The following is a 276534-nucleotide window of genomic DNA, read 5'->3' on the forward strand; positions in this document are numbered from 1 at the left end:
GAGAAAGCAGTAGTAGTAGCTATCAGGAGACAAATATTGAGGCATAATATGAAAAATCCATGTGAACTTTGTTTTTGAAATGCAGACCATTTCTAAGATCTGAAGAGGAAAACAAGATCTTACAAAATTGATCATAAGCTGGAGAAGTGCATTGAATCTGATGAAATAAAGTAGACCATCTACTATAGGACTGAGCACATAATTGGGCTATAGGGCATTATATGGGTGTTGATAATTTTTACTGAAGAACTTTTGGCACCTGAAAGATGGAAACAGAGAACTGAGACTGGGAACGAGCAGAAAGAGCCCACAGAAGATGTATCTGTGAATTTTGCCTGGAAAGATGTCTAGCAGCAAGATCTTTGGCTGCCAGGATAGAGGGTCCAGATTTGGCCCAAGACACACCGAGTGGGGTGGCCTCTGGGGATCTGTCCTATTGCTTAAACTTCATCTGAGGTACAAGATGGTGTGTATGGATGGCATCTTTGTCAAGAGGCAGGACACAGTCAGCACCAGGCAATCCCCGACGAGCTAGTGGGATGTCCTCACAGGTCCATGGGATCCAGAGACCCAGCACAGGGATCTTCAGAAACCCAAAGCCTTCTGCCAGAAGAGGAAGACCACAGTGCGAAGGGCCTGATGGAGGAGACACCACTCTTTATTGTGATGGGGCAGGTGAGATTGGGAGAGGGGAAGACTAGGTGAATCCTTTGTTGTTGCAGTCTCGGTCAGGACTGACTAAAGCAATGAGAGAAGGTCTGTGGGGGAAGGGTGGCACTTGGCCGTCGGGAGCTGAGGAAGGCTGGCCCCAGGGAAGGCTAGCGAGACCAGTTCTGTTCACCTGTCATTTCAGTGCCAGAGAAATGAAAGGATAAATACTAGCCATGCCCAGAAGGATTGAGTTAGAACATGAGCCTGGATAAGTGTGGCTTAGGGGACTCCCCAGTGCTATGGAAAAGATCCAGATGCTGGGAAATGTTGAGAGCAGGAAGAGAAGGGGGTGACAGAGGATGAGATGGTTGGATGGTATCACTGACTCAATGGACATGAGTTTGAGCAAACTCCAGGAGATAGTGAAGGACAGGGAGACCTGGTGTGCTGCAGTCCAAGGGGTAGCAGAGAGTCTTGGACACAACTAAGCAACTGAACAACAACAGTGATATTTAGTTTTAATTATTTTAAAATTTAGAAATGGTATAATTATGGTCTATATAGTCTTCTGGGATTTTTTTTTTCCCAACCAATATTAAGATTCAGAGATGTTGTTGCTTGTAGCCATAGGTTTTTCAGTTTTACTCTGTATATGTACAATTTGTTATTTATTCTGTGTGCGTATGATGTACTTTCATTTTAAAAACTGGGAAGAGGAACTAAATTCTTGCTATTCTAATTATGTAAAATCTTCCCAGTCCAAACACTTCAGACATCCTGGGAATCTGATAATTACAGGCTGGTGTTGAAAGGCACATAATTTGTGCCCAAAGGTGGGCAACAAGGCAGCTGCTTCTGTTGGGGGCCATATGGTGTCCGTTATGTTAAAGAACACACAATCTGATAAACAGATAAGCCACACTAGCAGATGAGAAGTAGAAATGCAAACAGATAAGCCCACTTATCAGTAAGGGGAAGGTGTCCTGCCCTGGCAGATGGCCTAGATCCTTGGTGAATGATAAGGCAACTTGTAGGAGTGGCTTTTGGGAAATAAAATACTTACACAGAGGCAGACAAGGTTCACAGGAGAAACAATGATGCATCAGTTTCCCCAGCAAAAATTCTCCTAGTCAGTATAAAATCACTTGGGGAAAAACGCCTGAGGTAGGGAGAGGTAATTGTGTTTAGTTTTTTTTTTTTTTCCCCATTTATTTTTATTAGTTGGAGGCTAATTACAATATTGTAGTGGTTTTTGTCATACATTGACATGAATCAGCCATGGATTTACATGTATTCCCCATCCCGATCCCCCCATCGGGGGGGAGATGGATGAAACTGGAGCCCATTATACAGAGTGAAGTAAGCCAGAAAGATATAGACCAATACAGTATACTAACACATATATATGGAATTTAGAAAGATGGCAACGATAACCCTATATGCAAAACAGGAAAAGAGACACAGATGTGTTTAGTTTTTAAGGCCCACTTTGCCTGCTTCCTTCTCAGACCATGAAGAAGACGACCTCTGTTTCCCTCACCTACCTGGCAGCTGGAAGAATAGAAGGAAAATAAATTAATAAAATGTGGAGCTATGAATTCTACCCACATGTCATTAAGAGCCCAAGGAGGTCCGTGGTGTGGTGGATCTAAGCTACTTTGTCCCGGGAGCCGCCCCCTCCAGGTCAGCCTTGCAGCCAGTGGGCAGGTAGGGGCTGCCGAAAAGGCCTGTGTGGGTGGGCGCCTTCTCACTCTGCACAGATCTCCTGTGTCTGACCACCAGTGCCTGCAATTCCACTCTCAGAATTTCACCCTTTTATTTTAAAACTTTCTTTTAAAAATGCCAGTAAGTCCAGGTGCTAGAATGCGGATAATCGAATAAAAAGTTCTGATAAGATTGAGGAGAGCATTTGATGATGCTGGAGACCAGTGGGGTGGCATGGTGTGGATATCATGGTGGGGGTGGGGGTGCGGGTGCTATCAGAGGGGGCCAGGGCCAGATGACAGACACTGAATACTGAGGGCAAACGCGGCCCCCATTACAACCACGCCTGGTCCTGGCCTGGGAAAATCACTTGAGTTTTCCTCTAAGACTAAAACCTTCCTTTTCCACCCAAACAGAAGGGCAATTACCTTTGTGATTGTAAAAGCTGACAAATGTATCCAGAATGCAAGGCTGCTCGAGTGGATTGCAGCATGAATGCCATCACGGGCGCTCAGTAATAGATGTGAGTCGCCCTAGGGCTCAGTACTGCTCAGGACCACATTCTCATCAGGGCCTGGGGGAAACACGTGGATGTGTCCTGTACATTTCAGTATAGATTGAGTGTATGGCTAACATGCTTTCAGAAAATATGGCAAATAAGGGGTGTAAATCCTGATCCAAAAAATGCTTGAGAGCTTTCAGTGATGGGCTGAAAATACAGACCAAGAAAAAAAAAGTAACAGGAACAAGGATAATGTTCTGCATCAGGGTCCTAAAAAATCAGCCGTCCCAGTACAGACCTCATTTATTACAATGCGAAGCGTCAGGAGGATGTGTTTCTACAGAATTAGCAAAAGTTAAGGTGAATGCTGACTTAATAGAGAAGTAGATCACTAGAAAAGATGTGAGGCTTGCTTAGAGCTGCTCATGTAAACCTACCTGGATTATTTTCAGTTTGGTTACCACATTTTAAAAAAGTGTTCCACAACCGAACTTCCCTGGTGGTACAGTGGTCAAGAATCCGCCTGCCAGTGCAGGGAACATAGGTTCTATCCCTGGTCTGGGAGGATCCCACATGCCCCGCAGAGCAACTAAGCCCATGCACCGCAAGTACAGAGCCTGTGCTCTAGACCCCAGGAACGGCAACTATTGAGTCTATGCGGCAACTGCTGAAGCCCACGAGCCTGTGCTCTGCAACAAGAGCAGCCACTGCCGTGAGAAGCCTGTGCATCACGACCAAGGGTGGCCGCTGCTCGCACAACTAGAGAAAGCCCGGGGGGCAAAAGCAGTGGCACAGCCAAAAAGATAAGTATTGCCCAATCGTACTACAGTAAACTTTAAAAATCCATTTAATAAATCAATTCTACATTTTGTTGTGTCCTAGTTTTTCTTCACATACACATGTTCTCTTTCATAGTCATAGTAATGTGTAAATACAATTTCGTTATTCTGCTTTTAATTACCTTGAGGAATAGCCTAGCTTGCTATTTAGTTTCCAATGCTTTTCTGGTCATGGCCAAATTGTTTATCACTGGCCAGGATCATGGCCAAATGAATTACATAATCAATAGAATGATTTACACACTTACTGATCTTTTTATGTACATTTAAATTATTTCCCATTTTTCAGTCTTTTAAATAATGGCCATAGCACATGCATAGAGTCTTTTCCTATTTTTGGTAGTGATTTCCTTAGGTTATGTTCGCAGAAATAGGATTACTCCAGAGATGTAAATATCTGAATCCAAGAAAAGTTTTAGCAATTTCTATTGCTATCAATCATTTACCAGTTTCACCATTTTTTCACCCATATTCTAGTTTTCAAATTTCATGCAGAAACTGTACCCTATTACAATTTTAATTTGCATCACAGTAAGATGTAGTAAAGTTGAACATTTTCTCATGTCTATTTATTACTTGTGTTTCCTCTTGGTGAATTATCTATTCGTGTACTTGGCCCATTTACATTAAAGTTGATGCTTTTCCTTTCAGTTTTTATGAGCTTTTTGTGCCATACTGAGAGAAACTTCTCTCTGCTTTATTTGATGAAAATATTTCTCACGTTGGCTTGCCTTTGAGTTATAATATTTATTTTATAGACTTACAAAACATTTCCCACTGAGATTCATTCAATTCACTGAAATCCTAGAATGCATAATTCCACTATATATATGTTGCCTACTCCTTTTTTTAATGGTTTTACATGTTTTTATACTTAATATTAACATTTTAATACCACTGGACTTGTTCTGACATATAGCCAAGAAAGAATTTTACTTAAAATCTTTGAAACTTAGAAAATTAATGTGGAACTCAGGTTCTTCATCTATTAAAAAAATTTAAAAGCCACCTACTTCTCTCATTCCAAGATCCTTTAATAGACTATTGAGTGGACAAATACATGATTGTCGAGGATACCCCCACCTCGATTCAACCATGCTATATCAGTTACCAGTTCATTAGCTCTCAGCTCCCCAGTATCACCTGCTTCCCAGGGTAATATTAGGCATTTGCTTTGTGCAGAATGCGATGTTAAGCTGACTCCGTAGAGGAGGCAGAAAGAGACTCTTCTGCCTCTTCTGGCCGCTGCACCACTGGGCAGCAGAGAGGGCGTGAGAATGACCAGCGGTCTCTGCCCTTCCCCGCCCCCACTCCCAGTCATGCCTAAGCCACACGGCTCCTCGATGATGTCTCAGCCACAGTCCTCCCTGTGGTTGCATGGACACCTTGCGCCACCGCCCATCCTGCCCGTACCGGTGCTCCAACTCCGTCTGCGTCCCTGTGCCCTCACCCCCAGCCTTGTCTCCTGGGACTTTCGGTGCCGCAGCCCTCTGACACAAGCATCAGAGCTCTAGGTCTGCTCTTCACACCAGTGTCCTCACTTTCTTTGCACACCTGTGTGGCTTACCCCATCTGCATTCTGCAAGTTGCTTCCTGCTGGTCCAACAACTGCAGATCAGCTCAGGCCTATGCAAACCAGTGACTTTCTCTGCCACCCACTGGCCTGCGATTATGCCAGATCCAACAAGGTCTAAATTCTAGCCTTGGGGAGGAGCGGTTCCATTCCAAATTTGTCTTTTCTTGGTTGCTCCCCTTCTGCCCTGGGGTGTCATGTAGATTCTCTCACATCTCATGGTTACTCTTTTATCATAGTTTAATGATTTTTATAGTAATCTCCTCTTGTTTAAATTGTGTGGTTTCTGTCTCTTGATTAGATCCAAACAGATATAGGAATATCTTTTATATTTTTATCTAGAGAAGAGGATCAGAAAATTTTTCTTAAATACTAACTGGATAGTAAGTATTCTAGGCTTTCAGGCTAGTTGGTCTCTGTCACAAAATCCAACACTCATTCATATTAAAAAACAAAATAAAACTCCAAGACCAAAACTCTCAGAAAATTAGGAATAAGAGGAAACTTCCTCAAGTTGATAAAAGTCATCTTAGGAAAGCTTACAGTTAGAACTTAGAAAAGCTTACAGTTAAAATTACACTTAAATTTGAAGAGATCAGGAACAAAGCAAGGGTATTCACTTTCAGTCCGTCTATTAGTGTTTGCATTGAAAGTCCTAGCCAGTACAATACTGAAAAAAAGAATGAACAAGTGACATAAAGATGAGAAGAATGTAACTGTCATTACTCAAAGAGAACATGATTGTGTATGCAGAAAATCCAATTTAATTTACAAAAATATTAGAACTAATAAGTAAATTTAATAAGATTGCAGGACACAAAATTAATGTACAAAACTCAATTGTACTTCTATATAATCTAGCAAAAAACAATAGAAGTGAAAATTTTTAAAGTATTATTTACAAATGCACCATAGACATAATTCTTAATTCTATGTTAAGACTTATAAAACATTGCTAAGAAAAAGTAAAGCTCTAAATAAATGTAAATATATACCACATCAAGGCATATGTTTATGAAATCTCAATAATTTAAAGATTTGCCCCCACATTAATCTATAGATTTCATGCAGTCTCAATCAAAGCCCGTGTGTGTGTGTGTGTGTGTGTGTGTGTGCGCGCGCGAGCGCACGCGCGCGCATGTATACAACTGAGTTTTTGATAAAAGGTGTCAAGGCAATTCAGTGTGGAAAAGAATTCATTATTAAGAAATGTAGTGAAAACATCAGGATGTGTATGAATAAAACAAATTTCAATTCCTATTTCACTCTACACAGGAAACTTAATTTGAGATGGATTATAGACAGACCTACATATGAAAGCTGCAATCAAATGCATAGAAACAAAAAAACAGAATATTTTCATGATTGTGCAGTAGGCAAAAATTTTTTAGACAAGACCAAAAGTTACTAACCATAAAAAAAAACACCAATAAATTATACTTTACCAAAAAGTTTCTTCTAATTAAGAGATACCATCAAGAAAATGAAAGGGATAGTCTACAAAATTAATTGTATGCGCTCTTCAGTAACATATAGACTAACAGATGGGCAGATAGACAAGTAGACTGAGGGATTGTTTTGGATTAAAGAAGACCAACAATAAATGATAACTAAAGGCAACATGATTTTGGTTTGGATCCTTGATTCCAGCAATTTTGCTGTCAAGGATGTCATGAGACAACCAATGAATTTTGAACAAGACTGTAGTTTAATAATAATTGTGTTAATAATACTTGTGTGTCACTGTTAATTTACTGATTTTGATAATTGTACTGTGGTTAAGTAACAGGATGTTTTTGTATTTAGAAAACACTGAAGTATGAAATAAAGAAGTAACATCTCTGTTACTTAGTGTCAAATGGTTCAGAAAAAAGAATTAGCATGTGTGGGTGTGTGAGAGAGAAAAAGTTGACATGGTGATTGATAAAATAATATTTATGGGTCCCAGGTGAAGGGTATATGGAAATTTTTTGGACTGTTTTTGCAACTTTTCTGTAAGTCTTAAATTATTTCATAATAAATATTTAAAAAGAAAATGTATAGACATAAAATATTCATAATACATATATCTGACAAAGGAGCTGTTTCCAAAATATATAAAATTTATATAAGCCAATAATAAAGAGACAACCCAGTTAGAAAATGGGAAAAGTATTTGAACAGACATTTCACCGAAGAATATATAGGGATGACAAATATACAAATGAAAAGTACTCTGTCATTAGTAATCACATTACAAATTGGAAATGTAAATTAAAACCACAGTGAAATACTACCACACACTCATTAGAATGACTAATGAAAATGTTAAAGTAAATATGGAGAGAATACAGAGAAACAAGCACACAGTTGGTGGGAATGTACAACAATGCATTTGTACTTTGGAAAACAACTTGACACTTTTTTATGATGTTAAAAGTACACCAACCTCATGATCCCGCATTTCCACTCTTAGATATCTTTTTCTCAAGAGAAATGAAAACATACATCATCAAAATGGTTTGTACACAAATGTTCGTAGCAACTTTGTTAATAACAGGCCCAAACTGGAAATAAACCAAATGTCCATCCATACATGAAGGGATAAGCAGAGTGATTTACTCAAACGTGGACCATTACTCAGGTCTATCTTACTTGATATGACGAGGTGGCCCCCACGGAATGGAGGTGTTTGAGAGCTGCTGATGAAGGGAACACAAGTTTTGCTTTGTCCCCCTTAGAGTTATGACACAAGGTAACAAGAAGTCACAGGCACCTAGAATTTCAACCCCTTGAGTGGAGGCTGAGCTGATGAAGTAAAGGTTTCCAGGGGAAGTGATTCAGAACCTCTGGGATGACTTCATGCAGTTTATTATTCACAAGATCAGAGTGACATTTAAATCATCCAGATGTACCCTGCTTATCTGTGAGTGGACACAGCACACATCGGCAGTGCCACAGAGCAATAAATAACACATTTTAGAGGAAACAAGGGTATTTTACATTTCCATTTGACTCTGAAATGTGGTTTTTGAATGTGCCTTCTCTATTGAATTCCAATTTCTCACTAAGTAGCTGTATAAAGGAATTTATCTTTTTTCTTCTGCCTCTCCCCTGCCTCCTTCCTTTCATTATTTTTCAGTCTTTCTTCTTCCTCTCCCTCCTCTTCACTTCTCTTCTCTGTTCCACCTCCTCCCTACTCTGGCTTGCACCTACCGTTTGGGGTGCGGGTACAACCACCATTTTCTCCTGCCAGGTGTGAATTCAAATCCTCTGTGTGTTGCATGCTCCCATGGTTACCATGAATGCTTGTTTTGGTTGTGAAGGAGAATGAGGAGGCAGATTGTAGGAAGCAAATCTGGGAAGTCTTGAGGGAATTTTGGATGCAGGAGTCTCCTCCCATCTGACCCCATTCCTCAAACCTGCCCATTGTACAGATAAGAAAACTGAGGCCCATTGTGGGGAGTAACTAGCTCGTTTGGTTTTTTTTTTTTTTAATCAAGGAGTGCTACTTGCACACTTGGCTTTTTTTTCTCTCTCTCTCTTTTTTTGTGTGGCTGCACTGTGTGGTATGAGGGATCTTGTTCCTCCAAGAGGGACTGAACCCATGCTCCCTGCAGCGGAAGCATAGAACCCTAACCACCAGACCACCAGCGAATTCCCTAGTTCTAATTTAAATGTAGTTCTGCTACTCACCAAGGACCACCTTCTGTGATCAGGCTCTGGCTCTCTTTCTAGCCTGATGATCTGCCCCAAAGTTCCCCTGTTATGCCTTCAGCCTATTAAGAAGCAAGCTCAGGATTTTGCAGATCAAGCAAACTGAGGGTCTTGTGCTTTGGGAGAGAGAAAGCTTGCCCTTTCCTTAGAAGTTACTTCATAACAATCCCGGGCAGTGCTTGTTACGTGGAGAGAGAAGCTGAGAAAATATGCGCCCTGTTGGTAATCACGGTTACCACCTTCAGGGCACTTACACGAGCAAAACACTGCAAAACACTTGTAAGTCAATTCATTTACTTTTCTAATAATGACAGGGGAAACTGAGGCACAGGAGAAGTGGCCACCACCACAGAGCTAGGCTGGCACCAGTGGTGGGCTCTTAAGCACACACTTAAGTTGGGTCTCTGTTACACCAGAAAGCTGGGCCCCCAGGTCCTTCTGGGGACTCAAGATCCTCCCACCAGATACCTGGCAGAGGGGTGTGTGAAACAACCAGGTTTCTTGCTCTCTCTGTGACATCCTCATTCACCCCTCTCCCCTGCAGAATCACTGGGAAGTTTAACGGCGGGGGAAGGTTGTCTACAGTCAACAGAAATTGATGAGGTCAGACGAGGAATTCAGGCAGGGCTTTATTGGAACTCATGCTGCACGAGGAAATGAATACCAGAAGCAGGTGCCCTTGCTCGCTCCTGCCTTAAAAGGGGTGAGAGTGCGAGGGATCAGTGGGTGGGGCTGGAGGGGTGGCTTAGGTGATCTGCCTGCCCCCTGCGTGGCGCTGTGTGCAGGGAGCATGAGCAGGACCCTGCACACGGAAGCGGCAGTTGGGTTTTGGCATTTTTGTATCTTATTGTTCATAATTTGCCCCAACTGCGCATGCCTGCAATTATTTTCAGTCCCTTATAGTTTGTGGGGGGAGGAGGGGGAGGAGGAGGAGGAGGAGGAGGAGGGGGGGGAGGAGGAGGAGGAGGAGGAGGAGGAGGAGGAGGAGGGGGAGGAGGAGGAGGAGGAGGAGGGGGAGGAGGAGGGGGAGGAGGAGGAGGAGGAGGAGGACCAAAAATGTTCCTTTTTGGTTTAGCTATGCCTAGTGATGGGAAAGTTGGCAAAAAGTGTTCCTGGACCAGACCCATTTTATTCCTGATTGTAGCATCTGGCTCATCTGTAATTGTTACACTAGCCAGAGGATATTGGACATACAATGCAAAATACCACCACGTAGGGATCAAACAGCTGGTTTAACAGGTCGGGTGTGGCCAGGTCATGCTCCATGTGCATCTTTATGGGAGGCCGAATCAGAAAGGACAGGGTGGGCCTTCCTGAAGACTCTGGGTAACACAGAGATCCCTTCCAATCTCCATGCCCTGGGGGCTGCTGGGGAAGCAGCAGTCCGTCCATGCTGGCCACTGCTGAGGCCCAGGGTTAGCTATTTCTCTACAGTATACATATCCCGTGAGGGAATTTTGAAGCGCAGGAGTAAGGCTGCCTAAAGGTCCATCCATTTCACAAATATGTACTGAGCACCCACCATGTGCTTGGCTCACCTTGTCACACTGAAAAAGACCTCCTACCCTTGTGAATTAGCTGGGACAAAGCCTCAAGGTCATGTAAAACACAGCTATTCTCTTCCTGGAACAAAGGTTGACTCTCTTCTGAAGAACTGTTTTGGGAACACCAGGAAGTGGGCTGTGCAGGCTTCCCTGGTGGCTCAGATGGTAAAGAATCTGCCTGCAGTGCAGGAGACCTGGGTTCTATCCCTGGCTCGGGAAGATCCCCTGGAGAAGGAATGGCTACCCACTCCGGTTTTCTTGCCTGGGAAATCCTAGGAGTGTGAAGCTGTCACGGCTAACGCCATGGTAGGCAGCCTAGAGTAGGAGTAGGCCTGGTTTCCCGGGGTAACATAATTATCAGGCCTCCTGGAGCCAGCCAATCAACATATGCCTAGCCAGAAGAAAGGGAATCTATCAAGGGAAAGCTGAAAGCCCCACGTAGGGCCAACAAAAATTACCTTGCAACTGTGTAACCAATCCGCTTACGCCAACTACCCACTGTGTAACCAATCCGATTGCGCCAACTACCTGCTGCTGGTTTTGACCTAATAAATAACCGAGAGAACTGGGGCTCGGGGCCTTTCGTCCTCACACACCCGGTGAGGGCGGGAGGCCCTGGCTCGAGTCAGTAATAAATTCCCCTATTGCGAGTTGCATTGTTTTGAGGAGTCTTCTTTCCCGACCGGGGATTCGGACTACGAGCAGAACAGGAGGAGACTGACAGAGGAGATTGGTGGGCTACCAGTCCACGGGGTTGAAGAGAGTCAGTCACGACTAAGCGACTAATACTTTAACTTTCAGGAAGTGTGCTGAAGCTCAGTACAGTCACTGGGGTCTTGGGGGAGATTCATAGCACTTTGACTCAAAGGGGTGCTTGGTGAGGGCCTCCATCAGCCACTCAATGCCTGGAAGGAGGGAGCTTATTGAGAGACCACAGCGCATGTCTGGAATGACAGAAGGGGTATCTGGGAATTACAGTGCACACAGGAAGGAAACTCACAGAGAAGGATGATGGGATGGTAACTTCTCAGTGGATGATGGCTCTCTGCTGGGGGGGTATGCATAGGCTGCCGGGGGTGAGAACCCTGGGAAAGCCTCCCAGCGCCGGGGAGATTAGGTGAAATGAGGTTGGTGCTGATGCTGAGTGCACGGTTATAATCTGTCCTGCATGGATCTTGGCTGCTTTAAGTGGTGATCTTTCCTCACAAGGTATGGGGGTAGAGGGATTAAGGAGGCCCCTGCCATCTCTCGGTGGGAGTGTTATTGATGCCAGTAGCCATGGTAACGGCTGTAAAACAGCTGAGGTGTAATGATTTCTCACTGTGTGCCTCACCCTCTTCCAAGTCCTCCAGCTATTCATCCCCATGAGAGCCTGCGAGGCAGGCATGATTTTCACTCTAGGTGCCCAGAGGACCTTCTGTAGGGACCGCGACGAGCCTAACAGTCAAGAAGTGAACTGGCTCTGGGTCTTGGAGGCCGAGTTCTCCTTGGCCCTGGTTGGAGGGTGTTTGGGGCTCAGACCTGGGAGGGAGATGTATAACAAGCAGGAGTATTTCCTCTCGGATCACCTGCTCAGGTACTGGTTCCCTACGTGTGATTTACTGAGATCCTGCTCAGAAGCTTGTTTAAAATATAGAATGCTAGTTTCCACCCCAAGCCTTCTGCATTCAACTACCTGGAAGTGGAGCCCAGGATTCTGCATTCTCAACAGGGCAATTTACAGAAATATTAAAGTCTCTAGTAGATGCTGAAGAGATCAAGAAGAGGTGGAAAGAACACAGAGAAGAACTGTTCAAAAAGATCTTAATGAACTGGATTACTATGATGGTGTGGTCAGAGTTAGATATTCTGGAGTGTGAAGTCAAGTGGGCCTTAGGAAGCACTGCTGTTAATAAAGCTAGTGGATGTGATGGGATTCCAGTAGAGCTATTCAAAACCCTAAAGAATGATGCCATCAAGGTGTTGCATTCAATATGTCAGCAAATCTGGAAGACCCAGGAGTGGCCACAGGACTGGAAAAGGTCAATCCTCATCCTAATTCCCAAGAAGGATAGTACTAAAGAATCTTCTAACTTTCAGACACTCATCTCCCATGCTAGTAAGGTCATGCTTAAAATCTTGCATGTTAGGCTTCAGCATTATGTGAACCAAGAACTTCCAGATGCCCAAGCTGGGTTTAGAAAAGGAAGAGGATCTAGAGGGTCTCTAGATCAAATTGCCAACATTCACTGAATCATAAAAAAAAGCAAAGGAATTCCAGAAAAATATCTACCTTTGTTTAATCGACTATGCTAAAGCCTTTGATTGTGTGGATCGTAACACACTGTGGAAAGCTCTTAAAGAGATGGGAATACCAGACCATCTTACCTGTCTCCTGAGAAACCTGTATGCAGGTCAAGAAGCAACAGTTAGAAGCCCGTATGGAACAACTGATTGATTCAAGAATGAGAAAGGAGTAAGACAGGGCTGTCTGCTGTCACCCTGTTTGTTTAACCTACACACTGAGCACATCATGAGAAATGCCAGGCTGGGTGATTATAAGCTGATTGTGAGTTACAAGATTGCTGGGAGAAATATCAACAACCTTAGATATGCAGATGTTACCACTCTAATGGCAGAAAGTGAAGAGGAACTGAAGAGCCTCTTGATGAGGATGAAGAAGGAGAGTGAAAGAACCGGCCTAAAAGTAAATATTAAAACTAAGATCATGGCATCTGACCCCATTACTGCATGGCAAATAGAAGGGGAAAAGGTGAAAGTCGTGACAGATTTCCTGTTCTTGGGCTCTAAAATCACTGTGGATGGTGACTGCAGCCATGAAAATAGAAGATGATTGCTTCTCGCCAGGAAAGCTATGACAAACCTAGACAGTGCATTAAAAAGCAGAGATATTACCCTGCCGACAAAGCAGAGATATTTCTCTGCCATATAGTTGTTATAGAAAACGCCGCGGGAAGAAAGAGCCACCTCTAAGGACCGGTGGTAAAAGGCCTTTATTGGGCGAGCGCTCTCGGGCAGATCTCCCGGGGAGGGGCGGGTGAGCGAGGAGACAAAGGGAGTCTGCGAGGAAGGAGAGGTGGGGAGAGGTTTTATAGCCTGGGCCGGGCGTCCAAGCCAGGTACTTCTATATAAGGAAGAAAGCGCGGGCTACAGCGGCGGTGGGTGTCCACGGGCTCTGTGTCGGTTCCTGAACGGACCAGGCTGCAGGGGGGGTTGGTCCACGGAAGTTTAGCCAGCCTCCAGAACTTGTCTGCGGCACTTTTCCTGGGGCATGCCTCAACATACCCGACCTTTCAATAGTCAAGGCTATGGTCTTCCCAATGGTCACGTACAGTTGTAAGAGCTGGACTGTACAGAAGGCGGAGCACCAAAGAATTGATGCCTTCAAACTGTGGAGCTGGAGAAGACTCCTGAGAGTCCCTTGGACAGCAAGGAGATCAAACCAGTCAATCTTAAGGGAAATCAACCCTGAATATTCATTGTAGGGCTGATGCTGAAGCTCCAGTACTATGGTCATCTGATGTGAACAGTTGACTCATTGGAAAAGTCCCTGATGCTGGGAAAGACTGAGGGTAGGAGGAAAAGAGGGCATCAGAAGATGTGAAGGCTGGATGACATCGCTGATGGAAAGGACATGAACTTGGGCAAATTTTGGGAGATGTTGAGGGCCAGGGAGACCTGGTATGCTGCATCATGAGGGTTGCAAAGACCTCCACGAAAGGGTGACTGAACAACAACCAAGTGGCAAACCTCCACTGTAGGGTGTAAGTCCTACCTTAGACAGTTTCTACTTTGTTCTACAGAAAAGGTTGAAGTATCGGGAAGACTCGCATACAGGAATGTAATTTTGTATTCTTGGCAGGAAGTGAATCATTTATATTCAAATTTCCTCTGGAAGCAAAGGAGCACAAATGGAGATTCCTGATAACCAGAATAGCGGTGGTGCCTCCAAAAACTGTCCCAGAGAGAGGGGTGAAACCTCACGACACTCTTCAGCAGTCAGTGTAAATCCAAACAATGGCAGAGTTTCTCACAAGTGGAAAAGGCCACCTCGAGCAGCCCCAGGCATTCCAGCCTTTGCATTGTAAGCAAAGCTTTTGCTGGGACATTCACTTGCAGGGTTCAGAGAAGGCCTACCTGACTGCAACCTATGATGTGATGATGATGTGTGTGTGTTCAGTCATGTCCGACTCTTTTTTACCTCAGGGACTGTAGCCTGCCAGGCTCCTCTGTCCATGGAATTCTCCAGGCAAGAATACTGGAGTGGGCTACCATTTCCTATTCCAGGGGATCTTCCTGACCCTGGGATCGAACCTGAGTCTCTTTTGTCTCCTACATTTCAGGCAGATTCTTTACCACTGGGCCACCTAGGAAGCAGACACCAGGCTAAATGCCACCTTGCCTGGACACCCAAGGGGATGTTGTGGGGAATGAGCAGAAACCCCAGAAGTACCTAGAATAATTATTCAAAGTGAATACAGATAATTTATAGAGAAAGTAAATAGATCATTGTCCAGGGAGCAGAGGTGTGAGATGTGCCTTGGAAACAGCTCTTGGTAGAACTTCATGTGTTTCTCAGGGTCACAGCCACAGCAAAACAGCAAAGCGGGTGTTTCTCTGCTGGACACAAGGTGTAGGTTAAATAAATTAACAAAGAGAGGAGATGTGAAAATGGAGGAGGAGGGAGAGCATTCTTCAAATAATCTCACAGAGCAATCCCAGAACCGAAAGTCCCTGGACTGCCATCCTGCACACCCGAGCCCTTGGGAAGTAAAGGAAAAAGGCCTTCCAGTAAGGCATTGTCCTCTTCTGGAGGCTGGGGGTTGGAAACAGGGCATAAGCAAGAGTCTGAGGTTGGCCATCTAGCCCCAGAATATTCCTGGAACCCTGAATGGCCCAGTGTGGTCCCTCTTTTGGAAGATGGTGAGCCTACCGTCCCAGAAAACCCACACAGGAGAAGCAGCCCTGGAATGTAGCAGGGTTTGTGTTATTCCTAAGTTAGTTCTGAAGATCATGGTATAGCATCCCTCAGATGGAATCAGTTGTCTCCTCTAGGGTCGTCTGAAGGGCTGCCAAATGGCACCCTTCCCAGGCCCTCACCTACATCTTCTCCAGTCCGGCCAAAGTGGCATGCAGAGAGCAGGCTGTCAGCAAGCGCAGGCTGGAACTCTTGGGCACTGACTGAAGCTCCTGTCCACAAGAAGAATTTCTTCCTCATCAGAGAAGCTTCAGTTCTACTCTTAAGGCCTTTCAACTTATTGACTCGGACCTACCCAGATTATCTAGGATAATCTCTTTTATGGACAACTGGTTATGGAGTTTAATTATACCTACAAAATACCTTCATTTCAACACCTACATATCTATTGGAAGGATTGTTGCTGAAGCTGAAGCTCCAATACTTTGTCCACCTGATGTGAAGAGCTGACTCAAGACCCTGATGTGGAGAAAAATGAGGGCAGGAGGAGAAGGGGACGACAGAGGATGAGATGGTTAGAATAGATAGAATCCATCACAGATTCAGTAGACATGAATTTGAGCAAACTCTGGGAGACAGCAGAAGACAGAGGAGCCTGGTGTGCGATCAATATTCCATGAGGTCCCAAAGAGTCAGACTTGACTTAGTGACTGAACACCACCACCACCACCACCGAGATTAGTGTTTGAATTCCTGGGGACTATAACCTAGCCAAGGTGACACTTATAAAAAGACCACTGATCTCCCTGAGAGTTTACTCAGACTGGAAGTGGGTTTTCTCTCACCTTCACTGTCAAAAGCTAGTTCCACTGAATATACAACTCCTTGTTACAGGTTTTTGTTATTTTCCTTTTTTTACGCACTTTGTTTCTCCAACATCTGGTTTCCATAGCTTTTGTTGAGAAGTCATTAATACTGTGTCATCGTTTCCTGGAATGTAACACACTGTTCTTTGGCCGCTTTCAAGATTTTCTTGTTATCATCATCTTTTTAACTGTTTGTCTGCAATGTGCCTGGAGTGGTTTTCTTTGTATTCATTATGTTTAGGATTATTTAGGCTTCTAGAATCTACTAATGTTTTCCACCACATTTTGGAAGTTATCAGTCATTGTCTCTAAATATGTTTTTTCTCTTCTCCTGTCTCCTCCGATTTCACATATTTTGAAAATGTTTGAAACCATACCACAGGTCTCTGAGGTTCTGTTTACTTTTCTCCAATACCTTTTTGTTTCTGTTCTTTTTGTTGAATTGGGTAATTTTTCTCAATATAGTTTCAAGTTCAATGATTCTTCTGCTTTTTCCTCCTGCTGTTCAGTCCTTTTAGTATGCTTTGTTATAATTTTCAGCTCTAGAATTCGCCCTTTGTATTTTTAAGACCTCCTTTTATCTACTGAGATTCCCTATTCATTTTTTTCATTGATTTTCCTTTAATTCCCTGTACATATTTATGATTATTGCTTTGAAGTTTGTTAAATACAACATCTAGATTCAAAGTTTCTATTGATTCTTTCAGCCATTAGAATGAAACATGTTTTCTTGTGTCTCTGCATGTCTACTATATTTTTTGATTCAAAATCAGACACTGTAGGCAATATATTCTAGCAGTGTTGAAGCCTGTTGTGTTCTTCAAGGGGGGGTTTTGTTTATTTATTTTTGGTCTGCTTTTTTTTTTTTTTCCCTATTCTAGTAATAAGTTAACTTGCTGTACTCAAACTGCAAACTTTTCTCTCCTGTAGTATGAAGCAGCTCACATTTTTATTCTGTTCTTACGGCTTCTCATTGCTGCTTTTTAATTCTGGCACCTTAGGTAGTTCCCTTATGTCTACATATCTTGGTGGCAGATTTTGAAGCTTACTCTTTCCTTGTTTAAATTTTCAACTGCACTGCCAGCCTCAGACTCTGTCCCCTGATGTGGTAATCTCACAGGATTAGATTACTGCTGCCCAAACGTGATTTGCAAATACATTTCAGTTAACAGGCAGCCAACACACAGGCTTTGCTCCATGCAGCTCTATCTCATAAAATTCCTGTTTTCTGCTTTTGTTGGTTGTTGTTTGTTTTAAACAGAGCTCCGAGTTCTCCCTTACACGTGCTTATATAGTTTAGTGATCAGTCAGAAATAACAAGTTAATACTAAGTTTTTATGACTCACTCTAACTGTGGTTTCTTGATCCCAAGATATCGTTAAATTTTCACTTCTTTTCCAGCTCTTTCTTTCCAGTTCTTCCAGCTTACTTCTTTCCAGTTCTTTTGAACTCTTATCTCTGGCACCTGGAACCAGTCAGCCTATAGTTTTCTGTGGCCTTGGCCGTGAAAATTGGGAACTGCCCTTAAGCCAGAGTGTCACCACCTCACAAATCTTACCTCTTCTAGATGCAGTTTTTGGAGAATAAACTCTCTCCATATCCTATATGCTTTTGAAAATTTTTATTGTGGTTTTAAATACCAGTTGAATTTTATTTAATATTTATTTTTATTTATTTGGCTGTGCCAGGTCTTAGCTATCATTGATCTTCAATTCGGGATTCAAGATATTTAGTTGCCACATTTTAACTCTCAGCTATGGGATCTAGTTCCCTGACCTGGGAATGAACCTGGGTCTCCTGCATTAAGAGCGTGGAGTCTGGGCCACTGGTCCACCAGGGAAGTCCCACCTGTTGACTTTTAAAAGTATTTAATCCAGGTCTTAAAATTGTTATTGTGAAAGGATTTGCATTAGCACTTCACATTGCCACGTTTCTGGAAGTTCTCCAAATAGTTTTAATTTGTAGTTCTCTTAACATGAGTGAAGTTAAACATCTTTTCAAGCTTTTATGTTTATTCTTTTTTGTTGTTGTTGTTTATTCTTATATAATTTTTTATGTCCTTTGCCTATTTTCTGCCATGTTTTTGGTCATTTTTTCCTTCAATTTTTAAGAGTTCTCTATATTTTAGGGACATCAGCCCTTTGTAATACACTAAATTTCCATTTATATTTGGGTCTGTTTCTAGACACTATTTTATTCCATTGGTCTCCTTGTCTTGTGTTAGCACAAACCAGTTTTAAGCTTGAAGATGTTATCATGTTTCATGTGTTATCACAAGTCCCTCTCATTTTTTTTTTTTTTAGCATTTTCAAGTTACTGTCACATATTTATTTTTCTATATAACTGTACTACCAACTTCTCAAGTCTTATAAAACATTTGGTATTAGTTTTATTGGGACTATGATACATTAAAAAATGAACTCAGGGAGAACTAATATTTTCATGATGCTGAGCCATTTTATCTAAAAACAAGGGCTGTTTATTAAGTCTAATTTTGTGTCTTTCAGGAGTGTTTTAAAGTTTTTCTCATATTGTTTTTGCAAATTTATTGTTAAGTTTATTCAAGTTACAGTAGATCCTCATTATTGATGGATTTCCGTATCTGTGATTCACCTGGTCACTAAAACATCTTTGTAACTCCAAAATCAATACTCAAAGTATTTTGTAGAACATGCATATGCTCAGAGTAGTGGTGAAAACTTAAGTCATCTTTCTGCCTCTCGTTTCAGCTCTCATATGGTAAAAAGATGTCCTTTTCGTGGCATAAGTAATGCCACATTTTTTCACATTTTTGTTTGCTGCTGGAGACTTCACTGTTTAAAATGAAGTACAGCTGAAGTGTTGTCTAGTGTTCCTAAGTGCAAGATGGCTATGATGTACCTTACAAAGAAAATACATATCTACTTCCTTCAGATATGAGTTTTAGCACTGTTGGCCATGAATTCTATGTTAACAAATCAACAATACATATTAAAAAAATGTGTCTTTAAACAGAAAAACACATAAAAGGAGGTTAGATGTTGATCAGTTGGTGGAAATGATGTGACCAGAGGCTCACAGGAACCTAACCCCTAAGAACCATAATTCAGTATATGCTAAATTTAGTTTTAGAGGTAACTTTATAGAACCTAAATGCCATTTAAAATATGAGATTTATGGGAATTGACTATATTTAATTTTCTTAGTTGCTGTTGTAAATGAGGTTTCCCCTATCAATATATCTTCTAATTGATCATTACTTGTGTGTATGAAAACTGTATTGATTTTCATAGTTTGATTTTCATACAGAAACTGTATGATTTCTGTATATTAAATTTCTATCCTGCCCCCTCACTGAATTTTTTTTTGTATTAATTAGTATCAATATTATCACTTATTCTCTCAGGTTTTTCAGGTATATTCTCTTTTCATGTGAAAATATAATTTTCTTTTTCAATTCTATTCTCCTAAATAATTTTCTCATCTAATTGTGTTGGTTACAACTCCTCTCCCTTTTTATAAGGATGGTTTTTCATCTATGTTGAATTGCTCTGAGTTTAGTAATGGACTAAGGATTGCACAGACTCTCAGAGTTGAAAGGAACTTAGAAGTAATGTTGGGGATTCTGTTATTTGATGCATGAATCTTTTTTTACATCACTCAGGTGGTCATCTGGTCTCTTCTTGAACCATCTGTTCCCCTTCTTCTGATAAGAGCTTGTCACCCTATACTCATTCCACATAGCTCTGTGTGGCTATCAATCACTCCATCCTGATGCCTCTGCTCCTGGCTTTTAATCCAGGCTAATTATAAAGTGTAGCTATAAAATCTGTATATATAGTTATTATTTTTTAACAGATCTAATCTTTTTTTATTATTTCTTCTGTCATATGCTAGAAGTGCAGATTTATTCAGTGAAAATCAAATACACAAGTTACTTGAGGCAATGCATACAGATGCACATGTAAGGATGGCTGGTGATGCATCTCCTGCCTTTTCTGAAGCCTGGAAACTGTTTCTAGACAGTATATCAGGCACTCACAGGGCTCACTTTGTTTCCCAGAGATCAATGCTTCTGTCCAATGTTTTGGAAACTGTTAACATACATTTTATCAGGTGGTTTAGTAGTTTCAGGTGGGGGAAGTGGATATGGGTAGAAATCTAATTTCTGTTATTCCACATTGGCTGGAAGTAGAAATACATCAATAATTGCAGTTTTCCCAGCCCAAAGAACTGTGCATTATCACTGAGGGACAACATGTTGAATATATCACTTAATGGCATTGAGCATATCATACACTGTAATGTAATATCAAAATACTATTATGAATATTTGTACTATAGTTCATCTTTGCATCCCCATGGATCTGGAGAGAGGCAGAATAGTATAATGGTCTCTCTGCAGCCTGGCACACAGTCAGCACTCAACTGTTTACTGAATAATTGAATGGATACATGCAGGCTTACATGAAAGCACACACGCATGAAAGAATCACTACGACCAAGTGAATGACTTCCTTCCTACCCCATCAGTCCTCAGCTGTGCAGACCAAACCCAGCTGACTGCTCCAGTATCCTCCTGCTGGGGTTCTGGGTGACAGGATGCCCAGTGATAGGATGCTCTCCCCAGCCTTGTTCCAGATCATTTCCTCACTCCTCAATTCCTTCCTCCATGTGTTACTGATGCATTTTAACTTGATGCTGAGTCAATGTCCCTTTTTCTTTCATATTTTTGAAACCGGATTCCTCCTTGAAATTCTTCACCATAACCCTGGTGACCCACCCCCCCCAGCTTTTAGGAATGTAAGCATCACTTTTAATTAGATTATGAATTTTAGAGCATCACAACACTGCCCTATCTTTTCTATTTGGAGAAAGCATCCAATATTTTTCTTATTAATAATCTGTACCCTATTGTTATATAGCCCCAGAGCTATTATTGACTAGGAGAGGAGAATTTGGGAGACTATTTTATTTTTAAAATTAATGAAGCTGAGACTTCACTGGTGGTCCAGTGGTTAAGAAACTGCTTTCCAGTGCAGGAGATGCAGGTTTGATCCCTGGTAGGGGAACTAAGATCCCAAATGCTGCAGGGCAACTAAGCTCTCAAGCCACAACTAGACAGCCTGTGTGCTGTGACTAGAGAAGCCCGCGCTTCAGTGGAGACCCAGTGTAGCCAAAAAAAAGAAAAAGAAATAAACCAACCTTCTCATCACTCATCTCCAGGAAGCTGCAAGGAGAACTGCCTTTCCCAACATCTACACTAAGAATGAGAGGGGAAAAAATAAAATTAATGAAGCTAATTTTACTAAACAGTTATTGAATAGAAGTGAATATTCTTGTATGTCATTGCCAAAATGTGTTCAAAGAAAGCAGTAACAAACAGCCCAATAGTTTTGAAATGTTTCCAATGTAAGAGTCTTTATTCTGGTTCCACGCTCAATTAGAAGTACCTACAACAGACTTCAGACAAAAATAATTAGGGAGGGTTCAATAAAAATTTTCAGACAACAACAAAATAGGTAATGTTCAGTTTTACAGCTCTCAGACAAGTTACTAGGTCTTGATTTTAGTCCTACCATTTAATGATAAAATTTCTGATTATGATAAGATAATCAATGCAAAATGAGATTGCAAGCTTGGATTAGAACTACAGAATTTCAAGATTAGAACTACAGATTTCAAAAAACTTGAAAATCCTATGAGGGTAATCTGTCAGATTAAACTTCTGGGTGTCTGTGTCTATGGAAGATGGTATTCTATCAGTTTTTGAGGACAGGGGAAATAGTAGGATGAAGAATGCCCCAGAAAAGTCAGATCAATAGGCTCAACTAGTTCCAGGTAGAGGGTGGCAAGGATGACTACCTTTGTTAAGCCAGGGAAGGCGAGGATAGAATGGCGCGCGGCCTTACCTCAGCAGAGGGGCTAGTTCCACAGTGTCGGGTGGCTGAGAGCAGCCCTGAAGAAACACTGGTCCTCGTGAACATGGATGGCACTAGACTGCTTTCAGGTTTCTCAGTGGTGCTATTCAGACCCCGGCTATGGGTCGCTTGATGAGGGCAGGGCGGGGTTTTCCAGGTGTGGGTGTGGCAGCGATGGCATGGCTGGTTGACTGCTAGACCCCAGTCTGAGGACATTCTCTGGGGAAGTGATGTCAGCATTACTTAAGGGTGTTTGAGTTTTTGCTGTGCTGGGGTCTAAACTGGCCCGGAAACTGGGGTGTGAGCTCACAGGCACTATCCTTGAGAGAGGCTTCAGGATGTTCCTGGGAGACATGATATCCCCCTCCCAGCTTGGGCTTAGGGTGTCTCTTAGGGTGGGAGTCTCGGGACCTGTTGCCACGGGAAGCATCATCTGAGTCTGAGGAGACCACCTCCTGGAGAGGTAGCCTCTTACGGGCTTTCTTTTTCTTCCTTCTGGGGTTCTCCTGTCTTGTAGCTTGTAAATCCCCTGTGTTAACTTCTTTGATTGGCCACACTAGGAGAGTAGAGTTCTTTGTGTCCATGTCTTCCCTAGAGAGAGGGGGGAGAGAGAGAGAGAGAGAGAAATCAGGGTTATTCTGGTTTTGATGGCTGCTGTGTCTACAGAGATGTTCAAGTTAAGAAATAACAAGTGTGGGTGAGAATGTGGAGAAAAAGTAACCCCTTCACACTGCTGCTGGGAATGTAAACTGGTAGTGCCACTATAGAAAACAGCATGGAGGTTCCTCAAAAAATTAAAAGTAGAACAACATTTTTGATCTAGCAATTCTACTTCTGGGCACACAGCCAAAGAAAATGAAATCAGTATCTTGAAGAGATACCTGCATCCCCATGTTCACTGCAGCATTATTTACAATCACCAAGATACGGAAACAACCCAGGTGTCCACCGGTGGATGAATGGATAAAGAAAATGTGATATGTATGGGATATTATTTAGCCATAAGATAGAAGGCAATTTGCCACTTGTGACAACACGGATGGCTCTAGAGGGCATTATGCTAATTGAAATATGTCAGACAGAGATAGACAAGTACTACATGACCTCACTCATATGTGAATCTAAAAAGAGCCAAACTCATAGAAAGGGGTAACAGTATGGTGGTTGCCCGGGGCTGGGGGCAAGGGGTGGGGTGTTGGTGGGAGAAACAGCGAGATGTTGGCCAAAGGGTATAAAAAAATAAAATATATTGGGCAGTTTATTTATATTGAAGTGTTGTCCTTCAAAAAAGGCACCTTGGAAACACCATGATCCCATCCCAGCCATGCCATCATGGCGTACACCATTTCAGGAACTTGCCTTTTTCAGAAGCTTCAGGGCAAAGTAAGGACACCAGCTGCCTGGTAGTCAACCTTATTCTGTTCCCATAATTAGTATCTGCCACCTTGATCACCCACCTTTCACGCTGAGTAACTTTGCCCATGGTTGTTTCAGATCCTCTTAGAAATTGTCAAGAAAAAAATCAGTAGAGTGAGAAAAGATTTTTAGTTATTTTTAAGTAGAAAATTCCATCAATCAAATCTCTCTTCAGTGGTCTGAATCTCAAACCACATGTGATACTTTGCAAAGACTGGTTCAAGGACTCAGGAGGTAATTTCCAAGAGAGATTAAAAACTTGACCTGACCACTTTATACCCATTAGGATAGCTATTGCCAAAAAAGAAAAAACAAAACCAAGAAGTGACAAGTGTTGACAAGGATGTGGACAGATTGGAATCCTTGTGATGGGAATGGTACAGCTTCTGTGGGAAACATTGTGGCAGTTCCTCAAAATACTAAAAATAGAATTATATAGCCCAGAAATTCCACTTATTTCTGGCAATAAGTGGAATTTATTCCCAGGGACCCAATCAGATATCTTTACATGGTGACTCCTCTTGAAATGAGGATCTAGGATGGTTTTTACGGTCTTTTTGTTTGTTTGTTTTTAATTCCTAAATTATATCGACTATGCATTACTTTTGGAATAGGAATAAAACAATAAAAGATTGCAATGTGGGAGACCTGGGTTCGATTCCTCAGTCAGAAAGGTTCCCTGGAAAAGGGAATGACTACCCACTCTAGTATTCTTGCCTGGAGAATTCCATGGACAGAGGAACCTGTTGGGCTACAGTCTATGGGGTCGCAAAGAGTCAGACAAGACTGAGTGACTAACACACACACACACACACACACACACACACACAAGTTGTCAGGACTAGAATAAAAATGGATTGGGGTTTTGATCAAGGAAGAGCCTTTAGATAAACGAAGCAGATGCTGCTGGGCCACTTTATCATACTCTCCAAAATGACTGATGTTGACCAAGTTCAAGATATTCCACAAGGAAATGTCCACTCATGGGATGGCCAGCAGAGTAGGTGTGAAATGAATCTGATGTGAAAGTTCTCATCCATTCCCCCCATGCACCCTCACTTTGTTCTGTGGGGAGGGGAAGGGCGGCCATCTCCTCACTTCAGTCAGGGGACATTCTTCACCAGCACATCTAGAAGGACCCTGTGAGGTGGTTCTCTTTTGCCCTGTATGTATTCAGTCACTCAGTCGTGTCTGACTCTTTGTGACATTTTTGGACTGTAGTCTGCTATGCTCCCCTGTCCATGGGATTTTTCAGGCAAGAATACTGAAGTGGGGTGCCATTTCTTTCTCCAGAGGATCTTCCTGACCCAGGGATCGAACCCACATCTGCATTGCAGGCAGATTCTTTACTGTCTGAGCCACCAGGGAAGCTTAAGCCAAAACTGAGTTAAATTTAGTGTCCTATTGTCTTCCACTATAGAGTTAAATTCAGTAACACAACAAACAGGCCAACACTATAGGGGGTGTCTGGGGAGCCAGCCACTGTGTCTTCACTGGCTCTTCAGAGAAGCTGGTTCTACTTCCTGGAAGAGTTCTGAACATCCTGTCCACACTCTCCTTAGCTGAAAACCCAATGCATATCCTTGACCAGGCATTGTCAGCTTGCCCATATTCTTGCCGGTTCCCTGAGGCCTCAATTCTGTTCTGCCCTAAGTGTGTCTCTGTCAGTAAGACCATCTTAGTAAATGAACAACAGGGGGACCTCTGGGGTGGGCACTGAAGAGGTGTTTGATGAGGATCAGGAGGCCCTGGGGTTTTGATAACAGAAGGGGCAGAAAGTGGAGAAACTGGTAAGAAAAGGCAGTTGCTGGGTTTTCCTGGTGGTCCAGTGGTGAGAGTCCGCCTGCCAATGTGGAGGACTTGGGTTCGATCTCTGGTCCGGGAAGATTTCATGTGCCTCGGGGCAACTAAGCCTTCACACCACTACTACTGAGCCTGTGCTCTAGAATCTGTTCTCTGTAATAAGAGAAGCTACTGCAATGAGGAGCCTGAGCACTGCAACTGGAGAGTAGCCCCTCCTCACTGAAACTGGAGAAAGCTCTCCTGCAGCAACAAAGACCCAGCACAGCTGAAATAAAAAAATAATTTGAAAAAAAAAGAAAAGGCAGTTTCCATCCAAATGGCTCCCCCTGGCCCTCAGGGGTAATGGATCTCCATGACTCTGTGTTCTGGTTCCAAGAACTACACGCCTTCTGAGGACAGGTAATGGCATTTTTCCCTCCGGATATGGCAGGGAACTCAATCATAGGGTTACTGCTGAACTGCTTATCTTTTAGGCCTTGGAAATGAGGCTCCTGATCTGACCAGGATGGACTGAGGCTGCTAATGACATACAGAGACTTAATGATTTCAGAGGTAAGCTCCTTTTTTTTTTTTTTTTCCATTTATTTTTATTAGTTGGAGGCTAATTATTTTACAATATTGTAGTGGTTTTTGTCATACATTGACATGAATCAGCCATGGATTTACATGTATTCCCCATCCTGATCCCCCACCTCCCTCTCTACCTGATCCCTCTGGGTCTTCCCAGTACACCAGGCCCAAGCACTTGTCTCATGCCTCCAATCTGGGCTGGTGATCTGTTTCACCCTAGATAATATACATGTTTCAATGCTGCTCTCTCAAAACATCCCACCCTTGCCTTCTCCCACAGAGTCCAAAAAAAAAATGGAACGCTTCATGAATATGCGTGTCATCCTTGCACAGGGGCCATGCTAATCTTCTCTGTATTGTTCCAATTTTAGTATATGTGCTGCCGAAGTGAGCATGAGGCAAGCTCCTTTTAAGGGAAAAATAGTCAGTGGTGACCGGGTGAGATGGTGGGAAGTGATTTATCTCGGGTAATGTCAGAGTCCGCAATGTGAGGCCAGGCTACATGGATAAAGGGAGGAGTGTTCAACAACATGGGAATTATCATCGCCTGTGGGGGCACAGTCTTAATTCAAACAGCTTGATGGAAAATTACTAAACTGCTCAAAGAATGATAACGAGAGGCTAGTATTTTGTGTAATAGGAATTAAGAGCTGGCCACAGACCCAGACAAACCACATCTGAACCCTTGGAGGAGGGTCCCCCCTCCAGAACTCTTATCCCGAAGTCCAAATGGTTATAATCACGCATCAAGGGAAGAACACTCTTGCCTCCAGGATCTCATGACCAGCACCATACTTCAGATGCCCAATGATTTTCCCTCAGCACAGAGACAATAAATAGTTTACTCTGGCTTTCCTGAGATCACATTTAGAATGTTGCTAAATTTTTTTCAAGAAATCAGACTTCCTCTACAGTAAATTTTCTTAAAGAGGAGGCTTGAAGGCAATCTGCCCAAGTTGTGCTCTGTCAAGAAGAAAGGGAAGGAGTCCCCTGGTGGCACAGTGGATGAGAATCTGCCTGCCAATGAAGGAGACATGGGAAGATCCCACATGCCGCGTGGCAACTAAGCTCGTGCACCACAACTACAGAGCCTGAGCTCTAGAACTGTGCTCTGCGGCAGGAGGGGCCTCCACAGTAAGACTGCACACCGCAGCCAGAGAAAACCTGAGCACGGCAGTGAAGTCCCAGCGCAGTCATAAATAAATTTTTTAAATTTCAGTAAAGGAAGGGAAGATGGATTCCAGTTCTGTTGGGAGGGTTTTCCAACCAGTTACATGGCGTCAGGAGCATGGATTCAGCTGCCAGAGCTGCCCTGCCCAGAGGAGCATGTGATCCCCAGCTGTGGGTGGTTGAATAACACCAGTAGGGGCACGTCCTTTCGCTGGAGGAAACCGGAAGTCCGAGCATTAAGCCCACCAGGCACACTTTCCTGGAAGGAGCGAGAAAACCCAGGCTTCTGATGTGAACAGGATCCCTGGGGAGGTAGGGAGACCCAGGATGTGAATCTCCTGCTGGCGAGAAGGGAGGATGCCAAAAAGCGGGGAACATTCCTTCCGGTACACTTGCTTTGGGGAGTTAGAAAAAATTACATGTGTGTTCTCTAAATGGGGAAAGCCTTAGACAGGTTAGGGGATATTCTTGCAAAGAATAGAGATCTCTGATGCTGTGAAATATAGAAAAAGCTCAGGAACTTTCCTGAAGGTAAGGCATGGCAAGAGTGATCATTTCCCTCCACCAGACACACCTCTTTCAGAAGCGCCATCAGAGAACACAGTCATTGGGTTGCAAAGGAAAGAGGAAATTGGAACAGCCTCACAAACATGGTGATACTAAAACTATCTCCTTTAAGGACTAGTTATTTGGAATTTAGCGAACTTGGCAACATATTTTGCAAACCAAACTTATTATGAGGTTTTAAGAATCATTTCAGGGAGGGGGGATCGGGATGGGGAATACATGTAACTCCATGGCTGATTCATGTCAATGTATGACAAAACCCACTGCAATGTTGCAAAGTAATTAGCCTCCAACTAATAAAAATAATTGGAAAAAAAAAAAGAATCATTTCAGTGTCAAATTTTGAACTGAAAATGAAAAATTTGTATCAGCTGTAGCCATATTCAATCAATGTTGAACTCTTCACCTTCCAAATACTGTTCTTCCTGCCTTTCACTATGTGACACCCTCGTGAGGAACCAGAAGAGGGGTTTGCTGAAAATACTCTGTTAGCCCCAACTGAAGACCCCAAGAAGGAAGAATAAAAGGAGGGGCAGAGGGTGAAAAGTTGGATATCTGGCACTCAGGTCCATAGCTGTTTGGGGCCATGTACCCCTGGTCTCACCAACCCCAAATGGTTGTTTATAGTGGATTCGATATTTCAAAACAAAATTTAGTCAAGTGATGTCCTGTTGGAGTTGTAACCTACAATTCATTTCTTTAATTAGTCCATTGAAGAAAGCACCATAATTTTTTTTTAATGGTCTCATTTAGTGCAATGGTGTGAAGATCTGCTAAAGAACAACCAAAGGGAGGTGGTCCATTTAGAAAGTGAGTGAGAAAGACAGAGAATGAAATCATGGTTGCCAGGGGCGGGGGAAGGATTCAAAGAAGGGATAGTTAGGGATTTCGGATGGACATGTACACATTGCTGTATTTAAAATGGATAGTCAACAAGGACCTACTGTATAGCACAGGGAACTCTGTTCAATGTTATATGGCAGAGGGAAGTTTGAGGATGAGAATAGATACATGTATATGTATGGCTGAGTCCCTTTGCTATTCACCTGAAACTATCACAACATTGTAATTGGCTATAACAGATACAAAATAAAAAGTTTTTTTTAAAAAAAGAACCATCTGCTCCAAATGTATGATAATCATACAAAGTAAAGATATCTTAGGAAAAAAAAAAACCCAAGAACAGGTAAGAAAGAGCTTCTAATGAGAAAGGACCTACCAGAAGGAAATTCCAGTGTAGATACAACAATCAGACCTACGCCTTTATTCTGTGTGCTCACACCTGCCAGCTCCAATTACGGAAACAGAGACAGATTAAGCTCTGAACTTAGCAGGCTGGATGTGACCTCTGCTTAGGAGAATTAAAAGCTGTCTCTTGCTAGCAGAGAGGCAGCCAGAGCAACAGAACAGTGGAAATTACAAAGGGGGACAAGAGGGTCAATGAATGCTTCTGCTGTGTAAAGACCCAGAAGCTGGGGTAGGTCACTAGCAGTAGAGAGTTTTAAATAAGGCCTGGGGCAGTACTAAGGTAGAAAATAATGAAAGGCTTTTCTCAACATAAAGGATTGAATTTTAATTCTAAAATAGTGATTGTTAATCTTGAGTTTAATGAAGATGGTCAACACCTAGACCCGCGTATCCATATTCCTTTATTAAGTAAGTATGTAAAGTCGCTCAGTCGTGTTCGACTCTTTGCGATGCCATGGGCTATAGCCTACCAGGCTCCTCTGTCCATGGGATTTTCCAGGCAAGAATACTGGAGTGGGTTACCATTTCCTTCTCCAGGGGATCTTAGATGCTTTACCATCTGAGCCACCAGGAAGCCCATTCCTTTATTAGGTACTATAATTTGGAAATCAAATTGTTTGAGGAGGATTTTGAGATGAACAAAAAACAGTTCTATCATTTAAAAATGAAATATTCATCTAGAAAAAGGATCATAACATCTATTTTCAACAATCATACCAAATAAAAGCTTTTCTGTGGAACTACACGCCCCTAAAGGAGTCTTGCTGGGCATCCCCTAGTATTTGTTCATTCTTCAAATTGTCCTTGGGTACATCTTGCAGGCTGGACCCTGGCAACCAGGATATAGAAGTGGATAGAAAACCCCTGCTTTCAAAGACTCATGTCCAGTAAGAGTGATGACCATGAAAGTACATGGTCCAACACAAGGGAACAGTGTCATAATGAAAATGTTTACAGGAGGCAGTGAGATCACCTCATCACAGAGGACTGGAGTCCCAGAACATCACACAGGATGCTTGCCTTTGATGTTGGAATTCCCCAGGCGGCCAAGGGCAAGAGTAGCATTCCAGGGAGGGAATACTTAGCCTATGCAGAGGCACAGGGCTTTGAAAAAGCACAGAATGGGAAAAACCTAGAAGTTTATAAATTTAGTATGGTTAGTGTGTAGAGGGCTTTTGGGAGGATAGTTGGGGAGTAGCTAGGGGAAAAGTTAGACCAGGTAGGTAGGTGTCGTTCAGGTCAAGAAGAAGCTAAGCTAGGTTAAGAGGAGGCATTTCAGGGAGGAGGGAGCTTTAGTGGGGGAGGGACAAGAGCAGATTTGCCTGTGAGGAAGATTCTTCTGCCCAGCCCTCAGGGGAGATGGCTGGACAGCACGGCAGGAGGAAGCCTCCTGACCTAATGTAGCACATGTGCAGCAGTGCTGAGAAATATTTGCAAGTTGTTTATAGAATATGTCTGTCTTTAAATAAATCCACTTCTTACCTATCACTTTGTCTCTCACTGAATTCTTTCTGCAATGAGACATCAAGATCTTGAGCTTCATTAAGTCCTGAGACCAAGAGTGTGGTCTCAGTTAAAAGACAGTGGGTTCAAGTTCCAGTCTGAGTTGTGTGGTTTCAGATCTGGGTGGTGGATGGAGTCCAGGGTAGCTGACTGAGCAAGGATGCCAGACAGTGGGGGTACAGATCTCTTAGGGGAACTACTGACTGAGACTGCCTGCCCTGGTCAGGCACCATAGTAACCACTGGAATGAGTTATCTCAAGCAGGAGGTCCTGGTAAGGAATGTGGAACTAACAAGCTTACCACCAACTGGAAGAATTCAGGGAAGGTCAAAAGGAGAGAGGAGACTCCAGTCCACATGTCCTGCCAATCTCCCAGAATCCTATTGGCTGGAATCCATCTTGGCTGAGTGATGTGTGAAGCACCAGGAAGGACCCTGAATCAGAATGACTGGCCAGAGACAACCTGGAAACGAATCCCATCACCGTAAAACCGAGACTGGGAGCCACATGGCAGAGCAGTCCTCCTGGGTTCCCATGCCCTCCTGCTCTCCATCCAGGTGCCCTTCCCGATAAAGCCTCTTGCTTTGTCAGCACATGTGTCTCCTCGAACAATTCACTTCCCAAGTGTTAGACAAGAGCCCACTCTTGGGTTCTGGAAGAGGTCCCTCTTCCTGCAACAGACATGCTGGGCAGATCAGCGTAGGACAAGGAGGGACTCTGACGTCAGAGGGAGGGATCCAGGCTTCCACAAGCCCAGAGCTGGGGAAAGCAGCACAGTGAGAGAACGCCTGGTGGTTTCTGTCTATGAAGCCCAGGTGAGGCCACGGGGACAGGGAAGGTTGGCACCCAAAGATGGCCCAACCTGTGCTCAAGGTCACCTCCAAGGTCATGGCTCTGACTCCAACTTTGATGCTCCTTGTTGGTTCCAGGGACTTGGGTTCTTGCCTACTCTCGAGGTCTCAGCCTTTTCTTACTGATTTTGCTTTAATCCGCCTTTCCAGCTTTTAGTGATCCTGCTGCCTCAGATAAAAATGTGTTCACCCACTGTTGCCCCAGGAAACTACCATACCCCCACACTCACCAGGGCACAGGTAAGCCAGGACCTGCACCCTACTCTCACTCCCCATGAGGAGAGGCAACGGGTGACTGGTCCCAAGTGCAACTTAATCTAACCTGTGCTTTCTAGTAAGATTTCATCTTAGAAGACCTTGAATCCTTACCAATAAAAGGAAAATAATTCCTTCAGATTCACGAAAGGATTGAATGCTTTTCTGAAAGGTCAGTGAAATACATAATGTTGAATTTGAGATTAGAACCAGATAGGCAAACAACCAGCAGATAAACAGTGTGGTGTGGAAGGAACCATCATCCTAGGCCTGCATTTTAGCAGGAAATCCTCACTTTTGCTTTTCTCCCCAAGCATTTAGAGATCATAGATCTCAACTCAGAAGCAGATGAAAAGTGCAAAGACATAAATCAAATTCAGAAAGTAAGAAGTTGGGTCCACTTACACTTTTGAATCCTCCTGAATTGGGGGTGACTTAATATGAGAGCAAGAGAGAGCATATTTGTTTTGGCTGATCTTAATGAGTGCACTTCGAGGGCAAAATTCCTGTAAAAATACAAAAAGAGTTCATTCAATTTAAATCAGAAATGTCCACAATTCAGATGTGATTTTATTTTTCTAGTACAGCCCATTGTAATAGCTACCAGCCATTTTCCTATTCTGGTGACACTTAAGAGAGTGGTTTGAATGCAGAGTCTAACTTGGTGATTTTATACTGAATAAAAGTCATCATTGAATCCTTTCTGTCATTTTTCCACATTCTGGATCATTTGCCAAGTTTACCCCCCTAAGATGTGTGTGTGCATGCACAAACACACACTATTTCATATAACTATCTTCCTTTCCATCTTAACTTCAGCCTTGTCCATCTCCTTTCTGGACTTATAAATTATCACCACCACCTGATGCTCAATGTCCCACTGTCAGACGCTGGGTCTCCCAGAATTCCTATCAGAAGTGCCCTTGGCGTCTATCTTCCAGACCACACTATCTAGTCTCTATGGCCCTGCTCTCCTGTGGATAATTTCTGAGGTCCTTCCTGGGCTCTGAGGCTCTTCCTCAGGGACTCTGGGTCACCTGGAGTTCATTCAGGGGTATCTCTTCCAATGACCCTATATCTGCTTTCTCCTCTCTTGCCTGGTAGAAGTCCCCAGAGTGGGGCCACCTGGCAGAGATGCTTCCCACCCACTTCTAGCCTTCTTCACTATCATCCAAACAGCCCCAGAAGAGTCCATCATCCCTCAGGAGTTTTCCTGGATTGATGAGAAGGCGCCCTCTCCCCCTCTTGATCTTTCAGATTGGATGCAGCACTCCAGGGACACAGGCTCTGATGGCCTTCACTCATCCATCCCAAGTTTCATTCCTTCATCCTAAAATCCACTCACCATGACCCTTTCCCTGATGGACACACCTCAGTTACAGTCCAGAACTGACAAGATATTTTAATTCTGTTTAATTGGGCACAGGTATTTAGAGAGCAGGCCATGAAACCAGACTCCCTGGGTGTGACTTCACTTCTCCACTTCTGGCTTCTTATATAAAAATGGGAGTATGAGTATGCACCTCACTATGTTCTCAGCATCCGATTGTTCACTATGTGTGAAGCACTTGGGTTTGTACCCATGCCACATAGAAAGTGCTGAATACAGTCAGCACGATTATACTTGTTTGCCAATACATTTTCCAGGTGTATTACATGGGCCATCAAAACAACAGTATTTCCACTAGAAACATCACTTATGCAAGTGCTTTACAAAACCATGTTAAGAATGTGCTCATTAGCAGCAGTGGTACCAGGGGTGCAAAGATGGATAGGACCCAGGCCCTGCCTTTAAGGAGTTGGGAGATTGGAGAGGGATCTGGTGTGAGAGGAAGGTAGAAGAGTGTGCAAGGGGACCTGGGGGCCTCAGCAGAAACAGGGCAGAGTCTTCAGGGGACAGGAGTTTATATGGAAGAAGATGTAGAGGGTAATCCAGGAAGGGTTAAAAACCTAGAGGCTTGAGAAAGTCCACTGTGTTCAGGAAGCAGTGAGCCTTCGATATGGCTGGGAGTCAAACTCACAGGGCAGGGGGGTCAGGCTGAGGTTGGGCTGGGCTTTTCCTTGAGGTTTAAGAGAAGTGTGTGTGTGTATAGGGATGGAGCAGGGGCAGGCGGCACATCAGGGAGGCAAGGGACCTCATCAAATTTGTAAACTGATATTTTTTCTAAAACTTTTAGGAAAAATACATAGGGAGGAGCAGTAGGGTGAGAGAATGGGGCTGTAAGAAACTGGGGAGGCTCTTGATGAAGCTAGAACTGGAGCAAGTCTCCACAGTCCCCAAATGTGGAATGAGAGCCCCAGAGACCATCTGATGGGGGAGTTACAAGAGCACTGTGACCTCAGCAAGGGCAGACTTCGAGTTGCCCAGTGGACGGAACTCTAACCACAGGAGCTGGAGGTGCAGGGGAAATAGATACAGCTAGGGCAGGAAAGAGCCAGGCACTGCACACAAGAAAGGCGGGGGTCGAGGAAACTACTTTCTGCCTGAAGAAAAAGTGCTTTTCTAAATGAAAATCTACTTACTCTCCGGTTGTTACACTTTAAAACTGTGTAGAATTTATCTTCAGCCATATCTTGATTTGGAAGTGCAATAACAATGGCAGGGACATAGAAGTCAAATCCTTTGGGGATCACAATTTTGGCAAACACATAATCTCCAACCTGTAGATGAGAACATCTTTCAGAGCAAATATTCAGCTTATGGATCTTAGAAACAACAGTAAATAAGCTTGTTTGGAAACATCCCAATATGCTAGCTGATGCTAGGATTCAAACACATATTTTTTCCCTTAGTTGGAAAGAGTTACTAGTTCCAGCATTTTCTGGGTTCATAGGGCCCTGGCTGGAATTTTGTGATCAGTTTGTGGAAGCTGCATTCAGCAGGGCTTCACCTGCCAAGGGTCTCAGGGACAGCCAGCAAGGTGGCGAGGGGTCTGGAAACCAACTCCTCCAATGACTCGTTGAAGGAACCAGGATTCTTTGACACAAGAATGAGTTTGAAGGGCTATCAGGGACAGAGGAAAGGAGCGTGTTGTTTAATGTGGCTCTGAATCTCACACCTGGAATCTGTGGGGAAAAGTCACAGAGAGATAACTTCCAGGAGAAACAAACTCTGGTGAAGGGACACAGAGTTTTGGGCATCAGTCAGATGGAGGGGATTTGTGGTTGGGGGAAAGTGTCCTGATATGCCTTTGGGTCTGCCCAGGAGATGCGGGGACAGACAACCCACATGAGCCCTCTGAGTGCCCCTCACTGCTTTTCCTCCAGGCTCATACTATTCAAGAAACAGCAGCAGTGGAACTCTGCAGAGGCCTTCTCCTCTGGCCTTGGTGCTGGAACAAGGCCAACCCAGGAGAATGGGCAGACACAGCATGGCTCTGAAGAACTTACAAGCAGATGAGAACACAGCAGCCCGGCTCCCCCCTGGGATTAACACTGAGGGGCAACTGCACTATGGCATCAAGGTCTGGCATCAACTGATTACGGAGTCAAGGCAAGTGCTACCTCTGTTCTTGTTACTCAATCTGTTTTAGTCTAATGTCCTGCAATGAAAGCTTTCAGAGCTCTAGCAGTTATAGCAACTCCCTTCCCACCACCCATCTATTGTCTGTAGAGCAACAAAGGCCTCAGGGGCAATGCAAGCAGGACTGAGCTATTTAAACAAGGCGTTGGCAGATGAGGGTCAAGAGCAAAGAAATTGCTAGGCAAGAGGTCAGAGGAACACCGGCCACTGCTGTCCAGAACTCTAGGAATGGTGGAAAGGGGCCTGGGAACAGCTGGCTGGAGCAGGTACCTGGAGCAGTGGGCAGGGCATGGCGCCACCCACCGGCGTGATGAACGAGATGGGCACAACCTTGGTGTCTCCATACCTGAAGCCCACGAGTGCATGGGTGGGGCTCACACACCTCTTCACAACTCCTATAAGAAATCAATTTATTGAAATGAAATATAAAGACAATGCCTGTTCCCTTAGGCTTGCCCCATGCTTTTGGATTTGCTAAGTTATAACACTTTGCCTGCTGAAATCAGCGAGCCCCTTGATTTCTCTACCACATAACTGGGTTCTGTGATGCCTGCTAGGGTTAACTAGCTCAGACAGCAGTGCCGTGCTCTGGTCTGGAGCTGAGCTGGGAAGCTGAGAGAACACGTGGGAACCTGTTCAACCAGTATTCCCAGAAACCATCCTGATAGGAACACTGATCCTAGAAATACTCTCTCCCTGAATGCTTCCTACCATCTTATTTATTTTAGCTATATTTCCTTCTATAATATACTTGGAGACAGAAAATCATTATTGTTAAATTGAGAAAGTGAAAGGCAATATAAATTCCCATCCTCAGCTTCTCATCTGATATTACACACCCCACGGCTTCCCTAAAATGTATAATCAAAAAATGAAGGAAAAAAAAGTAAGTTTTCTTGTCTTTTAGTTATATGGGGAGATTATTATAACAGGAAAAGAATATATCAGTGTTAAGGTTCATGTATGTTGTTATTTATCCTAGGTGAAATTAATTTTCCCATTGCAAAGGGATTATCAATATTAGGGAGAGGTTTTTGACAGGGACACTTCCCCAGCAGTAACAGCTTCACTTGGACCCCCTTCTCCTGAGACAGAAATGTGCTCGTCCCCACACTGGGCTCCAACGACCTGCCCTGGCTTCCCCACTCCAGCTCACATGCCAGCCTTAGTGAAGTCTCAGGTCCTTCCAGGTGGCAAAGAAACAGCTGCTGGCTTTCATCTTGAGTCCACGCATCTTGTATCAGTTATTTATTTATAAAGAATCTAATCCTTTTATTTTGGCCACACTGCAAAGCTTACGGGATCTTAGTTCCTCCACCAGGCATCCAACCCGTGTCCCCTGCAGTGGAGGTGCTGAGTCTTAACCACTGGATCGCCAGGGAAGTTCCCCCTGTTTCTTGTTTTAAAAGGTCAAAGAAAGGGAAAGCTTAAAAACAAAACAACTGCCCTCCCCTCCCCACCACACACAAGAAAACCAGCTTTACCTTATCTATTTTCTTATTGGGCTAAAATGTTTGGTTTGGTTTCTGAAGTACTAGTTACACACTATTCACACATTTTCTACCATAAACTGACTCTACCTTTTTCATTAGGAAAACAAACGCTACTTTTTATAAAGAATTCCTACTATGAAAACAAAGAGCCACTGTGAGGTGAGAAGAATCTTACATCCCCAGCATATGTGTGCCCCTGCCACAACCACCAACCACTGCCACCAGAGCAGGGGTGAGGCTCCAAGCTGCCCAGATGCCCTTGTTGGTCAGTATGACCTTCCTCAAACTCTTAGCCTTTGGGACTGTGTAGAATCCAGTCTTAAAACTGGGGTAAGTTTTTCAGGTGTCTGCCTGAGTTGAGCAGCTGTGCAGCTGCATGGCCGTGGAGTCTACACCATGTATTAGCTGCTTCTTTACATAAAAAGCCTTCCTGCCCCTGATCTAGATCATTTGACCTAGACATTTGTTAAGCTTCTACCAGTTCTTTTCTGTTTCAGTCTCTGCATTCGTGGGTTTTTGTTCACCTCCAGAAATCAGTGCAGTTTCTTCCCAATTAACTGTGGAGCCAGCCTCATGGTGCTGACACCTGGCTGGCTGTCAATCAGGATGGAGGACCCAGAGCTGCTGGCCTGTCTGGTTATGGCTCGGCCTCTGCACTAACTTCTTCTCCACCTCATTAAGGAGTCGCTGCCATTTCCAGGTCCTGATTCAAGATTGGCTTCCTATTCTGGGCTGCCCTTACGCTGCAGTTTCCTTCTGCCCTCAGCCTCAGAGAGGTGAGAAGGTATCTCTCAGGGCCATTTGGGGCTCTGGCTCTGGAGGTTGGACCAGAACCACCTCCATGGCTTTCTGTCGTCCTCCTGCTGGAGGCTCAGGGATCCCCATCTTCCTGGGTATGAGTCAGCTTCCCTACCTCGGTTAGGGGATTCTCCTATACCCAGGTGGGAGGAGAAGGGGGTGCCCCCCAGTTGAGACCCTCAGTGAAAACACTGCCCATGCCCAAAGGTCAGAGGAATGAAGAAACAGTCTAAGTAGACAGCATGCGTCAGTTAGTTTAGCGAAAGAAAGCAGCGGTGGTTTTCAATCTTCATTCCAAGCAGGAATTTCTCAGGTTGGAGTGCAGATTTTTTTACCTCTGGCTATAAGAACCTTCTGATATTCACAACTGGGCTGGGATTCCATTTCCTGGAAAAGGCATCTGTTCTGCTCAACTGGAAACGTGCCTTCCACTTGCCCCACCTCCACTGACTTCCAGCCTATACATCTAGTCATCATAGTCTCTTCTTCCTTTAGTCTCAGAGGTTTCCTCTGTAGCTCACTGTGCTGGTTTTGCGTTTTTGAATTGTTCTTAAACTTTTAAAACTACTGTTAAAGTTTTTAAACTTCCAGCAGTGTTCTATACCCCCAAGTGAGGACCCCAGGTGAGTTATTTATATCTCCCAAGAGGCAGTAATAGACAAACTCTACAGGTAATTAACACTTTCCAATTTCAAAATGCTGCACATTATCAAATTTAATCAACATCATGATCTTATGGGGGTTTTCACTGTTTTAAATCCCATTTGGAGAGAGAAGGAAACAAGTTTAGAATACTTCAGTGATGTCAGTCACCTGACTGGTAGAGGCAAGAAACAGATTTCAAAAACAAAAATTAGGATTTTTCTGGTCCTAAATCATTACACCTGGGAAAGTATTCTGTTTCCCACTCCCAGTCTTTTTTTTTTTTTTTTTTCTGTTGTAATTTGTTCTGATGGCATAGTGCAGAAATCTTGCAACCCACACTTTTCATCATTAAGGATTTCCTGAGATAAAATACTGCTTTTTACTGAACAACAAGAAATATGACACAGTTCCTACAAATAATGATTAAAATAAAGCTCTGAGATGTGTCCACCTTCCTGATTTTCAGCATCAGGATGAACCAGGCTATCAGCTTGCCACTTCTGTTCTGCACAACACAGTCTGCCCTCCACTAGCTAATCCACACTCATCCCTGGGGCAGAGGCTGTTGCTGTTCAGTCACTCAGTCGTGTCTGACTATTTGTGACCCCGTGGACTGCAGCACGACAGGCTTCCCTATTCTTCACTACCTCCCGGAGTTTGCTTAAACTCATGTTCATTGAGTCGGTGATACTATCCAACCATCTAGTCCACTGCCACCCCCTTTTCCTCCTGCCCTCAATCTTTCCCAGCATCAGGGTCTTTTCCAATGAGTCAGCTCTTTGTATCAGCTGGCCAGAGTATTGGAGCTTCAGCTTCAGCATCAATCCTTCCAATAAATATTCAGGACTGATTTCCTTTAGGATTGACTGGTTTGATCTCCTTGCAGTCCAAGAGACTTTCAAGAGTCTTCTCCAGCACCACAATTTGAAAGCATCGATTCTTTGGAACAGAGGTAGCCAAATTCCCAAGGGTGGCAGCAAGACTGAGCCAGTTTTGCTCCTGCACAGACCTGGCCTTATGCAAAGGATGCTTTGGTCCAATTGCTCTGAAGCTGCCTTCGGCTTAGCTGTTTTCCTCTAGAAACATTTATGAGGCTTTGAACAAAGATTATCAGAAAGGAGTCACCAATGAAGATCATGCCTGTGCTCCTCAAAATTCTATTTGGCCTTCTTTTTTGGAAGGGGTAAAAAAAAATCAAATACAATATCCTAGTTGTTAGTTCTACACATATGTTTGCTGGAAACCCAAATTCCTATTTAAGTATTTTTCCCACTTAAAAAGCAGATTTAATTAAGTTTAATAAATAATTTTTTCAAACTGGTGATTGACAGTAAGATTGGCTATACTTCAAGGTATAATCTTTTTGATGGGCACCTCTTCTTCCAGGTTCTTTAAGCTCTCTTTCCCCATAGGATTTTACATGATTTCAGTGAGTACTTTTGTTCCGACGTGTCAAAAATCTCTATCTCTGAACAGATTTCCTCTCCAGATTCTAGATCTCCAACTGCTTTTCTGACAATGTTAGTGTCTCATGGTGCACCTATAATTCATCAGGTCCCAGGCACATTGGACTCTTCCTCTAAGGAAGAGGCTGTCATAAGCATTCCATTCTCAGGGCTTCTACTGAAGCCCTGCTCTTCCCTTGCTAGAACTCTCTCCCCCAGATAATCTCATGGCCCCTTTTAATTAATTTATTTTTAAATTTTATTTTTTAATTTTTTTGGCTGCGCCACACGCTATGTGGGATCTTAGCTTCCTGACCAGGGTTCAAATCTATGCCCCCTACAGTGGAAGCCTGCAGTCTTAACTGATGGACTACCAGGAAAGTCCCTTATTGCTCCTTTTGAAAGTCCTGATTAATATGTCACCTCACCCATAAGCTCTTCATCGACTGTCAGGAAGCGTTTAACAGGAGGCTTCCTGTGTGCTATTTTGGATCTGTCATGAATCCTCAGTTCCTTATTAATTCCTGAATATTTAGGAATTAAGAGGAGTGGCAAACCACTCCCAGGGCTGAGGAATGCACGCATTTCCTTCATTAGTTTTTCCATATGGTGAAAAGTAACTATTTACGACCCTCTTCCTTTTTATGGACTATACGGTAAAAATGATTATTTACAATCCTCTCTCTTTGATATGGATTGTCTTATGTTTCCTTGATAATTTGTAAGTCTGGACTTTTGATCTTTATCTTTGCTGAAAAAAGCTACCTTGTAAGACAGTATATATACCCACACTATGTTGAATAAAACACCCTTGTTCCATCAGAGCTTGGGTCCCCATGTCTTTCTTTCTTTTTCTCCATAAAGACAAGAATTTTCTTCTGTTTGCTTACTATGTTAGACCAGTACTTTAGGAATATTACATACATGGAATATAGTAAATATGTAGTAAAAAACTTGTTTACTAAACAAATGAAAGATTAATATAAGTTTTTCTGGTGATTACTTCTCCACAAGTATGAGTAGAAACATCATCCTTTCATTTTAGAAATGGAATACCTTAGTATAACTCATGAAGTGTCAGTGTGATAGGGAAGCACAGTTTGAGAACTTCTGGTCCCTGATATCGTATTACTTAACAAAGGAATTTTACAAAATAAAATATCTACCTACCTGGAAAATAAAAACCATTTTCATCACATCTTGCAATAACCTTCTGGCCTTTGAGTGGATCCAATTTTTTTGATTTGTTTTTCTTTGTTGGAGTTCCTTGAATTTTCTGTTGCTAAAAAATAAATAAATAAAACATTGATAGTTGATAGAAAAAGTCAATGCAGACAGTGAAAATCACAGAAACAAGACAGTTTGTTATTCTCTGATGAGAATTACATCACTGAAGAATTATAGAACATGCACATACTATATACTCACTCTGGAGGACTCTCTGGTGGGGAACAGGCTTTTAAACTTGAACAGATATAGGGAATCACTGCACATAGAAAATGAGGCAGAATTTTCAGTCTAATCTAATCAAGTTTTGTTAAAATGAAACAAAAAAAAGTCAACCTTTTCCAGAGCATTTAAATAGGACCTAGAGTCTTAAAACACAATATTTAATATACATGCATTATACTATCCAAAATGCAACACACAAAAAAGCAAGCAAACATGATCAATTCTCAAGGTAAAAGGCAATCAATAGACCACAGAATTGAGATGACTCAGGCGTTGGAATAATCAGATAACGACTTTAAATTAGCAGCCGTAACCGTAGTGTGAGTGCCAAATTGCTTCAGTCGTGTCCAATTCTTTGCAATGCTATGGACCATGGCCTACCAGGCTCCTCTGTCTATGGGATTCTCCAGGCAAGATTACTGGAGTGGGTTGCCTTCCCCTTCTCCAGAGGATCTTCCTGGCCCAGGGCTATGGGATGCGTTCAAGTCTTCAGACTCACACAGCTTTTAGCTTATGTGGCCACAGACAAAAATGAAAGATGACCAACACCCTTTTGATGTTCCCACCTAGCTGGATTTTGCTTGGGACCCTCCATTCTCATGGAATTTCTGCTTTTAGGAATGCAGTCAGTATATCAAAGAGGATGGCCCAACATTATTGGTAGATGGTGAATATCATCTGACTGTTCCTGGGCTTTCAACCAGAGGAGACATCTAGGCACTCCTTTCCATGGGCAATCATAATGACCTACTGCCAGTCTGAAATGGTCTCAAAGAGATGGGACTGGACCAGGGGACAGGAGAAATGGGACCAAGTGCTATCCAGGTGTGAGCTTGGGCAGCATATTAACATTTCTGGGCTTCAGTTTCTGCATGTGCAAGATAAGAGGACAACATAAATGATCTCTAATGTCCTCTAATGTCCAGGAGAGTCTTAGCCTTAGTAGACTTTCTGCAGTACTGGAGAAACTGTCAGGTCACATGCGTACAAGGGCAGGAACACAGGCATGATACCCTGGCTTGTTTTTACAACATAAGGGAAACGTCATGGTCAGAACTGTGACACGAGTAGCAGAGTTTTCCATCATAATTACCCCAAAGGGATGCCCACACCACAGTTTCCTACAGTCAGTTCCTTGATGGAAGATTCCATGTACAGTATATTCTTGTTATTGATAGAATTCAGAATCTTAAAAATTCAGAATATGCCAAATTAAATCAGATGTCATATAAATACCTCGCCTTTACATAAATTTAATTTCCAAAGCCACACTGCTTCACACCATCAGTGTTCATATCAAAGACCAATCAGCCAGGGAGACCTGTTAGTCCCTGAGGCATGAGACAGTCTTATCAGCTCCAAACCAATAACAACCTATCATTTACAAAAGATTTCCACATTGATTCTAGAAAGCCATTTTTCTCCTTTAGATGTCATCAGTATAACAGACCAGTGGTTTATTAGAACCTATGCTTAGATTCATCTAAAACTCCTTTTCAAAATCCGAAATAAGAATAATCACATAATTTATTTACCTAGCCTCTTTTAATCTCTAGATTCCAAATATTGATTCTCTCAACCAGAGAGCTTCTCTTAGCCAGAAGGTAACAAATATGATTGCTCTCTACAGTTCCACAGGTACAAATCTGTGAAGTCATTTGCTTGAAATCATCAGAGAGCTCTTTTTTACCCTCCTATAGTTGTCATTCACTTCCCAATGCATCTAATACAGAAAAAGGTCTTCACTCTGTGAAGACCTTCCCTGCAAGGGTAATAGCAATGAATGGAAGTGATGCAGAGGGCTGCTGGTGTTCATTTTTAACACACTGAAAATGCTACCTAAACAACTGCCTTTCTGTGACTTCCTTGGTGGTCCAGTGATTAAGACTCCACCCTTTCAAAGCAGGGGGCTTGGGTTCAATCCCTGGTCAGGGAACTAAGATCCCACATGCTGTGAGGCACTGCCAAAAAAAAAAGAAAACAAACCCTGCCTTTCTAAACAGCCAAAAAGTATCATCCCTCCTTCACATCATTCCTACACCTTGAGTACACCTGAAAGGACCATTACTACTACAGGGCTTTGTACACTCACATTCACTCTGCTCTTGTTTCCAACTGTTACTACTATTGGCAAGAACTCGCTCCTGGCTGTTTCTATAGCATGGAGCTATATGGGAGGAATCTCTCACTGCACACTCGGTGATTCTCCCATATCCCTGGCATAGGCAACTCAGCTACATCACAGATAGAGCAGAGAAGCCTTGGCAACACAGACCTATGAGAGCCAGCTTTAATATATAGATTCATTCACAGAAATAGAGCACTGGTCTCTCAGGATGGAAGGACACCAGTCAGGGCAGCTAGATACCTCATCCCTTCAGCCACAATGCCGACGGCACCTTTCTAGAGAGATGACATCCTGCTATTTTTTGAATCTTGCCAAAGACTTCATATTTTTTAAAAAGTACATATTTGGCTGCACTGAGTCTTAGTTGCAGCACATGGGATCTTTAGTTGCTCTTTGTGTGATCTAGTTCCCTGACCAGGGGCCAAACCCAGGTCCCCTGCATTGGGAGCATGCAGTCTTAGCCACTGGGCTACTAAAGACTCACCAAAGACTTTAGAGACACAGCCCACACTAGAGGATGTTCCCTGACCTGCTCCTTTCTGCCAGAAGTCAACTAATCATATGCACAATACAAGCTGCTGTTGGGCTTGAAAAAGAAATCTATGGAGGACGAGAGTCACAGGGGATGGAGAATGAGAGAATGAGAAATGCCAGCACTAAATAAATAAGCCAACCTATCTGTAGGCCAGTTTTAGTGAGGAAGTCAGATGGGCAGTGATGCTGGCAGTTAAGGATGCTGTTCTCTGAGTACTTTGATTCTGCCTTGTTTCCAAAAATCAGAGACTCCAGTTCACTCTTTTGCCAGATTCAATTATCAAGTGATGCATCAATAGATACAGGATCCAAGATTCAATACCCTCCTTTTGTTTCATTATTTAGTTTCAAGGTCATGTTCTCAGGTTTGCATTGGTGGGGTGGAGGTCACTAAATGTTTGATGCTTTAGAATTTTCCACTTAACAAACAGCATGTTTTCATATCAGGTACAGAACATACTTCTATGGTGTAACTAGAACTAGTCTTTGGCTCAAAATCTTGTTGTAAAATCACTGTATTTTTTCCTGCCTCAAATCATTGAACTCTGCTGCAAACAACCCCCAAACAGTACTAGCAGCAGGTCCAACATGCTTCTCTGGCCATATTTTGTCCTTAAAGCCAAGTAAAGTCTGACTGCTGTGATCAAGATACTACACGTAGGGCCAGGGATGTTCTGACCTTTCCTCTCCATACAGTACCTAATTATGAGACCAGAACATTTGGACACTCTTTTGAAACCTAGTGAGAACAAGGTCAGCCTGAAGCATTTTCTGACCTACTCTCTCTCTCTCTCCTCTCATTTATATGTAGAGGGGTTTGCTCCACCACAAGAGTAGCCAGGATCTGCATTTCTTTTAGAAATGGGTTCTGGAGAGAAAATGAGAAAAAGACCTTACAGGAAGATGTAAACCAGGGGTGGCAAACTCCTGCCCAGTCCTTTGAGGCAGCAGAATGGGAGTGGCCGACCCATGGTGGCTGTTGTTGGTGTTTAGTCACTAAGTTGTGTCAGATTCTTTGCAAACCCATGGACTGTAGCCCACCAGGCTCCTCTGTCCATAGGATTTCCCAGGCAAGAATACGGGAGTGGGCTGCCATTTCCTTCTTCATTTCTTCTACTCATGGTAGAATGTTGAAAAGAGTTGGAGTGTTTTCCTTTCTAGGAAATTTGCATTTTAGCAGGAGTCAAACTGTAAAGCCAAAGAAGTGAAGCTCTAAGTGGAACTTCCTGTCCCAGCTCCCTCCATTTTAAGAGGAAGCTAAGTCTCCTTGCAAGATTTCTCAAGCACAGTAGGTCGGTGCTGGACTCCTGGGGACACTGAGGAGTCCATCCGTGAGCCCAAGGCTTAAGAGGGAAGCTGCGACCAGGAGAACATGAAGAGAATTATTGTCCCATTTCAGAAGTTACGTCATGACTGACTCTTTCTGTCCCAAGGCCTGTCGCCTGCCAGGCTGCCAGTTCAGGACTGCAGCCTGTACTCTGGCACTTAGTTGTACTTTCAAATCCAAAGCAGGGGAGGCAAGTGCTTTCACGGAGCTTTGTTCTCCTCCCCCTCAGAGAATTTCATAATATTAGAAAACACATGAGCAATACATGTCTGCAAATTTCTGTGCAGTTTCTAATCCCCTCTCTAGGGGCGGCTTGGCCTTATCCCCATCCTGGTGTGGTTCCTTGAGCTGTGTAAGCAGCTGCTTACGAAGCATAGGAAACAATGATAGGATGAAGCCCTGAATGGCCTTCAGTCCCGCACACAACAGCACTGGACTAGGGAGACTTAACCACTCTGGTAGTAAAGTCTCCAATCAAATCTCAATCCATAGCAACTCAAAGGGCTTTTGTGGAAAGGTGAATTTTTTTCAGGTGTTTCTTTTCTTTTTTTTTTTTGGTAGTAGCAAAAGTGTGTAAGTCTCTCAGTAGTGTCTGACTCTTTGCCACCCCATGGACTGCAGCCTCCCAGGCTTCTCTGTCCATGGAATTCTCCAGGCAAGAACACTGGAGTAGGTTGCCATTCCCTTCTCCAGGGGATCTTCCTGACCCAGGGATCGAATGCAGGTCTCCTGCATTGCAAGCAGATTCTTTACCATCTGAGCCACCAGGGTAGTAGCAAAGGAACCTAATAAATATGCATTAGATGCTGAATCAAATTACTTCTGTAGCTTGAAAAGCACACTTGTAACATCTTCTTGGGGAATATTCCCTCGTTGCTCTTTTAGGGAAGAATCAAAGAGAGGAAAACTTGAAAAGGTTTTAAGTATTTAAACCTGAAAATTACTGCAGCTCTGAGGTCTGTACTTCCACAGGCAGGTACTCCAGAGATGCACATACCAGAGCCACTACTGTGCCATTGCCTGGAGTGTGGACCACCACCAGCTGACTGCTGAGGTTGTACAGAAATATCTCAAATGAGGTGATGGTATAAATAGAAATGCTGGGCGCCTTTAAGAAAACTTTTCAAAAGAATCTCTGTTCTGCTTGCTCTGGTCCACCCATCTGCCCCTATGTCCATTCTCTGTCCTGCCTTGCCCCCATGTTCCAGAAGGCTGACCCCTCCAAGGACAACATGACTCTATTTCTCTTATTGACTTACTTTCTGATAGGCTGAGCCAATGGGAGGTGGGAGGTCAGAGGGCAGCAGGGAGAGAAGGGCTGGGGCATTGGTTCCAACTTCCCTCCCTGTCTTTTGTCTCTCTACAGATACCCCTCCCATCCCCCCATCCCCCACCGACTAGTGGACTGCACTCTTGCAGGTTCCAGTACCATTATTTCCCTCCACTGCTGAAGTCCAGAGGTGCTGACAACTTCCTGCTTTGCCAGTGCTGGGGTGAAATCCCCTTTTGGCTGCCTTGACCTGCCTCCCCCTCTGCAAACAGTTCCTTCACTAATGTTGCTTCACTTGAAGTGACTGAATGAGATTCTGTTTCCTGCCTGGACCTTCCTTATAAGGCCTCTGCACTCAATTTTCCTTCTCCAGCCAGTGAAGTCAATGACCACACCCAAACCTGTTTAGGGTAGAATTTATGCCAATGAAAAAAGGATGAAAACTTCTCAGGTGGTCCAGTGGTGGAGAATCTGCCTGCCAATCAATGCAGGGGACCTGGGTTTGATCCCTGGTCTGGGAAGAATCCACTTGCTGCAGGGCAACTAAGACCACGAGTCCCAACTACTAAGCCCATGTGCTGCAACTACTGAAGCCTGAGTGCCCCAAGAACCCATGCTCTGCAACAAGAGAAACCACTGCAGTGAGAAGCCCACGAACTGCCACGAACAGTAGCTCCCACTTGCTGCAACTAGAGAAAGCCCTCAAGCAGCAATGAAGATCCAGCAAAGCCAAAAATAAACAAAATTTTAAAAAATAAAAAAAGATGAGCCTTGTGGCAGGGGAGTGCTGGGGTCTACCCAGCTGAAATCTCTAGCCAAGAAGGTTGCCTTCAGCTTTAGAATAAAAAGAATCAAGGTGTTGATTTTTGTTCCTGGAGCTGATACCCCTCTTTCTATTCCAGAACATCAGGGTACTAGACAGAAACCATTCTGGATACTATTTAGAGTTGGTGGGAGTTTTTCTTCCCTTATTTGAATTTCCTCCATTGGCTGGTCTTCCTGAGCAGTATCCTCCCCTAAACTCTCCAGCTAACCATGGCACTATCATGACATGGGCAGCATCTTCTCTTTGGCATCCTTGCCCATCACATCCTGGCGCCTCACTCTCTCTGGGATTTCAGCCTCACGCTGGCCAGGTGTCCTACCATCATCATCTCACAGGAGCCCATCGTGGGTCTGGTTTCCAGATGTTCACTTACCACCTAAATGTGCATGTGTCGTTCTTTGTGTGATGGCATCGCAGATGCACAATCCAGACTTGCTAATTCCCCACCTGCACACACACTGTGACTATGTCACAGTCTCCAGGAAGTCAGTCCTCCTATCAGACTCAAGTAACATCAGAAGAGACTACAGTTTTCACTCGTGGAATGAGAGAGGCTGGCTAGTCATAAAGGGTTAAGGTATGATATCTCCCTTTAAAGAGGGAATACTGAGAGCTATATAAAGATGGGTTATGAGGCAGGAATGACAGACAACTGGTTCAATTACTGTTTGGGAGAAAACATGACAAATGACTCTGCTTATTCTGACTTCATTTTATACAACTCAAAGAAATTTCTAAGTCTCCTGAACTACTGTTCTCTTGTATAATGTCAAAGTTACAATCCAATATAATGTTTTCAAATCCAAGTGGTTTCTTTTCATCACGTCATCCTCCCATTCCCTTCTCAGCCAGTCTCACCCACATCCTCCCATCTGTGGTGCATTTTTCTAATGCTCTCTTTCTTCTGGACAATTTCCCATGGAATGGAGCACTTAACTAGCTATTTCTCAAAACCAAAGACTCCAGATTCCCTGCTGGTCACAACTTGGAGTAGTAACCACGTGCGACCAGCTGGGTCAGTTCATTTCCAAGGTCTCTATTCAGGATGCTCACAGATGCTTATAGTTTAACAAGATTTTCCACCACCATGTGTTTCAAGGCAGCCAAGGTTATGACTGGGGCTGCCCTACACCAGGCTCCCAGGGAGAACTTGGGGAGGTTAGTTATATCTTGGATGCCCTTGGTGCTTTCCATTGTCCTACAGCCCTGAGGGCTCAGGATGGGCTAATGTTGAACTCTTCAATCACGGCAACAAGAGCAGTGCTGGTGAAGGGAGCTTTCCAGTGGAATTTTAAAAGTTCAGAATTAAGGGACTTCCTTGGTGGTGCAATGGTTAAGACTCTGTGCTTCCAATGCAAGGGGCATGAGTCTGATCTCTGGTTGGGGAACTAAGATCCCACATGCCATGCAGTGTGGCCAAAAATAAAATAAATACCAGGAAGATATTTTTTCATTAAAAAAATAAAATAAAAGTTCAAAATTAATGTCAGGAAGCATTTAACAAGAGGCTTCCTGTGTGCTGTTTTGGATCTGTCAGGAAGACTCTGACTCTTATTTTCCTGAATGTTCAGGAATTAAGAGGAGAGGCACGCCCTTCCCGGGGCTGAGGAATCTAGGCATTTCTCATTACGGTGATAAGTACCCTCTTCCTTTTTATGAACCATACGGTAAAAGGTGATTGTTTGCAACTCTCTCTTTGATAGGGATTGCGTTATGTTTTGTAAATCTGGAATTTTAAGCTTTATCTTTGCTGCGAATAACTACCTTATATATGCCCACACCTTGTTGATTAAAACACCTTTGCTCCATCAGAGCTTGGGTCCCCATGTCTTTCTTTCTGTCTTTCTCTCTCTCTCTCTCTATTTCTGGCTAATTCCTTGGAGTATGGAGGCCCACTGAGCTCACTTTCTTGCCCAGGTTTCTAAGACCCTCTCGAGAAGGCACACTGTGCCTTCACCCACTCGAGAGGGCGCCCAGTGCCTACGTGCAGCAGCGCGAGCCCTAAGAATAGAACTCTATTGGCTTTCCACGTAAACCAGGGGATATCAGCCTCTTTCTCTCTCTTACTTTCTTATCATCGACTCTGGACTACCAGGTTCCGGTCCATTAAAGGACCAACAAGTGGCGACCGAACAGGGACTGGTACACATGGCAAATTCGGACGGAGTGACCCCCAGGGCCTATTGAGGCTGGTAAGTATTAAGACACAGGTCAATTGGCTGGAAAGCCCCCTCACTTTTCTACTTTACTTCAGTACTTTTTTAAAGCTCAGGGATTTTCGGTTTCACGCCAGAGAATAGAGGCTTGCCTCCAGACAGTGGTTGAATGTAACCCTTGGTTCCCTAATGAAGGTAGTTCGGATAAATTTCTGGCCCCTATGGGCTCTCATTGAAGCTGTGATTCTGCCATTTCAAGGTAATTCTAGCCCTCATGATATTTGGCAACAGGCAGAACACTTATCACATGAATATAAATTAGATGATGATACCTTACAAAAGGCCCAATTAGAACAACAAAAGATATTTCAAGATTTTCCTACCAACCCTTCCCCGGTTGCTCCAAGCACTCCTCCCCTGCTGGAGGGCACATATCCCAAAGTCTCTCCCTCGATTAAACCTAATGATTCTGACAACGACTCCCTTAAGACACCTTTCAACATTAAAACTGACAACACCTTTCTGAATAACAATAATCTACCCCCTTCACAACAGAGGCTCTCTAAATTGCTGGCTTTGCAATCACCAGCCTCTGAAGCCGATGGTTTTTCTGCCTTTCCAGTTTTAAGAAATGCTGATGCTCAAGGGCAGACAATACCTCAATATGAAGGTATTAACCTTTTTCACATACAACAAATGAAAAGGGCTGTAACTATGTATGGCCCACATTCACCTTTTTCTAGAGAGATTCTTAATGCTATCGCATCTTCTATTGGAAACTTTATTCCCTATGATTGGCAAATTTTAATAAAAGCTTTCCTTAAACCAGGAGAGTATCTTCAATGGACAATGTGGTTTCAAGATATAGCCAGAGACCATGCTAACAGAAATGCTCGAGCTGGCACTCCCCCAAACCAAATTACTTTTGAAATGTTAACTGGCACCGGACAATTTGACGCTATAGAAGCTCAAATACGATGCCCTCCTTTGTTGCCTGATCAATTAAAAACAGTGGCCCTTAAAGCTTGGGGTTGAATTCCTCCTCAAGGGGAGCCTACAGGTAACTACATTAAAATATTACAGGGACCTAATGAAATGTATGCTGATTTCTTAGCTAGATTAGAAACTGCTATTTCCCATACAGTAATTGGAGAAGAAGCTAAAAGGCAACTAGAAAAATTACTTGCTTATGAAAATGCAAATCCAGAATGTCAAAGGGCTATAGCCCCAATTTGTGATACAGGGACTATTTTTGATTATTTTAAGGCTTGTCGCAATATAAGATCAAAAACTCAAAAAATGCAAATGCTAATTGAGACAATGGGTGCTTGTTTTAAAAAAGAAAATAAAAGATGATTTACATGTAGAGATAAAAACCATTAAAAAAAAAACTGCCCTAAAAAAGTGAAAAACAACAACAACAAAACCTCCAAAAATCTGCCCTCATTGCTGTAGAAAAATGCATTGGGCCAAAAAATGTATATCTAAATTTGATATTAAAAAAAAACCTATTCTGGGAAACTCTAAGCAAGAAACACCCCCGCCCCCGGCCCCCGCCAGGTCCCCTTCAACAAAAACCAGGGGCAAATTCCATCTTTTCCCTCAAACCCTCAACATCCAGCAGTGCTGCCCCCGATATACCAGCCCTAAACTCCTTTACCCTCAAGCAGTCCTCTCTAGAATACCTACTAGACTTTTTGGGTCCCTGCCCCCACAAAGCTTCAGTCTTTTACTTGGCCTATCTAGTTTGACTTAACAGGTAGGAAGGCCAGGGGTCTCCAAATGAAAAAAATAGGCTGCAAGTGTCAGACATTTTTAATCTCTCTTAAGCAGCAAGAAAAAACAAACTAGCGATAAAAGGAAATGGCAACCCACTCCAGTACCCTTGTCTGAAAAATCCCGTGGACAGAGGAGCCTAGTGGGCTACAGTTCATGGGGTTGCAAGAGTCGGACATGACTTAGCGACTAAACCATACAAATTTAAAAGGAGGTTTCTCTTAAAATACTGTGTTGCCATAATGACACCTGGTTTCACTTTAACTATTCTCAAACCCTGAGTTAACCAATGCATTTTTCTTAGAAAAATGTTTAACTTAAGCTATGTTAATGTGCTATACATTTACCTCAGACTCTGTTTTCAAGTTGGTTCTGCCTAAGACTCAGAACAGACTTGACAAACCGGTATGTTTTACTCATGCAAATATTCTCTTAAGCTATGTTAATAAAACTATATTTGCTTAAAAACCTGCCTTTCTTCAATATTCATGTCAATCATTTTGTGGCCCAAGACAACTCACCTGGTGCTGTTCTCTTCAGTTTTGAGACATTTCCTTTCTCTAATTAAGCAGACTGCTGGTAGTTATATGACATCTGGCTGAAGACTAGCAGGGGGGCACTCTTTCTGCCCCCTTCTGATGCCTATGTCAAAAGCTTTCTTTATCTCCTTTATACTTTAATAAAACCTTATTACATATAAATCTCAATTTGAGAGCACATTACAAACGTCTACCGATTTCCAATTAACTTCCCTAAAATATTTTGAAAAAATATCATTTCATTATCCTTCTGGTAAGCTGTAAAATTTCTTCAAAAACACTGAATATTATTTCTCGCATTTCCATTTGACTAAAAATGCCAAAGCTTCATTCTGGTCTCTTAAAAAATATAAAGTCTTTTATACTAAATTTCATTCTGCTCAACAAAATAAGTTATATGCTCTTATTCAAGTTATTTGCCTATATCCTTACCCCATTAATATAGTCTCTGATTCTATATATTCAGTTTTTATATTAAAAAATATAAAAATCTCCACCATAAACTCCTAGTTCTATTAAAACAGACAATGGCCCTGCCTATACTTCTAGACACTTTGAATAATTTTTACAATCTTTTTCTATTAAACATATTACAGATATTCCTTATAATCCACAGACACAAGACACAGTCGAGCAAACACATCACACACTTAAGTTATAAATAAAAAAATTTAAAAAGGGGGAATACACAGGAACACTACTGTCTTCCTTATCCAAAGCAGACTTTAGTAGATTCCAACATAAGATATTTTCTAAACCCATAACTATTGTTAATACAGCTTTATTTGTTTTAAAATTTTTAAACCTACCACAGGGAAATATTTTAACAAAAGCAGAAAATAATTTCAAGGAATTGAAGGACACTTCTCCTCCTCTGCCCATTTGGTACCAAAACAGGGTCAATAAACAATAGAAATCTGGGAAATTAATCTTACAGGGATAGGGATATGCTTGTATTTCCCCAGATGGATCCAACAAACTTTTTCCTCGGAAAATTCGATCCAAGGGGGCCCCTGACACTCAAAATGGAGATGAAATAACAAGAACTCCAGGAGAAAGAAATTCCAATACACGCCATGGCGGCTCTAAAGATCTCTAGGAAGCACCGCCCTTGGAGACATCAACCCTATGATATCCTCTCTTGGGGACAAATAAAAACCCTCACTAATAAAGTTAAAAATCTGATTTCTCAACAGGAAATGCCTCAGAGTCCTAAAAACCTTCTTATTGCTATGCTCTGTTGGTCTGTGCGACCCCTGCTCGAGCTGCGTTAACTAATTTACTTATCCAACTCCGCTTTATTTCAGGTCATAAAGTGGACTGAGAAAAGACGGATCATATCAACCAATGACTCCACCCATATGCCCCCTCCCTGGAACCCTCACACCCTGGGGAGGAGGGAAAACTAATTAACATTTCTTTAGGTTATGAAGTCCTTCCTTTGTGTATGGGCCCAGCAAAATTATGCATAAACGTCGGCCGACAAACTTGGCCTTTCGTCCTGCCTCCAAAAGGAGACTGGTAGACACTGCTGCCCTTTTTCTGTCTGTGAAATATGTTTACTACTGAAACCTTAGGGAAAGAGTTAGGGAAAGAACAAAAAACATTATGTAAAAGGTTACTAACAGTACATTGAAACATTACCACGACAAAGGATTTCTTGGCTGGCTTGACAGTGGAATGACACCCTCCTCCTCAAATCATCCTCGATAAACAAATTGGGTCTGAGCTATGAGACATATATAAAACATAAAAATGTGCTGCTAGCACCAGAGAACTTGGGACTCAGACCGGACATTTCACAGGGACCAGTCGTGGTCATAGTAACTATTTCTTGCACTATAATCAGTCCTACAGGCCTGTATCCCACTTCCTTTTGTTATAGCCATAAGAAATTTACAATTTAATAAGACCTTATGTACTGTAACTTGTATTAATTGCCAATTTTGTGTTATTCCTGTTCATTTCAATCATAGGACCTACCACTGGAAACAAACCAAATTTCATTTACATGATAATGCCTCACTGAATGTATAATTACTGCAAAAGAAAATCTTTAAAACTTTTTCTAAACGTTTGCCCTCTTCCACTAATTTGGAAACTTTAGCTGAACTAATTATCCGGGCTAGACCCACAAGGATGGTTTGAAAGTATTACCCACAGCATCGGGTCTAGAACTGTAACTTTGGTGATTGTCTTGATAATTGTATTTGTTGTTTATCATCACCTTTCTATAAGGTTGGTTAATACTAACCAAACTCATTTGGTTAAGACCTTTTTTTTTTTTTTTTTTTTTTACAAATATAATAAAATAGGGGGAATTGTCAGGAAGCATTTAACAAGAGGCTTCCTGTGTGCTGTTTTGGATCTGTCAGGAAGACTCTGACTCTTATTTTCCTGAATGTTCAGGAATTAAGAGGAGAGGCACGCCCTTCCCGGGGCTGAGGAATCTAGGCATTTCTCATTACGGTGATAAGTACCCTCTTACTTTTTATGAACCATACGGTAAAAGGTGATTGTTTGCAACTCTCTCTTTGATAGGGATTGCATTATGTTTTGTAAATCTGGAATTTTAAGCTTTATCTTTGCTGCGAATAACTACCTTATATATGCCCACATCTTGTTGATTAAAACACCTTTGCTCCATCAGAGCTTGGGTCCCCATGTCTTTCTTTCTGTCTTTCTCTCTCTCTCTCTCTATTTCTGGCTAATTCCTTGGAGCGCGGAGGCCCTCTGAGCTCACTTTCTTGCCCAGGTTTCTAAGACCCTCTCGAGAAGGCACACTGTGCCTTCCACCCACTCGAAAGGGCGCCCGGTGCGTACGTGCAGCAGCGCGAGCCCTAAGAATAGGACTCTACTGGCTTTCCGCGTAAACCAGGGGATATCAACCTCTTTCTCTCTCTTACTTTCTTATCGTCGACTCCGGACCACCAGGTTCCAGTCCGTTAAAGGACAAATTAAGACCTCTCCTTCCATTATGTAGTCAGTAATCCAAGCACCTACCTCCAAGGATGCCACGGAATGAGTGGATTACAGAAACAGGGAGAACAGTTAAGCATGGGATGTGCCCAGTATAATGTGCTGGGCAGAGCAGGTGAAATCATGATTCACACCCTACATCTGATCTTGCAAAGAACTGCCAGGGGAAGTCTGAGTGGAAAAGCAGGGTGCAATCTAGCCAGACACTGGCATGTATAACCACTTCTCTCCACCACTAATCCTGGCCAACAGAAAAAGCATGAAGTTGTTCCAAGCTCAGGAACCAATGTGGTGTCTACTCTGGGTGCCAAAAGACCCTCAGGCTCTATGATGCACCCTCGACTGGAACAAATACAGTGACCACTCCCTTCTGAACACACATGGGCGTTTCTGACTGCATCTCATGCCAACCAACTTTAACCACCTTTTGCTGTGTTATCAATAAACTCTAGGGGATCTTAACGAAAACCAGAAGGTTTCTTCCTCTCCAAATTACAACCATTGATCAAAATCTTTGGCCTTTGCTATTAGAATTTAAAATGAGACTCTAGTTATATCTGAATCAATAAAGATGACTGCATATGTGATGGATTTTTCACTGCAGATCTCAAAAAGTCGTGCAATCCTGAGCTTTGATCCCAACCATTTTTCATACAGAAAGGTTGACACCTGTTAGTGGGTCATGAAATCAATTCAGATAGAACTGAAGTAAAAATATCACACAATACATCACATACAGTAAGGAGAAGCATCATCGTAAGAAAATTATACAGAAAATCTTCCATTGCAGAGGACCACGCTCAGGGTGGAAGAAACTCTGTGGATCAGCTGCCAAGTATGAACCTCTTCCACCCATTCCTTACCTATGGACAATTGCCCTGGGCACTTGGGTGCTGCCCTGAACAGACTGTGGAGGCTTTGGTCACCAGATAAAGTGACAGGGCAGGGAAAGGATATCTTTAATCCTTGACCAAGAAAGAGGGTAGCAGTGGACCCACCAATACCATTACATGAATTCAATTTCTTCTCTCGCTGTGGCTCCCACATCAAGTTCCTGCCATCTTTTTCTCCTTTCCTTTCTATGAAGATCTAAAGTCTTCACTTCCTATATTTATTTTCTCAACTTCTATCCACTCCTTCACCTTCTGCAAACTGGCTTCCACTCCCAAAATGCCACCAAAACTGTTCTGGCTAGGATCATTACTGATATCCATCTTGAAAGTCAAATGGCTTTCAGATATCATCCTGTATGATTATTTCAAAACTCCTCAGGAATTCATTAATCATAAAAATAGCAATGAAGGACAATGTGTGTTGAGAGAGCGTTTCCTGTTGCACACTGGAAATGCGTTTAATGTTGCACACTGTCCTGAGCATATTATGTGAGCTGTCTCATAACCCTCTTGCAGGTGACCATTATGATTTTTCTCACTCAAGGATGAGGGACCTTGGTGAAGAAAGCCTAAGGAAGGCCCCTCAGCTGGAATGTGGCAGTGCTGGACTTGAATTCAGGTCTTTCTGACTCCAGGTTCTAGTCCATTAAAGGACCCCAATCCCTCAGCTGGGATGTGGCAGTGCTGGACTTGAATTCAGGTCTTTCTGACCCCAGGCCCAGGGCTCTTGCCACCTCTCCTCCTTAGGCTCCAGCATCATGGCTCCCTACCTGGAGCTTCTGCTTCTCTAGCTGTCCTGTACTGGCCCCTCTATAGTCTCCCTTTCTCATTACCACAAAGAACCTTCAAATCCATCTCCTTGACTCAGACTTTTCTCCTAAACTCCAAACATGTGGCTGCCTATTGGCTTTTTTCACCCAGATGCCCTGGGGACATCCAAGAATCAAGAGAACCTAAAGTGAGTTTCCTTTCCTTTCCTCTCATGGTACCTCTTCCTTTGGTTCTTTCATTAATTTATTCATTCAAATATTTGGGAGTGCTTACAAGGAGAAAGGGAAAGATATTCTCATTTGAATTCAGAGTTCCAAAGAATAACAAGGAGAGATAAGAAAGCCTTCCTCAGTGATCAATGCAAAGAGATAGAGGAAAACAATAGAATGGGAAAGACTAGAGATCTCTTCAAGAAAATTAGAGATACCAAGGGAACATTTCATGCGAAGATGAGTTCAATAAAGGACAGAAATGGTATGGACCTAACAGAGGCAGAAGATATTAAGAAGAGGTGGCAAGAATACACAGAAGAACTGTACAAAAAAGATCTTCACGACCCAGATAATCACGATGGTGTGATCGGTCACCTAGAGCCAGACATCCTGGAACGTGAAGTCAAGTGGACCTTAGAAAGCATCACTACGAACAAAGCTAGTGGAGGTGGTGGAATTCCAGTTGAGCTATTTCAAATCCTGAAAGGTGATGCTGTGAAAGTGCTGCACTCAATATGCCAGTAAATTTGGAAAATTCAGCAGTGGTCACAGGACTGAAAAAGATCAGTTTTCATTCCAATCCCAAAAAAAAGAATGCTCAAACTACCACACAATTGCACTCGTCTCACACGCTAGTAAAGTAATGCTCAAAATTCTCCAAGCCAGGCTTTAGCAATACGTCAACTGTGAACTTTCAGATGTTCAAGCTGGTTTTAGAAAAGGCAGAGGAACCAGAGATCAATTTGCCAACATCTGATGGATCATCGAAAAAGCAAGAGAGTTCCAGAAAAACATCTATTTCTGCTTTATTGACTATGCTAAAGCCTTTGACTGTATAGATCACAATAAACTGTGGAAAATTCTGAAAGAGATGGGCACACCAGACCACCTGACCTGCCTCTTGAGAAACCTATATGCAGGTCAGGAAGCAACAGTTAGAACTGGACATGGAACAACAGACTGGTTCCAAATAGGAAAAAGTACGTCAAGGCTGTATATTGTCACCCTGCTTATTTAACTTATATGCAGAGTATATCATGAGAAACGCTGGCCTGGAAGAAGCACAAGCTGGAATCAAGATTGCCAGGAGAAATATCAATAACCTCAGATACACAGATGACACCACCCCCTTCTGGCAGAGAGTGAAGAGGAACTAAAAAGCCTCTTGATGAGAGTGAAAGAGGAGAGTGAAAAAGTTGGCTTAAGGCTCAGCTTTCAGAAAACTAAGATCATGGCATCTGGTCCCATCACCTCATGGGAAATAGATGGGGAAACAGTGCAAAGTGTCAGACTTTATTTTTTTGGGCTCCAAAATCACTGTAGATGGTGACTGCAGCCATGAAATTAAAAGACGCTTGCTCCTTGGAAGGAAAGTTATGACCAACCTAGACAGCATATTAAAAAGCAGAGACATTACTTTGCCAACAAAGGTCCATCTTGTCAAGGCTATGGTTTTTCCAGTGGTCATGTATGGATGTGAGAGTTGGACTGTGAAGAAAGCTGAGCGCTGAAGAATTGATGCTTTTGAACTGTGGTGTTGGATAAAACTCTTGAGAGTCTCTTGGACTGCAAGAAAATCCAACCAGTCCATACTAAAGGATATCAGTCCTGGGTGTTCATTGGAAGGACTGACGCTGAAGCTGAAACTCCAATACTTTGGCCACCTCATGTGAAGAGTTGACTCATTGGAAAAGACCCTGATGCTGGGAGGGATTGGGGGCAGGAGAAGAAGGGGATGACAGAGGATGAGATGGCTGGATGGCATCACTGACTCGATGTACATGAGTTTGAGTAAGCTCTGGGAGTTGGTGATGGACAGGGAGGCCTGGCGTGTTGCAATTCACGGGGTCGCAAAGAGTCGGACATGACTGAGTGACTGAACTGAACTGAACATGGTGTCAAGCAATACTCCAGCAATACTAGAAATACCAAGAACACAATGGATCAAGTCCTACTCTTATTCTAGTGAAGGATGCAGATCATGAAAAAATACATACATATCATCAGGTGATGAAATGTACTGTGAAGAAAACAAAAATGTAAGGGGTGAGAGAATGACAGGGTGTTTAGAAGGGCTGTCTCCTCAAGAAGCAGAGGTGATATGGATGTGGTGGTTAACAGTGAGTGCCTCTGTCTCTCAGCTGTCCAAGATGGGAAGTTTGTGGGTGTTCTCAACTTTGCCCTCTGGCTCACTCCACACATTCACTTTCCACCAACTCATGCCTCTCTCACCTAAACCCTCCACACTGTACTGGCTTGGCTCAAGGATCAACGTCTGTCAGAGTCTGCACCTGGTTTTGGTCTTCCCCCCTACATTGAGCCTCATCTTGTTGCCAAAGTAATCTTTCCGAAACAAAAATCTGTTCATGTTTTCCGCTTGCTGTAAATCTCGCTGGTATTCATTTCCTACAGGGTAGAGTCCCTGATTCTAGGAGAGATTTTCAGTTCCCTGTATTCTGGGTCCCGCCTCCCTTTCCCTGTCTCATCTCCTGCCACACCCCTGGTAAATACACCATGTTCTTCCCCTCTACTCATCTTTGCACACACAAGCTGTTTCTCTCACTCACTCCCACCCTCAGATCCCTACACATCCTTCTGGATCAAATTCAATCACCCAGTTCCGTGAAGACTTCCTCCACTCCCCAGTCAGAACTGTTCACTTTCCCCCATCTTCCAGTTGTTCTATGCTATGCTTCTACTGTCATATTTGTAATACTCTGATATAAGGATCTGGGTTTCATTCCTTCAATAAATACTTTTCACCATCCACCATGTGCCAGACATCATTCTCAGTGGATATAGCTATGGATATAGCTATAAGTGAGGCCAAACAAGATCTCAGCTCTCATAGAGATTATGTTCTAATACAGTAGGTCTCCTACATTGGGCTGAACCCATGTCTCCAATGGTATTAATAACCCCCTATTTTGTGTTCAATGTATAGCTTCACCATAGCAGAACCCAAGGAAAGAGAGAAGAATGTGATAGGCGATTCACTGCCAGAGATCATCTGCACCATGAATCTGATCCATGGTAGGTAGTGAACAAATATTTTTGGATGAAGAGATTGTGGAAGTTACTTTACTTCCCATTCTGTGGACAAGAGAATAAAGAAATAGAACAATTAATTCATATCCCAGGAACAATGAGCCTTTGAATCCCACAAATCTAGACAAATTCAGAACATACTTTGTTCTGAATCACAAGAGGTCTCTTTTCACTACATTAGCAACACTCCCATTTTTAAATTTAATGTAACGTATAGATGAAAGAATGCTGCTGCGGCTGCTCAGTCACTCAGTTACGTCTGACTCTCTGTGACCCTTTGGACTGTAGCCCTTCAGGCTCCTCTGTCCGTGGAATTTCCCAGAATATTCTCAAGAACACTGGAGTGGGTTGCTGTTTCTTCCTCCATGGGGCCTTCTTAACCCAGAGATTGAAAGCTTGAAAATTCTGATGCTAGGCAGTAACATCTTCAGAGTGCAGCATGGGAAAGTCCATCATTTAAGAGTGTAATGGTCTGTTTTCTCAACTAGAATAAGAGTGGGACTTGGTCCATGTGTTTAAGTACTTCCAGTGCTTAGAATAGGGCTTGGCACCTCAGAGGAACTCATAGATATTTCAGTGAATAAATGAAGGGACAAACAGAGAGGAAGAGGCATGAAGAAAGAAGAGATCTCCAGGGAAAGGGAGTTAATTCATTTTCAGTCTTCTTGATTCTTGGGTGTCCATGGGACATCTAGGTGTGAAAGACCAATAGACAGTCACACATCTGGGGTCAACAGATAGTGCATTCCAAGGAAAGACTGAACAACTCTTTGAGGGGGTCACCTTGTTTGAATAAAAACAATAAGAATCCATATATATATAAAACAGAATAAGTAAAAGCAAAAATAAAAATATGATTAAACTTTTACATTCTGCAGAAAAGAAATAGCTTTCTACACCGATGGGGAAAAAAGCCATTTTCAGGGGAAAAATTAAATAAAAATAAGCAAACAAAACACAACAATCTAGAATAGCAAATACAGAATTTAAAACCAGGTAAAGTCAGTATCATTTAGCAAAAACTGAAATAAAAAATAGATGAATCTCAAAGGTCAATTCCTTGGATATATTTTTTTAATGTCATCAAATCGTGAATATATGAAAATTATATAGAAGTCAGTAAGATTCCGGATGAACTATTCCAGGTCTACACACACCCTACTACAGTCAGAAAGAGAATATTTATTATACAAGCAGCAAATATTTAGAGACCCCAAGTGTTTAGGTTCTTTGGGCCAGGAGTTCCACTCCTAAGAACTTATCTTAACAAGATAGTTCAACTATATGCACCATAGAAGCATCAAAACATGTGAAAGGAAAATTGAAAAAAAACAAACAAACCCAAATGTCCAACATTCAATGAAGAGTTAAACCAATGAGTGTAGTCACACGGCATGGAATATCATGTAACCACAAAAGATATCAATCTGATGGCTCAGCAAAAACACAAATAAAGTATATAAGACAATGCTAAATTGAAAAGCAGAATATAAAATGATTATGGACACTCTGTGTATAAAATTTATTCAAGGAAGAAAAATAATTAAAAGTAAACGCTTGAGGATTTAAAGATAGTGGAGGAGTAGGTGGACACGGAGCACCTCTCTCTCCATGGATACATCAGGAGCACACCTTCAGACACAGAAGTGCATGCAGAACACCAGCTGAGTGGACAGGAGTACCTGACCAGTGGACAAGAATATATAGACTCACACAAAACTTGGCATGATGAAGGAACGGGGGAAAAACAGGAGTGTTAGCAAGACTGGACCTGCCCTCGATGGGTGGGGGAACTGAAGCAAGGGTCTGATCCCCATATCGGGGCAACTGTCTGAGTCAGAGGAGAAACATTTAAGTCTGAGAGGGAAACAGCTGATCTGTAGCAGCAAATGGAACGAGAGTCAGGCAGTCCTTGCCGCAGCCATACATACTCCAGACAGGGACGAGGTCCCTTGGAAGGCGCAGCAGCTGGGAGCTGGAGTTTAGGGATTGTGGAGCAATCCCAGGGCGAGGGTTGCTGCTGACTGTGGAGAGACGGATCAAGGGGATGTGAGGGAGGAGATTGTGGTGAGAAATGCCTGTGGAGGAAAGCTGGGCAGCTATGGAAGCAAAGCAGTACTGCTGAGTCACACATAGTGGGTGGAGCCATCACCATAGCCTCTCTCTCCTCACACAGCCAGCAGCGGCAGCTGAACAATAGAGAGACTGGCCCAGAGAGTGCCCGACGCACTGAACTACAGAATAGGACCCCACCCAGGGTGCTCCTTTAAGTGCCTGACACCCCGATCTACAGAGTAGGACCCCAACCAGGGGGGCCCCTCCATGTGCCTGATGCACCAGACAACAGAGAAGGACCCCAAGCAAGGAAGCAAGGAAGCCCTCTAAGTGCCTGAATGGGCAGAGCTATGGAGAAAGACTGGCCAAAGACGCCGTCTGATTGCCAGCTACAAGAGGCTCGAAAAAACACACTGATAGGGCCATAACTCCTGCAGCAGAGGCAGTCCATGTCCCTGCACATTTGGTGCCCCCAGGGTCCCTGCAAGCCAAACAGCTGCACCACCTTCATGCTCAACTCTCACTGGGGCAGAGCTGCCACAGACAAAAAAAAGTCTTGCATCTGTGCAAGCACGGTTGCTTTGGTCGTGTCCAATTCTTTGCGGCCCTGTAGACTGTGGCCTGCCAGGCACCAGTTCTGATAGCTGTGGACACTGGAGGCAAGAACACATAGGAGTAGGACCAGATTAGAACCTGAGCTGCCCCCACAACAGGTCCAGAGATCAGCACATTGGTGGAGGGCCTCCTAGGGAGGTGAGGTGGACTGTGACTCCCAGGGAAGGAGAGGACTCTGACAGCAGTGACTCAAGAAAAACATCTATTATTCCTATGTTTTGATTTGTTCTGTAGATTCTTTGGATTCCCCCCCCCCCTTCCCTCCTCTGTTTTAGCTGTCAATTTTTTTGGCACTAGGAAATCCAATTAAGCTTTTGAGCTTTTTTTTTCCCTCTCTTTTTCTCAGTCACATTTTTTATTGTTGTTATAAACCTCTGCCTTTACATTGGGCTTTTGCAGTTCTGTGGAGTTTTCCTTGTTTTTTTCCTTTTCTCTCTTTTTAGTTTTAACTAATTTTTTTCTATATTTATTCCTTTGTTTGCTTTTCCTACTGCTCTTTTCCTGTTGCAGTTAATCTTTATTTTTTTGTTTTGCAGTTAATCTTTAATGTATATAAATCTTCTTTATCTACCTCTGTTTAACCTTGTATATCTATCTATTCTTTCTTTCCTTTCCTCTCAACATATTTGTTAGTTTTATTTTCATTGCTTTATTCCCCAATTGGCACCTTGCTGTAGTTTTATTTTCTAGTTTGTGCTTTAGTTCATTTTGCTCTTAACTGGTAGATATAATTTTTGGCTTCCTTTGTTCACCAGGTCAATGTATTGTACTTTATTTTTGTTGGACTCTTGACTTTGATTATGTGTGTATATGCATATATATATACGTGTGTGTGTGTGTGTGTATATATATGTATATATATGTATATATATATATATTTAGTCACACTTTTTATTGTTATAAACCTCTGTCTCTACATTGGGCTTTTGCAGTGCTATGGAGTTTTCCATTTTTTTTCTCTTTTTCTTTTTTTTCTTTTCTCTTTTTTATAATTTTAATTTTTTAAACCTATTATATTTTTTCTACATTTATTCCTTTGTTTGCCTTTCCTACTGTTCTTTTCCCCTTGCAGTTAATCTTTAATATATATAAATCTTCTTCATTTACCTCTATTTAACTTTGCATATCTATTCTTTCTTTTCTTTCTTTTTCCTCAACATATTTGTTAGTTTTATTTTCATTGCTTTATTCCCCACTTGGCACCTTGCTTTAGTTTTGTTTTCCAGTTTGTGCTTTAGTTAGTTTTGTTCTTAACTGGTAAATATAATTTTTGATTTTGTTTGTTCACCAGGTCAATCTACTGTACTTTTTTTTAGTTGTTTTGACTTTGCTTATGGGTGCATATCTATTCTCCATTATTTTAATAATTATTTACCTGATTTTGTAACTGCCATTTGTCTGGGGTTCATCTTTGGTTTCTTACTTTTGGGTATTTGTTTTAAGCTCACTTAATGCCATAACAAACCACTTGTGAAATCTTTGTTCCTAACCAGAGATCAAGCCCTGAGTCTTTGGAGTAGAAGCACTGACTCCAAGACCCCAGACTACCTGAGAACTAACACTCAGTTCAGTTCAGTTCAGTCGCTCAGTCGTGTCCATCTCTTTGCGACCCCATGAATCGCAGCACGCCAGGCCTCCCTGTCCATTGCCAGCTCCCGGAGTTTACTCAAACTCATGTCCATGGAGTCGGTGATGCCATCCAGCCATCTCATCCTCTGTCGTCCCCTTCTCCTCCCGCCCCCAATCCCTCCCAGCATCAGGGTCTTTTCCAATGAGTCAGCTCTTCATATCAGGTGGCCAAAGTATTGGAGTTTCAGCTTCAACATCAGTCCTTCCAGTGAACACCCAGGACTTATCTCCTTCAGGATGGACTGGTTGGATCTCCTTGCAGTCCAAGGGACTCTCAAGAGTTTTCTCCAACACCACAGTTCAAAAGCATCAATTCTTCAAAGTGCTCAGCTTTCTTCACAGTCCAACTCTCACATCCATACATGACCACTGGAACAACCATAGCCTTCACTAGATGGACCTCTGTTGGCAAAGTAATGTCTCTGCTTTTTAATATGCTATCTAGGTTGGTCATAGCTTTCCTTCCTAGGGAGTATTAAATAGTGAGAACTCACACAAAGGAAACCACTTGAGTACAAGACCCAGCATCACCCAACCACCAGTAGCACCCTGTGCAGGACGCCTCATCTAAACAACAAACAACAAAAGTACAAACCCAATCATCAGCAGAAAGGATTACCACCTCATTCAGCCTTGCCCAACAGAGGGAAAATAAACACACACACACACACACACACACAAAACTCAGCACAAATCTCACCCTTTTTGAAGCTTACACAAACTATTGGACCAATCTTAGGAGGGCAAAAACCAAAAGGAAGAAAGAATTCAAACCCTGAAGCCTGGGAAAAGGAGACCTCAAACACAATAAGTTAAAAAAAATAATGAAAAGACAGAGAAATACTACACAAATGAAGGAACAAACTAGAAACACACAAGTCCAAATAAATGAAGAGGAAATAGGCAAACTCCCTGAAAAAGAATTCAGAATAATGATAGTAAAGATGATCAAAAACCTTGAAAACAAAATGGAGAAAATGCAAGAACCAATTAACAAAGACCAAGAAGAATTAAAGAATAAATCTACAGAGACAAACAACACAATTACTGAAATTAAAAATACTCTGAAAAGAATCAATAGCAGAATATCTGAAGCAGAAGAATGAATCAGTGAGTTGGAAGATAAAATGGTGGAAATAATTTCTGAGGAGCAGAATAACCTCTGGGCAACATCAAATGCACCAACATTCAAATTATAGGGGTCCCAGAAGAAGAAGAGAAAAATAAAGGGCATGAGAAAATTTTTGAAGAGATTATAGCTGAAAATTCCCCCAACATGGAAAAGGAAATAGTCAATCAAGTCCAAGAGGCATAAAGAGTCCCATACAGAATAAACCCAAGGAGAAACACACCAAGACACATACTAATCAAACTAACAGAATAAACACAAAGAAAGAATGTTAAAAGCAGCAAGGGAAAAGCAACAAGTAACATAGGAAACCCCAAACGTTTAACAGCTGATCTTTCAGCAGAAACTCTGCAGGCCAGAAGGGAATGGCAGGATATATTTAAAGTATTGAAAGGGAAAAATCTACAACCAAGATTACTGTACCCAGCAAGGATCTCATTCAAAATTGATGGAGAAATAAAAAGCTTTTCAGACAAGCAAAAGTTAAGAAAAGTAAAGAGAATTCAGTACCACCAAACCAGCTTTACAACAAGTGTTAAAGGGACTCACATAGTCAAGAAATACAAGAGAAGAAAAAAGATCTACAAAATCAACCCCAAACAATTAAGAAAATGGCAATAGGAATGTATATATCAATAATTACTTTAAATGTAAATGGATTAAATGCTCCAACCAGAAAACAAAGACTGGCTGAATGGATACAAAAACAAGACTCATATATATGCTGTCTACCAGAAACCCACCTCAGACCTAAAGACACATATAGGTTGAAAGTAAGAGAATGGAAAAATATATTCCATGCAAATGGGAAGCAAAAGAAAGTTGGAGTAGCAATCCTCATATCAGACAAAATAAAGCTTAATATAAAGAATATTACAAGAGGTAAGGAAGGACAGTTCAGTTTAGTCCCATCCAGTCACTCAGTCATGCTCAACTCTTTGCAACCCCTTGGATGCACCAGTTGTCCATCACCAATTCCTGGAGTTTACCCAAACATGTCCATTGAGTCAGTGATGCCATCCAGCCATCTCATCCTCTGTCGTCCCCTTCTCCTCCTGCCCCCAATCCCTCCCGGCATCAGGGTCTTTTCCAATGAGTCAGCTCTTCATATCAGGTGGCCAAAGTATTGGAGTTTCAGCTTCAACATCAGTTCTTCCAATGAACACTCAGGACTGATCTCCATTAGGATGGACTGGTTGGATCTCCTTGCAGTCCAAGGGACTCTCAAGAGTTCTCTCCAACACCACAGTTCAAAAGCATCAATTCTTCGGCACTCAGCTTTCTTCATAGTCCAACTCTCACATCCATACATGACTATTGGAAAAACCATAGCCTTGACTAGACGAACCTTTGTTGCCACTACATAATGATCAAGGAATCAATCCAAGAGGAAGACATAATAACTGCAAATATCTATGCATCCAACATAGGAGGACCTCAATACATAAGACAAACACTAACAGACATAAAAGGAGAAATTGACAGTAACACAATAATAGTAGAAGACTTTAATTAATTAGGAGACTTTAATTTAATTAACAGAAAATTAATAAGGAAACACAAGTCTTAAATGATGCATTAGATGAGATGGATCTCATTGATATCTTTAGGACATTCCATCCAAATGCAGAAGAATACACCTTCTTCTCAAGTGTACATGGAACATTCTCCAAGATAGACCACATCTTGGATCACAAATCAAACCTCAGTAAATTTAAGAAAATTGAAATTGAGTCAAGCATCTTCTCTGACCACAACACTATGAGACTAGATATCATTTATAAGAAAAAAAACTTAAGAAACACAAACACATGGAGATTAAATAATACATTTCTAAATAACCAACAAGTTACTAAAGAAATCAAAAGGGAAATAAAAACATTTCTAGAAACAAATGACAATGGAAACATGACAACTCAAAACCTATGGGATGCAGCAAAAGCAGTTCTAAGAGGGAAGTTTATAGCAATACAATCCTACCTCAAGAAACAAGAAAAACATAAAATAGACAACCTAATTTACACCTAAAACAACTAAAAAAGAAGAACAAAAAAACTCCAAAATTAGAAGAAGGAAAGAAATCATAAAGATTGGAGCAGAAATAAATGAAAAAGAAATGAAAGAAACAATAGTGAAGATTAATAAAACTAAAAGCTGATTCTTCGAAAAAATAAGCAAAATTGAAACTTTTAGCCAAACTCATCAAGGAAAAAAGAAAGAAGAATCAAATCAACAAAATCAGAAATGAAAAAGGAGAGGTTACAACAGACAATGCAGAAACACAAAGGACTATAGGAGACTATTATGAACAACTATATGGCAATAAAATGGATAACCTGGAAGACATGCACAGACTTTTAGAAAAGTTCAATCTTCTAAAACTTAACTAGGAAGAAATAGAAATTATGAACAACTCAATTACAAGCACTGAATTTGAAGCTGTGATCAAAAATCTCTCAGAAAACAAAAACCCAGGATGACATGGCTTCACAGGAGAATTCTATCAAACATTTAGAGAAGAGCTAGTGCCTATCCTTCTAAAACTCTTTCAAAAAATTGCAGAGGAAGGAGCACTTCCAAACTCATTCTATGAGGCCCCCATCACCCTGATGCCAAAACCAGACAAAGACAACACACAAAAAGAAAACTACAGGCCAATATCACTGATGAACACAGATGCAAAAATTCTCAACAAAATTTTAGCAAACAGAATTCAGCAACATATCAAAAAGCTCATACACCATGATCAAGCTCAGTTTATTCCAGGGATGCAGAGAGTCTTCAGTATATGGAAATCAATCAATATGATACACCACATTAACAAATTGAAAGATAAAAACCATATGATAATCTCAATAGATGCAAAAAAAAAAAAGCCTTTGACTAAATTCAGCATCCATTTATGATTAAAACTCTTCAAAAAATGTGCATAAAAGGAACCTACCTTAACATAGTAAAGGCCATATATGATAAACCTACAGCAAACATTATTCTCAATGGTAAAAAGTTGAAAGCATCCCCCCTAAGGTCAGGAAAAAGATGAGGGTGTTCACTTTCACCATTATTATTCAACATAGTTCTGGAAGTCCTAGCTACAGCAGACAAGAAAAAGAAATAAAAGGAATTCAGATCAGAAAAGAAGAAGTAAAGTTCTCACTGTCTGCAGATGACATGATACTGTACATAGAAAACCCTAAAGATAGTATCAGAAAATTACTAATCAGTGAATTTAACAAAGTTGCAGGATACAAAATCAATACACAGAAATCACTTGCATTTCTATATACTAACAATGAAAATACAGGAAGAAATTAAGGAATCAATCTCATTCACCATTGCAACAAAAAGAAATATCTAGGAATAAGGAGACAAAAGAACTGTACACAGAAAATTGTAAGACACAAGTGAAAGAAATCAAAGGTGACATAAACAGATGGAGAGATATTCCATGTTCCTGGGTAGGGAGAATCAATATTGTGAAAATGACTACACTACCAAGTGCAATCTATAGAGTCAATGTGATCCTTATCCAATTACCAATGACATTTTTCACAGAACTAGAACAAAAATTTCACAATTCATATGAAAACACAAAAGACCCTGAATAGCCAAAGCAGTCTTGAGAAAGAAGAATGGAGCTGGAGGAAACAAACTCCCTGACTTCAGATTATACTGCAAAGCTACAATCATTAAGACAGGATGGTACTGGCACAAAAAACAGAAATATAGACCAATGGAACAAGATAGAAAGTCCAGAAATAAACCCATGCACCTATGGGTACCTTATTTTTGACAAAGGAGGCAAGAATATACAATGGGGCAGACAGCCTCTTCAATAAATGGTGCTGGGAAAACTGGACAGCTACATGTAAAAGAATGAAATTAGAACACTTCCTAATACCATACACAAAGATAAACTCAAAATGAATTAAAGACCTAAATGCAAGACCAGAAACTATAAAACTCTTAGAGGAAAACATAGGCAGAACACTTGATTACATAAATCAAAGCAAGATCTTCTATGACCCACCTACTAGAGTAATGGAAATAAAAACAAAAGTAAACAAGTGGGACCTTATTAAAGTTAAAAGCTTTTGCACAGCAAAGGAAATTATAAATAAGGTGAAAACACTACCATCAGAATGGGAGAAAATAATAGCAAATGAAACAACTGACAAAGGATTAATTGACAAAATATACAAGCAACTCATACAACTCAATACCAGAAAAACAAACAGCCCAATCAAAAAGTGGGGAAAAAACCTAAACACATTTCTCCAAAGAAGACATACAGATGGCTAACAAACACATGAAAAGATGCTCAACATTGCTCATTATTAGAGAAATGCAAATCAAAACTACAATGAGATATCATCTCACACCAGTCAGAATGGCCATCTTCAAAAACTCTACAAACAATAAATGCTGGAGAGGGTGTGGAGAAAAGGGAATTCTCTTGCACTGTCAGTGGGAATGTAAATTGATACAGCCACTATGGAAGACGGTATGGAGATTCCTTAAAAAACTAGGAAAAAAATGATCACATGACCCAACTATCCCACTCCTAGGCATATACCCTGAGGAAACCAAAATTGAAAAAGACACATGTATCCCATTGTTCACTGCAGCACTATTTACACTATTTACAGCCAATGAATGGATAAAGAAGTTGTGGTACCTATACACAATGGAATATTACTCAGCCATAAAAAGGAACACCTTTGAGTCAATTCTAATGAGGTGGATGAACCTGGAACCTATTATAGAGAGTGAAGTAAGTCAGAAAGAGAAAGGTAAATATTGTATTTTAATGGATAGATAGAGAATCTAGAAAAATGGAACTGAAGAATTTATTCACAGGGCAGCAATGGAGAAACAGACAACGAGAAGAGACTTATGGACATGGGGAGAGGGGAGGAGAGGGTGAGATGTAACATGGAAACTTACATTACCATGTGTGCAAAATAGATGGTCAAGGGGAATTTGCTGTATGGCTCAGGAAACTCAAACAGGGGCTCTGTGTCAACCTGGAGGGGTGGGACAGGGAGGAATATAGGAGGGGGTTTTAGGAGGGAGAGGATATATGTATACCTATGGCTGATTCATGATGAGGTTTGACAGAGAACAACAAAATTCTGTAAAGCAATTATCCTTCAAAAAAAAATAAATTAATTTTTAAAAAAGGTAAATGATTCAAGACTTCCCTGGTGGTACAGTGGATGGGAGTCTGCCTGCCAATGCAGGAGACACAGTCTCCATCCCTGGTTTGGGAAGATTCCACACGTCACAGAGCAACTAAGACTGTGCACCACAACCACTGAAGCCCATGTGCTGCAGCTACTGAAGCCCAAGCACCCGGGAGCCCGTGCTCTGCAACGAGAGAAGCCACTGCAGTGAGAAGTCCATGTACCGCAACAGAGGAGTCCCTACTCGCCGCAGAGAAAGCCCATATGTAGTAACAAAGACTGAGCACGACCAAAAAAAATAAAGAAGTAAATGATCCAAAGTGGTAATAAATATTAAGGCTGCCAGATAATAAATTCTCTTTAGAAGGTCTGTTTTACCAGTAACAATAATTGCTAGTACTTACGAAAGACTTTCAATACTAACTACTTTAAATGTTCATTTTCTCATAATAAGCCTGTTAATACTATTAATACTCTTATCTTACAGATTAAAGAAAACAAAACCTAAGGTTTAAAGAGAGTCACTGGCCAAGATCACATGGGGATTAGGTGGCAGATCTGAGACCAGATGCTGGTCTGGCTCATATCAAAGCCCAGGCTTTTAATCACGTGATACTTCTGCTTCATTTTATTTTCCAGTTACAACATGTATTATCTAAAAACTAAGGTCAGAGTAAAATCAAACACCATTTCCTTTCTATTGAAAGAGGTCCTGAGACCTTCAGGGGGTTGACTGTAACTCTTAGAAATCAGTGTGTTGAGAAGTGGAGGAGATGGATGGCCAATACAGAGATGTCAAGGGCTCGGAGCAGGAGGGAGGGAGCAAACACAGACCCCGCCATGGTACACACCTCTTCGAGTGCTTTGCTTACATAATTCTCCTTCTTGATAGCCTCTTGGAGCTCCATGGCCTGCTGTACGTACATTTTCCCAGCTAGGATTTCATTCTCCAGCAAGGACAGCTCCTTCAACGAAATGGGCCAATTCAACCTTTCTAATGCCTCGTTCAAAGCTGCCTTGTTTTCTAAGTACTGCATTGGTTTGTTTGCATCTAACCTAGAGAAGGAAGAAGAAAGATAAACGTAATGTGATCATAACAGAAAACATATGGAAAGATGGTTTTTCAGTCAACCCTCCCCTGAGAAACATCTGTCGGAGCAGATGTCAGGTGTCGACAGAATTGCAGCCACGCCTTCTTGTCCATCGGGGCGTTGGTAGTTTGCACAAGTTAGAAATAACCATCTCTGAGTCATGGGAGGCCTTTTTCCCCATTATTTAATTTGATTGTCTGATTTTTTAGAACTTTATTACACGAGTTTTTTTTTTTTCCAACAATTTTTTTCAGCGTGTTTGGAACCCATTCCTTTCTCCTTAGATCTAACATTTGGCAGAATCAAAAGCACGTTTCAAAGAGATTTCACACAGCTATGCCTAGCAGTGACTCTGGAAAACAAAGCAAACACTAAACCCAAATATTTGTCTCAGTGAAATAATTCTTCTATTAGCTCATTTTAGCTACCTTTATCTCCTGTCCTCCTGTAAGCCTAAAAAAGGCCTATACTTTCTGGCTTCACTGATTTGGTTCACAAAGAACAGAAGCCAAACTTTCTATCAGCTGATGAACAGGCTGCACGATTCCAGGGGAAGCCACTGGGGTGTGGAGGGCCCAAGTCCTAAATTCTATTTCCAGTCCCAGCTACTTCTGAGTCAGACATTCATGGAAGGGGGTAAAGAGAGGGCGATGGATAGACTGACTGAGGGAGATACGGGGAGAAGAACATCTCATAATTATCACTCTCTTACTGCTGAAGGTGCCACGTTTTTTCATTTTTTTAAGATGTTGTGTGTTGGAAGAGCGCACCGTAAACCCAGTACAATCACAGTACTCAATCCACAGACAAACTTGTTTCCAGAAGACGGCAAAAATTCTCATTAAAAATCTAAATGGGAGTGATGTCAGGAAAATGGTAAAATGAGAAACCCCAGGCCTCATTCCCCTACAGGAATGCTGACAATAGTATGTGGACAAACTGCCTTTGTGAGAATTCCAAGAAGCCAGTTAAAAGGTACCAGTTCTCCGGGAGTTCAAAGCCAAAAAGAGGGGGCACTGAGTGCGTATTAGGAACATCCTTGCACTTTGCCTGGCCTAGCCCCTCCCCTTTCTTGGCACCTGCTGAGCAACTCAGAGGAAATGAAGTCCAGGCTTCTCTGAAAGAGAAGAGTGGAACATGTATGCAACATTTTGGCCTTCTGTGGGGCTGCTTAAGAGACTGGCTTTTGTCTCACTTGACTAAGAGTGCCAATAAAAATGGCAGCATACTTTGCATGGCAGGTTACTGGCTGCTGAGAGCAAAGGCAAGTTGCATGGCTGGTTACAGCACCAGAGATACTGCAGTACCAAAGAAAGACACCAGGGGGAGAAAAAGATTACCAGCTCCTGAGAAAAGACAGGGGCAAACCTCTTCAACTGGGAAATGACACACACACACCACCACCACCACCACTCCTAGAGAAGAATTACCCCCAGAAAAGTTGTGAGAGGTTCCCAGAATCTCTAGTCAGAGTGATTGGTGAAGGTCTTCCCCTATAAGAAGTCATCTATAAAGACTGGGACAAGTGTCTGCCTTTTCAAATGCCCAGATCTTGCCTAAAAGTACTAAGGAATAAAGAGAAACAGAGAAGAGTGGCCTAATCAAAGGAACAAAATAAATCTCCAGAAATCTACACTAAAGAAAAAAGCTATGAATTACCTGACAGAATTGAAAATAACTGTCTTAAAAATGCTCATTGAGCTCCAAGAGAATATAGAAAACTAAATGGAATCAGGAAAATGATGAATGAACATATTAAGAATATCAACAAAGACACAGAAACTATAAAAAGAACCAAACAGAAATTCTGTATCTGAGGAATATAATAACTGAAAAATTCACTAGAGAGCTTCAAAAGGTGACTTGGTAAATCAGAAAAAAAAAATCAGAAAATTATGACTATTTTAAGTCATAAATTGTTACAAGAGACAAAGAAGGACTTTCAGAGCATGGACTACTGCAGCATGCCAGGCTTCCCTGTCCATCACCAACTCACGGAGCTTACTCAGACTTATCTCCATAGAGTCAGTGATGCCACCCAACCATCTCATCCTCTGTCATCCCCTTCTCCTCCCACCATCATGCTCCTCTTTCCCAGCATCAGGGTCTTTTCCAATGAGTCAGTTCTTCCCATCAGGTGGCCAAAGTTTCAGTTTCAGTTTCAGCATCAGTCCTTCCAATGAATATTCAGGACTGATTTCCTTTAGGATTGACTGGTTTGATCTCCTTGCAGTCCAACGGACTCTCAAGAGTCTTCTTCAACACCACAGTTCAAAAGCATCAATTCTTTGGTGCCCAACTTTCTTTATGGTCCAACTCTAACATCCATACATGACTACCAGACAAACCATAGCTTTGGCTAGACAGACTTTGTAGGCAAAGTAATGTCTGCATTTTAATATGCTGTCTAGGTTGATCATAGCTTTTCTTCCAAGGAGCAAGCATCTTTTAATTTCATGGCTGCAGTCACCATCTACAGTGATTTTGGTGCCCCCAAAATAAAGTCTCTCACTGTTTCCACTGTCTCCCATCTATTTCCCATGAGATGCCATGATCTTAGTTTTCTGAATGTTGAGTTTTAAGCCACCTTTCCACTCTCCTCTTTCAATTTCATGAAGAGCTTCTTTAGTTCTTCTTCACTTTCTAATATAAGGGTGATGTCATCTGCATATCTGAAGTTATTGGTATTTCTCCCAGCAATCTTGATTCCAACTGTGCTTCATTTGGCCTGGCATTTCGCATGATGTATTCTGCATATAAGTTAAATAAGCAGGGTGACAATATACAGCTTTGACATACTCCTTTCCTGATTTGGAACCAGTCTGTTGTTCCATGTCCAGTTCTAACTGTTGCTTCTTGACCTGCATACAGATTTTTCAGGAGGCAGCTCAGGAGGTCTGGTATTCCCATCTCTTTAAAAATTTTCCACACTTTGTTGTGATCCACATGGTCAAAAGTTTTGGCATAGCCAATAAAGCAGAAGTAGGTGTTTTCCTGGAACTCTCTCTCTTTTTCAATGATCCAATGGATGTTGACAATTTGATCTCTGGTTCCTCTGCCTTTTCTAAATCCAGCTTGAACATCTGGAAGTTCACAGTTCACTACTGTTGAAGCCTGGGTTGGAGAATTTTGAGCATTACTTTACTAGCGTGTGAGATGAGTACAATTGTGTGGTAGTTTACACATTCTTTGGCACTGCTTTTCTTTGAGATTGGAGTGAAAACTAACCTTTTCCAGTCCTGTGGCCACTGCTGAGTTTTCCAAATTTGCTGGCATATTGAGTGCAGCACTTTCACAGTATCATCTTTTAGGATTTGAAGTCGCTTAACTGGAATTTCATCACTTCCACTGGTTTTGTTCGTAGTGATGCTTCCTAAGGCCTACTTGACTTCGCATATAAGAAGGACATTATATAATGGTAAAAAGGGTCCATCCACAAGGAAGATATGACAGTCATAAATATGCACCTAATTTCACAGCTCCCAAATATAGAAACAAACATTAATAGAATTGAAGGGAGAAACTGAAACACTATAGGAGAAGACTTCAATTTCCATTTTCAATAATGGATACAACCACCAAACAGAAGACCAATAAAGAAACAGAGGACTTGAAAAACATGATAGATTAATTAGACCAAACAGACATACATAGAACACACTACCAACCAAAAGCAGAATACATATTCTTCCTAAGTGCACATGGAACATTCTCTTCAGGATAAACCACATGTAAAAGCGCAAGTCCTAAAAGTTTTAAGATTAAATCATATAAAATATATTCTCCAATCACAGTGTAATAAAACTAGAAATCAAATATGTGGAAAATAAATAACATGCTCTTAAACAGCCAATAGGCCAAAGAAGAAATCATAAGGGAGACTGTAAACTATCTTGAGATATTTTAAAATAAGAATGAAGTGAAGTGAGGTGGTCACTCAGTTGTGTCCGACTCTTTGTGACCCCATGGACTGTTGCCTATCAGGCTTCTCTGTCCGTGGGATTTTCCAGGCAAGAGTGCTGGAGTGGATTGCCTTTTCCTTCTCCAGGGGATCTTCCCAACCCAGGGATCGAACCCAGGTCTCCCGCATTGCAGGCAGACGCTTTACTGTCTGAGCTACCAGGGAAGCCCATAAAATAAGAATACAACATATTAAAATGCCTAAGATATAGCAAAAGCAGTCCTAAGAGGGAAATCTATATTGCTAAATACATTAAAAAAGAGAAAATATCTCAAATCAACAACTTCCCTTTACACTTCAAGGAAGTGGGAAAATGAATAAATTCAAAGTTAGCAGAAGGAAAGAAATAATAAAGATGAGAGCAGAAATAAGTGAAATAGAACAGTAGGAAAAAATCTATGAAACTAAGAGTTAGTTTCTGGAAAGAGCAGCAAAACTGACAAATACTTATTAGCTAGATGAAGAAGAAAAAGGAGAAAACTCAAAAAACTAGAATCAGAAGTGAAAGAGGGAACATTACAACTGTTATCAGAGAATTAAGAAAGATATTTTATAAAAGACTACCATGATCCATTATACACCAACAAAATGGATAACCTAGAAGAAATGGACAAATTTCTATAAAAATATAACCAACTAAGACTGAATCAGAAAGAAATAAAAAATCTGAACAGATTTGTAACTAGTAAGGAGATTGAATCAGCAAACAAATAATTTCCAACAAATATGAGCTCAGTACTATATGGCTGCCAAGGAGAGAACTACCAAACATTTAAAGAAGAATTAACACCAATCCTCCTCAAATAATTTCAAATATTGAAGAGGAGGGAACATTTTGAAACTCATTCTATGATGCCAGCATCACCCTGATACCAAAGCCAGACAAAGATACTACAAGATGAGAAAACTACAGGCCAATATTGCTTTCGAACATTGATTCAATACTAGCAAATGAAATTCAACAACACATTAAAAGAATGAGACTTATTCCTAGAATGCAATATGTAAAAATCAATCAATATAATAAATCACAGTAACAGAATGAAGGAAAAAAATGACTTGATCATCTCAATGGATACAGCAAAATCATGATGAATTCACCACTCTTTCATGATTAAAAATGAAATCACTCAATAAACTAGGATTAGGAGGAAACTACCTCAATACGGGGCTTCCCCAGTGGCTCAGAGGTAAATAATACACCTGCAATGCAGGAGACACAGGTTCAGTCCCTGGGTTGGGAAGATCCCTCGGAGAAGGGCACGGCAACCCACTCCAGTATTCTTGCCAGGAAAATCCTGTGGACAGAGGAGCCTAGCAGGCTAAGGTCCATGGGATTGCAAAGAGTCGGACATGACTGGAGAACTGAGCAGAAGCACAGGCACTGTAACATAGTAAAGGTGTCATAACTTACTCAACATCATGCTTTAGATGACATCATGAAAGACAGTGGAGTGGAAAAATCAAGGAACGGGTCTTTTCACCAAAACAACTATTTGATAGAATTAACTATTTTGGAACTCAAGAATGTAGTTGAATACTTGCATAGCATTCAGAAGAATGCTTGATGCACAGAGAGGCTGACATGTAGGGAAATCTCTGTCAGGTCACTGGCTGACCACAGGGATAACAAAACAATACTTTAGTGAACACACATGATAAAGAATACAGTCTTTGCAAAATAGCATGGAAAGACATTGAACAGACAACTGCAGCCTTCATCAAGCAACAACAGCAATTTCTGGGGAGGGTAGAGAATCTGATTTCCTGAGTTACTGTTACAATGTTCAAAATGTTCAGTTCTCAACAAAAAGTTACAAAGAATACTAAGAAACATGGATGCATACAGCCCATTCACAGGAGAAAAAAGCAACAGACACATAAAGCTCAGACAATGGATTTGGCAGACAAAGACTTAAAATAACTTTCTTAAAAGCCAATCCTCAAATTCACATTGAACTTCAAGGGGCCACAAATAACCAGAACAGTTTTGAAATAGAAGAACAAAGTTGGGAGACTTTCAAAACTCAATATAGCCCGCTAGGCTTTTCTGTCCATGGTATTCTACAGGCAGGAATCCTGCACTGGGTTGCCATTCTCCAGGGGATCTTCCCAACCCAGGGATCGAACCCAGGTCTCTTGCACTGCAGGCAGATTCTTTACCATCTGAGCCATCAGGGAAGCCCAGAAAGCAGCCTGGAAGTTACTAAAGTGGGAGAGAGGAATGGGGAAGGGGTACTTAACAGGTACAAGGTATTTTCTGAGATGATAGAGAAGTTTTGAAACTAAAGGAACATGTGGCTTGCACAACATTCAAAAAAATTTTTTTTTTAATTTTACAATTACAATCTTTACAATTTTGTGAACTGTGAATAACTTAAGTATTACTGAGTAGCACATTTAAAAACAGTTAAAAGAAACTGTTAACTGTAGGTTATATGAATTTCACCAAAATTAAAAAGCAATTTTAAAGATGAAAAGGAACTGGCTTACTTTTTTTTTTCCTCTGGAGATAATGCTCGCCAAACAATTTTATTCAAGCGCCTGTTTTAAAAAAATCAACAATAATTATTTAATAGCAATACTTTACTTCAGAAGAAAAGACTGACCCCAGGCAGGGAGAGCCCAAGCCATGCACCACCGTAGGACCACACCATTGCCACTTGCTCAGAGATTGGATGTGAGGGTCTCCCTCCCTTGGCATCACTGCAGAAGCTTTATGACTTTGTGGCAATCACGCTAAATATGAAAGGAGGGCATAGTTCTCAGCTCCATTAGGTAAAACCCAGGCTGAGAAAAGGCAGCAAACAAACTGGCCCTCATTAACTCTGCATGAAGATATTTTTAAATATCTTATTTTCATCTTAAGGAAAAATACAAGTGTGCCCTTAGTCTGCCTTCTGTAGACATTTTTCTGTCTGGATTTGCAGAACAAAAAAGGGTTAATAGGGTCATAAATAAGAGAACTGGGATACACTTTAGAGATCAACCAGCCTGACCTCCTTATTTTCCAAATGTGGCTACTGAGGGGGCAGGATGATGAAGCACCTTGCTCATCCAGCATGGAGAGTTGGGGCTGAGACTAAGCTCACTGAACATGTGAGAAAGATTCTGGCGATCTTTCCAGAAAGATTCTGGCAAGGAGGAAGCTGGAGCCAGTGCTTTCAATTGGGTAGTTATAGCTCCTCTTCTTGTTACTAATCAGCGGTGCTTTTTCAGAGTTTCCAGCCCTGTTTTGTGACTGCTACATCATCACCTAAACCAGGTTTCCTGGAGCACCAGGCACAGAACACTGGCTCCATGGGTTGTGAGCTGGTGTTCCATGAAACAGAAAAGTCTCAATAAGACGGACAGGGAGAATACTGCCACTCCCCAGGAGGCCCGCTTCTAATCCTTGGGCCCAGTGTCTGTGGGACAGGGCTCTGGGAGCATACTTTGGGTGGTGTTATCTTGCCCTGATCATCCATCATGAGCTTGAGGAGGTCATGGAAAGGGGGTCTAGTGTGGTGGTGAAGAGCACAGACTCTGGAGCCACTGGGCCGAAAGCTCAGTGTTCCCCTCTTGTTATCCAGTAGACTTTGGGCCAGTAGCCAACTTTTCTGTAGAATGTGGATAATAACAGTAGCTCCCTCCCAGTGCTGCAGTGCAGATTTAATAAGCAAGTGTATGCATCGTACACAGAACTGTGTCTGACAAAGATAAATGCTCTGTAAGTGACCGAAGAGTCAGGAAGCAGGAAACAAGCCAGCTCTGCCCTTGTCTCCTTCGATATTTTTGGTTCTTTGTGGCCTCTTCAGAAGGGCTTCCCTGGTGGCTCAGACGGTAAAGAACCTGCCTGCAATGCAGGAGACCGGTTTTGATCCCTGGGTCAGGAAGATCCCAGTAGGGAATAGCAACCCACTTAGGTATTCTTGCCTGGAAAATGCCAAGGACAGGGAGCCTGGTGGGCTACAGTCCGTAGGGTCACAAGAAATTGGCTTTCTTTAAAAAATTTTTTTTTAATTTATTTATTTGGCTGCCCTGGGTCTTAGTTGCGGCATGCAGGGCTTTCCTGGTGGCTCAGATAGTAAAGAACTCTTCTGCAATGAGGGAGACCTGGGTCCAATCCCTGAGATGGGAAGATCCTCTGGAGAAGGAAATGGCAACCCACTCCAGTTAGTATTCTTGCCTGGAGAATTCCCATGGACAGTGGAGCCTGGTGGGCAACAGTCCATAGGGTTGCAAAGAGTCAGACACAACTGAGCGACTAAGCACATAATAGGATCTTTAATCTTCATTGTGGCATGCAGGATCTTTTTTGGTTATGGATTGTGGGATCTAGTTCCCTGAGGGATCGAACCTGGGCTGCCTGCATTGGGAGGGTGGAGTCTTAGCCACTGGACCATCAGGGAAGTCCCAATTTTCTTTAATTATGTGGTTGATTAAACAATGACTTCTAGAGCTTGTGTGCATTTATGGAAAATAGAAAACTATTTAAAAATATTTTAAAATGTAAACCTTGAAAGTGGAGGCAATGAAAGAGAGAGACTGGGAGTGTAGACAGGGCTTGGCAGAGACACTGGTCTGGGTTCAGATCTCAGAGGCTCTGCTTTACTGCTGTGTGATCCTATTACATAACTTAAAAAAATATTCATTTATTTGGCTGTGTCAGGTTTTAGTTGCAGCACTTGGACTCTCTAGTTGTGTCATGAAAGGCTCAGTAGTTGTGGCACTCAGGCTTAGTTACTCCATGGCATGTGGGATCTTAGTTCCCCAACCAGGGATCGAACCTGCAACCCCTGCATTGCAAGGCAGATTCATAACCACTGGACCACCAGGGAAATCCCTATTACATAACTTTTGAAAACTGTTTTCTTACCAATAAGACAAGGATAACACCACTTACTCCTGGCATTGAGGGGATTAAATGAGCAGTATGTATAAAGTGATCAAAAATAACTAAGGCTCATTCCTTCCAGGTTCTAAAGAAGAGGGAGGCTTAGAAATTCAGGAATGGTTGGTGAATGTGGGTCCAATTAGCTATGACATGTCCCTAATTTTATTTTTAAAATGAAAAAAAAAGTGCTTACCACAGTGCCTGTCATGTACCAAGTGTTCAAAGGTTAGTGTTTTTATTTATTATTATTACTTTGGCCATGCTGCATGCAGGTGGGATTTTAGTCCCCCACCAGGCATTGAGCCCGTACCCCCTGCATTGGAAGTGAGAAGTCCTAACCACTGGACTGCCAGGGAAGGCCCCCGTCTCTAATTTTAATTTATTTCTTCAGAAAATATTTTCCTAAGAGGGTATTTTCATAACCCCTGTTGTTCCTCCATTTGCCATCTTCACTGAGCTATTTCAAAGCACACAGAAAAAGCAAGCAGGCATGAATTGAGGGCAGTGGAGAGTGTATGAATCCTGGCTCCACTGGTGTGGAAGGCAGCTACAGGAAAGCCTTTAAAAGTGTGAGATGAGGGCTGTCCAGGATACTGGGGTTTGATAAACCACAATCTTCCTCTGTTTTTAGGAGAGTCAAACTTGACCTCAGGTTCACCATGAACACAGCTGCAGAAAAATCACCTGAGAATTTAGCCAGCACTGATATCCTCAGAGCTTCTGTGCAGACACACAAAGTCAAAACTGCTCCTGCAATTCTTAAAATACTAAAACACAAGGACTCCTATACCTGGGAATTAGGTGACCAAAACAGCTAGTGTGTGTAACTACTTTGACCAAAGGACTGTGAGCCTCCAACTTACTTGGTCATCCCGAACCAGACAGACTTAGAGTTATATCTGGCTTACCTGTGGTGGGAAACTCCTTAGAAATGTTTCATTGGGGATGAGATGAGGATAAATAAGTTTCACTAATTACTTTTCATAGTCTGCATAGCTTTAGAAAGATGGGGCATGATGGAAAAGGCAATTGACATTTATACCAGCAAACAAATACTACTAAACACAAAAGATCAGAAGCTTTGTTCTATATAATATGAATGTTAATATTATTAAAAACAATATTAAATAAATAATTCATTTAAAATAAACATCAAATTAATGATACCAATACACATTCAATCAATATTAATCATATTAAAGTTAATGCTAATAATCATATTTAAATTAATACTATTTTATTATTTTAATAACAATATGGTATAATATTCCTCTGAGGGTATGAAAGGCTCTTCTAGATTCATTATTGGAAGTGAGAACTGGGACAGAGCACTACTAGGTTTGTATTTTGGTTTTGCCATGAATGAAGGACTCTCTTCTGCCTGGGAATGGAGGGTCTCTGTCCTTCTGGAAATTCTCAGGAAAGGATCATCTCAGTGGAAAGAACTATTTGACTCTTCCATCCCGTGTATTTATGGTTATTTTAGTGTCAGCAGATTCAGGGAATTAAAGAGGGAAGTAATTAACATTAGTTGCTCTTTATGTATATAATTTACATAAACTTCAAACCGCCCTGTGAACCAGATCTTTGCAAATAAGGAATCTGAAGCTCACAAGTGTCACATGACCTGTCAAGCAACTGTCAGAGCCAAGAATGAAATCCCTGAGCTGTCTGACCTCAAAGCCCCAGCTTGTGGCCCTGTAGCAGGCTTTCACAGACCAGGTAGTCACAGGACTCAAATATTTGAACAAGTCAAGCAAATTAAATTACAATATAAATGATATCATTATATTTTATATAACTGAACTAGATGAATTTTAATAATTAAACCTGAATTAGATCAAATTCAAATTAAATTCCAACAGTCAAAATAAATATAGTGACACCTGCTAGGAAGAGGAGACCAGGGGGAAAGGCAGCAGCCCAGAGTCTGCCCTGGGGGGCTGACATCCCTTACAGGCAGGCCTGTGTTGAAGCTGGGAGCACTCCCAAGCACCACAGTCAAAGTGGGTGCTGGAGAGTCGCTAGGGAAGGGCCTCTGGTAGGGGGTGGCCATTGGTGCTGAAGCAAGAAGGGATGAAAGAGAATAGCTGGGTGGGTGGGCAGGGAGAGTGGCTTGGAGGCAAGGGAAGGCCTGCCTGGTGAGGAGGAAGAGGCAGAGAAGAGGACCAGACAGAGCTAAGTCTCTGGCCCAGCAGGGAGGGTGACCCTTGGGAGAGTTCAGCCTGCCCTGGAGGGAAATGAAGGGCCCACAAAGACTCAGGAAAGCCCTGAGGCAACAAAAGGAGCCCATGCAACACAGCCTCAGTTCTTAGGTGAGGGTAGCAGAAGAAGGTCAAGTGTAAGCAGATTTGGAGAGGCCTGAGATGGGCCTAGTGCAGAAAGGCCAGTCTCTGGGCTGGGTTGTGCACTCCAAGTGGCAGAAGTCAGATCTTCTATTCAGTTGGTCAAAAAAGTCTATTTGGGTATTTCTGTAACATGTAATGGAAAAATCCAAACTTTGGGACCAAACCAATACTTTTTTGAACACACACTAGACACACTAAAAAATGACAGTAGACCAGTAAGGGCTGGCCTGAGCCCTGTTCACTTTTGTTTACTTTGATTTTTCCCAACCACATGGTAGTGAATGAAAACCCAATTGCACAGTTTCCAGAACCAAGAATAAGAACTTGCCTGGAGGAGCTGGGTAGCTCAAAGTTTAATTAAGAGTGTGCACAAGGAGTAATTAAATGCTACAGGGCAGGGTGGGGAGGTGATTAGAGAGCTGGGAGAGGATGAGATTCTAGTCACAGAGCCGTAATCTCCACTCTGAGATGGGCTCCCAGGTCAGGACTGAAGGAGCCAGGCCCCAGGAAGGGGATGGGATTCAAGGACCCTGGGTTTCTTTCTGACCTGGATCTCCTCCAGCCTGGCAGTTGCCTGCCAAATCCTGGGTTATCTGCCCTTGTGAAGAGAGGACCCCTAACTCAGCATGAACACAGTGACTATTTAAGGGTACAGTTTTCACTGTAGTCAACCTGGTCATCATCTTGCTTTTGATTTAAAAATTGTTTAAGTAAATTATATCATTATTGTGGTGTCTTTTAGTCACTTTACAGAAAGTTAAATGCTAAAATGGTCCAGTTCACTCTGCTAAAAACAAAGCTTTAAGAGTTCATGGAGGGACTTCCCTGTCAGTCCAGTGGTTAAGACTGCACCTCCCGAGGCAGGGGCTGGGGTTCGATCCCTGATCTGGGAGCTGAGGTCCCATATCCCTTGTGGCCAAAAAGCCGAAACATAAAAAATAGAAACAACATTGTAACAAATTCAATAAAGACTTCAAAAAATGGTCCACATCAAAAGAAAATCTAAAAATCTGTAAAAAAGAAAAAAGAGTTTATGGAAACCTGAGACGTCTACAGAGTTTGGAAAGGGAAGACGGTTTCTTGAAAAGTCTGCTGGGCACATTCAGTAATGCACTTAATGCAGTGCAGGCAGAGAGGAAGCCCATCTGTCAGCTGGGGCTGCTGTTAATATTCCTCATGGACTATTGTTAAACGGGCTTCCCTGGTAGCTCAGAGGGTAAAGCATCTGCCTGCAATGCAGGAGACCTGGGTTAGATCCCTGAGTCAGGAAGATCCCCTGGAGAAGGAAATGGCAACCCACTCCAGTATTCTTGCCTGGAGAATCCCATGGAGAGAGAAGTCTGGAAAGCTACAGTCCATGGGGTCACAAAGAGTCAGACACGACTGAGCAACTTCACTATTGTTAAATAGCTGCCCTGGATGAAAAATTTAAGCTAAAACAAGAGAAAAGTGAAAACAAATTGCACATTCATTAAAGAGTAGCCAGGAGTAATACTCACTTTTCATAGGACTTAATTGCCTGTTCCACTTTTTGCTTGTAGATATCGAGCTTCACTCCTTGGGGGTTAATTAAAGTCATCTTATTTGTGTCATTGCACACATGTGCCAGAGGGAACACCTATACACCAATGTCAAAGGAAAGTGTCACTTAACATGTGCCTTCAAAAGTTAATTTAATGGTTGTACAACATGTTTCTCTGGCTAGAAAATCAATACTTTAGATTTGTAGAGAAATTAGAAAATGAAATAAAAAATAGAGAAATAAAAATCAGAGATATCATTGCTAACCTTTTCCTTCCAATTTTTAAAACTACATATTTTAAAAAATAACCATCACCTCAAAAAACTATTTCAGGAAACCCTAATCAGAGTCAAGTATTCTCTTCATAAGACTCTGTCAAATTGACGGGCATGAACAATAAGAAATAGAATCTCATTGTTGCTACTTTGTAAATGACTAGTTAGGTTCCTCCCTGATGGCTTAGATGGTGAAGAATCCACCTGCAATGCAGGAGACATGGGTTCAATTCCTAGGTCGGGAAGATCCCTTGGAGAAGGGAATGACATCCCACTCCAGTATTCTTGCCCGGAGAATGCCATGGACAGAGGGGTGTGGCAGGCTGGAGTCCATGGGGTCTCAAAAGTCTCAAACACGACTGAGTGACTAACACTTTCACTTTTCAGTTGGATTCAACATCTTTTTCCCGTACTTATTTTAAATTTGATTTTCTCTTGAGAATATATGATTAGGTGATATCTTTGGGCCATCTTCCTTATCAATTTGTAAGGGATTCTTATACATGTAAAGTAAAAACAGCTTAGTGGTCACTGAAACCGTGCTCTCTAAGAACAGCAGCGTGCCAGAATGAGAGGGCACTGTCCTGAATTCTGTCTGCATCCGACGCTTGCTTCTCTCTGGGCTCGGGGATGTCTCTGACTCATGCTATGTTAACAGGATCTGAACTCTGTCTGCATCTGACGCTTGCTTCTCTCTGGGCTCGGGGATGTCTCTGACCCTGTGCTATGTTAACAGGACCTGAACTCTGTCCGCATCCGATGCTTGCTTCTCTCTGGGCTCGGGGATGTCTCTGACTGCTATGCTAACAGGACCTGTAATAGTTTACTTTTAGCTGCTGCTTGATTGCTAAGTTGTGTCCAGCTCTTTTGTGACCCGTGGACTGCAGCCCACCAGGCTCCTCTGACCATGGGATTTCCCGGGCAAGAATACTGGAGTAGCTGCCATTTCCTTCTCCAGGGCATCTTCCCGACCCAGGGATCAAACCTGGGTCTCCTGCATTGGCAGGCAGTTTCTTTGCCACTGAGCCACCTGGGAAGCCCAATATTTCACTTTTACCTATTTGCATATTACTTACCCCTCTCCTTGAGCTTCCCTTGTGGCTCAGCTGGTAAAGAATTAGCCTGCAATGTGGGAGACCTGGGTTCAATCCCTGGGTTGGGAAGATCCCTGAGAGAAGGGAAAGGCTACCCACTCCAGTATTATGGCCTGGAGAATCCCATCGACTGTGCAAAGTCCACGGGGTCGCAAAGAGTTGGACACGACTGAGTGACTTTCACTTATCCCTCTTTAGGAATGTAAGCTTCCTAAGAGAAGGCAGAGGAAAAAACAGATTTTTAAAAAGTCTTATTAAAAGTGAGAAAACAAACTAAAATTCCTAAACACACACAAATGCCCCAAATGGGAGCTGAGCAAATCAACAATCTGAATATCAACTCACTTGAGTAGAAATTAATTTTATGACCACCTAACAATAGTTTTATATTAATTATGATTAAAATTAGTGATTAAGTTGCTCAAAGATATAACAGTCATAAGAAGGTGTAAGAACAAACAGATGTGCCATGAAAACAAATGGATGAGAAAAAGAACAATATTTTGAATAATAAAATAACATCATGAAAAAAAAGACACTGAAATTGAAAACTATGTATATTGATTTTGCAATTAAAACCTCAAGACCAAGACAAACAAAATAGCCAAAGATTTAGGAAACTGAGAAGGAAGCAATAAGTTAGGCTGAATAGTCAACCCTTGCTACTTGTCAGACAAACGAATTCATCATGTGACCTCGAGCAAGCTTTGTCCAAGAGGAGCCAGAACAGTGGGTTAAAAGGTGAGTCGAGGTGGTCGAGTAGTTAAGAATCCACCTGTTAATTTTGGAGACGTGGATTTGATCCCTGGTCAGGGAAGGGTCCACATGCTACAGACCAACTAAGCCCATGCGTCCTAGATCCCATGCTCTGAAACAAGAGAAGCCCACGTGACGCAACTGGAGAAGGCCTGTACAAAGCAATGAAGACCCAGTGCAGCCAAAATCAATCAGTCAATCAAACCAAATAAAAAATAAAGGTGAGCTGACTGCACTTTGAAAACTGAAAGAAATTTACAAAAGTGAAAAAGAAAAAAACACAAACAAAACCCACCATCTTTTAAAACACCACATAAACTTTTAAAGGAAAAAAAAAAAGCCTCAAAAAAGTGAAAGATCCTACACTCTTATCTCTCCTGGGGAAAAGTTCCCTCTAGACGTCTATAAATAGCTCTTCAAATTGCCAACTTATGGCTCAACTGCAAATCAATACCACAAAATATTTAGCAACATTATACTACTTCATCAGGATCTGCTAGACCCCTGCCAGAAGGTGTGTAGAGAAAACCGTTTGTTTAACATTCTACCTCCCTCTTTCGTGGGTTTGGATCTCATGCCTTGCATGGCCATCTTGGACTTCAGGGTGGTAGCAGTTCAAATTTGGCTCATGTGCACCCACTCTCATTCCTTTCTGTGTGCAGATTGAGGGAAAGACAAAATCATACTCCACACCTTCAGTCTGTGGTCTTAGTTTTTACAACATGGTGATCAGCTGAAGGTCCCATGGGACATTCTCTTTATGATACCAAGTTTGGTGTGACTGTGAGGTCATAAAGGGTATTCTTATAGGGACTTGGGCGATCAGAATCTTGGCTGCTCAGCTTCTGTAGGGAGGCAGGTGGGGAGGGGAGTGTAGTTAATGAGGAAACTTACATTGCTTGAAAGGGAATGAAATCACTTGGTCACATGTCCTTTGAACATGTTTTACTTTTTACCTCTTATAGTGGAAATCAAGCATTACTAACTTATGGCAGGGCCCTTCTGGACAGTATTTGATAATAAAAGGGAGCCTCAAGGTATTGCCTATTTTAATCCTCTTGAGATTAACCTAGAAGCCTTACCAAATTAATGATAATCACAGTCTGTGTGAGATTGTAACTATGAGGGAGGAAGAGCAGAGGGAGAAAGGAGGAGGTATGAGGTCAGTGGAGGAAAGGGGGCAGAGAGAGTGTCACTGACTATAATTGCTGAATCCTTGGATAGCCTCAATTTGGGCTGATTCTGCTAGAATTTTTCCCACTGTTAGACCAGAGACACTCCTTAACCAATAATTTTATCAGTAGTTAAGAATAGTTTTATCAAGTCTATTAAAATACTTTTATCAATAATGATAATAGTGTTTATTTTTTGCTGTCTGCCAAGTCCTAAGTCCTCTATATATTTTCTCATTCAATCCTTTCATAGATACAGACATTGAAATGCAGTTTTGTTACTTGGTTTTCCTCTCCACTGAACTCTGTAGTTTTTTACTTTATTAAAAAATACTAGTTTCTAAAACACAATGCATGTGCAAAGTAACCATTTTCTGAATATGTAAAAGATTAAAATTATATAAACTGAAGTAATGGCTAAAGCTCCAACATTTTTAGAAGTTTATCTATATTGTAAAATACTGTGTCTTTTTTTTTTTTTATTATTAAAATACTGTGTCTTAAAGTCCACCAGATTTGAGTTCTTGGTGATTGAGGCATGAAATGAGCATAACTTTGGTATTTTAAAAGACGTGTTTGCCAAGAATGTGAATGATGTAAGCAAAATTTTAAGAGATATATTTAGCTTACATAAAAAACTATTCTCAAACAATAAAAAAAAAAAAAGTTAAATTTGGAGTACCATTTCCCCTTAGCAGTAGGCAGGTTTTTTTGTTTGTTTTTAATGCTACTGGTCTAAGTGACAGCTAAGATTAGGAAAACAGGCACTCTCGAAATTCCAAGTAAACTGTCCAATAATGCAGGGAATAGCTAAAGTAATCGCAGTAGTTCATGTTACTGAATATTAGTACAACTATTAAAATTCATCCCAAAATGGTCATTACAAGGAAATATGTGCAGAAGATATGCTAAATGAAGAAAGTGGGGCACAGAACTGTCAGTCAGTCAGTTCAGTTGCTCAGTCATGTCTGACTCTTTGGAACCCCATGGACTGAAGCACACCAGGCTTTCCTGTCCATAACCAACTCCCAGAGCTTGCTCAAACTCATGTTCATTGAGCTGGTGATGCCATTCAGCCATCTCATCCTCTGTCTTCCCCTTCTCCTCCTGCCTTCAATCTGTCCCAGCAACAGGGTCTTTTCCAGTGAGTTAGTTCTTTACATCAGGGGGCCAAAGTACTGGAGCTTCGGCTTCAACGTAAGTCCTTCCAGTGAATATTCAGGATTGATTTCCTTTAGGATTGACTGGTTTGATCACCTTGCTTTCCAAGGGACTCTCAAGAGTTTTCCCCAATACCACAGTTCAAAAGCATCAATTCATTGGTGTTCAGCTTTCTTTATGGCAACTCTCACATCCATACATGACTATTGGAAAAACCAGCTTTTCTTCCAAGGAGCAAACATCTTTTAATTTCATGGATGCAGTCACCATCTGCTGTGATTTTGGAGCCCAAGAAAATAAACCCTGTCACTGTTTCCATTGTTTCCTCACCTATTTGCCATGAAATGATGGGACTGGATCTTAATTTTTTGAATGCTGAGTTTTAAGCCAGCTTTTTCACTCTCCTCTTTCACTTTCATCAAGAGGCTCTCTTTGCTTTCTGCCATAAGGGTGGTGTTATCAGCATATCTGAGGCTATTGATATTTCTCCCAACAATCTTGATTCCAACTTGTGCTTCATCCAGTCTGGCATTTCTCATGATGCATATAAGTTAAATAAGCAAGGTGACAATATACAGCCTTGACGTACTCCTTTCCCAATTTGGAACCAGTTCGTTGTTCCACGTCCAGTTTTACCTGTTGCTTCTTGACCTGCATACACGTTTCTCAGGAGGCAGGTAAGGCGGTCTGGTATTCCTATCTCTTTAAGAATTTTCCACAGTTTGTTGTGATCCACACAGTCAAAGGCTTTAGGGTAGCCAATGAAGCAGAAGTAGATGTTTTTCTGGGATTCCCTTGCTTTTTCTATGATCCATTGGCTGTTGGCTATTTGACCTCCTCTGCCTTTTATAAATCCAGCTTGAAGGTCTGGAAGTCCTCGGTTCACGTACTGTTGAAGCCTAGCTTGGAGAATTTTGAGCATCACTTTGCTAGCATGTGAGGTGAGTTCTCAGATTCTTTGGCATTGCTTTTCTGAACTGTAGGCACTGTTATTAGTTGTTAGAGTAGTCTAGAAAGAATTCGACCAGACCACATTCTGGCTGTGTTTATAAGCAATCATTTTGAAAATGAGAAAATGGTACAAACTGCTGTTTATATATTTATCATTTGACACTGACTGAATTCAACAACTTCACTGTTTTTCAACTAAATCATTTGTTCCTATACATATCCCAGAGCTTGCTGCCAGATTGGGCAAGGAGAGGTCTGACTGGATGTGAGTAATGAAAATGCAAAGGCTGGGCACATCTGCACGGCTGACTCTGAACACAGGTGCAGTGGCTTCGTAGTTGTACAAATTTCTGAGTGCTAAAGCTTAAACCTCAGCTTGTATTTATTTATTTAAACAAGTTGTGTTTATTTACTTTTTGGCCGCACTCCACAGCATGTGGGATCTTAGTACCCTGACCAGGGATCAAACTGGAGCCCCCTGAATCAGAAGGGAGAATCTTTAGCCACTACATCACTGGGTAAGTCCCAAACCTCTGCTTTTTAAATAGAAACATCTCCAGGTTTCCATAGAGTAAACTGAAGGCAGGGCCACAAAATTAACTGGCAAAGAGATGTGTCAATAAGATCATTCATAAACCCACAAAAATACATTACTTACAACAGGGTAGGTTACATCTCACATACTTCAATCTAAACTTAAAATAAAAAGATCATTTTTTAATGTAAATTTTATAAATGAAATTTGAATTTGTAAATTTTATGAATGAAATTTTCTGGTATGGAATGATGTTCAAAATAGATTGTTGAGTAAAAATCAAGGCACAGAGTATCTTCAGTTCAACTTCATTTTGTAAAACAGACAACAAAAGACAATATATGTAATGAAAAAGCTTCGATCAGACAGTCATCAAATAATTCATCTGTGAGAAATTATATTTTAATGTTTCTTTCTTTTCTACTTACCTGTATTTTCCAAATTTTCTACACAATGAATACATAGTTTTGTATTAACTGTCCTTTTAAATTTTTAATTAACTTTTCTATCAACACAGTTTTCAATGCTATTATATTTGAAAGCAGCAAAATGTTATGCCCTTAGCAGCATCCCTAACATTCCTCATCAGCTAAATGATAAGATAAATAGTCACCTCACTAGATTGCTGTAAGTTTTAGATCAGACACTTTGATGAGATAAAATGCTTCTCTCAGAACCTAGTATGAGGGACTTTCCTGAGGTCCACTGGCTAAGACTCCACGCCCCCAACACAGGGCACCTGGGCCTGCCAATCGTTGGTCAGGGAACTAGATCCCACATGCCTCAACTTAAGATCCCATGTGATACAACTGACCCAGTGCAGCCAAACAAATTAATAAAAAATAAGTATTTAAAAAAAGAACCTAGTAAGAGGGCTCCTCACAAACCTGATTAAAGATCCTGCCATGGCCTGTCAGGAGTAAGGGACAGGGATGGGGTGCCAGCCCGGGCCACCTGATCACAAAGCTACCTGCTGGGCCCAGATTAGAGCAAGGCAGGGAGCTTTGATGAGATGCTGTTAAAGACCCGATGATGTGTGATGTTGCAGTGGCCTTCCCAATGATGCAAAAACAATTGTTCCCACATTCTTTTTTTCCCAAAGCAGTTGGCAATAAAGAGCTTTAAATTCCAGATTCATCAAATAGCTAAAGCAGTTTTACTCTGTATATGACTTGATGATGAATTCATTTTTTTGAAAGAGCTAAGGTTAAAGTTATCTGGTCCACTGAAAACTGAACGTGCCAGTTAGCATCGTGTAATGAAGAGTTGCCAGGGCAACCTCTCTGCTCAACACTTCATTTCCAAGGTGATAGATTTGATGCGGGTCCAGGAAACATGAAAACCAAAACAGCATTGTGTTCCAGAAGGAGAAACAGCCCATACATAAGTCATGAATGAAACAAATGGCTGGGGACAAAAGCAAACGATGCTTTACAATTCTACCCAGACAGACATAGCTGCACACAGGACACTGGAGTGAAAGTAAATTAAATTCTCAGTGAAGTAGGTGAAGATTCACGTTTTCTTTTCAGCTCCGTTCTACTTTTTGTCTACTTTTCCGAAAAACTGTTAGGTCCAAATATAAAAGCTATATATCTCACCCAGAGGGTTTATATTTTTCAGTCATTGTTATCCCATTCTTTTCTTTAGTTGAGGGTCTCTTCCAGTTAGAGAAAATAATACACAAAAGATGTAAGTGTGCTCTGACGGTGAAACTGGAATTTACTGCAAGCTCATTGCCATGACTCTTACCGATAATGGAATGAGGAGAGCATGTGTGCACTATGTGCCCACAGGCTTGTGGTGAGAATTTACGATGCCACAGAAGGCCCTGAGTGTGAGTGCCCATGGTGGAATGCACAGGAAAAAATACATATCCTGTTCCCTTGGCTCTGCTTTCTAAACAGAACCCTCGATACTCTTCCAGTTTTTTTCTTTCTCGAAAATCACTCAACATGTTTCTCTCTCTCAGCCCCAGGTGGTTCTCTCTCCTTCCCTCCTTTTGACTTTTTCCTTTGGAGACTTTTATGATGGAGAAGACGCCACTGTACTTAGGAAGAGAAGGTAAGCAAAGGAGGATCATAATTTCCCACAAGTTCTCCCTAACCTTTGATATTGAATGATATTCTCTCATGACTTGTGACTCTGACCGAGGGGCTTTTCAGACATTTCTGCAGCTTCACACTGCCATTAGCAAGGAGCCGTGAACTGCCAACCCAACAAAGGCCAATTTCTTCTCATCTTAGAAGCAAAAATGCTTAAGAGCTTCTCCCTCTACTTTTCACTGTCTTTACAAATAATTTTTTCCCATTGGCTGAAATACATTTCTATTACAACTGTACAAGACATTAAGTGAACTACTTTCTATGTAAGCAAGAAATGAAAAGTACATCAAGCAGGGACATATAGGAAACCAGTTTTACCTCATCAAAGACTTTGAAAACAACGTGCTTGTCCAGAACAGGGACGTAGGTGGAGCTGTGGGGAATGGCAGCCATGGACAAAGCATCCATGATGGTGAGCTTCTTGGCCGCCAAGCCGTGGATCTTGAGCCAGGATGCTGAAGACATTCCTGCAGAACTAAGAACATGAGACCATGATGTTTTAAGACACATCAAACAAAAACATAACAAGCCTGTCCTAGGAAAATTGAAGTACTCACTCGTGGTCATAAACTTGGCTTCCTTCTCGAGTCAATCTTTCTAATGACTTGTCATCTGGAAACTCATTTGTCAGCAGGATGCCCATTTCTGTAGAAAAGAAAATGGAAGCTGTATAATTTCCTCACATGTGGGGTTCATATCAAAGTGCAAAAGGATCACACTCATCCCTGGGTTCAGTTGTGTCTGAGGACTAATAAATGGGCTATATTTCTGAGAGCTAATCTCTCAGAGTGGATTCTAGGCAAGATGAATTTGCAATGGACACTAAAGGCTGATGCATGGTAACAGGGTACCTGCATTGTTTAACTAATCTACCTCACCCCATACCCACTGAGATCTCTCTCTATGGAAGGATGAGATGGCCTCATTCTTCACACTCCAGAAAATGTATCTTCTAAATGTCAAATAAGAATGCCATGAGCCAATAATTATTCAGTGTTTCCCTCATTAGACTCCCCCCAGACTACATAGAACAGCCTCGTTAAACATTTCAGTTTTTGACAGTTTGGTCCCTGATTCCTCAGCCCTATGTGGAAAACCAAAATCCCTACTAAGTCCTGTTTAGTTTTAAGTTCAAATTTTCAAACTATTATTTGGAATTGTTAATGTCTATTTTTATATAAGCTTGGATTTACAAACGAAAAGCAATATTAGCTAATTGAATTAGTAGAAGAAGGAGTGTTTAGGAGTGAGCTAGTTAAATGCCTAAGAAATCACATCCCAGTCATCATATGATAATCCTTTTAAAGGACTGTGCACATAGCAGATTTAGGAAATATGGAAGGTTAATTAAAATTGAGGAAAAGGCACCCCACAGATCAGCACTGAAGAACACAGGGTTTGATTAAGCTATGACTCAGTAAGAGCAGGTATAAATTTGTCCCTCGTGTGCTTCCTCCTATTTAAGGGGTTGGGTGGATGTGTGTGTTTAGCCGGGGGCTTATTATTTATGAACTCTATGAAACATAGGGAAAAGTGCTACAGGAATTAAAATTTTAGGAAATCAAGTCTTTAAATTTACTATTTTAAAAATAATATTATCAATAAAAACTGAGTGGAAAAGTTGAATTTTCCTCATATTTAGCCCCCAGTAGGCTGACAACATGAATCAGAGAGGGGCTCGTTGGATGGTACCACCTGTGAATGAATGGAAAAAAATAAACCAACTGTGAAGTATTAGGTTTTCAAATTCAAAACATGGAGTGGCAGCCAGCACCACCACTAGTGTCAGTGGTTATATGAGCCAAAGGTGTATTAAATAACTAGGGAATGATAAATGCAAGTCTGGCCCTAAGGAAGTCCAGTTCACTAAAGCAAGACAACCTGATTTACAAGGGAGTCCTTTGAAGAGGTAGAAATCTAGACTCACTTAAAAATGATTTGTTTCCCCTCAAAATATCTCTCCTCAGCTCTTTCAGGAGAAGACACACTGGGGAGGGGAGACCAGCTTGGGCTTCCTGATGTACAGACCCTCAGTAGCTTACCCCTGTCACTTGGCATGTTCCAGCTGCTAGAATTGGAAATCCTGTCCCTCCTCTCACTGCAGGCTGAGCTCTTGAGGGTGGACAGCTGGCTTCTGAGCAGGCTGGTTTTGGTTGGTTCTGTGGGTGTCAGAGGGAGAAGGGTTAAAGGAATTTGGGATGGAAGGAGGTGCTTCAGGAGATGCAGCTATGTCCTTGGAGCCTTTAAAAAGAAAGCAGGCTTAGTCTCCCAACCCTCAGGGGGACGGTGCTTCCACCAAGTAGATGCTGTGTAACGGCAGATTCTACTGACTTGAGTTCAAGCTCTGCCCCTCCTGGATAGAGATCTGCTTCTGAATTCCTTCAGCTTGTTGGCAGAAATTATTTCCTTGTGGTTGGAGGACTTAGGTCCCACTTCCTTGCTGGCTGTTATGTAGGGGTCTCTCTCAGCTTCTTAATCACCCCCATTCCTATTCATGGACCCCCTCCATCTTCAAGCCAGCAATGGTACAGTGATTCCCCTCTTGCCCCAAATCTCTCTGACTTCCTCTTCTGCCACCAGCTGGTAAAAGCTCCCGCATTCAGGGGCTCATGTGAGTACACGGGGCTCTCCTAGAAACCCTGGCTGAGGGTCACATAACATAATCAGGGGAGTGATGCCCATTACCTTCACAGGGTGCGGGGTTTAGAGCGGGACCTCTTTGTAGATCATTTTAGAAGCTCTGCCCACCACACCTGCTGTCTACACTTTTATTTGTATTCTTTTCTACCCTCTGTTGTGTCCTTTCAACTAGCAAGTACACACTTAGTAAATAATGACACTGAATCTGTGTGCTTTAGAGGAGGGTTCCCCAATCTTTGGGATCTGATGCATAATGATCTGAGGTGGAGCTGATGTAATAATAATAGAAATAAAGTGCACAAGAAATGAAATGCATTTGAATCATCCCAAAACCATCCTCGCTCCTCCAACCCAATCCGTGGAAAAATGAGTTTCCATGAAATCAGTCTCTGGTGCCAAAAAGGTTGGGGATTACTGCTTCAGAGGACAATGCATTTGCACCAAGACATTTGATTACCTTCCCCATGGGATCACAGAAACCACACTAATTGTAATTGTTGTCTGTACTTTGTGATCTGGAGGCCTTTATGTAGTACCAAAGCTTTATGTAGTATTCGTAAACGAAATGTGTCCTGTTTTCAACAAGAAGGGACTTATCCTTTCTTACAAGAAATTAGAGTGAAAAGTAGCTAATAATCTGCATTATTAGCTACAGAAAGATACCCCCAGTAGTTTCCATGTATGGAGTCAGGAGTGTGTTATGTGAGAGTCACTGTTTTTCTAGGCAACAAATAGGGTGTTTTCTGTCTCCACTGCTTCTGTAACAAGGAATTTGGAAGGATAAATTTTCTCAGGAGCTGTGTCTGTGAGCAAAAGAGACAAATAATCCATATAGGAGAGGTGAACTCCTGTTCCTCACTATACCAGCAGATCATCTTGATCAAAACTGCTGGGTAGAAACAACAGATGTGTCCAAACGAAAATGAAATTTAGCTCCCAAAGTTCCCAGACATGAAAACTGTACTATTCCCAAGCTGCAAATAACGAGTGAAGACATATTTACCTGGCAGTGGATCCAAGCATTTAACTACTCCCGCAGCTCTGAAGAGTCTAACACCACAGTTCATCATTCTTCTAAATTAGAAAGTGAATCAGAATAAAAACCTGGCACAGGGCTGCCTAACAACAGCAACAATCCCAAATCTAAGTGAAATGGTGCAAGTGACAAAAGGCCATTGAAACACTTAGGATGAGTAGCAAGTAGCATTTCTAGCAAAAGTCAGGTTCACTGGAACGACCAGGCAGGAATGGCAAAAGGGATGTTGCCACACAAGTGGCCAGAATGAGAATCCTCTTTGTCCCCGTGGGCTTAAGACAGAGACACTAGGGCAAATGGACAGAGCTACAATACTTCTTTGGTTTCTATGGGTTTAAGGCTCTCCTCCTCAGCCCAGAGACATGGGGAGACAAAAGAGACAGTGTGTGTATGGCAGAGGAAGTCATCACAACCTTCCTCACTGAGAGACATGCAGCATCCTGGGGAAACTCCTCTGGTACCTCAGGAAGCACCATAAAGGGACCAGTGGGAGCCACAATAACACCAGGTAACCAAGCACCAAAATGATACCACAAAGGCTGTGAAAATGAAATTACCATTAGAACCCACAAGTGCAGGCCAAAGTGAGACTTATGTGTCAACTTTAAACAGGACAACTGCCATCTAAAATAAAAGATATAAATAGCAGTCAGGGTCCCTAACATAAAAGAACATTCAGGAAACTATAAAAAAAAATCATCCATCATATCAGAAATCAAGAAAATCACACTTTGATGGAGAAAAAACAATCAAAGGATGTTAATACTATGATGAATCAGAAGCTGGAATTCTCTGACAAGGATCTCAAAGAAGCTGTCAGAAAAATGGTTCAGCCATTAATTATAAAATTCCCTTGAAACAAATAGAAAAATTTCAGCAAAGAAATAGAAGTTATAAAAATTTCCAAGTGGAACTTGTAGAAATGAAAAATAACAAAAAACATTTTGGGTGAACTCAATAGCAGAGTGAAAATAGCAGAGGGTAGTATCAGAGAACTTTGGGAACAGAACAATAGAATTTAGCCAATTTTAACAATAGAGAGAAAATACAATAAGAAAAGATAAACAGAGCCTCAGGGGTCTGTAGGATAATAGCAAAATATCCAACATTCATATCATCAGAGTCCCAAGACAGAGAGGAAACAGTGGGGCTGAGAATCTATTGGAAGAAGTAATAGATGAAAGCACCCCCAATTTGGTGAAAGATACAACATACAAATCAAGAAGCTGTGCAACCCCAAACTGAATAAACCAAGGAAATCCATTCCAAGATGCATTATAGTTAAACATTTGAAAATTAGAGACAAATAAAAAATTTAAAAAGCATGCCAGAGAGAAAGGAACCAATACCTAGAGGGAAGCAGCAGTTTGAACCAGTTTGAACTAATTTCACTTTTTTTTTTCCCCACACTTAAAGTGTACGCGGCCTGAGGAAGAGGCACTGTGTTTTCAACTACAGACAGGAATGCACAATCAGCTGCAAATTCTGGACAAGGCAAAAAGGTCCTTCAGGAATGAGGAGAAAGTAAAAACATTCCTAGACAAAGAAGAAAATTATTGTGGCCAGCAAACTTGCCCTTGAAGACTGAACACAGGAAGTTCTTCAAACAGAAAGTAAATGAGAAAAGAAGAAATTTTGGAGAATCACGAAGAAAGAACAAAAGAGAAAAAATATGGTAAATACAATAGATTATCTGTTCTTCATGAGATTTATATTTGATGATTTAAATAAAAATTACAGCATCACCTGATACTCAAGCCAATGACATTTAAAACTAGGGACGGCAAAGAAACCTAATTGAAGTAAGATCTCCACACTCACAAAAAAGTGGTAAAATGTTGATACCAGAAGAGTGTTCTAAGTCACATTTATAGGTTGTTGTACTCAGAGAAACCATTACAAAAACCATGCAGAGTTACACTTAAAAGCACTGGATATAAACACTGAGGCCAAGTGGGAGACGCTCTAAACATATGAGGCTGCTTCAACATTTGAAAGCAATCAATGTAATCCACCGTATCAACAGACTAAAGAAAAAAAAAAATCATATGATACATGATCTCTCATTTGATGGGGCTTCCCTTGTGGCTTAGCTGGTAAAGAATCCTCCTGCAATGTGGGAGAGCCCAGTTCAATTCCTGGGTTGGGGAGATCCCCTGAAGAAGAGAAAGGCTACCCACTCCAGTCTTCTGGCCTGGAGAATTCCATGGACTGTATAGTCCACGGGGTTGCAAAGAGTCGGACAAAACCGAGTGACTTTCACTGTTCTCTGGTGCCTCAATGGTAAAGAACCTGCCTGCCAATGCAGGAGATCCCTGGATGGGGAAGATGCCCTGGAGAAGGAAATGGCAATCCACTCCAGTATTCTTGCCTCAGAAGTCCCATGGACAGAGGAGCCTGGCGGGTCACAGTCCATAGGATCAAAAAGAGTTGGACACAACTTAGCGACTAAGCAACAAAATATTATTTGACATAGATATAGCATTTGACAAAATCCAGTACCAATTCATGATAGAAACTCTCAGAAAACTGGGAATGAGGGGAACTTCCTCAACTTAACAAAGAGTGTGTACAAAAAACCTACAGCTAAAGTCATATTTACTGGTGAAAGATTGAATATCTTTCCCCTTTAAGACCAGGATAAAGGCAAGGTGAGCATCACCCTTATTAAACATACTACTGGGAATTCTAGCTTTTGCAACAAGGTAAGAAAAAGAGATAAAGTCAGAAAGATTGGAAAAGAAGATAAAACTGTCCTAATCTGCAGATAACATACTGTATATGTGAAAATGGTAAGGAATTCACACATACATCAAAATTTTAAAAAACCCACAAAACCAAAAAAAACTCCTAGAACCATTAAGTGAATTCTGTAAGGTTGTCCATTATGGGATCAACACACAAAATGAATCACATATTGATACACTAATGATAAACATATGGCAAGCTATATTAAAAAATCAATAGTATTTGTAATTGCTCCAAATACAGTAAGTCCCCTATATGTGAACAAGTTCTGTTCTGAGACCCTAGAAGTGGAGCAGCCATTTTGAGACCATGAGAGTGAACTCTCAAAATTCACTAATAAAAAACAAACGATCCTTATAGAATACGCACAAAGCCCATGTGTGCAAACATTTAATTGAAGAGGATATAAGGATTGCAGATGAGCACATAAAAAGATGTTCCATATTACTAGTCATTAGGGAAATGCAAGTAAAAACCACCATGAGATACTACACGCCTATCAGAACAGTTAAAAACTGTGTGTGTGTGTTCAGTCGTGTTTGACTTTTTGCAACCCCATGAACTGTAGCCTGCCAGGCTTCTCTGTCCATGGAATTTTCCATACAAGAACACAGGAGTGGATTGCCATTTCCTCTTCCAGGGGATATTCCCAACCCAAAGATTGAACCTTCATCTCCTGCACTGGCAGGCAGATTCTTTAGTGACTGAGCCACTAGGGAAGTCCTTCAAAATAAAAAGTATTTATGACAATCTATACCAAGTCCTGGCAAGAATGTAGAGAAACTGAATCACTAATTGATTACTGTGATAATATGAAATGGCACAGCCACTCCAGCAAATAGTCTGGCAGCTTCTTACAAAACTAAATATTCAATACTATATGAATCAGCAATTGCATTCCTGGGCTTTATCTTAAAGAAATGAAAAATTATGTTCACACAAACCAGGTACAAAAATGTTTAGAACTGCTTTATTCGTAATAGCCCCAAACTAGAAACAACTCAGATGTCCGTCAACAGATGAATGGTTAAACCAACTCTGGAGCATCCATATCACATGCTACTACACTGTAATGAAGAGGACTGAAGTGTTGATACCTGTAAAAAATTTGGATGAGTCCGGGGGAAAATATGTTGAGTGAAACAAGCCAAAACCTACAGGCTACGTGTTGTATGATTCCATTTACATAACGTTTTTGAAATGACAACATTTTAGAAATGGAGAACTTAGTAGTTCCCACTAGTTGGGAAAGGGTGTTGGAGGGAAATGGGTGTTGTTACAAAACAGCAAGGCCAGGGATCTTTGTGGCGATGGAAATGTTCTGTGTCTTGACTGTAGGGAGGGGGGAATATGAAACCACACGTGATAAAATCAGAGAAGTACACACACACAAATGAACACATATAAAACTGGGATAACCCGACTAAGACTGTGGATTGCATCAATGTCAATATCCTGGTTGCAAACTGAACTTTTTTTTTCAACATGTGACCATTGTTGGTAGCTGGGTGAAGAGCAGGTATACAAGGATCTCTCTGTATGATTTCTCACAACTGCATGGGAATGTACAGTTACTTTACTAATAACTTCAGTTTCACAAACACAAGTTTAGGCTGCTTTTAAAATGTTACAAGGCTTTAGTTTTATTCCTCCTTTATTCCTGTTAATACCTTCTTGCACTGAAGGAAAACCGGTCACGAGATTCAAACATTTTGTTTACAGATACCTGCGTGGAGCACTTTCTTTCCCTGAATCTTTTGACTTGATGGATCCTCTGGTATTTTTGGCATTCGGGATGATTTGACATCAGCGTGAGGTTTTGCACATTTTTCTGGGGTTGAAACCATGGAACAAATCTCTTTTTGATGCCTGTTTTAGATTAAAAAGTAGACAAAGATGATGAAAGAAAAAATTTGAGGAACTTCCTGTGTTTGGTCTTTAAGGGTAGGTCTGCTAGCTACAATTATTTTTTGCCCAGGAATGTTTTTATTTTCTCTTTGTTCCTGAAGGGCATTTATTAAATGCTTAATTTGCTAATAGGAAGACTGAATTTCAATGAAGAAATCCTGGCTAATACATATTTTCAACTTCTTTCCATTTTGCTATCACAAATCTGCCTGCAATGCGGGAGACCTTGGTTCAATCCCTGGGTTGGGAAGATCCCCTGCAGAAGGGAAAGGCTACCCACTCCAGTATTCTGGCCTGCAGAATTCCATGGACTGTATAGTCCATGGGGTCACAAGGAGTTGGACACAACTGAGCAACTTTCACTTTAGGTTAATCATCCAGCCCTTAAAAGAGATTCTATTTTGTGGATATTCATTTAGAAAATTGGAGAAGTAAATGGCAAGTCACTCTAGTATTCTTGTCCATAGAATCCCAAGGAGTTTGGTAGGCTACAGTCCATGGGGTCACAAAGAGTCTGACACGACTGAGTAACTTTCACCTTCACTTTTTCTTTCACTTCTAAGTAAAAAGATATACTTCTGATGGGACATTTCTTGTTTGTCATTTTTAAATTGAAGTATAGTTAATTTACAGTGTTGTGTTAGTTTCAAGTGCACAAAGTGATTCAGTTTTATATATATATATATACACACATTTTTATACATATATTACATATATTATGTATATATATGTTATACATACATTATAAATATATATACACACACATATATAAATTTTTCAGATTCTTTTCCATTATTATAGGTTATTACAAAATATTGAGTGTGCTATACAGTAGGTCCTTGTTGTTTACAATAGGGAAGCCCAGAATAAAGTTATTCTGTTTTATATATAATGGTGTATATTTGTTAATTCAAAACTCCTCCCACTGTTAATCCCAAACTCCCCCCATTCCCTACTATCTTCTTTGGTAATCATAAATTTGTTTTCCATTCCTGATAGGGCATTTATATGCTGTGATACATGAATGCTATGATGCCTGAATATCTGTACAATGTGAAATCATGTAAGATTTGACACACTTACTGAATGTTGGGGTGGTTTTGATTTTAGACATATTATTAATAGCATATAGCATGGGGAAAGACCTGAAAAATCATCCATCTCAAATCCTACCCTACCATCACATCATCTTAAAGAGGAAGAAACTGAGACCCACAGCAATCAACAGGTGTGGAGAGAAGTTAGGGATTCACAAAGGCCACAGAGTCAGGTCCAGACCTTGAGCCTCCTGCTGCTGCCCCCACTAAGACGCTTCAGTCATGTCTGACTCTGTGCGACCCCATAGATGGCAGCCCACTAGGGTCCCCCGTCCCTGGGATTCTCCAGGCAAGAACACTGCAGTGGGTTGCCATTTCCTTCTCCAATGCATGCATGCATGCTAAGTCGCTTCAGTCGTGACCCTGAGTCAAATCTTCACAACAGTGCACTCCTACTCTACTCTGTCACCTTTGTGGGTTGTGGTGGGGGTGGGGGATGTCCACATTGGGTACAGATGAGACATCCTTAAGGACCACACAGGATTTGAGAACCTGCATATAAGGATGAGTATGTGAGGCTTCCCTGGCAGTCCAGTGGTTAAGACTCTGCACTTCCACTGGACAGGGTTAATCCCCAGTTGGAGAACTCAGATCCCATATGCAATGCCACTTGGTATAACCAAAACAAAATTAAAATTAAAAAAAAGGATGAGTTTGTGGCTTCTGTAAGCCAATCTTTAATTTGTTAGATTATGAGTTCCCTTTGCTTAAACAAAAATCCCAACATAATCATACTATGTAATTTTTAAAAGAACTCTCACAAAGCACTGTAGAAAGAAGTGGTAAAGAGACCCAGCAGAGCACCCAAGAGGACCTCTGTGATGGGAAGTGGGCGCTTTGCCATGCTCACTTGTCTCCATCCTTTTCTGCATTGTACCACCAGTCCATGACCAATGACTCTGAGTAAAGGTCTTGCACCTTCTCTAGGTCATTGCGTCCTTGCTCCATTTCCTTAATTAAAAGAGTCAGATCTTCATCCTGCCAAAACAGGTAAACACATTGCAAGATTACATGAAAGTTCAGATTCTAAACATTTCTAACAAAAACCCAACTGTATCAGGAAAAGAAGAATCTAAAGAACTTCATGTAGTTCTTATTTCTTTTTTAGACAGCCTAATTGAGGTGTGGCAGAAAATGAAGAAGAACTAAAGAGCCTTTTGATGTGAGTGAAACAGAAGAGTGAAAAAGCTGGCTTAAAACTCAACATTCAAAAAACTAACACCATGGCATCCGATGCCATCATTCATGGCAAACAGAAGAGGAAAAAAAGTGGAAGCAGAGACAGATTTTCTTTTCTTGGGTTCCAAAATCACTGTGGACAGTGACTATAGTCATAACATTAAAAGATACTTGCTCCTTGGAAGGAAAGCTATGACCAACATAGACAGTGTTTTAAAAAGCAGAGATATCACTTTGCCGACAAAAGTCCGTATAGTCAAAGCTATGGTTTTTTCAGTAGTCATGTACAGATAGCTGAAGAATTGATGCTTTTGAACTGTAGTGCTGGAGAAGACTCTTAGAGTCCCTTGGACTATGAGGAGATCAAACCAGTCAATCTTAAAGGAAATAAACCGTGAATATTCATTGAAAGGACTGATTGCTGAAGCTGAAGCTCCAATACTTTAGCCACCTGATGAGAAGAATTGACTTTTTGGAAAAGACCCTGATACTGGGAAAGACTGAAGGCAAGAGGAGAAGGGGGCAACAGAGGATGAGATGTTTGGATGGTATCACTGACTCAGTGGACATGAGTTTGAGCAAACTCCAGGAGATAGTGAAGGATAGCAAAGCCTGGTGTGCTTCAGTCCATGGGGTTGCATGACTTAGCAACTGAACAACAAACTGAATGTATGCAAAGTGTACCATTTGAATAGTTTTGACATTCACACTTGTGAAATCACCTCTGCAGTCAAGATAATAATTATATCCATTACCTTCTATAAAGTTTGTTTGTATCCCACTGTAGATCTGCCATCCCTCTTAGCCCCTCTTCAAAAAACAAGCAACAATTCATCTACTTTCTGTCGCTATCAGCTTCAATTTTCTGGAATTTTACTTGTCTGTTTATTTTTCTCAGCAGGTCTATATGTATTTTCAGCAAAATACCCATAAAGTTTACCATTTTAACCATTTTTAAAGTGTGTTCACCTCAGTAGCATCAAGTACATTTACGATATTGTGCAACCATCACTATTATCTAGTTCAAGAACTTTTTTAATTACCCAAATGGAAACCCTTACTTATTTTAAATTAATTTTTATTAGAGTACAGTTGCTTTATGGAATTTTATTTAAATGGAATCATACATTATATCATCTTTTTGTGTCTAGTTTACTTTACTTTCATAATTATTTGAGATTCACCCATGATATAGCATGAATCAACAGTACATTCATTTTTATGGCTGAGTAGTATTCAAAATCACTGCAGATGGTGATTGCAGCCATGAAATTAAAAGACGCTTACTCCTTGGAAGGAAAATTATGACCAACCTGGACAGCATATTAAAAAGCAGAGACATTACTTTGCCAACAAAGGTCCGTCTAGTCAAGGCTATGGTTTTTCCAGTGGTCATGTATAGATGTGAGAGTTGGACTGTGAAGAAAGCTGAGTGCCGAAAAATTGATGCTTTTGAACTGTGGTGTTGGAGAAGACTCTTGAGAATCCCTTGGACTGCAAGGAGATCCAACCAGTTCATCCTAAAGGAGATCAGTCCTGGGTGTTCATTGGAAGGACTGAAGCTGAAGCTGAAACTCTAATTCTTTGACCACCTCATGCGAAGAGTTGACTCACTGGAAAAGACCCTGATGCTGGAAGGGATTGGGGGCAGGAGGAGAAGGGGACAACAGAGGATGAGATGGCTGGATGGCATCACTGACTCAATGGACATGAGTTTGAGTAAACTCCGGGAGTTGGTGATGGACAAGGAGGCCTGGCATGCTGTGATTCATGGGGTCGCAAAGAGTCGGACATGACTGAGTGACTGAACTGAACTGAACTGAACTTAGTATTCAATTATATACCAAATCCAAAATTTAGTCACCTGTAGATGGACATCTGAGTTTCCAGGTCTGAGCTATGATAAATACTAAAGCTATGAGCATTTGTGCACAAATCTTCATATGAATATCTGCTTTCATTTCTCTTGGGTCAGTGAACAAGAGTGAAATGGCTAGATCATATGGATGGTGATGCTGAACTTTTCAAGAAATGACCAAACTGTTTTCCAAAATGATTGCACTAGTTTATATTCCCATTAGTAATATAGGAGAGTTCTAGTTCCTCCATATCCTTGTAAAAACTTGATAAGGTCAGTTGTCTTAATTTTAGCCATTTTAATAGCATATAGTGGTATTTCATTATGGCTAATTTGTGTTTCCCTAATGATTAATGATATTAAGCATCCTTTCATGATCTTGTTTGAAATGCATGTATCTTCTTTGGTAGAGTGTCTATCCAAATCTTTTGCCCATTTTTTGTTTCCTTGAGTTTTGAGAAATCTTAATATATTCTGGATACAAGAGAATGAATACAATTTGAAACATTTTCTCCAAGTCTACAACTTATCTTTTAGTTATCTTGGCATTGTTTTTTAAAGAGAAACTTAAAATTTTGATTAAATCAAATTTATTGAGTTGCTTTATATGGACTATGTTTTTGATATCCTAATAAAATTTTTTTTGGTCTAACACAAGGTCTCAAAGGGCTTTTCATATGTTCTCTTCTAGGAGGGGAAAAAACCTAGGTTTTACATTTAGGTCCATGTATCATTTTGAGTTAATTTTTGATTACAGTGTGATGTATGGAGCAAGTTGTGTTTATTTTATCCAATTGTTCCAACATTTGTTGGGGAAAAAAAGACATATACTTTCTCCACTGAATTGCCTTTGCATCTCTGTTGAAAATCAGTTGTCCACATATGTGTTAGTCTATTTCTGGTTTTGCTATTCTGTTCTGTTGATCTATAAATCTGTCTTTACAGTAATACCACCCCGTCTTGATGACTATAGCTTTATACCTCCTGAGATCAAGTAGTATTAGTCTTTCAACTTTGATTTTATTTTTCAAAGCTATTTTGGCTATTTGAAATCTTCTGAATTTCCATAGAACTAGTTTGTCAATTTTCACTAAAAAGCCTGCTGAAATTTTGATTAGGAATGTGATAAGTCTATTTTTTTCTTTTAGTATTCTTTTTATTTTCATATAAATTAATGTCCTAGAAAATTAAAATGAAAACACTAAATACAGTACTGCACATAGCAACCTCTGTTAAATGTCCTATTACAGCACTGAAGAAGGTCATATACACACGGAATGCACACGGAGGGACTGGAGGAGACAGGAAGATGGCAGAACAGCAACTTGAGAACCACTACTCTGTGCATGTCAACTACAGACTGAAAGGCAAAGGAGCGACTTTACACAAATACAAACACAGATACAATCCAGGTTTTCTTTTTGAGAATGCACATTCTAACACTGTGATGTCTTCTAACCCATAAACAACATACAACCCTCAATGTTTTATAGTTTTCAGTGACAGGCCTTTTACATACTTTGACAAATTTGTCACTACATGTTTCATATTCTTGATGAGATTGTAAATGATAATTTTTATTTCAATGTTTATTGTTCTTTGCTAATATGACAACATTTTTGTATGTTATATGTTGACCTTGTAGGATACTACAAACTAGCTAACTTCAATTATTAGTTCCAGTAGCATTTTTGTATACTTCATTGGATGTTGAATGAAAATATAGTTCAATTTTATTCTATTTCAGAAGGCTTTTCTGTATATATACCATGTAATATATATACCTAAGTATTTCATTTTGGAGGAAATACTAAATTTCAATATTTGATTTTGAATTCTGTATGTTTATTTTTACTTTATCAAAATGTGATTGAATTTTATGTGCTGATCTTATAACCAGTGAACTTGTTGAACTCGGTTAATAGTTCTGGGAGTTTTCTGGTAGCTCCCTTGGAGTTTTATTTGTTACGTGCAAATAGGGACAGGTCTATTTCTTCCTTTCTAATCTGTATGCCTTTTATTTCTTTTCTTGCCTTGTCTTGGTAGAGCTTCCAGTAGTATGTTGAATGTGAGTGGGGAGAGTGGATGCAGCTAAACTCCCTGGAGATGGATTGGCCTGTTCACGTTTTGCATTTAAGATTTTCTAGACAGAAGTAGAGCAGCATTTGACTGCTCCCACTATTGAGGCAAGACATTCCTTTAAACTTTACTCAATACCCATTGGATTATGAGGTTTTCTAGTCTAGCTGACGGGAGTGGGCATTGCCCTCTGATGAGCTCAGAGAACTGGTTCGTCCGATCTTTTGAATGAGTCATTTCCAGACTCTGGTATTAATAATTTCTCACATGTAAGCATTGATCAGTGTTCTGGCTTGTCCTGGATTTAAAGTCTCTCCTTAGAACAGACAATATGAAACACGTTCTCTAGAGAGGCACACTTGAAATGCACAGCTTCAGGCCAAAATTGGAGGATTGGGGCATAGAATTTTATCTACTTTCTTGTATTAGCGCATTAGAATGAATTGTTTCATTAGATGGTCACATGGGTATACAGCCTAATGAGTCAGAAGACAGCTACCTAGCAAGTGAATTTTTTTGAAACTTTCTCACAAATATCTGCAAACAGGCAGTGGTTAATGACCCTTATGTATGGACCTCCAGGGTGTTTGTTCCTAAAGCTTGGCAAAATGTTGATAATTGTTAAATTTGACTGATAGGTACATGGTCTATATACTCTTCTACTTTTGCATTTGTTTGCAACATTCCATAATAAAAAGCTTAGAAGAAAAATTAGATCTATTAGAATTCCTGGGCCTCTGTGCCTGGAGCTTGATTTAGTATAGCTTGGTAGTGGGACTCGGGAATCTGAATTTTCACAGGTGCCCTAGCTCAGGTGGTCCTTAGGCCACCACAGTTTGCAGGACACTAGCTGTTAGGTGATTTATTTTCTCAACTTAGTTGTCCTTATGGTTGCTGTTTTCCCCATCATTGTCCACAGACCTCCAACCATTAGCGCTCAAGTAAGTGAACACTCTCTGCTTGGCTCATGAAGCTCTTACCTGAACAGCCTCTGGAGTATAGGGATCCTTGCAGCCAAAATTATAAGAATGAAACTCTCCTCCAGTCAAAGAAGCAAGGTCTTTCAAAAATCCATTTGCAATCTCATCATTGTAACAAAAGGAGATGGTGTAAATAGGAATTTTCTGAAAAACTTTGACCTGGTCCATAACCATTTCAGGTGACTGAAATGATACATTTTGAGGAAAAAGAGGAGAGATAGAGAGGAAGAGACAAAAAAAAAATATGTGAAAGTCCCTAGTATTTGTTCTAGATAGTGAAATTCTCAATTAGTAATGCCTTATATAGTGGAGAGTGACTTCTTGGGAAGGTGTCAATCCAATTCGGCTGACAAAGCAAACTGCCAGGTGGTGAGAGTGACTCAACGCATGCCCTCTGGGCTCACAGTTGTTGTGGGAAAAGTCTGGGAGAAAGATTTGACTAATCCAATTACTCAATTTTAGTGCACCTAAGCCTAGAATCCATGCTTTTAAAGGGTTGGACCTGGTGGCTCAGATGGTAAACAATCTGCCTGCAATGTGGGAGACCCAGATTTGATCCCTGGGTTGGGAAGATACCCTGGAGAAGACAAAGGCTACCCACTCCAGTATTCTTGTGGGGAGAATTCCATGGACAGAGGAGCCTGGCAGGCTACAGTCCATGGGGTTGTAAAGAGTTGGACATGACTAAGCAAATTACACATATATACACATAATTTTGAGCAGGGCTTTTCAGATGGTGTTAGTGGTAAAGAACTTGCTTGCCAATGCAGGAGACATAAGAAACTCAAGTTCAATCCCTGGGTCAGGAAGATCCCCTGAAGGAAGTCATGGCAACCCACTCACTCAAGTATTCTTGCCTGGAGAATCCCATGGACAGAGGAGCCTGGCAGGCTACAGTTCACGGGGTCATAAAGAGTTGGACACGACTGAAGTGACTTAGCATGCATGCATGCACATACTGCTGGACACTTAAAGTACTGAGTCATGGGTGAGACATCCTGGATACTGGGATTCTACAGAATGAGGCCACAGGATCTTGAGGTGGCTTCCAAAGCTTCTACTCCTAAAAAGGAATGTCCAGCTTTGGATATCTCAGAGTGAAAAAAGTGGTATCTCAGAGTGAAAAAAGAGACATTTATTTAGGGTCCTTTCATGTTCTGAGCACTCTGTTGGGGACATAATACTCCAGTTAACCCTCTTGTGACAGAGTTTTGGAAAGATTACTAGTTGCCCACCTCTCCTTTTTACTGTCAGAGACCTGGTTTTCTTTTCAAGGCAACAACAGATTCAGTTAAAAACAAACATACAAACAAAACAAAACACACATAAAAACTCATCTTCTGACACTTTTTTTTTTTTTTTTTTTTGCAGCTAGGAGTGACCACATGACCCAGGTCTGTCCATTGAAGTTTCAAGGGAAAGTTTTTTTTGCAAATAAAAAGATAAAGACTTAACAAAAAAAGCTAATGTCCTTCCCTTTTCCACCCCTGCCTCCTGGAAAACGGACACTCTACTTAGGCATGAAGCAGCTGTCTTGTAACCATAAGGGTGGATGTCAAACACAAAGATCAGGTAAACTATGAAGATTAAAAGAAGCCTGTTTTCTTGGAGAGATCCTTGAGTAGCTGTATAACCTAGACTACCTACCACCAGGCTTCTTCTTCATAGGAATATAAATCTCTCCATTTCAGTTATCATTTGTCTGCTCTCCTGCTTTTTTCTCCCAGTAATATGAAATCCTAATTGGCACAGTAGGTATGGATTCCACTTAAAGATGGAGAAATTGAGGCTCAGAAGGACTAAGCTTCCTAGGGTCATCAATCTCTTAAGTGGTAAGACTAGATTCAAAGACAGATTTTAGTACTAGAAGCAATGCCAGATTATTTGTTTTCCCCTGCTTGCCATAAAGACTGTCACTTGGCAAGGATCGACTCTCTGTAAACATTACCAGACACACAGGGAAGGTCAACTGATGATTTGCCCTGCTGCCTCTTCACCAGCACCACCACACCCAGCTCAGTGCCCTCAGAAGCTGCCTCTGGTTGTCTTGCCCTCATTGCTTCTGTATTTCTCTTGCCCTGTATTGCTTCCCTCTTTGATTGATTCAACTTGCTGGCTCCTTCAGCCAGTTCCCACTCTCCACCCCCAGTTCCTATTCTTTGACTATTAACCCTTCCAAAATGCTTCCTATGAACCCCAGGAAGGTGGGGTGATGAGGGAGGAGGCCTCTGGACTCACCACCTGTGGGCCTTGAGCAGCTCACACGCTGCTCAGGGAGGTCTCATTCCAGCCACTATATACACATGACTTCGGTCTCTGTATTTGGTTCCAGTTTTGAGCCTGCCCTTGCCCATAAGCCCGACTGAGTGCCTAACACACACACTGCACATAAGCCCACCCCACTTCTCCTCCTCTCTTCTTCTCTCCTCTCCTCTCTGCCCATCAGCTGGTTCCAAACCAAACAGCAACCTAACCTAGCTGAGGGCTGACCCCATCTGTCTTGCCAACTTCAAGGACAGAGCAAATCCCTCTCTGCTGCCTGCCTCTCCTTCAACCTAGCTTCCGTTGTGAGCACTTACCATGGACCAGGCACTAAGAGCTCTGCTGCGCTCTCCCTGCATCCCCTGTACAATCCACCAAGGAAGGGACGATCATTATTCTCATTTCTTACCAAGACTCCTCACCACTGACCCTCATCCCTACATACCAGACTGGAGATACCAGACCTAAATTCTGTTAATTTGATGTGATAGGTTTTAGCTAGAAATTGCTCCTATATTGGGGCTTCCAAGGTGGCTCAATGCTAAAGAATCTGCCTGCCAAGCAGGAGATGAGGGTTCAATCCCTGGGTGAGGAAGATGCCCTGGGAAAGGAAATGACAACCCATCCAGTATTCTTGCTTAGAGAATCCCATGGACAGAGTCTGGTAGGCTGTAGCTTATAGGGTTGCAAAAGAGTTGGACATGACTTAGCAACTAAACAACAACAATATATTGACTTCCAGCTGAGATATTTGGGAAAGGACATTAATGTTGATTTAGTGTTGACATTGTGGGTAGCATTTTCATTTTCATATGTTACCTGACATATAAATTTATTTACTCACTGTCTACATGCTAAGTCACTTCAGTCATGTCCGACTCTGTGACCCCACGGACTGTAGCCCGCCAGGCTCCTCTGTGGAGTGGGTTGCCATGCCCTCCTCTAGGGGATCTTCCCAACTCAGGGACTGAGTCTGCATCTCTTATGTCTCCAGCAGTGGCAGGTGGGTTCTTTACCACTAGTGCTACCTGGGAAGCCTGAAAAGCTTTGTGTTGCTCACTATCTATCTCCCCATAAAACAGAAGCTTTGCTGAAGACAGTCGCCTGGTTTGTCTTGCTCTCCACCGTATCCTAGATTGATAACAATACCTGGCTCATAAAAAGTGTTCAGGAAATATCCATGGAATGCATTCACAAGAAAATCATAGCAACCCTGTAAGGAGGGAGTATTAGCTCCAAGTCATGGATGAGGAAACTCACTTTGGGGACATTTGCCCAAGGTCATTCAGATGGGCAGTGCAGGTGATGAGCTCTAACCCGGGTCTCTGGCTTTAAAGCTATTTATTTCCATCAATCCTGACAGCCCAAGAGACCACAAGCATGAGAAAGTCTGCTACATGTATTGTTGTGAGCCCCCAACCCACACGCAGTCCCAGGTAATGTTTGCTAAACTGGCACGAGGTTCCAGAGCCCAGCGAGGTGGTAGAGAGCTAGGCAGAGGGCAGGGCTGCATCTTAACTGCAGAAGGAGCTCGATCTCTGCCAGGGAAGACAGCATTCCTGTCCTCCTGCCCCCCACCCGCAGTCCCCAAGGATTCTCCTCTGCTGGTGGGTGTCCTCACAGCTTTGACAAGAAGACTCAGTAGTTGAAGAAAACCTTCTTTCCCTGCAGCCTGACTCACCCTGACTCTTCTCAGATGCTAAGTGGAGCTACTGCAGTAGCTCAGATGGAAGGGCTTTGAATGTGGAGGTCGCTCCCTGCGTAATGCCCATATGACTCCTTAGTCAATTCCCTTCAGAGGCCCTGTTGGTCCCTAAGATGAGATCCCTAACCTGAGACATTCGCCCTGGTGCCTTGTCCCTGAATCTAAACAGGTGTGTGGCCAGATGTCCCTTTCACCACAAAGGTCAACTTGGGGTGACAAGAAAGGCAGGAATGGTTCTCTCATGGTCTGAAGGAGGTTTGTTTGTACAGGGGGAGTCCCCTGTGCCTTCCTCTGCCCCTGCCTCTCATATACCCCACGTGGGTCCTTATTATGCATCTGTTTTTGTTTAAAATGATGCAGTTAACTTCCTCACGTCCATTTTCTCAATTTTTGTGAGATTGAGGCCCTAACTTCAAAGAAATCCCCAAACAATCACAGCCAAATGTGCTGGGCTTCTTTAGCAGAGGCCCCACAGTGTCCACTCACCCCTATAGATACTCAGCAAAGGACACCTAGTGGTCCCAGGTTAATGAAAACTAGTATTACTAGAACCCTTTGAACTTGATTAAAGACTTGGCTTCCATATAATTCTGCCCTGGACATTTAATAAACAAGCAGTACGGTGATGTCCATGGAACTGAATCCCGAATAGCATCTCTGTGTGTTCTTCCAAGTAGAAAATTCTGCTGAGTACTGGGAATAATAACATTGGTCTTACCTATTCAGGTCCTACACAGTCAGTGAAAATTAAAAAACAAATAGAGATTGAGTACTACATTTTAATGTCCTCTACATAGAACATGAATATCAAATATCCATTTACTTTTTTGAGAGAATCTGAGGGGCAATACAAACTAAATAGACTGCATGTGGGGAAAGTGCAGAGACGAATATGAAATGCCTGAATGACAGTTTATAAATCACTATTTTAGTAATTTATATATTCCTAATTCCAGCTCATCCACATCCCTAGTTTCTCATCTTTAACTGGACCACAGACCCTCTGAGAATCCAGGGAAAGCTACTTACCTTCTCTCCAGAGAAATGTATTTAAATATAATTTAAATATACTTTTTGGAGATTCCAATTTAAATACAGTTTTGGGAGATCCCAGATCCTCATAAGTCTGTGATGAACTCCAGTCTAACCATCCTTCTTAACACATTGTTGGTATAGTGTTACTTGGCAAATCCTCTTCAAGGGCTATATGGCGGGATCTATCAAAATATATATCTTTTTACTGAGAACACTTCTCAGAATTTATGCTACAGATACACTCATACAGGTGCAAAATGATATATGTGCACAGTTACTTTTGCAACCTTGAATAGAAAGATTGAAATAACCTAAATGTTCATCTCCAGGAGACATGACTAAGTAGCTGTGTGATGGAATAGTAAGCAGCTATTAAAAAATGAGGAAGCTCTTTATGAGATGATATTAAGTGATCTCTGAGGTATATTGTTTTATTTATTTATTTACAAAAAAAAATTTGGCCAAACCCTAAGGTATGTGGTATCTTAGTTCCCTAACCAGGGATCAAACTCAGTCTCCCTGCATTGGAAGGCAAAGTCTTAACTACTGGACTTCCAGGGAAGTCCTCTGTTTTATTAATAAAGGTTTAGAATTGTGTGTGTAATATGCTGCGTGCAGGTGTGCTAAGTCATTTCAGTTGTTTCCAACTCTTTGCAACCCTATGGACTGTAGCTCACCAGCCTCCTCTGTCCATGGGATTCTCCAGGCAAGAGTACTGGAGTGGGTCGCCATGCTCTCCTCCAGGGATCTTCCTGACCCAGGGATCAAATCTGTGTCTCTGGCATCTGCTGCATTGGCAGGCAGGTTCTTTACCACTAACTCCACCTGGGAAGCCCATGTAATATGTTACCGTCTATATATTTTAAAAAGGAAATATATATAAACATTTATCTGTTTGCATAACAAACTATCTCTCAAAGAAAATAAAGAAACTAGTAATCTACATTGCCTCTTAGGTGATGAACAGGAGGTGGGAGGGAGAATTTTCTCTACATATCCTTTTATACCTTTGTAATATGTACCATGTTAATGTACTACTATGCAAAAATTAAATCAGAAGGTAGTTTTATTAAATCTATATAACTTAATATGATGCAGTCATTGAGAATGATGTTTCAGAAAAATATCTCATGACTTGGAAAACTGGCACATATTAGATGAGAAAGGGCAGAAAATTGAATTATGAACTACTTATACTTACTTCTTATTCTTCCTTATGATTATATGCCTACCTATATTTTCTAAATTGCAATAAAATCAGTTAGCATTTATTAAAAAGAAAAAGACTCCTTGTCCAGATGACTTGCACATCAGAATCTCCAACCTACACCTTCTCCAAACGCCAGTCCCATATTTATATGGGTTTGGACAGCCATGAAATCCAGGTGGCTCAAGCTCAGCTTCCTCCACTGGCAACCCCTAAGTCTTCATCTTCTTTAGATGTCAGTCAGTTAATAACAATTACTAGACAAATGAAATCAGTCATCTTGACCCCTTGCTCTCTTGGTCTTCTCCCAGCCCCTCACCTCCTACTCACAAACTGGCCACCAAGTCCTTTGATGCTACTCCTATGATCTCATCTCTGACGGGTTTCTCCTTCCAAATTTCTGCTGCTCCTCCCTGAGGTGGGACCTCACGAGCTCTCATCAAGATCTAGTATTTCCCTGGCTCTACTGAGGCATATTTATAACATATAGGTGGATGGGACTTTCTGCTCCCCTGAGAGTACCCAGTGAGGTAAAGACCACCTTTTCCATGTGACACTCAAGGACCTTCACAGTCTCTCCCAACTTAACCTCAGACACTCGGCCCTGACACTCTTCTATCACTGCTGTTGCTCTCGGGTTGTCACCCTGAGCAGCCCACATACTTTTACACCTCTGTTCCTTCTGCCCAGGATGCCAGCAATCTCCTCTGTTTAAAAAAACTCCTTATCTTCCTTTCAGACACAGCTAAAGCATGCCCTTCTCAGTGGATGCTTGCCTGGTCTTCTTTCCATCTTGTACAGCAGAATTCATCACTGTGCTCCCATTCAATTCGTAGCCTAGGCAACCCTACTCCCTGTATAGCATCAGAATTCACTGTACAGACTAGTACACCCTCCAACATGTAAGCTCCCCTAGAGCAGGACATTATTCATCTTTGTAGTCTCACACCTTGGCACCAGACAAGGAACATAAACAAAGCACAGTAAACTGCCTTTGAGTAGAAAATACAGTGAAATTGATAGGAAAATCATCCCAAATAAAATTTCACTTTATATACAATTTCTTGGCCACAAATCTGATGCTGCAGTAAAATCTGGTTGCTTTAGTATTTAAGCCCTGGACTGTTTGACACAGGATATTTTACTATATTTGCCTAGCAGTCTTCACATGCAGACACTTCACAATGAAGGAAACAAGTTGATACTAATTCACTTCAGCGGTTAATTTACATTGTACTGGCCTGCACATCCGTATATTTATTTAATGCCCAGAGCATTAGTCTTTCATTCACAAAGCTCAAAAGAAGATGAACAGACTCCACTAAAACTTTTCAAATATTTTCCAGTCAGGCTAAACAAAACAAAGAACATTTCACCAGAAAGGCATGCTTTTGTTTAAACGATTACTAAGTTAAAATTAGGGGTAAAACCAAGGACATTGTGCAGTGACATGTTTAGATTCAGTGTCCCCAAAGGAAAAAAATCAAAAAGATTTCCTTGCTCTTAGTTTATAATAAAATATAAACCAGTCTTCCATGGAAGGCAGACATTTCCTTTCATGGGGTTGGTCTCCAGGCCTACGGGAGTGCCTCAAATTAACCAGACAACACTCAGTGTCACATAAATTTTCCTCAGTGTTGTAGTAGACAAAGGAATTTCTCAATGTGGATGTGTGTTTTACCTCACTTCTGGGTCCCTAAGTTAAGCAAGCATCTGTCAACAGCTTTTTGGTGGCAGTGAAAAAGGTCTCCCAATTCTCACTCTCAGCTTTCACTTTCAGGGGATTAGTGAGACTGTCTTTCTTCCCAACTTTGATAAGTACCTGATCAGGTCTCCCATCTGTCAAAAGGTAGATTACTTGTGTTTCCTCATCAGCAAAAGCAATTTGCAGGGCACTCAGGGTGTTTGTGGAACTTCCAATCTACAGAAAAGAGAGAGAGACACACATACCAAGTGTATACTTCAATCTCAAAAAAAGATCTCACAAACAAGTGTTATTTATTCTCTGCCTCCAAAAATAAAAGAAGGTATTTGTGAAATAAAAGATAAATTTAAATTATACTGAGATAATAATTTCAGCCCAGGAATTCCAAGAAGTCAAATCCTTGGATGTATCATAAAAGCGTCTATGCAGATAGTCCCAGGAGAGCTAGAAGCTGGGACAATGGATTTCCTATCCTGATGACAGAGCTCTTAATTCAATTTTATCTTTGTGTGTTTCTGTGGAAGGCACTAACTCAGTTACTGTTCATTCAGCTGTCAGCACAGCTTAAACACGCAGCCTGAATACACCCGGGTGGGGACCATGTTTATTTTCAACCAGGATTGATTCATGACACCCAATATTCAGCAAACACAAGTGTGGTGTCATGAGCAATCTGGAGATACAGGAAGCTGTAAAACTGTAAAATTCCTGCAGCTCTGTCCAGGGATGGAGAGAACTGTCACTCCATAATAAAAAAGAGCCAGACAAACAGCAAGTATGTGACTTTTGTTACATTCATGAGAGGGCTCAGATCACAGGGCAACCAGCTGGCCCCAAATCTGGGGAGAGGTGGGCATCTGGAAAGTCAGGGGAGATGCAAGCCCTGGCTTCTGGGACAGGATGCAGCCAGACACTGAAGGAGAGCTGGGTTGGGATGGCTGGTGAACTGGCAGAAGCTGAGGGTATATATTGGCAAGAGACCACAATATGGGGGCATCAGTGCTCTTTTGTTTCTTTTTAAAATTGTATTTATTCAATATTTAACCAATGTTGTTCGTTTACCCCCACCCGGCTGTGTGGGGTCTTTGCTGCTGCATGCCGGGTTTCTCTAGCTGCAGTGAATTCTCATTGTGGTAGCTCCTCCTGGGTGCACAGGCTCTGGGGTGAATGGGCTTCAGGAGTCATCGGGCATGGGCTTAGCTGCCCCGTGGCATGTGGGATCTTCCTGGACCAGGAATCGAACTGGTATCTCCTGCACTGCAAGGCAGATTCTTAACCAGGGGAATGCCAGGGAAGCCTGGCATCAGTGCTCTCTTGAAGACTGTTTCACCACAAGCCCCACAGGGTAGTCACAGGATAGACTGAGAGAGCCTAGAGAAAATCTCCTTCATCGGGCAGAACTGTGGGAGAGATTCAGTGACACAGGAACATCCACAGAGACCCTGTCCCCTCTCTCCCCACAGAACAAAAGCTTTTGTGTGTGTGTTTGAGGTAAAGGGCAGTAACGAACATAGTCATCCTCAGGGTGCTGGTCAAAACCCAAGAAGGCTGGGGAATGGAAGAGGAAACAACGAAGTCCTAACACCTGCGGAAGGAGCAGGGCTACGTTCTGGGCTCAGAGATACTGACAAAGCCACATCCTTGGGACTCCTGGACACCAGGCCCGACTAACACTGAGGCTTACTCAGAAAACACCATCCCTGTTACTCCCCTGGGAACATCAACTAACAGGCAACCTGCAAGAGAAAATTTCTCTCTGAAGCCCAGTGTGAAGGGAAAAATCAAAAGCTGAGGGTGGAGCAGACAACCTTCTGGTACATCATCTCTCACCCTAACACAAAGCGTCACTACAATAATGTGAGGGGTATGGTGCAAACAGACCAACCTCAAATCCAGTCCAACTCTTAATTAGATTAATTTAACCCACCCCACAAAAGAAAGGCACGCTCTTTTCCAGGCATAAAAAATATTTATCTCAGTCTCTATATACTGCAAATGATGTCCAGCTCTTAACAAAAAATTTGTTGTTCATTGTTCAATTGCTAAGTCATGTCTGACACTGCAATCCCATGTACTGAAGCACTCTAGGTTTCCCTGTCCTTTACTATCTCCTGGAGTTTCCTCAGATGCTGTCCATTGAGTCAATGATGCCATCCAACTATCTCTGTCACCCACTTCTCCTGCCTTCAATCTTTCCCAGTATCAGGGTCTTTTCCAATGAGTTGGCTCTTCATATCACCTGGCCAATGTATTCAGCTTCAGCAAAAAATAAGCATGTTAAATAGAACATACAACATACTATCAAGAGACAAAAGTACTCATCAGAAACAAACTCAGATGTGACACAGATGCTGAAACCATCTGACAGAAAATTTAAAATCACTGTGATTCAAACATTAAAACTTCTAATGGCAAAGGTGAACAACATTCAAGGCCAGGTGGGTAATTTCAGCAGAGATGGAAACCTTAAGAAATAGCAGAATGGAAATGCTAATAATAAAAAACACAGTAAGGGGACTTCCCTGGTGGTCTAGTGGTTAAGAATCCACCTTGCAATGCAGGGAACGAAAGTTCAATTCCTGGTTGAGGAACAAGATTCCACATGGCACGGAGCAGCTGAGCCCCTGAGGCACAACTATTGAGCCAGCGTGTTCCACAGCCCAGACATCACAACTGGAGTCTGTGTACTGCAACCAAAGGTCTTGATGCAATGAAGACTGCATTAACGCATGCATTCATGATGCAATGAAGATCCTGTGTGCTGCAATAAGACCTGACACAGCCTAATAAATAAAAATAAATAAATTTAAAAATAAACAAACAAAAAATGGAAGAGGAATATGAAGAAATTTTTCAAAGAGTTCAAAGTGCAGTTGTCTCTATATATCAACAGGAATTGGTCCAGGACCCTTTCTCCCACAGATACCAAAATCTGCAGATGCTCAAGTCTGTTAAATAAAATGACATAGTGTTTGCATATAATGGAATCAAGATTGCCGGGAGAAATATCAGTAACCTCAGATATGCAGATGACACCACCCTTATGGCAGAAAGTGAAGAGGAACTAAAAAGCCTCTTGATGAAAGTGAAGGAGGAGAGTGAAAAAGTTGGCTTAAAGCTCAACATTCAGAAAACTAAGATCATGGCATCTGGTCCCATCACTTCATGGGAAATAGATGGGGAAACAGTGGAAACAGTGTCAGACTTTATTTTTTTGGGCTCCAAAATCACTGCAGATTGTGATTGCAGCCATGAAATTAAAAGGCGCTTACTCCTTGGAAGGAAGGTTATGACCAACCTAGATAGCATATTAAAAAGCAGAGACATTACTTTGCCAACAAAGGTCCATCTGGTCAAAGCTATGGTTTTTGCAGTGGTCATGTATGGATGTGAGAGTTGGACTGTGAAGAAAGCTGAGCACCGAAAAATTGATGCTTTTGAACTGTGGTGTTGGAGAAGACTCTTGAGAGAGTCCCTTGGACTGCAAGGAGATCCAACCAGTCCATCCTAAAGGAGATCAGTCCTGGGTGTTCATTGGAAGGACTGATGCTGAAGCTGAAACTGGAATACTTTGGCCACTTCATGCGAAGAGTTGACTCATTGGAAAGGACCCTGATGCTGGGAGGGATTGGGGCAGGAGGAGAAGGGGACGACAGAGGATGAGATGGCTGGATGGCATCACCAACTTGATGGGCATGAGTTTGAGTAAACTCCGGGAGTTGGTGATGGACAGGGAGGCCTGGCGTGCTGCGATTCATGGGGTCGCAAAGAGTCGGACACGACTGAGCGACTGGACTGAACTAAACTGAACTGAGAGAAGATTTAAAGTAAATGGGAGGTTGTATATTCAGTTCAGTTCAGTCACTTAGTCGTGTCCGACTCTTTGCAACCCCATGAATCGCAGCACGCTAGGCCTCCCTGTCCATCACCAACTCCCGGAGTTTACTCAAACTCATGCCCATCGAGTCGGTGATGCCATCCAGCCATCTCATCCTCTGTCGTCCCCTTCTCCTCCTGCCCCCAATCCCTCCCAGCATCAGGGTCTTTTCCAATGAGTCAACTCTTCGCATGAGGTGGCCAAAGAATTAGAGTTTCAGCTTCAGCATCAGTTCTTCCAATGAACACCCAGGACTGATCTCCTTTAGGATGAACTGGTTGGATCTCCTTGCAGTCCAAGGGACTCTCTCAAGAGTCTTCTCCAACACCACAGTTCAAAAGCATCAATTTTTCGGTGCTCAGCTTTCTTCTCAGTCCAACTCTCACATCCATACATGACCACTGCAAAAACCATAGCTTTGACCAGATGGACCTTTGTTGGCAAAGTAATGTCTCTGCTTTTAAATATGCTATCTAGGTTGGTCATGACCTTCCTTCCAAGGAGTAAGCTCTTTTAATTTCATGGCTGCAGTCACCATCTGCAGTGATTTTAAATCTTCTCTAGATTACATATAATATCTAATACAGTTTAAATGTTATGTAAATGGTTGCCAGTATACAGCACATTTGAGTTTTGCTTTTTGAGACTTTCTGGAATTAAAAAAAAAATCCATCTGGGGTTGGTTGAATCCATGAATGAGGAACCTGTAGACACAGAGGAATGACTGTAAGTTCAAAATAGCCAAGGAAAGAATTAGTGAACATGAATATAGAGCAATATAAATTATCTAAACTTAAATGCAAAGAGGAAAAAGAGCAAAACAGAAAAGAGCATCAGAGAGCTGTGGAGCAAATGGTCTGATACATGCTTAATTGGAAACAAAGCAGAAAAGGGAAAAAGAGGGTAGAAGAAATATTTGAAAAAATAATGGTTGAGAATTTCCCCAAAACAATGACAGATATAACTCCATGGACCCAAGATGGTCATATAACATCAGGTAGGATAAATAAATGACCTAACACTCTGCCAGTGTGGTAGATAAGAAAGCCAGGTAGTGAGCTGGGACTTTCATCCCCACCAACTGTGACATGTTCTCCCTGCTCAATGATGTCCATTCCCACTTAGCAGTGAAAAGGTAATCCTCCCCATCAGGTTTCAACAGAGTTCCAACGGGGAACCTGAATTTCAGCCTGCACCTGGAAGTATGAGGCAGGGCCCACCTACTATATCCCTGACAGAGCAGTGTCAGACAGCGCCAACTAAATAGGAGGTTAGAATAATATCCAGAGTCTCATAAACATAAGACAAAAACGTCTAGGATTCAGCTGATAAACACTCCTTCATACCAAGAACCAGGAAGCTCTCATCCTGAAATGAAAAAGATGATAGCAACAGCAAGAAGACAGAGATGTTAGAATTATTTGATAAAGATTTTAGAGCAGCTGTGAAAAAAAATGCTTCAACTAGAAATGACCAACGATCTTAAAACAAATGAAAACTAAAAAACATCAGCAAAGAAATAGAAAGTCTCATGAAAAAAATAAAAGACATGAAGGAGAACCAAATGGAACTTCTAGAACTTAAAAATATGGTTAACTGAAATTTTATAAATTCTCTGACCTATGCCAGCTGACCACAGCTCGGTGATATCAGCACATTCAGAACACCTGGGTAGTGTCCTGAGCTGACTTGGTTGATTTCTGAACCAAATCAGTCCAAAGACTAACAGTGGAATCTGGTGTTCTTGAAAATGAATTTTACACATTCAGCAAGCAAGCAAAGGTACTTCAGTGAAGGTTTTTGAAGAGAACATAATCACAGTGTAAAAAATGATCTGACATATTTTTAGCCATTTAGATGAGACTGATTCTATTCATTAGTGATTTTTATATAAAGAGGAAACTGCTAACATTTTTATCCAATGAGAATACATATATAACATCCTGTTATCACAAACTCTAAATTAGCAGGCTCTGAATTAAGATATTTCCTGTTACCTAGAGTCATAAAAGAAACTTCAATGGATAATCCTGGATGTTTAACAAGCTGAGAATGAATTTAATACTCTTTTCCAGCATATGGTGGCCGGTTAGGACAAAATGTTACAGACATTATTCCTTATAGAACAGATTTCCTCCTCCCGTTATTTATTTAAATTACTTTATTTTTGTTGTGGTGTATGGCTTGTGGCATCTTAGTTCCCTACCCAGGGATCCAGTCTAGGCCCTTGGCAGTGAAAGAACAGAGTCTTAACCACTGGACCACCAGGAAATTGCCCCTCCTCTCTTTTTAGAAAGAAAAAATTTTAATTTATTCATTTACTTATTTTAGGCTGCTCTGTTGCTGTGCATGGGCCTTCTCTAGCTGTGGAGAGTGGGGGCTGTTCTCTGCTGTGGTGCACAGGCTTCTCGGAGCAGTGGCTTCTCTGGCTGTGCATCATGGACTCTAGAGCTTGGGTTTAGTGGTTGTGGCACAGGGCATCAGGTGCCCCACAGCAAGTGGGATCTTCCCGCATCAGGGATTGAACCCATGTCCCTTTGGCAGGTGGATTCTTCACCACTGGACCGCCAGGGAAGTCCCCTTCCTCTCATTAAAAAAAAAAAAATCCCAAAGGAACTCCAGAACGTCCCAGTGATAGTGCAAACCCTGCTTGTTCATACCCAGGGAGCTCCACTAATGGCCACGTGTAGCTCCTGTCAAATCTGGGACTCTAATTCAGGCAACGAATCATTTTAAAGTTATTTATGATCCATATTTGACTTTTTAAGAACAGTCCTTGGTCTCAATTTTAGTATATCTTAAATATGTAGAATGCTATGTGATTCTAAAAAAAGAACTTTTAAAATGAAGGTAAGTTCAAGACAACAGAAAACTTGAGGAAAGGGAAATTCTTCCTAGTAGTCTGTGTAGATATAAAGTTCTCCAAGTAAAACAGACCTCTGAAGAAGTGATTTTACCTTTTTATTACATCCTGCTGCCCTATCTCTGTCCTGGCTTTCAGCCCTAATCACTCATATTATACTGTGTATTTCCACAAGTTCATTACTTTTGAGCAAAATCCACTCTTTAAAATAGCTGTAATATATCATTTGAAACAAGCATGAAGTCTCAGAAGAAATAAATATGAATTGTTTAAGTAAAAACCTATATTTTGAAATTTGTTTTCATAAAGGGACTGAGACTTGAGCTGAGGGCAGTGTTGTCAATAGAAGCCTATCTAAATGTTAGATATCGACTAAAAAGACTGGATTAACATGACCTTTGTAAGTAAAGCAAATGTCTATGTGTAGCCATGGCCGTCCATGGAGTTCAAAGCAGTTTCTTAAGCGTTTCTATCCTGATCTCTGTTCTTCTCCCAGACCCAGACTCCTTCTTACCTTAATGTCTCTAATCCAGGCCTGGGCCCCTTTCAGATTCTCCTCATTGATTTCAACAAGTTTTTCCTGCCAAGCACTGGCTTGAGCATCAAACTGCACAAAATTGAATTTCCTTTTATGTTTCAACTGTTCCTGTAAGGGATAATTATTATTTAGCAATAAAAATCATTCAAGTGTGAGAAGGGATTAGGACAGGTCATTGTTTGATACATTTTAATCACTATGATGTCTCTTTTCAGTTGTAGCAGCTAAAAATTACATTCAATAGAGAAAAATCTTATCGAGTACAAGAGGCGTTTAAATAAAATTTACAGTTTGGACATTAAACCTTTACAAACGTATATATGTATGAACATATATCAGATATATGTATAAGTTTATATATATATATAATATCACATTATTTTTCTTTAACACTGACATTAATGGTATACTGAATATGCACACTAAATGCAACATGCTTAAATAAAAAAAGAAATCCAAAATAGTGTCATCACTTGGTCAACAACTTTTTGGCAAGGCCATTGCAGATTTGTTTACTTTCCTTCCATCAGTCCATATTTCTCCAGTAGAAGTTCATCAAATTAAAAATTGTGTTTTGTATTTGTCAAACACACCCTGCAATTGTTTTCTATGGTTCATACTCACTTGAACACCACCAACTCATGACAGTACTCTGACACCCATTTATAGGTGTGGAAACTAGGAGGCAGGGAGTGTTAGCAATCTGCTTCAGGTTGCACAACTCAGAGGTGGCACAGGTGGAATAAGGACCAGACGCTCCTGACCAACAGCCTGCCCTCCCCCCACACATAAGTTCTGGGGCCAGTACATGCAGCATCCCCTACACTCACTGGAAATTTAAAATAAACACGACCAGCTGAAGAGTACCTGGAAAATAATGAATGCATGTGCATGCCACAGATTTCAGGATAGAGCAGACCTGGGACGATGGACATAGAAATTCACTTAGCAGCCTGTACATTACAGGAAGGACCCACTGACCCAAGATCTACTTGCAAAGAACGGATGACTCTCACTGGCAAAAAGGATCCTTTTTCTGAAGTGGCTTTCCTGTGGATTTCTAAGTACAAAGCTGGCCTGAGCATCTCTTATAACCATTGCATGTCATGACTGGTGAAGATGTACTCATGATGCACAGGTGCCCAGGTGCCTGATCCCTACAGCACCATCTTACCTGTATGAGCTGGATAACCTTGCTCTTCACCAGGTCCAGTTTCCCCTTCATTGAGTGAGACGTGTCAATGAGGATGTAGACACAATCACTAGGCACTTTTCCAAACAGGCCTCGACTCCCATCCTGTAGCCATTTAATCCTGGGCAGGAAATAGTTGAAAGTGAATGCTTAGAGCCTGTGGCACTGAGAACATCTTCCTAAGAACTTTATGATACATCTACAGAGAGAAATCAATAGGGCAGAAAAATAAATCCAATACTGGGCTCCAAAGCCAAAAAGTAAATTACTTCCTGTCATCTGATATTTTGAGGCCTTTAGCTATGACTTCACACCATTTATTCTTCTAACCCTGCTGACTGCAGTCAATGTGCTAGTAATGCCAGCACATTCCTGAAGCTTGAATGAAGCTTATGGATAGAATCAAGCAAACCCAGATCCCAATAATAATCAAGTGCCACGAGGTTGTGTAAGCAGGACTGCTTCTGTGGTCCGCACTCAGGGTCCCATCACAGATGTAAATTGTTTAGGAAGTTCATGGTACAGGCAAAGTCTGGAAGAGAGGGCAGGGCAGACATAAAAATACTTGAAATTGAGTTCAGAGTTCAGCAAGCCCCAACAACTGGACTTTACAGGGCAGAACACTGAAGAGAGTGCTGCAAAGGAGAGAAAGCGGGTTGGGGGGTGATGGAAAGAGAGACAGAAAAGGACAGAATGTGCTCCAGACGTCTGCAGGAGGGTTCTCTAGAGATTTTGGCCAAGTTCTGATCAGGGCATGCAAGTGAAAAAACTACTGAAGTCAGAGAATAAATCGCCAAAAAAGGAGTAGCTGGGCCAATCCCTCAGAGCTTACACAGGCCTGGGAATAGCTCACCTTCCAAGCAGTCAGAGTGGAAAGGCCTCCATAATGTATGTGGCATCAAGTAAAGTCCTCATAAGGGTATTGCTTTAGTAATAAGACCAAATGAATCCTGGACCAAAATGCCTCCTCATTAGTACTATGCTAACATAACTTAAAAGCAAGTCCCAGAGTAACTTAACTGCACTCCAAGTAACTTATCTGCATCACATAACACACATTTAAAAAATATAACAAAATCCAGTTCCCAATAGTGTTACATTCAAAATGTCTGGCATTCAGTAGAAAATTATCAGGCACATAGAGAAGCAGGAAAATATGATTCATAATTAAAAGAAAAACAGATCAACAGAAACAGACCTCAAAATGACACGGATGATAGAATTCTCTAAAGAGAATGCTACACAGCTATTATAAACATAACTCATATGTTCAAGAAGATAAAGTAGGAATGGAATGAGGAGAAGAATGGAAGACATTAAAAAAATCCTTTGAGGAAAAATATACTGTATGCTATACTAATAGTAAAGTAGACACTAGCAGAAGAAAAGATCAGGGAACTTTAAGAAAGACATAGCAAGAGTAAACAGTTAAAAATAAAATACAGGGAGAAAAAGGTTTAAAAATATAACAGAGGACAAGCAACCCATGGAACAATATCAAGGAGTCTAACATATGTATAATTAGAAACTAAAGTGGAGGGAAAGGGGATAGAAAAATATTTGGAGAAATACAACCAGACATTTCTAATTTTATGAAAATACACCTACAGATTCAAGAAGCTCAAAGAACCCAAATAGACAGAAAAAAAAAAAAAGGTACCAAGACACATCATAATATAATGGCTGAAATCTAGTAATAAAGAAGAAAATCTTTAAAGGTGCCAGAGACAACATAAGAATAATAGGTGATTCCTCATCATAAATTATGCAAGCCAAAAGAGAATGGAGAAAAAATTTTAAGATACTGAGAGATAAAACTGTAAAATTAAAATTCTATCCTTAGCAAAAACATCTTCCAAAAATAAAAGTAAATCAGGAAATCAGGAGTTTCTCAGAATAAAACAGCTGAGTAATTCAACACCAACAGATGTGTGCTGGATCTAAACAAAAAGAGTAAAGAACAACATACATGTCAAATACTTATATAAGTATAAAATACATTTATTCTCATTTTGAGTCGATTTACAAGATGATAGATTATAACGTACTTTGGGCTTATAGCATAAGTAGAAGTTAAGTGTAGAACACAATAGAAAACACTGATAGGGAATGGAAGTTGGAAGACTTTCATGATGTACATGAAGCAATACATTATTATTTTAAGGTAGAATGTGATAAGTTGGGGCTTCCTGGTAGCTCAGGGGTAAAGAATCTGCCTGCAGTGCAGGAGCTGCAGGAGACACAGGTTCCATCCTTGGGTCGGGAAGATCCCCTGGAGGAAGGCATGGCAACCCACTCCAGTATTCTAGCCTAGAGAATCCCATGGACAGAGGAGCTATAGTCCATAGGATCACAAAGAGTTGGACATGACTGAAGCAACTTAGCATGCATGCACATGTGATACGTTAAAGACTTAAACTGTAAATGCTAAAGTAGTCACATCACAACAAAACAAAACAAAGAGGTAGTTAATAAGTCAATAGTGGAGATAAAATGGAATCATAAAAAATCTTCCAACAAAAGGAAGCAGAAGTTAAAAAGGGAACAAAGAACATGTGGGACAAATAGAAAACAAATAGCAAGATTTTAAGTTTAAATTCAATTGAATCGATGATCACACTAAATGCAAATGATCTTAACACTCTAATGAAAAGTCAGAGATGGTCAGATTGGATTAAAAATAATATCTCTATATATTCTACCAATGAAAGGCCTAGTTCAATACATATAGGTAAATGTAAAAGGGTAGAAAAAAGATAAATCCTACAGAAAATAATCAAAAGAAAGCCAGGGTATCTATACTGATTTTAGACAAAGCAAATTCCACAACAAAGAATTTTACCAAAGATAAAAAGGGACATTTCATAATAATAAGGGAGCTGATTCATCAGGAGGACATAATGACCACAAGTGTTCATGTACTGGCTAATTGAGCTTCAAAATACATGAAGAAAAAACTGATAGAACAGAAAGAACTGGACAAACACAAAACTATACTTGGAGATGCCAGCACTTTTCTCTCAATCATTTATAGAACAATTAAGCAGAAAATCAGTAAGAATATGGAAGATTTGAATAATACTCTCAACAAACTTGAGCTGAGATAAAGTACACTCCACCCAAAGAAAGTTTTTTCTTCATATTCTGGGCCACAAAACAGATCTCAATATAAGAACTGAAATAAAACAGTATTTCTCTGTCCACAGTGAAATAAAAGCTATCAGAAAAATCCATAAATTCTTGGGACATGAACAACACATTCCTAAATAGCCCTTCGGTCAAAGAAGAAATCTAAGGGGAATTAGAAAATGTTTTGTGGTGAATGAAATGAAATATAACATATCGAAATCTGTGACAGATAGCTAAAGCAGTACTCAGGAAAATTTATAAAATTAAATGTTTATATTAGAAAGAAGAGTCAAAAGCAGTGATCTAAGCATCTATCTTTAAAAACTTAAACCAGCCGTTAAAAAGAATTCATTTGAGTAAGTTCTAATGAGATGGATGAAACTGGAGCCCATTATACAGAGTGAAGTAAGCCAGAAAGATAAAGAACATTACAGCATACTAACACATATATATGGAATTTAGAAAGATGGTAACGATAACCCTATATGCAAAACAGAAAAAGAAACACAGAAATACAGAACAGACTTTTGAACTCTGTGGGAGAAGGTGAGGGTGGGATGTTTCGAAAGAACAGCATGTATATTATCTATGGTGAAACAGATCACCAGCCCAGATGGGATGCATGAGACGAGTGCTCGGGCCTGGTGCACTGGGAGAACCCAGAGGAGTTGGGTGGAGAGGGAGGTGGGAGGGGATCGGGATGGGGAATACGTGTAACTCTATGGCTGATTCATGTCAATGTATGACAAAACCCACTGAAATGTTGTGAAGTAATTGGCCTCCAACTAATAAAAAAAAAATTTAAAAAAAATAAATAAAAAAATAAAAACTTAAACCCAAAGTAAAGAGAAAGGAGGGAACAATAAAGATAAGAGTAGAAATCAATGGCATAGAAAGGAGGAAACCCTACAGAGGAAAAAAAAAATGAGACCAAAAGCCAGTTCTTTGAAAAGACTGATAGGATGGATAATTTCTAGTCAGAGTTATTAGAAAAGAAAGATGACATAAATGACCGATGTCAGCTTTATGTGTATTTAAAGAAATCGAAGGCACAGTTTTAAAAATCCTTACCATGGTGACTTCCCTGATGTTTCAGTGGTTAAGACTCTGCACTCCCAATGCAGGAGACCCAGGTTTGACCCCTGGTCAGAAAACTAGATCCCATATGCTGCAAATAAAGAATTTGCATGCCGAAACTAAAGATCCTGCATCCTGCAATTAAAAGATCCTGTATGCTAAAACAAACATTGAAGATCCTGCATGCCACAATTAAGACCACAGCTAAATAGATAAATAAATAGTAAAATAATCAAAAATCAAAAATCTTCTCAGAAATAAAAACTCCAGGCCCAGATGGCTTCAATGGTGAATTCCATGAACATTTAATGGGGAGATGATGCAAATTCTCTATGAAATCTTCCAAAAAAACAAAAGGGGAGAGAAAGCTTCCCAACAACCATGGATACTTGGTGGGAGGACAAACACCCCAGAGCTGCCAGTTGGGGAGTCGTTAAAGCAGCGTCCTTTCCCCTAGATCCGAAATCCAAACCACTCTCCTCATGGAGTTGACTCCAAACCTTAAGCAGAGCAGACTCCAGGTGCAAGGATTACTTTTTCTGTGTAATCATCACCAGCTGGGTTTTGAGAAACTGGGGCTATGCAGAGCATACATGGGGTAGACAGCTGTTGGCAGCTTGTGACTTTATAACAGAAAACATGGAAAGAGTGAAGAAGCTTGGACAACAAGTGACTACTGCAGGTTGGGGACTAGACTAAACTTATTAGATTTAGTGTCTAGTCTAATCCAAAGGACACATTTGTAAATGGCATTATTATTCCCACTTTATAAATGAGAAAGCTGATACACACAGACACTGACTAACTTGCCCAGGGTCGCAGCAGATGGCAGGCTGGGATTAGAATCCAGCTCCATCTGACCTTAGGGACTATGCATCTAAGTGGACATGGTCTTCTTAGTCTAGAACTGTCCGCTGGCATTGGGGAGGTGAAAGCATAAAGGTGGGTCACCCCATGAGCTGATGTTGAGGTCACAGCACTAGTACATGAGACTCTTAGGAGCATTACCAGATTTTAAGAACCAGCAGGGCTGAGAGGGGGGCTCACATGAAAGTATTTAGCTGATTCCTAAAATGTATATATATATATATATAATTTGATTGTATTCAAATGTTTCACAACATTGTAACAGTTGCTTTGAAATATAATATTCAAGAGTACAGAGGAGAGGTGTTATACAGTCTTGTATTCACCTGAGGTCCACAAAAAAATACAAGACAAAGCAGAAGCATTCCTTTGCTTCCTACAGTGATGCATAAGCAACATGATAACTACATTTTTGCTGCTTTTCATCATCTACACTGGCATCAAGGCAGCTCAGAATCTGCATCCTGATATTCCCTTTGGTTATCAACAACCAGGCCAATAGCAAATTGTCAGATGGCAGCCCTGACTTAACAATGCTTACTGGTCATTTCTCTTGATTGAGCTTTACCAAGCACTCAAGCAAATTTTAATTTCAAGGGAGGCTAGACCACTTGTACCCTCATGCAAGTACACCAACCTCCTCTGGATCTGGGCCAGGACTGCGTGAACTCTTTCACTGAACCACATGTACTTCTCCTTGGTGATGCAGACATGGACCAAGCTCCCATCCTTCCAGGGAGCATGGACGAATCTGCTGCAGTATTTCGCATGGACTGTCTTCTTGTTGGTCTCCTGAGGAAAAGACAGGACAGAAGCCACTAAGAAACAACTAATGGAAAGTCCCCAGAAGGCATCTCCACCTCTGCCTTATTTAGACAGCTGCTAGTCCTCACTCTCACTGTAAAATCATTCAACAGTTGGTTCTAGCAAACATATACCACAGCCTGCTCCATACAGAGCCCTGTGCTGGATGTCGTGAATGACAGAAAGATGTGGGCAATCTCATCTGTGCCCCAAGGAATCTAATGTTTCCAGCAAGATGACACTAAACACATACAGTGATTCATACCCATATAGAAAGTAGCAAGGCAGAGTATCAGGCACCCAGTACCTGGTCTTGGGTTGAGACAGTAATGACTGAACAAGTTCTGGCAAAGAAGAAAGAGTTCACTCTTTCTTGGACTGGAGGGTCAAGGAGATCCACAGGAGGTGGGCTTGAGACACTCCAAGCATCTTTCCATTGTTACTCCCAGCTCCAAATGAAGAAAAGTACCCAAGAACCCCATTCCACATCTAGCACCCACTCCTGGACATACAGAACGGGTCCAAGGACAAAAGTTTCCCACAGAGAGCTTTCAGAAGATCTGTTTCTGTCACTCATCCAATTTATCCAGCTTATAAATGCATTAAGCACTACTCCACCAGGCCCTCTTCTAGGCACCAGGACAATCCATAAATGAAGACCGAAATTCCTACCTCTGTGGAGCTCACATGACCAGGAAAAGAGCCAGATAATAAAGTAATAATCATCTAGCAGATTAGAGGATGACAAATGCTATAGAGACAAAAAAGGCCAGGAAGGAGAGCAGAGAACACCAAGGGACAGGGGAAGGGTGGGGGCAAGCTGAAACCTAGAAGGGAAAGCCTCAAAGAGAAGGTGAAATATGAGTGAAATCTGGGGGAACAAAGCATGTGCCCATTTGAGGGTCTGAGGGCAATCTGAGGACACAGCCAGGACAAAAGCCCTGAGGGAAGCGTTTGCCAAGCAAGTCTGTAGACTTTGAGGAAGGGCAGTGTAGCTGAAATACAGCGAGCGAGGGAAAGAGCAAGATGAAGCTAGAGGAGCAGGAGGAGGAGGAGGGCCAGGAAGCAGATGCTGTAAAGCCTGGCAATGACCCTGGCTTATCCTCTGAGTGAAAAAATGAAGCATCCAAAGGTCTTAAAGTAAATTCTTAGTGACAAAAATTTTAAATTGAGATAAAATTGACATTTAACATTATAATAATTTTAATGTACAACATAATGATTTGATATATGATCTACTGTGAAATGATCAAGAGGGACTTTAGGAGTCAGGGAGGAAAGGAGAAGGCTCAGGGAAGGCAGGCAGAATCCAGGGGTCTAGAGATGACTGATGGGAGTAGGGTGGAAGGGCGTGATGGGATCAGTGCTGATGCTCCCAAGGCAGGCGAGAAGGGGAACCATGTCTCCACTGCAGTGCAAAGAAGGGAAGAGGAACGCGTCGTCTCTCAGTCTGACCATGTGCTCCATATTCTGAACCCCATCATGAGGCAGTTCTCAACTGTGCTTCAGGCATTTCCAAATGGAAACACATGAGACCAAAAGTTATGTGAAAACAGGTGTCCAGCACCAGAATTTCCAAATGGGGAAAGCCCAGTGTTGACAGCCCAGCAAATCTGAATTCAAACTTGGCCTCCACCTGCCACAAGATCTCAGGTAAAGTCATCTAACCTCTTGGAGGCCCTGAGACTTCATTTTCACATCTATGATATGAGAGCACAAATATTTACCTTGTATATAAAGCAGGTGGGTATTCCATAAATGCTTCTTTCTGACCCACAATGTTTGTGATGAAGAAAACACGGAAGGCAACATCTAGTGGGCATCTCCTAAGCGCCAGGCACAGTGCTCAGACATGCGATTTTCAAATTTAGACTTTACATCAACCCATGTTACAGATGTGGAGAGAATCAATCAGGTTAAATTATCTGTTCCACATCTCATATTTAGTAACTGGTAGAAGCAGCATTTACACCCAGGTCTTCTCATTCAAACCCGGAATGCAGTTAGATCCTTACATGGAACAACTGACTGGTTCAAAATTAGTAAAGGAGTACGACAAGGCTGTATATTTTTATCTTGTTTATTTAACTTCCATGAAGAGTACATCATGCAAAATATTAAACTAGATGAACCACAAGTTGGAATCAAGATTGCCAGGAGAAATATTAACAATCTCAAATATGCAAATGATGCCATTCTTATGGCAGAAAGTAAGAAGAGGAACTAAAGAACCTCTTATGAAGGTGAGAGAGGAGAGTAAAAAAGTTGGCCAAAAGCTCAACATTCAAAAAACTAAGATCATGGCATCTGGTCCCATCACTTCATGGGAAATAGATGGGGAAACAGTGACAGACCTTATTTTCTTGAACTCCAAAATCACTGCAGATGGTGACTGCAGCCATGAAATTAAAAGACGCTTGCTCCTTGGAAGAAAATCTATGACCAACATAGACAGCATATTAAAAAGCAGAGACGTCACTTTGCCAACAAAGGCCCATATAGTCAAAGCTATGGTTTTTCCAGCAGTCATGTATGGATGTGAGAGTTGGACCATAAAGAAGACTGACTGCCGAAGAATTGATGCCTTCAAATTGTGGTGCTGGAGAAGACTCTTGAAAGTCCCTTGGACAGCAAGGAGATCAAAGGAGTCAATCCTAAAGGAAATGACTAGAAGGCCTGAGGCTAAAGTTTAAGTTCCAGTACTTTGGCTACCTGATGTGAAAAGCAGACTCATTGGAAAAGATGCTGATGCTGGGAAAGACTGAAGGCAAAAGAAGAGGCTGGCAGAGAATGAGATGTTTAGATAGCATAGATAGCAACTGAACAACAACCATAGAAGTAGCATTTACACTCAGGTCTTCTCATCCAAACTGGGTATACTTTCCACCCTACCACAATGCCTGGTACATAGTGAAGGCTCAATAAATATTTTTTAGAGGAATAAATGATGAGACTAGAGTGAGTTTCTGAACATCAGGGCTGGCTTTGTGCTCAAGCAGCATAAGTAGCCATGAATGCAATGTGACTTCATGGGCACCCCCAAAATATCAAGTTGTTGGACTTTGCCTGCAATTCCCTGTTAGAAAAGTACTTTTGTTTTCTCCCCTCACCTGCTCAACCATCTTAGAAATGCTTCATAGCAAGGCCTTTTTAGTCATTTATTTCTCAGTGTCTTGATTTCCTGGTGCTCTACCTACAAAGCAGTTTTTATAGTTAAAAGTTTATGGGGTTCTGCCCAGTGGGAGTCTAGGGTAACCCTAAATAATCACTCTCAGTTTTAGGTACAAATCCAGTTTCGGATATGCAGCCCCAAATACTACTAAAAGCAAAACTGTCCCCTTCCCATCAGTATTGGTGACAAAGGATAGCTATACTGCATTTTACAGCTACATTGTATTTTACAGCTATACTGCAAAAGCTATTCTCAACCTTTACTATATTAGAACTTGCTAGCATCAGAAATTTGAGGCAAAATTCCCCATTTATAAAGCCAAACTCTTCAAACCATCCTTGTAAAATTTCATTTAAATTTGTCAAGAAAGAAAAGGAGAAAATCAGGATTAGAGAAGACCTGTGTATACCACACTGTAGGGAGCTTGCAGTAAGCTATGTTCAAATTGACAGAAATTCATATTTTTCAATATTCAGGGCCTAATTATTTTAAAGATGAAAATGTGATTAAGTATGATTTCCTGAACTAATAATGTTACTGAATAACGTCTACAGAATTAGAAAACTGTGCTGGGGGAGGAAACCCACAAATGAGATTTCCCTGCAATGTAGCAATTATTCTGGATCCCAACATGTAAGCCAGGAAACAAGTCTTGCATCAATTCTGTATTTTTTCTAATTCAATTTTAGTATTTTCCTCTTGTAGTTCATTCTAAACACATAGCAGTAAGAAGGAAAAAACACAACATCACGTGGCTAATGTGGCCCCAAAGAAAAACAGCGCTTCCTTGGGAGGAAATGTGGAATCCAGGGGCCTAAGAAGGAGTGTCAGAGGGACTGGAGTTTCACCTCGACAGGACTGAGAGACACTGCAGGGATGACCCTGACGCGGAATCACAGCCTCAGAGGATACATACAGGGACACGACATTTCCTTTCCTAGGGGTCTCTGCTAGGCTGCCATGACTGGCACGGCTGCTCTGTGACTTGCATTTTAGCTCTCATTTCAGTGGATTCCTGGGTTGGGAAGATCCTCTGGAGAAGGGATAGGCTACCCACTTCAGTATTCTTGGGCTTCCCTTGTGGTTCAGCTGATAAAGAATCTGCCTGCAATTCGGGAGACCTGGGTTTGATCCCTGGGTTGGGAAGATCCCCTGGAGAAGGTAAAGGCTACCCACTCCAGTATTCTGGCCTAGAGAATTCCTTGGACTATACAGTTCATGGGGTTGCAAAGTCAGACATGACTTTCACTTACTCAATGTGCACCTGGATTTTCACCATCTTCTAAAAGAGATTTCCATCAGTTTTACAAACTTACAATCATCATTTTATCCTGATGTTTCTGTTTCATATGGAGACCTTTTTAGTCTTTCCATAATTCTAAATATTGGATAGCCTTCGTGGTCCTGTTCTATACACTAGAGATTCTCAAAGTGTGACCCATAGACTAGTAGCTCCAGTATCATCTGGCGATTATTATAAAGGCAGATTCTTGGGCCTGGCCTCAAACCCAGTAACTCATGCACGCTAAGGGTTAGGAGCCACTGACACATACACAATGGAATATTACTCAGCCATTAAAAAGAATGAAATAATGTCACTCGCAGCAACACGGATAAACCTAGAAACTTTCATATTGAGTAAAATCACATAGAAAAAGAGAAATATCATATGACATCAGTTAATATGTGGAATCTACAAATAAATGATACAAATGAATGTATTTACAAAATAGAAACAGACTCAGGGACTTCGAGAACAGAACTTATGCTTAAGGGTTGTGGTGAGGGGAAGAATGGAGGGAAGGGATAGTTAGGGAATTTGGGATCATCATGTACACACTGCTGTATTTGAAATGGATAACCAACAAGGACTTCCTGTATACCACAGGGAGCTCTGCTCAATACTATATGGCAGTCTGGATGGGAGGGGAATCTGGAGAAGAATGGATGCATGTATATGTATGGTTGAGTCACTCAGCTCTTCACCTGAAATGACCACAACATTGTTCATCAGTTATACTCCAATATAAAATAAAAAGTTTAAAAAATAAAATAAAGGTTAGGCGCCACTACTGCAGACCATTATCCTTCCACTGCCAGTCAGAGCTGGGCACCTGGAAAAGCTACTTCCCTTCAGAACCATTGTCACAATGGAACTGCAGCTTTCAGAAATTTACAGTATAGTCCCTCCCCATGCTACAACCCCTTAGCGAAAATAATTTCATATTTATTGAAAATCCACTAAATGCTGGCTGGCAGTCACTTGCCAACATTCACTGGAGCATGGAGAAAGCAAGGGAGTTCCAGTAAAACATGTACTTCTGCTTCATTGACTACACTAAAGCCTTTGACTGTGTGGGTCACAACAAATGTTGGAAAAGAGATGGGAATACAATACCACCTTGCATGCTTCCTGAGAAACCTGTATGAGGGTCAAAAAGCAACAGCTGGAACCACACATAGAACAACTGATTGGTTCAAGATTGCAAAAGGAGTATGTCAAGGCTGTATATTGTCATCCTGCTTATTTAACGTACATGCAGAGTATACCATGTGAAATGCTGGGCTGAATGAATCACAAGCTGGAATCAAGACTGCTAGGAGAAATATCAACCTCAGATATGCAGATGATATCATTCTAACAGCAGAAAGCAAAGAGGAACTAAAGAGCCTCTCGATGAGGGTGAAAGAAAGTGAAAAAGATGGCTTGAAACTCAGAATTCAAAAAAACTAAGATCATGGCATCCATGGGCATCTAGTCCCATCACTCCATGGCAAATAGAAGAGGAAAAATTGGAAGCAGTGACAGATTTTACTTTCTTGCGGTCCAAAATCACTGCGGACAGGGACTACAGCCAGACGCTGCTCCTTGGAAGAAAAGCTATGACAAACCTAGACAGTGTATTAAAAAGCAGGGATATCACTGACTCAACGGACATGAATTTGAGCAATCTCCAGGAGATAGTGGAGGACAGAGGAGCCTGGCATGCTACAGTCCATGGGGTCACAAAGAGTCGGACACAACTTAGCGACTGAACAACAATAAGTCACTGAATAATGTATCTTCAAGACTGTGACAATACAAGAGGACCATAGAAATGCCTGCTTTGGGGAACATTCACCAGCAGTTTCTCTCTTCCATTCATTATGGGGAAACAAAGGGTTTGTTTTTTGACACAATGCCTAGATTTCTACAACTCCTGGTTTATATATAATTATTATCTAATTCACTTATATCTAGAAGCCATTCTCAGACTTGATCTCCACTCCCACGAGTATCATTCAGAGAAGTATAAGGCAGAGAACAGGAGTATCTTTCACAGACAGTCAACCCTGGTCCTGCCTTGGGTCCAACCCTGGTCCTCAATGCCCCACTCAGGGCAGCCCCAACCTAGGGGTTCGCTTCACTTACCGCACTGGTCTGCACCGACTCGTTCTCTGGTTTGGCTTTTATATCAACAACTCCATCAGCGTGGCGGAAGGAGCAGTCAGCAATGACATTGTAAAACGACAGCTTCTGGGCTTTCAAACCATATTTCTGAAGCCACTTCTCTGAGTCCCAGGTGTCCTCTGGATTTGACTCATGTGCTCCTAATTGCAGTTGTGGAATCACAGTCCATCAGCCATTTATATTACACAAGGCTTTCATATGTCATCCTCAACTTAGTATTTTTCCCAAGTTGAAACATATTCCTTGTTAGGTCACATTTGTTGCAGAAGGCACACTTTCCAAAAGCAGGACTGGCAGAGAACTAGCTCACAAGACTGGAAGGCAGGAATCTGCTACTACTTTTCATTTCAATTCCTCCATTACCTAAGTTGCATGGGCAGAGGTGGCTGACAGACAAGGCAAGGTGTCAGCAGAGCATTAGACTTGGGGTCAGAAGCTCTGGGTTCAAGTCCTGGCTCCGTTACTTACTAGCTTGGGAAAGTTGCTCACACTTGGGTGAGTCACCCCACTTAAAACTCTCTGAGTTTCAATAGAATTCCTCACCTGCAGATAGCATCTGCTTGGCCTTTCTAAGCAGGCTGAAGTTATTCAAGATGAAAAGTTATGTGAAGTGTGTTGTAATGAAGGAGGAGGAGGAGGGGCAGGAGCTCCCCTGTTAGCATGGTGGCTTTATCCCTGATTCAGAGCCTGGCTCTCAACTCTGCAGGCTCTGGAACCTCCTGTCAGCTCAGGTGCCTGAAGCTGTGTCTGTGACTCACCTTAGGCTCAGAGGATCAAGTCTAGCAAGAAGGTCAATTGCCCGAATATCCTTAGCCTTGGGCACATTCCCTTGGTGTTTTCCCAAGCTTACCTGTACTCTGTAAATGGGAGGAGATGTTATGCTACCTGAGCAGAACACCCGGGTAGCCAGTTTATCATACAAACAGCAAAGTACTTACCATGTGCTCAGAAACCCTACTACCACCTAAGGGAGAGTGGGGTGTCTGAGGGTGGGCATAGAGGCAGCATGGGTGTCTTACGCTGCCCTTGAGAGTTAACTGTACCCTTTTCTTACAGACACCATGCTCAGTGGTGGCACATGGTGAAACTGACCAAGCCGGAAGCATTTATAAAATCTAAAAAACAGTGGATGCTACAAATGAGGGCTTTCTTATTCCAGAGAGGGGTTGATAACATTTCTCTACATGCCCTTGGACGGAAGGCAGAGAGGACCCTGAGCTTTTACCCCTAGTGGAACCTTGGGAGGATTGGAAGAAGGTGCTAGGCAGAGAGGTGGTTTTTAAAACAGGCACTACCACATATTAGGTCTACTAACCCTACAGTTTACTCACTTGGATCAGTCATTCTCAACTCTGCACACTGGAATCCTCTGAGATCTTAAGATATGCTGATGCCTGCCCCCCACCCCCATCATGCATTAGATTCTGTTTTAATTAATCTGGACATTGAGATTTTCAAAGTTCCCTAGGTGATTAGCCAAGCACTAGGGTAAGAGGAAGAGAGCTTTCTAAATTAAGATTTGGTCATCCCATCATTTATGCTTCCACCAGACAGATTCAACTTAAATTATACTTTTAATTAAAAAGTAGCATTCAATGTTGGGGAAATAAAAATATTACCCATAGTTACCCACTACTATATCTAAGGAGATACATAATTAGAATAATACATGAAGAAATAAAACACTTGAGAGTCAATTATTTTTCAATAATACATGAAGGATCTGTCCATTCATTTTACACTTGTCCTCAAATTCTAATAGAACAACTTTTAACAAATTAACTCTGAAACCTACTGGGGCTGGAACTTCTCAAAGAAGCTTGATTTTGGCTTTTGAACTTTAATCCAATCTGCATCAAAAGCCCCTTTGGGCACCATCTCCAATGCAGTTGGTTTCTATATGATTCATAAAGTGTCTTTTCACCTTGAACAAGGGGATGAAATCAGAATTTTCCCAGAGCTTTGGGAAGATCCTGAGGCTCTCCTGCATCACAGGAAACAGCCGAAGGAGACTGGAGCCATTTCGGTAAGTAGGGTCAGGTTCCTTGGAGAAATCCTTTTGTTGTTGCTGTTCAGTCTCTCAGTCATGTCCGACTCTTTGCAACCCATGGACGGCAGCACACCAGGCTTCCCTGTCCTTCACCATCTCCCGGAGCTTGCTCAAACTCATGTCCATTGAGTCGATGATGTCATTCAACCGTCTCATCCTCTGTCAACCCCTTCTCCTGCCTTCAATTTTTCCCAGCATCAGGGTCTTTTCCAGTGAGTTGGCTCTTCACATCAGGTGACCAGAGTATTCATGTTTCAGCTTCAGCATCAGTCCTTTCAATGAATATTCAGGACTGATTTCCTTTAGGAGGGACTGGTTGGATCTCCTTGCAGTCCAAGGGACTCTGAAGAGTCTTCTCCAACACCACAGCTCAAAAGCATCAATTCTTTGTCGCTCAGCCTTCTTTATGGTTCAGTTCTCACATCCATACATGACTACTGGAAAAACCATACTTTGACTATACAGACCTTTGTCAGCAGAAGTAATGTCTCTAATTTTTAATACATTGTCTAGGCTTGTCATAGCTTTTCTTCCAAGGAGCAAGAGTCTTTTAATTTCATGGCTGTAGTCACCATCCTCGATGATTTTGGAGCCCAAGAAAATAGTCTTTGACTGTTTCCATTGATTCTCCATCTATATGCCATGAAATGAATGAAAGTGAATTTTTCCAGAAATCCTGGGCTGGAGAAACCCTTTGAGTGACTGTTTTTCTCCATTTATTGTTGATTACAGTCTAAGCCTTTGTCTCCTCTTTACTCCTACTTTATTCTCCTTCCTCCTTTATGATCAGTAGGTACAGTAGGAAATAAACTTCATTCAGTTATTTCCATAGCAACATACACCCTATCACAGGCTTTGTTCTGTTTTGCATTGTCTTCTTTTAAAAAGAGTCCTTTATCAATGATAAATTCAAGCTGATCAGAAGAGAACTTCCTAAAAACACATCAATCCAATTCTAAGGGATTTTATAGAGTCAGAGACTGAGTTCTGACTGGTAGTTCCACCCAGGGTCAGGCACTGCGGCCAGCCTGGGGGCATGATTCAGGCTCCCAATTACCCTCTAAATGGAGGTTGGGAGGAAGACCCCCCCCAGTAACTTGAACCTTATCAAAGAAAGAAGGGGCAGTCAAGCAGGCAAAAACAAAGAGCCCAGGTACTCCAAAGCTGAAGAAAGGAGAGAAAGGGGGAAATCTTTTCACTTTCAGTGCTAATTATACCACCAACACCTGAGCCTCATATCCCAGGGAAGGGAGAGGAGAGGGAGTCATCTGTTCATTAGAGTCACTTACTAAGAGGTCCTCCCCATTCCCCTGTGGTTATCTTAATTAAAAATGCTACATAAATTCTCACCTATGGAGCTGAGTATAACACCTTCATTTATGATGGAGATGTGACCTCACAGCATATCCTGGATACATTGCTTTACCACTCCCCATGACCAATTTCTTAAAGATTCTCCCTCATCCATGGGCAGGAGAATCATACACTAGATCACATATATGTCACAAGATTAACTTAACCTGGCCTTCCTGTCCTACTTAGCCTGTCCACAGAGCCTGACTGAACCTTTCAGCTTTTCCTCATCCTTGGACATTGAGTTTGGTATTTTGAACCAAGCATTCAAGAGTCCAGTCTTGGCATGACTACACAATATGATTAAACGAATCATCTCTAGTGAGTCTTAAAATGGCTGTGAAGGTTATTCCAAATAAGGACTTCCTGAAATTTTTTGAGCTGAAGTCTTGCTCATTTTGTGAGAAAAGTCATATTATTGTTCGATTGCCATAACTGGCACACACACACATAGAATGCTCAGATGTGCCAACAAGTCTTGAAATAGTTCAGCACCTCAGGAATGATGCATATTCTTAAAAAATTTTTTTTTAATTTTTTTGCCACACCACACAGCATGTGGGATTGAACCCATGCCCCCTGAATTGGAAGCTCTAAGTGTTAACCACTGGACCACCAGGGAAGTCCTCCACATCTCCTTTTACTTTATTTATGAACAGCTATGTTAAGGTATATTCATCATTGATAACAATAAACTATACATATTAAGTTTTGACATATGTATGCTTAGGTTTATGTCAATCACTTTGCTATTTGTTGTCTATTGGCGCCATCTGTTCTTTGTTCTTTTCCAGACAGCATTTAAAAAAAATTATTAACTATTTGTTTATTTATTTATTTATTTTGTTGCATTGGGTCTTTGTTGCTGTGTGTAGGCTTTCTCAAGTTGTGGTGAGCAGGGGCTACTCTTCACTATGGTGCACAGGCTTCTCATTGTGGTGGCTTCCCTTGTCGCAGAGCACAGACTCCAGGACGTGTGGGCTTCAAAAGTTGTGGCACATGAGCTCAGTAGTTGTGGCGCAAGGACTTGGTTGCCCACAGAGTGTGGAATCTTTCCAGACCAAGGATCAAACCCGTGTCCCCTGAATTGGCAGGCAGATTCTCATCCACACCAGGGAAGTCCCAAGACAGATTTTGGATTGAGTATTTTCAATTCCAACTTATCTTGTTTGTTGGCTTGTTTTGTTATTTAGTGGGTATTTGATTTAGAGTGAAAAGTGAAAGTCGCCTCCACCTCTTTGCAACCCTCCTGACCAAAAGGCCTGGAATTCTCCAGGCCAGAATACTGGAGTGGGTAGCCTTTCCCTACTCCAGGGGATGTTCCCAACCCAGGAATCAAACTGGGGTCTCCTACACTGCAGGTGGATTCTTTACCAACTGAGCTGTCAGGGAAGCCCTTATTTAGAGTACACATCTTCAACATGTGTGTGTGTTAGTCACTCAGTCATGTCCAACTCTTTGCGACCCTATGGACTGTAGCCAGCCAGGTTCCTCTGTCCTCTTCAGGCAAGAATACTGGAGTGGGTAGCCATTCCCTCCTCCAAGGGATCCTCCCAATCCAGGGATAGAACCCAGGTCTCCTGCATTTCAGCCATTTCAGTTTTACCGTCTGAGCCACCAGGGAAGCCCATTGGATATTTGGATGGATAATTTCAATGGACATTATACTACCCCCATATGCTATAAGAACTGTATACCAGAGACTTCCCTGGCGGTCCAGTGTTAAGCATCCACCTTGCAGTACAGAGGACACAGATTTGCTCCCTGGTCAGGGAACTAAGACCCCATGTGCCTTGGGGCAACGAGGCCCAAGAGCCACAGCTAGAGAGAAAAATCCCTCACATCACAGCTAAGACCTGACACAGTAAAACAAATTAAAAAAAAATTTTTTTTTAAAAAGAAGCTTATAATAGCATATTTGCTTTTCTCCCCTTCTGAATTTCTTTTTGGCAATGCAGTGGGATTTTTTTAAATAATTGTGGTAAAATATACATAATATGAAATATATCATTTTAACCATTTTTAGGTGAACAATTTAGTGGCATTAAGTACATTCACAGTATTGGATCACTATCCAACTCCAAAGCTTTTTCAGTATCCCAGAAAGGAACTCTGTACCTATTAAATGACTCTTTCCATTCCCCACTCCCCCAGCCCATGGTAATCATTTTTGTGTCTGCTTATTTCACTTAGCATAATGTTTTCAAGGTTTATCCATGTTATAGCATGTGGCAGAGTTTCCTTCTTAAAGCTGAATAATATTCCATTGCACATACAGACCACATTTTGTTTATCCCATCATCTGTTGGTGGACATTTGAGTTGTTCACCTTTGGAACTTATGAATGATGCTGTGATTCCCCTCCTGTCTTTTATGCTACTACTGTCAAACACTTGACTTTTACATATATCATATAGAGCTCACAGGGGCTTCCCAGTGGCACTAGTGGTAAAGAACCCCCCTGCCAATGCAGGAGGCATAAGAGACGGGTTCACCCCTGGGTCAGAAAGATCCCCTGGAGGAGGGCACAGCAACCTGCTCCAGCATTCTTGCCCAGAGAATCCCAAGGACAGAGGATCCTGGCGTGCTACAGTCCATAGGGTTTAGAGTTGGACATGACTGAAGTGACACAGCATGCACACACAGACCTCACAGCACACTATTATTCCTTTTGCTTAAACAGAAATTGCTTTTCTAAAGATACCTAAATAGCAAAACATCATGTATTTATCCACAGAGTTATTTCCAGTTTTTTATTCCTTTGCGTAGAACCATATTTCCATTCATTTCTTCCCACATTAAAGCATCATCATTCTCTTCCTGCCTGAACGATTTCCTCACAGTTCAGATGCGCTGATAATTAATTCTTTTCTGCTGTAGGTAAAGATAAAAAATATCTTTATTTTACCTTTGTTTTTGAAAAAAAAATCTTCACAAAACACAGGATTCTAGATTGACAGCTTAGGGTACTGAATGAAAAAATAAAATGTCACTCCACTGTCTCTTCACTTCCAATGAGAAATCTACTACTGTGCTCATCTCTGTTCCTTTCTACAGAAAAGGTCTTTTTTTCCTCTGGTTGCTTTTAAATTTCTCTCTCTTCTCTCTCTCTCTTTTTTTTTTTTTTTTGTGGACCATTTTTAAAGTCTTTATTGAATTTTTTTGCAATACATGTTCTGTTTTATGTTTTTATTTTTGGTCAAGAGGTATGTAGGATCTTACCATGGATGGAACCTGTGTTCCCTGCACTGGGAGATGAAATCTTAACCACCACGGAAGTCCCAAGATTTTCTCCTTATCAGTGGTTTTGAGCAAATTGATTGTGATGTTCTTTGGTACAGTTTCTCTCATTTTCTTGTACTTGACATTCCTTGAATTCCTTGGATCTCTAAGTTATAATTTTCATCAAATTTGGAAACTTTTCAATCTTTATTTCTCCAAATATTTTTCTGTTCCACCTCCTGCCCTCTCCTCAGGAATTCCATCTACATTCACTGATGCTCTTCTGTTTATTCTTTGTTTTTGTTACTTATTCTTGTTATTTTTCTCTGTGTCTCATTTTGAATAGCTTCTCTTGCTATGTCTTCAAGATCACCCATGTTCTTTCCTGCAGTGTCTAATCTGCCATTGATTTTGTTCAGCATGTTTTCACCTAAGATATTTTCTTGCCTAAAAGTTTTCAACTGTAAAAGTTCAGCATGTATTTTTTCAAAAATACTTACCTGCCTCTACTTAACGTTTTGAATATAGGAATACAGTTATAATTACTGTCTTCTGTCAATGCTAATATCTGTGTCAATGTTGATTGATTAGCAAGGGGCACAGCCTTCTTTTCATGCCTAGTAATCTTTGATCAGATGCCAGTCATTGTGAGTTTTACCTAGTTGGATACTGGATGCTTTTATATTCTTATAAATCTTCTTGAGCTTTGTTCTGAGATGCAGTTAAGTTATACATAAAGAATTCTCTCCTTTCGTGTCATGCTTTGATGCTTACTCAGGAGGGCTCAGAGCTGTTTAGGGCCAATCATTTCCCATGACTGAGGTAAGACCTTCCCAAGCAGTCCACCCAGTGTTCTATGACATAAATTTTTCCAAATGGGCTGCTGAAAACAGGCATTCTTCTTCACCCTACATGAGCTCTAAACCCTTCCTTTCTAACTCTTTCCAGTGGATCTTTCCCAGCCTTGGGTAATTTCCTCACAGAATGATCAGGAGAAGCAGAAATCACAAGAAGGACTCTTGGCAGATTTCCAGAGTTCTCTCTGTGTTACTTTGTCTTGTGAAATCTAGATATCTTGATCTCCCTGGATTCTTAGCTCTGTCTCCCAACCTTGGAAGTTTTCTGTGCTCCTTCTTACACCATGGCAAAGCATTAGGCTGAGACAATCAGAGTTTACCCTGGATTTTCCTGTATCTCTCAGGGATCTCTGGCCTTTGATACTTGGTATCCGGTGTCTTTAAAAACCAATGCTTTGTGTGTTTTGGTCAGTTTCTGTTTCCCTTAGGGAATTCTCATGTACCACTCTTGGTAATTAAAAAGAGGTCAAAATTACCAACAGCCAGAGTGTGTGTGGCCTCACCATCTTCTCACTCCAGGCATCAGGCTGATGAGTCATCCCCGCCAGAAACTGCCCTTCTGAGCCTATGGTTATAGGTGCCAGCTGGTCCCTGAACCAGTACACCTAGCCTGGGGGGCAGGTGAGGGGCTGCCATGTTCAGGAAGGGAGTCTTTGTCTAATACACATGAAGGTTCCACTTATAATGACAGTCTACCTGACCTCCTCCATTCTGACCCTTCCCCTCTCCAGATGACTACACGATCTCCTCTGACCCACAGGTCCTGGCAGCTAAACATGGGAGAGGCCACTACCTTCACACGAAGCAGACACAAGGTCTTGGGTGACACAGCATTGGCCTCAGTAACACTGGGCTGTGGATGGCAACAGCAGCAAGTCAGTCTCTGCGGCCAAAGCAAGGTTACAAAAGCTTCCATGGGTATCCAACAGTGGAAATTTAGGTATCCAAATTTTCCTTTTTGGTACACAAAAAGCATCTTGAAAATTTATGCTTGATGTCATTTTGGTTTTTAATTCTGGGTATGTGTTTATGTGTATTAGATTGAAACAAAGGGGTGACAATCTATCCCTCTAAAGATTACAGAGGCCAACAACCCTTCTGTTTCCTTTAGAAACAATATCTAAAAACGTTGCTACCCTCAAGAGTACCCCAAGCTTAACTATTCGCTGTATTAGTTTGCTCAAGATGCCATAAAATGCTTCAGACTAGGTGACTTAAACAGAAATTTATCTTCTCACACTTCTGGAGGCTGGAAGTCCAAGATCAAGGTGCCTACAGGTCTGGTTTCTGGTGAAGCATCTACTCCAGGCTTGTGGATGGCAACCTTCTGGCTGAGTCCTCATGTAGCTTTGACTTTATGTGATGTGTGAAGTGAGAGAGGTCTCCTGTGTCTCTTTCTCTTCTAATTAGGACACCAGTTCTCTTAGATTAGGGCCTCACCCTTATGATCTCATTTACCTTTAATTTCCTCCTTGAAGGCCCTATCTCCAAATACAGACACATTGGGGTTACTACTTCAACATCTGAATTTGAGGGAGACACAATTCAGTCCATAATGCTCCCCAAAATAAACACCTTATTCTAGGTCCCCTGTTTCATTTTCATTCTTCTCTCAGGATGACAGAGGACTCTCTGAGTATTTGACTCTAAGATCACCTTTGGGGGAGGAAGAGGTATTCCTACAAGTGAGCAGTCCCTCCGGACTAGCCTGATTGGGTCTCTCCTTGGAAACCCCAGAAAGCTGGTCCTTGCAAAGCAACTGTCACTGCTGCCACCCCAGACCCAAGTCAGGACACTCACTCACGGGGAAAAGTCAGTTTCACCAGGATTTTATCAAGCCATACAGTGCAAGCTCACTTCTGCCTTCTACCCCCTTCCTCCTTCTACTCATGTCCCTTTCCCCATTTCTCCTCTTCAGCTGCATCTGTGCCCCCAGCCAGCCTGGCCTCCTTGCTCTCTTCCCTCACAGATGCCTCTGTAACATAGGCAGGGTACCAGGAGCAATACAGCATGGCAGAGGTTCCCAGATTTTGTTGCACAATAGCATTGCCTGGGGAGCTCTCAAAACTCCCAGTGTCCAGACTGAGAGAGAAAAAAACTCCCAGTGTCCAGATTTCATCTTTTATGGATTAAATCAGAATGTCTGTGTTTGGAGCCGGACATCAGTATTCTTAATGAGGAACTCGGTTTTGAATCCTGGCTTCGTTAGTTCTAGTGTGGCCTTGAGCAAGTTATTTAGCCTTAAATGGAAATAATAGCAGCATCTATCTTATAAGATTGTAGCAATGATGAAATGAGATAATACCTATGAAGAACTCAGAACTGTGCCTAACATTTAAGGTATGTACTAACTACTATCATTACTAGCTGTGCCCTAAATGAAACTACTGACTACAGAGGAAAATCCTTTACTAACTCAAGAATTCAGGGATGAGAATCAGTATACTTATTGCCCTAAATGTGAAAGAGAAAAGATAGAGCTAACAGTTACCAAGAACCTCCTTGGTGCAAAGCATGCATTATTTAATTTTTACAAGAATTTCTCAAGACCAGTATTATAATTATTTAACAGATGAATAACCAAAGATTCAAAGAGGCAGTCAGGTTAATCTAATGATGGAACTGGTATTTACAACCACATTTCTCACTCCAAACTCAGGCTCCTCTGAATCTTCTTTTCAGCTGGCTCTTGACCCATGGTCTTCTATGTTTGTCTTTGTATCATCCAATTTTAGCAAAAATCCTGCTAAGATAGTTTATCCAGAATCCCTCACTCTCCATATCTGAGAAAAATTTCTCATACCCAATTGTCGCCCAGGTGATGTCTGATCACCTCAACCTACTTTCAGCAAGAATCCTGTCAGATAGGTTTAGCCAGAAACCCCCTTTGATCCCTGATGTTTCTTCTCAGTAATTTTCCATCCAGCAGCCCTCCACCCTGCTCCTTGGGTGCAAATCCCCACTTGATCATGTTTATTAATAACTGATTCCACTTCCATACTGAGGTCTTTTTTCCCTTCTTGCAATAGTCCCTGAATAGAACCTTGTTTTTTTTAACCATTTGGCTGTCCGTCTCTGGTTTTGCTTTGACAACCAACAGACACACATATGTGCATGCATACACAGACACACACAACAGAGCTCTGGAGAGTCCCCTCAGGAGCTCCTGCCAGCTGGACTAAGGAGCTCTCCTTGGTAAGGAACCTGGAAACAGTCCCAATCCCCGATCAGTAGCAGTTACAACTCAGTATTGACTCTTTCACACTCGTGCCTGTCAACAGCACCCACCATGGTCTGTTGTGGCCACGCTGGTCTTGGGAGTCTCGGCCACCAGCCTCCGGATCTGGGCCAGTGTGCTGCCAGCTTCCTCCATCTCCCTCCAGATGAGAAACACATCTTCTCTGACCCCAGCTCCTGAAAGGGAAACCCATGTAAGCAAGTGACTGCAGGAGGCTCCAGAACCCTCTGATAGTCTGAGCAGGCCTGGCACACCCTGGCCAAGTTTCTAGAATATTTCTGAACATCAAATTCCATTTTTCCCACTAATTCTTTCTGAGATTCAGAAGTGAAATCCCTAAGAAAATGCTGTCATCTCAAGAAATCATAAATGCAGATTTTAGGATGCAATAGGTCCTCATAAAGGAAATATTTGTAGCAGCCAATATATTTTAAGATGAGTTTAGTAATAACACTCAAATAAAATAAAGAGTAAAAATATTCAAAAAGCATCCAGTGAAAGCCAGAGTTATCACTGCGGGGCAGGGAAACTCAACGGTCTATGAAAATAATACCCCTCACCTCTTGACCAAGTTGAGACCTTCTGCTCTTCCGAGACCACCTTCACAACTTGGTATTTTTCCCTAATGTACTAACAATTCTTTGGCCTCATTTTCTGGAACTCTGCTGTCTCAGTTAAGGCTGTATGTCTTTTTTTTTTTTTTTTTTTTTAATGATATGGCTAAATTAAATATAGACATTTATATCATTGTAGCAATCAATCATTCAGTCAATCAAAGTTCATCCCATGGGTAAGAGGTCCAATGCTGGGATAGAAGCTCTGCCTCCACTAAGATCCTGGCTCTAACAAGTGAGTAGTTTGAGAGGTTAAGGATGGTGTAGGAGCAGGAAGATGGGTGTGACTATAAAAGTGCAACATGAGGGAACCTGGGGCAGCATATTGACAGCATTAATATCAATATGCTGGTGGTGATATCATCCTATAGTTTTGCAAGATGCCAAAAAGAGCAGGTGGGTGGGACTTCCCCAGTGGTCCAGTGCTTTAGACCTCACCTTCCAATGGAGTGGGTGTGGGTTCGATTTTGGGGAGTTAAGATCCCACATGCCTTGGAATCAAAACACCAAAATGTAAAACAGAGGCAATATTGTAACAAATTCAATAAAAACTTTAAAAATGGTCCACATTAAAAAAATCTTAAAAAAAAAAGAGCATGTGGGCATTTCTTACAGCTACATTTCTCTCTACCTACAGTTCTCTCCACTTTGTCCGCTGTGCATACGAGGTCAGCGGCAACTCCAACAGGCAACCACACTTGGCAGATGCCACTCACCCATTTTCAGTGGCATCCGTGGGCCCAGCCACCACCTGGCACCACTTAAGGCATCATGGGGGCTACAGGGGAGTCTCTGCTCTGGGGTTCTGCTAAAAGGTTGTGTAGATAAGAATTCAGCAGATGTATTCTCTAGTTTTAAAGATTCCATTTCAAAAAACTTTATCCAAAAAAAACCCCATACACAACAAATCTATTTCACAGACTGTATGCAGTTGGCTCAGAGAACACTGATGTTTTTACTTAAGTAAGCTGAGTCCCAATTCTCTAATGATAAATACCTTTTCAGAGTACCTGCTATGTGCCTGGCATTGTGGTTAGGGCCTTCTAAACATTTTTTCATCTCTCTTCACAACAACTCTGCAGGCAAATTCTATTCCTGTTTCTGTTTCACGACTGTGTAAATGGAGGCAGAGCTAGTTGTCCCAGCTCATACCAAGGTCAAAGTGGAAGAGCAGGGTATCAAATCCAAGTTGATGTGACTGTACCAACTCAGCACCCTGACTAGTTGTCCTGGAATGGGGATGACTGGTTTATAGAGGCCCCTGCAGCCCCTCCCCCAGCTGCTGATGGCATCCCATTTAACAGTCCACAGATGCCAGAGATCCCACAACCACAGAGAATGAAGGACCACCATCAGGTCTAGGAGATTTATCCACCCCCAAAAGACTGACCTTAAACCACTAGGGCAGACTGGGACAGACCAGAGTCAATGTTCCTGACTCTTAAAATGTAGTCCAGAAGGGCATGGGGAAGTTGAGGGACCCTAGAGCTTTGCCCTCCTGAAGGATTGAGTGAGCGAGACAGTATTAATAGCCGTATTCATTAAGAAGCAAGTGACAATCCCTGACAGAGATGGATAGCCACCAGTGCTCTGCAGCCATCAACAGCCCCAGGAGTGAAATGTGATGAGTGCCCAGCTCCACGCTGGGAACTCCAAAAATATCGCAGACTGCTGCCAACTGCAAACCTGGAGCCCACAGGACTTTCTGACCCTGTGACAGCAAAGCTGACTTCCAGCTGCTTGCTTCAGCCTAGATGTGTTAAGTAGCAGACTTCTCTCATTAAAAGCCTCAAATGAGTCAAGGCTTTCCATTTTCCCCAGGCTCGTCAATGATATGTCAAGAAGTGGACCACTCCTTCAGCATCAAAGGAAAAGCTTCCAAGGAAATACAGTAGCCACTCACTGATCCAAGGACAAGAAAGTATGTTTAAGGGGCAGCAGTGAGCTGGGATGTGCTCCCCTGAGCAAGGAGTCACTAAACTATCACTCTACTGGTTTAGTTGTTAGAATTAGGCAGCTACACATTCCTATACTGGGGATCGGGAAACAAAACAACTCAGAACGACCAACCTAGGGCCTCCCTAGTGGTTCAGTGATAAAGAATCCGCCCACCAATGAGGAAGACACGGGTTCGATCCCTGATCCAGGAAGATTTCACATGCTGGGGAGCAACTAAGCCCGCGCACCTTAACTGCTCTGTGCTCCAGAGCCTGGGAGCCCCAACCGCTGAGCCCATGTGCCACAACTACGGAAGCCCATGAGCCCTAGAGCCCTAGAGCCCTGTGCTCTGCAACAAAGACGAGCCACTGAAACGAGAAGCCTGCGCACTGCAGCTAGAGAGGAGCCCCTGCTCACCACAACTAGAAACAAGTCAGAGCAGTAACAAAGACCCAGCACAGCCCAAAATAAAATAAACAAATTATATATTAAAAACCTACCCACTTAACTAGGTTTGCTTTAAAAACAAACAGAATGAAACAAAACCAGTTAGTAGACAAGAAAAAAAAAAAAAACAGGCAATAAAAAGCCTAACTTAGAAAGAAGGTAGAGGGGTTTTTTTATGACTTTAAAAAAATATTTATTTATTTGGCTGTGCTGGGTCTTAGTTGCAGCATGTGGGATCTAGTTCCTTGACCAGGGATCAAACCCAGGACCCCTGCACTGGGAACTCAGAGTCTTAGCCACTGGACCACCAGGGAAGTCCCCAGAAGGTAGAGGTTTTATTTCAAGTTATCCTATAGGCAGTCAGAAAGAGATATTTTTATCTGGGTCACTTCTAAGGAACTTAGATGGAAAATCAAAATAGCTGCAGCCAAGGAGACAGCCCACTGAAAATAGAAGAGTGTGGAGGATGAGACACAAGAAATTTCAGTATTCAGAAAGCTCTGTGAGTTTGAAATTCTCCAGGTCAAATCAGAGAGGAGACGAAACCACAATGGATCCTGACCATCAAAGTATAAGCCATCTAGAGACCTGTCATGCACAGCAACAGGGTACCGTTCCTCATAGAGACACCAAGGTGACCTAAAAGACCCTCCAGTCCAAAGGACTCTCCCCCCTCACCAACGCCTGACATCCCCCTAGGCCTTGTGGCAACAACTTGAAGGCTCCCAGAATGCTGACACCAGTTGGAGCTGGGGTCACATCAAGCTGCTGTTTGTCGTTTGTACCCGGCACAGACTTTTCAGACTGGCTAGTTCAACATATGAATGAGACCCAGGTCAGGTACGTTTTGACGTTATCAAGGGAAGAGCCCACAGAGTACCTGCCAGCAAACACCATCTCCCTGTTAAACTTGCCTCACCTGCAGCATAAAGTCCAGTTGTCAGAGTCCAATTCATTAATCTTTTAAAATTTAATTAATTAAATTATTTTTGACTGTGCTCGGTCTTCACTGCTGTGTGCAGGCTTTCTCCAGTTGCAGTATGCGGGCTTCTCACTGCAGCAGCTCCTTCAGTTGCAGAGCACAGGCCCAGTAACTGTGGCACGTGGGCTTAGTTGTTCCACGGCATATGGAATCTTCCCAGACCGGGGATTGAACCCGTGTCCCCTGCATTGGCAGGTGACTCTTAACTACTGGACACCAGGGAAGTTCCCATTATTCTATTCATTTGGCAAATACTCACTGAGCAGTTAGTATACATGGTGAGTGGACACTGTCAAGTGAGCAGGGCCCTGCTCCCTGAGCTGGCATTTAAGTCCAGGGCTCAAGGTCCCCCAGTACATCCCTTCTAACAGTTTGCCACCATGAACCTGGCCAGAGCACTGTCCTCCCAGCTCTCCAGGACCCCTGCATCTACCCTGTGCTCCCAATCAGGGGCTCACAGCCCACCACTGCACTTACCCAACCCCACCCTTCAATCAAGGCACCGGTCTGGTTCCATCATCAAGCTTTGCCCAGCGTCTCCATGAAACGGCCATCTGCCTTCTGCCCCTTCTTAATTCCCATGAAATGACCCAGCCACAACCGCAGCTCTCAGTGCTTTTGCTGCCAGGACACACTCTCAGGCCGCACGCCATTGGACAGGCTGGCGCCATATGCAATTCCTGGCTGCCTGGCATGTCAACCTCCACTTCCAAAGAGCACAGAGAAGCATCGGGCAGAGATGGTGAATTAGTGTATCCAGACATTGAATCCAGGCTAATTTAAGTCAATCCTTCACAAACACAAGGCTTTATTTTTAGTAAGCAGCTGCTAACAACACAGCTCACCACTCAGCACTGTGTCCAGGGCCATTCGGGGGCCGAGAGCTGTCATCTACAGTTTTTCTATGGTATCAGCCTGCAGGGTTGGATTACAGGTTCTGTTTGCAAGGGCACAACATCTCTTCTGTCTTTATATCCTCCAAGGCACTCAGCACAGGATCCAGAGTTTCCAGTAAGAATTCCTATCCTTCCTCCTTTCATTTTTTTTATGAAGAAACAATGACTGAGTATCTAATATGTTCTTTCCTCAAGGAATTGCACTATCTCATAACTGACAGCCCCTAATCAGGCAAGAAACTCTTCTGAATGGTATATAACAGACTTATATCATTTGAATATATGGCTATGCCCTAGGTGTGCTGGATATTGACAGTGACATGCCCTAAAGTAGTAAGCTGTTTACTTGTAGATCTTCATGCCACAGCAAGGAAAGGCTCACCTCTCCCTCTAATATCTGAAATGTTAGCAATACCAGGGGCAGGAGGAGAAAGGTGATTAAATTAAATTAAAACCACTCTCAGCAACTGTGAATCCCAGACCACCCCCTGGGTCGGACTGTGAGCTCATTAAGTGTGTGGCCCTTTCCCCATGGCCAGGACTCTTGGTGGAGGAACTGGCACCCCTGGGTGGACTGCCTGAGCCCTAAATGCCTATTCAGCTTTAAGGATATAAAAAAGCTGAAGGTGACTCTCAAAGGCCAAACTTTCAGGAAAACATGGCACATCTCTTTTCAGAAAGTGATGAATCATTTAAAAATAATAATAAACAATGAGGTAATTAAAATTCCAAGAAACGTAAAATTACAATATGGATCTGATAAAAGGGGACATATTACATCCATAAAGGGATTGAAAGTGGTGAAATTGGTAGCTTTTGTTATAATGGGAAAATTCACAGTTCCTTGTGTTAAATTACATATTAAGATATTTTGCTCAGCCTCGCCCTATGGAAATTAACCACTAATTCAGTTCAGTTCAGTTCAGTTCACTCAGTTGTGTCCAACTCTTTGTGACCCCACGAACCGCAGCACGCTAGGCCTCCCTGTCCATCACCAACTCCCGGAGTTTACACAAACCCATGTCCATTGAGTTGGTGATGCCATCCAACCATCTCATCCTCTGTCATCCCCTTCTCCTCCTGCCCTCAATCCCTCCCAGCATTAGGGTCTTTCCCAATGAGTCAACTCTTCTCATCAGGTGGCCAAAGTATTGGAGTTTCAGCTTCAGCATCAGTCCTTCCAATGAACACCCAGGAGTGATCTCCTTTAGGATGGACTGGTTGGATCTCCTTGCAGTCCAAGGGACTCTCAAGAGTCTTCTCCAACACCACAATTCAAAAGCATCAATTTTTCGGTGCTTTCTTCACAGTCCAACTCTCACATCCATACATGACTACTGGAAAAACCATAGCCTTGACTAGACGGACCTTTGTTGGCAAAGTAATGTCTCTGCTTTTTAATATGCTATCTAGGTTGGTCATAACCTTCCTTCCAAGGAGTAAGCTCTTTTAATTTCATGGCTGCAGTCACCATCTGCAGTGATTTTGGAGCCCAAAAAAATAAAGTCTGATATTGTTTCCACTGTTTCCCCATCTATTTACCATGAGGTGATGGGACCAGAGGCCATGATCTTAGTTTTCTGAATGTTGAGCTTTAAGCCAACTTATTCACTCCCCTCTTTCACTTTCAGCAAGAGGCTCTTTAGTTCTTCTTCACTTTCTGCCATAAGGGTGGTGTCATCTGCATATCTGAGGTTATTGATATTTCTCCCAGCAATCTTGATTCCAGCTTGTGCTTCTTCCAGCCCAGCATTTCTCATGATGTACTCTGCATATAAGTTAAATAAGCAGGTGACAATATACAGCCTTGACGTACTCCTTTTCCTGTTTGGAACCAGTCTGTTGTTCCATGTCCAGTTCTAGCGGTTGCTTCCTGAGTACATCGTGAGAAATGCTGGGCTGGAGGAAGCACAAGCTGGAATCAAGATTGCTGGGAGAAATATCAATAACTTCAGATATGCAGATGACACCACCCTTATGGCAGAAAGTGAAGAAGAACTAAAGAGCCTCTTGATGAAAGTGAAAGAGGAGAGTGAAAAAGTTGGCTTAAAACTCAACATTCAAAAAACTAAGATCATGGCCTCTGGTCCCATCACTTCATGGCAAATAGATGGGGAAACAGTGGAAACAGTATCAGACTTTATTTTTTTGGGCTCCAAAATCACTGCAGATGGTGACTGCAGCCATGAAATTAAAAGACACTTGCTCCTTGGAATAAAAGCTATAACAAACCTAGACAGCATATTAAAAAGTGGAGACATTACTTTACCAACAAAGGTCCATCTGGTCGAAGCTACGGTTTTTCCAGTAGTCATGTACGGATGTGAGAGTTGAACCATAAACAACAAAGCTGAGTACCAAATAACTGATGCTTTTGAACTATGGTGTTGGAGCAGACTCTTGAGAGTCCCTTGGACTGCAAAGAGATCAAATCAGTCAATCCTGAAGGAGATCAGTCCTGAATATTCATGGGAAGGACTGATGCTGAAACTGAAACTCCAATCCTTTAGCCACCTGATGCAAAGAGCTGACTCATTTGAAAAGACCCTGATGATGGGAAAGATTGAGGGCAGGAGGAGAAGGGGACAACAGAGGATGAGATGGTTGGATGGCATCACTGACTTGATGGACATGAATTTGAGCAAACTCCAGCAGTTGCTGATGGACAGGGAAGCCTGGTGTGCTGCAGTCCATGGGGTGGCAATGAGCTGGACATGACTGAGCAACTGAACTGAATCAAGACCTTCGCATTTATCAGGTGAAGGTGTGACCTAAGGGAAGAAGAAGATTGAGTGTAGGTGGGCAATTCTTTTTTTTTTTTTTTTTTGACTTAGTTTTTATTTATTTATTATTATTATTATTATTATTATTTTTATTTTTCAGTGGGTTTTGTCGTACATTGATATGAATCAGCCATAGAGTTACACGTATTCCCCATCCCGGTCTCCCATCCCACCTCCCTCTCCACCCGATTTCTCTGGGTCTTCCCAGCTCACCAGGCCCGAGCACTTGACTCATGCATCCCACCTGGGCTGGTGGTCTGTTTCACCACAGATAATATACATGCTGTTCTTTCAAAACATCAGGTGGGCAATTCTTAAACCTTAAACTGAGATCCTATAGTTATGAAGGGAAATTAAATTATCAAGTGGAAGCAAAATTGATATCCTAAGAGTTTGGGGTTCCCTGAATAGGAACTTTGTCTTCTATTCCTTTTGAATGTCCTCCTCACCCCTATAGAGACTCCAAAGCATACACAAGGCATTTAATAAGTGCTTAATTAACCAGAGGACTGTCTCAGAGCAGTATTAATAAGAAATCCAAGGCAAACCATCATTAGAAGGAGCAGGACTTTGGAGATGATTAAAGTCTCAGCCTCGTAAACTGTAATGTGGCAACAGTTTTGGAAGTGCAGCTGCTCTGGCTCCATCTATTGAATTAAACTGAGTTCTCGGGAGCAGGAAGGAGACCTCTGAGAGAACCACTCTCAGTAAACCATAAACAGGCACCAGTCGGTGCTTCTAAATTAAATTACAGCTTAGAAACAAAGAAGTGATGCCAAGTCTGAGTGATGGGCCTGCAAACTTTAAATATCTAATTCAAGATCACAATGTCTTCCAAGGATAAGTACTTGGTTGCTTTTTCTCCTTAAGCCAGACAGCCAGAACATACCTTAAAATAAGTAAAACTTGGTTTTGTAATACCTAGTTTCTTTCATGCATTTTTCCTTCACCAACACACAAAAAAGTTTAGTTTCCAAAGATAGAATCAGCCAAATTTTTACAGCCACACCATTTTTGGACTTCAGAACAATACTCTGGACCAGAACAGATTTCCTAACACCATTTTGCCAGGTGTATTGGACACAAAAACTCAGAAAATCATCTTTTCCTATTACCCGAAATTCACTCCTTTTCTACTTCTTTTTTTTTTTTACCCCTCACCTTTTTTTTCCCCCACACTATACAGCACGGGGGATATCTTAGTTTCCCAACAAGAATTGAACCCATGCCCCCTGCAGTGGCAGCTCAGCATCTTAACCACTGGACTGCAATGGAGTTTCCTTTTTTCCCATATTTTTTAAATTGAGATATAGTTATGCTATACAGTAAGTCTTTGTTGTTTATTTATTTTACATATAGTCATGTGTATCTGCTAATCCCAAACTCCTTATTTATCCCTTCCCCACCCTCTCCCTCTTTGTAATCACAAATTTGTTTTCAATGTCTATGAGTCTATTTCTGTTTTATAAACAAGTTCATTTGTATCTATTTTTAGATTCCATATATAAGTGATATCATATGACACTTGTCTTTCTCTGACTTCACTAAGTATGATAGTCTCTAGGTCTGTGCTTATAAAGTCAACTAATACCTGAAAAAGGAGCCAGGAATCCTCACTCAATAGAAAAATTATAGTCTCTTCAATAAATGGTGTTGGGAAAACTGAATATTCACATGTAGAAGAATGAAACTGGACCTCTATCTTATGCCACTCATCAAATCAACTCTAAATGGATTAAAGGCTTAAACATAAGTAAGTTAAACATTTTGAAACTGTAAAACTACTAGAAGAAAACATAGGGGAAAAGCCCCTTGATACAGGTTTTGGCAACAATTTTGGGGGATATGACACCAACAGAGCAAGCAACAAAAGCAAAAATAAATAAGTGGGGCTATATCAAACTAAAAATTGTCTGCACAAAGAAAGAAACTATCAGTAAAACAAAAGGCAACCTACAGAATGGAAGTATAATAGATATTTACCAACCTTTTATCTTAGGAGGAGTTAATATAGAAAATGTAAAGGAACTCAAACAACTTAATAGCAAAAACACAAACAAACCAATTAAAATGGGCAAACAACTTGAACAGATATTTTTCCAGAGAAGACATACAAACGGTCAAGAGATATATGAAAAGGTGCTCAACATCACTAATTATCACGAAAAAACAAATCAATACCACAAGATATCACTGCAAACCTGTTAAAATGGCTATTATAAAAAGATAATAGTGTTGGTGAGAATGTAGAAAAAAGGCAACATTTGTGCACTGTTGATGGGAAATGTAAACATGTGAAGCCACTACAAAAAACGGGATGGAGGTTCCTCAAGAAACTGAAAATAGAACTATCATATGATCCAGCAATCCCACTTCTGGATATATAACCACGCAAAATGAAATTACTGTCTTAAAGAGACATCTGTACTCCTATGTTCATCGCAGCATTATTTACAACAGTCATAACATGGAAATAACCTAATTACCCACTGACAGATGAATGGATTTAAAAAATGTGATTTTATATTTTATTTTTTATGGGTATAAAAATTTAAAACATCTGTCTATGCAATATTAATCAGTCATGAGATAGAAGGAAATATCATTTGTAACAACATGAATGAACCTTGAGGGCAGCTAAGTGAAATAAATTAGAAAGGTAAATGCTATTATGATCTCACTTATACGTGAAAACAAAAAAAGCCAAAGTTGTAGAAAGAGGAATTAGAATGGTGACTGTCAGCAGCTGGGGTGAGAGAAATGGAGAGAAATTGGTCAAAAGGTACAGATTTCTAGTTATTAGATGAATAAATCCTGGAGATCTAATGTACACTGTGGTGACTATATTTAACAATACTGTATTATACACTTGAAGGCTGCTAAGAGAATAGATATTGAATGCTCTCAAAACACAAAAAATGTAATTATGTGAGGTGATAGATGCTTTAACTAAGCTTATTGTGATAATTACTTCACAATATATGTGTATCATGTCATCATATTGTACATCTTAAACTTTCACAATATGTCAATTGTATCTCAGTAAAGCTTGGTGGAATAAAAGAAACTCCTGGGCAACCAGGCAAAAAGACGAGTCACTTATGAAAGAAAAAAAAAATCAAGCTGGCCTTGGAGTTCTTCTCGGCAGCATGATCTATGAGAAGATAACACAGCACAACCCGTAACACACACAAGACAAACAAAATGTGAGCCAGAGCTTTCCATCCAGCCAAGATGTCTTAAGTATAAAAAGGTAGAAAAGAACATTTGGAAATGCTGAGGATATTTTTTCTCTGATTCCCTCCTTGGAGAAACTATTAGAAGATAAACTTTAGCCAACCAAGGGATGGCTTGGGAAACCAAAGCAGATGGACTACAAGTGAGAACTAAATGCACTTAAGAGAAGAATTAAAACAAACACAAGAACTGGAATGACAGAAAAAAAGGTAAACAAATTTAGTCTTTGAGTTGCTTACCTGGGGGTATTAACAGGAGAGTAACCCACAGGATGATGATGGCTATGACAATAACAAGGTATAAATTACTGGCTGGTTAACTACGTACCAGGTACTGCTTAAAACACTGTGTGTGAGTGTATATACACACACAGTGTTTTGTACACTGTATACACACACACACATATATATACACATATACATATATATATAAATATATTCCTAACAACTCATAAGGTGAACGTCATCATGCATGCTGCATGCTCAGTCACTTCAGTCGTGTCTGACTCTTTGCAACCCCATGGACTGTAGCCTGCCAGGCTCCTCTGCCCTTGGGATTCTCCAGGCAAGGATACTGGAGTGGGTTGCCATGTCCTCCTCCAGGGTATCTTCCTGGCCCAGGGATTGAACCCAAGTCTCTTATGCCTCCTGCAATGGCAGGTGGCTTCTTTGCCACTAGTGCCATGTGGAAAGTCCCAAACATCATCATCTCCATTCATAAATAAGAAAGCTGAATATCAGATTAGTTAAGTACGTTAACTAAGATCACATAGCTAAGTGATAAATCCAAACCTAGGTCTGGCTCCAAAGTCTGGGCCTTTAATTTTATTGCATTTGAGTTCCCTGAACATAGTACAACACCTTATTTCTCTCCGGCTTCTCATCATTTAACACAAAAAATATAATATACAGCAATATGCTTCCCAGGTGGCACAGGGGTAAAGAATCCACCTGCCAATGCAGGAGATGCAAAAGATGCGGTTTGATCCCTGGGTCTGGAAGATCCCCTGGAGAAGGAAATGGCAACCCACTCCAGTATTCTTGTCTGGAGAATCCCATGGACAGAGGAGCCTGGTGGGCTAAAGTCCACAGGGTCATAAAGAGTTGGACATGACTGAGCAACTGAGCACATGGCACAAAAGCAGTAATATAATATAGTATAATATAATAATAATTTATTAGTCCCATTTTATAGATGAGAGAAGGAAGCAGAAAGGTTAAATAACTTTCCCAAAGTTACACAGCTACTTAAGTGATGATGCAGCTAGTGTGACTCTAGAGCAATACAATCCAATACTAATTCAATAGGTGAACCACATATGTAATTTCTAATTTTCTAGTAGCCACAATTAAGTTAGGAAGAACTTAATTTTTATCAATATATTTGATGCAATGCATATTTTTATGTTTTCAGTTTGACATTGAATCTATATTTTGTAATAATTTACATTTTTTTCATGTGGTAATTTGCATTTTTCCCCACTCAGTCTTTGAGATCCTAGGTGTATTTTTTACTTACAGCATATCACCTTTTTTTTTTTTTGCCACTCGGTGCAGTTTGTGGGATTTCAGTTCCCGGAGTAGGGATTGAACTGGGGCCCCCAGCAGTGAAAGCGCCGAATCCTAATCACTGGACCACCAAGGGATTCCTTACAACGCATCTCAAATTGGATTCACACTTCAATGCTCACTAGCCACATGTGGTCGATGGCTCCCATACTGAACAGAACAGATCCAAACCTACATGCGTCACCAATTTAATAGCATGCCAACTCTCCATTTTTCATTCTCCAACACTGATTCCTGAAGTGTTATTTTATAAAATAAAAAATAGCAACTGGATATATTCTCTTCCTTCAGAGAAAGCCCAAACTGGGTTAAGGTTTCACCTCTATAAAAGGTCATATTTATGCTTATCATTCAGTTCAGTCGCTCAGTTGTGTCCAACTCTTTGCTACCCAAGGAATGCAGCATGCCAGGCTTCCCTGTCCATCACCAGCTCCCAGAGTTTGCTCAAACTCATGTCCATCGCGTCATTGATGCCATCCAACCATCTCATTCTCTGTCATCCCCTTCTCCTCCTGCCTTCAGTCTTTCCCAGCATCAGAGTCTCTTCCAATGAGTCAGTTCTTTGCATCAGGTAGCCAAAGTATTGGAGCTTCAGTGTCAGCATCAGTCCATCCAGTGAATATTCAGGACTCATCTCCTTTAGGATTGACTGATTTGACCTCCTTGCAGTCCAAGGGATTCTCAAGAGTCTTCCCCAACACATATTCAAAAGTATCAGTTCTTTGGCACTCAGCTTTCTTTATGGTCCAATTCTCACATACAAGAGAATCTCACACATCTCTTTAACTAGATGGACCTTTGTTGGCAAAGTAATGTCTCCATTTTTTAATATGCTGTCTAGGTTGGTCATAGCTTTTCTTTCAAGAAGCAAGCGTCTTTTAATTTCACAGCTGCAGTCACCACCTGCAGTGATTTTGGAGCCCAAGAAAATAAAGTCTGTTTCCATTGTTTCCCCATCTATTTGCCTTGAAGTGATGGGACTGGATGCCATGATCTTAGTTTTTTAAATGTTGAGTTTTAAGCCAGCTTTTCACTCTCCTCTTTCACTTTTATCAAGAGGCTCTTCAGTTCCTCTTTGCTTTCTGCCATAAGGGTGGTGTCATCAGCATATCTTAGATTATTGCTATTTCTCCCGCCAATCTTGATTTCAGCTTGTGCTTCATCCAGTTTAGCATCTCACACGATGTACTCTACATGTAAGTTAAATAAGCAAGGTGACAATATACAGCCTTGGCATACTCCTTTCCATGTTCCATGTCCAGTCCTAACTGTTGCTTCTTGAACTGCATACAGGTTTCTCAGGAGGCAGGTAAGGTGGTCTGGTATTTCCATCTCTTTAAGAATTTTCCAGTTTGTTGTGACCCAAGCAGTCAATGAAACAGAAGTAGATGTTTTTCTGAAACTCTTTCGCCTTTTCTATGATCTAACAGATGTTGGCAATTTAATCTCTGGTTCCTCTGCCTTTTCTAAATCCAACTTGAACATCTGGAAGTTCTCGGTTCATGTCCTGTTGAAGCCTGGCTTGGAGAATTTTGAGCATTACTTTACAACATGTGAAATGAGTGCAATTGTGTGGTAGTTTGAACATTCTTTGGCATTGTGTTTCTTTGGGATTGGAATGAACACTGACCTTTTCCAGTCCTGTGGCCACTGCTGAGCTTTCCAAATTTGCTGGCATATTGACTGCAGCACTTTCACAGCATCATCTTTCAGGATTTGAAATAGCTCAACTGAATTCCGTCACTTCCACTAGCTTTGTTCAAAGTGATGCTTCCCAAGGCCCATTTTACTTCTCATTCCAAGATGTCTGGCTCTAGGTGAGTGTCACACCATGGTGGTTACCTGGGTCATGAAGATCTTTTTTGTATAGTTCTTCTGTGTATTCCTGCCATCCCTTCTTAATATCTTCTGCTTCTGTTAGGTCCATACTGTTTCTGTTCTTTATTGTGCCCATCTTTGCATGAAATGTTCCCTTGGTATCTCTAATTTTCTTGAAGAGATCTCTAGTCTTTCCCATTCTATTGTTTTCTTCTATGTGTATTGTTGGATCATATTTTTTACGTTCATCTGTTCTCCCTGTATTTTTCTCTTCCCCATCTCTTTCCTGCACATTGATGCAGGTATCATAGCAGGAACGCAGCACACACAGCAGGAACGCAGCAAAGTTGCCCAAAAAAAGGCAGAGCAGAAAGATGAAATAGCCTGCAAGACATTCTGGCTTTTTCTATTGAAGCTTAACCCCGTCCCCCATTCCCCTGAGGAGAGGTGTTGGGGTTTACAAAGCAGGCAGCTTTAAGAAGCAGTAGGAAGAGAAGCATTGTCCCAGATTGGAAGGAGGTTCTCCTTGGCTTGGGGAAGAAGAGAAGAGCGTCCTGGGATAAGGTAAGAACTGGCTCTGAGTCTCTGCTGCACCCTGGGACGAAGGCCCAGGGTAAATGGTGGGGGAGTAGAGTCTACAAAGGACTCCCACATCTAAAGCCACCATGTACAGGAGCAGCAGAGAACTGCTCAGCATGGAGTGACCATAAGACAGGCACAGGGAATATTTATAGGGCAATTGGCAGGAACAGATGTCCAACTACTAGAGTCACCTCCTGATGCCTTAGCGCAGCTGAGAATCTCCAAGCTGTGGGAAAAGCTCAGGAGTCATCCCTGGGAATGACTGGGGTTAACTTTCCCCTAATCTGCTGTGAAAGTAGGGCACTGGAATCAAACATTAAACTGAATTCTAGAAACCAAAGAAAGTAGCCAGCCTTGGAGTTGCACCCTATACACACACAAAGAGAGAATGGAATATTATTCAGCCTTTAAACGGAAGGAAATTCTGACACATGCTATAACATGGATGAGCCCTGAGGGCACGTGCTAAGTAAAATTAGCCAGTGACAAAACTACACATGCTGTGTGATTCCAATTACCTAGAACAGTCAGATTCAGAGACAGGAAGGAGAATGGTAAATGTGGGGGGCAGGGAGAAATGGACAGTTTTTAAAATGGGTACAGAGTTTCAGTTTTCCAAGAGGGACAAAGTTCTGGAGATGGTTGCACAACACAGTGAAGGTACTTGACACTGCTGAGTTTAGAGAATGTACTTAACACTTTAAAAATGGTTCAGATGATAATTTTTTTTTTTTTGGCTGTGCCACTTGGCATGTGAGATCTTAGTTCACTGACCTGGGATTGAACCCATGCCCTCTGCAGCATGGTGTCTTAACTACTGGACTGTCAGGGAAGTCCTTAAGATGATAAATTTTATGTTATGTACATTTTACAACAGTTATTAAAAACTATTATCTTGACTACAGAGGTTTATAGCCTTGATGTAGTGCATGGGGTGAGGGGAACTCACGCTCTGGAAGCCTCAAAGTCAGAAACAGCAGGACATTTCTTTCAGTTGCCAGTTCACTTCTCTGAGCACTGCTCCTCCAGCACCTCACTTGACAGTATGTCTTTTTTACATAACAGAAGGCGGAATTATCTCTAGAGGAGACTAGAGAGGGCCTTGAAGAAGCTTGTAACTGATAAATGCTTGAGACAGATGATGGAGAGACAGGGAGGAGGAACTGATCAGGGCAAGATTGGAGAACTGCCTCTGAGCCTGAGTGAGGCTGAACACCACACATTTTCCAAACCAAAACCATCTCAAGGATTTCTGGGCAGTTTTTTTTTGTTTTTTTTTTTTTGTTTTTTTTTTTTGAGTAGGAGAGGTAGGTTCTGAAATGCTGGCATTTCTAGGACACTGTGATGGATTGAAGGGACAAGATCACATATTTAGGATTTGGGATTCTCTTCCTAATTCAGAACATGTGATCACTGAAATGGCATTAGAATGGCAGGCCACGCCCTGAGGACCTCATTCTAAGAAAAATGTTTTTATCTGTAATTTGATTTGTATGCTTCAAGGGCATTGGAAAGAGGATAGTTGCTGAAAATGTAAGCTATGCAGACAGAGATGCTTCCCTTTATAACAAGTTGCCAAGGAACACATAGGCCTGAATCAAACCCCATTTACGGTCACTGGTGCGCCTTGGGGAGCTGGTGACATCTCACATTCTTTACTTTGATTGATTCATTGCCCACTAGGCTTAATCTTATAAATTACCATCAAAGGCAAGGCATACATCCTAAATTAATGTCTTTCTTAGATTAGCATCTTGTTTATCAACTGACATTTTCTTGAATCCCCTGGAGATATCCACCTCACCATCAGAGCAAAGGTGTAAGTGACCCAAAGCAGTGACCCTGATGAGTTCAACTGGAACCTCGCCCCTGCTCTGGGGCGACCCAGAATCTGGACTCACAAAGTGTGTGTCAACCCCCAAGCTGTGAAAGCAAGTGGCTCCAACGCAGTCCCAGGGCCCTTCTCTCTGGAGCCTCTGCAACACCGTTATGGAAACAGAGGCAACTTGCAAGCATGTGTACCCTGCACTTCTTCCCCAGCCCCAAACCACCCCCAAAGAATAGTTCCTGACTGTTTGAAGCTAGAAATCTTTCTGATGATTATTATAAGTCAGCGGGAAGATAGCGGTCAGGATAGGCTTTCTCAGACTTCCAATGCCCTCTATGCTGGGTCATCTCACATTCCCACAGGAGCTGCCTTCCCTGCTCCACTCCTCTCGGTGGTGTTTACTCAGTGTATTTGGAGCTTAGCAATTTCATTAGCTCCCCAAAGAAACTCCCATCTCCTGCTTTCGGAGGAAGCTTCTAGAACTGGATTCCTGAATCACAGTACTATTTCTCACTTATTTCCTGAGCTTGTTCTCAATGCCTATTAAACTCTCTGATCACATCTTTTGAATGAAAGAGGAAGTTCATTCAGCTTCCAGAGTTTCCTGTATGCCCCCGACCCTCACAAGAGGCAGGATCATCCAGCATGTACATCTAGAAGCACTGCCAGCCCTGACGGGGAGGCAGCAGAAAACCCACAACAAGTGCGGGCATTATAGCTTCCAGACAACCCAGGGCACAGAGCAGCTCTGCCTGTCCAAGAATAAAGACTGCACTGACATGCCTGGGGCCATGTCTCTAGAAGTTTCCCAAGTTAGGAAACACATTTCACTGAGGCTACTTCCTCAGGTAATACACTTATGCCTGGTTGCCAGGCTGCCAAATTCTCCATTAACATCTATGAACTCTGCCCTTATACCACATGAATAATACAAAAGATACGGTTAGTCCCTCTCCCTTGTGCTTTATTTTTCAAGGCTAGGGATCATCTGAAATTATTAAGACATAAAGTACACGCTTCTTTTTGACCCCAGATACCTGGAGGGAGTTTTCCTTTCAATTTCCTTGAATTCCAAGTAATCACACTGTCACCATCCTTAATGGGAAAGGCAGGAAATTCTACACATTCCGTTCTCTCTGCAAATGCATGGAATCTGAAATAGGAAAAGATTTGCCACATTAGGCTAGTAAGTGCACATTAGGCTAGTAAGTCTATTCATTCTCCCAAGGCTGTGAATTTGCTCTTCTGTGGTGCTAAGCACCTTCCAAGTGTTCACTGCTTTCCCCTGTACCTTGTCAATTCCCACAAACAAAAGACAGGAAGACAGAACAGAACAGAGAATTGAGAAGCCATTGGAATTTTAACTGATGACTCTTCTGTTCATTAGAGGACACTTAGCTCAACCAAATAGTATTTACTGATCCTGGAAAAATGACACCCTGTGCTGAGATTTATTCTTTTGTTCCCAGGGTTCCATCATGCCAACACAGTTTTGATAGCTAAGAAGCTAATGAGGGGCCAGACAGTGCCCACAATCCTGAGGGTTCAGTGTTGAAATTTGGTGATAACAGGCACCATTGGCTCATTTGATGGGCTGCTGATGGGCTTCAGTCAGCTTTAACTCAGCAAACACACACTGCCCCCAGAACCTGAGCATAAGGACTAATGAAAAGAATTCAGTGTGGGCGAGTTTTTAAGGCCTGACTCCTCTAAGTGAGGTCCCAGGAGCAGCAGCAGCACCTGGGAGCTGGCTAGGGATGCACATTTCTGGGCCCTACCTGGATTCACTGAGTCAGTGAATCAGTGACCATGCACTTTAACATGGTCCCTGGGGCAGTTCTATGTAGCTTAAAGCTCAAAAAGCACCTGTGTACCAGTGTTGATGGTGCACTATTTACCCTAGCCAAGACATGGAAGCAACCTAGGTGTCCATCAATAGATGAATATATTCCATATATACAATGGAATACTATTCAGCCACAGAAAGAATGAAACAATGCCATTTGCAGTGCCACGAATGGACCTAGAGGTAATCATATGAAGTAAAATGAGTCAGAAAGACAAACATTGTATGATACCACTTATAGGCAAAGGATAAAGGGAAAGATATACCCAACTGAATGCACAGTTCCAAAGAATAGCAAGGAGAGATAAGAAAGACTTCTTAAGTTAAAAATGCAAAGAAACAGAGGAAAACAATAGAATTAGAAACACTGGAGATCTCTTTAAGAAAATATCAAGAGATATCAAGGGAATATTTCATGCAAAGATGGGTACAAAGGACAGAAATAGTATGACCCTAACAGAAGCAGAAGATACTAAGAAGAGGTGGCAAGAATACACAGAACTGTACAAAAAAGGTCTTAATGACCTGGATAACCATGATGCTTTGATCACTCAATGAGAGTCAGACATCCTGATCTCTTCTGTGGTGCTAAGCACCTTCCAAGTGTTCACTGCTTTCCCCTGTACCTTGTCAATTCCCACAAACAAAAGACAGGAAGACAGAACAGAACAGAGAATTGAGAAGCCATTGGAATTTTAACTGATGACTCTTCTGTTCATTAGAGGACACTTAGCTCAACCAAATAGTATTTACTGATCCTGGAAAAATGACACCCTGTGCTGAGATTTATTCTTTTGTTCCCAGGGTTCCATCATGCCAACACAGTTTTGATAGCTAAGAAGCTAATGAGGGGCCAGACAGTGCCCACAATCCTGAGGGTTCAGTGTTGAAATTTGGTGATAACAGGCACCATTGGCTCAGTGCCTGTTAGAACAGTGTATGTGCCTGTTAATACAGTTCTGTGTATTCTTGCCACCTCTTCTTAGTATCTTCTGCTTCTGTTAGGGTCATACTATTTCTGTCCTTTGTACCCATCTTTGCATGAAATATTCCCTTGATATCTCTTGATATTTTCTTAAAGAGATCTCCAGTGTTTCTAATTCTAACAGGCACCATTGGCTCAGTCAGACATCCTTGTAAAGTCAAGAGGGCCTTAGGAACCGTTGTTGTTGTTCACTCACGAAGTTGTGTCTGATTCTTTGCGACCCCATGAACTGCAGCATGCCAGGCTTCCCTGTCTCCCACCATCTCCCAGAGTTTGCCCAAGTTCATGTCCACTGCATTGGTGATGCCATCCAAACATCTAATCCTCTGTCACCCTCTTCTCCTTCTGCCTTCAATCTTTCCCAACATCAAGATCTTTTCCAGTGAGCCAGCTCTTCGCATCAGGTGGCCAAAGTATTAGAGCTTCCACTTCAGCATCAATCCTTCCAGTGGATATTCAGAGTTGATTTCCTTTAGGATTGACTGGTCTGACCTCCTTGCTGCCCAAGGGATTCTCAACAGTCTTCTCCAACACCAGAGTTCAAAAGCGACAATTTTTCAGCACTCTGACTTCTTTATGGTCCAGTTCTCACAACCATCAGTTCAGTTCGGTTGCTCACTCATGTCCGATTCTTTGTGACCCCATGGACCACAGCATGCCAGGCTTCCCTGTCCGTCACCAACTCCCAGAGTTTACTCAAACTCATGTCCATTGAGTCAGTGATGCCATCCAACCAACTCATCCTCTGTTGTCCCCTTCTCTCCTGCCTTCAATCTTTTTTTTTTTTTTAAGATTTTTAACATTTATTTTATTGACGTGTTAATTTACAATGCTGTGTTAATTTCCACTATACTGCAAAATGGTTCAGTTATACATATAAATTCTTTCATTTTCTTCTCCATTATAATTTATCACAGGATATTGAATATAGTTCCCTGTGCCATACAGTAGAACTTAGTTGTTTATTCATTCTATATATAATAGTTTGCATCTGCTAATCCCAAACTCCTAATCCCTCATTTCCCCAACCAGTTCCCCCTTGGCAACCAGTCTGTTCTCTGCCTTCAATCTTTTCCAGCATCAGGGTCTTTTCCAATGAGTCAGCTCTTTGCATCAGGTGGCCAAAGTGTTGGAGTTTCAGCTTCAGCATCAGTCCTTCCAATGAATATTCAGGACTGATCTCCTTTAGGATGGACTGGTTGGATCTCCTTGCAGCTCAAGAGACTCTCAAGGCTCTTCTCCAACACCACAGTTCAAAAGCATCAATTCTTCAATGTTCAGCTTTCTTTATGGTTCAACTCTCACATCCATACATGACTACTGGGAAAACCATAGCTTTGACTAGATGGACCTCTGTGGGCAAAATAATGTCCCTGCTTTTTAATATGCTGTCTAGGTTGGCCATAGCTTTTCTTTCAAGAAGCAAGAGTCTTTTAATTTCATGGCTGCATTCACCATCTGCTGTGATTTTGGAGCTCAAGAAAATAGTCTGTCACTGTTTCCACTGTTTCTCTATCTACTTGTCATGAAGTGATGGGACCGGATGCCATGATCTTAATTTTCTGAATGTTGAGTTTTAAGCCAACTTTTTCACTCTCCTCTTTCACTTTCATCAAGAGGCTTTTTAGTTCCTCTTCACTTTCTGCCAAAAGGGTGGTATCATCTGAATATCTGAAGTTATTGCTATTTCTCCCGCCAACCTTGATTCCAGCTTGTGCTTCATCCAGCTCGGCATTTCACATGATGTACTTTGCATATAAGTTAAATAAGCAGGGTGACAATACTTGACCTACTCCTTTCCAGATTTGGAACCAGTCTGTTGTTCCATGTATAGTTCTAACTGTTGTAAGTTTCTCAGGAGGCAGGTAAGGTGGTCTGGTATTCCCGTCTCTTTAAGAGTTTTCCAGTTTTTTATGATCTCCTTCATGGATCACTGCCTTGTTGTGGTGAAGGGGCTTGTATAATTTAATGAAGCAATGAGCCATACTGTGCATGGCCACCCAAGATGGACGGATCATAGTGGACAGTTCTGACAAAACATGATCCATCCACTGGAGGAGGGCATGGCAAGCAACCCCAGTATACCTGCAATGAGAACACCATGAACTGTATAAACAGGAAGGATTAGTACGAACAAAGCTAGTGAAGGTGATGGAATTCCAGGTGAGCTACTTCAAATACTAAAAGATGAAGCTGTGAAAGTGCCTCACTCAACATACCAGAAAATTTGGAAAACTCAGCAGTGGCCACAGGACTAAAAAAGGTCAGTTTTCATTCCAATCCCAAAGAAGAGCAATGCCAAAGAATGTTCAAACTACTGCACAATTGCACTCATCTCACATGTTAGCAAGATAATGCTCAAAATCCTTTAAGCTAGACTTCAACAGTTCACGAACCAAGAACTTCCAGATGTACAAGCTAGATTTAGAAAAAGCAGAGGAATGAGAGATCAAATTACCAACATCCATTGGATCATAAAAAAGCAAGAGAATTCCAAAAAAATGTTTCCTTGACTACGCTAAAGCCTTTGACCATATGAGTCACAACAAACTGTGGAAAATTCTTAAAGAGATGGGAATACCAGACCACCTTACCTGTCTCCTGAGAAATCTGTGCACAGGTCAAGAAGCAGCAGTTAGAACTGGACATGGAACAACAGACTGGTTCCAAATTGGGAAAAGAGTACATCGAGGCTGTATATTGTCACCCTGCTTATTTAACTTCTATGAAGAGTACATCATGCGAAATGCTGGTCTGGATGAAGCACAAGCTGAAATCAAGACTGCTGGGAGAAATATCAACAACTTCAGATATGCAGATGGCATCACCCTAATGGCAGAAAGTGAAGAGGAACTAAAGAGTCTCTTGATGAAAGTGAAAGAGGAGAGTGTAAAGGTTGGCTTAAAATTCAACATTCAAAAACCTAAGATCATGGCATCCAGTCCCATCACTTCATGGCAAATAGATGAGAAAACAATGGAAACACTGGCAGGTTTTATTTTCTTGGACTCCAAAATCACAGCAGATGGTGACTGCAACCATGAAATTAGAAGATACTTGTCCTTGGAAGAAAAACTATGACAAACCCAGACAGTGTATTAAAAAGCAAAGACATCATTTTGCAGACAAAGGTCCACATAGTCAAAGCCATGGTTTTTTCCAGTAGTCATGTATGGATGTGAGAGTTGGACCATAATGGAGGCTGAGCACTGAAGAATTAATGCTTTCAATTTTTGGTGATGGAGAAGACATCTGAGAGTAACTTGGACAGCAAGGAGATCAAACCAGTCAATCCTAAAGGAAATCAAACCTGAATATTTACTGGAAGGAGTGATGCTGAAGCTCTAATACTTTGGCCACTTGATGCAAAGAGCTAATTCACTGGAAAAGAACCTGATTCTGGGAAAGATTGAGGGCAGGAGAAGAAGGGAGTGACAGAGAATGAAATTGTTGGATGGCATCACTGACTCAGCGGACATGAGTTTGAGCAAGCTCCAGGAGATGGTGAGGGACAGGGAAGCCTAGTATGCTGCAGTCCATGGGTCAGCAAAGAATAGGACGCAAGTGAGCAACTGAACAACAACACAGGTGCAAAGGTGAATGGAGACTAAAGGCTCCTGGAAAGAGAAGAACAGAGAAACCAATTTTTTGGCCGCACTGGGTCCTCATTGCTGGGTGTGGGCTTCTCACTGTGGTGACATCTCTTGTTTCGGGGCATGAGCTCTACACTTGGAGGCTCAGGAGTTGTGGCTCATGAGTTTAGTTGCTCTGCAGCATGTGGAATCTTTCCAGACCAGGGATTTAACCCTTGTCCCCTTCATTGGCAGGTGGATTCTTTACTATTGGAGCACCAGGGAAATCCCATAGCAACTGATTGGTCATGAAAACCACTCGGAATTGAGGCTCACCACTGACTTCATGCAAGCAGTCAGTTCACTCAGTCTCCCTGGAGCCTGTTTTTGGCCTACCTGCTGAAGGTCTTGGCACTCAACTCCTTCAGGAAGGCTATGGTGCCCTGTCCTCTGGCATTGAAGGACACCGTGCAGACAGGACAGGGGATCTTCAAAGCCTGCTGAAGAAGAAGCTCCTTGGATTCCTCGGGAACGTCTCCCACCACAAAGTAGTAAATGGATTCAATCTGCAAAACAGTGGTGCTGTCAGTTTATTTCCCTGACACACCCTAGCCTTGAATCAGACTCATGGGTGATATAATCTCTATAAAACTGCCTCTTTAAAAAAATAAATGGGCAGAAAGAAGAGCAGCACTCCTCAACCTTTCTTGAGGATGTGTGGAGGCCAAAGTCAAGAAGTGAGATATTCAAGTCCTGGTGCCAAGAACTCTCAGCCTTTACATGGGAAGGATATGACTGGCAGATGAGGAGAAAAGCTTCCTCTGAGCCCACAAATACATTATGCAGTCAGGAGTGGCTATTTTCAAGTCCAGGAATGAAGGAAGTGTTGGCATAGCCACTGGGAGCAGGAAGCTTATTAGCAATTCCCCATGTTGGTGCCAGAATTCTACAGTGAAAACTCAGGCATCCTCAGCCTGAGGCTGTGTGTGGGGAGGAGGGCATATTCCCAGCTGGTTCATCCTCTGGTCTCACCTCAGGGACAGACACACCTGGGAAGGTGAGGCCAGTCAGGGGGCACGGCAGGCCAGAAGTCAGGAGAAAGACACACATACGCACACACACACACCCCCCACACCCCCCAAAGCTTAAACCAGGGATCTGGGAGATGCATACCTCACCCAGAAAGCAGACAATGACAAAGTGGTCCCTGCTTAACTTAAAGACATCAACTCCATCTACAGGGCCCCAAGCAGTGGTCCCGCCCCACCCTTAACTACACTGCTCTAAAGGTCTCCTCTGCCACTACTGAGTTCTGTAACCTTGGAAAAGTGGTTTAAGTTCAGTTCTTCACTGTGAAAAGGAGCTTATGCAATTGGCTTCATGATAGAGCTTAAACATGATGACTTACACTTCTGCGTGTATATAAATCTCAGGAAGTAAAAACCACAGGGAGGGCCAGGAATGCACATCATCTAAACCTAACCCCACCAAACACGCTAAGTGATTCTCTACTTATAACTCAGCCAGAACCTCCAGCAAATGTGTTCTGTTGTAAGGGATAAACAGATGTCACCAGCCCTTCAGGATTCAGGAGCCTCTAATTACACATCTCCCATCCCGGGTTAGCTGAAGGTAGATAGTCACTTACCTCACCTCGACTTCAAAGCTGAGACTTAAGCCTACCTGGCCCAGAGACAGGTGGGCAGAGGGTAAGCTCCCAGCTGCTTAGGATGCCCAGTCAGTGGCAGCAAAGGGGGGACAGTCTGTGTCCAAGAAGGCAGGTGGGGACAGGGTGGCAGGGGGTCCATGCTGGGAGCCAGGAGATGGCCAGAGCCCCATCTACTGCAACCACACTCCTCCTCGAACTGGGCACAAAAAGTCCATCTGACCCCTCACTCTCTCAGGCCCTTCATCACAAAGTCCCTGACTTTTTAAAGCACCTCATGGGAGGTAAAGACGAATGAATGTTGCCTATTTCTCCCAGCCGGCCACTTGAAAAGAACTAAAAACACTGACAGGAGGAAGAAAGTGTTCTTCAGATTCCTAATTAGACAACTAATACTGTTTTCTTCCAGAAAATGCATTCTATATCATTCTCTTCATGGTGTTAGATGTTACTTTACATTGTTGTTCAGTCTCTCAGGCATGTCCGTCTCTGTGCAACTCCATGGACTGGAGCACCCCAGGCTCACATAAGACATCTTAAATAGGTTCCACTGAGCCATAGTTACTAGTTTTCTAGCTGTTTTGGTGCCCAAGTTTAGCATGAGGACAGCTTCATCCTCTCATGGGATCTACAATCACACAAAGCTCCAGACAGGGAAACAGACATGGGGAGAGGGTTTGGTACATAAACAAGAAAGTGAGTGAGGACAAATATCTCTCATGGGTCTGTTGACAGCTTCTGACACCTTGTATCTCTGCCTCGAGCAGTGCAAACATAGCTTCTTTGCTCTGGCAATAACCCAAGAACCTGAAATTCTCACACAGAGACTTTTTTCCCTCAAGATTTCATCAAACTAGAAATTGCTATAGCCAGCAGTGAGTCAGGATTTGCTTCCCTTCATTAATCAAGGCTATAGGGTTATTCACTATTCACTAAGGTTCTTACTCAGCTTCTTAGTTGCCTGTATTTTTGGTCAACTCTCAGTTATCCGTGCTCCAGATTTCTGGGGACATGCTTTCCCAGAGACCACCATCTGCACACTGCCTTCCTTTCTTTTTATAAAATAAAATATTTACTTATTTATTTGGCTGCACTGGGTCTTTGTTGTGGCATGTGGGATCTTTAGATGCGGCATGTGGGATCTAGTTCCCTGACCAGGGACCAAACCTGTACCTCCTGCATTGGAAGTGTGGAGTCTTAACAACTAGACCGCCAGGGAAGTTTTTAATAGATTTTTTTAAAAAGTTTTACCCATTTATAGGTTTTTTTTTTTATACACCACTTGGCATGCAGTATCTTCCCCAGTCAGGGACTGAACCCATGTCCCCTGCAGCGGAAGCTCAGAGTCTTAATCACTGAACTGCCAGGGAAGTCACCATGCATGCTTTTCTTTGCTCATCTTAAGACACAGAGCATGGCATTTTTATATGTGAGGCAGCTGCTTTTATTAACATTCTCCTCAGGACCTCAGCCAGATACAAGTTCTGAGTGGAGAACACCAGTCTGAATATGTTCCACATCTCTCACACCCCATAGTCTCTTCTCAAGAGTTTTCACATGGCATTTGGTGGCCAATGCCTGGAAACTTCTTTTTGGTACTTTCTCTTCCACAGACCTTCCCTGGAACTCACTATATTGTTATACATTTCCTGGGCTAGGGAAAAACCCCAGAGAGAGGAGGCATACAAACCGGAGGGACATAAAATATAAAGGCAAGATCACCAGGAAATCTTGCTGTCACGTCAGGTCGCCAGAGTCACCTATGACCAGGGTAGCCAGGGGAACAAAGAAAGAGAACACCCATGTGCACATGTACACACACACATACACACACACATTCAAGAGCCTGTGAAATATTCCATTTCTTGAATGCTTATTACAGTGTCCAGACATTTGAAATTTTACAGATGTTAAAACAAACTTGAAAGGCCAAAGAACAAAGCAGCTTGTATTTCGTTCTTTTTTAATGAAAAACAGTTGTTCCTCTGGCTTTATAAAGATAAACAGTATGTTTCCATTTTCAAACCATCAACCCTCAGTATCAATAAACAGTCTGGTGACCACTAAGGGCTCTCCTTTCAAGGTGCCTTGCCTAAGAAACAACTTCTTAATACAACGGAGTAAAGCTTGAAATCTAAAGAATCCCCAGGCTTCCAGGGTAGAAGCAGAAATTAATTATCAGTATCAATTAATATGGATCAATTAGTAAGGATTAAGCATCTGTATCCCAAGAGAAAGCAGACCTATCCCCACTTAGAAAGCTGAGGCTGCCCTAAGGCCCTCACCTACTCAGAGTACTTCCTCTCTAGCCTGTCACTGCCCCTAACAGTCACTCACAGAAACACACATCATTATGGCTAAAAGAGAAAAAAAACACCACCATTTAATCACACCTTCCAGGTAAAGCTTTATTTCCCAAAGGTCCCTATCAAAAAAATATACGTGAATGCATTAGCATCTGAAAACAGATGATGCACCAGTGGGGATACACTTCACCTTGGAAAGCACCTGATGGACCCATTTGTGAAGAGGAACTGGGAAAGATTCAAAGCATGGATGTTGGGGAAACCCTATTTCCTCATTCTTGGGGTTCTATGAGGAGTCTTACAACTTCTCCTCTCATAAGAAAGAAAAGTGTTAGTCACTCACTCATGTCCAAACTTTCACAACCCCATGGACTTGTTGGCTCCTCTGTCCATGGGATTCTCCAAGCCAGAATACTGGAGTGGGTGGCAATTCTCTTCTCCAGAGTATATTCCTGATCCAGGGATCAAACTTGGATCTCCTGCACTGCAGGTAGATTCTTTACCATCTGAGCCACCAGGGAAAAGCCCATAAGAGCCCATAAGAGACAGGTTTATCTAACTGTCAGGTAAGCAAAAGTGGAAAAGTGAAATTGAAGCATTAGAGATACACAGTCAGGGCCTCACTGCCTTCCTTTCTTGATGCTCAGAGGCTGTGAGCAGCACATGGTTCTCCTAGCAGCAGTTAAAGGAGGGTGTGCCTTGTGGCCCCAATTCCCCCCTTGCAGGGGAAGCCCAGCCAGGCTCGGGGAGCAGAGTCTGATTTGATTGATCCACGTCTGCACCACCAGATATGTTCTTTTGATCCCCATGTGGGGCCTGTCATCTATTTCTCAATTGGATCCAGATTCAGAGGTGAACAGTATTAAGACTTCTGAGGCTCTTGGATGCCAAGGAGGCAGTCTCTATGTGATGCAACTGGAAGGGCTCAAGCTCAGCTAGGAGGCAGTGTGAGGATACTGAGTGTGAAGGAATAAGCTCAAAGCCACTTTTGTGACCTGGGACCAGACACGGACACACACTTACCACTTCATCTTTCCCCGCCTCCAGCAGAGCATCCAGGCAGCTAGTGTGACTTGAAGCCAGCTCAAAAGGCAACTTCTCAACCCAGCTGATGGCAGCGGCTATGGATGGTGCTGTCACAGGAACAGCGTTTTCCTGCCATTTCACAGGCTCTTGAGAAACCCTGAAAGGAATCACATGGGGCTGTCACCAGGGAGTGGTCAATATAGCTGTCAGCCCTCAGTCTCAAAGCTACAAGCAACAAGACACCCAATGTCACTAGAGAGAAAGAAAATGTAGCTCCCAGACTTCTGAAAGTTAATGAGAAAACAGGTGAGCTATTTAAGGCAGGTTTCCAAAGCACCACGACTTTCCATAAGCTGTACTGACTGGTAAAAACAACATTTATAGGAGAAGGGCTTCTCTGATAGCTCAGTTGGTAAAGAATCCGCCTGTAATACAGGAGACCCCGGTTCAATTCCTGGGTCAGGAAGATCTGCTGGAGAAAGGATAGGCTACCCACTCCAGTATTCTTGGGCTTCCCTTGTAGCTCAGCTGGTAAAGAATCCACCTGCAATGCAGGTAGACCTGGGTTTGATCTCTGGGTCAATGCTTGAGACCTCAGTTCGATCCCTAGGTTGGGAAGATCCCCCGGGGAAGGGGAAGGCTACCCACTACAGTATTCTGGCCTGGGTCACAAAGAGTCAGACACGACTGAGCAACTTTCATTTTCACTTTCAAGAATTAAAAAAATTTCAATTACCAAGTGCATTAAAATTATTGAGGAAAGTGCACAGAGAACTATATTCAATATCTTGTAATAATCTACAATGGAAAAGAACTTAAAAAAGAATAAGTATAAATTTTTATAACTGAATTACTTTGCTGTACTCCTGAAATTAACATAACACTGTAAATCAACTATATTTCAATAAAATTTTAATGTCAAAAAATTATTGAGGAAAGTTATTTTCATAAATAGGCAGGTTTAGTTGTAACTATCTTCTATGAGTAGTAAGTTTATAAGCATTAAGATTTGCAAATCAACAACAATTTTGTTACTTCACAACTTTATTTCTAATTCTTTTATTACATTGTTTTCATTGTTCTGAAAGATTCCTATCAGTTACCCTTTTTAGGATCAAAAACAGTATTGCTTTGAATTCATCAGAGCGTAAGTTTTTAAATTCTTGGAACTTTTGATTAAATTGTTTAATTTGGGACTGGAAATGTGATGGAAATCCCCACCCTCCAAAAAACAACAGCTACTTGAGTTCATCTCTGTGTTTATAATTAAATGAATTATATGAATCATATATGAATTTGTAATGGGAAGAATTATATGAATCCAGGACTAAAGGAATCAGCCTGATTTGTCCCTCCTGGCCTATACCTCCAGAGGCCTAGGGTGCCTCACCTCTGAGTCACCTCTGTGTGGCCTCTGCATAGAGGATCTGGTTAGGTGGCATATATGCTATAGCATATATTCCCAAGAAAGCTGAAGCACTATAGACTTAAACACGTAATTTCTTCAATAATATATCTGTGATAGAAATAGGAACCCAGGATAGAACACAATCAGGCAGCATCTTCAAGGGTGTCATCTGTTTTAGCTGAAAACATTTTACTTAGAAAAGAAAGACTCAGATAGATGGCCTTCTCATCCAGGTGTCTTTTGTCAAGGAGATAGAGCAACTGTTCCACAGGAAAAGTCGGCACTGAAGTCCAAATTCTCTTGAATCCAAGAATCCATAAATAATTGATTGTGAAGACTCTGAAATAAGGGAACTTCTATAAAGCCAGCCACCTGTTGCTCTGATTAAAAGATAGGTCAGCTTACAGAGGAAATCAAGTTGAGCTGCAAACTCAGTCTGAAAACCAGTGAAAATTTGTGATGCTGAAATTCATTATCAAACCTAAAGTCTAAAATGTGTGAAGGAATTTTATGGCCTTAAACATATATTCAATATAATAAATATCTTTATATTTGACCTTGATATACACTGAAGAGAAGGCTGTTTTAAAATCTCTTCTAACGCCCTGCAAAAATAGATAAAAGTTTTTAATACTGACTAATTGTGGGTTTTTGCTGGAATGATAAAGCCTAAGAAATTACAAGATTATAGCTCTTCCCTATCCACAGAGCTAACTGTGTTAGTGATGCTACTTAACTCCAGATACATGAAAATGACTCATGAAGTTTCAGGGAAATACTCCTTTCCTATGGGAACTCACCGTATGACATTGAACTTGGCTATGTGAGCCACTTGCTCCTGGAGGACCATGGTTAGAGCATCTCGGCACAGATTAAGCTCCTCCTCCAGCATGCCACCAAAATCCAGCACTATGGTGATGCACTGCTCCAAGATGACACCGAAGATCTGCCGGCTGTTGCTGGTGAGCCAGTCCATCCGCTGCTTGTAGCTCTCCATAGCTTGCGTTAAATGTTCCATATACTGAGAGATCAGTTCTGATTTGGCTGTCAGCTTAATGAGAATAAAAGTAACAAAATAAAAAAAATAGAAGCATACCAAAACAAGTCATTTAAAAAACCATTTACTGGAGTGTAGTTTTTTCTTTTGTAATGTTTTGTTGGTTTCAGGTGTACCACAAAGTGAATAAGTTTTATATATATATATACATATATATATATATATATATATATATATATATATATATATATATATCTTCACTCTTTTTTTTAAGATTATTTTCTCACTCAGGCCACTACAGAGGATTGAGAGAGTCCCCTTTGCTATCCAGCAATAGTTTCCTGTTTTACATATGGCAGTGTGTATATGTCAGTCCCAATCTCCCGATTTATTCCCTCCACCTCCCAGTAACCGTAAGTTTGTTTTCTACATCTGTGACTCTACTTCCATTTTGTAAACAAATACATTTGTATTCTTTTTTTTTAGATTCCACATTAGGCAATATCATATAATATTTGTCTTTTTGTGTCTGACTTAATGCCATTCAGTATGACAATCGGTCCACCCATGTTGCTGTAAGGGGCATTGTTTTGTTCTTTCTCATAGCTGAGTCAAAACAAGTCATTTGAGCCCCAGTGCGGCCAGGAACAATAAGGCCCACTGAGTTATGACTTCGCCATCAAGAACTGTGTATTAATAACAATTTCATAGATGATCCTCCAAACCCCATACATTCCAGGAAGAAGTCTTCCAATCTTTCAACTTAAAAACCCTTGGATAATTTCCCATAGAAGGAAACAAGATGATGCGATCTATACAAAAATATAGCATTCTTTAAAAAAAAAGTGTTTCCAGATTGTGTTTAACCTTTCCAGTCACAGAATTATTTTTAATTCTGAAAATGCTCAGGGGTACTCTGAAGAAAGTAGGTAAAAGAAAATAGAGATCAGCAAAGGCAGATGGGAAAAAAAATTCCTAAAGAAACCAGAAAAAGATGAACAAACAAAACATAAAGTTAGTAGAAAGAAGGAAATTATAAAGATCAGAACAGAAATAAATGAAATAGAGACTAAAGAAACAATGGAAAATATCAATGAAACTAAGAGCTGGTTCTTTGAAAAGATAAACAAAACTGACACACCTTGAGCCAGACTCATAGAGAAAAAAGAGAGAGTGCCCAAATCAATAAAATCAGTAATGAAAAAGACAGAGATACAAAGGATCATGAGAGATTGCTATGAACAACTATATACCGATAAAATGAACAACATAAAAGAAAAGCACAAATCTTCCAGATGGAGCCAGGAAGAAATAGAAAACATGAACAGGTCAATTATCAGCAGTAAAACTGAATAAGTAAAAGAACAAAACAAAACCAAAAAACTCCGCTAAAACAAAAGCCTAGAACCAGATGGTTTCACAGGTGAAAATTTTACCAAATATTTAGAAAAGAGTTAACACCTATCCTTCTCAAACTATTTCCAAAAAAATTTGCAAAGTCTGGAACATTTCCAAATTCATTCCACCAGGTCAGTATCACCCTGATATCAAAACCACAAAAAATAAAATTACATAGATGGACATAGATGCAAAAATCTTCAGCAAAATATTGGCAAACCAAATTAAAAAATACATTAGAAGGATCATACACCATGATCAAGTGGGATTTATCCCAGGGGTGAAGGATGGTTCAATAGTTGCAAATCAATAAATGTGATAGACTGCATCAACAAACTGTGGAATAAAAAATCATGATCATCTTAACAGATGAAGAAAAATCTTTTTGTAAAATTTAACATCCATTTTTAATTAAAAAAAAACTCCCCACAAAGTGGATATGGAGGGACCTTGATAATATAAAGGCCATATATGATAAACCTATAGCTAATACTATACTTGATGGTGAAAAGCTAAAAGTATTTCCCCTAAGATCAGGAACAAGACATGGATGCCTGCTCCTGTCACTTTAATTCAACACAGTATTGTAAGTTCTAGTCAGAGCATCAAGCAATCAGACCTAAAAAAGAAAAGGGGAGAATTCAATTTGGAAAGGAAGAAGTAAAATCGTCACTGTTTGCAAACAACACGACACTATACATAGAAAATCTTAAAGACACCACCAAAAAAACTACTAGAGATCATGAATGAATTCAGGTTACAAAATCAGTACACAGAAATCTGTCATAGTTTTATATATGAACAATGAACTATCAGAAAGAGAAATTAAGAAAACAATCCCCTTTACCATCACATCAAAAAGAATAAAATATCTAGGAATAAATCTAAGGAGATAAAAGACCTATACTCAGAAAAATATTAAGACATTAATAAAAGAAATTAAATAAAACACAAAGAACTGGAAAGGTAGTCCATGTTCATGGAAGAATTAATGTGGTTAAAATGACCATGCTACACAAGACAATCTACATATTTAATGTCTCTGTATTAAAATACCAATGCATTTTTCACAGAACTAGAACAAATAATTCTAAAATTTGTATGGAAACACAAAAGACCCAGAATAGCCAAAGCAATCTTAAGAAAGAAGAACAGAGTTGGAGGTATCATGTTCCTTAACTTCAGGCTATACTACAAAGCTACAGCAATCAAAACAGTGTATGGTACTGGCACAAAAACAGACACATAGACTAATGGAGCAAAACAGAGAGCCCAGAAATAATGGGCAATTAATCTATGACAAAGGAGGCAGGAATACACCATGGGGAAAAGACACTCTATTCAATAAATGGTGCTAGGAAAACTAGACATCTACTTATAAAAGAGTAAAATTAGAATATCTGCTCACACTGCATATAAAAATAACCTTAAAATGGATTAAAGAACAAAATGTAATACTGGAAACCATAAAAATCCAAGAATAAAACATAGGCAGAACACTCTTTGATATAAATCATAGCAATAGTTTTTGGATCTGTCTTCTAAGGCAAAAGAAACAAAATAAACAAATGGATTAAAGATTTTTCTCACAGCATACTAAACTACTGACAAAATGAAAATACAGTCTTCTAAATGGGAGAAAATATTTACAAATCATATAACTCATGAGGGGTTAATATCTAAAATAAACAGCCCACACACTCAATATTAAAGAAAAAAAAAAACCACACGACTGAAAAAATGGGCCAAAGATCTAAACAGACATTTTGCCAAAAAAGATATATGGATAATTAACAGGCATATAAAAAGATGATCAACATCACCAATCATCAGAGAAACACGAATCAAAACCATAATGAAATATCACTTCCCACCAGTCAGAATGTCCATCATCGGCAAGACCACAAATAACGAATGATGGAGAAGGAACAGAGAAAAAGGGAACCTCTACACTGTTGGCAGGAACGCAATTGGTGTATCCACCATGAAAAAGTGTGGAAGTGCTTCAAAACACTAAAAACACAACTGGAATATAATCTGGCAATTATCTTGGGTATATATCCAAAGGAAATGGAAACACTAATCTTGTGAAGATACATGCAGCCCAATGTTTATAGCAACATACTATATATGAAGTAGATAATTAACAAGAACTTACTATATAGCACAGGGAACTCGACTCAATAGTCTGTAACAATCTACAAGGGAAAAGAATCTGAGAAAGAATGAATATGTGCATACATACAACTAAATCACTTTGCCATACACTTAAGACTAACACAATATTGTCAATCAGCTATTTGCTGTTGTTCTGTCACTAAGTTGTATCCAGACTCTGCAACAGCAGAGGTTTCCTTTATCTCTGTTACCATTAACTGTAGCATGCCAGGCTTCCCTGTCCTTCACTATCTCCTGGAGTTTGCTCAAACTCATGTCCATTGAGTCAGTGATGCTACCCAATACTCTAATATAAAATAAGAATTAAATTTTTAAAAATTTGTATTCAACAGATCTAGATAAAATTTAGATATTCCAAAGAAAACTAGATGGGGTAGGGAAGAAATTAGGTAGAAGAAAAGCGAGATCACCAAAGCCAGACTGAAAAAAAAATTTCACTGAAACATCTGCCTAACTCAGTTCAGTTCACTTCAGTTCAGTCCAGTCACTCAGTCATGTCTGACTCTTTGCAACCCCATGAATCGCAGCACACCAGGCCTCCCTGTCCATCACCACCTCCAGGAGTTTACCCAAACCCGTGTCCATCAAGTCAGTGATGCCATCCAGCCATCTCATCCTCTGTTGCCCCCTTCTCCTCCTGCCCCCAATTCCTCCCAGCATCAGGGTCTTTTTGAATGAGTCAACTCTTCTCATGAGGTGGCCAAAGTATTGGAGTTTCAGCTTCAGTATCAGTCCTTCCAATGAACACCCAGGAATGATCTCCTTTAGGATGGACTGGTTGGATCTCCTTGCAGTCCAAGGGACTCTCAAGAGTCTTGTCCAACACCACAATTCAAAAGCATCAATTTTTCGGTGCTTTCTTCACAGTCCAACTCTCACATCCATACACGACCCCCGGAAAAACCATAGCCTTGACTAGACGGACCTTTGTTGACTGCTTTTTAATATATTGTCTAGGTTGGTCACAACTTTCCTTCCAAGGAGTAAGCGTCTTTTAATTTCATGGCTGCAATCACAATCTGCAGTGATTTTGGAGCCCCAAAAAATAAAGTCTGACACCGTTTCCACTATTTCACCATCTACTTCCCATGAAGTGATGGGACCAGATGCCATGATCTTAGTTTTCTGAATGTTGAGCTTTAAGCCAACTTTTTCACTCTCCTCTTTCACTTTCATCAAGAGGCTCTTTAGTTCCTCTTCAATTTCTGCCATAAAGGTGGTGTCATCTGCATATCTGAGGTTATTGATATTTCTCCCGGCAATCTTGATTCCAGCTTGTGCTTCTTCCAGCCCAGCTTTTCTCATGATGTACTCTGCATATAAGTTAAACAAGCAGGGTGACAATATACAGCCTTGACATACTCTTTTTCCTATTTGGAACCAGTCTGTTGTTCCATGTCCAGTTCTAACTGTTGCTTCCTGACCTGCATACAGGTTTCTCAAGAGGCAGGTCAGGTGGTCTGGTATTCCCATCTCTTTCAGAATTTTCCAGTTTATTGTGATCCACACAGTCAAAGGCTTTGGCATAGTCAATAAAGCAGAAATAGATGTTTTTTCTGGAACTCTCTTGCTTTTTCAATGATCCAGTGGATGTTGGCAATTTGATTTCTGGTTCCTCGGCCTTTTCTAAAACCAGCTTGAATGTCTGGAAGTTCATGGTTGATGTATTGCTGAAATCTGGCTTGGAGAATTTTGAGCATTACTTTACTAGCATGTGAGACGAGTCCAATTGTGCGGTAGTTTGAACATTCTTTGGCATTGCCTTTTTTTGGGATTGGAATGAAAACTGACCTTTTCCAGTCCTGTGGCCACTGCTGAGTTTTCCAAATTTGCTGGCATATTGAGTGCAGCACTTTCACAGCATCATCTTTCAGGATCTGAAATAGCTCAACTGGAATTCCATCACCTCCACTAGCTTTGTTCGTAGTGATGCTTTCTAGGGCCCACTTGACTTCACATTCCAGGATGTCTGGCTCTAGGTGAGTGATCACACCATCATGATTATCTGGGTCATGAAGATCTTTTTTGTATAGTTCTTCTGTGTATTCTTGCCACCTCTTTATCTGCCTAACTACAACATGCCAAAAACATTTCTGAAAATGCTTCTAAACATGCCAGCATATCTGCCTGGCTTCCTCTAAGGGGTGCCATCCCAGTACCCATCCTCGTGCTCATGGCATTTGTCCTGTGTCCTCTTGTCTCTCAGGCCAAGCTCCCCTGTACCTAGATCACTTGATCACCCAGAACTACCACCAACACGTTAGGGGCTGCCCTTGAAAGGTGACACACAAATAAAGCGTCATTCATATAGGTCAGGAACAATCAGGCAAGGCCCTCCAGGGTGTTGGTGGGGGGCAGGAGATATACAAAAGGAATGAGAAAAAATGGTGCCCTATTCTGTGAAGAATCTGTTTTTAAAAGATATGGTATTAAAAAAAAAAACCTTTCAACAATCCTCACAACACCTTAAGGAAGGTATGTCTCCTGAACACCCCATGTAATTCTATGTTTTCACGCCATGGCTCATGCTCAGCACTCTGCCTTCAGCTCCTTTCATTTTCACCCCCAACTCTGTCTCTCAAGCTTATTCCTGAAGCAGAAGCATCACCTCCTGCTGCTTTCCATGGCTCCCTAAAGCGTGTTCCTAACCCCCTCGCCAGGCTTCGCAGCACTTACAACAAGTCACCACCGCAACATGGAAACCAGGGTGGGACTGTGTCATGGGGGCCATGAAGGTGGAACTGAATGGCAAAGACAGACATGTTCAGTATTTCTGCATTGATTTTTAAGGTGATTCAGACAAAAAAAAAAAAATATTTTGTACACCAAATTCAAAATTCCATGGATATTATTGTTTGTGTGTGTGCTAAATCACTTCAGTTGTGCCCAACTCTGCAACCCCACGGACTGCAGCCTGCCAGGCTCCTCTGTCCATGGGATTCTCCAGGCAAGAATATTGGAGAGGGTTGCCATTTCCTTCTCCAGGGGATCTTCCCAACCCAGGAATTGAACTCCCTCTCTTATGTCTCCTGCATTGGCAGGCGGGTTCTTTACCACTAGTGGTCCCTGGGAAGCCCTTCTAAATAATACTATTATTTAGGAAGAGGCTAAGTATGAGAGTAATGTATATTTTTTAAATACTAAGAAATAATAGTCCAAGTGGACTCTACATGGATGTACAGTGACATGAACAAGTATCCATGAAGCAACATGATGGGACGTTTGTCTCTGGAGCTCCCTGTGGTGGCCGGGGTGTGCACAGGGCCTGACATTTGTGGCGGGTGCAGGAATCACATGTTGAATTGCTGGGAATGAAGGACTCCAGTACAAGGTGCCACTCTCTCTATATACACTGCTACCTGCTTCAGTGGTTCTTTATTTCTAGAGCACCTGTCAGGTAACAGCAGCCTGCTCTTGCCTTTCAGATGACCCCTGTCATACTGTTTTTTTCCCTTTATTTTCCAGGTAAAGTGTTGATATGCAAACGTCTTCACCTCTGGTTAGGTGCTTTCTGCACTCATCTCTAATGGGTCAAGTTCCTGGGCTGTGACTTTCTTTCAGTGCTGAAGAAATCCTCCAGCACTGATAAGGCCCTGGGTTGGCGGCCTCTCTGTGTCAACCTCAGCAGTGTGTCCCTGGACCTGCCCATCAAAGGAACTCCAACTTACATTGTACACTCTGCCATCTTCTGTCGTGTAGATCTGTGGAAACAGGCCGTTTGCATACCGGGAAGCCACAAGTCTCCCCAGAGACATCACATAATCTGCATGTATATAAAGAAAAGCAGTCAAAATGGTACAATATCAACATTTATTTTTATTTCCAAATGCTTATCTCTGACATCAAATTATATCTCTGATGCTTAGAGTTCTGTTCTAGATCATGAAGTATTTCCAGGCACTCTGATAAATGTTACTATTATAACACCAAATGTATGAATGGTTGGGAAGGAAGAACAGTGTTTATTTCTTGATCTCCTGGGTCTTTTGCCCAGAACGATTAAGGTAGAGGTCAGAAAGATGGCATAGAAGTTATGTTTAATTCCAGAAATCTTTTATTTGGGACTTGGATTTAGTTTTCAGAATTTTAAAAATTAAACCTAGGGGCTTCTCTGGTGGTTCAGTGGTTAAGAATCTGCCTGCCAATGCAAGGGACGGGGTTCCATCCCTGCTCCTCGAGGATCCCACATGCCATGGGGCAACTAAGCCCATGGACCACAACTGCTGAGCCCACACACCCTAGAGCCTGTGTTCCACAATAAAAGAAGCCGCCTCAATGAGAAGTCTGCACACCACTAGAGAGTAGCCCCCACACGCCACAACTTGAGAAAGACCACATGCAGCAACGAAGACCCAGCACAGCCAAAAATTAAATTAATACAAATTTTAAATATTAAACTTAGATATTATCTACTGTTCTCTCAAGGAGGAGGTTGTGAATAAATGAGATGAAGCAAGAGTCAGAATACTCATACAGAATGTCAAAACCACTTTCTTCTCAGAGCATATGCACAGCTGTTCAACATCAACCCCATAAACCCTCACTGAACACCCACTATGTGCTAGACACAGTGTTTCCAGAATGGGAATACAATGCTTCCTGAAACATGGTCATTACCTCACAGAACTAAAAGAAAGTTTCATGGACTAGTTATGACTTGGCAAGACAGAGATGAGGTAAGGCTTCAGGAACTGTTTTTATTGTGATGATTATTTTGTTATTATTATAAATTATTAAGTCCCAAAAGTGGTGAAGAGAGTGGTGATACTCTTGGATCCAACACTTCCTTTCCTCTGCCTTTCTAGGGAGGCAGGATCACAGCCTGCTTGGGAAAGGCAGGAAGGGCAAGGCAACATTTTACAGGCTAGCCTTGGTCCCAAATCACCAGCAATGATAAAATTTATAAGTCTTGAAGTTCAATGTCCATAATAGGAAAGAGCAAAGAATGGGTACTTGAATTCTGTCAGCAATAACCTCGTTTAATAAATCTCTCAAACTCTAAAACCTTCATTTCTAAGATTTCAACATTGTGACTGACATTTATAGAGCAACTTCACATCACCAGCAGCATTCTGTCTTTACCTCAGGCATTTATCTGGAGTCAGGAGAGAGGACTGTGTTTTTGAGAACTGACGGAGATGAATTTATGTAAGACTCCATCACTGGTATTGCCAATTAAAATGAAAGGCATTGTGAATTCCTCATTCAATAATTGTGAAGTAGGTTTTATTGGCTAACTCTTACATAGAAAAAAAAAACAAACCTCTGGACAAAATATTTAAAAAGCTACGTGAAGGCACTAGAGAACAATCAAGAACAGGCAGAAACTGGAGTGGCATTAATTCTTGAAAGAAGTAAATTGGTGAGTTCTGCATTTATGTAACAGGAGAGACAGTTTGAAGTTTGAGTCCGACCAAGTTAACTGCTTGCTAGGATAAGAATCAGATCTACACCCATGAAATGATAAGTGGATAAACAAACTGTGCAATAACCATACAATTCATCTTCTGAGAGTAACTGACCATAAAAAGAATAAAGTTCTGGTATATGCTACAACATACTAATAGATGAATCTTAAAAATATCACGTTAAATGAAAGATATCAGTCACAAAGGGGCTTCCTGGCAGAGGATGAGATGGTTGGATAGCATCACCAACTCAATGGACATGAATATGAGCAAACTCCCGGAGATAGTAAGGACAGGGGAGCCTGGCATGCTGCAGTTCATGGGCTCGCAAAAAGTCAGACATGACTTAGCAACTGAACAACAACAACAAAAACTGGTGGCTCAGTGGTAAACGATCCGCCTGCTAATGTAGGAGACTCGGGTTCTATCCCTGGGTCGGGAAGATCCTCTGAAGAAGGAAATGGCAACCCACTCCAGTATTCTTCCCTGAGAAATCCCATGGACAGAGGAGCCTGGTGGGCTACAGTCCATGGGGTCGCAAAAGAGTGGGACACAACTTAGCAACTAAACAATAACAATCAGTCCAAAAACATCCCATATTATATGACTCTATTTATATGAAATGTGCAGAACAAGCAAATCCAGAGAGAGAGAAAGTAGATTACTTTGGTCTGGGGGCTTATGGGCAGGGTGTATAGCTAAGAAGTACAAGGTTTATTTCTGAGGTGATGAAAATTTTCTTTAAGTTGACTGTGATGATAGTTGCACATATCTGTGAATATACTAAAGAATATTGAATTATACATTTTAAATTGGTTAATGGTATAGAATGTGAATTACATCTCAATAAAGCTGTTATTTCTGATAAAACAGATATGAGAGGGACTTCCCTGGCAGTCCAGTGGTTAAGACTATGCATTTCCACTGCAGGCAGCACAGGTTTGATCCCTGACTCGGGAACTAGGATTCTACATGCCACAGAGCATGATCAAAAACAATTTTTTTAAAGTAGATATGAGAATATAGCTGGGCTTTTTAAAATCAATTTTTATTGGAGTATAATTGCTATATAATGTTGTGTTAGTTTCTACTATACAACAAAATGAATCAGTCATACTTGAACTAGCTGTCTTCTATTGGATAAACATTAAAGAGGTTTGCAAAAATTTAAAATAGAGCCACTCTTCCTGCTAACATTTTTATTTTAAAAAATTTACTTATTTTCCTTAAAAATGTTATGCTAACATATAATAGGTTTGTGACTTTTAAATGAACAAATATTTTTAAAGGTTTTAGTTTTAACTTCCAATACAATAAATATCAATAGACATAAAATGCATATATTCTAAGTATAAGAGATTAAAAATGAGTACATGATATGAACATGTATAAAGGAAATGTAATGAATAAGGAAGCATCAGGGTAAAAGCATTTACATTCCCTGGTGGTTCAGTGGCAAAGAATCCTCCTGCCAATGCAGAAGACCTGGGTTCAATCCCTAGGTCAGGAAGATCCCCTGGAGAAAGGAAACGGCAATCCCCTCTAGTATTCTTGCCTAGAAAATCTCAATCCATAGAGTGGCAAAAGACAGACATGACTGGGTGACACTCTAATGACAAAATAGAATGACAACAACAATTCTAATGACAGTGGTTTTCTCATCAGAAATCATGGAGGGGGCTTCCCTGGTGGCTCAGGGATAAGGAATCCACCTGCCAACGCAGGAGACCTGGGTTTGATCCTTGATCCGGGAAGATCCCACATGCCTTGGAGCAACTAAGCCTATGGGTCACAACTACTGAGCCTGTGCTCTAGAGCCTGGGGGCTGCAACCACTCAAGACGGCATGCCCTAAAGCCTGTGCTCCACCACAGAGTAAGCCACTGCAAGGAGAAGCCTGGACGTCACAACTAGAGAGCAGCCCCTGCTCTCCACAGCCAGACAAAAGCCTTGCAACGACAAAGACCCGGCACAGCCAAAGAAATCATGGAGGCCAGAAGGAAGTAGCTTCTCTGTTTCTTTGTTTTGGCTGTGCCTCACAGCACATGGGATCTTAGTTCCCCAACCAGAGATGGAACCTGTGTCCCCTGCAGTGGAAGTGCAGAGTCTTAACCACTGGACTGCCAGGGAAGCGCCCACACAGTCTCTCTTAAGTGCTAAAAGAGCTGTCAACACCAAATCTCGTACCTGGTGAAATTACTCTTCAGGAATGAAGGAGAAATAAAGATACTGTCAGACAAAGAAACTGAAAAAAAAAAAAAGTTCCCAGCAGAGCTATTCTCATAGAATAAATACAGTTCTATAGACAGGAAGGAGATGATAAAAGAAAGAACTCTGAAACATCAGGAAGAACACAGTAAGTATTTACACATATAGATATGTGTAAATAAAGAAGACTCTTCTTGAATTTTCTAAATTGCTTGATGGTTGAATAAAAAACTACAGTACAGCCTAATGTGATTCTCAATGTACGAAAAAATAAAGCACGAATATTTGCTTTCAATGTACGAAAAAATGAGGCGATTAAAGGGACATAAAGGGAAATAGATTCCATTCTTCATTCAAACTGGTAAAATGCTGATACCAGCATTTTACATATCATTTTACATATGATATGTTACATATTTATAATGTAATACCCAGCACAACCACTAAAAGAGCTGTATGAAGAAATACACTCAAAAATATTATAGATAATTTTTTTTTAAATTCTGAAAAGTGTTTAAGAAACCCAGAGCTAGGCAGGAAAAAGAAACAAATGGAAAACAGATTAAAAAAAAGAAAACAAAAAAACAAAATAGCAAACTCTAACATACAAATAGTTATATTAAATACAAATGGTATAGATACAACAATTAAAAGAGACTAGCAAACAGGATTTAAAAACTGATTAAATAATGTGTCTGAGAAACTTACTTCAAATATACTGATATATAAGTTAAATGGACAAAAAAGATGTCATGTAAATATGAATAAAAACAAAGCAGGGTTGATTGTATTAATGTAAAAAAAGTACACCACAGAGCAAAGAATATTACTAAGGTTAGAGGAGGACATTATATAATTATAAAAGTGTCAATTCACCAGGAAGACTTTGAAATTCTAAAGGTACACGCACTAAACACCAGGGACACACATATGTAAAGCCAAGACTGATAGAACTGAAAGTAGAAATACACAAAGCCACAGTTGTAGCTGGAGATTTCAATATCACTCCTCTCAACAACTGATAGAATAACAGAAAATCAGCAAGGATACTCAACAACACCATCACAAACAGGATCTAACTGGCATTTATTTAAAAAAAAAAAAAAAACAATGTTCTATACAACAACAAAAGAATACACATTCTTTTCAAGTACCACAGAATATATACCAAGATAAACCATATCTCAGGCTATCAAACAGACCTCAAAAATCTAAAAGAATTGAAATAGAGTATGTTCTCTGTCCATAATGGAAACAAATAAACATCAATAATAAAAGATAACAAAAAAAGTCTCCAAAATCTTGGAAATTAAATAACATGCTTCTAAAAAAAAACTCCTTGAGTCAAAGAGGAAATCTCAACAGAAATAAAAAATTCCTTCTTAATGAAATGAAACTGAATGAAATGATATTGATTTGACAATGATTTGACAATGACAAATTGATGATGAAATGATAATACAACATATAAAAACGTGAGGGACACAGCTTAAATGGTTTCAAGAGAGAAATTTACAGCACTAAATTCTGACATAAGATGAGCTGAAAAGTCTCAGATCAATCATCTAAAACTGGGCTTCCCTGGTGACTCAATGTTAAAGAATCTGACTGTCAATGCAAGAGACCTGGGTGTGATCCCTGGTCTGGGAAGACCCCACATGCCTTGGAACAACTAAGCCCGTGTAGCACAACCACTGAGCCCATGCTCTAGAGCCCGGACCCCAACTACTGAAGCCCCCACATCCTAGAGCCCGTGCTCCTCAAAAGGAGAAGTCACCACAATGAGAAATCTGTGCAGCACAACTAAAGTAAAAAGCGCTCAGAGCAATGAAGACCCAGAACAGCTTAAAAAAAGAACAAAACTAAAGCTCCCAAAGAAATAATAAAAATCAAAGCAGAAATCAATTAAATTAAAAATAGGAAAAATAGAGAAAATCAATGAAATTAAAAACTGGTGTTTTAATTAGATCAATATTGACAACTCCCTAGCAATGCTAACAAAGATAAAAAACAGAGTAGACATGAATTGTCTTAGTCTCACTGAGTTAGACAAGACTGTGGTCCTGAACTGACTGGACCGAGACATGGATTACTGATATCAGGAAACAAAACAGGGACTATCACTTAAAATCCTACAGACATCAAAAGAACAATGGAATACTACAGAGAACTTTAGGGTTTCCCAGGTGGTGCAGTGGTAAAGAATCCACCTGCCAATACAGGAAACAAAAGAGACACAGGTTCAATCCCTGGGTCTGGAAGATCCCCTGGAGGAGAATATGGCAACCCACTCCAGTATTCTTGTTTGGTAAATACCATGGACAGATGAGCCTGGCAGGCTATAGTCCATGGGGCTGCAAAAGAGTTGGACAGGACTCAGCGACTAAAGAACAACTTACCACCTAACAACTACATTCCTGGGCATTTATCCCAGAGAAGTGGAAATGAATGCTTACATAAAAACCTGTAAACAACTACTCATAGCAGCTTTGTTTGCAATATCCCCAAACTGGAAGAAACCCAGGTATCTTTTAATGAGTGATAAGTTAAATAAACAGCAGTACATCCATACCATGGAATACTGCTCTATAATAAAAAGAAACAAACTATTGATAGATGCAACAACCTGAATGAACCTCAAAGAAATAACACCAAATGAAAAAATGCCAATCCCAAAGGGTCATATGTGATACCATACACATACTATATATGATTCCATATACATAAATGATCTCTAAATGAGAAAATTATAGATATGGAAAACAGACTGGTGGTTGCCAGAAGTTAAGAATGTTGGAAGATAGGGTGTCTGTGTGACTATAAAGGGGAACCACAAGGGAGATCTTTGTGGTGATAAACAGTTCTGTATCTTGATTGTGGTGGTGGTTATACAAACTATACAAGAAATAAAATTGCATAGAATTAGCCACATACCGTGTGTCTATGTAAAATACCTGAATTTGGTACTATGCTACGATTTTATATAACCATTAGGGGAACTGGGTGAAGGGTACGTGGGATCTGTCTATATTATTTTTGCAACCTCCTGTGACTATATCACTCCAGAATAAAAAAACTATGTCAATCAATCAATGATACAAAAAAAAAGAAGGTGAAATAAAGATAATATCAGATAACAACTGAGAAAAATCTGTCACCAGAAGACTACCACTACAAGAAATGCTTAAAAGAAATTCTTCAGGAAAAAACACCAGATAGAACTTCAAATCTGGAAAGACAAAGGAAAGACAAATATTATAAATAGTATTTAAATAAGTGGATTCTAAGATGCTATTTTTTCCCACTCATTTTCTTTTAAAGACATATGAATTTTTAAAGCAATAATTATAACACTGGATTGTGAGATTTGTAATATATACAAAAATAAAATATATTTAAACAATAACACCAAGGACAGGAGTAGAGAATAAGTGGAGCTATACTGTTGTAAGATTCTTACATTGTACATGAACTAGTGCAAAGCTCACTTTTACCAGATTGTGACAAGTTAAGGATATAATTAATAGAGTAACCACTGAAAATATAATGCAAAAAGGTGTACCTTAAAGTCCTACTGAAATTGAAATAAAAATGTAATTAAATGAAATACAAAAATATTCAACATATCCAAAAGAGGGCAGAAAAGGAGGAACAGAGAGGGAAGAAAGTGATGGGACAAATGGAAAACAAATAGTAAAATGGTATACCTAAATCTGGGCTTCCCTGGTAGCTCAGCTGGTAAAAAAAAAACCACTTGCAATGCAGGAAACCCTGCTTCGATTCTTGGGTTGGGAAGTTCCCCTGGAGAAGGAATAGACTATCTAATCCAGTACCCTTGGGCTTCCCTGGTGGCTCAGACGGTAAAGAATCTGCCTGCTATGTGGGAGACCTGGGTTTGATCCCTGAGTTGGGAAGATCCCCTGGAGGAGGGCATGGCAACCCACTCCAGTATTCTTGCCTGGAGAATCCCCATGGACAGAGCAGCCTGGCGGGCTGCAGTCCATGGGGTCACAAAGAGTTGGCGATGACAGATCGACTAAGCACAGCACAGCACATACCTAAACCTAATTAAGTCAATTATTACATTAAATATGGAGAACCAAACTACAATTAAAAGACAGAGACTGGACTTCCCTGGTGGTCCAGTGGTTAAGAATCTACCTGCCAATGCAGGAAACATGAGTTTGATCCCTGGTCCAGGAAGATCCCACATGCCAGGGAGCAACTAAGCCTGAGAGTCACAGCTACCAAAGCCCATGTGTCTAGGTCATGTGCTCCTTCACAACAGAAGCCAGCACTGAAAAGCCTGCACCCTGCAACTAGAGAGTAGCCACTGTTCACCACAACTAGAGAAAGCCTGTGCATGGCAACAAAGACCCAGCACATCCAAAAACAGATAAATAAATAACGAACAAACTAATGTAGGTAAACAACAAAAAGAGATTATGAGGCTGAGTAAAGGGGCACTCTTTAATGACATTACAACTGGTTTGAAAGTGAAAGAGCATAAACATGCATGACATACAAAAATGAAGAACAAGGAAGTTGCAGTAGTTATATTAATGTTAGACAAAGCAAATGTCAAAACAAGGACTACCATCTGAGATAAAGTTGGACATTTCAAAATTATCAAAAGTTGCCAATTCATCAGTGAGACATGACAATCTTAAATGTGCAGGCATTCAGAGCTTCAAACTATATGAATAAAATTGATAAAACTAAAGGGAAAAATGGACAAATCCACTAGGGAAAAAAAATCACTAAAGATGTAAAATATCTCTACAATACTATCAAGCATCTTCACCTAATTAACATTTATGAATACCACTTAACAACTGCAAAATACACATTCCTTTCCAGCATGTATTACATGTGCAGCAAGATATACACTAGGACATAAGTCAAATGTCAGTCAATTTCAAAAGACTAATAGATGTTCTCTGAACTCAACAGAATTAAATTAGAAATCCAACAAGGACAAAGAGCTATCTTTATTTTATTTTTTTTCAGAGCTATCTTTAAAAGCCCTAAAATATTTAAAAATTAAACAACATATTCCTTTTTAAAATATGAATCTAAGGAAAAAGACCATGAATCTAAGAAATCTAATCTAAGTATCTAAGAAAAATAGAAAAAAATATTTTAAACTGTGATTCAGCCTAAGCAATGCTTAGGGGAATACTTATAATTTCAATACTTAGGGGAGTACTTACAATTTTTCTCATACCTATATGAGAAAAAAAGAAAGGTTTAAAATTAATTATCCAAGTTTCCACTTTAAAAGCTAGAAAAAGAAATGCAAGTTAAAGTAGAAGTAAATACATAATGAAGATCAAAGCAGATACCAATGAAATGGAAACAAAGAACATTAAAAAAAAAATCAACAAACCCAACATTTTATTCTTTAAAAAGAGGTATGATATACCCCTAACAAGACTTTATCAAAAAAAGTGAGAGAAAACACAAATTATCAATATTGGAAATGAAAGCAGGAACATCACTACATATTCTACAGGCATTTGAAAAAATGTCAAGGCAATATTTTGAACATGTTTTGCCAATATGTTAGAAAACATGCACAAAATGGACAAATTCCTTATAAAACAAATTTCCAAAACTGACATGATGAAACAAAATTTGAATAGTTTTATGTCTATTACAGAAATTGAATTTCTTATCAAACTTTTCTTACAAACTCCAGGTTCAGATAAGTTTAACCAGTGAGTTCTATCAAACATTTAAAGATGAACCAGTACCGATCATGTACAAACACCATCAGAACACAGAGGAGAAGGCAATACTTCCAAATCATTTTATGAGGTCAACATAATCCTGATACCAAAACCTAATAAGGACATTAAAAGAGAATTATAGAGTAACATCCCTCATGATCTTAAATGGAAAAATCCTTGACAAAATATGAAGAATTGCTATTTTGCTAATGTTAATGACTGAATTATAATAATTTGAAACATGAGACAAAACCTTTTTCAGCTTGTTTCTTTGTATAGGAATCCCATAGACCCTGACTCTGGCAGACTCCTCCTATTCAAAGGGTGAAAGTGAAAGTGTTAGTCGCTCAGTAATGTCTGACTCTGAGACCCCATGGACAAGGCTCCTCTGTCCATGGGATTCTCCAGGCAAGAATACTGGAGTGGGTTGCCATTCCCTTCTCCAGGGGATCTTCCTGATCCAGAGACTGAAGCTGGGTCTCCTGCATTGCAGGCAGATTCTTAGCCTCAGGGAAGCCTATTCAAAGGGTATTTAGATGGTATAGGATCAGCTGCTTTAGCCTGGTGTAGGCCGTCTATGGGATCGCACAGAGTCGGACACGACTGAAGCGACTTAGCAGCAGCAGCAGCAGCAGCAGGATAAATAAGAAAGCAGAGCCTGAACCCTGAAGATCAAGGCCTTGCTGTTAGGATGGGTCCCCAGGTCAGTCTGAAACCCCTACATCCCCTGCTGCTGCTGCTGCTAAGTCGCTTCAGTCGTGTCCGACTCTGTGCGACCCCATAGACGGCAGCCCACCAGGATCCCCCATCCCTGGAATTCTCCAGGCAAGAACACTGGAGTGGGTTGCCATTTCTTTCTCCTAGACCTTCCTTATTACCAGAACAAAGCTGCCAAGGGAACTGTTGAAAAATCTGAAAAACATAGTATTAATGGCTGCTCAATAAATATATTTAATTGATTGACAGATTCAGAGTAAAATCCTAGTATCCTTGACCCAGGCTCTATATTTCAGTAGCAACTCAAGTCAACATGTCATTAAAACAAACAAACAAACAAACAAACAAACAAATAATATATATATATATATATATATATATATCTCCTCACACATTTCCCTGCTCCCTGTTGGAGGGCAATACTCCTGGGAATTGAAAATCAACATTGTAACCAACACATTTAGAAGAAACTGGCCCATTACCACAAGCAGGCCACAAAAGGAAAATAGCAAGTTTTCCCTGAAACCACACAGACCTATTACCCTAATCCATAGCCTACAAAAGGGGTTTGCACATGCCAGGGCAGGAGCAAGACATCTGCAGGGTGTGAGGGGTATAACTTATATTTAGGTTTTATTTCATCTTTAAAAGAAGAAAGAATGAGATTAAGTATTGTTAATATTTAATAGGTGGATTGATGATTGTAAGTCTATATAATATACATATATTGGGGGTCCATGCGCAAATCTTTTTTACCCATAAGGATGTGAGACCAAAGCAAACTCAGAGGAACATCCCTGGTGGTCCAGGGGCTAAGACTCTGCAATCCCAACGCAGGGGACCCAGGTTCAATCCCTGGTCAGTGAGTTAGATCCTACATGCTGCAACTCAAAGATCCTGCATGTTGTGACTATTAATAAGGCCTGGCACAGTCAAATAAATAAATATATTTAAAAAAAAAACAACTCAGAGACGTGTGTTTTGAGGGGACTTCAGAACTGATACCGCCTCCTCAAAGGCTAAAGGGCAGCATAATGTTTGGGTTTTCCAGTCAGCACTTTGTATTAATACCTTCACAATGTGGGAATCCAATCTGTGACAAAATCTGTTTCAAGGTCAATTTGTTGCTCTTAAGCCCATGTAGTTGAAGCCACTCCTCAGATGAGATGAGACTCTGCTTGACTGAGTCTGTTCTAGTGTCGCTCAGCCCCTCTTGCCTCCGAGTCTGGTCCTCAGAGATGGTGGAAGATGAGCCTGGTACTTCCATCTCTGAATTAGGATCTAAGTCACAGGAACCTCCTGTAAGGGCAATTGTCAAAATCAGACTTCCTGAAAACTTGGAAACAAGCTAATATCAACTGAGGGCAGGTTTAACATAAATGACAGTACAATCATTACACTGAATGCTATTTAGCACAGGTAAAAATAATACAAAATTGTATACTTGTTGGCAAAGAGATACCTAAATGCACGACTAAAAGGTATCCATAAGATTCGATATCTATATGTGCATACCCCCACTCAGAAAAACATTGAGAAAGATATATGTCAATTTTACAGTAGTTTTCTCTGTGTGGTGAATACAAGGATTCACTGTCCCATGTTTCATTCTCGGGGACTTTACTTGAAAGTTGTGGCTTTCTGGCTCAAGTAACCAGAAAGTTTAAGAGATCAGCCCAACTTAAGGCAATATACAACACACTGAACTGATCCAGACCTGCCTAAATAAAGCTGGTGTACACATGGAGTGAGGAGACTGTAATACAATCTTAGCTCACTCACCACTACTTTAGGCAGGGCCTGAAAATCTGGGGAAAGAGTAGAAAGCTCTGCTTCCCTTTGTATCTAGGAATGTGCGGTGCATGTAAATGGGTTCCCTGGAATGCAACATTTTCCAACAATGGAAAAATTCCACTTTCCCATTTCTAAAATTCTCATCCTATTTCCAGAAAGTATCCCCGTTATAACAAGTAAATTTAGTCAAACAGAAATCAACTGGACCCAAGCTAGGGAGGTTTTGTGAAAAGACGTTAGATGTACTATCAGCAAACGTTTATTTAACTTTGTGTATTTTCTGTGTAGTATACATTTTCCCTACAGTAACCTAATGAGTAGGTAGTACTACTATTCCCATTTTACAAATGAGGAAACCAACATAGAGACGGCTTAACTAACTTGGCCAGTTCTCACAGCTGGTGGGGGATGGGGTAGTGGGAGGTATGTGGCTTAGATTCTAACCCGGGTCTTCCATTCCAGAGTCTATGTTCTGTGGACTTTACAATAAAAAAAAAAATCCAACTGCATGCAGCAACTTCCATTTGTTGGCCAGAAACTGGACTGAGCCTTTCAAAGACTATCTCACAAATTCTTCATATCGGTATCAGTTACCCACTGCTATCACCCTACTTACATTTGAGGAATTGGAACAGGTTCAGGAGACATAGTCAGTAAAGCAGAAGCAGAAATCAAAGCCATTTCTTTACCACTCTGCCATGGTGATAAGTGACCTCTTCCCACATGGTCCTATGGTACAAGGCTACAGACTCCATACAACAGGACTGCTGTCCAGGAGGGCTCCTGGGTCCTCATTGAAGACAGAGCACTGACCTTTATTCTCAGAGCTCAGGCTCAATAAGGGTTTTCCAGGTGGCACTAGTGGTAAAGAATCAGAGACACAGCTTCGATTCCTGGGTCAGGAAGATCCCCTGGAGGAGGGCATGGAAACCTACTCCAGTATTCTTTTTTTTTTTTTTCCCCAGTATTCTTACTTAGAGAATCCCCATGGACAGAGAAGCCTGGCGGGCTACAGCCAATGGGGTGGCCAAGTGTTGGAAGCAATTAAGCACACATGCACAGGCTCAATAAGCTTTTTGACTTATTTTCAAGTTTTCAAAGATAATGATTTCTGGACTTCCCTGGTTGTCCAGTGGTTAAGAATCCGCCTGCCAATGCAGGGGTCATGGGTTCCACCCCTGGTCGAGGAAGATTCCACATGCTGCAGAGCAACTAAGTCTGTGTGCTGTAACTGAGCCTGAGCTCTGGAGCTGGTGCTCTGCAACAAGAGAAGTCATTGCAATCAGAAACACTGCAATTAGAGAGTAGCCCCCACTTGTTACAACTAGTGAAAGTCTGCGAGCAGCAGTGAAGACCCAACACAGCTGAAAACTAACTAAATAAATAACAAATAAAGATGATTTCCATTTTAAGGTTTATGTGAATTTGTATTGTCCCTATATGTTGAATTCCAAATTTCAAACAAATTCATATTTTTGATGAAGATCTTCTTTCCACTAAGGCTCAATTTGATGAGAATGTTACAATAGTAGTCAGAGAGCATCATGTAGGAGTTGGAAGATAAAGGATGAAAACTCTGTGTGGGTCCATTCTGCCATTTTAAGCAAGTGATTTCCTCCTCTCTGCACTGGTAACACATCCTGACTCCCAGGGCTCCCGCAAGGAACAAATGTGTCAATGCGTGGATGAGAACTTGATATATCAGAAAGAACTATGTACAAATAAATTCCTTAAAAGTCATTACTCTTCATATTATTTGTAAGCTAATAAATGGACTTTTTAAGCTTTAAAAAAAAGTTATTACCCTTTAGTAATTGTGCCTTTTTCATATACCCACTTTTATCCCAACCTCCTTTTGGAAGTCCCAAGTTCCCAGAGCTATGAAGTTTGGAATCCTCCTCCTCCTCCTTTAGAATCAGAGAATATGAAGACAGCAGCAAGGGCAGACTAACATGCTTCTACTTTCTTTTTGAGATCTGTCCAACAAAGACTGCCAGCTGAAGGACTTTTAAATTTGGCCAATGGTTCCTACAGAAACTAGAAAAAGGAAGCTCAGAATATTTTTTACTATTTCATCATTTCCAGTTACTTTCTCTCTTTCCTGAACACACTCATCCACCTCCTGTAATCTTCTTGCGAAAGGGAGCTACATGCCTGAGGTTAAAAAAGGAGCACAGCTACACAAACTGCTTCACTAAGGCTAAACTGGATTTTGGAAGCTTAAAGAAGATTTTAGAAGAGCCATGGTTTTTGCTTTTAAGCCAAATGGATATATTCTCAATTCCAAACAAAGGGCAACTGAATCCTTCAGCTAAGGTGTATGCCCCAGTCCCTTTTGCATTTGAAAGATTTTCATTTATCTTAAAAATATTATTTATTTATTTATTTGACTGCACTGGGTCTTAGTTGCCACATGCCTAGTTGCAGCATATGGGATCTAGTTCCCTGATCAAGGTTAGAATCCAGGCCCCTGCAATGGGAGTACAGAGTCCCAGCCACTGGACTAACAGGGAAGTCCCTCAAATGATCTTTTTAAATAATTTTTTTAAGTCTAGTAGGCTCTGTCAGATCAGAGAACCTATAGGAGTCCTCCTAATTCACATCTTGACTTTTTTGGCTTTTTAGTGTGAGAATACCCATATTTTTGGAAACGAAAGCTTAGAAAGCTGAACTTATCCAGAGAAAACAAGGAAGAAAGGAGAGAAAGGGCACCTCCAACAGAAGAGATCATTCTTCTCAAATGGGGTAAGAGGTACTCTGGAGAAGCAAGAAAGCTTCCAGAAGAAAGTTGCCAAGTGAACTGACAAAGTAATCCTTCCACACAGCCCACCTGTTGTTTTACCTCTAAGCTGGTCTCAGGTCATTCTCCTGCATGGAATCTCAGCCTTGAAGGCCCATTTCCAATCCCATCTCCCCCATTAAGCCTCTCCAGAGGCCTCATCAAACTCCTGCACCCTCCCCCTGAGAAAGCGCCAGTTTTTGCTTGGATATTCCACCCATATGGCCTTGGCCACTTCAGGTATGTCCTCCCCACATTGAAAGTAGATTCGATTACTACAGGGGAAAAAACCACATGAATGTTCTCAGCACAGTGCCTTATATACAGCAGGTACTTTGTACAGGTGTTGAGTTGAATTAAATTGATCAGTCAGAATTACTGAGAATCCTGATTGTTCCAAACAAGGCAAAGATTCACAGTGTGGGAAATAGCTGTCTCTTTAAACAAACATTTTCCAGCTCTGACTATGTTATTATGATTAGTATTATAACTTTCTTTATCTGAGGTTATTACAATATAGAGGAATCCAGAAGTTAGAAATAACAAATTCCAGTTGAGCACCTCCCTAAGTTTTAAAAGCTATCCAAGAGCCAAAGTTTTGGGAAATAGAAAAAGGTTTTCCTAAATAGAAAGAGGAAGTATAAATGGAAAAAAGAAAAAAAAGAGAGAGAAGCGAAAGTGTGAGCTGGCAGCTGCAGACAGGCAGAAGTTTGGGAAAAATATAGAAAGCTGTTTAAACCGGTGCAGTACAAAGCCCCCCAGCAAGGTAACTAGCAAGGTAACAAGGTAACTAGGTAACTAGGTAACTAGCCACCCTGGAGCTGCTGGGTCTTTGGGTACCAGGCAGCAAGAGATGTCCCAAGGCCGCCCTGAGCTGAGTCCTACAGAAGGCCTCATGCCTTAAGAGAGCAGTCCTGTATGGTTAGAGGTTGAATGACAATGTTACTGCTCCGTTGTGTCTGACTGTGCGACCCCATGGACAGTGTAGCCTGCCAGGCTCCTCTGTCTATGGGATTCTCCAGGCAAGAATACTGGAATGGGTAGCCATTTCCTTCTCCAGAGGATCTTCCCGACCCAGGGGTGGAACCCACATCTCCTACTTTGGCAGGCAGATTCTTTACTAGCTGAGTCACCTGGGAAGCCCTCGTCCCACCGTGGCGACCACCAGTGGCTGAGCTGGTGGTATAGTGGGTGCCTGCCTCACTTCCTCTGCTCTTCTAGCAGAAAGGTGCACTCCAGAAAGCAGCCGGTCCAAACCAATACCAGGCCGCTCCTGCAATTTCGCCCTCCAGCCCTTGGCTGAGTGAGGTTTGCAGGCGGCGGAGACCACGGTGGCCACGGGGCCACGGTGGACGTGCCCCATCAACCCGGATCACAGTCTAAGTTGGCCAGCGCTATGGGCCCAGGCGGCCGCCACCCCACCAGCCAGCCTATGACCAACGAAGTGGCCCTGGAGCTACCAAAACGGGGCTCCCTGTCCGCTTGTGCAGTGTGGGCGGCGGGAGCAGGCCGGTTCGGTGGGGTAGGCGGGGCTGAACCCAGAGAGGTGTGGGGGAGCCGGGCCTGTCTCAACAGAGCGCGCCGGCCCGCGCCAGGGAGGGAAGGGCCCTTCACACCTCGGGCTGGGGCTGAGGGGGCCACCACCACAATGCATGACTTAATTATAATTTAATTCAGTCTAAATATTTGGCACACTTCTACCTGCTTCACCTTATCACTGTCGGCCTAGAGTACAGACAAAACTTTTCCAAGCTGGGTCTCCACCACCGGGGCGATATTTTCCCCCGGAATGAGGGGCGGTGCAAAGCGCTCTAGGGGTCGGGACGCGTTTCTGGGTCTGACCCTGGTATGAATTAGTTAAGTGACTCAGGGTAAGACGCCGAGCTTTCCTCTAAGCGGGGGCCAGTCCAGCTCGTAAACTGTGGGATTCCAAGGCTTCCATCAGCAGCTTGTTGGCAACCTCGGCGCCTCATGGGTTCTGACGTGAGGGGACAGCAGTCAGCACTTACGAGGCAACCTGTCAGGTGAAAGACCAGGCGGTTTCCGTCAGCAGCCACCCTCCCCTGCTTGGGGGGCCTTCCGGCCCGGGAAGACTGGCGAGGTACGCATCTCGGTTGATAAAGAGCAACTCCAGCGGGCTAAGGGTCCGAGCTTGGCGCAAAAGGATTCCAGCCGTTCTGTTTCTCTGTGACCCGAGCGCGACCTGGGGGCCAGAGCGTCGCGCCTGTCGCTCGGACACCTCCAATCACGAAGCGGCTCCCCCGTCCGGCCCCGCCCACGGAGCGCGTGTCCGCGCGGAGGCGGAGCCAGGGGCGAAGGGGCGGGGCTCCGAGGAGGCGCTGGGAGTCGGTGCTTGGGCGCGGCTCGCGGCCGGGTGTGGGGGTCCAGCTGAGACAGAGGGACCTGAAGAACTGTGAACTGTAGTCTTGCAAGTTTGTAATTTTGGAGAGGGGTGGGGTAGGGGCTGCAGTTACCAAAATCCCTCCTATCTATTGGATGTGAGTATTCCTATAGGCATTACTTTCTCCATTTGGCTTTATTTTTAACCTTTATTTTTGTTTGTAACAATGAGTAAGCAAAGAGAGCAAGACGTGATTTTTTTTCAGTCACTCGGAAATAAAATTGTGTTTATGAAAAGCATCTTTAAATCCTTAATAAGATCCCACAGGCAAGTATTGTTTTACTGTGTTGAGATAGTGTGTCTTAGATTTTAAAATTCAAGAAGTGACCAGATTATTTTTGGATGGTTTTTTTTGGTAAGTTTTTGGCTCGGAGATATAATAAAACATAGTTAATATTAGAACTGAATAATTCTGTCCCCAACAGAAAAGTGTACCTCATCTACAGGAGTTTATTTTTCCTATATTCTTTTTTTTTTTTTTTTTTATTTTATTATTTTTTTTATTTTTCAGTGGGTTTTGTCATACATTGATGTGAATCAGCCATAGAGTTACACGAATTCCCCATCCCGGTCTCCCATCCCACCTCCCTCTCCACCCGATTCCATATTCTTTGAATGCCTTTATAACTTTAAAAGTACTGAAAGGTTTGCTCTCAGATCATAAATCATTACACAAAATTATTAGATTGTATACTACTGTCCCAGCAAATGACACCTGCCATTTGCACCCCCAAAACAAACAAAAACTCAGCAGTACTGAAGATTCTGTTCAGAAGGCAAGTAGCACAGTGACCATGCCCACGTTTGCCTATGCCACATTAAACCCTGCTGCCCACACCCTGCCGGGCTTGTGTTCCTAGGTCGCTGTGGGTGAGGCAGAGCATATAGCATCCACTTTGCCAAACCCACTACCTCAAGCTGTTACGCTGGGCCCTCATCCTGTCCCCACCTTCATCCCATGCATTCTCCCTTCCCTGTGACACTTGTCTCTTAACATGCAAGTCACTGCAGGTGACTCTATGCTTCTGTCAATTATGTTTATATGCCTGTAAGCATACATTCTTAGGAAACATTATTTAAATTGTAGACAGTAAAGTGTGCAGAAGTTGAAATCATTTTGAAATACTGCATTGCTGATAGGGACTTCAGTTCAGCCAGCCTTAGGGGAGTTCAACTCATTTTTGTTTGCTGAGTGGTCTGGAGTAAGAATATCTTTAGCAGAACTTCTCTGGTGCTCCAGAGAAGTTATTTGACCTTTGTGCTATTTACTTTTCAAGTTGAATGGTTTTTCTTTTCTCTTAAACAAGCCTATCACTGGCACTACTAGGCTTAAGACTCTGCGCTTCCAATGCAGGGGGCACAGTTTCCATCCCTCAGGAAACTAGATCCCACATATCAAAATGAAAGATCCTGCATGCCTCAACTAAGACCTGGTGCAGCCAAATAAACAAATATTAAAACAAAACAAAACAAAACCCTTTAGCACAATTGTAATATGCCATTGAACTGAACCTTTACGCTTTTGTTTTGAATTTGCGTTTAATACATATTTTGTATCCTACCTTCAACCTTAGTAATTGACATCTATAATTTCACTCCCATCCTTAAAGTAATGTGTGTGTGTATGTGTGTGTCTGTGTGTGTCTGTGCCTGTGTGCACGCATGCGCGTGCATGCTCAGTCATATCCAATTCTTTGCGAGTTCATGTTTTGTAGCTTGTGAAATTTCCAGGTGAAAATACAGGAGTGTGTTGGCATTTTCTACTCCAAGGGATCTTCCCCACCCATAGATATAACCTTCCTCTTTTACATCTCCTGCATTGGCAGGCGGATTCTTTACCACTGTGCCACCTGGGAAGTAGTTTAACCTGAGTTTACCATTCAGGGACCATATACTTTCAGCCTCTTTGCCCACAACTCAAACTCTCCAGCAGAGAGACAAATGTGGTCCCTACCTCTGACCACAGATGCCTCTACTCCGACACCCGCTTCACCTGAATTACCACCTCTTGGGAGCCACAGCCCCCAGAACCTACAGGGCCAGCTCAAGCCCCTGTCTTCACTCGGCCCTCAGGACACTCCAGCCCCAATCATTTCTTTCCACCTGTCCAGATTTAGAGCCCCAGTTGTCAGTACCACACTCTTGGCACCATGTCCAAGTGTGACAACCCTTTACATTGTTATTTGACCTTTGTGCTGTTTACTTTTCTAGTTGAATAGTTTTTCTTTTTTCTTAAACAAGCCTATCACTGGCATTACTGGGTTTATGATCATGATCAGAATCTTCATAGGTGAGGGACAGGGAGGGTGATAAATGAAACAAGAGGAGGAAAAGCAATTTTCCTGAGCCCACCACAAAACCTGGAACCTGAGAAAAAGTAAAATGTTAATCCAAGGGAATTGTATATATATGTGAGGATGAGTCTGAGAGAGAATTAACAGAGAAGCACTCCTGAAGAGGAAGGAGGCAGTGGGGAGTGAAGCACCTGAAATCAGGCAACAGTTGCTCTTGAACCTTGGATGGTGCTGTTGGTCTAGGGAGTTTGACTGCCATGGGCTGCCTGAGACATCAGGGAAGACACAGTCCAAAGAGACATTTGTACATAGTGTGATGTTCTTCAGTTCACTCTTCTTTGTGTGGGGAGTGAATGCAGGTCTGCAGCCCTCAGTCTAACATCTTTCATGAGGAACAGAGATTTTAAGCATAACTGTTCTGCCGTTTGCCAGTTGCTAGGCTGAGTGCCCAAGAATTGATGCTTTTGAACTGTGGTGTTGGAGAAGACTCTTCAGAGTCCCTGCGACTGCAAGGAGATCAAACCAATCAATCCTAAGGGAAATAACCCTGAATACTCATTGGAAGGACTGATGCCGAAGCTGAAGCTCCAATACTTTGGCCACCTGATATGAAGCACCGACTCATTGGAAAAGACCCTTATGCTGAGAAATATTGAGGGCAGGAGGAGAAGGGAGCAACAGAGGATGAGATGGTTGGATGGCATCACCGACTCAATGAACATGAGTCTGAGAAAACTCTGGGAGGTACTGTAGAACAGGGAAGCCTGGCGTGCTGGAGTCCATGGGTCACAAAGAGTCAGACACAACTTAGCAATTGAACAACAATGTTCAGTGTTAATCAACATTTAAAAATATTATCTAGAATTTCTTGAAATCCAAGCAATGTTCTAAGCACTATTAATATGTCACTTCATTCAATACTTACAAAAGCTCCAGGAGGAAGATACCATGATTATCCCCATTTGACAGACAAGTAAACTGAGACATAAGCCCAAGCAGCTTCTCCAAAATTACTCAGCAAGTAAATGGTGGCCCAAGAATTTGAACCCAGGCAACCTGCTTCAACACCCCACCCTCTTCATTATGTGCTATGATGATCAATTATTGGCTTTAGTTTTCTCCATAAGAAATGTTCTGTCATCTCAGTTGTATAGTGTTCATTTAGAACTGGATATTAGTGCCACAGTGAAAACCTCACTAGACTTGAATGGGCTTTTAACAGAACACATTTCAGTTTTAAATGGAATAAAACACATCCATTTTCTAATCACCCCTCCCTCCCACACTTCCTATTAATCAACCCCTTTGCAATGCAGTGTTGCTTTTCAATAAACTAGATGCCTTTGAGTCTACAGTCATATCCCAATCGCTGAATTAAGACTTAGATAAATATTTTATCTAAACAAGAAGTCCCAAACACCTGAACATTTTAGATCACTCTTCAAAATAGATATTTGTACCAAAAGCTGGCAAAACCAGCACTCCTGGAATGAGACTTTGATCATATGCAAAAATCTTCAGGAATGGGTCTGAATATTGCCTTGACTGGGTCATTCTCTTCTCGTGGTTCCTAAGGGTCGGAGTAGACACAGTGAACAATGGCAATGGGAAATAAGCCATTTCCTCATTTTAGGGAGTGGCTTAGTAATAAAGAATCTGCCTGCCAAGCAGGGGAGGTGGGTTTGATCCTTGGATCAGGAAGATGCTCTGGAGAAGGAAACGGCAACCTACTCCAGTATCCTTGCCCGGGAAATCCCGAACAGAGGAACCTGGTAGGCTACAGTCCATGGGGTTGCAAAAGAGCTGGACATGATTTAGCAACTAAACACCGCACTACACTGCATGAACCTAAGGCAGGGTGACCGACAGGCCACAGGACTCGGGTCTAGGGTCTCTCCGTCTAAGCTCAGGTCTCTCTTCCAGATCCTTGCCAAGTTGGAGGGGCAAACGTGTGACACTACTGATGTGGAGGAAGAGAGAAGAGTGTTTGCCCACCAGAAGATGTAAGTTCTGGTTTGGCTGCCCTCTTGTCCCTTTTGTGAAAGAGCTAAGTGACAGAGGGAGAAACACACCTGATGGACGTAAGCTTGGTCAGCATCCTGAAATCTGATCCAATTAGGTCAGTACTCACACTTCCCGAGGAGTGAAGAAAAGAGACCAAAGACAGGAAGAGGATAACATTAGACCACTTAGAGCAGTAAAATTGCAGTAAATTGAACTTAATAAAATATTTTAAAATCATTTTTTAATTGTAAACATATATACTTTTCTACCTAGCCACTCCACTTTTTGATGTCCTTGAGAATACATGAAAGTGTTTTTATAAGAGCAAAATAATAGAAATCTAGATGTCCATCAATGAAGGAGTAGTAGAAATTATGATGGGCTTCCCAGGTGGTGCTAGTGGTAAAGAACCTGTCTGCCAACTCATAAGATGCAGGAGGCACAGATTCGTTCCCTGGGTTGGGAAGATCCCCTGGAGTGGGAAATGGCAACCCACTTCAGTATTCTTCCCTGGAGAATTCCATGGGGAGAGGAGCCTGGCAGGCTATAGTCCATGGGGTTGCAAAGAATTAGTCACGATTGAAGTGACTTAGCATGCACACAATGCAGAAATTATGGTATATTCTCATGGTAATATGACAGAATTACAAAGTTTATTTGTAATAATGCAGAACAATTTCCAAAGTATGTTATTGAGTTATCTTTTAAAGAAGTTGCAAAACAAATGCAAACATTTTATGTACATGCACACACACAATTATATTGATGTAGTCATGTTTGCATCCACTCACAGCCCATTGGCCAAAGCAAGTCACATGGCCCCACCTCATTGGTAGGAGATGAGGAACTATGGGGAGCTCAGGCTAACCAGGGGGCAGTAGGGATTTCTCTCTGCCATATAAACTAAGGCGTGGGCTTTTGGAGAACAGCAGTTAGAAAGAGTTGCAGGCACATACACTCTGGTTTGGGCTTTCCAGGTGGCACTAGTGGTAAAGAACCCACCTACCAATGCAAGTACAAAAAGGAAGTTTTGAAGGTATAGGAATCAGAGGTAATGGGTCAAGGGGCCCATGCACTGATTAAGCACACTCACTATCTGTGTGACCTTGGTCAGGTTAATTATACTCTTTGATCATTTTTCTCAGGGATCATAAAACATTCATGACTTCATACCTCCTGGAATGTGTACAAATGTGAAAGAAAACAAACTACCCTTCTCAAATACCATACACCAAATAACATTGTGTTTCTGAACTTGAATTCCTAGGACAGAGAGTCAGATGAACATGTGTGCATGTGAATGGGCCTTTAATGGCAGCTCAGCGCCTTTCAAGAAAGGGAGTTTCAAAGGGAGGAGATGGAGGCGGGAGCCTTCTTTCTGGGCCCAAAGCAATGAGTGTGGCTGCAGAGAAGGAGCAAGCAAATCGTGAATAATGCATAAGCTCGTATTCGATACAAAGAGCCCTGAATGTACTAACCCAGAGCGCAAAGCACAGGGAAACACACGTGGAAGGAAATCAGCACCTGGAGGAGAGGGGATGCAGAGAGGTAATAAAGAAATTCGGGGAACTCTCCTGGTGCTCCAGTGGTTAAGACTCCAAGCTCCCAATGCAGGGGGTCCAGGTTCAATCCCTGGTCAAGGAACTAGATCCCACATGCCACAGCTAAAGATCCTACATGCTGCAATGAAGATCAAAAATCCTAAGTCCCACAACTAAGAACTGGCATAGCCAGATAAATAAACATTAAAAAAGAAAGAAAGAAAGAAATTTGGGGGTCTGGTCCATCTGGGTTTCTGTGGGTGTCTGTCAACCTGAGCCAACATAGACATGGAAGGATCCTGGCTTTGAACCAGAGGATGGAATGCAAACAGACTAAAGGAAGCCCCTGGCCTGACAAATAGGGTGAAGATAGCCAAATGGATGAATGCCAGCAGTGGGGGCCCAATGAAACCAACTCTGCAGGGGCTGCACTGGACTCCAGACTCCCCAAGAAGCTCAGAATCCCTCTCACTGTGGTCAGGTCTCCCTTGGATGTAGCCACGATGTTGGTTCAGTGAGCAAGAGAGGAAGCGAGCAGCCATGCTTGAGGCCCATTCATTGAAGAAATCTGGGATTCTCCAGGCAAGAATACTGGAGTGGATTGGCATGCTCTCCTCCAGTGGATCTTCCCGACCCAGGAATCTAACTCATGTCTGTTATGTCTACCTGCATTGGCAGGTAGGTTCTTTACCACTCACACCACCTGGGAAGCTTTGAACTCTTTAATCAACAGAAATTATAAGAGGCTGGACGAGGTAGTCAGACAAGGCTCTCTTGGGACTCATGCAACAGGAAGGAGAGAAAACAAATAGCAGGTGTCCTTACAAGCTCCTCCAGGGGTGGGTTGGGGGTAGTGAGCTGGTTCCTTAAGTGCTCTGAGGGTGGAAGGGTAGGAGCAGATCTGTGGATCCGACTGGAGGGGTAGCTTATGTGGTCTGCCCGCCCCCTTGGTGTTTCTGCGTGCAGGGATCCTGGGCAGGGGGGCTCTGCTTTTGCTCCCAGCTCCTCAGAAGCTGCCGTTAGTTTGTTGACATTTTGTATCTTGTACATAATTTGCACCAACTGCTCATGCCTGCAGTTGTTTTAAGTCCCTTATAGTTTGAGTCTACTGCTGGAGGAGATATTTGTCCAAGTGCAAGCACTGCAGCAAAGGGTTCCAGTCCCAGTCCATCTCAAAAAAAGTTCTAATTTCTGTGAAATTTTGGATGAATGCTTTGGAAGTCCTAGATAAAGGTGAGTCACTAAATAACATTGCTATGGAATTAGGAGTGGGTAAAACCCACCCTTAGGGCACATGACTAGGGTAAGGGACAACAGTTATGCAAATCTAGAAGTATTCAGCTTGCTGATCTTTAAGCTCTATTTCCACATTACAGAGAGTGAAACTAAATTGCTGTTGTCCGTGACATTTTATGAGTGTGATTTTTGAAAAGAAGAAAAAAAAGGAGAGAAACAGCTCTCAACAGTGGAGAAAGGAAATAGTCTTGACCTAAAAAAAGATAAAATTATGACTCTCATTCAGATATAAAAATGAACACACATTAAGATTCTATTAATGCATCAAATGGAGAAGGCAATGGCACCCCACTCCAGTACTCTTGCCTGGAAAATCCCATGGACGGAGGAGCCTGGTAGGCTGCAGTCCATAGGGTCACGAAGAGTCGGACACGACTGAGCGACTTCACTTTGACTTTTCACTTTCATGCATTGGAGAAGGAAATGGCAACCCACTCCAGTGTTCTTGCCTGGAGAATCCCAGGGACGGGGCAGCCTGGTGGGCTGCCGTCTATGGGGTCGCACAGAGTCAGACATGACTGAAGTGACTTAGCAGCATAGCAGCAGCTATGCGTCAAAGGGAAGAACCAGGCAGATAAGTGTTTCATAGTAAAGTTTTTAAAAATTATATGGAGTAATTTTGAGTTGAGTATGCAAATAGACACAGACTGTCATTTCCACAGGGGAGAGGAAGCTCACCTTTACCAAACAGAACAGAATTTGCATGTCTGTCAGTTACTCACACCATCTATCTGATAAGGCAGGAGGGTATGCTACAGACAACACATTATTTTCCATTGAGGGACAAAATTTTTTTCTACAACCCTATACCAAAAGATTGATGTTATATCTTTACATGAGCCAAATTAAAAATGAGGTATCTCAGGGGACTTCCACAATGCAGGTAGCATAGGTTTGATCCCTGGTCGGAGAACTAAGCTGCTGCATGCTGCACAATTTGGCCGAAAAAACAAACAAATGAGGTATCTAAGATTTGTGTATCATTGTTTTATAGTTCCAAGATTTTTCAATGAACTGGTTAATAATTAGACCCAATCTCTTGAATAGGAGAGTCTCAGGTATAGTAGATTTTCTTTCACTGGAGGAAAGGACTTAAAGAAAAGTTTTAATATTTCCTAGTTTAAAAAATGCAGAAATTATCTTTTCCAAATGTTGTAACCTAACAAATGAACTTTATAGTAAGCACTGGGAGAAACTGGATGAAAGATACTAAGGACTTCTCTGTACTTTTTTAGAACTTTCTGTGAATCTATAATTATTTTCCCAAAAAAGTTAAAAAGCAAAAGACCATTCAAGTATGGGCTTCCCAGGTGGCACAATAGTAAAGAATCTGACTGCCAGTGCAGGAGATGCAAGAAATGCCAATTCTATCCTTGGGTTGAGGAAATCCCCTGGAGTAGGAAATGGCAACCCACTCCAGTACCCTTGCCTGGAGAATTCTGTGGACAGAGGAGCCTGGCGGGCTACAGTCCACGGGGCTGCAAAGAGTTGGACACGACTGAGCAACTGAGTGTGCACACACACAGACACACACACAGACACGTTCAAGAGCAGCACCAAAAAAGACCCCTCTCCCCCAAAGAGCGCAGCTTCTCTTTCTGGTAGAATGATGGAAAACTGTCTTTTGGCCACAGAGAGCAAGGAACAGGGAGGTCTGCTCTGTGTATTCAAGATGAGGAATTATGTGAACCACATTTCTCTGCCCAAAGAACGCTTGGTTATTACAAAGTCAAAGAAGCCTGAGTAGGGTGAAGTGTGGAGAACTTGAACCTGGTAGTAGTAGATCTTATTAGGAGATGGAATTCATTCATTTTCTTAGGTTTAAGGACTTTCAGTTCTTATGCGGTCAGATGTCAAAAGAATAGTGAGAAAAGCACCAATGTCAATGTCAGTTTCCTGGCTTTGATACAGTTATGTATGATATCCACCCTGGAAGGCAAGGGAAACACTACAGGGAATTCTCAGCACTATTTTTACAACTTCCTGTGAGTCTATATAATTATTTAAAAATAAAAGTTAAAAGAATGGTGGCATATATTTCAAAGTTGATAGAGCTGACTGTATGAACTTTTACTGACAGAGGCAGAACTGTAATTCCTCTGTTGTGTTGAATCTATTGTGAAGTCAGATCACATTTGGGGTAACCATGGGCCAAGTTCAGGTTAAAAGTGTCATTCTGGGATTACTGGAGCGTTCTCTATCAGTATCTTAAGGTTCATCATTAAAAAATTAAGAAGTGGAAATTTTAAAAAAATATCTTCAGAGAAAGATAGACCCAAGAAAGAGCTTCCTTCTGCTCAGAATGGTCAAGTTGCCAGAGGAGCAAGACGGAAAAAAGGCTGTGATTGTTTCTCTTCTCTTTCTGTAAATATTTTCAAAGATTTGCAGGGGATTTCTTTTCACATGCTCAAAGGTAAACCTAGATGTGGGCCCAACTGTGCATGTTGCCCTTGAGAAAACCTTGGCATTGGGTGTCCCAGTGCATTTGTCTTTGACACTGTTGTTATCACTGGGCACTCAGTATTCCTGGTCTTCATGGTTATTTTTTATGGTCAGGGAAGAGCTTTGTCAGTACAGGGGTGGGCAGTCTCTGGACATTCTTTTTAACTTCTGATGTTAACCTTTGGCTGAGTAACCAGTGGAACTTCCATGACATCCTCTTCTATCTGTCCTCCTCCTTTCCTTGTCTGTCCTTTGCCCTGGAAGCATCCCATCTTTGTTCCTACTGTGGAAATTCATAGTGCGGGATGGGGAAGGTTTTTTTTGCAGACTGAATGAAGGGTCTGTTGTCTGACTTAGAAGAAAAGTAAACAAGACCACCATTGTCTACTAACCATCATTTTTAAAACAGAGCTTTCCTGAGGAACAGGGTATTATTTTGAGAAAGTAGCTTTTTGTAAAATGTGAAATGGCATTGTCTTATAGTCACTTGTGAAGAGTGTTTTGTGTAATGTTTTCAGCTGGTATGGGTGCCCTTGCTCCTGTCATTGGTTAGTTGCTAACTCGTGTCTGACTTTTTGTGACCCCGTGCACTAGCCCGCCAGGCTCCCCTGTCCATGGAATTTTCCAGGCAAGAATACTGGAGTGGGTTGCTATTTCCTACTCCAGGGGATCTTCCCAATCCAGGGGTTGAACTAGTGTCTTTTGCATTGGTAGATGGAAGAGATCAAACCTAGGCCCCCTCCATTGGGAGCGCGAAGTCTTAGCCACTCGACCCCAGGAAATTCCACAGTTCTTTTTCTTTTTTGGAGGAAATAGAAAGCCAGCAGAGGGGGAGAGCACAATAAGTTTATGTCTCAAGACCTATGTCCCCTTTCCATGAGGAATCTGGGGGATTACATAAGATGAAGGCTCCCAGTCAGGAGTAGGTGAGGAGGAGTATAAGGATCTCATATTCTTTCTGTTGCATTGTTTCAAGAACAGTCACAGGCTGGGATCAGGTAGCCCAGTAATCGGGTCTGGCAGCCCTACAGCCCAGTAGTTGGGTCCATTGTCTTTTGTGTATTGTACTGTGGCTTTCTTTCAGCTAATGTTTGGAAATGCACTGGAGGGTTGAAAATGCACTGAACTATTTTGACTTCTTCAGTGAAGTCAGGTTCAGAAACGAAGGATTTTCCTGTACCTTCCAGCCTTATGCTTCTGTGGTTGGGGGAAGGTTGGCCTGCTAGTGCTAGAGGGTCTCCCTGGAGGCGTGGGTCAGCAGTGGCCCACCCTAGGGATGAGGGCACCAGCAGCAGCAGTCCTGGAAGGTGCCCCTTGATGTAAACCCACACAATTCTTTTTATGCAAGAAAATAAACAAACCCTTGGTGTGTCTTTAACAGGATTTGTAGTCATAGGTGAAAGAATGCCTTCCAGTTTTCCAAAAAGCAACTTACATGGGACATCAGAAAACTAATCTTTTCTGATTAGTTTTATTTCACTTAGATAAATCTTTTGTGAGGTTTAATTTCACTTCAAATTGCATTTTTGTTGTCAATTTGGACTTTTAATAGTTAAATTCACGCAGCCAGTCACTGTGCTGTAGGCAGATAACTAATCAAGATAAGCACAGTTTTTCCTTAGGGAACTTGCACCTAAATTACCAAGTGCTCAATAAAGACTAAATATATATCAAGTGAAGGTTTATAGTGGTGCAAAATAATAATCAACTTGATTTTCAAACAAGACGTCTTGGTAAATAAATTATAGTATACACAAACAAGCCATTTAAAACAGTGTGTAGAAGGCATATTTAATGACTTGGAAAGGTTGAAACACTATTGTAAGTGAAAACAAAAAGATCTCAATGTAAAATATTATGTATATCACCTGAAAATACAAGGAAGTATAGATCATTGTGGATCAGCAGAGGTTATCTCCAAACGGTATGGTGAGGGGCAATTTTCATTTTTTTTCCTTTTTATAGTTTCTAGATTTTGAATTATTTGTATTACTTTAGAATTTGAAAAACTAATGGCCATTTCCCCCTTAATTGAAAGGAAAAACATACCTGATGTTATCTACAATATGAAAATATGATGCTAGTAAATTATTTTCTTTAAAAATAAATATTTGGGGACTTCCCCACTGGTGGTCCAGTGGTTAAAACTTCACCTTCCAACGCAGGGGTTACAGGTTCGATCCCTGGTTGGGGAGATAAGATCCCATGTGCCTCAAGGGCAAAAACACAAAGCATAAAACAGAAGCAATCATGTATCAAATTCAATAGGACTTTAAAAATTAAAAAATCTTTAAAATAATAATGTATATGATGGCTTGTCTGTGCACAAATTACCTCTGGAAGGAGACCAAGACTGCAGTATTGGTTGTCTCCAGGAATGGGAAATGAGAGGTTAGGGACAGCAGTGGGAAGAAGACATGTCACTAAATATTGTTTTATATATTCTGAATGTTATACTGTATAAATGTATAACTTATTCAGAAATGAAAGTTTGAAAATTAAGAATTTAATCATATTAGCTTAAAGTAATCTTTAGAGACCTCAATCAAGTCCTTACATTAATGTCACTGGCAATGCCTGAGATCACAACCAATATACCAAGGACTTTTCCCAACTCCCTTATTACAGAGTAACTCATAAGAGCATTGTGCATTCCTGAGGCATGGTCATTGCTGCTCTTCCCAGGAACCTGATTGCTGTGGTCTGATGTGGTCTGATGTGGTCTGTGGGCTACAGCTGCCAAAGCAACCTGTCAGTTAATTCTGCTTATTACACACTTGTTGATTCACTGGGTAGAGAGAAGGGGTGAAGGAGAGTCATGAATTTAATTAACTGGGTAAAATACGTTGACCTCAATGATCAAAATGGAGAGTAGCCCTTATTAGCATCATTACTTTGATGGCCATACCAGACCTTCCTGTGTGTAATGTTTCTCTATCAGTCCTGGAGTGCCCTGAGCCTCCTTTCATGGGCCACTCTTTGGGACACATGTCATTGCAGGGTTTGCTTCTGTTCCGTACTGTTTGCCTAACACTCCGTTCAGCTGCCCCTCCCATGAAGCTCATTCTCATTGCTCTGCTCCTGGGCCTTTCAGGCCACTTGACACTCATGTTGCACCTGCAGTCTCACAGTGGACTGACTGCTCGTGTCCTCTCCCCAGCCACCTCATCTTTCCCTTTTGAACACTGCCCTTAGCCATGTCTAAACGTGAAAGAAACCAGTTAGTTTTTTAAATGCATCGGAGAATAGCCAATAACAATGTTTCTCAAACTGGACTCTCAACCCTATATTCCTGAAATTTCTTTCTGGATGTCTGTGAATGTTCTGTGGACATTTATTAATGTTGTTTTCATTTCCATTTTTCATCTTTAAAAATATATAGCTATTTCTTTTTTTTGAAATTAAAAAAAATATATATAGCTATTTCTTGATGAATTCTCATATCTTTGAATGATGTCCTGCCAATCAGTGGGATTTGAAGTGACCATGTTTACCTGTGTTTATTGATGTGTTGCTGTAGCAATTAAATGCCTCAAATAAGACAAGAATCTGGAGAATAGCATGATTATGAAATGATGCATTTTGCCCAGTAAAGGTCAAATGACTGTTAAAGCTATCTCTATGCAAGTAACTTTCACTGTGGTTTGATAGAGACCAGTGATGGGGAAAGAGAGTCATCATGTTGAATCCAGTAGTGAACACTGTACCAGGAGCAGGCAAGCTGTAACCTCACACACAAAAGCACCATATCCTAAGAGATAGCAACCTGAATTATACTGGGTTTGGTCACTTGTTCATGTTTATTTTATAAATTTCTCTTGGTTTCACAATTGTATGTGTGCTATAAGCCCAAGGATTTTTGTTGTTGTTGCTTAGTCGTTAAGTTATGTCCGACTCTTTGCGACCCCAAGGACTGTAGCCTGCCAGGCTCCTCTGTCCATGGGATTTCCCAGACAAGAATACTGGAGTGGACTAATTTGCATTGTAAGGCAATAGTGGCTGTTTTCTTTTCTTTCAAGCGAGTCCACCTGTTCCTCAAGAAACTCTGGCTGTTAAGGGTGTGTCTTTGGAATGTCCCTGGTGGCCCAGAGGCTAAGACTTTGCATTTCCAATGTAGGGAGCCCGATTTTGATCCCTGATCAGGGAATTAGATCCCACATGCTGCAACTAGACCTGCTACTGCCAAATAAATAAATACATAAATATCTAAGAGTCTGTCTTTGACAGAAAAGAAACTTATGGTTACCAAAGAGGGAAGCTGGGGGAAGGGATGGAGGATAAATTAGGAGTTTGGTATTAACAGATAGACACTAATGTTAATACATATAAAATAGGTAAACGACAAGGACTTACCTGAAACCGATTGATGTCATTTCAAGGGGGTGTCTGAAGAGCTCTGGTACCATAGTCCTTTATGTCTCGTTGCAGAGAAGAATTCCAGAACAGCAAGGTGACAGACAAGAAGTGATTTCTTAGATTAGAACACTTGTGAGGCTTACAAGTGGGCAAGAAATGCTGTGCCCCAAGAATTTACTGGGCTACAGTTTCATAATCAAAGGAAAAAGTGGGGAGGGAGAGAAGAACTTCATTGTCTTTCTTGAGTAGACGTCATGTTTTTATCATCAGTTCTTCCTCCAGATTGAGCAGGGGAGTTCTCTTATCCCCGCGTGGTCAAGCTGGGTCTACAAACTGTGGTTTTTTTCTGTGTGCAGAGAGAATATTCTAGGGATCATTAACTTACTGAGCTCACTGGGCATGATGTAGGTCTCATGCCACCATTGTTTTATTGTTTGGGGGCATGTCCCATGCTTCTGTCGCATGATTTTGTTGCTAAGCAAGCTGCTTGGTTTTGCGATTAAGCAAACCTGCTCTCTTGAGTAATCATTAACTTACAAGAGTGTCCCATATTTTTCTAGTTATCAACTAATTAGCCTTTATTTTGTCCCTTCGTTTTGTCCCTATCATACTACATAGGACAGGGTGCTATATTCAATATCTTGTGATAACCTATAAAGAAAAAGAAGCTGGAAAAGAATAGATATAAATATATAGCATAATATAGATATATAACTGAATATGTAACTGAATCACTTTGCTATACACCTGAAACTAACACAACATTGTAGTTCAGCTATACTTCAGGTTTTTTTTTAAAGAGTCTGTCTTTGGACTTGTCTACCATATACACTCGGAGAAAGCAATGGCACCCCACTCCAGTACTCTTGCCTGGAAAATCCCATGGACAGAGGAGCCTGGTGGGCTGCAGTCCATGGGGTTGCTAAGAGTCGGACACAACTGAGAGACTTCACTTTCACACATTGGAGAAGGCAATTCTCCAGTACTCTTGCCTGGAGAATCCCAGGGATGGGGGGGCCTGGTGGGCTGCCGTCTATGGGGTCTCACAGAGTCGGACACGACTGAAGCGACTTAGCAGCAGCAGCAGCAACCATATGCACTGATGTTCTAAAAGTTAGTGACTGTGTTTGGTTGGTTTGCTTTCTATATCACCTACTATAGTAGTTAGCAATGTCTATAATCACTATAGACATTATGACAGACAGTGTTATGTTAGTATTGCCCTTGTACAGTATTTTGGACACCATGGCAAATTTCACATTGGTGTTTTTCAGTGAGCCTGTCTTCAAGTCCCACATCATCAAAACTACTCCAGAGCATCATTATTCTTTATAAAATTTCTTGTCTTGGTTGGAAAAATCTTAACTGGTATCTTGGCCCTTGGTGATAATTATTCCAATAAATACTCTCTGAGAAAAAATTTTATGGTGCATGCTTTTTATAAATATATGTGTAGGCAGATGGGTTCCCTCATCCCCTATTCTCAGCACACACATTGTTCTCACTAAGGGCCTCAGGACATCCACTGTCTGCTGCCTACCAGCATGTGGTGCCAAGCCTGGTGGACCCAACAGACGAAACCAAAGAAAATGAAATAATGAGTGAAGGAGGAGGAATAGCATAAGAAACCACCCAAACAGATCTAACTACCAGTTCAAGTTCCTTTAGTAGGTTAATTATATTTCCTCACTTTTGCAGCTAAAGAAAGAATGTTCTCAGTTTTGATAAGAATTTGATGAATTTACTCATATATGGTAGTTCAAAATATGTCTTCTTAGATGTTCTACTGCTCAAAGTAGGTATGGTCAAGATGGCATTCCTTTGTACTCAGCAATTTTCAGCTCCTCGTTAATTTTGTCCTCATTATTTTTGATGATATGATCTTCACTATTACATGGATATGAGCTACTTGCTCACATGTTCTAAGCTCAAATCAGAACAGAACAGCCTACCTCTTTACTCTTTTTCTCAAGAGAAGAAGGAGTTGGCAGTTTTAGTCTCCTGAAACTGAGATCCAGTACCGTTCAGAGTAAACCCAAGGAAAGGGGAACTGACCAACTCTCTTCATGGCCAAAAGAACTTACTAACGTTTGCTCTCATCACTAAAGTCTTAGTAAACATAAGTGAGCTCCCAAAATTTCCCTATTCAGGCGATCTGGCCCACTTCTCTGTGCTTCTCTCTCTCCATCCAAAAAGCTGTCATACTCAAGAAAGCTACAGCCACTATCATTTAAGGCACTGAAAATTAAAACTAGCTGTAAGCCATGTACAATCACCACAGTTGTGTGAAAATGCACTAAAATTAGATTAACCAGGACAGACCTTTAGAAATGACCACCTCTTCCAATCAAACTTGTGCTTCAGAGTACTGTGGATTATTAAGGTAGTATGGATTATCAGCAATAGCTGAACAAGTTGAAGAGAAACAGTCAATACCTACAGCAGTCTTTTATGACATTTACGTATAATTTCCATAAAAGAGCAATTCTCAAAATGTGAGCCATGAAACCCTAGAGGTCCCTGAGAACTTTAGTAACTCAGATGGTAAAGCATCTGCCTGCAACTCAGAAGCCCCGGGTTTGATCCTGGAGAATTCCATGGACAGAGGAACCTGGCAGGCTACAGTCCATTGGGTCACAAAGAGTTGGACACAACTGAATGACTAATACACACACACAAATTTAAAGCTATTTTTATAGTAATATTAAAGTTGTTTGTCTTCGTCACTGTGTTGACATTGTTATTGATGTCACAATGGTAGCTAAAACTGTTAGCATGTTAGCAGGGAGCCATGCAGTGGCTCCACATTGTCTGGAAGTCATTATATTCTTCTCCACTATACACAAGCTCCAATACTTTGGCCACCTAATGTGAAGAGCTGACTCATTGGAAAAGACTCTAACGCTGGGAAAGATTGAAGGCAGGAGGAGAAGGGGATGACAAAGGATGAGATGGGTGGATGGAATCATCGACTCAATGGATATGAGTTTGACCAAACTCCGGGAGACATGAAGGAGAGGGAAGCCTGGCGTGCTGCAGTCCATGGGGTTGCAAAGAGTCGGACACAGTTTAGCAACTGAACAACAACATTTAAGGGGGAAAAAAGACAGTTTCACTTGTTTTGGTTTTTTTTTTTTTTTTTGGCTGCACTTTGTACTATGTAAGATCTTAGTTCCTTGGCCAGGGATCAAAACCATCCCCCTTGCATTGGAATTTTGGAGTCTTAACCACTGAACTGCTACAGAAGTCCCAAAGATAATTTCATTTAAGAATGCCCTTTCTGGGCAGTAAATTTATTCATCTTTTTAAATTTCAACTTTTGAGTTATTTTCAAATTAAAATTATTTGTTTTATTAAAACATATATTATGACAAAATAGGAAGTACTTTGCTATATATCAAAGTAACAATGTCTTTCCTCCCCCCAAAAAATTAACTGAGAGAGTGTATTGTGAATTGAACTTTTTTCCATAGAACATAGCCACTTTTTTCATAGAACACCACTTTTACTTTAAAGAACAACTGATAGACAAACTGTGATTATTCAGAACTGGGTATTTGGCTGATGTTTTCTTGGAAGTGAGTAAAATGAGCCAGTCACTTTACGAATGCTACTGACAGTACTTGTTACTCATGATAAAATTTATGATTTCAAATGAAAATCAGAATTTTGGAGGATTACTGCCCACCACCATGAACATGACAGCTTTTCAACATCTAAATATTTTTCTGATGACATTGATTATAACATTAACAACTGTGATTGCTTTAAATATTATCTGCTGAATTGTGTCACTATTTGAAAGATCTGTATAACTGCATGAACCAATATTTTCCAAATGACCAACATATGATATTATAAAATTATGGGTGGTCAAAAGAGACCATTCAAAGGCAGAACAATGAATTTAATATAACAGAGAACAATATTACTATGGTATTTGATTTCATATTACAAAATCAAATGGAATTTACCATAGGAATGCAAGTTTGGCTCAATGTAATATACTTTATTAATAGAATAAAAGACAAAACCCACCTGATTATCTCAATGAATTCAGAGAAGCACTTGACAAAACCCAACATCCTTGTGTGATAAAAACACAACAAACTAGAAATAGAAGGGGATTTTCTCAACCTGATAAAAAGCATTGATGAAAAACCCACAGTTAACATCAGACTTGAAAGACTGACTGCTTTCCCCCATGTCAGGAACAAGACAAGGATATTTGCTTTGGCACTTATATTCAATATTATACTGGCAGTTCCAGCCAAGTCAATAGGTAAATTCATGGAGACAGAATGTATGATAGATTGGTAGTTGCTTAGGGTAGGGCCTTGAGGGTGGAAGATAAGGGAAATTAGGAGTGAATGCTACTGGCTTCCCAGGTTGCGTTAGTGGTAAAGAACCTACCTGAGAATGCAGGAGACATGAGAGCCGGAGGTTCGATCCCTGGTCGGGAAGATCCCCTGGAGGAGGGACTGGCAACACTCCAGCATTCTTGCCTGGAGAATCCCCATGGACAGGGGAGCCTGGCGGGCTGCAGTCCATAGGGTTGCAAAGAGCTGGACATGACTGAAGCGACTTAGCATGCACATTAATGGGTACAAGGTTTCTTCTCAGGGTAATGAAACTGTTCTAAAATTAATTGTGATGGTTACCCAACTCTGTGAACATACTGCCAACTGTTGAATTATTCACTTTAAATAGGTAAATGGTATGATATGTGAATTATATCTCATCTACTTTTGGTCTTAATTACTTCTTTTTGGCTATGCTGGGTCTTCAGACTTCCCAGGTGGCTCAGTGGGTAAAGAATCCGCCTGGAATGCAGGAGATGTAGGAGACATGGGTTCAATCCCTGGGTTGAGAAGATCCCCTGGAGGAGGGCATGGCAACCCACTCCAGCATCCTTGCCTGGAGAATCCCATGGACAGAGGAACCTGGCTAGAGTCCATGGGGTCGCAAAGAGTCAGACATGACTGAGGCGACTTAGCATGCACGCATGCATGCTGGGTCTTCATTGCTGGGCAGCTTTTTTCTAGTTGCAGTGAGTGGGGGTTTCTCACTGCTGTGGCTTCTCTTGTTGGGGAGCATGGACTGTAGGCACATGGGCTTCAGTAGTTGCAGCCCACGGACTCAGTGGTTGTGGCCCCCTGGTCTCTAAAGCACAGGCTCAGTAGTTGTGGTACAGGCTTAGTCACTCAGCATCTGGGATCTTCCCAGACCAGGGATGGAACCCATGTCTCCTGCATTGGCAGGCAGATTCTTTAATGAGCCACCAGGGAGACCCTCTCATATCTTCTTTTTATAAATTTATTTATTTTTTAACTGAAGGATAATTGCTTTACAATACTGGTTTGATTTCTGCCATACATCAACATGAATTAGCCATAGATGTACATATGTCCCTCCCCCTTGAACCTCCCTCCCACCTCCCACAGTTTCCTACCCTTCTGGGTTGTTACAGAGTTACAAGCCCCAGTTTGAGTTCTCTGAGTCATAGAGCAAATCCCCATCGGCTCTCTGTGTTACCTATGGCAGTGGGTATGCTTCAGTGCTTTTCTCTCCGTTCATCTCACCCTCTCCTTCCAACCGCCTGCCCTTGTCCGTAAGTCTGTTCTCTGTGTCTGTGTCTCCACTGCTGCTCTGCAGACAGGTTTGTTAGAACCATCTTCCTAGATTTCATATATATGCGTTAATATATCATACCTGTTTTTCTCTTTCTGACTTACTTCATTCTGTATAATAGGCTCTAGGTTCATCCACCTCATTAGAACTGACTCAAATGCAAAAGTAGATATGAGAATATAAATGCTTTCTATTGAGACAGTCATTCAAGAGATTGGCAAAAATGTAAAACAATGCCACTCTTCTCACTAAAATTTTGTTTCAGAAACTATCCTTATTTTTCTTAAAGATATCTTGTTTATATTAGCATGTAATGTTTACTGTTATTTTTAAATGAATTGAATATTTTAAATGTTTTTAGCTTTAACTTGTCATGTGGTAAATATCAGTAAGTGTAAGATATAAACTATTATAAGTGTGTGAGATAATAAATGAGGCCATGATATGAAAATGTATAGAGAAAGTGAAATGAATTAAATAAAGAAATTCCAAGGTAAAAACATTTAGCGTTTACCTACTGTAGTTGTTTTTGTTGTTTAGTCGCTAGGTGGTATCTGACTCTTTTGCGATCCCCTGGATTGTAGCCCACCAGGCTCCTCTGTCCATAGGCTTTTCCAGGCAAGAATAGTGGAGTGGGTTGCCATTTCCTTCTCCCAGGGATCTTCCCAACCCAGGAATTAAGGCCACGTCTCCTGTATTGCAAGTGGATTCTTTACCACTGAGTCATCTTGGGAAGCCCTATGTGTTAGTAGTAGGTACTATCAAAAGAAAAAAAATACTGATGAAAAAAATTGTTTTCAATTTTTGCCTTTCTTTTATTTCAGTATTCTTTTTCTCCCCCAATATTGTATTTTTTATTGTAATATAATTGCTTTACAATGTTGTGTTCGTTTCTGTTGTATGATGAAGTGAATCATCCATATGAGTACATACACCCCCTCCCTCATGCAATTGCTTGGAACTTTATTTAAAAACAACAAAAAAACAAATGCCCTTTTCCGTTATTTGAAAAAACATATACTTTCAAAATTTAAAGTATATTTAGAATAACTATAGATTCATTTAGGAAAAAAGCCTAGCAAAATGAATGTGCCTCTTTTTGTATATTTTAAGGCTAAATTGCATTCTCCAAGGTATCTTTAAAACTATTTTCATCTCGTAGGGCTTTAGTTAGCTGGTGATGTAATAATAGCCCTGCCATGAAGGAGAACGTCAATGATGTCCATCAGTCAATGCCAGATCCAACAAACGGTTGCCGTGAGGACAAGCGGGGCCCAAGTGGACTGTGCCCAAAAGAATCAAGTTTCCAGGCATTCAGTGGACATTTTAGTTTGTTTCTGTTTGCATTGAAAGTTAGCAACCGCCCACAGCAACTCTCCAGGAATTAGAAACAAAGGCCCCTGGGCTTGTCAAACATTCTCCATGGTTTTCGAAGCCTTCTTGCTAATGAAGCATGTGTGACTTCAGTTGACAAAGTCGGCGTACTGGGTGTTCTTTCACTGGAAAGCTGTGCTGTTCTCCTGAACCTCCCTGACCCCTGAGTCCCAGCCCCTCCTGGCCATCTGCATGGCCACCTGCTCTTTCGTGACACGATGAGTAAAGAGAACTGAATCCAGTTGGCCTTTCAAAGTCAGAGCACAGAACCTCCCCACACACTAAGCTTTCACTAAAGAGGTGTGAATTGGGTAGAACTGGGATTGGAAAAGAATTGAATAAAATAAAGAAACAGGCAAATTCAAAGGGACAGAAATTAAATTAATGGCCCTCTGGACCTGCGGAAGGAGAGAATGGGAAGTGACTGCTAACGGGTTTCTCTTCTGGGAGATGAAAATGTTCTGGGATTCGATACTGGTGATGGTGATACAGTTCTGTGAATATGCTAAAAAAACCACTGAATGGTACACTTTTTTTTCTTTTTAGTTTTTTTGTGGGGGCGGGGAGGGGATAAAGTCTTTATTGAATCTGTTACAATACTGCTTCTGTTCTGTGTTTCTGGTTTCTCGGCCAAGAGACATGTGGGATCTGAGCTCCCCAATCAGGGATCGAACTCACACCTCCTGCATTAGAAGGTGAGGTCTTAATGACTGGACCACCAGAGAAGTGCCTACATGATACACTTTAAAGAGATGGATTTTATGATATATGTATTAAATCCCAGTCAGTCAATAAATGAGAGTTGGTTCACTGGCCAGAAATAGTGGAGGGAGAAGGGCAGTTGAGTAACATGAAGGGCTTGTTCACAGAGATTTTGGCCACAGCTTTTTCTTCAACTGAAAACTTGATTTGGGGGCAGGACTAGATAGTTTAAAAAATTATTTCAGAGAGATAATTTCTCTCTCTGAAATGGAGGAGAAGGCAGAGAGCTATTTTTCTGATGTTTGAAGATTGGATTACATGGGTATAGATTTATGCAGGTTAATACTTGACTTTGATCTGGGGAAACTATTGAAAGATTGGGTGACTCTTAGGACTGTTCTAATATAATTTTAAAGGCTATATAGTCTTTTAAAGGCTATGTGTGTGTGTTTGTGTGTGTGTTAATCCCTTAGTCATGTCCAACTCTTTACGACCCCATGGACTGTAACCTGCCAGGCTCATCTGTCCCTGGAAATCTCCAGGCAAATATACTGGAGTGAGTTGCCATTTCCTTCTTCAGGGGATCTTCCTCACCCAAGGACTGAACCTGGGTCTCCTGCATTGCAGGAGGATTCTTATCCGTCTGAGCCACCAGGGAAGCCCCACTGTAATGGCTATCTAGATAGCCTTTTCGGAGAAGGCAATGGCACCCCACTCCAGTACTCTTGCCTGGAAAATCCCATGGGCAGAGGAGCCTTGGTAGGCTGCAGTCCATGGGTTCGCGAAGAGTCGGACACGACTGAGTGACTTTACTTTCATTTTTCACTTTCATGCATTGGAGAAGGAAATGGCAACCCACTCCAGTGTTCTTGCCTGGAGAATCCCAGGGATGGGGGAGCCTGGTGGGCTGCCTTCTGTGGGGTCTCACAGAGTCGGACATGACTGGAGTGACTTAGCAGCAGCAGATAGCCTTTTAAATAGCCTTTAAAATAAAATAAATGGATATGTATTTTAAAGGCTATGAATATATTGGGAGCAAAAGCAGACTTCAGGACATACCTTTAGGCAAGAGCAGGAGGCAAAGGTCTCAGTGGAAGGAAGGATTGTTTGAGCCATTTATTCAGAGCCAAACATGAAGAAAATGGGGGCTTCAGAGGCAAGGAGCTCCAACCAACGAGATGTCCCTGCCCCACAGGTTGCCCATCCCCCACCATCCCTTCCTTGAGTGTCCAAATCAGGGAAGTAAGAAGGTCAAGAGCTCAAAGTATTTTGTAAAACAAGTGTCTGTACCCTAATCTAAACCTAAAACAAGTGCCTATAACCCTAATTCTCTAGTAAATAGGCTGTTGTGTTGTAAAGAAGAGAGTTCTAAGGGGACCCTGGCCACTACCAGGAAGTAGACCAGATGGAGGGCTAGCAAACCCACTGGGTGGACTTGCATTCATCCTGGTAGAAGCTGTCCTGGGGAGGGAATACACCCTAAATAAGAAGGAGACATAGCAATGTGGAACCAGCATAGATTGTGCCTGTGAATTTGATCCCTGCCCCGCCTTTCCTGGACTTCAGTTTGAGCCCCAGGAATAGAAGGGGTGATGAGTAAATACCTAAGGAGATATTTGTGAGATAGGGGCAGCTCTAACTGAATGTAATGCAAAAAGGGAGCGGCATTCTGTTTTCAACGAAGCTAAGCTCACCCCGAGGACCAGCAACTGTACTGCTATTTCGGGTATCTCTAGGCTCTGCCAGTTGGACGTGGGTGGCTGCTATATATTTCCTACCTCACAACTTCACAACCAGATGGTACCTAATGATCAACGCTAGGCTTAGACCAGATTCTGCCACATATACAAACCGCATTAGTCAACGAGGCTCCAAAAGTCACACAACTGGTTTTGTGACCTCAGTGAGGTTTCCTTCTCTATATCATATGCTCTGATACACACTGAGTTTGTTTCTTAGGGCTGTGCTAACAAAATGCCACAGCCTTGGTGGTTTGAAATAGCAGATATGTATTCTCTCATAGTTCTGGAGGCTAGAAGTCTGAAACCAGGGTATGAGCAGGGTCCCCTTCCCTCTGAGATGCTGGGTAGGATCCTTCCTTTCCTCTCCGGGCTTCCGGAGGTGGCCAGCAGTCTTAGTGCAACCTGACTTGCAGCTACATTGCTCCCATGTCTGCCTCCATCGTTACATGGTCTTCTCCCTGTTTGACTCTTCTCTTCGCACAAGAACACCCACCAGTAATATCAGATTAGACTCCAGTATGACTTCATCTGAATTTGATTCCATCTGCAAAGGCCCTGTTCCCAAAGAGGTCATATTCACAAGTATCAGGGGTTGAGAATGTCAGCTAGTCTGGAGGACACAATTCAATCAGGACACATACTTTGCTAGAAAGGGTCACTCCAGAACGGACACAACAACGTCCTGACTACAGGGCCAGCCAGGCTGCTGGTTAAGCCAGGTGAAAATGTCCTTTGTAATTCATCCTAGTTTACTGAACCCCTTACGCTGCACCAGTTACCATGGGCCCAGAGAAATAAAGTGAAGTTATCCAGGAAAAAAAAAAAAAAAGAAAATGTTCTTTGTATAAGGTAGACCAAGTAGGGTCCTAGATCTTGGTCTAACTGGCAATTGGTAAGACAGTGGGGTCTTCTGATTTTGTGCCCTGTTATGCAATAACCAAGCTCATAACTTGAGCAGCTTTGATTACCTGGGAGAAAAATCATTTCTAACATCCCTTATATTAATTAACCCTCTAGGGTAGCGTTTCTTAAGTATTTTGCATGTGGACCCCTTTGGCAATCTGGAAAACCCATGAACCCTTTCTTAGGGAAAAAAAATAGCTTTCAAATGAACAAAATAAAATACATAAGATTATTAAAGGAAACCAATTCTATTAAAATACAGTTCTCAATTTTTTTTAAGTTTGGGTAATACTTGACTATCATACAGAGTGAAGTAAGTCAGAAAGAGAAAAACAAATATTTTACATTAACACCTATGTGTGGAATCTAGGGGAAAAAACGGTACAGATGAACCTATTTGCAAAACAGAAATCGAGACACAGACCTAGAGAACAAACATATGGACACCAAGGGGAGAAATGGCGAATGGGCTGAACTGGAAGATTGTGATTGACGTAAACACAGTATTGATGCTATGCATAAAGTAAATAACTAATGAGAACCAGCTCTACACACAGGGAACTCCACTAAGTGCTCTGTGGTGACCTAACTGGGAAGGAAATCCGAAAAAGAGGGGCGATCTATATTCATGGAGCCAAGTCACTTTGCTCTACAGCAGAAACTAACACAGTAAAGCAACTCTACTCCAAAAAATTTTTTTTAAATAGACCGGAAAAAGAAATGTGATTGATGGTTATTATAAAGGAGGAAATACTTTGAAGACTAGTAATTGAGTACTTAAAAAATAGAAAAATAGGTAACAAGATCTAGTGGCAAGTCTAATAATTATTGTGATTTTAAGGTAGGAATGAGTATTTGGTGGTGTCTGAAACAATTGTAACATCACTGCAAATACCTGAGCTATCTGCTGGTGCAGATTTGGTACTTTCCTTCTACTGCTGTTTGCTGCCTACTTGCACAGTGAAAGTGCAAGTCACTCGGTCCTGTCCAACTTTTTGTGACCCCATGGACTATACAGTCCATGGAATTCTCCAGGCCGGAATACTGGAGTGAGTAGCCTTTCCTTCCTCCAGGGGATCTTCCAACCCAGGGATCAAACCCAGGTCTCCCAAATTGTGGGCGGATTCTTTACCAGCTGAGCTACAAGGGAAACCCAAGAATACTGGAGTGAGCAGCCTATCCCTTTTCCAGCAGATCTTCCTGACCTAGGAATTGAACTGGGGTCTCCTTCACTGCAGGTGGATTCTTCACCAACTGAGCTATTAGGGAAGCCCTTCACAGAGAAGGGAAATGCAATTTTTCAGTTTGAGGAGAGTGAAAGTGAAGATGTAATTTCCTTCCCATCCAAATTCACAGACTTGATGAATGCTATCCTTAGCCTCCTGGGAGGTCAATGGACTTCAGGTGAAGCAGTCCTGACCCCTGTGGATACAGAAAGTTTATAGTCCTGATCAGAAAACTTCAAAAAGTAACCAACAGCCCTGAGGGAAGAAAAAGTTAATGCCATTGCCTTGTCTGTCCTGAATCATTTTAATGTGCATGCTCAGTCGCTCAGTCCTATCTGACTCTTTGTGACCCTATGGACTGTAGCTCTCTAGGCTCCTCTGTCCATGGAATTTTCCAGGCAAGAATACTGGTGTGGGTTGCCATTTCCTCCTCCAGGGGACCTTCTTGACCCAGGGATCAAACCCATGTCTTCTGTGTCTCCTGCATTGGTGGGTGAATTCTTTACTATTGCATCACCTTAGGTTATAAATCCTTTAATTTAATAGAATTTTAGGAGGTGAGGCCAGGTAGGTACCATGGAAGAAGCTGCAGATGCAGGATTCCTGGCCAAAATAGGAGGAGTGGGAGTCTCAGAGAAATAGTAGCATTGCCAGCAGGAAGCAAGGCAGAAATGGACCTAAAAACAGTTGGGACGTGTAGGAGATAGGCTTGACTGGTAGACAGGGCTGGCACTGAAAAATTAAAACTGTAGACATAGTCAACGCCATTTGGTTATTGACTAGATGTGTATATAAACTCTTGGAAAGTACCCCTGGGCACTCTAGAAATTACCTGGGGACATTCCTATATCACTTGGTGGTTAGCTAGAATCAATGAAATGCACGTTACATTAGAGTATTTCAGGTGGGTTTCATCTACAAATAGCACAGGTTCAAAGCTTGAAAACCTCTCATTTGACAATCTACTTGAGGTTTAAAAAAAATCTTAAATTTCCAGAATATATCAGCCTGCTTCAGTGATGATGCCCAGAGAAATAGGTCTTTTTTTTTTTTTTCTTTTTCTTTTTTTTTTTTTTTAGCAGAAGAGAACCTTTCAGCAAAGAATTATGTGTGTATGTGCTCAGTTGCTCAGTCATGTCTGACTGTGGCTCCATGGACTGTAGCCCGCCTGGCTCCTCTCTCCATGGGATTCTCCAGGCAAGAATACTGAAACAGATTGCCCTTTTCTCCTCCAGGGGATCTTCCCAACCCAGGGATCAAACCCGTGTCTCCTGCAGCTCCTGTATCAGCAGGTGGATTCTTTACCACTGAGCCACCTGGGAAATCCAGAAAACCATAGAGTAACTCATTTTCTATTACATGTAAACTGTGGCACCCATTTAGAAATGTTAAAATTAGCCCTTCAGCACATCATTTATCATCTTCTGCACTTACTCAAGTGTGTTGGAGGCTGAGTAGATGGTATTGCTGGCCTTGGTGGGTGAGGCCTGATGGCCAATCTAGTCTCTAAATTTCTTGTTTTTCAATTTTGTCTGGTCCTCTGTTGGCATAGTCTCTGAGTCAGGGGCCTTGTAAAAGAGCAAGTAAAGCATCCAGCCTCTGTTTTAGGGAAGATTTCTCCATCCAACCATCTGGGGCTTAATAATCCACCATCCGGGATCACTTTTCTGAACAGCCGTGCCTTGGAAGAGGGCCCAGGCTGGACACCAGGAGACTTGATGTTATAACAGCCTTGCTGGGGATTAGCTATCTGACCTTGGAAAAGTCCTTTAATCTCTTGGGGTTTACGTTTCCTCTCTACTAAATCTCTGAAGAACTTTCCAGTTCAAAAATTATGCTATATGACAGCATAATGCTTAAAGGAAAAGCATTCTTGTAAGCTTCCACAATTGGCTTTTTTGTATTATTTTAATCAAAATAGTACTTAGAAATGGAAACTTGGAACTAGAGAGAAGCTCTTTATGCACATCATTTAGAGATTTGAAATATAATTACATATCCAATAACATTTTAACCAATATGTATTATTATTAAGTTTCAATTACTTTTATTCATTAATAAGTGACAGTATTAATTCAATGTCATGGCTAATACTGCTTTGCTGGACATAAATTGCTGCTTACAACTGGGATATAATTTTCCAGAGCACTGCCTCTACCACTGTGTTCGATTTGATGACTCTGTTCTCCCATTATTCTCTTCGTTTGAACTATTGTGAAACTTTCTTCAAAGCCATGGCGTCATTTGGACTTGACTTTGGAAGAATGCACTGTTTACATATTATGTCCTCCTTTTCTCTTTTCTGCCGAGCCTGCAATTATTAAAGTAAAACAGTATGGCACCAGATGACACTGCGCTCAATGACCATACCTTCACAAAGAGTCGTCCAGATAATCCCAAATGTGTTTGTAGTAGTATTTTTAGTACGTATTATTAGGTTATCATTGAAATAAAAACCACGTGAGCATTTTTTTGAAATTTTTATTTCATATTGGAGTGTAGCTGATTAACAATGTTGTGATGGTGTCAGGCGAACAGTGAAAAGACTCGGCCATACATATATTAATACTTGTATCCATTCTCCCCCAAAACTCCCCTCCTATCCAGGCTGCCAGGTAACAGGGTTCCCTGTGCTACACAGTAGGTCCTTGTCAGTTATCCATTCTAAATATAGCAGTGTGTTGATCCCAAACTCCTGAACCATCCCTCCCCCACCCTTCCCCCCAGCAGCCATAAATCTGTCCTGTGAGTCTGTGAGTCTCTTTCTGTTTTGTGTGCGTGCTCAGTCGCTTCAGCCATGTCCGACTCTTTGTGACTCCATGGACTGTAGCCCACCAGACTCCCCTTGTCCGTGGGATTATCCCAGCAAGAATACTGGAGTGGGCTGCCTCTTCCTCCTCCAGGTCTTCCCGACTCAGATCAAACCTGTGTCTCCTGTGACTCCTGCATTGGCAGGTGGATTCTTTACCTCTGAGCCACGTGGGATGTGTTTTAAGTAAGTTCATTTAAAGACATGAGCATTCTAAATTTCACATAAATTCACAATTCCCTGCGGTCTCAGTTTGAGAAATTGTTGCATCAGGACTTTACAGTGGCCTTGGCAGAATCTTCCTCTAATGCCTGCATGATATCTCTCAGGAGGACATCACAAGCATTAGGCCCTCAGTTCTAAAGTGTTTCTGGAAATCAAGATGTGAAATGCAAATGTCAAGAGACACCAGGTAATGCCCAGAAAAGAAAATCCCATGTCCTCTCTTACAGAGATCCAATCCCCATTCCCTGCTTTCCAAAAAACATTTAAGAAAAAAAAATAGAGGGACTTCCCTGGTCATCCAGTGGCTAAGACTCTGTACTCCCAATGCAGGGAGCCCGGGTTTGATCTCTGGTCAGGGAACTAGACCCCACATGCCACAACTAAGAAATGGCGCAGCCAAATAAATAAAATAAATAAATAAATGTTTTTTTAAAAGGAAAGAAAGAAAATAGATCAGTAGGGTCCAGAGACCAAAAGGAGTATTACTACAGTGAAGAAAAAAAAAAGTATGGTCTGAAACTTACCCCTTGGCCTCCAGATATATGATATCCCCTGGAGGGGGGCATAGCAACCCGCTTCAGTATTTTTGCCTGGAGAATCCCATGGACAGAGGAGCCTGGCGGGCTACAGTTCATGGGGTCACAAAGAGTCGGACATGGCTGAAGCGACTGAGCACGCACGCCATAGCAAACGCTCATGAGACTCACACAGAAAGAGAAGCTCACGGTGGCCATTCTGAAGGGTGCTCATGGATGGGAGAGCAGTCTTCCTAACAGAGTGGAAGGGCTGCAGCCTCTGGAAACAGCTTACAGTACCCGAGAAAACCCTCAGCACCCTCGAGGTGAGGCTGACCGTCACAGTGCAGCCCTGAAACTCACACCTTAGTGTGAGAACAAGGTGAAGTTAGAGCTCCCATGATCAGGCACAGGAAGGTGAACTTGGCATCAGAGCTGGTTATGACACAGGAGCCAGCTGCCACACAGGAAGCTCAGAGTCCACTGGTGGCCGGGCAGGGTGCGGTGGATTCTGAATGACACTGTCAGCCTCGTAGGAGGTTGGCCACCCCCACAGAGAAGCAGAGAACGTGCCTGTCCCTGAGCGAGGGGAGGAGGGCTCAGAGGACCAGACCATTCAGTCACAAAGCAGCCGCCGACACCAGCAGTAACAGGAACTCTGGCAGAGTCCAGCCACTCTCAGATTTTATGAAGCACTAAATACCTGTGAAGCATGTGTTTTTACAAATATTGGGGTGGGTTGATTGGTCTGTTTCTCACGGATACACTTCTTGGGACTTTCCTGGCAGCCCAGTGGTTAGGACTTCGCCTTCCAATGCAAGGGGTGCAGGTTCCATCCCTGGGCAGGGAGCTAAGATCTCACGTGTTGTTGTTCATTCCCTAAGTTGCGTCCAACTCTTTATGATCCCATGAACTGAAGCACTCCAGGCTTCTCTGTCCTTCAGTATCTCCTGGGGTTTGCTTAAACTCAGGTCCATTTAGTCAGTGATGCCATCCAAGCATCTCATCCTCTGTCACCCTATTCTTCTGCCTTCAGTCTTTCTCAGCTTCAGGGTCTTTTCCTGTGAGTCGGCTCTTCACATCAGGTGGCTAAAGTATGGGAGCTTCAGCTTCAGCATCAGTCCTTCCAGTGAACATTCAGGGTTGATTTCCTTTAGGATTGACTGGTTTGATCTCACCTACTTCGTGGCCAAAAACCAAAACATAAAACAGAAGCAATATTGTAACAACTCAATAAAGACCTTTTTAAATGGTTCACATAAAAAATTCTTTAAAAAATTAAACAAAAAGGGTAGACTTCTTTCTTTTTAAAAAAATTAATTAATTTATTTTAATTGGAGGCCAATTACTTTACAATATTGTGGTGGCTTTTGCCATACATGGACATGAAGCAGCCATGCATGTACATGTGTCCCTCCATCCTGAACCCCCCTCCCACATCCCTCCCACCTGCCTCCCCATCCCATCCCTCTGGGTTGTCCCCGAGCACCAGCTTTAGGCCTATGAGGACAGTTGCTGAGAGAAACTGCCACACAGTCTTTCTGCTGTACCATTTTACATTTCTACCAGCAAGGTGTAAGTGTTATTCTGAAATGTGTAAAGAAAGGAAAAGGAACTGGATATCTAAAACAATTTGAGAAAGAAGAATAAACTAGGAATGTTTTACAGTTTTCAGTATACAAGTCCTGAATATGTGTTCGATTTACCCTTGTTTCTCTTTTTTTAATGATTACAAATGACGGTGCATTTAAATGTTTAGGTTCCCTGTGTTGACTGTTAGTATCCAAATATACTACTGTTTGTTTTGTTTTCTTTTTTTTGGGCAGGGGGCGCTGCGTTGGATCCTCTTTGCTGCAAGCAGGCTTTCTCTAGCTGTGCCAAGTGGGGGCTACTCTCTAGCCGCAGCGCGCAGGTTTCTCATTTTGGTCTCTTCTCTGATTGCAGGGCGCAGGCTCTAGGCACTCAGGCTTCAGCAGTTGCGGCTCCCGGGCTGCATAACACAGGCTGAGTAATTGCAGTGCACGGCTTAGCTGCCCCACGGCAGGGGGAAGCTTCCTGGACCAGGGATCCAACTGGTATTCCCTGCCTTGGCAGGTGGATTCTTAACCACTGGACCACCAGGGAAATCTTACAGTTGATTTTTGCATATTGATCTGCACCCTGCAATTTTGCTAAACTCACTTATTAATTATGAGTTTTTGGTCTTTTGATTTCGGTAGGTTCTCTGTAGCTTCCTTTGTAGACAGATGTGTCCTCTGCAAATAAGGACAACTTTAGTTCTTTCTTTCTGATCTGTATGCCTTTAATTTCTTTTTTTGCCTCATTATACTGACCTTCCAGCACTATGCTTCCACCACTATAAGAGTGGTGAGAGAGGACATTCTTGCCTTATTACTGATCTCAGGAGGAAAGCATTCAGTCTTTTACCATTTAGTACAATCTAAGGTATAAGGTTTTATAGATGTTCTTTACCCAATTGAGGAAGTTTCCCTATAATTCAGTTTTCTGAGAGAGTTCCTATTGGATGTTAAACTTCTTTTCTTCTTCTTTCATTGGTATGATCATGTGATTTTTTGTTCTATAGTCTGGTATTGTAGCAGACTACTATAATTGATTTTTGGATAATTAAGCAGTCTTGCAGTCATTTGGATAATTGAGCAGTCTTGCATCCTAGAATAAATCCTACTTATTGTGTTGTATGCTTCTTTCTGTATATTGTTGAGTTCTATTTGTTAATCTTATGTTAAGGATTTTTGCATCTACATTCCTGAAGGATATTGGTATAAAGTTTTTTTTAAATGTCTTTGTCTGGCTTTAGTAGCAGAGTCCCTTGGACTGCAAGGAGTTAAAGCTGGTCAATCCTAAAGGAAATTAACCCTTAATATTCACTGGAAAGACTGATGCTGAAGTTTCCATACTTTGGCCACCCGATGCCAACAGCCATTTCATTGGAAAGACCCCGATACTGGGAGAGATAGAAGGCAAAAAGAGAAGGGGGTGGCAGAGGATGAGATGGTTAGATAGCATTACTGACTCAATGGACATGAATTTGAGCAAATTCTGGGAGATATCGAAGGACAGGAAAGCGTGACATGCTGCTGCCCACGGGGTCACAAAGAGTCAGACTCAACTTAGTGACTGAAAAACAATACTAGCTTCATAAAACAAATTAGAATGTGTTCCCTCCTCTTCTACTTTCCAGCATAAATTTTGTAGAATCAGTGTAAAATCTCTAACCTCTTGGTAGAATTTTTGGAGACTAGTTTTTTCTTTGGAGGGGAATTTTTAAATTAAACATTTAATTTCATAATATTAATAGGGCTAATCAACTGAGCTGATTCATAAATGTGAGTTGTGGTAGTTTGTATTTTTTGAGGACTTGACACATCCTATCAAACTTTTGTGGGTAGAGTTGTTTGTCATGTTCTCTTATTTTCTTTAATATGGAGAGAGTCTGTAATGATAGCCACTGTTTAATTTATGACAATGGTAGTTTGTGTCTTCTTTCTTATTTTTCCCCTTGTCAGTCTTGCCAGAGGTTTTGAATTTTATTGATCTTTTCAAAGAAATAGCTCTTTATTTCATTGATTTTCTCTATTTTTTCTATTTCATTTTCATTAATTTCTGCTGTGATAGTTATTACTTACTTCTGTTTGCTTCAGGTTTATTTTTTCCTTATTTTTCTAGGTCCTTGAGGTGGGAACTTCGATTGTTGATTGGAGGCATTTCATCTTTTCTGATGTTTCCTTTTAGTTTAGTGCTATAAATTTCCCTCTCAGTACTGTTTTAATTGTGCCCCACAATTTTGAGTTGTATTTTCTTTCAGTCCAGTGTATTTTTTAATTGTCCTTAATATTTTTTGTCTCCTTAGTTTTTAGTTTTTTAATTATGAAAGTATGATAACACATTTACAGGTGACTTGGAAAACACAGAACAAGGTTACATATAGTTCCACTATACATGACAATTATCTTAACTAGATAAATTAAGATTTTTAGTTGAAGTTTCAATATCAAACTCTCAAAAAATAATAGAATGAATATACAGAGCAGTAGAAGGTTATAGTAGACCTGAAAAGCACTATGAACCAATACAGTTTTCACACAACAGTAGGGTATAAATTCTATTCAAGTTCCCATAGACTATAAACTAAGAGACAATGGAACATATCCAGGTACAAGGCATAAAAGTTTCATGGTCTATTGAAATCATACAGAATCTGTTCTCTGTCACTGTAAATTTATGTTAGAAATCAATATCAAAAGATATTTGAAAATAACCTATGTATTTTCAAGTACAATATGACATTTACCAAGAGACACCTTTGACTTAGCCACTGAAAGCCTCAATAAAGTTAGAAGACTGAAAACACACAGGATGATTGCAGTCCAGCATTTTTTTTAATTTCCCTTGAGAGTTCCTCTTTTATCTGCAGATTAATTAAAAGTGTGTTGTTCAGTTTCCAGGTGTTTGACGTTGGCATCTATTGTCTTTGTTTTACTCAGTTTGAGATCTTTCTGGTTCTTGATATCATGAGTGATTTGTTGACTCCTGGACATTTCAAACGTTGCTATGAGACTCTGGATCTTATTTAAACCTTCCGTTCTAGTTAACTTCTTTTGACAGCATTCCAGCAGCAGTGAGGTTGCCACCTTCTTATGACAGGTGAGGGTAGAGTCCAGCCTCCCCAGTTGGCTTCCTTTGATACTCGAGGGTGATGGGACTCTTCATTTCTGCTGGGTGGGGTGAAAATTCTGGCTCCTGACCAAGTCGTACCTCCCTGGCTGGGAGAAGTAGGAGTCTGTCATTTATTGCTTCCCACTGACACCATCTGGGAATGGCCTAGTTATTGCTGGGCAATAGCCAACACCCTAATTCTCCACTAGCCTTCTGAAACTACATAGGTAGAGGAATCGGGGCACCTGTTTATACCTGGTCAGGTGGAGGTCTAGGCTTCCCACTCAGCCTTTGCTGGAACAGGTGGGAGTGGTCCACAGGCTTTTCTGTAGTATCTAGCTGGAGGAGAACAATTAGTGTCTAATGGTTTCCTGTCTTGTAGGCGGTTCCTTTCCTGGTTTGTTGAGGTTTTTATTCTGTCCACAGTATTGGCATTTCCAGGCTTCCAGCTTCTACTCTAGATCTGAAATGTAAAAGGCACACAGCAACAACAAAAATCTGGGGAAGTCACCACCGTGGTCATTTCTTGAATCCTGAAGCCTAAGCTAGTCTACCTACTCCTCTCCACCTTCAGAATCTCCTTAAGTTTGTTTTGTATATAATGTCAATGGCATTTAGTTACACTTAGTAGGAGGACTTGCACCTACTCTATCTCCAAGAAGTCCACTGGTGTATCCTTAAGTTTATTTTGGGGGACTTCTCTAGTGACCCAATGGCTAAGACTATGTGTTCCCAGATCAGAGGGCCTGGGTTCGATCCCTGGTCAGAAAACTAGATTCCACAGGCCACAATTAAGACCTGGTGCAGCCAAATAAGCAAATAAATATTTTTAAAAATAAAATAATTTGCTGAATTGCAACTATCATTAAGGTCTCAGTCTACTTAAGCAGCGGGAACTTAATTCGAATTACATTATCACAGAATCTGTCTGAAGGCCTTGTAGGGCCTTAAGCATGTAGGAGGCTCAGCAGGTGCATTTTGATGAGAACCAGGAGAACGTGACCCACAGGCCACAGCCTGGGAGCCCAGTTAGGCCGAGCGGCACTGAACGAGACAGCAGGTAGCAAAGGAAGGAGTGTGTTGCGAGATGGAGGAAAAGTTACAGGAAGGAAACTAAATAAAAAGGAAAACTAAATAAAAAGGAAACCTGGAAGATAAACAGCCTTGAATCAAAATATTGTGGGTGGCTGACACTGCCTGCTCAGGGAGCAGAGGCATGAAGACTTTTTCCTCCCAATTTTAGGCATTTTGCTTGAGGCCAGAGACTCAACAATAATATAATCTTAAATGTGAACATATATGTTTTCTTCTTATTTTGTTTCACCCTCACAACATCTCTGAAAAGAAGCTATTTACACGTCCATGGTATAGATGAAGAAAATTCAATGCATAAAGATAGTTTTTCGGGACTTTCTTGGCAGTCCAGTGGCTAACACTCTGCGCTCCCAGTTCAGGGGGTCCAAGTTCCATCTGGTGTCAGACAACTAGATCCCACATGCCACAATACAGATTGAAGATCTTGCGTGCCACAACTAAGACCCAGCAGAGTCAAATAAACAAAAATTAAAAATAAAAAGATAAGAGTTTTTCAAGCAGCAAGGAGAAACACCATCAGCCTAGTTCCTTTCCAGAACATTATGCTTGCAGTTCACCCCAGGGGCTCCTGGCACATTTGGAGATAAATCCTGCCAATGGGAGATTGAACAGAAATGATAAGGGATAAATGGCAAAATGGGTCGGTTTCACAGACCTGTGACAAGTGTGACCATGTAGGGCCACTTGTTCAGAAGGGGGCTTGATGCTTGGGGCTTCATGTTCAGTGGTTGCCATCTTGAAATTCTTAATGATTTGATCTTTGAATTTGTGTTTTGTGAATGAAGTCTCATGGAACATGTGCCAGGGGCTTGGAGCCTCTGCTCACATGTGGTCCCACCTCCTGCTGCCTCCCAGCTACCCAGGGCTCAGCTGCCCACCCCGTGTCCCCACCCAGCAGCCCTTGTTGCCCTCCACCCCTGCTGGGGGCTGGGCTCAGACTCACAGAGGGTCAAGGTTAGGCACACTTGTCCTGTGCACTGAGTTGTGGGTTGAGACCCTGGGCATCTGTGAGCATCTTCACTTGCCCCAGGAAAATCCCCAGGTGTGAGGGGCATTAAATAGGGAATTTAAAAACACCTTATCAGGCAATTCAGTGGTAAAGAATCCACCTGCCAATGCAGGAGACATGGATTCAATCCCTGGTCTGGGAAAATCCCACATGTTGTGGAGCAACCAAGTCCATGCACCACTACTGAGCCTGTGTGCTGGAGCCTGAAAGCCACAACTAGCGAAGCCCATGTGTCCTAGAGCCCATGTTCTGCAACAAGAGAAGTCACTGCAGTGAGAAACTCCAATAGCTCAACTAGAGAAAAGCCCATGTAGCAACAAAGACCCAGCACAGCCATAAATAAATAAAATCATTTAAAAAACAAAACAAAACACCTTCTCAGATCAAGAGAAATATAGAGTCACGATAGAAAGGAAGAAATGCTTTCCTCCTGGTAAACAAAGGGTCCCACATTTTCATGTTGCTCTGGGCCCCACACATGATGTAGCCAGCCTTGTCATCAGTGACACAACATGCAGTGTGTATATAAGCCACCTGCTCAGCCAAGGAGCCCCTGGGCCGTTCGCTGGCACACTTGAGCATGTCAACCCTGACACACCGGGACATGTCTGTAACACTAACAGCAGTGCCCCAGGGACAACCAGCGTGTCCACACCACTCTCAACGCCCTTCAGTCTGTGCCCGGCTCTGCAGTTCAGACTGTTCAATCAGCTACACACTCCCGCACATAGAGCCCCGACTCAGCCTTTCCAGCCAAGAAGCTGTGACACATCCTCTTAGACTTGGAATATTCTATATATAAATAAGGGCTTCCCTGGTGGCTAACTGGTAAAGAATCCGCCTGCCAATGCAGTAGATGCAGATTCAATTCCTGGGCCAGGAAGATCCCCTGGAGTAGGAAATGGCAACCCACTCCAGTACTCTTGCCTAGGAAATTTCATGGACAGAGGAGCCTGGTGGGCTACAGTCCATGGGGTCGAAAAGGCATCAGACATGACTAAATAGTAACAGATATATGAATAAATTATGTTAATTTTGTTCACTGCTAAACTCCATCAGGAAACTCATGGGGAGGCACATACCAAGTAGTCCTGGGAACGTCCCTGGTGGTCCAGTGGTTAAAACTTTGTTTCCCCATTGTGAGGGACACAGATTGAACCCCTGGTTGGGGAGCTAAGATCCTGCATGCTGTGTGGTTCAGCAAAAAAAAGGGAGTCCTGAGCTCATTTCTTAACCCTGACCTTCTACAGAAGCCTGGAGAAGACACTCAAGTTGTCCTCCACCTTCTGCCAGCATTTGACCCTTGACTTCCACAGATCCGGGCTGCAGCGTTACCCTCGTATTCCTGAGTATGTGCCAGCCTTTTCAGATTAAACACTATTGCTGTCCAGAATGGGGCTCATCTCTACTCCAGGTCTGCCATGATCTCTCCTATGGCTTCTCCACTTACTAGTGTTGCTCTGGGGATATTCAGCCCTGCTCTTGTTGCTGCTTCCAGCAACGGCTGACCAGTAGGAGAGGCTCCCCTGGGCCTGCTCCCAGACAGCTGGCCGGAGCAGAGGCGATGCACTTGAGCCCTGTAGCCTGGACATGGAAGGGAAGCAGGTGGGTCGGGCAGAGGCAGCTGGGCTGAGGGGGTTCTCCTGCCCTGTGACTGGCAAAGCTTAGGATACAGAGGCCAGAAGAATGTGCCCAAAGGATAGCTACCAGCTTCCTTATTGCCATCCATTTGGGGTCCACAGAGGGGCATAGAGAATATGTTTGTGTTTACAGAAAGAATTAAAGCGTAAATAAGAGCTTGCTGCTGTGGGAGCCCCAGATGGACTGAAGCCTGCACCTGCAGCCAAGCCCACTGTGGCTAGAATCTTCCATGGGGTCTCTGGAAAACGAGCTCAGCCAACAAGTAGCTCAGCTGGTAAAGAATCTGCCTGCAATTTGGAGACCCCAGTTCGATTCCTGGGTTGGGAAGATCTGCTGGAGAAGGATAGGCTACCCACTCCAGTATTATTGGGCTTCCCTGGTGGCTCAGCTGATCAAGAATCTGCCTGCAATGCGGGAGACCTGGGTTTGATCTCTGGGTTGGAAAGAGCCCCTGGAGAAGGGAATGGCTACCCACTACAGTATTCTGACCTGGAGAATTCCTTGAACTGTGGTCCATGGGGTCGCAAAGAGTTGGACACGACTGAACAACTTTCACTTTCAACATAAGACACTTGTGTAACCCACTTCCTCAAAAGTCACAATAAAATTTCTGCTCTGGGACTTCCCTGGTGGTCTGATTGAAAGTCTGCCTTCCAATGCAGGGGATGAAGTTTTGATCCCTGGTTTGGGAACTAGGAACCCACATGCTATGGGGCAGCTAAGACCCTATGCAGCCAAATAAATAAATATTAAAAAAAAAAAAAACCTTATGCTTCAATGAGACTAACTGCAAATGAGTATAAGGGATTGTACTGGGATGACAGAAATGTTTGAAAATTAAATTGGTTGCACAACTCTCTACCTTTGCTAAAAGGCCTTGAATTGTACACTTAAATAGGTGACTTTTATGATCCATTGATTATTAGGTAAAAGTCTTCCAAGAAAAAAGAAGTATACGTATTCTCATTCCCTTGAGAATTCCTATCTGTTCAGATCCCAGCTTCAGACTACATTTATGTCCTTGTTTTTCAATCAGTTTTATGGAGGTATAATTTGCATATAAATAAATGTATAGCTTGATGAGTTTAGACAAGTGTATATATCTGTGTAATCACTGTCATGATCATGATATACAACATTTCTATCCTCCCAAAAAATTTCCTCTGAACTCTCTGCAGTCAATTCAGTCCTAGCCCCAGGCCACCAGTGATCTCCTTTTTGTCACTGTAGATTAGTTCTGAGTCTTCTAAAATTTCATATTAATGTACTCTTTTGTGCCTGACTTCTTTTGCTCAACATAATGTTTTTGAGAATCATCCTTTGCCCCCTTTAAAATCAAACAAAATAAATTTGTGTTGGTGATTTCTTTAAAGTGAGATGACATCTCTTTGACAAGAACAAGTTTTATAAACTAAGAAACAACCTTCCTTTGTTAGTCTAAATCTCCTAATTGATAATATTTTTTTCTTAATGATGAGTTCAGAAGAATAAATTTCACTTTAATTTAGAATGAATTTTTATATTATCTCTGTTTAATTTTTCATATTTTGGGGCCATCCTGCAGATATTGGGAGCTTCCCAGATGGCCCAAGTGGGAAAGAATCTGCCTGCTAATAGAGGAGATGCAAGAGAGGCAGGTTCGACCCCTGCGTTGGTAAGATCACCAAGGAAATAGCAACCCACTCCAGTATTTCTCGCCTGGAAAATTCCATGGACAGAGGAGCCAGTCCGTGGGGTCACAAAGAGTTGGTACAACTGAGCACGTACACACACACACACACACACAGAGCACTGGGGACCCTAGTTCCCCAACCAGGAATAGAACCCACGCCCCCTGCAGTGAAAGTGCAGACCACTAACCGCCGAACCATCAAGAAATTTCCTCTGCTCAATTTTTTAAAAAGTGAAAGAGAAAAAGGGTCAGGTTGGAGGGAAAGAAACACACACAACCAAAAGTATTTTAAACTAAAACAGTTTCTTAAAGATGTCACATATTTAGTTTTCAAGCCCAATGAGTAATTTCCTCAGGAGAGGCAGAGCACTTCACCTTATGGCTGGCAATAGACACTCAAGTCACTGTTGAAAGGTTGAATAAGTTTGACAATATTTACAGGAACAGACAATGTCTCTCCAAATGCACCTAAAGTTACTGAATGAAGCAGTCAGTGTGAAATCTGCCTTTTTCTGTGGGCAAGTTGTGCTCACACGATAACAAGCGGTCACTTTGAAGATGCTGAGAGACTTTTTAAAACACCTAAACCAAATGGAACGAAATGTGGGTGTTGGCTGACAAAGAAGGAGTATGCTAAGTTGAAAATGAAGCCATGAGTTGTTATTGAAGCTGAAGGGTTGACCTCAAATGGTTTAAGCCACTTGGGGAAGGAGACAAAACCATGAGAATAAGCAGAAGCTGGTTTTGCATGGAGCACACAGGCCTCCATCTCTGCCTCCCACAATAGAAAAAAAAAAAAAAGTGGTTTCATAAATACTTTCCAAAGAGGTTCGGTGTTTCTCTGCACTGTACCCTATCAACACACCCCATCTCCAGAAATTTCTAAGAATATGGTCTTAGAAATCTGTTTCCATGACTCACAGGTAGACAGATATATGAAGCTTCTACTTCCCGTTCCCTGTTGTTCTAACTAGTTGTATCATTTTTCAAGCGTTTCAGCTTAAAAGAGCACCTGGAAATTGGGTCATTTGTCAAGACACGGATGGACCTAGATACTGTCATACAGAGTGAAGTAAGTCAGAAAGAGGAAAACTAATATTGTATGTTAATGCATATATAAGGCATCTAGAGAAATGTACAGACGAACCTATTTGCAGGACAGAAATAGAGATGAAGATGTAAGAAACAGATGTGTGGACATGGATGGGGGGTTGAAGTGGGCACATGGGATTGATGTATGTGCTTTGCCATATGTAAAACAGATAGCTAGTGGGAAGCTGCAACAACCAACCACTCCCTCTCCTCCTTTGGTATAAAAGAAGCCTGAATTCTCATTTAGTTAAGATGGTTTTTTTTGGACACTAGTCCAACATCTTCTTGGTCCATTGGCTTTCCAAATAAAGTCACTATTCCTTGCCCCAGCAACTCATCTCTCAACTTATTGGCCTCAACTTATGAGGTAAGCAGCGCAAGCTTGGACATCATGGTAACATCACCTCCTCCAGGAAGCCAGCTAGGGTTAGGAGCCACTTCTCTAAAACTGTATTTGATCCTGTTTGACTCCCTGGTGAAATAAGATTTTTTAAATAATAATTTTTTGTTTCCTTGGTAATTTCTCCTAAGCAAATGGTCAGTCTTCATATGGTCAAAGATATGGTAGAATGCGGGGTGGGGCAGGGGGAAATACTAGCTAAGTTCTTTCAGACTTTTGGATTCAATAACCTGGGTATCTATGGGAATGTGGAGGATGGAAACATAAACATTATGTTTGGTAGGAGTGAGGTTTGAGGTATACAGGACTCACTCCCATTCCTGCCAGGCTCTAGAATATTCCTCCTGGTATAGATGGAGGAGGATAAAGAGGGAAAGAGAGGAGAGTAGAGGGTTGAAGGGTTTCAGGGAGAGGCTCAATCTGGCTTCCTGGAAGAGTCTTAGGTAATGTTTGTCTGGGTACAAGTGTTGATGGGGAACAGTTCAAAGCACTTTATAGGCTTTTAATCCTCACAAATCCCTGGGAGGTAAGTATTATTATTTATGAATGAGGAATTGAGGTCTAGAGAGGTTAGTGACTTGCACAAAGACACACTTCAGGACAGTAGGTATGGTAGGTTTTAGGGTATCCTCCAGTGAGCCTAGTTTCCTGGGATTCCTGTCCTTGTGTGGTTATCCATACTGAATCAGGATTAGTCTGTGGAACCCAACCAATATGGCAGAAAGGATGGCGTATCACTTTCAAGGCTCAGTCACAAAAGAAGGAAGCATGAGAGCCAGAATTCAAAGGCTGGTTTTGGAGACACTCTCCCAAGGGCAGAGGGATGAGCTAGGTGTTGCAGGAGTCCTTGCCTCACTGGGCAGTGGTATCTGGTCTGAAAAGATTGTGAATAATGCAGTCCCGGAGGCAGAAAGCAAGTTCATATCTGGTCGGGGAATCAGGAAAGGCCTGTGGGGCTTTGAAGGATAAGCAGGATTTTTATCAGCAGTGCTGGTTATTAAGAAAAAGAAGAATTCCAAGTGGAGAAATTAGAAACAGTGATGGACAGAGGTGTGCTGAGTGAGCAGCGTACGTGGCCATCTACATCAGGGGAGAAGGGGGGACAATGCTATCATATCATAGTGTTGTCAACTGAAAAGAAAATGCACACCCTCCAAGTCAAGAACTGTGTTTTATTCGGTGGACAAAACTGAGACTTTTAGTCCAGCAGAGAGCCTCTCATATAGCACTGAGGGACTGCTCAGAGAGGAAAGGGAGGAGCCAGGATATACAGGAGTTTTGCAACAAAAACCAGGTAGTCAGAACATCCAAAGATTACTGTTAATTAAAGAAAACCAGACATTGCAAATTTGTTAATTTAATGCTTTGGTGGCTGAGAGAGTAAAGAGACAGCCTGAAATACAGCAGGCCTGGGTTCAATCCCTGAGTTGGGACGCTCCCCTGGAGAAGGAAATAGCAACCACTCCAGTATTCCGCTTCAGTATTCTGCCTGGAGAATCCCATGGACAGAGGAGCCTGGTGGACTTCAGTCCACAGGATCACAAAGAGTCGGACACGACTGAGTGACTAACACTTCCTATGTATGGGAAGATGCAAGAGTCTGAGATTGCTGAAATCATTCATTTGATGTGCACCTTAGCTATTAAGGACTCCCCTGGTGGCTCAGTGGAAAAGGAAATGGCAACCCACTCCAGTATTCTTGCCTGGAGAATCCATGGACGGAGGAGCCTGGTAGGCTACAGTCTACAGGGTCGCAAAGAGTCAGACATGACTGAGCAACTTCACTTCACTTCACTTCTAGTGGCTCAGATGGTAAAGAATCTGCCTGCAGTGCAGGAGACCCAGGTCTGATCCCTGGGTCAGAAAGATCCCTTGGAGAACAGAATGGCAACACACTCCAGTATTCTTGCCTAGAGAATTCCATGGACAGAGGAGCCTGGTGTGTTACAGTTCATGGGGTCACAAAGAGCCGGACACAACTGAGCGACTAACACTTAGCTATCTAGGGCCAGCATTCTGTTTTTCTCCATCTGAATCCCCTCAGGATGCACAGTGGGGACGGCTGCAGGGGCTGATGGCTTGGTAGCTGCAACATCCTTTGTTTACTGATGCTGCAGGGTCCACAGAATGAAAGAGATTTGACTGGTCATTTGACCCAATTCCTTCAGTTTAGTTTTGTCTTCATGGGGTAGAGGGCTTTGAATGAGAGTCTGTAGAACTGCAGCCTTGTTCTGTGGACAGTGAGAAGGCAAGGTTTGTTGGACAGCTGGGGTTAGTCTTCATTGTAAATTAAAGGATTGGTTTTCAGTTCAGTAGAAAAAGAAATGCCAAACTTCCCTGACAGTCCAGAGGTTAAGAATCTGCCTGCTAATGCAGGGGACATGGGTTCAATCCCTGGTCCAGGAAGATTCCATGTGCTACGAGGCAACTAGGCAGGCATGCCATAACTACTGGAGCCCGCACGCCCAGACCCTGTGATCTGTAGAAAGAGAAGTCACTGAAAGGAGAAGCTCATACACCACAGCTAGGGAAAGCCCGCATGCAGCAATGAAAATCTACTGAAGCCAAAAATAAATAAATTTTAAAGATTAAGAAAAAAATTAGGTGACACATGCTCTAGAACTCTAGTTTTCCTTTCCAATTAGACCATGTACTACTTGATTGCTGCCTGTGTGTGTGCTAAGTTGCTTCAGTCCTGTCCAGCTCTGTGTGACCCTATGGACTATAACCCACCAGGCTCTTCTGTCCATGGAATTCTCCAGGCAGGAATACTGGAGGGGGTTGCCATGCCCTCCCTCCTCCAGGGGATCTCCCTGACCCAGGGATCAAACCCGCATATCTTACGTCTCCTGCATTGGGAGGTGGGTTCTTTACCACTAGTGCTGCGTGGGAAGCCCATTTGATTCCTAAACCCTCGCAAAAATTTCAGCCCTTGAAGAAACTGATGCTGCTCTGCAGAAGGAACTGACCTTTTTACCAGCAAGTTGGATCCCAGCCATTTTTCAGGCCCAGCTTAAATGTTATACTCGATTTCCCCCCCCAATTTTTCACCAGCTTCCAGGCAGAGGAACATACCTTGATGGGACTGTCACTGCCTGCATCTATGCAAATACAGCCATGTGTGACAGTTTCTGATGATTTTATTGTCCCTTCGATTGAGTTATTTGCATTGGTAGCACTGGGCAAGATTGAATTTAAACTTGAATTTGGTTCCCTAAGCACCTTTGAAGACTCTTGAAAGTTCTGTGATGCAGAACTGAAACTAAAAATAGTGTTGTATGCAAAAGACTCCCTGAGGGTGAGACTTCTGGTTTTAAATGTGGCCAAAAGAGGGCAATTTACCTCTTCTCAGAGAAATCACCCAAAAGCAAGAAAGAGAATAAGAAACCGGAACAAAACTCTAGCTTGAAAGGAATCAAGAGACATATGTACCCCTGAACCAAAAGAGATGAAGTGCAGTGAAGGTCAAGTGGGTGTGTGGGAAGATAATGAAAGGACATCCACAGTTGGAAACATCAGTCAAACCTAGGAAAGCCTGGTTCCTCAAAGTGAGCGACACACCCTAAGGGACAAAACCAGCCACCTCTTTTTGGAATGATGGGAACAGTAGTTTGTGGCTGGTGACTCTGTAGAGCATTATACGTAAGTCTTAACGAATAAGAAAGGTCGAACTGAATGAAGAAGGATGCAGACAGACCACGTTTGCATTCTGATGGTGACGCAGGATGATGCGAGCAGTCATCTCATCTGACTGGGGAGAAATAAAGGGTAAAAGAACTCTCACACCCACAACTGCATTTCATCTGGGAAGTGGCACCAGCCTCTTGGCAATCTAAACCTCCAGGCAGATTCCATCTCTTTATAAAAGAGTAGATGGCACAGTGATAAAGAATCTGTCTGCCTGAATCAGGAAGATCCCCTGGAGAAGGAAATGGAAACCCACTCCAGTATTCTTGCCTGGGAAGTCCCATGGATGGAGGAGCCTGATGGGCTACAGTACATGGGATCGCAAAGAGTAGGACATGACTTAGTGACTAAACAACAACAATTTGCTCTTTTAGAAGTCTAAACAATGATGGCGTGATAAAGAAAAGGATGAAAGTAACAGTGGGGAAGTGGTTGATGAAAAACTAATATTAAAAAAAAAAAAGACTTGCCACAGAACAGATAAAAAGTTGATCAAATGTAGTTCCAGGAATTTTAGAAAGAAATGAGTGAAGTATTGGCTAATGAGAAATAAGTACAGGGACTTCTCTGGCCACCCTGTGGTTAAGACTCCAAGCTTCCAACGCAGAGGGTGTGGGTTCAATTCCTGGTAGGGAAAATAAGATCCCACAAGCCACACAGCAGAAAAAAAAAAAAAAAAAAAGGAAGAAGAGAAGATGTCAAATGAAAGAGTACTTGCAACTTAAGCATGTTGAGAGCTATAGTTTATTTAATGGACATTTTTAGGACTTCAAGCCTGGGAGACAGTATCTCAAGAAACCCCGAGAACACCACTCCCAGGAGGTAAGAAGAGGAGTCAGGTTATATAGAAGTTATGCAACAAACGGCAGGTAGTCTGAACATAAAAATGTTATTGTTCACTAAAGGAAACCAGATATCCCAAGTTAAGAATTTTAGTGCTTTTCTATGTATAGGAAGATGGAAGAGTCTGGGCTCACTGAAATCATTCCTTTGATGTGTATCTCAGCTATCTGGGGCCCTGATCCTATATTTTCATATCCTGAGTTCCTCGGGCCTCACCAAAGGACGTGACTGCAGTCTGATGGCCACTTTGTTGTTGCTCAGTCACCAGGCTGTGTTCAACTCTCTGCAACCCCATGAACTGCAGCACGCCAGTCTTCCCTGTCCTTTACTGTCTCCCTGAGTTTGCTCAGATTCATGTCCGTCGAGTCAGTGATGCCGTCCAAGCATCTCATCCTCTGTCACTCCCTTCTCCTCCGCCCTCTATGGCTGCTAGAGGGCAGGTGTTCTTCTTCATTCTGAATCCCCTCAGGCTTACTGGCTCACACTAGAGGGCTGCAATCCCTGATGACTGTGACATCTTTGTTTCCAGATATGGCAGGAAATCTTCCGTGTCTCAGAGCAGAAGGGCACAAAGCAAGACTGGAGCGCCTGGGAAAGAAAAGGTAAGATGGATTACGAATTAACAGAGTCCAGGCGACCAGAGGGATAAAAAGTGAAACAGCTACAGAAACAAAGACTAAAGTAGATGCAGCACTCAAGAGAAGAGGGCTTAGCTGGAAAATACAAGGTAAAAGGAAGAGAGAATGGAGAGAAGTTAGCAAGTGACATTAAAATAACCAAAGAAGTTTAAGTGATTCAGAGTATCTCCAGCTCTGACGGAATAATTTGTATCAGATCCACCTTCCCCTGTGAGAACAACAGCAGATTACACACAGAGAGGGAATTAGAAAACTGGAAAATAGATGAGTTGGAAAAACCCAAATTGAAATTCTGAAAGGAGAAACAAAGAATAGGAAAAATGAGCACAAGAGACATATGGGACATAGTTTTTAAAAAAATTTCTTTTAAGTTTTCCATGGGAATCAAAACTCAGAAAGAGGGAAAAGAGAGGATGTGACTGCAGAGAATCTGGTTATTAATTTTCAAAAGTGATAAAAGATATATCAAGTTGTAGATTCAAGAATCCAGGTAGGATAAATACACAGAAAATCACACCTTGGCATGTCATTAAAAGACTGAAGGTCAAAGATTTAAAGAACTAGAAAGAAAGCATAAAAACACCAATATAAATATCCTGTAGACATTAAGGAGATAATGAAAAAATATTAAAAGTAACTTTATGCTGATAAACCTAGACATTTCAATGAAAAGGGACAATTTCTTGAAAAACACAACTTTCTGAGGTTGTGTTGAGAAAGAATGGGAAATATAAATAGTCTTTTATTTGTTCAATAAAGTCAAACATTTAATTAAAACTCTTGTCACGAAGAAAATCCCAACCTCTGATGGCTTCAGTGGGAAGATTCTCCAAACAATAGGATCAATATTACACAAACTTGCCCAGAGAAAAGACAAAAACTTAAGAGGCCATCATAAACTTGATCATAATCTTACACTTCAATTAAAAAGTTTACCACTAGGAGAAATATAAATTTTATAATTAGAAAACAGATACACAGGAAGTCAGAAAATATCATGAAAAGATTTGAAAAGAAGCAAACAAAACAAAAAGTATAACACAAAATATAACAGAATTAAGATTAAACTTGTTAACATAAGAAATATAAACAATCTCTCCTATTAAAAAGGAAAGCAATATCAAATCACCCCCCTCCCAAAGCCTATAGTTTTAATATACAGAAATAGACTTACATGTAAGAAATATACCCAGAATGGAACTTCCCTGGCAGTCCAGTGGTTAAGACTTTGAGCTTCCACAGCAGGGGGCAAGGGTTCAATCCCTGGTTGAGGAACTAAGATCTTACAAGCTGCACAGGGTGACTGAAAGGAAAAAAAAACCCAGAACCAATTGTTCAAGAGTTAAAATTTTTTAAATGTCCAAAAGCCAGGTAGGGAAAGGTAAAGAAAAAAGAAAAGAAAAGAAAGCTTCATCACAATCTTTGTTATAGGTAAGTTGAAAATTCAGGACAAAAAGCATTTATAAGCTAAAGAAAAGCATTTCATGATACCAAAATTGTGCGTTTCACAAACTGTGGTGAATATCTGTGCCTCAAATAACATAATATAGTCAGTGCTTCCAGCTGACTCACTCAGCACAACTTCAGTCAACCTAGAGCTCAAAAAGAGATAGAAAGCATGGGACTTAAGTCCTTTGATCAGACTTATCAATAAAAGAATTGGACCATAAATGAGCAGTGGGAGATGATCAATCAACCTCTCAGAGGAACAGGCATCAATTGGAAAGCAGTGGGGGAGGCACTCGGTTCTTCTGGGACAGAAGGAGGAGGTATTCCTGTCTCATCCCTGGCACTCTGTATAGCAAGTGTCAGATGGCAGCAGCTGTGCAGTTTGGGGCATGATGTAGTGGGCATGCTCCTTACCTATCTAGTGCGTGTTCTCTCACTGTATTTAGGAAGAAGGTAAGATCATGTACAGATTGTGAGAGTTGGACCATAACGAAGGCTGAGCACCAAAGAACTGATGCTTTTGTGAACTGTTGTGCTAGAGAAGACTCTCGAGAGTCCCTTGGACAGCAAGGAGATCAAAACAGTCAATCCTAAAGGAAAACAATCCTGAATATTCATTGGAAGGACTGATGCTGAAACTGAAGCTCTGAAACTCTGGCCACCTGATGTGACGAGCCAACTCACTAGAAAAGACCCTGGTGTTGGGAAAGGAGATTAAAACAGTCAATCCTAAAGGAAAACAATCCTGAATATTCATTGGAAGGACTGATGCTGAAACTGAAGCTCTGAAACTCTGGCCACCTGATGTGAAGAGCCGACTCACTAGAAAAGACTCTGGTGTTGGGAAAGATTGAAGGTAGGAGGAGAAGGGGATACAGAGGGTGAGATGGTTGGATGGCATCACTGACTCAATGGACATGAGTTTGAGTCATCTCCAGCAGACAGTGAATGACAGGGAAATCTGGCCTGGTGCATTCCATGAGTTGCAAAGAGTTGGACACAACTTAGTGACTGAACAACAACAAGATAGCTTGTTTTTCTGGCCTCATGTGTCTACAAATAGAGTAATTTTGCCCACAGATGGACCGTGCTCCAGGATCTTATTCATAGATTTACATGTTTTAGAAGATGAGATCTGGGACTTTTTGATAAGATTTGAGACTTAAAGTTGATACAGGAACAGGTCAAGACTGGGGGGTCTTAGGATGCAGTGAATGTAATTTGCATGTAGAACAGACTTGAATTTCTTACATGCCAGAGGGCAGACTGTACTAGGTTGAATATCATCCCTCCAAAATTCACATTCATCTGGGACTTCAGAGTGTAACTTTATTCAGAAAGAGGCTGCAAAGCAGATGTAATTACTTAAATTCAGATGAAGTCATACTGGATCAGAATGGGCCCTAAGCCAATGATTAGTGTCCTTATAAGAGGAGAAAACAGACACACAGAGACATAGGCACAGAGGAGAAGACGACGTGAAGATGAAGAGATTGGTTTGTTGCATCTACAAGCCCAAGAACACTAAGGATTGCTAATAACCACCAGAAGCTGGGAGAGATAAGGAAGGATCCTCCCCTAGAATTTCAGAGAGTGCATGGCCCTGTTGATACCTTGATTTCTTTTCTTTTTTCTTTTTAAAGCGTTCAGTCAGTTCAGCTCAGTCACTTAGTCATGTCCGACTCTTTGCGACACCATGGAATGCAGCATGCCAGGCTTCCCTATCCATCACCAACTCCAGGATCTTGCTCAAACTCAAGTCTATCAAGTAGGTGATGCCATCCAATCATCTCATTCTCTGTCATCCCCTTCTTCTCCTGACTTCGATCTTTCCCAGCATCAGGGTATTTTCCAATGAGTCTGTTCCTTGCATCAGGTGGCCAAAGTATTGGAACTTCAGCTTCAGCATCAGTCCCCCCAGTGAATATTCAGGACTGATTTCTTTTAGGATTGACTGGTTTGATCTCCTTGCTGTCCAAGGGACTCTCAAGAATCTTCTTCAACACCACAGTTCAAAAGCATCAATTCTTTGGTGCCCATCTTTCTTTATGGTCCAACTCACATCCATACATGACTACTGGAAAAAACATAGCTTTGACTAGACAGACCTTTGCTGGTAAAGTAATGGCTCTGCTTTTTAATATGTTGTCTAGGTTGGTCATAGCTTTTCTTCCAAGGAGCAATTGTCTTTTAGTTTCATGGCTGCAGTCACCATCTGCAGTAATTTTGGAGCTCAAGAAAACAACGTCTGTCACTGTTTCCATTGTTTCCCCATCTATTTGCCATGAAGTGATGAAACTGGATGCCATGATCTTAGTGTTTTGAATGTTGAGTTTTAAGCCACCTTTTTCACTTTCTTCAAGAAGTTCTCTAGTTCCTCTTTGCTTTCTGCCATAAGGGTGGTTGTCATCTGCATAACTGAGGTTACTGATATTTCTCCCAGCAATCTTGATTATAGCTTGTGCTTCACCCAGCTGGGCATTTCTCATGATGTACTCTGCATATAAGTTAAATAAGCAGGGTGACAATATACAACCTTGATGTACTCCTTTCCCAATTTGGAACTAGTCTGCTGTTCCATGTCCAGTTCTAACTGTTGCTTCCTGACCTGCATACAGGTTTCTCAGGAGGCAGGTCAGGTGGTCTGGTATTCCCATCTCTTGAAGAATTTTCCACAGTTTGTTGTGGTGGTTAGAGCTCAGAATCTGGAACTAGACTGGCTTCAGATCATGACTCTCCCAGTTGGCTAACTGTGCCTGAGTTATAGAACACCTCCTTGCTCTCATTCCTTTCTGTGTGAGGATGTCTGGACCCCACTTAAAGGTTGCTGTAAGAACTGCCAGATACAGGGAAAGCCCTTAGAATGAATGATGCTGACAACATGTCAGATATTCCATGTAACCCTAACCCTACTTGTGGCTCAGATGGTAAAGGATCTGCCTGCAATGCAGGAGAACCGAATTCTACCCCGGGGTTGAGAAGATCCCTTGGAGTAGGAAATGGCAACCTACTTCGGTATTCTTGCCTGGAGAATCCCATGGACAGGGTAATATGGCAGACTACAGTCCATGGGGTCGCAAAGAGTTGGACACGACTAAGTGACTAAGAAACTTGAAAGTACTCCTGCTCCTCTCTCCACACCTCTCTCCTCACCCCCATCCCTGCAGTAATGAAGGATTCCACTCAAAGAATGCAACACACTGGACAGATTTTGTTGTTGTTGTTCAGTTGCTAAGTTATGTCCGACTCTTGGTGACCCCATGGATTGCAGTGTGCGAAGCTCCTCTGTCCTCCACTGTCTCCCAGAGTTTGCTCAAATTCATGTCCATTGAGTCAGGGATGCTATCTAACCATCTAATCCTCTGCTGCCCCCTTCTCCTTTTGCCTTCAATCTTTCCCAGCATCAGGGTCTTTTCCAATGAGTCAATCCAGCAAAAATGTCCTGAGGGCCCACTACATGCTTGGTCCCCAGTTGGATGCTTTCAGAGTTATTATCTTTTTAAAACAATTTTACTTTATTGAAGTACAACTGACTTACAATATTGTGTTGGTTTCTGCTGTGCAGCACAGTTATTCAGTTACACACACACACACACACACACACACACACACACACACACACACACACACATCATCATCTTTTCCTTTATGGTTTATTGCAGGATATTGGATATAATTTCCTGTGCTATACAGTAGGTCCTTGCTGTTCATCCATTCTATGTATCTGCTAATCTCAAACTCCCAGTCCATCCCACCCTCACCTCTCCTCCCTCTCAGCAACTGCAAGTCTGTTCTCCATGTGAAAAAAGTGAAAGTGTTAGTCCCTCAGTCATGTTTGACTCTTTGTCACCCCTTGGACTATAGCTACCAGGCTTCCCTGTCCATGGAATTCTCCAGGAAAGAATATTGGAGTAGGTTGCCATTTCCTACTCCAAGGGATTTTCTCAACCCAGGGGGTCGAACTTGGGTCTCCCTCATTGCAAACAGATTCTTTACCATCTGAGCCACCAGGCAAGCCCCTGTTCTCCATACCTCACAGTTATTATCTTGTTTCATCCTCACAGTAGCATCATCATCTCACTGAAAACAAATCCACAAACCTATACTAAGCTGTAGAGGCTAAATGTCAAAGCTAGAGAATGTAAACCAGTGGTTTTAAAATTGAACACACAACAGAATCACCTGGAGAGTTTGTTAGAACTCCGACTGTCATCATCAGAGTTTCTGATCAAGTCGATCCCGGGTGGGGCCTGAGAATTTGCATTTCTAACAAGTTTCTGGTTGATGCTGATACTGCTGGCCCCAGGGAGCACACTTGGAGAACCATGGAGGAAATGCTGCAGACCTTCAGAGATGGTCCCGAATACTTCCCTTCCCTGCAAGGCATGTTGTGGTTTTTCAAAGGGCAGATGCTTTAGATTCCTTCATATCTGCTTCCTTTCCTTCTAATACTTCTTCCTTCCTAGTCTAACTCGGTGGTCTAACAAAGGTCCATCTAGTCAAAGCTATGGTTTTTCCAGTAGTCATGTATGGATGTGAGAGTTGGACCATAAAGAAGCCTGAGCCCTGAAGAATTGATGCTTTTGAACTGTGGTGCTGGAGAAGACTCTTCAGAGTCCCATGGACTGCAAGGAGAACAAACCAGTCAATCCTAAAGGACATTAGTCCAGAATATTCATTGGAAGGACTGATGGGGCAGCAGAGAATGAGATGGTTGGTTGGCATCACCAATTCAATGGACATGAGTTTGAGCAAGCTCTGGAAGATGGTGAAGGACAGGGAAGCCTGGTGTGCTGCAGTCCATGGGGTCACAAAAAGTCAGACACAGCTGAGCAACAACTTACACTTCAGTGTTGCTGAGGACTTCTGTACGGGGTTACATATGTGACACAGAGCATGGGTGCTCATGGGAGATTTGAAAGCATTTCAAGGGCAGTTTGGGTTGTGCTTGATTTTGCCTTCTGTACTAATTACAGAACATAGCCTGCTCATAGATTCTGATGCCACTGCACAATAATACATGGGATAGAGCATGCGAAGAAATTATTTTACAGACACTAACACACAACAGGCAATGGCACCCCACTCCAGTACTCTTGCCTGGAAAATCCCATGGACGGAGGAGCCTGGTAGGCTGCAGTCCATGGGGTTGCAAAGAGTCGGACACGACTGAGCGACTTCACTTTCACTCTTCACTTTCCTGCATTGGAAAAGGAAATGGCAACCCACTCCAGTGTTCTTGCCTGGGGAATCCCAGGGACGGGGGAGCCTGGTGGGCTGACGTCTGTGGGGTCGCACAGGGTCAGACACGACTGAAGTGACTCAGCAGCAGCAGCACACAACAGGGGCGGGGGGCAGATGGGAGAGGAAGGATTTATGGGTGTGAAGGCAAGTGTGCTTACACCTGAAGACCTTGGGAGTTCTTGTTAGAGTGGACATTCCAGGCAGAGGAACAGCAATTCCAAAAACACAGTCACTGGGGACTTCCTTGGCGATCCAGTGGTTGGGACTCTGCCTTCCAATGCAAAGGGTGCAGGTTCAATCCCTGCTCTGGGAGATAGGATCCCACGTGCCTTGTGGCCAAAAAACCAAAACATAAAGCAAAAGCAATATTGTAACAGATTCAAAAAAGACTTTAAAGACAGTCCATAGCAAAAGGAAAAAATTCTAAAAAAAGCAAAAAGGCACAAAGGCAGAAAGCCTTAGTCTTGTTTAAGGATTGATGAGAGGGGTGTGTCATGCCACCTGTGTTCCTCTCTTTATCCAGGGGGATTAGCTCCTGACACTAACAGAGGGGCCACACTGATTACATTTTCCTTTTTGTTTCCAGGGATAAAATGAGTTGGATGACTCTGATGGGCTAGGAGTGCAATAGACAAAGACCAAGAATATCCCTGGCACTATTTACATGCTTCCCTTAGAGCAGCATTGACCAGTAGAACTTTCCATGATAATGAAAATGTTCTATAGCTGTGTTGTCCCAGGTCAGTCATATGTGACTCATGAAACACTTGAAATGTGGCTGATGGGATGGAGGAGCTGAATTTTTAATTTTAGTTCATTTAAATTCTATTTTAATTTTGAATCGAAATAAATACATCTGGGGATGTGTGATTGGAGCTCCAGAGACAGACCATCAGGGGTCATAACTGCTGGTCTTCCAGCTACTTCTAGGGCACCTGCCTGAAGGTAGGGTTCTTAATTAGATGCTGGTGGGAATACATGATGAAGGAGATAGACAGAGAACTCAACATGCAACCAGAATGCCAAGAGGTGAGTGCAACAAAAGATGGAGCCCAGGATTGTGAGGGAGCACAAGGAGAACCGTGTAGTCCTCTGTCTTGCTTAGAGATGGCATCTCAGAAGGGTGGAGACTGGGCTCAGGGTGAGGATGAGCTGGAGTTAGTAAGGGAGGCTGGTGAAGAGCCAAGTGGAGGATGTGGCATCCTTTGGTTGTCATGGTGACAATGGGGCCCTGGAAATCACAGCCTGCCCTTGGGCTGCTATTTAATTAAGCCACCCAACCATGGCAGGGAATCACTGTTTTATTTTTATACTTTATTTCATCCCCAGAAAGAGTTAAGGAGGATTGTAAGAACAAACATAGAGCACAATAGGATAAAAATAGAAAGCTCTGTGAAGGGAAAATAAGGACAGCTAGTAAGATGAACCCAGAGGGCTTCTGGGTTGTCTCCACCCTTGGTGAGCTGACAGTTGCTTTACTCTCATGAAGGAGTCCCTGCTCGTGCTGACATCTGGGATCCAAGGCACTTGATACCTCTGTAGCAGGGTCGTGGGCAAGCTTCCCCAGGGAACGCCTGACCAAATGATTGTCCAAAGATGGAGGTGATTCTGAGAAGGCAGCACCCTGGAGCCCTCCCAGTTACGTAAGTGCAGGAAGCAAGAAAATGAAACTCAAATCCAGGACCTAGGGACTTCCCTGGTGGTCTAATGGTTAAGATTTTAAGACTTCAAGACTTCAAATTTCAACGCAGGGGGTGGGAGTTTGATCCCTGCTGGGGAGCTAAGATCCCATGTGTGTGGAGGCCAAAAAACCAAAATATAAAACAGAAGCAATATTGTTACAAATTAAATAAACACTTTTAAAATGGGGCACATAAAAAAAATCTTAAAAAAAAAATCTGTGCCCTAACACCTTTTTATGGATTGAATTATATTCCCTCCAAACACAGTTCAAGTACTAACCCCCAGCACCTAAGAATGTGACCTTATTGGAAAACAGGATCTTTGGAGATGTAATCAAGTTAAAAGGAGATTATGAGGGTGGGCCCTATTCAAGTATGATTGCAGTCCTTAGGAAAATGACATAGAGACGTCATTGGCTGTGCTGGGTCTTAGTTGTATTAATAACATGTGGAATTTTTATTTACTATTTCATTTTTAATAGCTTGCAAACTCTTAGTTGTGGCATGTGGGATCTAGTTCCCTGATCAGGGATCCAACCCAGATCCCCTGCATTGGGAGCACAGAGTCTTAGCCACTGGACTACCAGGGAAGTCCCATGGATCATTTTAAGTTTATCCTATTTGAAGTACATTGAATTTCTTGGATGTGTACCTTAATGTTTTTCATCAAATTTGAGAAGTTTCGATCCATGGTTTCTTAATATATTATTTCTGCCCCTTTCACTTCCTCCTCTTCTTCTGGGCCTTCAGAAGATTCTGTTCATTTTTATTCCTTCTTTTTTCTTCCTGCTCTTCAGAATAGACCATTTCATTTGGCATTTTCAAGTTCACTGATTCTTTCTTCTGTCTATTCAAATCTGCTGGGCCTTTCCAGTGAATCTGCCTTTCAATTATTGCACATTTTTATATTTTTCATAACTTATCAGTTAGGTTCAGGTAAGTCACTCAGTCATATCCGACTCTTTGCAATCCCATGGACTGTAGCACACCAGGCCTCCCTGTCCATCACCAACTCCTGAGCTTGCTCAAACTCATGTTCATTGAGTCGGTGATGCCATCCAGCCATCTCATCCTCTGTCGTCCCCTTCTCCTCCTGCCTTCAATCTTTCCCATAATCAGGGTCTTTTCCAATGAGTCAGTTCTTTGCATCAGGTGGTCAAGTATTGGAGCTTCAGCTTCAGCATCAGCCCTTCCAGTGAATATTCAGGACTGATTTCCATTAGGATGGACTGGTTGGATCTCCTTGCAGTCCAAGGGACTCTCAGGTATCTTTTCCAACACCACAGTTCAAAAGCATCAATTCTTTGGCACCCAACTTTCTTTATGGTCCAACTCTCACATCCATACATGACTACTAGAAAAACCATAGCTTTGACTAGATAGACCTTTGTCAGTAAAGTAATGGCTCTGCTTTTTAATATGCTGTCTATGTTGGTCATAGCTTTTCTTCCAAAGAGCAAATGCCTGTTAGTTTCATGCCTGCAGTCACCATCTGAAGTGATTCTGGAGCTTAAGAAAACAAAGTCTGTCACTGTTTCCATTGTTTCCCCATCTATTTGCCATGAAGTGATCATAATTTACATCATCTTATTAATATTCTGTATTTGGTGAGACATCATCATCATATTTTCCTTTAGTTCTTTAACAGGTTTCCTTTAGTTCTTTGAACATATTTAAAATGACTGATTTAAAATCATTATTATAGGACTTCCCTGGGCCCAGTGGTCAAGGCTTCATGCTCCCAATGCAGGGGGCCCAGGTTCAATTTCTGGTCAGGGAACTAAATCCCACAGACTGCAATGAAGATTGAAACCACGTGTGCTGCAAAAAAGACCTGGCACAATCAAATAGATAAATAAATGAAATATTAAAAGAAAACCGTTATAACTATGGGCACTTGTTTTTCAAGGCTGCCACAGAGCTGGGCCAGGAGGAGGGAAAATGGAAACAGAGCAAGTTAAAATACCAGAAAAACCATTGTTCTTACTCTAATTCAACCTTTAAAAAAAAAAATAAACACTACTTCTGGATTGCTAAAAGTCTGGTTAGTTTCTGAAATTCTGAAAAACATGTATTTCAAATAGTTTGCCATTTTTCTTTCTTTCTACTCTATGGAGTTTGGCCCATCCTTATTCTACAGCAATTTTTGCTGACATTACTAAATTTCATTGATTTCTTGTCTTTTTTTTCTCAGCACTGCTTTAGATGCATCCTGCAAATATCGATAAGTTGTATTTTATTTTCATTCGGTTATATGGACTTTTTTCCTTTGAGACTTCCTCTTTAACCCATGGATAATTTAGAATTCTATTGTTTTGTATCCAAGTGTGTAGAGATTTTTCTAATGACTTTTCATTATTGATTCCTACCTTGACTCCATTATCTTCAAAGAACTTACTTAATATAATTTAAAATCTTTCAAATGTGTTGAGGCTTAAATGTGTTTTATGGCCCTGGATATGCATGGTCTTTCTTTGTGAATGTTTCATGGGCACTTAAAAACAGAATGTATATTTTGCTGTTGTTGGATAGAGTGTTCCAAAAACATTAATTAGATCTTGGTGGTGGGTGGTGGTGTTCATATCTTCTGCATCTTTCTAGATTTTCTCTCTAATAGTTCTATCAATTGCTGAGAGTGGAGTGTTGATATTCCAAGTATATTCATGAATTTGTTTATAATATTTGCCTACTATATATGGATCTAACCCAGGTCTCCTGCATTGCAGGCAGATTCTTTACCATCTGAGCCACCAGGGAAGCCCATATAAATCTATATGTGTATATACATTATATATACATATAACCTATCACAGTCTACCATTAATTATGCTTAATTGCTTTTTTGGTTTTATTTAATTTTAGTTTTTTATCGAAGTATGGCTGATTTACAATGTGTTGATTTCTACTGTACAGCAAAGTGACTCAGTTACACATATACATACATTCTTTTTTATAATCTTTTCTATTATGATTTATCACAGGATATTAAACAGCACTCTGTCCTATACAGAAGGACCTTGTCATCCATTCTATATATAGTAGTTTGCATCTGCTAAGCCCAGACTCCCAATCCATCCCTCCCCCTTGCCCTTGGCAACCCTCAAGTCTGTTATCTATGTCTGTGAGCTTTTTTTTGTTTCATAAATAAATTCATTTGTGTCATATTTTAGATTCCACACATAAGTGATATCATATGGTATTTGTCTTTCTCTTTCTGACTTACTTCACTTAGAATAATAATCTCTTAAATTCATCCAACACGTTGCTGCAAATGGCGTTGTTTTATTTTTAGTTAATTGACTTTTTAGTTAGAGTGGTGTTGGTTTAGTCTCCAAGTCGTGTCCAACTCTTTGAGACTCCATGGAATGCAGCACATTCCCTGTCCTTCACTATTTCCTGGAGTTGGCTCAAACTCATGTCTACTGAGTCAGTGATGCCATCCAATGATTTCATCCTCTGTCACCCCTTTCTCCTCCTGCCTTCAATCTTTCCCAGCATCAGAGTCTTTTCCAATGAGTTGGCTTTCCATATCAGGTGGCCAAAGTACTGTAGCTTCAGCTTCAGCATCAGTTCTTCCAAAGAATATTCAGGGTTGATTTCTTTTAGAATTGACTGGTTTGATTTCCTCGATATCCAAAGGACTCTCGAGAGCCTTCTTCAGCACCACACCAGCATCAGTTCTATGGTGCTCAGCCTTCCTTATGGTCTAACTCTCACATCCGTACATGACTACTGGAAAAATCATAGGTTTGACTATACGGACCTTTGTCAGCAAAATGACGTCTCTGCTTTTTAATCCATTGTCTAGGTTTGTCATAGCTTTTCTTCCAAGGAGCAAGCATCTTTTAATTTCATAGCTGCAGTCACTGTCCACATTGATTTTGGAGCCCCAAAAAGTGAAATCTGATGCTGTTTCCACATTTTCCCCATTTGCCATGAAGTGATAGGACTGGATGCCATGATCTTCATTTTTTGAATGTTGAGTTTAAAGCCAGGTTTTTCACTCTTGTCTTTCACATTCATCAAGAGTTTCTTTAGTTCCTCTTCACTTTTTGTGGAGGGCATTATGTGAAGTGAAATAAGTCAGACAGAAAGATAAATACTGTATGATATCACTTATATGTGCACCCTAAAAGGTACACCAAAGTAGTAAATATAACAAAAAAGAAGTAGACTCAGATATAGAGAACAAAGTAGTGGTTCCCAGTGTGTAGGGGAAGGTGTGGAGGGAATATAGGGGTAAGTAAGTGGGAGAAATAAACTACTGAGTGTAAGATAGGTTCAAGGATACATTGTAAAACATGGGGAATACAGCCAATATTTTGTAATAACTGTAAATGGAAAGTAATGTTTAAAAATTGTGCAAATTTTTTTTTAAGATGGTTGAGGATTTCCCTAGTGGTCCAGTGGCTAACACTCCAAGCTCCCAATGCAGGGAGCCTGGGTTCAATCCCTGGTCAGGGAACTAGACCCCACATGCCACAGCTAAAGAGTTCTCAGGCTGCAACTAAAGATCCTGCATGCCTCAATAAAGATTGAAGGTCCTGTGTGAAGATCCTGCATGAAGAACCAGTGCAACCAAATAACTCAATAAATATATATTTTTTTTAATTCATGATTCACAGTTCTTTTTCTTAGCATTTAAAAATATTGTGCCACTTCCTTCTGGCCTCCTTGGTTCTTCATGAGATATCTGCTGTCATTCAAATTAGTTTTCATGTGTAGATAAAGTTGTTTCTTTCTGGATGTTTCAGATTTTTTATTTGTCCCTAGATTTAACTATGATGGGTCCTGATGTGAATTTATTTGGGGAGAAGGAAATGGCAACCCACTCCAGTGTTCTTGCCTGAAGAATCCCAGGAATGGGGGAGCCTGGTGGGCTGCCATCTATGGGGTCGCACAGAGTTGGACACAACTGAAGCGACTTAGCAGCAGCAGCAGCATCCTGTTTGGTGTTCACTTGGATTTTTTAAATGTGTTATTTTATGTTCTTTGCCTAAATTGGGGATTTTTCAGTCATTATTGCTTCAAATATTTTTCATCTCCACTTTCTTTCTTTTCTCCTGCTGCTGCTGCTGCTAAATCACTTCTGTCATTTCCGACTCCCATAGACGGCAGCCCACCAGGCTCCTCTGTCCACAGGATTCTCCAGACAAGAATACTGGAGTAGGTTGCCATTTCCCTCTCCATTTCTCCTTCTAGGACCCTGAGGATATGAATGTTAGATTCTTCCACTATAGTCCCACAGTTCCCTGAGACTCTGTTCTTTGTCTTTTCAGTGTATTTTCTCTGTGCTGTTCTGATTGAGTAATTTCTGTTGTTCTATCCTCGATCCCACTGATTCATTCCTGTGTCATACTTTTTTTCTGGCACCCAGTCCATTCAGTTTCTTTTAATTGGGTTCTTGTATTTTTAGTTCAATAATTTAGTTTCCTTTTGGTTCTTTTTAAAAATAGCTTCCACTTCTTTTCTGGGATTTTCTCCTTCTTGTGTTTCAAATACGCATGTAATTGCTTGTTGAAGCATTTTTAAAAGGATGACTGCTTTCGAGTCCTTGTCAGAGAATTCCAACCTGTGAGTCATCTCAGTGTTGACATCTGTTGATTGTCTCTCTCACTAAAATTTTCATTTTTCTCAGTCATTAGTATGATGAGTAATTTTCAGTTGTGTTCTGGACATTTTGATTATTATATTGTGAGACATTGAATCCTATTTAATTTTTTGGACAGACAGTCACCCATTTTAGCATTTGGGTGTAGCCTACAGGTCAAGGTGTGCGTGGGTTTTCAGCTCCCTGCTGAACTCTGTTGACAGGATCCCAACAAAGGTGGAGCAGTGACTCATATAGCCTGTGAAGGCAGGGGAGTAGGGTGGAAGCTCAATAACCATCTTAGCACTGACTCACGCTACCTTATTTTCTCCCAGTCAGGTATAAGCTCAGCTCCCATCTTTGCCGAGCTGACACGGAGTAGGGGATGTGAAGGGCCATCTAGCCCCACCATACACGGCCTCCTTCCATTTCCCTGATGCCAGGTGAAGCAGGGGTGCAGCTCCCCACTGGATCCCACTGACGTCCCAAAGCAGGGAAGTCAGAGCACTGCCTGCTTTGCTGGATGCGAAAGATCAGCCCCTTGTTTGGCCCTGCCAACACCACCAGATGGATAAATCAGAACTTCACTCTTAATTCCTTAAGGATGTCAGGGAAATGGAAGATTAACTCCTCATTGGACCTGGCAGAAACCTTAGGTACAGATATTGATCCATCATGTTTGGCAGGAGTTAAGGAGAAAATGGTTTTCCGTTCTCTTATGCATCTCTTCTTGATCCTTTGTTCAAGGGTAATAGGCTTCACTTGGAGCTTTTTTTTTCCTTTTCTTTTCTTCACTGTGCCTTTTGGTGGTTCCATTTTGCAGGTTTCCCCAATGCTCTATTCAGAATCAGAATATATGGGAGGCAGAAAGAAAAACTAGGGAACTCATGATCATATCATTCCTCAAGTTCTGCTGTCCTTAGGAAGCCTGCCTTCTTTTTACTTTTCAGTCTTTCTGTACTTGTTGTGTATCATTTTTTTAGATTCCTCATATAAGCAATATCATATGATATCTGTTTTCCTCTGTCTGACTTCGCTTGGTATGATAATCTCCAGATCTATCCACAGTGCTGCAAATGGCATTATTTAATTCTTTTTAATGGCTGAGTAATACTCCATTGTATATATACACCACATCTTCTTTATGCATTCTTCTGTTGATGGACATTTAAGTTGCTTCCATGTCTTGGCTATTGTAAGCAGAGCTGCAATGGGGTAAATGTATTCTTTTAAATCATGTTTTTCTCCAGATATATGCTCAGGTGTGGAATTGCTGGATCACATAGTAGCTATGAAGGAAGAGAAGGGGATGACAGAGGATGAGATGGTTAGGTGACATCACCAACTTGATGGACATGAGTTTGAACAAGCTCCAGGAGTTGGTAATGGACAGGGAAACCTGGCATGCTACAGTCTATGGGGTTGCAAAGAGTCGAACATGACTGAGTGACTGAACTGAACTGATGATGATTTTAGTTTTTACCAGAACCTCCATACTGCTCTCCATAAAAGAAAAGGTGGTACAGTGGTAAATAATCAGCCTACAATGCTGGAGACTCAGGTTCAAATTGCATCCATGAAATTGAGAGACACTTGCTCCTTGGAAGGAAAGCTATGACAAATCTAGACAGCATGTTAAAAAGCAGAGACATTAAAAAAAAAAAGCAGAGACATTACTTTGCTGACAAAGATCAGTATAATCAAAGCTGTAGTTTTTCCCAGTTGTCATGTAAAGATGTAAGAATTGAACCATAAAGAAAGATGAGCACTGAAGAATTGATGCTTTTGAATCATGGTGCTAGAGAAGACTCTTGAAAGTCCTTTGGACTTCAAGGAGATCAAACCAATCAATCCTAAAGGAAATCAACCCTGAATATTCATTGGAAGAACTGTTGATGAAGCTAAAGCTCCAATACTTTGGCTACTTAATGCAAAGAGCCAACTCATTGGAAAAGACCCTGATGCTGGAAAAGATTGAAGGCAAAAGGGGAAAGGGACAGCAGAGAATGAGATGGTTAAATAGCATCACCAACTCAACAGACTAGAATTTGAGCAAACTCCGTGAGATAGTAAAGGATAGAGGAGCCTGATATGGGGTCACAAAAAGTCAGACACAACCTAGCAACTGAACAACAACAACATACTGTTCTCCAAAGCAACTGGACCAATTTATATTCCCACCAGCAGCAGTTTGTAGGAGGGTTCCCTTTCCTCCACACTCTCTCAAGCATTTATAGTTTGTAGACTTTTTGATGATAGTCATTTTGACTTGGTGTGAAGTGATACCTCATTATAATTTTGATTTGCATTTCTCTAATACTTAGCAATGTTGAGCACCATTTCATGTGCCTCTTGGCCATCTTTATGAAGAGACAGTTTTTAAAGTTCAGAACCACTGGCTGACCAGTGGAAGACCTTAGCAACATCCAGGGAGTGGTCAGGCTCCATCACAGAAGAGTTAGAATGAACTTATATTTCTGAAGGAGTTAAAGCATAGACATTTGATATTACCTCCAAATAAGGTCCTCAATACAGTCACAGAGATAACCTCAAATGGCATAATAAACCACATTGTATGTTCCTGTTTTAAAGATATTAATTTATCAAATGGAAACATTTAAAATACATCACAATTTTTGTAACGCTGATTTAGAGCTTTATCCTTTCTTAATACATCAGGAACCTCAAAAAATTGGAAGTACCTGAAGACCTTTCTTGATCTTTAAGAAGTTGTGGGCATTAGAACCAATATTCCTGAAGTTGCTGATCACAATGACTTGGAATATGTCCACCATTTTTACCATAGGTCCTCCTGGAATAGTGAGCAAATGGAATAGTCCTGAGTGAGAATTCATATCAAAGAGGTATAACTAAACTGCATATGGTTCTCTGGCTTTATCTCTGCTTCAAGAGATGCCCTTTGGGAGACTTTCCTGTGATGCAATGGTTAAGGCTCTGCACTCCCAATGCAAGGGATGCCCGTTCAATCCCTGGTTGGGGAACTAAGATCCTTCATGTGGCATGGCCCAAATAAATAAATAAATAAACAAAATGGATTTATTAAAAAAATAGAGAAATGTCTTTTGGGTTTACAAGAGCTCCAGTACCTAGGGGAATTTGAAGTACCTTGGCCTAGGTGCATCAGAGAATCCCTTCCTGTGAGAGTCTATCATTCGTTCATTCTACAAATAAACACAAATAAAAGAAGCATTTCTCTCCAGAAATTTGCTTTCATACTACAGAGCAAACCTATGTATAACAAATCTTTTGTGTAACAGATGCTATTTTTGGCTCTGAATGCCACTACATCTAAGAAAGAGGGAAAATAGTTTCTTCTGGAAGACACTGATGCTGCAATAGCATTGTCCCAGGGTGCACATCTTTTTTTCTTATTTTTATGTGTTCTTCTGTTTGGACTTTTACTGAAATAGACCTGTTTGGAAAAGATGATTGAGCCCCATTAAGTTTACCTAGATAAACAGGATAATTTCCTCACTGTGATTCACAATAATCTACCAGTACTTTTGGATCGGTGGCCTTTGTTCATAAAATCAATAAAATATGTGGATTTTCCCAACATATTTGCTATTTGCTTTTTTCAGTCTTTCCTTATCACTCTGAACAGCCTCAGAAAAAATCCCATTTAGGGACTTCCCTGGTGGTACATGTTAAGACTCTGTGCTCCCAGTGCAGAGGGCCCAGGTTCAATCGATAGTCAGGCAACTAGATCCCACATGCCTCAGTGAAGATCAGCTGTGCTGCAACTAAGACCTGGTGCAGCCAAATAATTTTTTTTAATTCCATTTAAATACATTTATTATAATTTATATTATTTATTTAACTTCACTTATTGAGAGCTTGCTAAGTGTCAGGTGCTGTTCTAGGAGATTTGGGTACAGTGGTGAAGAAAACTAAGGTCCCTCTTCTCATGGAGCTTAATGTCAATAGGAAAAATAAATAAATGAAGAGATATAATGTAGGTCAGGCAATGAAAAATGCTGTGAAGGAAATGAAGCAGTGTGAGGAAACAGAGAGTGACAGGGGTAGGATCTTAGAAAGGGTGGTCAATGAAGAATTCTCTGAGGATGTAACATAAGGAGCGAGAGAGTGCGCCATATGGATGTCAGGAAGAAGAGTGTTCCAGGAAGAGGAACCAACAGATACAATGGCCCTTTGATAAGAGAGGGCCTGGCATATTCAATAGACATCATCAAGAAGGTAGTACAGTGATTTCCGGGCAGTCCAGTGGCTAAGACTCTATGCTCCCAAGGCTGGGGGGCAGGGCTCGATCCCCGTTCAGGGAACTAGATCCCACATGTCCCAAGGCTGGGGGGCGGGGCTAGATCCCTGTTCAGGGAACTAGATCCCACATGTCCCAAGACTGGGGAGCAGGGCTCGATCCCTGTTCAGGGAACTAGATCCCACATGTTCCAAGACCGGGGAGCAGGGCTCGATCCCTGTTCAGGGAACTAGATCCCACATGCCACAGCTAAAGATCCCACATGCCACAAGGAAGATTAAAGACCCAGGGTGCTACAACTAAGAACTGGCACAGCAAAATAAATTCATTAAAAAACGTAAATATTAAAAAAATAAAAATGGTGGTAGTATGGCTGAAGGACCATGAGGATGAGAGTAGAGGGAGGAGATGAAGGAGAGATATCTAGGGCTCAAAACAATGAAAGGTTTTTAGGCCATGGGAAGGACTTTGACTTTTATTCTAAACAGAATGAGAAACCAGTAGAGGGATTTGAGCAGGGGTTGCCATGGGTGACATATTTTAAGAGGGTCAGTTTGGCTGCTATGTGAAAAATGTACTAAAGAGGCCAAGAAAGAAGTAGAGAGACCAGTTTATGAGCTAACCTGGTATTACTTGCAGTAGTGCAGGTGATGGTCATTTGACCTAAGGTAGTATGTAGAGGTAGTGAAAAGTGATCAGATGCTATGTGTGTTTGAAGATACAGCAACAGGATCTGCTAATGTACTAAAAACATGGAATATGAGAGGAAGAAAATGCCAAAGATAATAACAGTACCAAGGGTTTTGGTCTGAGAAATGAAATGAGTGATGTTGCCATTTGCTGGAATGGGGGGATACTAGGGAAAGAGCAAATCTGTAGGAGAAGAAAGACTAGTTTTAGACCTATTGAGCTTCAGAGACCAATTGAAGATCCAAATGGAGTGGTAAAGTGAACTGCTGAAATATGAGTCCTTATTACTAAAAGTAATAAGGGGCTAGGGGGCTTTCCTGGTGGTCCACTGGTTAAGACTCTGAGCTCCAAATGCAGGGGGCCTGGGTTTGATCCCTGGTCAGGGAACTAGATCCCACATGCCACAACTAAAGATCCCAAAACCAAATAAATAAATATATTTTTTAAATGGGAATAAAATTAAATATAAACTTATCTCAGTATTTCTCAAAGTATATGCTACACAGCTAGCTTCATGTGCTGTTTGATAACATTATATTGGACTTCCATTTCTGACCATGATAGGGTAAATTATACCAGAAAACCCTCTTTCCATAAACAACTATAAAACTGGACAAAATTTTAGGCAACTGTTTTTAGGGTGTGGACAACAGGAGCACAAGACTATAATCCTGGGACCTCGGTCCAGTAATTAAGAATCTGCCTACCAATGCAGGGGACATGGTTTTCATCCCTGGTTCTGGGAAGATCCCACCTGCTGAGGGGCAAGTCAGCCCATGGGCCACAACCAGTGAGTCCATGTGCCCAAGAGCCCGCACTCTGCCACAAGAGAAGCCACCATAGTGAGAAGCCCGTGACAGCAATGAAGACCCAGTGCAGACAAAAGTAAATAAATAAAAATATTTTTTAAAAGATTGTGATCCCTTAGGAAAAGGAAATTTATTTTTTTTTTTTTTTTTTTTTTTTTTTTAGGAAAAGGAAATTTATAAAATGAGCCTCTTGATTACCCAATTCTCTGCCTTGAGAACGTTTTCCAACTGATAGCAGAGAACTGGAGTCCAAGCAGAACACTGTGATCTGTCTGAGTCAAGGAGGTAGGAGTAATGGTCTGAGGGCTGAAGCAAGTGGAATATCTAGACTGGGATATGGCAAAGGAGGGACCTAAGGAAAGAGAAAGCCCAAGAGGTACATATGGAGAGCCCCTATGAATCCGTTCGTGAAGGTAGGCTGTCCATGCGCAGGGAAAGACTTCTTGAAACTCACAGAGAGTAACTGTTTTGATTTTGAGAGTGGATCAAGTAGGGACGGAACAGTCCTTGAGGACACTGGAGAAGAGCCCTGCTGGAGTGAAGAGACCTTCTTTACACCTCATTAGCATCCTTGGCATCCAGCTGAGACACTGGAAAGCCTGTGCCTTAGGAGGGAGGACCAAGTCCTAGAGTAACATCTGCTCTAAATTCACCCTAACAAAGTCTAAAGCCAAGTCCCAACAAAGTTCACAGGAGATAAAGGGAGCTTGGAGGCTGACTCCTGCCAAGTTAGAATGGCTTGCGAAGCATCTAAAACTTTTCACGTGTCAGCACTAAGCAAATATAAACATAAGACTGTATAAGCTCAACATGATTGTTCATTAATTAATGAGTGTGCTAAAACAAGAATCAACACCCTTCAGAGAAAGAAAACAAAAACTAGAGTCTCTAAAATGTATGATCACAATGGCTGAGAATCAAAAGTTGGTAGACATACAAACAAACAGGGTAATAATACACAGCAATTTTTTTTTAAAGAAGGTAGTTAATTTCAATAAAATCTAAGGGGGACCAAGAATTTAGAGTTAGCAAAAAAAGACTGTTAAAGTAGCTGTTAAACTTCTGATCAAAGAATTAGAGGAAAATATGAAAAATTAAAACTATAATTTTTCAACAGAAAAATTAAAACTATAAAAAATGGAAACTCTCTTTTTTAAAAATGTATTTTATTAACATACAGATTATTAACAAGGTTATGCTCATTTCTGCTATACAGGAAAGTGATTCAGTTATACATATATGTTCTTTTTCATATTCTTTTCCATTATGGTTTACCGCAGGGTACTGAATATAGTTCCCTGTGCTATACAGTAGGAATTTGTTGTTTATCCATCCTCTATATAATAGTTTGCATCTGCTAATCCCAAATTCCCAATCCATCCCTCCTCCAACCCTTTCCCACTTGGCAACCACAAGTCTGTTCTCTATGTCTGTGAGTCTGTTTCTGTTTTGTAGATAAGTTAATTTGTGTCATATTTTATATTCCACATAGGAGTGATATCATACTGTATTTGTCTTTCTCTTTCTGACTTACTTCACTTAGTACGATAATCTCTAGTTCCATCCATGTTGCTGCTAATGGCATTATTTCATTTTTTATGGCTAATATTCCCCCAAAATGGAAATTCTTGAGATGACAAGTAAGTGTTATTTGGATATTTAAAAAGCAATTCTGTGAACACTTAAGATGGGAAATTTGTTTTAAAGGAATTTAACAGGTTGTTACTGCAGTACTTCTTTAAGTCTCTAATATGCTTCCATGCATTGCATGTGTGTGTATTAGTCGCTCAGTCGTGTCCAACTCTGCGACCCCATGGATTGTAGCCTGCCAGGCTCCTCTGTCCATAGATTTCTCTAGGCACAAATACTGGAGTGGATTTCCTCCTCCGGGGATCTTCCTGATCCAGGAATCAAACCCAGGTTTCCTGCATTCAGGCAGATTCTTTACAGTCTGAGCCACCAGGAAAGACGTACATGCATTGTGAATACACAGAAAAGATTCTCGGGTACAGTGGTTTCCACTCCTAGTTGATTTCAGAACTCACATCACACAGAAACAGTGGTCTGAAGAACATATTTGAAGATTACCCTTGGACTTTGTCTCTCCCACCTGTGTTCATTCCCTCACCTGTCTTGCACTCTCAGACCTTCATGCCTTTCCTTCATTCAATAATGACCTTCATTATTTCCATTGCTTTGAAACTTTTTCTACATCAGCATCCATCTAATTAACTATTCACCCTTTAAATTTTATTTTAAAAAATTTTTATTTATTTATTTGTCTGTGCCAGGTCTTAGTTTTTGGCATCCAGGATCTTAGATCTTCATTGTGGCATGTGAGATCTAGTTCCCCGACCAGGAATCAAACCCAGGCCCCCTGCATTGGGAGTATGAGTCTTAGTCACTGGATCACCAGGGAAGTCCCTAAAATTTATTTTAAATCTCCCCTTCTTGCTGAAGTCTTCCCAAGCTCCCTCTCACAGAATTAGCCACTCCATCTTCTGAGATTCCCTAGCATTCTGTACAAACACCCCCTGAATTATGAGTTGCCATATTGCATTATAATTGTGTGTTTACATGACTCTTTTTCTTGTGACCTGCTTATGGGAACCATCATCTCCTTGAGGTCAGCGATCAGTCTGATTCATCTTGACATCCTCAGCCTATGATATAAAGCTAGGAATTGGCAACATCCTAAGTATCTGTTGAATGAGCAATGTCTTACTTCAGAAGATGACAAGCAGTGGAAAACAATGATCAAGATAACACATGCTCTATTGTGTAGCAAGTCATTATAACCCTCTGAGGAATGATATTCCTGGTGATTAGGACCACAAACTCTGGGGTCAGACTATAAGCATTTAAATCTATACTTGATCATTTGCTACCTGTGTAACCTAGGACAACTTAAATATATTCCTTTAGCCTGAGATTCCTCATCTAGAAGGTGGGGATATGAGTGCACTCTTCCTTAGAAGGGTATATGAGGCTTAAATGAGAGATTCATGGAACACAGATGTTGAACTGGCCAAAATTTTGTTCAGGTTTTTCCGTAATATCTAATGGAAAAACTCAAACAAACTTTTTTGCCAACCCAATAGCACAAATTACGGTGCTGGAGAAGACTCTTGAGAGTGCAAGGAGATCAAACTAGTCAATCCAAAAGGGCTGAATGTTCACTGGAAGAACAGATACTGAAGTTGAAGCTCCAATACTTTGGCCACCTGATTGTGAAGAACAGACTTGTTGGAAAAGACCCTGATGCTGGGAAAGACTGAAGGCAAAAGAAGGAGGGAGCGGCAGAGGATTAGATGGTTGGATGGCATCACCAACTCAATGGGCATGAGTATGAACAAACTCTGGGAGACAGTGAAAGACAGGAAAGCCTGGCACGTGCTGCAGTCCATGGGGTCACAAAGAGTTGGACACAACTTAGTGACTGAACAACAAAATAGTACAAGCCCTACACATAGAAAGGACTCAGTGGGCAGTCTATTTATTATTGACTTTTCCTTCTTGTCACCTCCCTGCCACTACCTCCCCTCCACCTTCTTTACCCGCTCCCTCCCCCCCCCACTTACTTCATCTCTTACCAACATCTATCTTCCCACTCATAGCAGAAGGATAGTATGAATTGTCAGCAGGTTCCAGCATGCATATATCCCTACATTCACTTAGAATGCTTTATGCATACCTCCCTCCCTGAACTCTCAAGGCCAGATTAGATCTGAGTCTGCCCACAAAGATTTACCAGCTCTTAATTGGATCATTGAAAAAGCAAAAGAGTTAAAAAAAAAAAATCTACTTCTGCTTTATTGACTACACTAAAGCCTTTGACTGTGTGGATCACAACAAACTGTGGAAAATTCTGAAAGAGATGGGAATACCAGACCACCTGACCTGCCTCTTGAGAAACCTGTATGCAGGTCAAGAAGCAACAGTTAGAACTGGACATGGAACAACAGATTGGTTCCAAATCAGGAAAGTAGTATGTCAAGGCTGTATATCACCCTGCTTATTTAACTTATATGCAGAGTACATCATGCAAAATGCCCAGTTAGATGAAGTACAAACTGGAATCAAGATTGCTGGGAGAAATATCAATAACCTTGGATATGCAGATGACACCATCCTTATGGTAGAAAGCAAAGAAGAACTAAAGAGCTTCTTGATGAAAGTGAAAGAGGAGAGTGAAGAAGTTGGCTTAAAACTCAACATTCAGAAAACTAAGATCATGGCATCTGATCCCATCACTTCATGGCAAATAGATGGGGAAACAAAGGAAACAGTGACAGACTTTATTTTCTTGGGCTCCAAAATTACTGCAGATGGCAGCCATGAAATTAAAAGACACTTGCTCCTTGGAAGGAAAGTTATGACCAACCTAGATAGCATATTAAAAAGCAGAGCCATTACTTTGCCGATGAAGGTCTGTCTAGTCAAAGCTATGGTTTTCTGGTAGTCAGGACTGGACGTGAGAGTTGGACCATAAAGGAAGCTGAGCGCTGAAGAATTGATGCTTTTGAACTGTGGTGTTGGAGAAGACTCTTGAGAATCTCTTGGACTGCAAGGAGATCAAACCAGTCAATCCTAAAGGAAATCAGTCCTGAATATTCATTGGAAGGACTGATGCTGAAGCTGAAGCTCCAATACTTTGGCCATCTGATGCAACAAACAGACTCTTTGGGAAAGACCCTGATGCTGGGAAAGATTGAAGGCAGGAAGAGAAGGGGACGACAGAGGATGTGATGGATAGATAGCATCACCGACTCGATGGACATGAATTTGAGTAAGCTCCAGGATTTGGTGATGGACAGGAAAGCCTGGCATGCTGCAGTCCATGGGGTTGTAAAGTCGAACACAACTGAGCGACTGAACTGAACTGAACTGACCTGAGCCCTGATAGTGAGATAGTTACAACGATTTAGCAAGAGGCTGTTTAACAAATCACGGTTGACCCAGTGATTTAGAAGGGTTCTTTTGCCTCCTTTCCCCCATTCCAACCCTGTGTGCATGTATGCATTCATGCTAAACTGCTTCAATTGTGTCTGACTCTGTGAGACCCTATGGGCTACAGCCCGCCAGGCTCCTCTGTCCATGGGATACTCCAGGCAAGAATACTGGAGTGAGTTACCATGCCCTCCTCCAGGGGATCTTCCTGATGCAGGGATTGAACCTGTGTGTCTTACATCTCCTGCATTGGCAGGTAGGTTCTTTACCACTAGGCCCACCTGGGAAGCCCTCATTCCAACCTTAATTACATAAAAAATAGCCCATGGTGTTCTTCCCATATCAGAGCTTTAAAACAACAGGAACTGTTTTATACAAAATGGATCTCTAGACATGAGTGGAACAATGCTCTCAACTGAGTTTAGGAAGCGTAGTGAATGTTAAATGTATGAAGACAGTGAATACTAGCCCACATTACAGGAGTTATGTTATCCCAGACATGTTAGGTTACTACACACATCTGCATGAGATGAGACTCAGCCAATACTCCAATGACTAATAATAATAAAACAATCTGAGAGCTTTTAAATGTTCAAAAGGAATGAATAGAAAAAGGCAGGAAGATTACCTTAGGGATGGGACTTCCCTGGTAACCCAGTGGCTAGGTCACTACACTCCCAATACAGGCAGCCCAGTATTGATCCCTGGTCAAGGTCCCATATGCTGCAACTAAGACCCAGCATAGGCAAATACATAAATAATTTTTTTATTGACTACCTATGGTTAATTCATGTTAATGTTTGGCAGAAACCAACACAATTCTGTAAAGAAATTATCCTTCAATTAAAAAAATAAATAAATATTAAAAAATAAAAAGAACATTAGAGAAAATACATGCACAAACAGAAATTTTGGACATGAAATACATAGTAAGAAAATTAAAAATTCAATAGGCACATTAACTAGTCTGGATGACTAGTGAGAGAACTAGTGGTTTGCAAGATGGGTCTGAGGAAATCACAGTGAAGCACAGAGAGAAGAACGGAGATTGTGGAAGTGAAATCAATGTAATGTGAAGAAGAGAATGACAAAATCCAACATGAATCTAACAGCAGATCCAGAGGAGAGAACAGAGAGAGGAAGGAGAGACAACACATTGAAGAGATAATGGCAGAGAATCTACCAGAACTGGAGGAGGATGAACACTTAGATGGAAAAAACACACTGAGTTACGAACAGGATACAAAAAAATAAATCTACCTGTAGTCACATCATAGTGAAACTGGGGAGCATCAAACACAAAGACAAAACATGAAGATTTTCTTAAGAAAGGGAACTAAAGTAGGTTACTGAGAAGCCACATCCTGTCTTGTCTGGTGGTCTTCTTCAGCTTCTAACCAGAAAAGGAGCAAGAGCTGAGAAACAGTTATTCTCCAAGTGAAGGGTAGGAGATGTGAGCGAGGCATTGGTCCAGAGGGCTTCCCTGGTGGCTCAGATGGTAAAGAACCCACCTACAATGCAGGAGACCTGGATTTTATCCCTGGCTTCAGAAGATTCCCTGGAAAAGGGAATGGCTACCTACTCCAGTCTTCTTGCCTAGAGGATTTCAGAGAGGAGACTGGTGGGCCACAGTCCATGGGGTCACAAAGAGTTGGACATAACTGAGCAACTTTCACTTTCACTTGGGTCCAGAAGAAGGTGTTAGTTTAATGAAAACCACTTTGCAAGGCCTCTTGGTTGAGATTTGGTGATCATATGGGTTTGGGGCTTTCATGGCAGGGTGAGTAGGAGGATGCCAGGAATCTAAGAACCTCTTCAATCCATCTTTTCCTTTTTAGCACTTGTGCATAAACCCTGGAGCAGAGGTTTGAAATCCAGGCTGCACATGATAACCATCTGCAGAGAATGTTAAATACACTAATCCCCAGGAGGGCCCAACGTGTGCATTCCTGAAAATCTTCTCCGGTAAACCTCATGTGCAACTGTACTTGAAACACCTGAGCTTAGAAGAGGGTGTCTCAGCTTCAGCACTGTTGAGATTTGGGGCTAGATGATTCTTCGTCATGGGGGCTATCCTTTGTGTTGCTGGGTGTTTACCACCATCCCTGACCTCTACCCAGTAGATGTCAGTGGGAACCCCATACACAGCTGTGACAATGAAAACAGTCTCTAAATCAACCTACCATTGCTTCTCAGATTCCTTTGATGATGATCCTTGGCTGGACATCCTCACACATCAGAAACAAGTTTCAGAAAACTGTTCTTATGCTTAATAGAAGCAATATGCTCTGATTTTTTGGTCTTTTCCACCCTTTCTCATTTGCTCTCTTTCTTTAACGCTCACTGTGATCGATTAGTCACTTCAGTTGACGTCTGCCTCATAACCTCATCAAAACCTTTCTTGGTGAGATCATCGATGCCTTCCTGGTCCAATGGACCCTTTGCCGTTCTCAGCTTACCTGAGCCCTCAGTGGCACTACACAGAGTGGACCATACCCTCCTTCTGAAATCATCTCTTGCCTTAGCTACAATGACTTCACACCCCCTCCTTTTCCTCTGCCTCCTCTGGTCTATATGTGTTCACTCTGACTATTCCTTCTTTGTCTGATCTCTATATTGTGAAGTTTCTTAGAAGCGTGTCTTGTCCTTTTTCTCTTGTTCTAGATGACCTTTCACATTGTATGGCCTTCAACACCAACCATATGCCAAATTCATGTTCAGCCCAGATCTCTCTTCTGAGCTTGACATCCAAAGATCCATCTGTCTTCCTAATATCTGGCTTTTGATGTTTCTCAGACATCTAAAACAAGAAACTCTTGCCTATTTTTCCAAATTTTTTACTCTTCCATCTTAAAAAAAATTATATATTTTCAGTTGTGCTGGGTCTTCATTGCTGTGCAGGCTTTCTCTGGTTGCAGAGAGCAGGGGCTGCTCTTCGTTGCAGTGCATGGGTTTCTCATTGTGGTGGGTCCTCTCGTGGAGCACAGGCTCTAGGGTGCTCAGGCTTCAGTAGCTGCAGCCCATGAACTTAGTTGTCTCGTGGCATGTGGTATCTTCCTGGACCAGGGATCAAACTGGTGTTCCATGCATTGCAAGGCAGATTCTTAACCACTGGGCCACCAGGGAAGCACCTTTTCCAGCATATTAAACCTCAGTAAAAGTCATCACCAACCCATGCAATAGCATAAGCCAGAAACCTAGAGGTCATACTTGACATTTCCTAGATGTCCAATGGATCAGGATCTGTCAACCTGCAAAATATATCATGAGTCTTTCCACTTCCCTCTATTCCCAAGGCTGCCATCTTACTCCAAGTCACCATCATCTTTCACTGAGAGCACTGCCATTCCTGTTTCATCCTAATCCAGTCTTCAGCCAACAGACAGCAATACTCTTAAAATATAAATTTGATCATAGATCTTCTCTGCTTAACATCTTCAATGACTTCCCTTTGATTTTGGAATCAAAATTAAAGGTCTCGGGACTTCCCTTGTGGTTTAGTGGTTGAGTTTGCCCACAAATGCAAGGGGCATGGGTTCAATCCCTAGTCTGGGAAGATTCCACATGCCATAGGGTGACAGAGGCCATGCATCACAACTACTAAAGCCTACACCCTCTGGAGCCTGTGCTCCACAAGAGAAGCCACTATAATGAGAAACCCATGCACTGCAATGAAGAGTAGCCCCTGCTCACTGCAACTAGAGAAAACCCTCATGCAGCAATGAAGACTCAGCACAGCCAACTAAAAAAAAATAAAACTAAATTAGAAAGATGAAAGGTCTCAGCCTGGCCTTCACGACCGCACCCCTGCCTGTCTTCCTAGACCCACTTGGCACTGCTTACCTATTAGTTCATCAGCTCTAGCTATACTGATCCACTTTCTTTTTGTTCTATAAATTGACTGCCCATACTCTTTCCTACCTTGGGTTCTTGACTCTTGTTCCACCCTTTCCTCACTCTTTGAAAGCCAAA

The 276534-nt window shown here is 41.6% G+C and overlaps 1 protein-coding gene and 1 non-coding gene across 3 annotated transcripts; both read right to left on the reverse strand.

The window, feature by feature from the left end:
• Window positions 1-21773: 21773 nt before the first annotated feature.
• On the reverse strand, window positions 21774-201860 carry VWA3B (von Willebrand factor A domain containing 3B). 2 transcript variants are annotated; one of them, XM_065927449.1, is made up of 27 exons: window positions 201703-201860; window positions 196192-196419; window positions 184725-184819; window positions 177284-177534; window positions 175073-175232; window positions 170474-170643; window positions 164712-164827; window positions 147032-147157; window positions 136223-136401; window positions 129472-129626; window positions 123744-123882; window positions 122546-122677; window positions 115409-115507; window positions 107378-107560; window positions 102132-102259; window positions 100003-100145; window positions 93895-94011; window positions 92410-92497; window positions 92171-92327; window positions 83781-83899; window positions 77551-77601; window positions 70857-71061; window positions 40651-40762; window positions 35370-35494; window positions 34100-34237; window positions 31982-32082; window positions 21774-22784 (listed from the first exon to the last, which is right to left on the reverse strand). In XM_065927449.1, exons 2-27 carry the CDS (start codon window positions 196385-196387, stop codon window positions 22433-22435), a joined length of 3837 nt encoding a protein of 1278 aa, XP_065783521.1. In that variant the 5' UTR covers window positions 196388-196419; window positions 201703-201860; the 3' UTR covers window positions 21774-22432. The 2 variants fall into 2 exon arrangements, with proteins under 2 accessions (XP_065783521.1, XP_065783522.1); XM_065927450.1 differs by lacking the exon at window positions 107378-107560.
• Window positions 26271-26377, reverse strand: LOC136165638 (U6 spliceosomal RNA). The gene has a single exon (XR_010662643.1). It is a non-coding gene; the product is annotated as a U6 spliceosomal RNA (small nuclear RNA).
• Window positions 201861-276534: the final 74674 nt, after the last annotated feature.

The sequence above is a fragment of the Muntiacus reevesi genome, chromosome 3, assembly GCF_963930625.1.
Source record: "Muntiacus reevesi chromosome 3, mMunRee1.1, whole genome shotgun sequence".
Taxonomy (NCBI): Eukaryota; Metazoa; Chordata; class Mammalia; order Artiodactyla; family Cervidae; genus Muntiacus; species Muntiacus reevesi.

Bases quoted from the DNA above. Each gene is read 5' to 3' on its own strand.
- VWA3B (XM_065927449.1), bottom strand. From the start codon at position 196,387: ATGGAAGTACCAGGCTCATCTTCCACCATCTCTGAGGACCAGACTCGG. The intron at 147,158-164,711 runs GTATCTGGGGTC...TTTCCCTTTCAG, and splicing joins GAAAGGAAAACTCCCTCCAG to GAGCTGGGGTCAGAGAAGAT. The intron at 71,062-77,550 runs GTAAGCCAGTTC...TTCCTTCTCTAG, and splicing joins TCTCCAGAGGAAAAAAAAAA to GTTAGATGCAAACAAACCAA.